The 241,987-nt window shown below is 39.7% G+C and overlaps 1 protein-coding gene across 2 annotated transcripts; it reads right to left on the bottom strand.

Annotated features, from left to right (window-relative positions):
• Nucleotides 1-44,563: 44,563 nt before the first annotated feature.
• LOC126468286 (cytoplasmic dynein 2 intermediate chain 1) lies at nt 44,564-230,414 on the bottom strand. Of its 2 annotated transcripts, none has more exons than XM_050096537.1 (19): nt 230,301-230,414; nt 222,568-222,657; nt 222,438-222,470; nt 221,846-222,320; nt 219,526-220,049; nt 200,944-201,203; nt 199,831-199,981; nt 193,667-193,807; nt 176,589-176,738; nt 152,904-153,014; nt 139,559-139,759; nt 133,785-133,992; nt 133,552-133,664; nt 109,186-109,358; nt 100,784-100,926; nt 98,696-98,754; nt 82,430-82,578; nt 63,431-63,554; nt 44,564-45,611 (listed from the first exon to the last, which is right to left on the bottom strand). In XM_050096537.1, the coding sequence occupies exons 2-19, from the start codon at nt 222,580-222,582 to the stop codon at nt 45,489-45,491; spliced, it is 3,153 nt and encodes a 1,050-aa protein (XP_049952494.1). In that variant the 5' UTR covers nt 222,583-222,657; nt 230,301-230,414; the 3' UTR covers nt 44,564-45,488. The 2 variants fall into 2 exon arrangements, with proteins under 2 accessions (XP_049952494.1, XP_049952495.1); XM_050096538.1 differs by lacking the exon at nt 230,301-230,414 and adding an exon at nt 222,789-222,836.
• Between the last annotated feature and the right edge of the window lie 11,573 nt (nt 230,415-241,987).

The raw sequence follows: 241,987 nt of genomic DNA, 5'->3' as shown, positions 1-241,987 counted from the left end.
AACAGAAATTCTGAAGACAGTGAGAGACAGAAAGCATCAACAATTGTTACAATAAGGCAACTAGGTTTACAAAAATTACATGAGAAATGACGTGATTATACACATAGTTACAACATTTTATTGGGAACGTTTATGATGAGTTTGGCATTCAGAAAACAATGTAGTAGCCCAATGTGATGATTATGTTAATTCGAACACAAGACGTAAACCATCTAAAAAAATTTTATTTTTCAGTTGCCGTTGGTAATTCAAAATTAAATCGTTACTGTTGAAATTAAGTTTAATAATATTAAGTTTTTGCAAAATATCCAACCTATATCCCTTCTCCTCTCTGCGCAAAATAACAGTAGAGGGTGCGGGTCTCCCGCATCGTTCCTCTACGCTCTGTCAAGAAGCACGGGACTTCATTTCCATTTCCATTTCCAATTTACTAGGGGAATGTCCGCTTTGAACGAGATGTTCAGCATTTGTGGAGCCATAAATATTAATACTGCCTTTAGCAGTAAATGTTCCTTGTACTTAGGTTTAATTGGGCTCCCCGTCTGATCTACATAAAAACCATTTTGAAAATGTATCTTCTTTACGTTCTAATTAGGGTATTCACTTTCCTCTCAAGTTGTTATTAGTTTGAAAATACACATTGCAACTGCATTTCTTAGAAGGAACTCTAATTTTATACGAAATATTAGCTAGAAACGGTATGTAAGTAAAACATCTTCTCCCATCTACACCTTCCCGTTTACTATCACCTAATGTGGAACATTTTATCGAGGATTCCTCACCCTAAATGCTGTCAACTACTGAGGGATTATAGCCGTTATTGGTTGCTATAGTTTTAATTAATATAATCTCATCTCGCAAACTCTCAGGTGTTAATGGAGTTATCAATGATCGGTGGATACTAGAATGTAAGAAGGGCAGTTTATGGGCTTGGGTGTGTGCTGAGTCAGAACGATATTATCAGACAAAGTTTTCTTACGGAAAATACTGAAGTCTATTTTGTCGTCGTGTACTCGTAATGTAAGATCAAGGTAATTCAGTTCGCTGCTACTGTCTCCCAGTTCTTTTGTAAACACTATTTTTTCATCCAGCCGAATGAAACTGAAGCTGTTAATACGAATAGTACTCAAGACTGGTGTGATTTCTCGATTTGATTACGTCTATTTTGTCACTGTCTGTTAGATAAAATGAAGCAGGCCTTGCTAGTATTGCAGCACTTGTAACACACGCCATAGCCAAACTGTTTGGTACAGATGGTCGTTTTTACGTATCTCATTTACATAAATAACACGTCAGAACATAGTTTACGAAATACCAATAGCAAATGCCTATTAGGCGTACTACCATGTTAGGAAATAGTTTCACATTTCATTTATATGCTCCAGTTTCTCAAGCATGAGGTCGAAAAGTAGTACACTACTGGCCATTAAAATTGCTACACCTAGAAGAAATGCAGATGATAAACGGGTATTCATTGGACAAATATATTATACTAGAACTGACATGTGATTACATTTTTACGCAATTTGGGTGCATAGATCCTGAGAAATCAGTACCCAGAACAACCACCTCTGGCCGTAATAACGGCCTTGATACGCCTGGGCATTTTGTCAAACAGAGCTTGGATGGCGTGTACAGGTACAGCTGCCCACGAAGCTTCAACACTATACCACAGCTCATCAAGAGTAGTGACTGGTGTATTGTGACGAGTCAGTTGCTCGGACACCATTGACCAGACGTTTTCAATTGGTGAGAGATCTGGAGAATGTACTGGCCAGGGCAGCAGATGAACATTTTCTGTATCCAGAAAGGCCTGTACAGGACCTGCAACATGCGGTCGTACATTATCCTGCTGAAATGTAGGGTTTCGCAGGGATCGAATGAAGGGTAGAGCCACAGGTCGTAACACATCTGAAATGTAACGTCCACTGTTCATAGTATCGTCAATGCGAACAAGAGTGACCGAGATGTGTAACCAATGGCACCCCATGCCATCACGCCAGGTAATACGCCAATATGGTGACGACGAATACACTCTTCCAATGTGCGTTCACCGCGATGTCGCCAAACACGGATGCGACCATCATGATGCTGTAAACAGAATCTGGATCGAGACGTGACTGCACGATCCGTTACAGCCATGCGGATAAGATGTCTGTCAACTCGACTGCTAATGATACGAGGCCGTTGGGATCCAGCACGGCGTTTCGTATTACCCTCCTGAACCCACCGATTCCATGTTCTGCTAATAGTCATTGGATCTCGACCAACGCGAGCAGCAATGTCGCGATACGATACGCCGCAATCGCGATAGGCTAAAATCCGACCTTTATCAAAGTGGAAACGTGATGGTACGCATTTCTCCTCCTTACACGAGGCATCACAACAACGTTTCACCAGGCAACGCCGGTCAACTGCTGTTTGTGTACGAGAAATCGGTTGGAAACGTACCTCATGTCAGCACGTTGTAGGTGTCACCACCGGCGCCAACATTGTGTGAATGCTCTGAAATGCTAATCATTTGCACATCACAGCAGCTTCTTCCTGTCGGTTAAATTTCGTGTCTGTAGCACGTCATCTTCGTGGTGTAGCATTTTTAATGGCCAGTGGTGTACTTTCGTAGATTTTTGGTAACAGCAGATAATTTTTTGCCATTTATTGTCCGTCTGTCTTAATTAGATTTTTATTTATCTTCAGTGTTACTATGTCTTCGAGTATTGAGTCACTTCTGTCTGCTGTTGATCCAGATTTTCGAGACATTGTGAGAAAACATTAGACGATGATGAAGGCAGCGATGCAAATTATCTCGAAGATGAAAAGAGCCTTATTATAACTGTGAGGACGAAACTGCTTCAGAACAAAGCTGTGACTGGTGAACCAGATAATGAAGTGAGAAATGAAACAGAGAGGAGGCTTCTACCGTCTATGGCAGAAAGTGGTCCGCTATTGAAACTCAAGGAAGTGTAAGAACACCAGCCCACATCCTGATTATGGTAGTTCCTACACTGAAAGGCACTGCAAGAAAATTGGGAGACTCATGCAGCCCATTGGAAGCGTGGCAATGGTTGTCTACCAGAGATATGTTATAAGAAATTTGCCAAACGTGTCGTTCAGTGACGCGTAAACAGTGTGAAGAGGACGCCTTGCGTAAATATTGAACATATGTGAAAGACTATCTACCAACTAATATGTGTAGTTCGTTTACATGTTGCTGATTTTTAACACCCTATATGTTCATTTACAGCAGTCTACTACTGTTTCATGTTATTCCTAATACAGTAAACTAGTTTGAAATTTTATGTTCCATTTTACTTCACTGTTACTGTTTCCTTTTGTGATTTATTTTGAGTTTTTTGTATTAAACTTACATTTTGTATTCTAATATATGCAGATACAAAATTTATGAATAAGTACATGTCATTAAAGTAAAATAAATTACTTTTCAAAGCTAAAGCAAAGCGGTGTCCTTTTGGACCCCACCATTTATGATACAAAGAGGTCACTACTCTGTTTGAGGATCATCTATTTAATGTTCATTTCTTTGTATTAAAAATTTCTTGCAGACAGCTTATGAATCATATCTGTTGGAAAGACTAACGAAAAATCTAGTTTTTTTGGAGATTATTACATTCTCTGTTTATAAGTGACATGTGTGAGGGGCGTTTGAAAACCCCGCGCAAAAATAAAAACTATTTACATGTTTGGGGTAAACCTTTTTTATTTTTCGACATAGTCTCCTTTGAGACTTATACACTTCATCCAACGCTGTTCTAATTTGTTGATCCCTTCTGAATAATAGAAATTGTCCAAGTCTGCAAAATAGCTATTAGTTGCTGCAATCACCTCCTTGTTTGAATGAAATCTTTGTCCTGCCAGCCATTTCTTCAAATTGGGGAACAGGTAGTAGTCCGAGGGACCCAAGTCTGGAGAACGGGGGGATGTGAAACGAGCTGGAATCCTATTTCCATTAATTTTGCAACCACAACTGCTGAGGTGTGTGCTGGTGCACTGTCGTGATGGAAAACGACTTTTTTGCGGTCCAATCGCCGGCGTTTTTCTTGCTGCTCGGTTTTCAGATGGTCCAATAACGATAAATAATAAGCACCTGTAATAGTGTTACCCTTTTCCAGATAGTCGATGAGGATTATCCCTTGCGAATCCCAAAAGACAGTCACCATAACCTTTCTGGCCAAATGACTGGTCTTCGCCTTTTTTGGTGCAGATTCTCCCTTGGTAACACATTATTTAGATTGTTGTTTGGTCTCAGGAGTATAGTAATGTATCCATGTTTCATCCACAGTGACGAAACGTCGCTTAAAGTCCTGCAGATTCTTCCTGAACAGCTGCAAAACCATCCTTGCAACACTTCACACGATTCCATTTTTGGTCAAGTGTGAGCAGTTGCGGAACCCATCTTGCGGATAGCTTTCTCATGTCCAAATGTTTATGCAAAATATTATGTACCCATTCATTCGAGATGCCCACAGCACTACCAGTCTCACGCACCTTAACTCTTCTGTCATCTATCACCATATCAATGATTTCTGGAGTCGTAACCTCCACAGGGCGTCCAGAATGTTCAGCATTACTTGTGCTCGTATGGCCACTCTGTAAATTTTGAAACCACTTATAAACTGTTCTAATCGAAGGTGCAGAGTCGCCGTAATGTTTATCAATTTTCTCTTTAGTCTCCTGAGGCGTTTTGCCTTTCATAAAGTAATATTTAATCACCACACGAAATTCTTCGTCCATTTTCTGACAATCACTCGTCTTCCTTGATTCACACGAATGCCAAACACAAAGAAATAGACCAATATGGCTGAAACTAGATGTGCGTTCTTTCCAAAGATGCTATTAACTAAACATGACCTCGATACGCGCTGGTGGTGCCATCTCTCGGACTTTGCACGGACTTTTCAAACGCTCCTCGTAACAATGAATTTACTTGCCAGGTTACAAATTAGAGCGATAAACACCGTGGACCTTAGAACAGTTATCGCTTCTCTTACGCATTATGCTTCCACAATTTTGGAAACACGCGCCATGTAGCCATGGCAGTGTCTGGTACGAGAAAGGCGTTGTAGCTAAGGGCACCGAGGGATGCGCGAATATCATGTGCTTCAGTGAATAGTTAAAAGACGCATCTGGCCCATCTAGCCTTCATTATCATGAGACAAAAAGCTCTGCGGATACGCAGTGGGACACGTTGAAGGGTCGAGGTAGTTTATAATATTTGTTTGAGTTACGATGTAGCTGTACAGTGTACCAACGTCACTCATAACGTACCCTAACGGGGAAAAAAATCGCAACACCAAGAAGGAGTTGTTCGGCATAAACGGAAGTTGGTAGGCGTGTTTGTCTATCTTAAAGATGACTATTAAAATTTGGCGCCAGTCGCACAAGAGTGGCGCCAGTAGCGCCACTATGAGGATGAAAATCAGATTTGTTTTAAATACGCGCCGTAACGGTCGTGAAAGTTAGTTACCTTTGAGACTGGGACGTAGTGAGTCGATATTAGTCAAATATGCCTTTAATGCGATAAAGACACCATTAGCAGCACCTCACTGAGTTTGAAAGAGGTCATGTAATAGGGCTATGAGAAGCTGGATGTTTCTTCTGTGCTACTGCGGAAAGACTTGGTAGGAATGTAGCCACTGTACATGATTGTTGGCAGCGGTGGTCACCAGAATGTACGGTTGTAAGAGGACTGGGCTATGGATGGCCATAAGACACTACCAAGAGCGAAGACCATTGTTTTCACTGTATGGCTCTGTTGCACAGAGCTGCATCTGCAGCAGCAATTAGAGCAGTGGTTGGCACCACAGTGACACAAAGAACTGTTACGAACCGGTTACTTCAAAGACAGCTCTGAGCCAGATGCCATGTAGCGTGCATTCCGCTGACAGCCATTTGCGACTTTAGTCGAGTCAAGCGAGAGCTCATAGGAGGGCAGGATGGGGGCCTGTTGTGTTTTCTGATGAAAGCTGGTTCTGCCTCGGCGCCAGTGGCGAGCGTGCGTTGGTCTGGAGGAGACCAGTTAGGGCCTGCAACCAACTTTCTGTGTGCTACACACACTGGACCTACACCTAGATGGTCTCGTGTGTGATTTTTTACGACAGCAGGAGTACTCTTGTGGTTATTCCACGCACCATGACTGCAAATTTGTACGTCAGCCTGGTGATTCGTCTTGTTGTGTTACCATTCATGAACTGCATTCCAGGGGGTATTTTCCATCAGGATAACGCTCGCCCACGTACCGCTGTTGTAACCCAACATGCTCTAAGAGTGTCGACATGTTGCCTTGGCCTGCTCGATCACCAGATGTGTCTCCAATCGAGCACGTATGTGACGTCACTGTACGACAACTCTAGCATCATCCACAACCAACATTAGCCGTCCCCTGTATTATGTGCAACAGGCATAGAACAATCAAGAATGGGGTGCCGCAAGGTTCGGTCTTGGGGCCTCTGCTGTTCTTAATATACAGGGTGTTACAAAAAGGTACGGCCAAACTTTCAGGAAACATTCCTCACACAACTGGTTCAACTGGCTCCGAGCACTATGGGACTAAACATCTGTGGTCATCAGTCCCCTAGAACTTAAAAATACTGAAACCTAACTAACCTAAGGACATCACACACATCCATGCCTGAGGCAGGATTCGAACCTGCGACCGTAGCAGTCGCGCGGTTCCGGACTGAGCGCCTAGAACCGCTAGACCACCGCGGCCGGCATTCCTCACACACAAAGAAAGAAAATATGTTATGTGGACATGTGTCCGGAAACACTTACTTTCCATGTTAGAGCTCATTTTATTACTTCAAATCACATTAATCATGGAATGGAAACACACAGCAACAGAACGTACCAGCGTGACTTCAAACACTTTGTTACAGGAAATGTTCAAAATGTCCTCCGTTAGCGAGGATACATGCATCCACCCTCCGTCGCATGGAAGACCTGATGCGCTGATGCAGCCCTGGAGAATGGCGTATTATATCACAGCCGTCCACAATACGAACACGAAGAGTCTCTACATTTGGTACCGGGGTTGCATAGACAAGAGCTTTCAAATGCCCCCATAAATGAGTCAAGAGGGTTGAGGTCAGGAGACCGTGGAGGCCACGGAATTGGTCTGCCTCTACCAATCCATCGGTCACCGAATCTGTTGTTGAGAAGCGTACGAACACTTCGACTGAAATGTGCAGGAGCTCCATCGTGCATGAACCACATGTTGTGTCGTACTTGTAAAGGCACATGTTCTAGCAGCACCGGTAGAGTATCCCATATGAAATCATGATAACATGCCCCATTGAGCGTAGGTGGAAGAACATGGGGCCCAACCAAGACATCACCAACAATACCTGCCCAAACGTTCACAGAAAATCTGTGTTTATGACGTGATTGCACAATTGCGTGCGGATTCTCGTCAGCCCACACATGTTGATTGTGAAAATTTACAATTTGATCACGTTGGGATGAAGCCTCATCCGTAAAGAGAACATTTGCACTGAAATGAGGATTGACACGTTGTTGGATGAACCATTCGCAGAATTGTACCCGTGGAGGCGAATCAGCTGCTGATAGTGCCTGCACACGCTGTACATGGTAAGGAAACAACTGGTTCTCCCGTAGCACTCTCCATACAGTGACGTGGTCAACGTTACCTTGTACAGCAGCAACTTCTCTGACGCTGACATTAGGGTTATCGTCAACTGCACGAAGAATTGCCTCGTCCATTGCAGGTGTCCTCGTCGTTCTAGGTCTTCCCCGGTCGCGAGTCATAGGCTGGAATGTTCTGTGCTCCCTAAGACGCCAATCAATTGCTTCGAACGTCTCCCTGTCGGGACACCTTCGTTCTGGAAATCTGTCTCGATACAAACGTACCGCGCCACGGCTGTTGCCCCGTGCTAATCCATACATCAAATGGGCATCTGCCAACTCCGCATTTGTAAACATTGCACTGAGTGCAAAACCACGTTCGTGATGAACACTAACCTGTTGATGCTACATATTAATGTGCTTGATGCTAGTACTGTAGAGCAATGAGTCGCATGTCAACACAAGCACCGAAGTCAACATTACCTTCCTTCAATTGGGGCAACTGGCGGTGAATCGAGTACATACTGACGACACTAAAATGAGCTCTAACATGGAAATTAAGTGTTTCCGGACACATGTCTGTTGTGACTTAGCAAGACAGCCAAGCCACTATGAGATAGCCGAAAGGCACGCGTTTAAGCTCACGCAGGTTGGCGTGAGGTCTGGAACAGTTAAAGGAGTTGGGTCTAGTAAAAAAGTACGTAGCTTCTGGAATACTTAACTTTAATCCATAATGGGTGAACATCGGTCTGACGGTACATGCATCACAAGATAAATAGCAAATGATAATGGCGCCTTGCTAGGTCGTAGCAAATGACGTAGCTGAAGGCTATGCTAACTATCGTCTCGGCAAATGAGAGCGTAATTTGTCAGTGAACCATCACTAGCAAAGTCGGCTGTACAACTGGGGCGAGTGCTAGGAAGTCTCTCTAGACCTGCTGTGTGGCGGCGCTCAGTCTGCAATCACTGACAGTGGCGACACGCGGGTCCGACGTATACTAAAGGACCGCGGCCGATTTAAAGGCTACCACCTAGCAAGTGTGATGTCTGGCGGTGACACCATATTCCTCCCCCGCAAATCGGCGGACGGTTGTGGCATAAGGCTTCCGCCCGCCGTGGAGAGGACCGCATGTTGACGTATGCGACGATGTGGGGAGCCTAACAACAGGCGAGGCTGTGCCACCCGCACCCTGCCATTCGGTCCGAGGGGAGCTAGGAAACGCCTGAAAACCTAGTCCAGGGTGCACGCCAACATGCGGTGTATGCGCCCGCAGAGAGACAGGAGGGGCCGAAGGGTCGACCTCCATCGGGTCGGGGCACCCGACGGGCGAAGACGCCATGTAGTCCGGAGTGGGCAAGAGTTCCATGTCGGAGGACAACTGGTCACGGGAAGCGATCGGCGGCGCGTGACCCAGGGAGGCGCCCGGCGGTTGCAGCGACGCGTCCACTGCGAGCGTCGCCAGCGGGAGAAAAGTCGGCGGCGGTGGCGCGTCGCCATGGGGCAAAATGGGAGGCAGCGTCGGTAACACCTGGGGCTGAGGCGAGCCAGTAGATGGGTCCCCAGGGCGCTGACCGGACGGCACCGTCACTGAAAGCAGACGGGGAGCGGCAGATCCCGTGCGACGACAGAGGCGCAGCTGATTGAGATGCCGACGCATCTCACCAGAGGCCCCCAAAACCAGATACATAGCGCGGCCGAGGCAGCGAAGAATGCGCCCTTCGAGCCAACGCCATGAACCTCGATAGCTGCGATAATAGACAACGCCACCTGGAGCAAAAGCAGGTGGCTGCCGCTGCACAGGAACCTGATGCAGCGGATGCAGCAAAGACATCAAGGTTCGATGAGGGCGACCGTGAAGCAACTCAGCCGGCGAGCGACCATCTCGAGGCTGAGAGCGATACGAGGACAAAAAGAGCAATAACGCGTCCTCCCGAGAATGCGACTCTCTCAACTTCAACATCTGGGACTTGAAAGTCCTGACCAATAGTTCAGCGGCACCGTTTGACCGTGGCGAAAACGGCGCGGACGTCAGATGTTGAATACCATTGGCCTTGCAGAATGACTGAAATTCTGCGGACATGAATTGTGGGTCATTGTCGGAAACAATAGTCTGTGGAAGACCTTCAATGCAAAAGATAGCGGATAACGCTTGGATGGTGGCAGAGGACGTCGTGGAAGACATCCGGTCAACAAAAGGAAAATTACTGAAGGAATCGACAACAACCAACCATCGAGCATTCCAGAAGGGACCAGCAAAATCGACGTGTAAGCGTTGACAAGGGGAAGTGGCTTTTGGCCATGCAAAGAATTTCCGCGGCGGTGCGGATTATTGTTCGGCACATGCCATGCAAGAAGAGCACATATGCGTAATCGCAGCATCAAATCCGAACCAAGTACGAGGTGTGGCTAGAAAAAAACCGGACTAGTACTGGTGAAACAATAAAACGAATGCAATAAGGCTGAAAGTCGCGTGGCCTGTCACGTGACTCTCGCTCCGCCTACTGCTCGAGTTTCATCTGCCTCCTGCACTCAGTCTGCCCGTGGCGTCTGTTTTAAGTAGTTGACGTTTTGTCTGTGCGTCGGAAAATGTTGAGTGTACAGAAAGAACAGCGTGTTAACATCAAATTTTGTTTCAAACTAGGAAAATCTGCAAGTGAAACGTTTGTAATGTTACAACAAGTGTACGGCGAGGATTGTTTATCGCGAACACAAGTGTTTGAGTGGTTTAAACGATTTAAAGATGGCCGCGAAGACACCAGTGATGACACTCGCACTGGCAGACCATTGTCAGCAAAAACTGATGCAAACATTGAAAAAATCGGTAAACTTGTTCGGCAAGATCGCCATTTAACAATCAGAGCAGTGTCTGAGTTAACAGGAGTTGACAAGGAAAGTGTTAGGCAGATTCTTCATGAAAGTTTCAACATGAACAAAGTGTGTTCAAAAATGGTTCCAAAGTGTCTCACAATTGAACAGAAGGAACGCCGAAGAATGATTTGTTCTGACATCCTGGAAAACATTGAAAGTGATCCCACCTTCTTACAAAATGTTATTACTTGCGATGAATCGTGGTTTTTTACTTACGATCCCGAAACTAAACGCCAATCGATGCATTGGAAAACTCCTGGTTCTCCACGACAAAAAAAAGCACGAATGTCAAAATCGAAATTCAAGGCAATGATGATTGTTTTTTTTGACATCAAAGGGATTGTGCACATTGATTGGGGACCAGAGGGATAAACAGTGAATCAGCATTACTACATTAGCGTCCTGGCTACCCTACGTGAGCGAGTACGGAGAAAACGGAACGATTTGTGGAGAAAAAAGTCATGGATCCTTCACCAAGACAATGCCCCAGCTCACAGTGCGTTGTCAGTGAAGACGTTTTTGGCAAAACACAACATTCCCATCTTAGATCATCCACCCTACTCACCTGATTTGGCCTCCTGTGACTTTTTTCTTTTCCCTAAAGTCAAGTCAGCTTTGAAAGGAACTAGATTTCAGACTGTTGAAGCAGTAAAAGAAAAAGCGACGGAAGTAATGTATGGACTTACCGAAAATGATCTGCAGCATTGCTATGAACAGTGGAAAATTCGTATGGAGCGGTGTAGAGACCGAGGAGGAGAGTACATTGAAGGAGATAACATGAAATTGTAAATAATTGTAAATAAATGTTTTTTCCAGCATCAGTCCGGTTTTTTTCTAGCCGCACCTCGTACAGTGCTGACGAGCAAGTTGTTTCGTTCGCACTATACCCCAATGTCCTTGGTGGAAAAGTCGTAAGACAGAGGACTGTAACGAACGTGGGACCACGACCCTGGACTGATCATTATCAGAACGCAACAGCAAAACACCACGTCGTACAAAAAGTTGCTCCTTGTGAGCAAAAAATCGGCGAACCAATGGATCCTCGATCCGTGACTTTGACAAGGGCCATTGCGTAGCAACAAAACGCAGAACGGTAGCAAGGACAGGGTCAGCAGTTGTGGCTGTAGCTACACGACGAAAATCAATCGGAAACGATTCGACCACTTCATCGGTTTCCGAATCAATGAACATGCAAGCAAGTTCGGAAGAATCGAATGCTTTATCCTCAGCAACAGGCAAACGGGACAACGCATAAAGTGACGACCATACAAGAAATCATGAAACTTAGTAACACCAAATACGAGAGCCAATGCTTCTTTCTCGATATGTGAATAATTTCTTTGCGCAGACGAGAGCAATTTGGACGCAAAGGCAATAGGGCGATCCATCTTTGTGCGCAAACACAGCACCGGTCCCGAAATCCGATGCATCGACCATCAACAAAAGGGGTTTCTGGGGATCGAATGGCGTAAGGCAAGTATGGGAAAGCAACGCCGATTTCAATTGGCGAAAGGCGCGGTCGCATTCCGTCGTCCAGACGAACGGAACACCTTTACGGCGTAAGCGATGAAGCGGAGCTGAAATGGAAGAGGCGTGGCGCACATAGCGATGATAATAATTGATTTTTCCCAGCACACTCTGTAGCTGCTTCAAATTCTGCGGCGAAGGTAAGTCTTGTATGGCACGGAGGTGCTCTGGACTGGGATGTATGCCTTGGGCATTGAGTACATGGCCCAGATAGGGTAAGTTACGAGCAAAAAAAACACATTTGTCCTTCCGCAAGTGAAGACCATTTTGTCGCAAGACCTGTAATAATGTTCTGAGATTGGCTAAATGTTCTTCTTCCGTATTTCCGGAGATCACAATATCGTCCAGATAGTTTGCTGCAGTAGGAACCGACGCACAAACAGTTTGGAGATATTGCTGAAACAATGCCGGGGCGGATGCACACCCGAATGGCAGTCGTTTGAATCGATACAAACCAAGATGCGTGTTAACCACCAAAACGCGCTGGGATTCTTCGTCCACCGGTATTTGCAAGTACGCATCTGCTAGGTCCAACTTCGAAAAATATTTACCCGGGCACAGTTTGTCAAAAAGATCTGCCGGGCGGGGTAAAGGAAAAGTTGCAATCACTAGTTGTGGATTCACTGTTGCCTTGAAGTCCACACAAAGTCTCAGTTTTCCAGAAGGTTTTTGCAAAATTACTTAGGGTGATGCCCAGAGAGAAGCCTGCACACGTTCAATCACACCTTGTGATTCCAAATCGTTTAATGTTCTCGCGACCTCATCACGCAATGCGTGGGGAGCATTGCGTGCTCTGAAAAATTTCGGTTGTGCGTTTACTTTCAGTTCCAAATGTGCTTTATAGTTCTTAGCGCAACCAAGGCCCGGTGCAAAAACGTCTGCAAACTCTTCACATAGACGAGAAACACTGTCTGAAGGCACAGTCTGGTTCACTGATAGGACCTGATTGACTATAGACAAGTTAAACAACTGAAATAAATCTAAAACCAAACAAGTTCACTGTAGAAGAAGAACGAAGGACGTACAATGACACAAGTTTTGTTTGTCCCTTGTATGTTGCAAGAAGGCTGCACTGTCCTAATACAGGAATTGCTTGTCCTGAATATGTAGTTAGCTTAACATTTGCGGCACGCAATGGAGGTGTGCCCAGCTTTCGGTATGTGTCGTGATTGATCAGTGAAACTGCAGCTCCGGTATCGGGCTGGAATGTTATCACTTTGCCATTTATGTCCAAATCTACAAAAAGTTTATTGTCCTGCTGACGACAAGAGTGACTGTCTCGTGCAACGTGAACTGACACTGGTACAGAATCACTTGCGACTGGACGGGAATTCCGGCGATGTCGATGCACACTATTTGTGGGACGAACACAGTCACTGTTAGAGAGAGTAGCACTGGGCGGAATGGCATGAACTACATGAATTTCCATAGGCGAAGTGTCGCGAGCCTGAGTATCCTTGGTTCGATTTCGATTCCGGCGCGATGCAAAGGGCCTGGAATGGTTTTCAGCTTCCGATCAGAGCTTTTTCTGGCAAACACTTTGAACATGTCCTTTTTTATTACAGAAAAAGCAAATAGCTTGGCGTGGCGGGCAATTCTCATGCGAATGTCTAGTAGCACACCACGGGCATGATTTCACTGCATTTGCTTGCCGACGCGGGACACGTGGCTGAGAGCCAGGCGGCTTCGGGACGGCTGGGCACGAGGACTGTTTACTGTTCCGTGCAGCTCGCCCGGCGGGCCGGTTAACGTGACACACGGGTGGCGAAGTTTCAAATGATGCCTGAGCAAAGTCAAGTGTGTCCTGCCGATACAATATGTCCATCACTTGTTGAAGGGACGCATTGACTAGTTTCAAAATCTGTTCCCGTATACGAACATCAGCAACGTTCAGTGCAATTGCATCACGTACCATAGTATCTGAGTAAGGGAGTCCACAGTCACACTCAAAACACAATCCCTAGTAAGGCCTTGCAAGATTGCAACCCACTCCCGATTAGTCTGACCGGCCATACGTTTTGTACGAAAGAACGTATACCGTTTGGCAACTACATTGACTGATTCTTTGAAATATGCATCTAATGCAGACAAAATTTCGTCGTAGGACAGAGTTGCTACGTCGCGCCGGGGAAATAATTTCACTATCACACGGTACGTGGACACTCCGACACACGATAATAAGACAGGCTGCCGCTCGTTACCTTGAATTCTGTAGGCGGCGAGATGGAATCCAAATTGGCGGGACCACTCCGTCCAGCTTTCCAGTGCCGCATCAAAAGGACGAAAAGGTGGTGCAACTGCGTGCTGTGGCTGCGTGAGCACTGAAGCGGCGGCTGCCGCATCGTTTTGCATTGCACGTTGACCCTGGATGAGCTGTCCAATGGCATCCAGTAAGGCCTGCGTCTGCTGATTCTGCAAGCGATAAAATTCGGACAGTATATCTGGAGATTGTGGCGAAGCCATTACACAAGTATATCAGTCTGTACTGGTACAAACGCGAATTGGCTCATCGCCAATCCTCGGTGAAAGGCACGCGTTTAAGTTCACGCAGGCTGGCGTGAGGTCTGGAACAGTTAAAGGAGTTGGGTCTAGTAAAAATATACGTAGCTTCTAGAATACTTAACTTTAATCCATAATGGGTGAACATCGGTCTGACGGTGCATGCATCACAAGATAAATAGCAAATGATAATGGCGCCTTGCTAGGTCGTAGCATATGACGTAGCTGAAGGTTATGCTAACTATCGTCTCGGCAAATGAGAGCGTAATTTGTCAGTGAACCATCACTAGCAAAGTCGGCTGTACAACTGGGGCGAGTGCTAGGAAGTCTCTCTAGACCTGCCGTGTGGCGGCGCTCAGTCTGCAATCACTGACAGTGGCGACACGCGGGTCCGACGTATACTAAAGGACCGCGGCCGATTTAAAAGCTACCACCTAGCAAGTGTGGTGTCTGGCGGTGACACCACAATGTCCACATAACATCTTTTCTTTATTTGTGTGTGAGGAATGTTTCCTGAAAGTTTGGCCTTACGTTCTTGTAACAACCTGTATATTAATGACTTGCCATTCTGTATTCACGAAGATGCAAAGCTGGTACTTTTTGCCGATGATACAAGTGCAGCTATCACACCCAACAGACAAGAATTAACTGGTGAAATTGTAAACGATGTTTTTCAGAAAATCATTAAGTGGTTCTCTGCAAATGGGCTCTCATTAAACTTTGACAAAACACAGTATATACAGTTCCATACAGTAAATGGAATGACACCATTAGTAAATATAGACTTCGATCAGAAATCGGTAGCTAAGGTAAAATATTCAAAATTTCTAGGTGTATGCATTGATGAGGGGTTGAACTGGAAAAAACACACTGAGGATCTGCTGAAATGTTTGAGTTCAGCTACTTATGCCATTAGGGTCATTGCAAATTTTGGCGATATACATCTGAGTAAATTAGCTTACTACACATATTTTCATTCTCTGCTTTCGTATGGTATCATATTCTGGGGTAACTCATCATTGAGTGAAAGAGTGTTCATTGCACAAAAGCGTGTAATCAGAATAATTGCTGGAGCTCATCTAAGATCATCCTGCAGACACTTATTTAAAGAGCTAGAGATCTTCACTGTAGCCTCACAATATATATATATTCACTTATGAAATTTGTTATTAACAATCTGAACGAATTCAAAAGTAATAGCAGTGTACATGGCTACAACACTAGGAGAAAGGATGATCTTCACTGCTCAAGGTTATATCTAACTTTGGCTCAGAAGGGGGTAAATTATGCTGCCACAGAAGTCTTGGATCACTTACCTAATAGCATCAAAACTCTGACAGATAGCCATATAGCATTTAAAAGGAAATTAAAATAATTTCTTAATGGCAACTCCTTCTGCTCATTAGATGAATTTTTAGATATGGTAAGTGGGTAATTTCCCCAAACCCCACCAAAAAAAAAAAAATTAAAAATATTAAGTGTCATGTAATATTTTGTGTAATGTAATATCTTGTATAGACACCTTATATTAACCTGACACGTTCCACATCATTACGAAGTGTCGTATGCATGATCTATGGAACAAGTACTAATCTAATCTAGAACTTCGTCCCATAAAATGTACAACACAATGCATGCATGCTTGCATTCAACATTCTGGCTGTTACACTGGTTATTAATGTACCAGCATTTCACATTTGCAATGGCTTATCTCGCGCTTACATTGACCCATGATCGTGCAATGTTAATCACTTACACATGTTACCTAGAAAATTATTTTTTTGTTGTTGCGATTTTTTCCGTCAGTATACTATAAAGAAAATTCTAATGATTGAAAATTTATATATTTTTCTTTCTGTCACGACTTTCAGATTCTTGTCCCGCTTATTTTTTTAAGCCATCAGTCTCTAAGTTGGATTTTCTGCGAACTGTGTCTGGCAACTACTCCAGATGCACGCACTTCCACACCCAGTTCCCAGAACAGAATCAGCCCGTACTTCCCCGCCTCGATGCTTGCAACATCGTCTGAAGGAGAAGAGGCAGGACTTGAGAAGGTCATCAGCGTGAGAGATGCTTGACTTAACACTATCCCGTTTATAAGAGAGTCATGACTGCGCTTCACGCACTCTGTGACGAATGCTGACGGAAATAGCGTCCTCTAATGCGGCGAGACGGTCATTATCGTAAAAGCTGGTGTTAACGACTATTTTTTAGTGTTTGTGGAGCAGACAAACCTACTCATTGATTTCGTCTAATGTGAATGAGACCAGTGGCGGCCGTTTGGGCATTTCATTGGTGGTGCAAAAAAAAAAAAAAAAAAAAAATAAGAAATAAAAAAATAAAAAATAAAAAAAAAATAAATAAGAAATAAAATAAAAAATTTAGTTTGGTAGCATCGAACGTATTACGGAATTTTGCTCGATAATTCATATATTTCATAAGATATTATGTCAAACAAAACGTATAGAGAAACAGAAATAAACACCTATTACAACAGCGCCCTTCTTATGCACAGTTAGAGATTGATATTTTCCTGTAGAACATGATAGCAAGTGTTTGCATTAGAGAGAGAGAGAGAGAGAGAGAGAGAAGTTTGCTTTTAGCTATCATTTTCGCTGTCTGCGTCAGGTGTAAAACGTAACGCTAACTCTGAAAATCTCTCTCGCACACACAAATGCACACATGCGCACGTATACACTATGTGATCAAAAGTATCCGGACACCCGCAAAAACATACGTTTTTCATATTAGGTGCATTGTGCTGACACCTACAGCCAGGTACTCCATATCAGCGACCTCTGTAGTCATTAGATATCGTGAGAGAGCAGAATGGGGCCCTCCGCGGAACTCACGGACTTCGAATGCAGTCAGGTAATTGGGTGTCACTTGGGCTGCACGCGAGATTTCCACACTCCTAAACATCCCTAGGTCCACTGTTTCCGATCCGATGGTGAAGTGGAAACGTGAAGGGACACGCACAGCACAAAAGCGTACAGGGCGACGTCGTTTGTTGACTGACAGAGACCGCTGACAGTTGAAGAGGGTCGTAATGTGTAATAGGCACACCGTCACACGGGAATTCCGAACTGTATCAAGATCCACTGCAAGTACTATGACAGTTAGGTGGGAGATGAGAAAACTTGTATTTCATGATCGAGCGGCTGCTCATCGCCACACATCACGCCGGTAAATGCCAAACGACGGCTCGCTTGGTGCAAGGAGCGTAAACATTGGACGATTGAACAGTGGAAAAACGTTGTGTGGAGTGACGAATCACGGTACACAATGTGGCATGGTGTGGGGGTATGGCGAATGCCCGGTGCACGTCATCTGCTAGCGTGTGTAGTGCCAACAGTAAAATTCGGAGGCGGTAGTGGTGTGGTGTGGTCGTGTTTTTCATGGAGGGGGCTTGCATCCCTTCATGTTTTGTGTGGCACTATCACAGCACAGGCCTACACTGATGATTTAAGCACCTTCTTGCTTCCCACTGTTGAAGAGCACTTTGGGTATGGCAATTTTAACACCATCGAGCACCTATTCATAATGTACGGCCTGTGGTAGAGTGGTTACCTGACAATAACATCCCTGTAATGGACTGGCCTGCACAGAGCTCTGACTTGAATCCTATAGAACACCTTTGGGATGTTTTGGAACGCCGACTTCGTGCCAGGCCTCACCGACCGACATCGATACCTCTCCTCAGTGCAGCACTTCGTGCGAATGGGCTGCCATTCCCCAAGAAATTTTCCAGCACGTGATTGAACGTATGCCTGCGAGAGTGGAAGCTCTCATAAAGGCTAAGGGTGAGCCAACACTATACTGAATTCCAGCTGTAACGTTCCCTGGCAAACTCACGTTATTAAAGAACAAGAGTTTATTTGTACCATATACGCCACTCTGGGCAAGTTGTATATATCGTAATTATTGAACAAAAATATTACTGAATGTGGTGTAAAAGACATTTGTTATTCTCCTTATATTTTTTTTTGTAATATTTCTCTGTATTTAGGATAGGAATTTTTCTGTATTTATTATGTGATTGTAAAATGTGTCAGTATTTGCGATAGCAGAGATATGTTGCCAGAAGAGAATAATATCGTCAATTTGCAAAGAAATGTTAATAGTCAGCAATACTACACTCCTGGAAATGGAAAAAAGAACAGATTGACACCGGTGTGTCAGACCCACCATACTTGCTCCGGACACTGCGAGAGGGCTGTACAAGCAATGATCACACGCACGGCACAGCGGACACACCAGGAACCGCGGTGTTGGCCGTCGAATGGCGCTAGCTGCGCAGCATTTGTGCACCGCCGCCGTCAGTGTCAGCCAGTTTGCCGTGGCATACGGAGCTCCATCGCAGTCTTTAACACTGGTAGCATGCCGCGACAGCGTGGACGTGAACCGTATGTGCAGTTGACGGACTTTGAGCGAGGGCGTATAGTGGGCATGCGGGAGGCCGGGTGGACGTACCGCCGAATTGCTCAACACGTGGGGCGTGAGGTCTCCACAGTACATCGATGTTGTCGCCAGTGGTCGGCGGAAGGTGCAAGTGCCCGTCGACCTGGGACCGGACCGCAGCGACGCACGGATGCACGCCAAGACCGTAGGATCCTACGCAGTGCCGTAGGGGACCACACCGCCACTTCTCAGCAAATTAGGGACACTGTTGCTCCTGGGGTATCGGCGAGGACCATTCGCAACCGTCTCCATGAAGCTGGGCTACGGTCCCGCACACCGTTAGGCCGTCTTCCGCTCACGCCCCAACATCGTGCAGCCCGCCTCCAGTGGTGTCGCGACAGGCGTGAATGGAGGGACGAATGGAGACGTGTCGTCTTCAGCGATGAGAGTCGCTTCTGCCTTGGTGCAAATGATGGACGTATGCGTGTTTGACGCCGTGCAGGTGAGCGCCACAATCAGGATTGCATACGACCGAGGCACACAGGGCCAACACCCGGCATCATGGTGTGGGGAGCGATCTCCTACACTGGCCGTACACCACTGGTGATCGTCGAGGGGACACTGAATAGTGCACGGTACTTCCAAACCGTCATCGAACCCATCGTTCTACCATTCCTAGACCGGCAAGGAAACTTGCTGTTCCAACAGGACAATGCACGTCCGCATGTATCCCGTGCCACCCAACGTGCTCTAGAAGGTGTACGTCAACTACCCTGGCCAGCAAGATCTCCGGATCTGTCCCCCATTGAGCATGTTTGGGACTGGATGAAGCGTCGTCTCACGCGGTCTGCACGTCCAGCACGAACGCTGGTCCAACTGAGGCGCCAGGTGGAAATGGCATGGCAAGCCGTTCCACAGGACTACATCCAGCATCTCTACGATCGTCTCCATGGGAGAATAGCAGCCTGCATTGCTGCGAAAGGTGGATATACACTGTACTAGTGCCGACATTGTGCATGCTCTGTTGCCTGTGTCTATGTGCCTGTGGTTCTGTCAGTGTGATCATGTGATGTATCTGACCCCAGGAATGTGTCAATAAAGTTTCCCCTTCCTGGGACAATGAATTCACGGTGTTCTTATTTCAATTTCCAGGAGTGTATTTAAGCACAATGCATCATGTATTCCTTGGTCTTCTCTGTTCAGAAGTCATTGCGGTAGGACACTGTGAAAGAGTTTTTTACGAATGGGTAGACTTCTTTTGTCTCTGTCTGGACTTAGCCGCCATTAGACGATGCGTTACGAATTAATGTGAGTTGTATTGTTGTTTGATCTAAATATGTTAGAGTTTATCAAAAGTGTGAATTATTTATGTAAATTAGCTTGCCCACGTCATCTATAAAATTTCTTTAAGAATTTTTCAGCATTTTTTTAGCGGTGTTGCTGGGCTGTGCCGCGACCAACAATAGCAAACCCGTAAATCGGGAACAGATGCATAAAAATCAATGGTGAATTAAGAAATTGTTCTTCTTTTTCAGTGATCCTGTGGCTGATAAAATTTGAATTAATTATACGTTTGTGCATTCGTAGGCGGATAGCTAATGTTAGTTAACATTGAAATTTAAACAGTTTGGTTCTTTCAAAATATCTTAAATGTGTAATGAAGTAGGTTTGATCAGTGATAAATGTCGGCTTGGCAATAATTAAAACATTTTCTGCTAATAGAGGTAATCTTGTGTTCTATGGCTAGTGCCGGGATAAAATTCAGTAAAAATATTTAACAAAAAACCCACTGCATCTGGAAAGTGTATGCCAAGGCCGAATGATTTAAAGGACTCAATTCTCAACCTAATATTCTTAACCAGTTCATATGAGTTCACGTAAATATTATTTTTTCTTTAAATATACGTAATTCTTAAGAAAGTAAAAATTTTTATTACCACACGAAAATAAGAGAGTGGTTCTACAACAAAGTTCGCACGAAAGAAAATTAACTTAAAAGCAAAAGATAAAATTTATTATTCTTCTTTAACGAAATTTCAAATCAATCCCATTCATTTCGACGATTTCGTTAAATTGGCGACCAACGTGGGGCTCGAATATGCAGTGGCCACTAAATACCCGTGAGATAACTAGGGAATTAATATAGTCGAACTTTGTTGCAGAACATTTAATAATTTTTCTATGTATTGTATGTATTGCATATCCAACATTGTGTGGTAATACCTGTGTATGATTTTTTGCATGAGAACACTATGTACCCAGAGGCAAGCTGAAGAAGAGAGCTCAATATTTCGAAAAATTAATTACCTACCACAATATCAGGGGGCAGCTGCACCCAAGATAGATCACCAAAAGGTAAAGCTACAGTGTAGTTGTCCTGTGGGTAGTAAAGTAGCCTCAGTGCAGTGTTCTCGGATCATTAGTGGTGTGCTTGTTGTTAGTACTTTGTTTTAAAATAACAGGACATTTAGGTAGTTAGTCATTGTAGTATATAGTAAGTGTGTATTAGTTAATGTCCATTTCTTGTGTGATTATGTCAGTGAAACCTGAGTGTTAGGATATTTAGTTCAGATTTTGTTTCTTTTGTTTACTATGGTTAGATTGCGTAGTCAGAAAGATATCAACATGGATAATGAGCAACAGTCAGTAAGTAGTGATACCGAGTTGGAAAGTGGGACACAAAGTAATGTTAGTGACGTAGTTCAGGAAGTACAATGTGAGAATCTGGGGGCAGAAGGACAAGAAATGTTGCCACTGCCACCCAGTGATTCAGTTGATAGCGGAAATACTGTGCCATCCGCAAGCACTGGACACGGACCAGAGAGTGGTGTGATGTCAGAAATGCAATCATTAAGAGTTATGTTCGAGCGCATGCTCACTTTCCAAGCTGAATTTGTACATATGCAAGCCGAGCGTGACCAGAGATTGGTAGCTGAATTTGCATGCAAACAAGCAGAACGCGATAAAGAACGTGATGCTAAACAAGCAGAGCGTGATAAAGAACTTGATGCTAAACAAGCAGAGCGTGACCGACGCCTGCATGAGAGGGACTTGCAGTTGATGCAAACTTTAGAAGTTATGCAAAGTGAGCTTGTTAGTTTGAAACAAAAATATGAAACCATACCCAAAACAGTGCATGAATTAAGCGAAAGAGTAGACAGTATTCAAGTGGCTAACGCCAATATCGTAGAGGAAATTAGTGTCCTGACTAACAGAGTCGAGCAATTGGAAATTGACACAACTCAAGTAATTGGGGACAAAGTGATCGAACAAGTGCACAAAGTAGAAAACGAAGTCATAAAAGAAATAGATCAGAAAGTGCATGCCGCAATTGAGGCCAGAGATGTGGGCTCAAGTGCGGATGTGCAGGATCTAAAAAAGATAGTGCACAAAGACATTCCGCTGTGGCAGCGGAGTGTGGACCGTGGTCTTGCCGAAATGGAGCTTAGCTTGCGGCATGACGAGGCACAGGCGTATGTCACGCCAGCCAGGTCCAACAATGATAGGCTTATAAATACTGCAGTAAAAAATTGCGACTGCGAGACAGAACAGGCAACCAATGTATGCGAAACAAATAAATGTCATTCCAAAGTAGTGATTGAAGAAAGCTTGATTAGGAACCGACAGTTTCAGATCTTTACAACGGAGAAGAGATCTGTTCACCCTGTAGTGTTTATCAAGGGATTTAGAAACATTTTGCCTAGCGTTTGGAGTCATACCCAGAAAATACAGTTCGTTATGTCTTACATACAAGGAGATGCTGCTTTATGGGCAACCGAAGCAGCTGACAGTTGTGATACATATGAGCAATTTGAAAAAGCATTCTTGGCCAAATATTGGTCAACGTGTATCCAGGAGAGATTACGGAAGGAGGTATATAATCCAGAGCCGTATTCTCCACGACTAGGCAATTTGCGAAAATATTTCGAGAAGTACATTAATAAGACCCGTTACTGGGACGAACAGATTTCATCCCGGGATTTGATCAGGCTTTTGAAATCACACTTGCCGATACATGTAAAGGAAAAGCTTATACACGTGCCTGAAAATGATATGGAACATTTCTTGTCTGTTCTGGACTCAATTGACCTGATTCAGGAGGACGTTAAGGCAGCCTCTGAACAGGCTAGAAGTAACGGAAATGGTTATAGAAATGGTAGAAATAACACGCCTCCACCAAGTAATAGAAACGGCGGAGGTAATAATAGGAGACAAGAGTATGCACAAAACGGAAATAGAGGTAGAGACCGGAACGGCAATAGTCCGCCGGTGAATAATGACCGGAAAAGGAGGTTCGATGACCGGTATGAGACAGGCCCACCAAGCAATAATAGATGGAAAAATGCCAGGGGGCCGAGCAACACTAATACTTATAATGATGCAAACCGAACTTGGCCGCAGAACCAGAGGCCCAGTCCGGACCGGCAAAACAGTGATAGGTATGACAATAACCGACCGCCACCATAAAATGCGCCAATTGCGCAACCGTGGCGGCCGACGCAACACAACGTGCACATAGTGGAGGCCCGTGACACAGAGCAGCCACACCCATCCACTAGCAATAATTCAACAAACTAGATGCAGCCGAGATACGCTCTCCATCGTCGGCTGAGGTTTGGAGTGAGAGCAGCCCGACACAGAACAAAACACCGAACAAAATCTGTATCCTTAGGTATAATGACGGGGTACAGATGGGAGATGAATTAATAACTGAACCATCCACGTGCGTAAAGGAGCACAAAGACAAAGTACAAGCGATAATAGAGATCAAAATTAACAATATTGATGTGCAAGCGGTCGTAGATACAGGTGCTACTGTCAGTGTTATGAGTATGGACTTATTCAAAGTATTGGGGAAGGAAAGGCGTATGCTGACTTTTCCCGTGAATAATTGTAAAGTCACTGGAGCCATAAGTGCACAGCGACAAATAATTAAACTCCAAGTGCGGGTAGAGATGTATTTAGGGGATGAAGCCATAGCGTGCTCATTCCTGGTAGTAAAGGGTTTAAAGGTAGCCTGCATTTTGGGGGTAGATTTTTTAAGAGAAAGGGACGCAATAATCGACCTTTCTCGGGGAAAATTAAGCTTGATGAATGCTGGTAGGAGAATAGAATTGTCCATGCTCAGATCTGAAGAGGTACCTGTACCTAATTGTAATGCTATTAACATAAGGTGTAGGAATCAGTGGATACTACATTTAGACAATCATTGTCTAGGTCAGAATCTCTATTATCCTGACGTACAAGGTGATCAATTAAAAGCAAATGTGGACGCACTTGTGAACAAAGTATCACAGTCCGAGAATTTGAACTCTATGCAACAGCAGGAGTTGGTACAGTTATTATCTAATTATACAGATGTATTTTCAGAACGACCAGGAATTGTTAAGGGATATCAGTACAATATCGAGGCGAAGCCTCACCAAACTTACTGTCGAGCCTCATACTCCATTCCTTGGCCCAAGAAGGAAAAAGTTTTTTTACGAACAATTGGAGAGTTAAATAAATTGTTCAGGTTATACATTGTGCAACCTTACCAGGTGCGCTCAGAAAAGGAAAGAAAAATATAATCGACATGTGACGAATAACCAAAAATTTAGTGTTGGGGACTTGGTACTCTTACGCAATCATCCTAAGTCCTCGGCATCCTTGAAACAGAATAGCAAGTGGCAATTGGTGTACAATGGACCTTTTAGAGTAGTAAGTGTGCCACATGAGTGTAGCTATCTCTTAGCAGATCCCCACTCAGGAAGAGTACGGGGACTGTATCCGCGTAAGGATGTAAAAGCAATCCTACAGTAAAAGACTAATAGTCCTATGTGGACACCATTCTTTTGTAAATAATGAACATTAATGATGTGTGATCTTTAGAGATAATGTACTAGTGTAGAAGTGTTTAGTTATAAGAATATGATTGACTTTCTCATGTGTATGGATATTTGTGTTATGTACTCTTTTAATTTGTGTTATCTAGAACATGCTCTAAATGTTTGCACAGATAATCTGATTAGTGCAATTATTTGTAGTGTTAAGCTGTGACAGAGTTCAATCAAAAAGAACATTTTAGTAATGATTAGTTAGTGTACTACATATTTTCTATGTGCCCAAATTTGAAATATTTCTTGGCACAATCTTTTCTATTATGTGTATGTATGTAGATATGTGTAGCTGTCAGATTGACAGATTCGAACCCAGAATAATATCAATAATATGAGGCCCTGAGAACTTTATTATCTCACCAATGTTATTAGAGAAAATAATGCACCCAGTAGTGACCCGAGGGCACCACGGGAGGCAAACTTGTTGCAAATTTATGTAATGCAAAGTTACGCACAAAGAAGCTTCAATTGAAGCATGTGCAGATTCAAACAGTAAAAAAGAGCTAGCCAGATACAGTCCAAGTCAATTTTTGCCTACAGAGACTACACTGTAGTTACGTAGGACGTTGATAGTAAAGTGTGACCTGAGTTCAAAGGAGTTATTGAACAATATGCCTGAATCCGGCTGGAATGCACAAATAAAATCTACTCGAACACGAATATAGATGACTTTTGGGCAAACTAATACCAAATTTTGAATATTTTGTTACCATGTACGCAAATATCACACCTTGGTAAAGAGTTACGAATGTGCTATTACAAAAAAAAAAAAAATTGCACAGCAGACATTGTAAATAAAAATAAAGGAACTTAAACAAAAGTGCAGTATTGTGCGGCAGAGACAGACAGTGACTGTTAAACCTGCAGCAATACGTCACGGAGTAGTTGAGTATAAGTAATAAAAAACTGTATCATCGCCGTGTGTGCAAGTGGACAAGGAACTAGCACGACACGAACAGTGAACCGATAACGGACGGTGGATCAAGCTAGTGTCAAACTTTAACTCTTTGTGTGTCAAGGGACGCTAGGAAAGCGCATTGACTACAGAGATACATTTTGTCCAAAGGTGAAAACTTGCGTGTGACTAATGACAAGTCATGACATGGTGAAAAATATTGTATGCCCATAAAACGTGTTACTGTGACAACGAAACATTGTGCAAACCAGACTAGTGAAGGCCTACTGAGTAATAACTGCCACTAACTGTGTGCGTTCTTTCCCACAGCAGGAAAAATGCCTATAAGGATAGTACACTGTTTCTGAACTTGTTGCATGTTTCCTGGAGCACTGCAAGAAGACGTCGCACGGGCGAGCGGATATCCAACGCGCATCCGGCTACATCAGCTATGCAGCGGCCGCAGCAGCCCGTAGCAGACCAGACAGACAGCCACGCCCCTCCGCGCCGTAGCTGTCAACGCCGGGGGCGGTGACCTACACAGAGTCAGCGCGCCGCGCCGAGCGCCGCTCAACAATCACTCCGCACCGCTCACCAAATACAGCATTATTGATTTTTTTTTATGTTCACATAAACTGAATAACATGTCAATGACTTCATTTCGATAAACATTGAACATTTACTACGTAGGACAAGTGACCTTGTAGTGTATCACACGAATAATAGTATCACACACAAAAAACTTCAGTCGAACTGTATGTGACTGTGATATTGTGTAACCGTTTGTGACGAACTGCTAATTTAATTCAAATGAATAACTGTTGAAGAAACAATATTGACCATGAACCAACTGGGATGGCTGGGCTCCGGCACAGTTTTGCCCAGGTGTTCTGTTTGCCTACGCCCAAATGGGGGAGCCATGAACTTATATAACCCTGGGACTAAATAAAAGAGCCATTCCGTAAAATATACAAGTGTAAAGAACGTTACTGGCACCATTGTGTCAAAGTGTAAAAACTCTTTGCCAAATGCTGCCAGGGGGCAATGTAACGTTCCCTGGCAAACTCACGTTATTAAAGAACAAGAGTTTATTTGTACCATATACGCCACTCTGGGCAAGTTGTATATATCGTAATTATTGAACAAAAATATTACTGAATGTGGTGTAAAAGACATTTGTTATTCTCCTTATATTTTTTTTGTAATATTTCTCTGTATTTAGGATAGGAATTTTTCTGTATTTATTATGTGATTGTAAAATGTGTCAGTATTTGCGATAGCAGAGATATGTTGCCAGAAGAGAATAATATCGTCAATTTGCAAAGAAATGTTAATAGTCAGCAATACTATTTAAGCACAATGCATCATGTATTCTTTGGTCTTCTCTGTTCAGAAGTCATTGCGGTAGGACACTGTGAAAGAGTTTTTTACGAATGGGTAGACTTCTTTTGTCTCTGTCTGGACTTAGCCGCCATTAGACGATGCGTTACGAATTAATGTGAGTTGTATTGTTCTTTGATCTAAATATATTAGAGTTGATCAAAAGTGTGAATTATTTATGTAAATTAGCTTGCCCACGTCATCTATAAAATTTCTTTAAGAATTTTTCAGCATTTTTTTAGCGGTGTTGCTGGGCTGTGCCGCGACCAACAATAGCAAACCCGTAAATCGGGAACAGATGCATAAAAATCAATGGTGAATTAAGAAATTGTTCTTCTTTTTCAGTGATCCTGTGGCTGATAAAATTTGAATTAATTATACGTTTGTGCATTCGTAGGCGGATAGCTAATGTTAGTTAACATTGAAATTTAAACAGTTTGGTTCTTTCAAAATATCTTAAATGTGTAATGAAGTAGGTTTGATCAGTGATAAATGTCGGCTTGGCAATAATTAAAACATTTTCTGCTAATAGAGGTCATCTTGTGTTCTATGGCTAGTGCCGGGATAAAATTCAGTAAAAATATTTAACAAAAAACCCACTGCATCTGGAAAGTGTATGCCAAGGCCGAATGATTTAAAGGACTCAATTCTCAACCTAATATTCTTAACCAGTTCATATGAGTTCACGTAAATATTATTTTTTCTTTAAATATACGTAATTCTTAAGAAAGTAAAAATTTTTATTACCACACGAAAATAAGAGAGTGGTTCTACAACAAAGTTCGCACGAAAGAAAATTAACTTAAAAGCAAAAGATAAAATTTATTATTCTTCTTTAACGAAATTTCAAATCAATCCCATTCATTTCGACGATTTCGTTAAACAGCATTACCGATGGAGGGCGCCACGAACTTGTAAGTCACTTCAGCCAGGCGTCCGGATACTTTTGATCACATAGTGTATCAACAGTATAATTCTTCACTTCTCACAGGTTATGTTCGGTCACTTTAACGTGGCAGTAGTAAGCACGGGGCGTTTTGATGTATTGTTGCTTAAGATACCGGTGGAGATCTGGCCTGAACTACAACGTAACGACACCACCAACCTTAGCTAACAATTGCGCTCTAGCCGTTACCAAATGATTTATGTGCTCCGCTTTGCTTTGAGTTGTTTTCTTTTCTTGTTTTGAAATGAGTGCAGAGAGCAATGTTGCTCTGTCACAGGGTTCGAATATGACTCTCACAACACCAGATGGAATCAGCTATCCATATGTACATTATTACATCGGTTATGTTTTCCCAGGAGAACAGAACAAGGACGTAGGCTGCCGGCCCTGTGAGAGGGAGGCGTGGCTTCTCCCCTCGCTCCGCTCTTCTTTCCTCGACAGCCAGTGCTCCTCGTTTGTTTTACGTTCGCGGCCGACTACCAGAAAAGCGTCCGCTGTAGCATGAATGCCAGTACTAGGAATAATAAAGCATATATAAATTAATCGAACTTGTAATCTGGATTTTGTGAAGCAAATTTAATCAAAATGGTTCAAATGGCTCTGAGCACTATGGGACTCAACATCTTAGGTCATAAGTCCCCTAGAACTTAGAACTACTTAAACCTAACTAACCTAAGGACATCACACACACCCATGCCCGAGGCAGGATTCGAACCTGCGACCATAGCAGTCCCGCGGTTCCGGACTGCAGCGCCAGAACCGCTAGACCACCGCGGCCGGCCAAATTTAATCAAATTATCAACATTTAAAACTAAAGGCATTGTACTCACCAGAAGCAGCAACTCCATGACTTTGGGAAGACAGATTCAAAATAATTAGTAGGAATGATATTGTAAATCGATTCATCGCTCCTTCTTGTTGGCAAATAAATCTGCCATCTCAGATTGAAACGTTCAATTTTACACAAGAATCACTTTTCACAGGATAGCACCCATAAGGCATTCAGTCCATCTTCTTTTGTGGTGTTTCGCAGGAACATTTTAATTCTCTTGAGCATTGAAAAGCGCCGCTCAGCTTCTGATGTCGAGATAGGCGTCGTGATTAGCAGTTTCAATACTTTAACAGTCTCGGCGAACGTGTCACGAAATTAATCCTCTAGAATAAGCGAAAGAAATGCACCTGCTCTCAACTCAGGCCTAGCATAGAAGACTTGAAGTTCACCATTCATTTTTCTTTTTTCCAGAAACGTATATGTGTCTTTAATTTCAAAGTATTTGTCAGGAAAATCTGTGATGTATTGTCAAACTGATTTACATCTAATAAGTTGGCTGCAATGAGATGTCCAGCGAACTGACAGGAAGGATGGCATCGCAAACTTCCTAAGCATCTCTTTTTTTATGCCCATCAAGAATCCGTGGCTTGTTGATAGGCATCATTTCATCATTTTCCAAACTAATGACGTTAAGGATGGAGTCAATGTCATCTCTGATGTTCTGCATTACCGCTTCAATGTTCTTGTTGTCTTGCGTTGCTGTGGTCGGTTCGGTTTTCTTCTTCTGAAGCTGATTAAAAAGTACGCATCTTCTTCTGTAGCTGATTAAAAAGTACGTATGAGTGAGGCATTATCTTATAGGACAATGGTAGCCAGATAATGAATTCGAGTCTTTGTTTGTATGAACCAGCTTTTGCAATGGTAGGAGATAGTTTTATGCTCTCACTTGTTTCGGTGACTTCTATTAACAGTAATAAGATTTTTCCCCGTTTTCAAAAACATCTTTTTCTACTCGTGAATGGTAATTTTATCTCGTCTCACACACTCGCATAACGTTTGCGCCGTCGTAACTCTGAGCTATTAGTTATGCTCGATCATCGCCAGTTAGTGGTTCAATTTCTTTCAGGATACTCTCAGCTATGTTATGTTATATTAACCGGGGACCTAGAAACGACGGAGAGGCTCCGTTCCCGCCACAGCCGCAGTGGTCCACAACCCCACGATGACTGCCGCAGTCCACTTCACCCCTCCGCCGCTACACACCGAACCCAGGGTTATTGTGCGGTTCGGCCCCCGGTGTTTGCGTGGTAGAGTAATGGTGGTGTACACGTACATGGAGAACTTGTTTGCGCAGCAATCGCCGACATAGTATAGCTGAGGCGTAATAAGGGGAACAGCCCGCATTTGCCGACACAGATGGAAAACCACCTAAAAACCATCCACAGACTGGCCGGCTCACCGGACCTCGACGCAAATCCGCCGTGCGAATTCGTGCCGGGGACCGGCGCCCCTTGCAGCCCGGAAAGCCATGTTTTAGACCGCATGGCCAACCGGGCAGGCACTCCCAGCTATAGTATGAGCATTCTGACTTCCTCGATTAATAAATTTTCCAACAGGTTTCCCCTGAACAACGTAACGCAAAACAATAACCAATTGAAATTCGGAAGACGCATCTGTGCCTTCATCCACGATTATTGCAACATAAATAATGGGCATGTTTTATTTTTTTACGAACTTCATCACGGTACACTTCCAACGTGCATTGCAGTAGTTCGTTCTGAACAGTCTTAGAAATGCCTTTGAAAACTGATGCTTGAAGATCTTCATACAGTCCCGCACTGACCTGAATTACCTCGCGAAAAACCCCTTATTTTGAGAGGCATCAGATTCATCGTGCCCACTGAGAACCAGTTCCAAAGCACCACAGAACCCAATAAAGTTTATAATAAAATTCAATATTCTTTTGTACACGTTTGCTGTGGCTGTCAGTTGTTTGTCTATACTGCGAATCTAATTTCTAATGAATGTTGGTTTTGCCTAAAAATGAAAGACTAAGCACATTATTCATGTGTCGCTTTGACATTTCAGTACTTTCAGTTTAGAACATATATGCCTAATATCAGTTATTCCGGTCTTACACCAACGAACATCTCCCCCAAATAACACACTCGGAAAACGAAAAACAGTGTTGTTTTCTTCACAACAACAAATCCATTTCTTCTTTTCGTAAATTTGGGGACTGAACTTACGGCATCGATTTTTTGTTTGCTGCTACCGATTCAGATTCTGGAGTGGCCTACCTAGTGTTTTTTATCTGAGAGTCCTATTGCTAAATGGCGTTTTTAATATCTTATTTACATTGTTCATATTTGCTGTTTTCACAGTCAACTGAATTTTCCCTTAGGGATAATACTGTGCAGACAGCTATATACTGTCAATTACCTGACCTCGCAATAACTACGTCATGTTTATACAGAACTGTATTAAGCGAACATAACGAGTATGAACAGAAATACTAGACCTTTGTGTGCAAAACAGATGCTCAACATGTGTTGAATACGTTAGTGTTTTTGTTCTGTAGCTATAGCCCTGCTGTTGTGAAATAATGCCTCTTAGCTTCAAACTCCTCCCCCCATGAACCATGGACCTTGCCGTTGGTGGGGAGGCTTGCGTGCCTCAACGATACAGATAGCCGTGCCGTAGGTGCAACCACAACGGAGGGGTATCTGTTGAGAGGCCAGACAAACGTGTGGTTCCTGAAAAGGGCCAGTAGCTTTTTCAGTAGTTGCAGGGGCAACAGTCTGGATGATTGACTGATCTGGCCTTGTAACACTAACCAAAATAGCCTTGCTGTTCTGGTACTGCGAACGGCTGAAAGCAAGATGAAACTACAGCCGTAATTTTTCCCGAGGGCATGCAGCTTTACTGTATGATTAAATGATGATGGCGTCCTGTTGGGTAAAATATTCCGGAGGTAAAATAGTCCCCCATTCGGATCTCCGGGTGGGGACTACTCAAGAGGACGTTGTTATCAGGAGAGAGAAAACTGGCATTCTACAGATCGGAGCATGTTATGTCAGATCCCTTAATCGGGCAGGTAGGTTAGAAAATTTAAAAAGGGAAATGGATAAGTTAAAGATAGATATAGTGGGAATTAGTGAAGTTTGGTGGCAGGAGGAACTAGACTTTTGGTCAGGTGAATACAGGGTTATAAATTCAAAATCAAATAGGGGTAATGCAGGAGTAGATTTAATAATGAATAAAAAAATAGGAGTGCAGGTAAGCTAATACAAACAGCATAGTGAACGTATTATAGTGACCAAGATAGACACGAAGCCCATGCCTACTACAGTAGTACAAGTTTATATGCCAACTAGCTCTGCAGATGACGAAGAAATTGATGAAATGTATGATGAAATAAAAGAAATTATTCAGTTAGTGAAGGGAGACGAAAATTTAATAGTCATGGGTGACTGGAATTCGAGAGTAGGAAATGGGAGAGAAGGAAACATAGTAGGTGAATATGGATTCGGTGTAAGAAATGAAAGAGGAAGCTGGCTGGTAGAGTTTTGCACAGAGCATAACTTAATCATAGCTAACACTTGGTTCAAGAATCATGAAAGAAGGTTGTATACATGGAAGAATCCTGGAGATACTAGAAGGTATCTGATAGATTGTGTAATGGTAAGACAGAGATTTAGGAACTAGGTTTTAAATTGTAAGACATTTCCAGGGGCAGATGTGGACTCTGGCCACAATCTATTGGTTATGAACTGTAGATTAAAACTGAACAAACTGCAAAAAGGTGGGAATTTAAGGAGATGGGACCTGGATAAACTGACTAAACCAGAGGTTTTACAGAGCTACAGGGAGAGCATAAGCGAACAATTGGCAGGAATGGGGGAAAGAAGTGCAGTAGAAGAAGAATGGGTAGCTCTGAGGGATGAAGTAGTGAAGGCAACAGAGGATCAAGTAGGTATAAAGACGAGGGCTAATAGAAATCCTTGGCTAACAGAAGAAATATTGAATTTTATTGATGAAAGCAGAAAATATAAAAATGCAGCAAATGAAGCAGGCAAAAAGGAATACAAACGTCTCAAAAATGAGATCGACAGGAAGTGCAAAATGGCTAAACAGAGATGGCTAGAGGACAAATGTAAGGATGTAGAGGCATATATCACTAGGGGTAAGATAGATACTGCCTACAGGAAAATTAAAGAGACCTTTGGAGAAAAGAGAACCACTTGTATGAATATCAAGAGCTCAGACGGAAACCCAGTTCTAAGCAAAGAAGGGAAAGCAGAAAGGTGGAAGGAGTATGTAGAGGGTCTATACAAGGGCGATGTACTTGAGGACAAAATTATGGAAATGGAAGAGGATGTAGATGAAGATGAAATGGGAGATAAGATACTGCACGAAGAGTTTGACAGAGCACTGAAAGACCTGAGTCGAAGAAAGGCCCCGGGAGTAGACAACATTCCATTAGAACTACTGACGGCCTTGGGAGAGCCAGTTCTGACAAAAGTCTACCATCTGGTGAGCAAGATGTATGAGACAGGCGAAATACCCTCAGACTTCAAGAAGAATGTAATAATTCCAATCCCAAAGAAAGCAGGTGTTGACAGATGTGAAAATTACCGAACTATCAGTTTAATAAGTCACAGCTGCAAAATACTAATATGAATTATTTACAGACGAACGGAAAAACTGGTAGAAGCCGTCCTCGGGGAAGATCAGTTTGGATTCAGTAGGAATGTTGGAACACGTGAGGCAATACTGACCTCACGACTTATCTTAGAAGAAAGATTAAGGAAAGGCAAACCTACGTTTCTATCATTTGTAGACTTAGAGAAAGCTTTTGACAATGTTGACTGGAATACTCTCTTTCAAATTCTAAAGGTGGCAGGGGTAAAATACAGGGAGCGAAAGGCTATTTACAATTTGTACAGAAACCAGATGGCAGTTATAAGAGTCAGGGGCATGAAAGGGAAGCAGTGGTTGGGAAGGGAATGAGACAGGGTTGATGTTATTCAATCTGTTTGTTGAACAAGCAGTAAAGGAAACAAAAGAAAAATTTGGAGTAGGTATTAAAATCCAGGGAGAAGAAATAAAAACTTTAAGGTTCGCCGATGACATAGTTATTCTGTCAGAGACAGCAAAGGACTTGGAAGAGCAGTTGAATGGAATGGACAGTGTCTTGAAAGGAGGATATAAGATGAACATCAACAAAAGCATGACGAGGATAATGGAATGTAGTCGAATTAAGTCGGGTGATGCTGAGGGAATTAGATTAGGAAATGAGACACTTAAAGTAGTAAAGGAGTTTTGCTATTTGGGGAGCAAAATAACTGATGATGGTCGAAGTAGAGAGGATATAAAATGTAGACTGGCAATGGCAAGGAAATCGTTTCTGAAGAAGAGAAATTTGTTAACATCGAGTATAGATTTAAGTGTCAGGAAGTCGTTTCTGAAAGTATTTGTATGGAGTGTAGCCACTTATGGAAGTGAAACGTGGACAATAAATAGTTTGGACAAGAAGAGAATAGAAGCTTTCGAAATGTGGTGCTAAAGAAGAATGTTGAAGATTAGGTGGGTAGATCACGTAACTAATGAGGAGGTATTGAATAGGATTGGGAGGAAGAGAAGTTTGTGGCACAACTTGACCAGAAGAAGGGATCGGTTGGTAGGACATGTCCTGAGGCATCAAGGGATCACAAATTTAGCATTGGAGGGCAGCGTGGAGGGTAAAAATTGTAGAGGGAGACCAAGAGATGAATACACTAAGCAGATTCAGAAGGATGTAGGTTGCAGTAGGTACTGGGAGATGAAGGAGTTTGCAAAGGATAGATTAGCATGGAGAGCTGCATCAAACCAGTCTCAGGAATAAAGACCACAACAACAACAACAACAACTACAACAACAGCTTCAAACTCTAATGGCATAATTATATTCAAATTACATATAGCTATTTATAACGATATTCAAGTGTATTATTTATATATTCGATTTAAATATGCATTAATTGGCGTTTAGGAATGCAGTAACATTAACTTGCAGGAAGATTGAAAACTGGATTACAAGAAATCTGCGCCCCAATGTATTCAACATGATCGCTAGATGGCAGATCGTGCTGCTATAGGTCCTGAACTTTACTGCTGTCTGGCGGAAGGAACATGAAGCTTTGAGTCAGACTAGCTGTGGCTCTACCTTCGTCATATGAATCATGTAGAAACCAACGGCTCAGCCTTTCACACAGCGTTTATGAGGGCAGAAGGTCCCATCTGCAGTTGGCTGGCTCTAAGCTTCAGAAAACTACCGCGAGAGCGCGCGCGGCGCAACGCGCCTCTTCAAATCGGTAAATACATACTGCGAAACAACGTTTTATGCGCAGTTCGCATAGATTTCACTTTCTTTCTTTTTTGTACAAGTGATGCAATGACACAGCTGCACTACCTCAGAATGTTTTTTTTGGTTTTAATTTTGAAAGACGCATCATATAATTGGGAGCCGTATGTTTACTTTGCTTAGGGACTGCTTAAAAAAAGGAAGAAAACTTGTTGGAGATCGCAGTATCAGTCGGTCATTATTTACAAACATTGTGCATCACTCCTTAATAGAAACAAGAAAAGAAATAATTTCTTTGGAAAGATGAACTCATTTTCTTCGTTTCTTTCGAGACTAGAAATTTTACATGCAGTTCCAGAACGCAGCTTTCCTTTCGACATTTCGCGAAACAAATTCTTTGATGACATCCATAGGACAATTTTCCCAGCTCCGTCTTCATGAACATGAAGGAAAAGAATATGAGGAAGTCTCGACTGTCTCATGATTAATCTAAAGCAAGTTTTATGTCATCTCAGGATGCTGCATGATCTCTCAGCGGATGCTGGAACTATCATGATAAGAGAGATCAGGCGAATAACTTCCTGATGCAGTTCCTCAACTATATCACCTTCCCTTCAGCAATGTGTTGTCATCTTACTTGGTTGTAAAACAGCTGCAATAGATCCAGCGACGCCCGCAGGCTTTTGTGTCAGTGTGGGCAAATCATTTCTCCCACATACGTGATAAATTTTCAAGACATTATTATCTGCTCATCATTTTCTCCTATTATTTTCTTCAGTGCACTTTTAATACCTGGTCAGTGTTATAAGCATAAAAAAGCTATTAGTGTAAGGTAATTTTAGTAAAACTTGTATTTAGACTCACAGATTTTGTTTTTCCGCCATGTACGTTATTTTCTGTTAGTCCCATATAAGCCCTGTTCTTCATTTTGTACGTGTTGTGTTTAACGTCCATTTATGACACAACCGTTCATTCTTTTAGTGTTAGTAAAAACGAACAATGCATGTGCTTCTAGGTTTAATGAAAAAAGTTGTTCAAGAATGTATTCATACATACTGAAAATAAACGGAATTGATGGTTCATCGGCTTGTGTCATTGTCCTGTCACTGCAGTTTCCTTCTATCACACATTGATATTGAAACAAAAAAAATTGATAGTTTGTATGGATATTCAAGCAAACATAATGTCTATTTGTAAAATATAAAAGTGCACGCTCCAGTAATTGCAGCAAATGTTGAAAGGTTTTCTAGCTACAAGCATGGGTTTTCTGACAACAGAGGTGCTCTCACTTTCGGGAACCTCTGCCAAGACCACCTACAATAAATCAGACCATAAGGCAGATATTAATCAATCATTAACAATACAGCGGCAATCGTGGGGGAAACAAACCAGCGTGCTTGTGTTTCCTGAATATCTATCAAATTTAGAGAAATGGAATGTAATAAAACCATCGACTATAACAAAGACGTGGCAGCACAATAAGAAATAACAAATAACATTTATTAACAGCGTTTAGTACTTAACTTTGGCACAGTGATATGCATGGCACTTGATGTCTTCAACGTAACACAATGATATCGAAACACCCTTTGCTCTCTCTTGCTAGTATCACTGACAGTAATGTTTGCAGATACTCTGTTACTGGTTCTAGGTCTCTGTTAATAATGAATGGTAAGCCAGAAGATAGTCTTCAGGGTACTGTATGGACCTAACTACAGGCAGTGTCTCAATTGTCTAATTGATGGTGTGGAACTGTGTGTGTATGTCCATGGCATGTTTTGTTTTAAGCCTGTTGATGGAAGAATGCCCGTGTGTGCAAGTACAGGATGAAAGCAAAGTAGTCCATGGTTGACAGTGTTTCCTATCATCTGTCAACACTATTGGCAGATGTACAGAATGTGCTGCAGAAATTGGTGTGGAAGCAGGAGCGAATAGTTTTGTCTGTGTGGTGGTAATCTCTTGCAGTGTTTGTGTGTACCTCTTACTCAGTACGCAACAATAATCTTTTTATCCACTGAGAAAACTGACTTTATTGTAAGCCACAGTATAAATGCTATACACAGAATTTATTGAAAAATGTCATGCATTTAGGATCATGATGATACATAACTACTTTGCTTCTACGAGCCTATATGTTACTCAGAGAGAAAAAATTACTTTTAATGGACATGTAGGCAATCATCTGTCACTGAAATAATCTTACAAATCTTTTTCTTAGTGAAGAGAATTCACCCATAGCACTCTCGGATAAGGAAGTTAAGAAAAGCAAAAACTGGACAGGCTAAATCACTCACTGGATCTTTAGATAATAACCTTTCCGTTTGCGGAGGAAATAAAGATGGTGAAGGAAAGAATAATCAGACTGTTAAATCAGGCTCCAGCATACAGATAACTATTGATGTTATACTATGAACACAGATCTATGCCCAATGATTATGAACATTGGCTAACACATGATCCAGAGCATACCAGAACTGTGATTCTTGAAAACGATAGTGAGTATATCAAAAAAGAAAGGACCTTTTGAATCTATAGAATGACCAGGTGAAGGAACTAAAGGAACACTGTGTTGTTTAACTTCGCCATAGTTTCACTCACATTTGAACAAGACTAATTATTTAAGGAAATGGGTGCTATACTCACCATCAACAAACAAACTGTACTGTTTTTGCTGTTGATTATTTGCCTCTGAGGGTGATACCAACAAAAATAAATGTATTTCTTGATTCTGTCAGTGATGGAAATTGAATCCAAAGATATCAAAGCATGAATCATAGCCTGAATATCAATCAAATTTAGAGAAATACGAATCACTCTATATAGGCTCGGTTTCAAATAGTGCAGTACATGATGCAAGTTCATGGCTTGTAGAAAATAAACTAACACTAAATCACAGTAAGACTCAGTTTTTACAGTTTCTAACACATAATTCAACAAAACCTGACATTTTAATTTTACAGAACAGGCATATGACCAGTGAAACTGAACAGTTCAAATTTCTAGGTGTTTAGATAAATACACTCCTGGAAATTGAAATAAGAACACCGTGAATTCATTGTCCCAGGAAGAGGAAACTTTATTGACACATTCCTGGGGTCAGATACATCACATGATCACACTGACAGAACCACAGGCACATAGACACAGGCAACAGAGCATGCACAATGTCGGCACTAGTACAGTGTATATCCACCTTTCGCAGCAATGCAGGCTGCTATTCTCCCATGGAGACGATCGTAGAGATGCTGGATGTAGTCCTGTGGAACGGCTTGCCATGCCATTTCCACCTGGCGCCTCAGTTGGACCAGCGTTCGTGCTGGACGTGCAGACCGCGTGAGACGACGCTTCATCCAGTCCCAAACATGCTCAATGGGGGACAGATCCGGAGATCTTGCTGGCCAGGGTAGTTGACTTACACCTTCTAGAGCACGTTGGGTGGCACGGGATAAATGCGGACGTGCATTGTCCTGTTGGAACAGCAAGTTCCCTTGCCGGTCTAGGAATGGTAGAACGATGGGTTCGGTGACGGTTTGGATGTACCGTGCACTATTCAGTGTCCCCTCGACGATCACCAGTGGTGTACGGCCAGTGTAGGAGATCGCTCCCCACACCATGATGCCGGGTGTTGGCCCTGTGTGCCTCGGTCGTATGCAGTCCTGATTGTGGCGCTCACCTGCACGGCGCCTAACACGCATACGACCATCATTGGCACCAAGGCAGAAGCGACTCTCATCGCTGAAGACGACACGTCTCCATTCGTCCCTCCATTCACGCCTGTCGCGACACCACCGGAGGCGGGCTGTACGATGTTGGGCGTGAGCGGAAGACGGCCTAACGGTGTGCGGGACCGTAGTCCAGCTGCATGGAGACGGTTGCGAATGGTCCTCGCCGATACCCCAGGAGCAACAGTGTCCCTAATTTCTGGGAAGTGGCGGTGCGGTCCCCTACGGCACTGCGTAGGATCCTACGGTCTTGGCGTGCATCCGTGCATCGCTGCGGTCCGGTCCCAGGTCGACGGGCACGTGCACCTTCCGCCGACCACTGGCGACAACATCGATGTACTGTGGAGACCTCACGCCCCACGTGTTGAGCAATTCGGCGGTACGTCCACCCGGCCTCCCGCATGCCCACTATACGCCCTCGCTCAAAGTCCGTCAACTGCACATATGGTTCACGTCCACGCTGTCACGGCATGCTACCAATGTTAAAGACTGCGATGGAGCTCCGTATGCCACGGCAAACTGGCTGACACTGACGGCGGCGGTGCACAAATGCTGCGCAGCTAGCGCCATTCGACGGCCAACACCGCGGTTCCTGGTGTGTCCGCTGTGCCGTGCGTGTGATCATTGCTTGTACAGCCCTCTCGCAGTGTCCGGAGCAAGTATGGTGGGTCTGACACACCGGTGTCAATGTGTTCTTTTTTCCATTTCCAGGAGTGTAGTAAGCTGTCGTGGAAAGCCCATGTTCGGGATCTTGTTCAAATACTTAATACTGCCATTTTTACTATACGAACGGTATCAGAAGTGAGTGATTGTTTGACACGAAAATCAGTCTACCTTGCATATTTTCATTCGCGTATGTCATATGGTATTATATTTTGGGGTAACTCTTCCCATTCTAAAAGGATATTTTTGGCTCAGAAACAGGCGGTTCGGGCAATAAGTGGTGTCAGGTCACTAACCTCTTGTCAACCCCTGTTCACAAGTCTGGGAATTTTGACAATGGTCTCTCAATATATATATTCCTTCTGTAATTTCTTGTTAATAGTATTGGCTTATTACCAAGAATAAGAAGCTTTCACTCGGTTAATAATTGGCAGAAATCAAACCTGCATTTGGATCGGACTTCCTTAACTCTTGTGCAAAAAGATGTGCAGTATACTGCTGCATCCATTTTCAATAAGCTACCACTCGAATTCAAAAATCTTAGCAGTAATCCACATGCTTTCAAATCGAAACTGAAGAGTTTCCACATGGGTCACTCCTTCTATTCTGTCGAGGAGTTCCTTGAAAAATTAAGCTGATTCTTATTATATTGTTGATTGGGTTTACTGAAACTTATGGAACAACTTTTTTCGGGTTCATGAAGATTTATTTTTATCTGTTATTACTTTTATGTTGTAATTTCATGTACTGACACATTCCATGACCTTGGAGACTTGTTCCTCAATTTGGTCCTACGGAATTTGATGTGTGCAAATAAAAGTAAATAATGTAAACTTAATAAAACCATTGACAAAGATAATAAAAAGTTTGTTAATGATGGGACCAAGAAATGGAGAAACATCTTACATTGGCTTTTAGATATAACATAATTTTTAGCCAAGGAAAACCTTGCTCTCCGTGGTCATCAAGAAGATGTTTCATCAGGAAACAGAGGAAATTCCTTAGAATTGGTGCAGTTGATGGAGAAATATGATCCAGTATTGAAAGACAAAAGTTTAAAACTTGAAGAGTCTGCTGGTGGGTTAAAGAGAGTACCGTACCTTCTTATTTGTCAAAAGGGATATAACATTCATTTCTTTTTATTTTGGGTGAACTTGTTAAATAATAAATTATTGCAGATATCAAAAAGGCTAAACACCACAGAATAATTTTTGACAGCAGCAGAAGAACTGACAAACTGAGTCAATTCATCATACATATTCAAGTAAACGACAAAAATGTGGAAATTCAAAAATCTGTCTTATGTTTCTTCTTTATGTCAGGAAAGACTGCAGAGCATATGTCAAAAGATAGTCAAACAGCAGCTGGAAAAAGAAAAGATGGGAAGGACATTGTGCTGTGCATAGCTCAGGTTATGGCAATGCCTCGTCAATGTCAGGAGTACAAGGAGGAGCACAACAAAAAATTCCAGAAGTCAATCCAAAATCTCTGTTCAATCCCTGTGCTAATCATACCTTAACTCTTCGAGGAGTTTGTGCATTCTCAAATGCTACCTCTAGCAAGCCCTACTTTGGAACTGTAGAGAAGGTATATTCATTCTGTACATGGGAATTACTTGCAGAAAAAGCAGCAGAAAGTCTGACACAATTACCTGATACTCAATGGAGTGCTCATAACAATTCAGTTAAAGTCATGAAAGAAAATGTAGAAACCATTGTGAGCACTTTGGAAGATATGCAAGAGCCATCCAAGGCAAACTTTGATATTGGATCTACAGAAAGCTTGGTCCTTCCAGATGTATGTGATTTTATCTTTTTGAACTACTTCACATTTTGGCACATTTCTTTCAGACATATCTTAAAGAACTGACACCACATAGCATCTGCAGCTATGGAAGATGGAGTGGGGAGAAAGGAAAGGGGAGGGACTAGTGATGTCAGCAGCATTGAGACTCAACACAGAATCAGCGGCGACAAGCGGACTGGGATTCAAACGCACAACCTCCTGCTTATTAGGTAGCTGCGTTAACCGCTGTGTTACCCAGAACACTGTGTTTATTGCAACTGTGCAGACTATCTTGGTACGCCTCTTGGCCAACCCACATTCCCACCCATTGCCACCTATTCGCAGTCCCTCTCCATGTCCTCAGTGCTTGCTACGCTGAGTTTTCCACAGAAGATTGGATGTAGTTGTGCACCCACACTGAAGAAGGGTGGATATGTTGTCCATCTAGCTGAATCAATTATATGAATGCATAGCTTCTGCCCTTTCAGACGTGCCTGAAAGAACAGACACCATACATTCATATAACTGATTTTCCTACACGGGCAGTGCTTCCACTATCTTCAGTGCAGATGCACAACTACGTCTGACTTCCTGCAGGAATCTGAGTAATGAGCATGGAGGACATGGACAGGGACTGCAGAAAGGTGATGCTGGGTGGGACTGTGGGTCGGCTGAGATGCATGCCAAGATAGTCTCTGCAGTTATGATCAACACTGTGCTCTGAGTGGCACAGTGGTTAATCCAACTGTGTACTAAGCAGAGGATCCTGAGTTTTAATCCCAGTCTGGCACACATTTTTGCTTGTCGCCACTGATTCTGTGTCAAGTCTTGATGCAGCTGACAGCACTAGTCCCTCCAATTTCTTCCCTTTCTCCCCCCTCTGCCTCCAATTTACATATCTAAAATTTCCAAAAATGATTTTCGATAAAGGGCTCACCAAATTAAAAACCATGAATGAGTTTTTAGTGACGGATCAAACCACAGCTATACACAATGTTACTTTTGGCACCAAAAAATGCAATCATATAGTCATTAACATTGACTGTTGAGGGGAAGAAGAAACAATGCCAGCTGAACTAGCTCATAATGCTGGGCTTATTGACTGAAGGAGAAGATCACCTATCAGTGTTTGAATGCACAGACTGATTTGTACAAGAATTGTCACAATGACACAGGTCCATGAAGGACATCAACAAAATTTCCAAATTGTTGAAACAAAATTTATGCTTGAAGCTTCTGATGGTGCTCTGGCTAAAGCACTGGAGAATCTGGTAGAAATTTACAGTGACCCTGATAAGGAACATGTGTCCCCAAAAATGAAATCCTTCAATTTGTAATTAAATGGGACTTCACAGAAATATTATTTTTTACATCACTTATAATCCAGTACTTCTTGACTATTTGTGTCTCAATTGCATCATGCAAGAGAAGCTTTTCTAAACTGAAAATAACAAAAATTGCCATAGCACTGTGATCAATCAAGAATGGCTAGCCAATCTATCCATTTTATCAAATGAAAGAAAAGTTACAAATGAAATAGATTTCAATGATGTCATGGAGAATGTCAGTAAAATAAAGGCACGGAAACGTACTTTATATAAAGGCATGGAAACGTACTTTATACAGTCACTGGTGTCTGACAAGCCTGGGAATGACTCACAGACCTACAGGGCCTGGATGTTCGGCTGAGTATCAACAGTGAAACAGAAAGATAACAACAGAGAAGGACAAACAACAGTGATGATATGCTGGAAGAATAAGTCCACTAAGTAAACCAATATCAAACGGTAAGACAGAGTGAATCCAGAGCTAAACAATGATGTATAGTAATATCAATACTATAATGCAGTGAAATCATAACTGACTGACTGAGAGGGTGCACTGCTGTATCAGATTATAACAATATCTTAAAATTTGGTTGACAGGACATCCAGAACTGAGCATTGTGAAATCAGATATAAAATGCTTCAGTTTTAAAAGATTTATTTGTTAAATCACAACTGATTTTGTGCACTTATAAGGCCACCTTTAGGTGAAACAAGTCTGCAATAGAAACATGGAGAAACTCTAATAAAAGATCATAAACCACTTAACACTTGTTTAGTTATAATAATAGGAATTCACTCCAAACTGTAAATATGAAACTGATACTGTCACCTTAGTCAGAATGAAACACAAACTACTTAAAGAAATGGGTGATCAAAGGGAAAAACTAAGAGAATATCAAAATAAACATAAGAGAACTTACACATGTGCACAGCCTCTGCGCACTGGATGCCAGACTGTGTGTGGGCTGGTGACAGCCATAACTGAAGGCAAGATATGGTATCAATAATAACTACCATCTTGTACTAAGGTTACAAAACTGTGCATTCTTTGTTTCCAGGTATATAAGATAAGTTTGTTATTCTATTGCTTATTATTTCTTTGTACTCCACCAGATGTTTGCTGTGCTAAATGCTGATTCATATTATAAGTTTCTCAATATATCTTTAAGAATGTACAATTACTAAAATGGAGTACACATATTATAAATACTTGATTTTCTTTTTGGTCAGCCATTACATCACCATATTTTACAAAATGTACACTACAAATACATCAATTTCTAAGCAGACTATGGGCCTCATCTAGTTTCACTGCTTCGGACCTCTGATGGGCTTAGTCTACCACTGATCAGCAATAACACAAATACTGGCTGTAAAAGCCTGATTTCTGTGATTAAATTCATCTTGTTAACTGTCTTGGTCAGTGTATTGTCATTATCACAACTGCAGCCTGAAAAGGCAGCAGAGCCATCTCAATTTGCAATGTGAACCACCAGAGTGAGTGCACACTGGTAATTCATCTAAACAGAGACTTTCTGATTTGTCAGCACTCTTACAACATATCAGATGATTTTGGCAATACTTTGCCCCTATTGTTGACACGTGAAGTACTGATACTATGAGTGAAGATCGGCTGAGCATACTTCAAAAGCACACGGAGGTCAAGAACTTCTTCATCTAATGCCCCAGCTATTGGACATGTTCCACAGGCTCTTCCTATCCATTTTCATGGTGTGAATGTGCAGCGGTAGTTAATTCTTATTTGACTTAAGGGCAGAAAGAACTTCACAAACTGAAGCTTGAATCGAAAGCCAGAATGTGATGATGTTGGATACTGACTAATAGCAAATGTACCCAGGGCCGTTTGTCATGGAATCTGAAAACTGTATTGCCATCTGGCAGCAAAACTAAAAATGCCCTCCCCCCCCCCCCCCCCCCTCGCCTCCAGAATTACAGTTTTGGGTAAGCTTTTCTTTTGGCTGGCCTGGTTTTGAAGCTTCACTGCCACAACCAGGCAGACACTTGCCTTTTTGAACAACAGAACTGGTGTTTCATAGGCACAATGACCCATGAAGGAAGACCTAGACTATCAGTGTCATCTTCTTTGGGAAGTCATCCTGGCAGCTATGAGCTGTGTATCTACCAAGTTAGAATGAACCTTGAAGATGGATGAATCTGTGTAATGAAACATGCAAATCTTTATTTATAATAATAATATCCACAAATTGAAAAGTGCAGTTGGATGCAGAAACAGTTTTTGTTTCTGCCTCAGCATCAGTTTTCGATTTGGATATAATAAGGTAGTCATTCGTTCATTCATTTCTACAACAAACATTCCTCATGAGACAAAAAGCTAAAAGCTTTTCCAAAAATAAATATATTCACAGTTATAGTATCAATATTTTGTTTTGGTGGATAAAGCAAAATAGACAAAAAGAACTGTATTCAATATGGATTCCATTACAACTCATAAGTGCATGGGGAACCTGAAAGCATGTAAGGCAGTTTTAATAGAACACATTAGTCATTATCAGACAACTGGACCATAGTTTTCAGTATTAATAACAACTTATATAAACAATGTGTTCTGATATTACATACAGAGTATATACATATAAATCACATTTATGTAATCCTACAAAAATATCATGGATACATACTCTGATGTATTAAATTTCAGGTCACAGTCTGGTTCACATGCAATAACAAAACTGAGAAACATGTGAGTGTCTACTGGTTCAAAAGAAATCTCTGACACAATATTCATATAAATGCATTCATATTTACAAAATTAAATTATATCTACAGTACATGATTTTCATATAACCAATACCAACAATGAAATATTTGTGTATGGGACCAGGTCTACTTCATATTAGAAGACACCAGTATACCTCAAAAAGTTGTTAATTTTATCTCTAAAATCACTCTGAGAGTGATTCCAAAATTCTTTTCTCAACTGATGAACTTCCATGGTTCCATCCTCAAATGACAGGACCTGAAAAACACGATTGCTTGATATTACTTGGAACACAATGTGACTATTTAATTACTTATCTGAAATTGTAGCAAAACTAAATAATCAAACTTAATCACCTAACTCCCCACCCTTCCTTTCCTCTTATACTTCCCTCTATTCTCCTTTCCACAAACATGCCATCTCTGTCAAATCTCCCACTCAAGAACGGTCAGGTGAGATATGCTGCAAGGTCAATACCTCATGCCTGACTCCTGAGTGTGACTTTGGTGCTGTGATGTGGGGCTCTCTTTGGTTTGTTTGGACAGAGAAGGATGGGGCAGTGCACGGGGAGAGATTTCTGGCGGTTGCCACTGAAAAAGGTTGGTGGCACTCTATTTGGCTATGAGGCACTCGGTACTGAATAACTCTGTTTGGAGCTCGCAAGGTGAGTAAGGAAAAACAGCATACATATGCCATGCTCAGATGGCCTATTGCAACTTCTGTTTTCCAGATCTCACTGTTGGTGCTGGTTTATCTAGAGGAAGAAACTTTCCTGCTCCTGCACTTATTAAGAGTGGGTGAGTACCATAATTATCCTCATGCATTGGTGGTTTTCCTCAGATCCGGGCAGTGGAATGTTTAGCATATTTCTTGGAATATTATTTGGCAGCTTGCCCATTTGCCCTGTTGTGGTGCATCACTTTCTTACTTATTTTGACACATGTGCATATTGCTTATTTAGTGCACCTTTGGCGTGTTCATGCCGACCTAGCAACACTATGCCCAGCCCCTCTCTTGGAAGTAATTTGTTTTTGCTTTTGGCTTCTATTCTGTTTTATTGTGTTCACCTGTTGACTGGGCTTTATATATTGTCACTTTCAGGCTAGTGTACTCAATATAAGTTTTTTAAAGAATGTTTGGCTATTTGGGCCACCTTTTGGAATTTCACATCTGAATCTGTTAAAAGATGCAACCTCTCTCGAGATGCCCCTTTTTCTGAATTACGTTAAAAAGAGTGGTTGTAATACGCATTTTCTCACTTGTCTTAAGAATTTTGATGTGTTCTAAAAGTCAATTACAATTTGGTCCCTCACATCAGGTTTGGCGTGTGTCTGCATAGCCTGGGCAGATCTGGTGCGTGCCAGGTTTGGTTGATATCTCTGCTAGGAGCCTTGACCAGCCTTATGATATGCTGTTAGTGATCATGCCTTACAGGCACCACTTCTGTCTGTAATCTGCCTGTTACATTTGGTATTTTTGTCTCTTATCATTTGAAAAGTTGGTATTGTGTGTGTGTTTTTCTCTCTTAATTAACCTTGCTTATTAGGGTATTTGGACAAAAACATATCTTGAAAGAGCACCCAAATTTAATTATCTATCTTGCAAGTTTTAAAGGTTCTGTTTTACAAGTATATTCTTTCTAAAGAAATAGTGCTTCCTTTGTTAAAATCACTTTAATTAACAATAATTTGAATTTGTAATAATAATAATAATAATTTTACTGGCCAAAAAATTTAAAAATATTTAAAATGAACAATGCTCAATTCTCCCCCCCCCCTCCCTCCCCCTCATGATCCAGCCATACTAATGTGCTATGACAAGCACATGCAGTGCTACCATAGTGCCATGCTACAGCGAATGTCACAGGGTGAGCATTTATATTTATTTGTATGTGTGTGAGGAGAGAGAGAGTTGGAGAGAGACAAAATATTTAGACTATAAATGAGCAAATATCCAAAACCTACAGCAATTTTCTGAGCTGGTACATGTGTCTATGCAACACATGTGCACACAAACACACACACACACATCATCCGCAGGTGAGTGGCTGTCTCTTCTCATTTCATTCTGCAGTTAAATATACCTTTCAGACCAATATTCTGCTGTCTCATGCATCATGTATCACTCTAACTGAAAGCTGTAACTTATAAATGTAACAAACAGTTTTAATCTAGTATTAACTTAATTTTAATACATACTCTTACACAGAGTACCTAGTTATGAAAATAATCTCAATACCACTGTTACTATCTTTGCCCCCATATCTTATCTATCACTTATGCAGTTGTGAGAAAAGAGTGGGGATATGCTGGTAGATTATAAACATATCAGTCCATGAAGTAGAATACACCATCAGCTGCAAAAAGTGAAAATTTGGTTTTAAGTTCTTGTCCGGCACACAGTTTCACCTTTCAAAAAAATACAATTCAGCGAACATTAAGATGCAAATTCGAAGTTTCAATCTACTGTGGATGTTAACAAACCACACAGGATTGTCAACACAAAAACAAAATGCACATGCACATACATATCAGTATAAGCTGTTACGGCCAACAAAGAGCAATGGAAAAAAGGTTGTTTCTTTGTGAACCATCCACATCCTCAGAAATAGTGCTTATATCGGCTGAAACCACTAAAGAGATAGATGAAATTTTACTCATTTAATGCATTCCAATCAGACCACAGTGACTGCTGCAGTCCCCAAAAGGCATAAACTTTTTCAACATTTTGTGTCACGCCTGCTTCCTTTAGTCAAATTGTGTCACAAATTTCTTGATTCTCAATTCTATTCATTACCTCCTCATTTGTTATATGATTTACTCATCTAATCTTCAGCATTCTTCTGTAGCACCATATTTTAAAAGCTTCTATTCTCTTCTTGTCTGAACTGTTTATCCTCCTATTTCACTTCCATACATGGCTGCACTCCAGACAAATACCTTCAGAAAAGACTATATTCAATGTTAACAAATTTACCTTCTTCAGAAATCTTTTCTAGCCATTGCAGTATAAATTTTATATCCTCTCTTCTTTGGCAATCATCAGTTATTTTGCTGCCCAAATAGCAGAACTCATCTACAACTTTAAGTGTCTCATTTCCTAATCTAATTTTGTCATCGGAAAACCTCAAAGTTTTTATTTCTTCTCTCTGAACTTTAATCCCTACTTCAAATTTTTCTCTGATTTCCTTTACTGCTTGCTCAATGTACACTTTGAATAATATCAGGGATAGGCTACAACCCTCCCTCAGCCACTGCTTCCCTTTCATGCCCCTCGACTCTTATAACTGCCATCTGGGTTCTGTACAAATTGTACACAGCCTTTTGTTCCCTGCATTTTACCCATAAGACATTCAGAATTTGAAAAAGAGAATTCGAGTCAACTTGTTCAAAAGCTTTTTCTAAGTCTACAAATGCTATAAATGTAGGTTTGGCTTTCCATAACCTATCTTCTATGAGAAGTCGCAGGGTCAGTATTGCCCTGCATGTTCCCATTTTTCTCCGGAATCCAAACTGGTCTTCCCCGAGGTCATCTCCCGAGCTATCAGTAGTTCTGATGGAATGTTGTCTACTCCCAGTGCCTTGTTTTGACTTAGGTCTTTCAGTGCTCAGTCATGTTCTTCACACAGTATCATTTCTCCTATCGCATCTTCATCTATCTCCTCTTCCATTACCATAATACTGTTCGCAAGCATATCTCCCTTGTATAGACCCTCTATATGCTCCTTCCACCTTTCTACTTTCCCTTCATTGCTTAGGACTGGTTTTCCAACTGAGTTCTTGATATTCATACAAGTAGTCCTCTTTTCTACAAAGGTCTCTTTAATTTTTCTATAGCCAGCATCTATCTTGCCCTAGTGATATATTCTACTAAATTCTTATGTTTGTTCTCTAGCCATTCCTGTTTAGCCATTTTGCACTTCCTATAAATCTCATTTTTTAGATGTTTGTATTCCCTTTTGCCTGCTTCATTTGCTGCATTTTTATATTTTCTCCTTCCATCAGTTAAATTCGGTATCTCCTGTGTTACAAAAGGATTTCTAGTAGCACCTGTCTTTTTACCTAGTTGATCCTCTGCTGCATTCACTATTTCATCTCTCAAAGCTACCCAGTCTCCTTCTACTGTATTCTTTTCCCCTGTTCATGTCAACTGTTCCTTAATACTCCTACTGAAACTCTCTGCAACCTCTAGTTCTTTCAGGAAGGTCCCATCTCCTTAAATTCCTATCTTTCTGCCATACCTTCAGTATTAATCTACAGTTCATAACCAATCAATTGTGGTCAGAGTCCACATCTGCCCCTGGAAATGTCTTACAATTTAAATGTATTCCAAAATCTCTCTCTTATCATCATGTAATGGATCTGAAACCTTTCAGTGTCTTCAGGTCTGTTCCATGTATAAAAACTTCTCTCTTGATTCTCAAACCAAGTGTTAGTTACGATTATATTATACTCTGTGAAAAATTGTACCAGGTGGCTTCCTCTTTCATTCCTTTCTGCCAGTCCGTATTCACCTACTATTTTTCCTTCTCTTCATTTTCCTACTATCAAATTCCAGTCTCCCATGACTATTAAAGTTTCATCTCCCTTAACTATTTGAATAATTTCATTTATCTCATCATACAGCTCTTCAGTCTCTTCATCATCTCTGGAAATAGTCAGCATATAAACTTATACTACTTGTGATGGGTATGGGCTTTGCATTTATCTTGGTTACAACAATGCATTCACCGCGCTGTTCATAGTCACTTATGCATTTTCCTATTTTTTAAATTCATTATGAAGCCTACTCCTGCATTACCCCTGTTTGGTTTTGTATATATAACCATGTATTAACCTGACCAGAAGTCCTGTTCCTCCTCCGACAGAATTTCAGTTGTTGTTGTTGTTGTGGTCTTCAGTCCTGAGACTGGTTTGATGCAGCTCTCCATGCTACTCTATCCTGTGCAAGCTTCTTCATCTCCCAGTACCTACTGCAACCTACATCCTTCTGAATCTGCTTAGTGTATTCATCTCTTGGTCTCCCTCTATGCTTTTTACCCTCCACGCTGCCCTCCAATACTAAATTGGTGATCCCTTGATGCCTCAGAACATGTCCTACCAACCGATCCCTCCTTCTGGTCAAGTTGTGCCACAAACTTCTCTTCTCCCCAATCCTATTCAATACCTCCTCATTAGTTACGTGATCTACCCACCTTATCTTCAGCATTCTTCTGTAGCACCACATTTCGAAAGCTTCTATTCTCTTCTTGTCCAAACTGGTTATCGTCCATGTTTCACTTCCATACATGGCTACACTCCATACAAATACTTTCAGAAATGACTTCCTGACACTTAAATCTATACTCGATGTTAACAAATTTCTCTTCTTCAGAAACGATTTCCTTGCCATTGCCAGTCTACATTTTATATCCTCTCTACTTCGACCATCATCAGTTATTTTACTCCCTAAATAGCAAAACTCCTTTACTACTTTAAGTGTCTCATTTCCTAATCTAATCCCCTCAGCATCCCACTATATCAAACTTTAACCTACCCATTTCACTTTTTACTCCTGGGGCCTTGTTTCAAATTAGGTCTTTTAGTGCTCTGTCAAACTCTTCACGCAGTATCACATCTCCCATTTCATCTTCATCTACATCCTCTTCCATTTCCATAACATTGTCCTCAAGTACATTGCCCTTGTATAGACTCTCTATATACTCCTTCCACCTTTCTGCTTTCCCTTCTTTGCTTAGAACTGGGTTTCCATCTGAGCTCTTGATATTCATACAAGTGGTTCTCTTTTCTCCAATGATCTCTTTAATTTTCCTGTAAGCAGTATCTATCTTACCCCCAGTGATATATGCCTCTATATCCTCACATTTGTCCTCAAGCCATCCCTGCTTAGCCAATTTGCACTTCCTGTTGATATCATTTTTGAGAAGTTTGTATTCCTTTCTGCCCACTTTATTTACTGCATTTTTATATTTTCTCCTTCCATCAATTAAATTCAATATTTCTTCAGTTACCCAAGGATATCTACTAGCTCTTGTCTTTTTACCTACTTGATCCACTGCTGCCTTCACTATTTCATCACTCAAAGGTACCCATTCTTCTTCCACTGTATTTCTTTCCACCATTCCTGCTCAATGTACAAAATGAATAATATCAGGGGTAGGCTACAACCCTCTATCACACCCTTCTCAGCCACTGCTTCCCTTACATGCCAATAAATTCTTATAACTGCCACCTGGTTTATGTACAAATTGTAAATAGCCTTTCTCTCCCTGTATTTTATCATACCATCTCTAGAATTTGAAAGAGAGTACTCCAGTCAACATTGTCAAAAGCTTTCTCTAAGTCTACAAATGCTATAAAAGTGGGTTTACCTTTCCTTAACCTGTGTTCTATGAGAAGTTACAGGGTCAGTATTGCCTTGTATATTCCTACATTTCTCTAGAATCTAAACTGATCTTTCCTGAGTTCAGATTTTGCCAGTTATTCCATTCTTCTGTAAAGAATTCATATTAGTAATTTGCAGCCATGGCTTATTAATCTGATGTTTGGTAATATTGACAACTGTTACCACTTGTTTTTTTTTTTTTTTTTTTTTTTGAAATTGTAATTATTATATTCTTCTTGAAGTCTGAGGTAATTTCGCTTCTCTCCTACATCTTTCTCACCAGATGGAAGAATTTCGACGTGGCTGGCTCTCCTTTTTTTGACTTTGGTCTTTCAGTCCTCTATCAAATTCTTCGTGCAGTTTCATATCTACCATCACATCTTCATCTACCTCCTCTTCCATTTTGATAATACTGTCTTCAAGTATATCTCCCTTGTATAGACCCTCTACACACTGCTCCACCTTTCTGCTTTCCCTTCATTGCTTCAGGCCAACGGCCTTGCCACAGTGGTTACACCGGTTCCCATCAGATCTCCAAATTTAAGCGCTGTCGGGCTGGGCTAGCACTTGGATGGCTGACCATCCAGTCTGCCGAGCACTGTTGGCAAGCAAGTTGCACTCAGCCCTTGTGAGGCAAACTGAGGAGCTACTGGATTGAGAAGTAGCAGCTCCGGTCTCATAAACTGACATATGGCCAGGAGAGTGGTGTGCTGACCATGTGCCCCTCCATATCCACATCCAGTGATGCCTATGGGCTGACGATGACACGGCGGCCAGTCAGTCCCATTGGGCCTTCCAAAGCCTGTCCGGATGGAGTATTTTTCATTGCTTAGGACTGGTTTTCCATATGAGTTATTGATATTCGTACAAGTGGTCCTCTTTTCCCAAAAGGTCTCTTTAATTTTTCTGTAGGTGGCATCTATCTTGGCTCTAGTGATATTTCCTTCTACATCCTTAAGTTTGTCCTCTAGCCGTTACTGCTTAGCCATTTTATAGAAAATTGTATTCCTTTCCACCTGCTTCATTTATTTTTATTACCTCCTTTCATCAGTTAAATTCAGTATCTCTTGTTTTATACTAGGATCCCTACTAGCCTTCATCTTTGTACCTAGTTGATCCTCTGCTGCATTCACTATTTCATCTCTCAAAGCTATCCAATCTCCTTCTATTGTATTCTTTTCCCCTGTTCTTGTCAACTGTCTCTTAATACACTCTCTGAAACTCTCTGCAACCTCTGGTTCTTTCAGTTTATGCAGGTCCCATTTCCTTAAATTCCTATCTTTTTGCCATACCTTCAGTTTTAATCTACAGTTTATAACCAATAAATTGTGGTCAGAATCCACATCTGTCCCTGGAAATGTCTCACAATTTAAAACTTGATTCCAAAATCTCTGTCTTACCATTATATATTCAATCTGAACCTTCCATTGTCTCCAGGTCTCTTCCACATATACAACCATGTTCATGTTTCTTAAACCAAGTGTTAGCAATGATTAAATTATGCTCTGTGCAAAATTCTACTAGTCAGTTTCCTCTCTCATTCCTTTCCCCTAGACCCCAGCCCATATTGACCCACTACAGGATGTCCCACATAAAACCGGTAGGCCTCACATCCTGGTTAATCATCGCTAGTCGAATTGCTTGTGAAGTGACAACATTGTGTCAAATGTTGGGTAGACTGTGTTTCGTTGGAAACTTAAGCACAGCTGTTTGTTTGTGTCTCAGTTGTTGCGAGAAGCTCATATTGCTGTTGCAGAAATGGGGCAGTTTGGTTTAGAACAGGGATTTGATACTGTGAAGTGTTACATACAGATAGGCCTCATCGAGGAATGTAAGGAGATGTTTGAAGTGAAGTATCGTGGTAGGAAACTCCCCATGACCAGCACTATACAAGATCCGTAAAAGAAATGGAGGGCTGTAAAATTCATTCAGAATGTGCGAAGGAAAAGGTGAGTGACAATGAGGAACCCTGAAACTACACACAGAATTCGCATGGTAAGGACATGGGCAATCTGGTGTAACTTGTACATCATGTCATAATGTACTAAAAGATATAAAATTAAAAGCCCATTATTCGAGTGTCGTGCAAGTTAAAATTTGAGGATCAGGAAAAAAAGAGTTCATTATGTTATCTAGCTGTTAACATTAATTGCTAACGGTTACTTAGACCCCTTGCTTTACTTCATTTCAGATAAGGCCTGGTTTCAATTTTCAGGTTATGTGAAGCCACAGAATTTCAGATATTGGTCGCAGGACAACCCACATATTCTGCATGAAGAACTTCTCCACTAGGAGAAGATACTTGTTTGGTGTGTGTTGCCCAGAATCACATTATTGACCCCATATTTTTCAATTATACCTTAAACAGTGCCAGATATCTAGAGATCTTTGACTCTTTCAATGAGTAATTAACAGATGCAGAGAAGCTGTATACATTATCCCAACAAGGTGTCCTCGCACAACAGATGATCTTAGATAGAACATTACTAGAGAAATTAACACCACCACAGTGGCTGAATTACAGCCTGTTACTATTACTCATCATGTGAAACTCGCAATACTTGGATACCCATGCCCACCACTTCCAGCATTTACCGTATACAGGTAACTACATGTTTTTTCATGTTACTATTACCTATTCTTTTTTAGTTATTTCATTATTCCTTGAATCTCAGGTATGAGGTGTACCGGTTTTACATGAGATACCCTGTATTTTTCCTTCTCTTCCTTTTCCTGCTATCGAATGCTGGTCCCCCATCACAAATAAATTGTTGTCTCCTTTACCTATCTGAATAATTTCTTTTATCTCATCATATATTACTTAAATTTTTTCAACATTTGCGGTGATAGTTGGCATATATACTTGTACTACTGTGGTAGGTGTGGGCTTTGTGTCTATCTTGGCAATGATAAAACATTTGTTATGCCATTCATAGTAGCTTACCCGCATTCCTATTTTCTTATTCATTATTAAACCCACTCCTTCTTTACCCCTATCTGATTTTGCATTTATAACCTCTATGATGAAGGCTAGTAGAAATCCTTGGGTAACAGAAGAGATTTTGAAGTTAATTGATGAAAGTAGAAAATACACACATCAAAACATGTTTTGCATCACCCCGGTTCCCAGAACTCTTGAAGATATATGTTGACTGTGGATATTGCATCACAGACACAGTCCTTTTGACTGTTCAGAGATGTCACTAAACCTGCCCAAAGATGTAAACAACCATGCATGAGAAGCACCTATTAGACAGAGGGGGTCTGACAGCCAATCAGTTTCAGTCATTCCACCAGGAAGGAGTTACGCAATCCGTGTTGTCTGTAGTTCAACCATGCCTAGACGGTCAATACCACAGTTTGATCATGTCAGCACTGTTACTTTGTGCCAGGAAGGACTCTCAACAAGAGAAGTGTCCAGGCATCTCGGAATCAACCAAAACAATGTTGTTGGGACATGGAGGAGATACAGAGAGACAGGAACTGTCGATAACATACCTCACTCAGGCTGTCCAAGGGCTACTACTGCAGTGGATGACAGCTACCTACAGATTATGGCTTGGAGGAATCCTGACAGGAATGTCACCATGTTGAATAAAGCTTTTCGTAGAGCCACAGGATGTCATGTAACGATTCTAACTGTGTGCAATAGGCTGCCTTATGCGCAACTTCACTCCCGATGTCCATGGTGACGTCCATCTTTGCAACCACAACACCATGCAGTGCGGTACAGATGGGCCCAATAACGTGCTGAATGTACTGCTCAGAATTGGTATCACGTTCTCTTCAGTGATGTTTTTTTTATTTTTTTATTTTTGTTATGGTTTTAGGGTGCAAAACTGCTATGATCTTAAGCATCCAAGCGATGAGTGTTGCATATACCTTCAACCAGACAATTGTTGGAGACGCGTTCAGAGGCAACTCGGTCAGGCTGAACGCCTTGGACAAACTGTCCAGCGAGTGCAGCAAGGTGGAGTTTCCCTGCTGTTTTGGGGTGGCATTATGTGGGGCCTGTGTACACCACTGGAGGTCATGGAAGGCACTGTAATGGCTGTACAATATGTGAATGCCATCCTCCGACTGATAGTGCAACCGTACAACAGCGCCCCCATCATGCACATCTTGTGAATGACTTCCTTCTGTATAATGACATCGCTCAACTAGAGTGGCCAGCATGTTCTCCAGACATGAACCCTATCCAACATGCCTGGGGTAGATTGAAAAAGGTTGTTTATGGAGGACGTGACCCACCACCAACTACTCTGAGGGATCTATGCCAAATTGCCATTGAGGAGTGGGGCAATCTGGACCTACAGTGCCTTTATGAACTTGTGGATAGTATGCCATCATGAATACAGGCATGCATCAATGCATGAGGACATGTTACTGGGCATTAGAGGTACTGGTGTTTACAGCAATCTGGACCACCACCTCTGAAGGTCTCACTATATGGTGGTACAATACCCAATGTGTGGTTTTCATGAGCAATAAAAAGGGTGGAAATGATGTTTATGTTGGTCTCTATTACAATTTTCTGTGCAGATTCCGGAATTCTCAGAACCAAGGTGATGAACAACTTTTTTTATGTGCGTATATATATGCAGTGAATTAAGCAGACAAAAGGGAACACAAACGTCTCAAAAATAAGATAAAACAGGAAGTGTGAAATGGCTAAGCAGGGACAGCTAGGGGACAAATGTAAGGATGTAGAAGCATATATCACTACAGGCAAGATAGATACTGCCAGAGGAAAATTAAAGAGACCTTTGGAGAAAAGGTATGAATATCAAGAGCTCAGATGGAAAAACCTGTAATGAGCAGAGAAGGGAATGCAGGAGGAAGGGATATATCGAAGGTCAGTACAAGGGCAATGTACTGAAGGGCAATATTATGGAAATTGGAGAAGACATAGATGACAATGAAATGGGACATATGATACTGCGTGAAGAATTTGACCGAGCAGTGAAACACTTAAGTCAAAACATGGCCCTGGAAGTAGACAACATTCCATTAGAACTACTGATAGCATTGGGAGAGCCAGCCATTGCAAAACTCTTCCATCTGGTGAGCAAGATGTATGAGACAGGCAAAATACCCTCAGACTTCAAGAAGAATATAATAATTCCAATCCCAAAGAAAGCAGGCATTGACAGGGGTGAAAATTACTGAACTATCAGTTTAATAAGTCATAGTTATTAAATACTGACATGAATTCTTTAAAAATGAATGGAAAAACTGGTAGAAGCTGACCTCAGGGAAGATCAGTTTGGATTCTGTAGAAATGTTGGAATATTCTAGGCAATACCGACCCTATGACTTATCTTAGAAGATAGGTTAAGAATAGGCAAACCTACGTTTCTAGCATTTATAGGCTTAGAAAAATCTTTTGACAATGTTGACTGGAATACTCTCTTTCAAGTCTGAATGTGGCAGGTGTAAAATACAGGGAGCAAACAGCTATTTACAAATTGAACAGAAACTACATGGCAGTTATAAGAGTCCAGGGGCATGAAAGGGAAGCATTGGTTGATAAGGGAGTGAGACAGCCTATCTCCGATGTTATTCAATCTGTATTTTGAGCCATCAGTAAAGGAAACAAAAGAAAAATTTGGAGTAGGAATGAAAATTTATGGAGAAGAAATAAAAACTACAAGATTTGCTGATGACATTGTAATTCTGTCAGAGACAGAAAAGGACCTGGAAGAGCAGTTGAATGGGCACTGTCTTGAAAGGAGGATATAAGATGAACATCAACAAAAGCATGACGAGGATAATGGAATGCAGTCGAATTAAGTCGGGTGATGCTGAGGGAATTAGATTAGGAAATGAGACACTTAATGTAGTAAATGAGTTTTGTTATTTGGGGAGCAAAATAACTGATGAAGGTTGAAGTAGAGACAATATAAAATGTAGACTGGCTATGGCAAGGAAAGCCATAAGAAGAGAAACTTGTTAACATTGAGTATAGATCTATGTGTCAGGAAGTCTTTTCTGAAAGTATTTGTATGGAGTGTAGCCATGTGTGGAAGTGAAACATGGATGATAAACAGTGTAGGCAAGAAGAGAATAGAAGCTTTTGAAATGTGGTGCTACAGAAGAATGCTGAAGATTAGATGGGTAGAACACGTAACTAATGAGAAGGTACTGAACAGAATTGAAGAGAAGAGGAATTTGTGGCACAACTTGACTATAAGAAGGGATCAGTTGGTAGGACACATTCTGAGGCATCAAAGAATCACCAATTTAGTACTGGAGGAAAGTATGGAGGGTAAAAATCACAGAGGGAGACCACGAAATGAATACATTAAGCATATTCAGAAGGATGTAGGTTGCAGTGGTTATATGGAGTTGAAGAGGCTTGCTCAGGATAGAGCAGCATGGATAGCTGCATCAAACCACCAAACTTCATTAATTCTCACTATATCTAAGTTCAACCTAACCATTATCTGCCTGATTAAGGGATATAACATTCCACACTCTGAGTTGTAAAATGACGGGTTTGTTTTTCCTGATGATGACATCCTCCTGAATAGTCCCCACATGGAGATCCGAATAGAGAACTATCTCACCTTCAGAATGTTTTACTGAAGACAATGCCATAATCATTTAACCATACAGTAGAGCTGTATGCCCTTGGGAAAAATCACGGCTGTAGTTTCCCCTTGCTTTCAGCCATTCGCAGCACCAGCACAGATAGGCTGTTTTGGTTTATGTAACAAGGACAGATCAGTTGGTCGCCCAGACTGTTGCCCCTGCAACTACTGAAAAGGCTGCTCCCCCTCTTCAGGAATCACACACTTGTCTGGCATACAGTACAGCTATATGTATTGCTGAGGCACACAAATCACCCCACCAATGGAACGATCCTCTGTTTATGGGGCTAGTTTATTAGTCTATTAAATTTATGGTGCATTGATATCCACCATTGGGGGGCTCGAGTCATATCATTTACTGCTGCACAATAGCTTGTGTTGATCATCAGAGACAGTAACATGTGTTGTTTCCACTGGTTTGTGAAAACTTAAATCAACTGTAGTTGTGTTAGTTATTTAAAACCTGCACCTACGTTTCAATCTAGCAGTTGGCGGAATTCTGACCAGTTGTCAGTAACCATTCAACAGTTTATTGTAAATTAGTGACACATTTTAGGTAAATAAACCTGCCCCTAGATGAAGAGAAGCAGAGCCAAATTTTATTAAACAATTTTAATTTAACCCTTGTAGCATCGAAACCGGAATGTGTTACGAAGACATTCTTCAATTAACATTTGCATTCTGATGGAGGGCAATATTAGATTTAAATTGGGCCAACTCAGGTGCTACTGTTACAGCAAAAAATGTGATCATTATGTACTGTATCCTCTGGTGACACAGTCACCAACCACACAGTTTTGTATTGTAGACAGCCAGAGCTCTAGTCTGCTAATGACACTTCCTCTGGAGCTCAGACAAAAACAGTCTGCAGCATCTCTCAAATACACCAGCTGTTTACAATCTAACCTCCAGCAGCTGTCACAGTAGCGTGTGCTGCCAGCTTCACTGCCAGAGGCTTCTGCGAGTTACGTGCCTTCGCGGTATCCTTCCACTGGAGGAGTATTTAGGTTGTCGTCCGCTCACTCTGAATTCACTTCATATTCCAGAATTCATGCTGACCACACTTAGTGGTTCCACAATCAGACCACTTTTGCTGAGCACACTGTACACTCTGGGTTCTATGCTGGCTGTGTCTAGTGATCTATCACTCGGAGTTCATTCCTCGAGCACACTCTACTCTCTGTCCCCTCTGCTGGCTGTACCTACCAGTCCACCATCTGAGTCCACAGCAGCTCAGTCCTTTGCAAGACTTCATCTCCAAGCTCACTGTCTCACAGTACACTAATACCATGAACATTGTCCACCTACGAATACCTGATAATTTCATGCTGGGACTTTCCAGTGCTTCAGTGAGTAACTATCAGACTTAACCAAGTAGCACAGATTCATGTTCCAAGAAAGAGTTATTGTATTTTGTTATTAGACTCAGCAAAATTTCATTGTTATTGGCTATGTGGGTACATCAATGATAGTGTGTTGTTTCCCTCAGTCACAAACACTATATTTAATCAGCATTGTGCTCTCAGACTGCCAGCAGTGTTGTTACCCAATATTTATGAAAACTAACAACTGAATGCGTATTGTACCTCCATAGGTACTGCCCTGTGTTGCTTTTATCCTTTTCCCATATGAAGTTGGGAATACATGATAAGCCATTTGAGTTAGCATAAGTAGTTCTGAACGTAGCAGAGATAATATCAGACACACTTTAGCAGGTAGCTTAAAGAACATCTTTTGATGTGAGCAGTCAAGTAAAGCAACTCAAAGGGAATGTTTCCTAAATTATTTCTGAGTAAAAATGCATTCTTACTCTTCACTAAACTGCGCTTGTGGCCCTTGGTATAGATAATATTCCACCAGAACTGATGAGATTGTCGAGTTAGTCTGCCATGACAGAACTATTCTACCTGGTGTGCAAGATATACAAGACAGGAGAAATATCCTCAGACTGTCATGAATAATGTAATAATTCCAACTGCGAAGAAGGCAGGTTGCAAAATACTGACACATGTCATTTACAGAAGAATGAAAAAACTGGTAGAAGCTGAGCTTGAGGATGATCATTTCAGACATAGACTGGAATACACCCTATGAAACTGTGAAAATATCTAGAATGAAATACAGGGAGTGAAAAGCTATCTAAAATTTGCAAGAAATCAGACTGCAGTGATACATTCGTAGGATATGAAAGCAAAGCAGTAGTTGAGAAGGGAATGAAAGAGCATTTTAGCCCATCCCAGATGTTATTGAATCTCTACTTTGAGCAAGCAGTAAAGGAAACCTATAGAAAATTTGGAAAGGGAATTAAAGTTGAGGGAGAATAAATTAGAACTCTGAGGTTTTACAATGACAGAGATGGTAAAGAACTATGAAGAGCAGCTGAATGGAATGGATGGTTTTTTGAAAAAAGTTATAAGATTAACATCAACAAATTCAAAACAAGGGTAATGAAATGCAAGCGAATAAAATCAGGTGATGCTAAGGGAATCATACTAGAAAATAAACACTAAAACTAGTACATGAATATTGCTATCTGGGCAGCAAAATAACTGACAATGTCTGAACAAGAGAAGACATAAATAAAATGGAGAATGGCAACAGTAAGAAAAGTATTACTGAAAAAGAGGAATTTGTGAACATGTAGTCTCAATTTAAGTGTTGGGGAGTCTTTTCTGAGGGTTTTTTTTTTTTTTTTTTTTTTTTTTTTTTTTGGGGGGGGGGGTGGGGGGGGTGAGTGTGACCCTATATGGAAGTTAAACAATTCAGACATGCAGAGAACAAAAACTTTTGAAATGTGGTGCTGCAAAAGAATGCTGAAGATTAGGTTGGTACAGCAAATAACTAATGAGGAGGTACTGAATCCAAATTGGGAAAAAAGAAGAGGGATTGGTTGGTAGGACTCATAAAAAAAAGGTCATCACAGAACTGACAATTTGGTAATGCAGAAAAGTATTGGGGAGGCGAAGGGCGAAGGGTAACTGTAAAGGAAGATCATGATTTGAATACAATAAGCAAGTCAAATGGCTGCAGTTTGCAGTAGTTATGCAGAGATGAAGAGGCTTGCACAGGATAGACTAGCATGAAGAACTGCATTAAAATAGTCTTGGGACTGGTGATAATAACAACAAAATTATATAATAATTTCCAAATCACACACGGCACACATTTTACAAGCCCTACACCAAGATTGCTGCCGGATGATGCTCTTGATAAAATCAGACCATTGTCATTCACCTGGCCTGAGATGGATAAAAAAAATAAAGAAACATGTTCATGCATGCACAAAGCCCACAAAACACCAACTCAAAATCTGGCTAACACCTATCATCCGTTGGAAGAATTGTTGTAGACTTTGTTGGACATTTTCTGAAATACATATGTTTAATTAAACTGGAAGCCCTTTAAAACTCCTTTTAGGGTAGAAATCATCAACAGAAATGCCATAGTGGTAACACCGGTCCCTGTCAGATCACCGAAGTTAAGCATTGTTGGGCTTGGCTACCACCTGGATGGATGGCCATTCAGGCCCACCAAGTGCTGCTCAACGCAAGTGGGGTACACCCAGCCCTTTTGAGACCAACTGAGGAGTGAGTACATTGAGGAGTAGCAGCTCCAGTCATGAAAACTGACAACAGCCTGGAGAGCAGTTCACTGACCACATTTTCCTCCACATCTGCATCCAATGATGCCTGATGGCTGAAGGTAAACAATGGTTGGTCGGTACCTTTGGGCCTTTCAAGGCCTGTTCAGATGGAGTTTATGTAGTAAGTATGCAGTCCATCACTACAGAAGTGAAACTATGGCCTATGATAACAACTTTAACTTTTGAAAATCTTCTCTATAGGATACTGGTAAACAATGGCCCCAGTTTTTGTCCAAAGTGTTTTCACATTTCTGCACCTGAAATGGCATTACACACCTCATAGTGATGGTCTCCAGCCATCTTAAAATGGCAAAGCATTGAGAATGATATTTAGTTTTAAGCAGTAGGTGACAAGGACCATGCGAGAGTTCTCAACTGAGGCATGGAACACACTATTTTTCACTATGTACAGCACAATGCCAATCAACAGTCAACAGATATCCTCCACAATCACAAGCCATGCACCTAAATGCTGTGGCCACCTGATGTCACTATCATAGGTACTGCAGCATGGGCACACACACATCACTGAGTACTAGGATGACTGAAGGGTATGTGGTCCATCTTCAGCATACGGGAGGCAATAGCCAGGGGCACCAAGTGCACCTCCCCAGCTGTCACGACTGGCCAACATGAAGGTCATCTTAGAGCAGGTGCTAACACAGTTTTCATGAACCAAAGCAGTGATATGACTCACAGCTGTGGTCAAACAACAATGCCACATCTAATAGCAGCACTTCAAAAGAGAAGCTCTACAACCCAAGACATTACCAGAACACTGCTGGCACTTATGTATACCCCTCAATAAGTTAATACAAGGCTGGCCGTATCTGGCCAAAGTGCCAGTGATAAGGGGAAGGATTTAGGACCACAGCAGGAAGAGGATTTCAACAAAACATGAAAATTGTACAGAAGGCAGTCAATACACAAAATGAGGATGCCACACAAGTAGTAAGTACCAACAGGTACTGGGGCCATGACCATGGTAGTGCCACTTGACATGGGTGATTTGAGTCCTTGTACCATGCAAATAATGTGACCCACGGCCACTTCTCATTATTTGGTCCTATCTATGCCAAGTCATCATCACTAACTGGGTTGTGCACTGCTACTATCACTGTACTCAGACTTTGGCCAGTTATATGAGTAGATGGCATTTACTGATCCTATGGTTGATGGACTTTGTGTTCTCATTTGGTTATTTTTGTTTTACTCTTTGGACAATCTCAGTGCACTGCTGCTATGGGCTAGACCATGGACATTATAGTGTTGTTCTCCATAACATTTCTTTGTGTGTGACATTAAATATGCAGGTTCTTGGCCTGAAAATAGACCACATTCAGATCAAGTTTACCAGTAGTGCTGGTGATATAATCTATTGCCTTAACATCAGAATCTGACATTTCTGAAGGAAAAAAATAGTAATATACCAGTTGTGACTACAGTTACATACTTACTAGTGTTGGAATTTCTCTTCCATTAATATGCCTTGGTGAAAGCCTCATAGATGTTGCTGTTTTTTCACAGCAGACAGAATGAACTGGTGACACATCACTTACATTCACATCCCAAACTTGTATCCTAATAAACAGAAACAATATAAACAATGCATTTATAAATTTAAGGATTGTGTAGTAATATGGAACACTAATCGCAGGATACGGCCAACTAAATACTTAAAAAAGAGTACAGTCATGAGCAACAGATGTAGTGTTCAAAAAATGTACACCTTTGTATATTCTTCTATTGCAGAAATATGATACCAGATACAATTATATTAGAATTCATGTTTTATTGTAATGCAAACTTGAATAAGAGAATAAATTCACAATTATGAGAACAAAAAAATGTGTATTTGCATGGAGGTCTTAGTTACCGTTGAGGAGAATAAATGAGAACTAAAACCAACAAGTCCAGATGTAACAATAAAGGCATATCTTTAACATAACTATTCCCAGTGTCTATTGTAAAATAAACTGGCAATTTGTTATTTTTGTTAAAACTGTTATTTTTGTAAACTATGCATGAACTAATTTTGCATGCTGTTAACATTATATTGTGACTCAGAAGAGTGAATATGTGGTGTTTAAAATTTATTGTGTATGTGGCGCAACACACTTGCCTACAGACTTCAAGATTAATGTTGAACTTCAGTGTTGGTCAGCATAATTAAGATAGGATGGGTAATCTACTAATAATTACAAACACAGAAAACTTTGTATATTACTAAGGAGATTTTTAAGAATATGCACACAACTGTAATAATCTCATTGGACTTCATTGTGCATATGCTCAAACTATACATAGGCAACCATTGTAGACACTACTTACGTTGCCCCACTTGGTCTTTTGCAGGATTCTACATGCTTGAGTGAAGATATCAAAGAGATTTTTATGATGAACTCCCCCTGAGTTCAATGGAGCTTTTGCAGCACATTCATGGGAAAATAGACCTTCATTTTCTTCCTCCAACTTGCTTTACAATTGGCACTTGACATAATTTTATCAGTACAAAATTATTTGAAGACACAATTAATTCAATGAGCTGATGATTGTCTGATATCTTATGACCATAGCATTGGAATTGTTTATAACTACCTTCACCTGCCAGTTACAGTGCCTGTTACTCAATATTAATTCATGCTCTGGTAGCTTTTTTGATGATATTATAATTCCTGGGGAGTGGTTTCATTGAAAAATCATGAACACATGCAGTATCTTTCAAAATAATTTGATATTACACCAGGCACATTCAAACACCCAATTCAGTGTAGGTCAACCTTAAGGGCACAGAAGGCACAATAATGAGATATGCTGTAAATGAATGTTTCATTGGTTAGTACATTTTCATTTCTTGTTATTTTTAATTTATTCACCTCATTTTCCTCTATTAACTTTACCTTGTCATTTTTTTCTTCCTACCTTCTCAAAATGGTAGCACACTATGTTAAATTTAGTTGATCTTATCACAAATACTTTGTAATTATTTTATAATGGTTTCCAACAGCTGCTTAACTTTTGTTAATGAATAACTTACTTGTTCCAGATCCTTGACAGTTAGTCTACACAATGCAATCCACACAATACAATGAATGAATGAATGAACAGATGCATTGTACAGACCATGAGTTGAAGCAAGTTATTTCATACTTTTCTAATATTGAAGAGGTAGGTAAAAAATGTTAAGAGTGTAAACAAAACACATCTACAACAGATAAGTAAGTGAGCTCACAAACAGTCAAAAAATGTATGGGTATCAATAGTGGTTATAAGGAAAAGTAAGATATATTCTACACAAACATCAAATCAATGGCAAGGTATATCATGCAGTTCAACTAGAATTAACACAGCGATTAAAAAATGTAAATTAATGTTAGCTATGAGGCTGTCAACTACCACAGGATGATAAAAGGAAGCAGATAAAGGAAGCAGATACCTTGAAGTTCAGTTATTAGCAAAGGTGATAACTAGAGCCTGGATTTTCATGAAAATGCTTGTTGCATGCATGTTTGCATGTTTTGACCATATGGGAAGTAAATACATGTTTCAAAGATTTCTTCAGTACAACAACATGAATTCAGAAATTTATAATACGTATTATATAATTTTTCTGGCTTTCAACCATATATTCCAATAACTTGTATGATAGCGTCTTTCACTAATGTTTCCTTTTTTTTTTGTATGCATTAGCCAAAAGAGCAGAGCTTGAGTAATCCTGTGAATTTTGTTATTGTCTGTAAACTTCATAGTAAGCTGTAGTACCAAGTTGGGCTTGGCAGATGTGGGTACAAGTCAGTATACTTCGTGCCTTCTCTCACTGCTGCCAATTACTACTAACTACAGTGAATGGTATGAATTATTCTACTTGAGCTTCTGGGAAGAAAAGTTTGTTGCCAGCACTGTGTGAAATACTCCTTCCAATGCACTACTCTCCCCTGCTCCCTACCCTCTATCTGAAATTGCCTCTGAGGTGAGCTCAACATGAAATTTCAACTTTAGAAGCGAAAAATTTAAGCAATCATGAGCAGGATTTTGCTTCACAGAAAAGTGTGTAAATATGGCAACAACTTATCACTAAACCATTTTCTTCTTACATTTGTTTTAGAAAGCCAGTCAACACAGAAACACTTTTCATTTTTGCTGCCAAAGAAAAGCGCCTGAATTCTGTACTGCCCGGGATGTAATGAACAGAGGTACTTGATATATTTGTGTCAAATTAAAAAGTTTAGTTATAGCTGTTATGAGGGCTGTAACAAGAGACCTTGTGTCAAAATGGACTGAGGGAAATGAATTTCTAACAATGGACAGTGTTGTCATTTACTGAGACTGTTGCATTAAGGATGTAAATAACTGTGTATTTGCCTTATTATTACCAGACAGTAGTGTATTTTAAAGAATATTTTTCCAAACCACTTGTACACAATATTGTGCTATTTTGTTTAATCTTTATTAAGCCTAGAACATGTATGCATAAAAATATAATACCTTTATAAGCTATATTTTGTTTGCAGATCACATGCTCAAAAAAGTTTTAAGTAGATCAGCAAGTAGCTTCCACGTGCCATACTGCAAAGATGAAGCCATGAAAAGACACAAAGTTCTAAACATGAAATCATTTATTAGTATAATACCAACTAAGCAAATGCAAAATCCATTTTCATGGATCTATGTGATGCTTTGGCAGGAGTAAACATACTATTTGCAAAACTAGCAAATATTGCATTCAAATGATTTTTAGAAAAACACACGAAATATGATACCCCAGACCCCACTACTTTACACAAAAATAACTTCACATCAGGCAGGTAGGTTAGAAAATTTAAAAAGAGAAATGGGTAGGTTAAAGTTAGATATAGTGGGAGTTACTGAAATTCTGTCGGAGGAGGAACTGAACTTCTGGTCAGGTGAATACATGGTTGTAAATACAAAACCACACAGGGGTAACGCAGGACTAGGGTTCATTGTTGTTGTTGTTGTTGTTGTGGTCTTCAGTCCTGAGACTGATTTGATGCATCTCTCCATGCTACCCTATCCTGTGCAAGCTTCTTCATCTCCCAGTACTTACTGCAACCTACATCCTTCTGCATCTGCTTAGTGTATTCATCTCTTGGTCTCCCTCTACAATTTTTACCCTCCACACTGCCCTCCAATGCTACATTTGTGATACCTTGATGCCTCAGAACATGTCCTACTAACCGGTCCTGTCTTCTTGTCAAGTTGTGCCACAAACTCCCCTTCTCCCCAATTCTATTCAGTACTTCATCATTAGTTATGTGATCTACCCATCTAATCTTCAGCATTCTTCTGTAGCACTATGTTTTGAAAGCTTCTATTCTCTTCTTGTCTAAACTATTTATCGTCCACGTTTCACTTCCATACGTGGCTACACTTTATACAAATACTTCAGAAACGACTTCCTAACACATAAATCTATACTCGATGTTAACAAATTTCTCTTCTTCAGAAACGCTTTCCTTGCCATTCCCAGTCTACATTTTATATCTTCTCTACTTCAACCATCATCAGTTATTTTGCTCCTCAAATAGCAAAACTCCTTTACTACTTTAAGTGTCTCATTTCCTAATTCCCTCAGCATCACCCGACTAAATTCGACTACATTCCATTATCCTCGTCATGCTTTTGTTGATGTTCATCTTATATCCTCCTTTCAAGACACTGTCCATTCCGTTCAACTGCTCTTCCAAGTCCTTTACTGTCTCTGACAGAATTACAATGTCATCGGCGAACCTCAAAGTTTTTATTTCTTCTCCATGGATTTTAATACCTACTCCAAATTTTTCTTTTGTTTCCTTTACTGCTTGCTCAATATACAGATCGAATAACATCGGGGAGAGGCTACACACCTGTCTCACTCCCTTCCCAACCACTGCTTCCCTTTCATGCCCCTCGACTCTTATAACTGCGACCTGGTTTCTGTACAAATTGTAAATAGCCTTCGCTCCCTGTATTTTACCCCTGCCACCTTTAGAATTTGAAAGAGAGTACTCCAATCAACATTGTAAAAAGCTTTCTCTAAGTCTACAAATGCTAGAAATGTAGGTTTGCCTTCCTTAATCTTTCTTCTAAGACAAGTCATTAGGTCAGTATTGCCTCACGTGTTCCAATATTTCTACGGAATCCAAACTGATCTTCCCCAAGATCGGCTTCTACCAGTTTTTTCGTTCGTCTGTAAAGAATTTGTGTTAGTATTTTGCAGCTGTGACTTATTAAACTGATAGTTCGGTAATTTTCACATCTGTCAACACCTGCTTTCTTTGGGATTGGAATCATTACATTCTTCTTGAAGTCTGAGGGTATTTCGCCTGTCTCATACATCTTGCTCACCAGATGGTAGACTTTTGTCAGAACTGGCTCTCCCAAGGCCGTCAGTAGTTCTAATGGAATGTTGTCTACTCCCGGGGCCTTTCTTCGACTCAGGTCTTTCAGTGCTCTGTCAAACTCTTCATGCAGTATCTTATCTCCCATTTCATCTTCATCTACATCCTCTTCCATTTCCATAATTTTATCCTCAAGTACATCGCCCTTGTATAGACCCTCTACATACTCCTTCCACCTTTCTGCTTTCCCTTCTTTGCTTAGAACTGGGTTTCCGTCTGAGCTCTTGATATTCATACAAGTGGTTCTCTTTTCTCCAAAGGTCTCTTTAATTTTCCTGTAGGCAGTATCTATCTTACCCCTAGTGATATATGCCTCTACATCCTTACATTTGTCCTCTAGCCATCCCTGTTTAGCCATTTTGCACTTCCTGTCGATCTCATTTTTGAGACGTTTGTATTCCTTTTTACCTGCTTCATTTGCTGCATTTTTATATTTTCTGCTTTCATCAATAAAATTCAATATTTCTTCTGTTAGCCAAGGATTTCTATTAGCCCTCGTCTTTATACCCACTTGATCCTCTGTTGCCTTCACTACTTCATCCCTCAGAGCTACCCATTCTTCTTCTACTGCACTTCTTTCCCCCATTCCTGCCAATTGTTCGCTTATGCTCTCCCTGTAGCTCTGTAAAACCTCTGGTTTAGTCAGTTTATCCAGGTCCCATCTCCTTAAATTCCCACCTTTTTGCAGTTTGTTTAGTTTTAATCTACAGTTCATAACCAATAGATTGTGGCCAGAGTCCACATCTGCCCCTGGAAATGTCTTACAATTTAAAACCTAGTTCCTAAATCTCTGTCTTACCATTACATAATCTATCAGATACCTTCTAGTATCTCCAGGATTCTTCCATGTATACAACCTTCTTTCATGATTCTTGAACCAAGTGTTAGCTATGATTAAGTTATGCTCTGTGCAAAACTCTACCAGCCAGCTTCCTCTTTCATTTCTTACACCGAATCCATATTCACCTACTATGTTTCCTTCTCTCCCATTTCCTACTCTCAAATTCCAGTCACCCATGACTATTAAATTTTCGTCTCCCTTCACTACCTGAATAATTTCTTTTATCTCATCATACATTTCATCAATTTCTTCATCATCTGCAGAGCTAGTTGGCATATAAACTTGTACTACTGTAGTAGGCGTGGGTTTTGTGTCTATTTTGGCCACAATAATGCGTTCACTATGTTGTTTGTAGTAGCTTACTCGCACTCTTATCTTTTTTATTCATTATTAAACCTACTCCTGCATTACCCCTATTTGATTTTGTATTTATAACCCTATATTCACCTGACCAAAGGTCTTGCTCCTCCTGCCACCAAACTTCACTAATTCCCACTATATCTAGCTTTAACCTATCCATTTCCCTTTTTAAATTTTCTAACCTACCTGCCTGATTAATGGATCTGACATTCCACGCTCCAGTCCGTAAAACGCCAGTTTTCTTTTTCCTGATAATGACATCTTTTTGAGTAGTCCCCACCCGGAGATCCGAATGGGGGACTATTTTACCTCCGGAATATTTTACCCAACAGGACGCCATCATCATTTAACCATACAGTAAAGTTGCATGCCCTCGGGAAAAATTACGGCTGTAGTTTCCCCTTGCTTTCAGCCGTTCGCAGTACCAGCACAGCAAGGCCGTTTTGGTTAGTGTTACAAGGCCAGATCAGTCAATCATCCAGACTGTGCCCCTGAAACTACTGAAAAGGCTGCTGCCCCTCTTCACGAACCACACCTTTGTCTGGCCTCTCAACAGATACCCCTCCGTTGTGGTTGCACCTACGGTACGGCCATCTGTATCGCTGAGGCACGCTTCATAATGAATTTAAAAAATAGGAACATGCATAAGTGACTATGAACAGCACAGTGAATGTGTTATTGTAACCAAGATAAACTCGAAGCCCACACCCACCACACTAGTTCAAATGGTTCAAATGGCTCTGAGCGCCAAGGGACTCAACTTCTGAGGTCATTAGTCCCCTAGAACTTAGAACTAGTTAAACCTAACTAACCTAAGGACATCACACACATCCATGCCCGAGGCAGGATTCGAAGCTGCGACCATAGCGGTCTCGCGGTTCCAGACTGCAGCACCTAGAACCGCACGGCCACTTCGGCCGGTCACCACAGTAGTGTAAGTTTATATGTCAAATAGCTCCACAGATGATGAAGTGACTGAAGAGCTGTATGATGAGATAAATGAAATTATTCAAATAGTTAAGGGAGATGAAACTTTAACAGTCATGGGGGACTGGAATTTGATAGTAGGAAAAGGAAGAGAAGGAAAAATAGTAGGTGAATATGGTGTGGCGAAAAGGAATGAAAAAGGAAGCCGCCTGGTACAATTTTGCACAGAGCATAATTTAATCGTTGCTAACACGTGGTTTAAGAAACTTGAAAAAGGTTGTTTATGTGGAAGAGACCTGGAGACAATGGAAGGTTCAGATTGAATATATAATGGTAAGACAGAGATTTTGGAATCGAGTTTTAAATTGTGAGACATTTCCAGGGACAGATGTGGATTCTGACCACAATTTATTGGTTATAAACTGTAGATTAAAACTGAAGGTATGGAAAAAAGATAGGAATTTAAGGAAATGGGACCTGCATAAACTGAAAGAACCAGAGGTTGCAGAGGGTTTCAGAGGGTGTATTAAGAAACAGTTGACAAGAACAGGCAAAAAGAATACAGTAGAAGGAGATTGGATAGCTTTGAGAGATGAAATAGTGAATGCAGCAGAGGATCAACTAAGTACAAAGATGAGGGCTAGTAGAGATCCTAGTATAGCACAAGAGATACTGAATTTAACTGATGAAAGGAGATAATAAAAATAAATGAAGCAGGTGGAAAGGAATACAAATTTCTATAAAATGGCTAAGCAGGAATGGCTAGAGGACAAACTTAAGGATTTAGAAGAATATATCACTAGGGGCAAGATAGAGGCCACTTACAGAAAAATTAAAGAGACCTTTTGGGAAAAGAGGACCACTTGTACAAATATCAAGAACTCATATGGAAAACCAGTCTTAAGCAATTAAAAATACTCCATCCGGACAGGCTTTGGAAGGCCCAATGGGACTGACTGGCCGCCGTGTCATCGTCAGCCCACCGCTCTCCCAGCTGTGTGTCAGTTTATGAGGCTGGAGCTGCTACTTCTCAAACAAGTAGCTCCTCAGTTTGCCTAACAAGGGCTGAGTGCAAACTGCTTGGTAACAGTGCTCGGCAGACCGGATAGTCACCCATCCAAGTGCTAGCCCAGCCCGTCAGCACTTAAATTTGGAGATCTGACGGGAACCGGTGTTACCACTGTGGCAAGGCCATTGGCCTGAAGCAATGAAGGGAAAGCAGACAGGTGGAGCAGTATATAGAGGGTCTATACAAGGGAGATATACTTGCGGACAGTATTATCAAAATGGAAGAGGAGGTGGACGAAGATGTGCCGGGAGATATGAAACTGCATGAAGAATTTGACAGAGGTCTGAAAGACCCAAGTCAAAAAAAGGCACCAAGAGTAGACAACATTCTGTTAGAACTACTGAAGCCTAGGGGGAGGCAGCCATGTCGAAATTCTTCCATCTGGTGAGCAAGATGTATGTGAGCAAGATGTATGAGACAAGCGAAATACCCTCAGGCTACAAGAAGAATATAATAACTACAATTTTTTTTAAAAAGTGGTAACAGTTGTGAATATTACCAAACATCAGATTAATAAGCCATGGCTGCAAAATACTAATATGAATTCTTTACAGGAGAATGTAAAAACTGACAAAATCTGAACTCGGGAAAGATCAGTTTAGATTCTAGAGAAATGTAGGAATATACAAAGAAATAGTGACCCTGTAACTTCTCATAAAAGACAAGTTAAGGAATGGCAAACCAACTTTTATAGCATTTGTAGACTTAGAGAAAGCTTTTGACAATTTTGACTGGAATACCCTATTTTAAATTCTAGAGAGGTATGATAAAATACAAGGAGAGAAAGGCTATTTACAATTTGTACATAAACCAGAAGGCAATCATGAGCATTGATTGGCATGTAAGGGAAGGAGTGGCTAAGAAGGGTGTGAGAGAGGGTTGTAGCCTATCCCTGATATTGTTCAATTTGTACATTGAGCAGGAATGGGGGAAAGAAATACAATGGAAGAAGAATGGGTAGCTTTGAACGATGAAATAGTGAAGGCAGCAAAGGATCAAGTAGGTAAAAAGACAAGAGCTAGCAGAAATCCTGGGCAACTGAAGAAATATTGAATTTAATTGATGAAAGCAGAAAATATAAAAATGCAGTAAATGAAGTAGGCAGAAAGGAATACAAACTTCTAAAAAATGAGATCAACAGGAAGTGCAAATTGGCTAAGTAGGGATGGCTATAGGACAAATGTAAGGATGTAGAGGCATATATCACTAGGGGTAAGATAGATACTGCTTACAGGAAAATTAAAGAGACCTTTGGAGAAAAGAGAACCACTTGTATGAATATCAAGAGCTCAGACGGAAACCCAGTTCTAAGCAAAGAAGAGAAAGCAGAAAGGTGGAAGGAGTATATAGATATACAAGGGAAATGTACTTGAGGACAATATTATGGAAATGGAAGAGGATGTAGATGAAATGGGAGATAAGATACTGCGTGAAGAGTTTGACAGAGCACTGAAAGACCTGAGTCGAAACAAGGCCCCAGGAGTAGACAACATTCCATTAGAACTACTGACAGCCTTGGGAGAGCCAGTCCTGACAAAACTCTACCATCTGGTGAGCAAGATGTATGAGACAGGCGAAATACCCTCAGACTTGAAGAAGAATATAATAATTCCAATCCCAAAGAAAGCAGGTGTTGACAGATGTGAAAATTATGGAACTATCAGTTTAATAAGTCATGGTTGCAAACTACTAATGAGTATTCTTTAAAGATGAATGGAAAAACTGGCAGAAGCTGACCTTGGGAAAGATCAGTTTGGATTCCATAGAAATGATGGAACAGGTGAGGGAATACTGACCCTACGACTTATCTTAGAAGATAGATTAAGGAAAGGCAAACCCATGTTTCTAGCATTTGTAGACTTAGAGAAAGCTTTTTACAATGTTGGCTGGAACACTCTCTTTCAAATTTTGAAGGTGGCAGGGGTAAAATACAGGGAGAAAAAGGCTATTTACAATGTGTACAGAAACCAGAAGGCAGTTATAAGAGTCGAGGGGCATGAAAGGGAAGCAGTGGTTGGGAAGGGAGTGTGACAGGGTTGTAGCCTATCCCCAATTTCATTCAATCTGTACATTGAGTTTAAGCATTAAAGGAAACAATAGAAAAATTCGGAGTAGGAATTAAAATCCATGGAGAAGAAAGAAAAACTATGAGGTTTCCAATGACATTGTAATTCTGTCAGAGACAACAAAGGACCTGGAAGAGTAGTTGAACAGAATGGACACTGTCTTGAAAGGAGGATATAAGAGGAACATCAGCAAAAGCAAAATGAGGATAATGGGATGTAGTCGAATGAAACCAGGTTATGCTGAGGGAATTAGATTAGGAAATGAGACACTTAACATAGTAAATGAGTTTTATTAGTTGGGGAGCACAATAACTGATGATGGTCGAAGTAGAGAGGATATGGAATGTAGACTGACAATGGCAAGGAAAGCGTTTCTGAAGAAGAGAAATTTGTTAACATCAAGTATAGATTTAAGTGTCAGGAAGTTGTTTATGAAAGTATTTGTATGGAGTGTAGCCATGTATAGAAGTGAAACATGGACGATAAATAGTTTGGACAGGAAGAGAATAGAAGCTTTCGAAATGTGGTGCTACAGAAGAATGCTGAAGATTAGATGGGTAGATCATGCAGCTTATGAGGAGATAATGAATAGAATTTCGGAGAAAAGAAATTTGTGGCATAACCTAACTAGAAGAAGGAAACAGTAGGACACATTCTGAGGCATCAACAGATCACCAATTTAGTACTGGAGGGAAAGATGGGGGATAAAAATTGTAGAGGGAGACCAAGAGATGAATACAGTAAGCAGATTCAAAAGCTTGCAGTAGATACTCAGAGATGGAGAGGTTTGTACAGGATAGAGTAGCATGGAGAACTGAATCAAACTAGTCTTTGGACTGAAGACCACAATGACAATAACACCATATGCACAGGCATGAAAGTGAGTTTCCATGAGCACACATTTAAAAATATCCAAAAGTAATTTATTTCTGACACCGCATCAGGGAGCTGCAGTGATTTTATCTTGTAAAATACTTGCAAGAATATCTATGACTTGACTGATTTCCTTCCAAGAATGTAAAAATTATTTTTATGAACTTAAACTTGCTTTAGCGTTCATATTAATTCTTATTTTGCCACTTAGGTGTTGGATGAAATTTGAAAGGACTTGGAAACATTAAACATGTGGGCACAAAATTTGAAAGGCCTCAGAAACATTAAACATGTGGGCCTTTGCAAACAAAATTACTGACTGTGTGCGTCAATATATTACATATTAATAGTTGGAAAATTAAATGTGGACAGATAAGGACAGCCTCATCTAGTTTTCTGCAAAGTTTTTGCAAAAACCAAATCAGTCTACAATTACAAATTTCTTTGATGAAGGACTGCATGAGTAATTGTAAACAGAAAAACATTGTGTATTCTAAACATTTTAGTATATTCAGGTGCCACATTTTCAACCAGTAGAAGTTGCAGAGTTTGTGGCTACTACCTATCTTCATTACCTAATAGTTTTTCATTTACAACTATAAATGTATGCCACAAGCTACCATACAATGATTGGCAGAGCGTATCTTGTACCACTACTAGCTATTCACCTTCCTGTTATACTCACAAATAAAGTGTGGCACAAATGATTGCCTATACACCTCCATACAATCCCCAATTTCTCTTTTCTTGTCTGCAAGACCCTTATGCAAAATGTATGTTAACAGTAGTGGAATTGTCCTGCAGTCAGCTGCAAATGGTGGTTGTCTATATTTCCTCAATAGTGTTTCACAAAAAAGAATGCCATTTTCCATCCAGGGATTCCCATTTGAGTTCAAAAAGTATTTCCACAATACTTCCACACTGTTTGAATGTGCTGGTAACACATCCAGCAGCATGCCTGTGATTGGTTTGATGTCTTCCATTAATCCTACATGGTGAGGATTCCAAACACTCGAGCAGTACTCAGGAATGGGCTACCACACTAGTGTTCTATATCCCACCCCCTTGTAGATAGTACACTTTCCTAGAATTCTCCCAATAAACTGAAGTCAACCATTCTCCTTTCCTACAGATGACCTTACATGCTAATAGCACCTCTTATCTTCCATTTCTTATAACTTTGCAACACTATGGCCAGATATTTAATTGAAGTGACTGTGTAAAGCAGCGTACTAGTAATATTGTTTTAGAACACTACTGATTTATTTTTCCTGCTCATGTTACATACTTCTACATCTACAGTAAGTTGCCATTCATCACACCAAACAGCAATGTACAATGTACTGGGTTCTATTACTTAAGAAGTCTTCATGCCACTCCCATACCTGAGAATCTGTTCCGTATGCTTACTTCATTGACAGTCTGTAGTGGGGAATAGTGTCAAATGCTTTCTGAGAATCTAGGAATTTGGAATCTGCCTGTTGCTCTTTATCCATAGTTCACAGGATATTGTGTGAGAAATGGGCAAACTGAGTTTCTCATGCCTGATGCTTTCTAAATCCATGCTGGTCTGTAGACAGAAGCTTTTCTGTCTCAAGGAAATTTATTATACTCAAATTTAGGATATGCTCAAGAATTCTGCAGCAAAAGGATGCTAAGGATATTGATCTGTAATTTAATGGGTCTGCTCCTTTACCATCATTATAACCCAGGGCATCTGTGCTATTTCCAGTTGCTTGCACTTTTGCACTGAGTGAGAGCTTCGTAAAACTGAACTGGGATTTCATCTGGACCTGGAAACTTATGTGTTTTCAACTCTTTCAGTTGCTTCTGAATGCCAGGCAGGCCAACTTCTGTGTCCTCCATTCAGGGAGTCTGTGTGATGGTCAAATGATGGTACATCTGTAAGATTCTCCTGCATGAATGATTTTTTTAAAAGTTTAATTTAAAATTTCAACTTTCCTTTTACTGTTTTCTGTTGCCACACCAATCTGGTTGATGAGAGGCTGGATAAATGCCTGTAACCTGCTTAGTGATTTTATGTAAGACTAGAATATTTTTGGGTTCTTGGCAAGATTTTTGCCAGGGTATGATTTTGCATGTCAACATTTCCACATTATTTTTTGAACTCAGAATGTAAAAATCTTTGTTTCATCAGCATTTTCTGAATTTTGTTATCAAACCACAGTGGATTTTTTTCTGTCCTTAATCCACTAACTCAAAGCATACTTCTCCAGAGCATTATTTACAATCAGTTGAAACACTGCCCTTAACTCCTCTACACCCATCATATTTGAAATAAATGATGTCCATTCATTGTTCAAGTAGGATAAAAACAGCTGCTTATCTGCTCTTTCCAGCATAAAAACTCACCTAGCTTTCTTGATGGATTTATCAACTTTACTAACCACTGTCACTATGAAGACATTGCCATAATCACTATACTGTCATTGTTGATATAATCATGTCTGTTTGCAGCTACAAGTTCAAATATATTTCCACTGCATTTGGGCTGTTGAAGAAGCTGCTTAAGAAAGTACTCAGAAAATGTGTAATGAAGCACTTCACAGTACTGTCTGTCTGTGTGAACTGCAGTGAATACATAGACATCCCAGTCTGTACTGCGTAGGTTAAAGTTGCCTGTAACTAATGTTGTATGAGCAAGGTATTTCCGCACTAGTTAGCTATTTGTAAATGTTCCCATAAGTTTAACTTAATTCCATATTCATTTCTTCAAAGTATTTAATACTTTAACATGGGCTTCTTTATTATGTCTTTTCACATTATTTTGATGCTTCTGAGTTGTATGTGACATTTTTACCATAGCAGATTATTTGCATGAAATCTATGTTTTCAGCGCTGGGAGAAGTGGTGGTAACTAAATCTCTCCACAACATCCATCACCAATTGAAAGTTCGTGTGCTCTATCCCCTCTACCTGCAAACCAAGGGAGGTGTGTTTGCTAAAATATTTGCAGACTGTATGTCTTATTTTAAAATGTACCAATGATCTGATATTTTTATTAGTTTTTAGGAATATTGTGGCCAACAAATTTAAATAAAAAAGATCCTGTTGTTGAGCATTGCTGTCCCATGTATGGTAAAGGGCAGGAAAGTAATTAAAATATTTCATTCCAACATAAAGCGCATTACATTTTTAGCTCATGTGCCACACCGCATAACTGAACCAGTACGTCTAAAATATGAAAATGTGAGTACATTGATATGCTCCACAAAGGAGGTAAGTACACTGACAAAATACAAAGGTCTGATAGTTCAGACATCATTAATTAATCAAATACCTTTTTTCCTATTGAAGGTATTTTTGTAAGTGCCTGCTCATGTTGCTGCATTTAGAGATATACAGCCAGTTTCAGCATTTAGAGATATACAGCCAGTTTTAGCTTTGCCACTGCACCCTATGAATATTGTAAACAAATGGGGTACCTGGATATATGCTGGTATCTTTTGCTGTGATAAGTTTGATGGAGTTACATAAGTAAGGAATCTCAAATTCCTGCAGATTTATTGAAGTTAATACCTGTTTGCTTCATTCTGTGTAAAAGCTTACTGATTTTTTTGTTGTTTTTGGGTTGTAGACACCTTTGAAGCCACTTCTGCAGCTTCATTAAAGATGTGCAAGTGGCATTCAAGTAAACAGATTTGTAGCAAGACCTGATTTACATCAAATCAAATCTTGTGAACTTGCCTGCAGCAGTAATTAAACTGGAAGCCACAGGTATACAACTGGTGGAATCTTTGGCAGTTTCTGAAGAGATTGAAAATCTTTGCAATCATCCTGTGGAGAAGAGAAAGTTGCAGCAAAAGATAAGCTGAACAAAGTTATCAGATGAAGTCCTGATTTTGACTTTCTTAAGACAAGGGCAAAAATGCAAAAGACTTCCAACTTGATCTAATTTTGCCCAAAATTTCTTCACCTGTCACTTCTTGTGATGTAGAACCATTTTCTGTGTACAAAAATGGGAATGCGTGAACCTCATTGAAGAAAATATGGAGTAACTGGTTGTTGAGTACTGTTTTAGAAAGAAATAGCAATAACTATATAACTGAATTTTGATTCCACAAATTTTTATTGTTTTGTTGCTTCATCATGCACATTTAGTGATGTGACACTGCATGAATGCCTACACTTTACGATTTTTGTAATGCTTGAAAAACTGGATCTAGTGACAACTAATGAAATAAGAACAATGTGATAAAGGTACATTCAGGAAGTGTATCTAGGTAGCCTGTTAAGAGGTAATTAAAAGGGACATATGACAAAGAGTGTGATAAATTAGGAGTTTTAGGCATAGCTAGAGACAGAATAACTGTTTATTAAAGCGGAAATATACTATGAAAATTAGACCATTTTCGACAGGTGAAAAAAAGGCACTGTCCTGGTCAATGGTTGGTTGGTTGTTTCGGGGAAGGAGACCAGACAGAGAGGTCATCGGTCTCATCGGATTAGGGAAGGATGGGGAAGGAAGTCGGCCGTGCCCTTTGAAAGGAACCATCCCGGCATTTGCCTGGAGCGATTTAGGGAAATCACGGAAAACCTAAATCAGGATGGCCGGAAGCGGGATTGAACCGTCGTCCTCCCGAATGCGAGTCCAGTGTCCTGGTCAATGGAGCAGACAGAAATGTTGAGATAGAATGAGTGGAAATTATAAAAGAACAATCATTTGCAATTTTATTTTGATATAGAGAATATTCTGAAATTAGAAATGCTGCCAAGTAAGTGTTATGAACACATGAATATTGTTTTTGTTGTTGTCTTTGTCCACAGACTGGTTTGATGCAGCTCGCCATGCTACTCTTTCCTGTGCGATCCTCTTCATCTTCGAGTGACTACTGCAACCTACATCCTCCTGAATCTGGTTAGTGTACTCATCTCTTAGTCCCATTCTACAATTTTTACCCTCCACTTTTCTTTCCAATACTAAATGGATAATCCCCTAATGCCTCAGAACATGTCCTACGATCTGATCCATTCTTCTAATTAAGTTGTGCCACAAATTCCCCTTCTTCTGTGTCAAGAGGCACTGGTAGGATTTTGAGGTGATAAGATGCTCCAAAATAAGTTGACATTAAATGGTTCTTTGTGCAGAAAGTGTAAAAAAACATGTAGTCACAGGAATTCAGTGCATTAAGTGCAACTTTTGGTTACACGAGAAGTGCGCAGATGCATATCTGAAATTTATAAATGACGGTATTCAGTGGACATGCCTCGACTGAATATGTGATGAAAATGTGCGATTAACATCTGCACTACGTTCTAAAGATGAAATTATTCATATTCTTCCAAAGTGACATTGATGCTCTGAAAGCAGAACTGATCCTGCTAAAACAGGGAAATATTGCATTGAAACATGAAAAGCTGCAAATCATAAAGAACCATGACATCCATTATTTAGAAAAATTAGAATATTAACTCTGCCATATCTAACATATTGAGATTATTATATTTTTGTATTCCTGACATGAAAAATTTGAAGGAAACCATTTTGTTCATTCACATGATACTAGAAACTAAGAAAATTTTATGCTCCCCACCTGCTGCCTCAGACTGTGGGCCCAAAGACATGGGAATGAAAATTTTTAATAAATTAAAAAGGAAACAACTTGATGCAGATGAATTCAGGTTCATTTAAAAGAAAGTTATATGAGGTACTGACACTGGAAGGTTATTACTCAGTGGATGAATTCATGAAGGGAAAACTGGAAATTTGAGCTGGATACAGTGTGCTACATATTCCAAGAAATATTCTTATAATATTATTATATATTGAGGTGCTATTATTTATTAGTGTAAAAATCATTGTAACTGTATTATAAATTTCCAACATGTCTCTTGTATGCAAACCAAATCGATTGCAAATGTACGTCATGAGATGAATAAAACACAATTCACAATTCTATTCAGTACCTCCTCTTTAGTTATGTGATCCACCCATCTAATCTTTAGCATTCCTCTGTAGCACCACATTTTGAAAGCTTCTTTTCTCCACTGTTTATCATTCATGTTTCACTTGCGTACATGGCTACACTCCATACAAATTTTTTCAGAGAAGACTTCCTGACACTTAAATCTGTAGTTGGTGTTAACAAATTTCTCCTCTTCAGAAAACCTTTCTTTGACATAGCCAGCTGACATTTTATATCCTCTCTACTTCGACCCTCAGTTATTTTGCTCCCCAAATAACAGAACTCATTTACTACTTTGAATGTCTCATTTCCTAATCTAATTACCTCGGCAACACCTGATTTAATTTGATTTCATTCCATTATCCTCATTTTACTTTTGTTGATGTTCGTCTTATATTCTCCCTTCAAGACACTGTTCATTCTTTTCAGCTGCTGTTACAGGTTCTTTGCTGTTTCTCACAGAATTACAATGTTGTCAGAAAACCTCAAAGTTTTTATTTCTTCTCCATGGATTTTAATTCCTGCTCCAAACTTTTCTTTAGTTTCCTTTACTGCTTGCTCAGTATACAGATTGAATAACATTGGGGATAGGCTGGCTCATTCCCTTCTCAATCACTGATTCCATTACAAGCCCCTTGACTCTTATAACTACCATCTGGTTTCTCAACAAATTGTAAATAGCCTTTTGCTTCCTGTATTTTACCCCCGCCACCTTCAGAATTTGAAAGAGAGTATTCCAGACAATGTTGTCAAAAGCTTTTTCTAATGCTACAAATGTAGGTTTGCCTATTCTTAACCTATCTTCTAAGATAAGTTGTAGGGTCAGTATTGCCTTGTGTGATCCAACATTTTTATGGAATCCAAACTGATCTTCCCTGAGGTCAGCTTCTACCAGTTTTTCCATTCGTTTGTAAAGAATTCATGTTAGTATTTTGCAATCATGACTTATTAAACTGATAGTTCAAATGTTCACATCTGTCGACACTTACTTTCTTTGGGATTGGAATTGTTATATTCTTCTTGAAGTCTGAAGGTATTTTTCCTGTTTCATACATCTTGCTCACCAGATGGAAGAGTTTTGTCATGGCTGGCTCTCCCAAGGCTATCAGTATTTCTAGTGGAATGTTGTCTACTCCTGGGGCTTTGTTTCGACTTAAGTCTTTCAGTGCTCTGTCAAATTATTCACGCAGTATCATATCTCCCATTTCATCTTCATCTATATCCTCCCCCATTTCCATAATATTGCCCTCAAGTATATTTCCCTCGTGTAGACTCTCTATATACTCCTTCCATCTTTCTGCTTTCCCTTCTTTGCTTAGAAGTGGTTTCCCATCTGAGCTTTTGTTATTCATACAGGTTCCTTTTCTCCAAAGGCCTCTTTAATTTTCCTGTAGGCAGTATCTATTTTACACCTAGTGATATATGCTTCTACATCCTTTGATTTGTCCTATAGCCATCCCGTCTTAGCCATTTTGCACATCCTCTTAATCTCATTTTTGAGATGTTTGTACTCCTTTTCACCTGCTTCATTTACTGCATTTTTATATTTTTTTCTTTCATCATAAATATTACATTTTAAAAATACACAGGAAATAGTCATCGGTTGGCATGGATCTGAGAGCACACTTTAGTTAGAATAAAACTTTCATTTGTGTACTTCATATATAGGTTACTTCAAAATTGTGCTTTTAAGTTTTGTCAGTGCAACATCTGAATAAGGTGACTGTAAATGGACTGACAGGAATTGTTTTTGACCATGTGTTTTTTTTTTATGTGTGTGTGTGTGGGGGGGGGGGGGGGGGATGCTAACACATGCAAAGATTGAAAATAATAATTTAGTACGATTTATTGAGCAACTGCTGAATTTCACAGAGAAAGGATACGATCATTATAAACTGACTTTCCAGAACAATATTCCTTGTTTGGTTACCATCCATGGCTGCTTATCTATTATTTTGAGCTATAAAACAAAAATATTTATAAATCTTTGCATACCTGGATGTACGGTCAAGGCTGAAAATTGAACATGGTGAATGGGACAACCACTGGACAGAAACCAACGGTGATGTGCCAGCAGGTGTCTGTGCAATCCCTTTTTCTGAATTCCGCCAGAAGAGTTTCATACTGCCATCACTGCAGCCAACCTAAAAAAATATAAAGGAACAAAATTAAGATATAACTGAACAGATAAGACTAAAACTTTATTATCAATTACATAAAATATAAGTGGATGTCTTAGAAAATAGACAAGACTGTAAAATGCATATATTTTTACATCATTTGCCATACTACTTATGAGATAATATGTTGTTGAGATTTTATGACAAAATGAAATGAAGTAGAAATTCTTCAAAGGTAGTGCCCAATGGGCACCTTAAAAGTGTCATGCACAGTTCAGTAAAAAGTCAAAATAGCATTCAGTGAGTTTAAAAGTGAAGATGTTAACATAAAGAATGAGTGAGGAAATTCAATTGCGGAGGGAGTGTATATGTGGAAAGACAACACTGAAGGCCTCTCTGAGGTGAGTGGTGGGATGGGGTGAATTGTCTGATGATGTGATAGAAGAAGAAATAGTGCCAATAAGGAAGACATAAGGGATCCAGTACTATAGAATTTAACAGAGCTTTGGAAGACTTGTGATCAAATAAGATGGAAAGCCTAGATAACATTACTTTGGTATTTATAAAATAACTGGGGTAAGTGGCAACAAAAGACTATTCAAGTTGGTTTGTAGAATCATGAGTTTGGAGACAGTAACACCATACCTTCAGAAAAATATCGCCCGCACATACCCAAAGAGAGCTCAATCAGTTAAACAGCTCATGCATCAATGATGGTGACAAAAATAATGTACAGAAGAATGGGAAATAAAACTGAAGATTTGTCAGATGACGATCAGTTTGGCTTTAGGAAATGTAAATGCACCAAACACAGTTCTGTCACTCCACTTCATAATGGAAGCAAGACTTAAGAAAAATCTAGACACATTCATAGGATTTGTCAACCTAGAAAGAAAGAAGTACTCAGTTTAAAAACGATGTAAGACAAGGATGTAATCTTTTGCCCTTGCTGCTTAATTGCGCATCGATAGAAATAAAAGGTTCAGGGGTGTATTAAAATTGATTGTGAAAGGATATAAATGATAAGTTTTGCTGATGTTGCTATCCCCTATGAAAGTGTAGAAGAATTTAAGCACCTGTTGAATGGAGTGAACAGTCTAATGAGCACAAAAACTGAAGAAAGGTGAAAATAATGAGGAGCAGCCAAAGTGGATAGCGATAAGCTTAATATCAAAATTGGGAAACATGAAGTAGACTGCAGGAAGTACTGCAGCCTGATTACTGCAGGGGAAGTCCCGCACTTTGCCACTATCCCGAGAATATGATGGGAAGGTCTATCCATCTCTGCCATCACCAGGGAATCAACAGAAGACCACTATGCTCTGGGCCCTGGAGTGTGATGCAGTCTGAGGTCCTTGCAGGTGTTGCCGCTGGCCACACTTACTGCGGCAGTAGTCACAGCCGCATCAGCAGAATGCTTAGTCAGCAGTCAGAGGCTGCCACACTTGGGAAACACCATGATATTCTCTGGGTCCCAACCAATGATTGTAAACGAACCTCAATAAAGAAACATTGTAACCATCATTGGTCCTTTTTTGGCTGCACAACACATCCTTCAGCAGAGAATCCTAGCCAGTTCCAAGCAATCCTTGACACACCAGGTGAACTGCCTCTAAAAGTATGCCCCCCAACCTCCACCCTGTTGCAATTGGTACCAGCAAGATGATGAGGATGGAGATGAAGATGGACAGCCAGAAGACAGCAGCCAGAACCATTGACCTTCTGCAGGAGGAACATCCTACTTGACAATATGAGTAAGTGCTGAATTTAAAGTTTTGTTTGGGCCTGTATGGCTGTTTCTTTTATTCTTCCTTTTTTATTTTTACTCTGGGTGTATTATATACTTAGGTTGGTACTGGGTGGTTATAATCAAAGTGCAGCTACTCAAAGAAGTCCATTGTGGGTTGTAATTGTTGTATGGCAGCAAAATTTGGTAAACATTCTAATGCATCAATGCAGAACCTATTTACGAAGGAAAATATGGAGCTGTCAATGCAAGAAAGACATGCAGAAATGTTTTTGTATGTAATGAATTAGAAATGGGATGATAGCAGAGAAGATCAAACAAGTAAGACAGATATAATGTTGAGTTTATTACTTATTATTGCTGATACAATTTGTGCAACATGAGTACCATAGACATCAACAAGATGCTGTATAGCACCATATTTGCACCTGGTGGCCAAAACTGGAACTTATTTTTTTCCCCAGAGTACACCAGTTCTGCATTAATGTATCACCATATCTACCAAGTTTTGCTGCCATGTGACAATTACAGTTCACAATGGGCCCCCTTGAGTAGCTGCACTTTAATTATAAACACACTGTAATAAGTAGGCAATGTGGAGAGGCAAGTTTTGGCTCAGGAAGCTATTCACCAGCTAACAAATTAAGTAGCTCAGCTGCAGGCACAGTTAGGGCAACTAAGTGAGGGAAGGTGGGAACAGTAACTTCCTAGTCTAGCTATCTTGGACACCAACACTGCTGCACTGGTTACCCAGTATTCAGGAAACTCAGGGGAGGAGGTCTTTGATAATGTAGATGCAGCTGTTATTTTGGGAAATTGGAATAATGAGTAACTGTTGACTGTAAGCAAGCTAAAACTAGCAGGGGACAGTACCGCATGTATTATGAACAATGAAAAGTTGAGAGAAGCACAGTCATTCGATGACTTAGGTAAGGGTTGGTGGACAGATATAGGAGAAAGAGTAAGTTGAGATACTATCACGAGCAACTTAATGGAATGTTTTAAAAGCATGGGGAATCAATAGAGTTTCACAGGCATTATTTGCAAAATTAATGGCAACACACATGAGATGACAGAGTGTGATAAAGCTAACAAAGCCATGTTACAAGATGCTTAGCTGAGAACTGATAACACTTTTTTTTATGGTCGTTGTCATGAAGAGTTTGGCTGGAATTCCCAAAGGCTCTGAATAAAGCAATAGAAACTGAGGTAGCACTAGCTGAAATTGATGTGGTCACCAAACCACAGGGAAAAAGCAATATTTAATACGACTGTTAAATGTTTTAGATGTGGTTAGAGAGCTTATGAAGCATAACTGCAGAGAACATCAGTGCCATATATGCAAAAGCTTTGGACATTCTGAGTAGAGGTGTAATGACAGAAACCTGTAGAGGCATAGAAGACAGTCATAGGGCAGACCTCGAACTCTGCAGTTAAATGGGGAAGGGGCATTATGTGCACTGTACAGTGCTCCCAGTGGGAGTAATCACAAGTGCAAAATCACGGGCAGACTTTTTTCTGACTTGTTACATAATAGGAAATTTGTGTAAATTTTTATTAGGTACTGGATCTCAGGTATCTATGGCAAGTATGGGTATAGTTGATAAAGCAAAATTAAATCCATTACACTGGGCATTAAATGGCACAGATGGGGGTCATGTAGATTCACTAAGTTCAACAGTAATAAGTTTCTGAGTGGGAAAGGTAACTTGTGCGTTGATGTAGAAGTTCTTCCTATGGTCAGCGATGGCTATGAAAAATTGTTCTTGCATTAGATTCCTGCTTGCACATCATGACAAAGTTGACTTGGAGTAGCATATAATAGAACTGGCTCTACTGCCAGAATACTATTAAAGTCGCAATGTTCACCCTTAAGCAAGGGGCAGCTGCCTAAACTGGCTTAAATTCGACTCGCAGGATATCATACTGAAATATACTAGAAAGATAATTTGGGTTGATGTAGAAGCTGATTTTCTGGTGAATTCTTTGTGTATTGTTGAAACTTCATTTGAAAATCAAAAATTGGATAAGGCAAAATGTTTTGCACCATGCAGTTTATCCCAAGTACACGAAATTGAAGGAAGCAAAGTAGTGCCTGTCAGTATTGATAACTTTAGCACTGAGGAAGTACAGCTATCAGTGGTATGCTGATAACTAATATAGATATACTATGTGAAGATGAGCTAGACAGGGATGTCATGTTCAATTACACAACACCGGGACAGTCTGTCAGCTTGACTGCACTAGGAAATAAAGTAGCATATCTAGAGTGACAGGACAAGGAGGGCATTGAACGACTTTTGAGGAATCCACAGGGTTGTCTGATCCTCCTGGCCTATTGCCTACCACACCATTAGCTCAACATTATATGGGAAACTGTATTGAGTTCCTGAAGCCCTACAGCCTGTAATGGAGGACCTTTTACATTAACATGTGGCTGGAGAAGGACTGATGGCAAAGGACATTGCTCACATTGCAGTGGTGCCAGTGGAGTCTATCAATAGATCAATAGATCGGGCTTCACTAGGCACGCGCTGCACCTCAACAGGTATGGGAAGGGGAGGCTGGTAAAGCTTATACGTGACAGTGTAGTGGGTGGTGGTAGGATCACTCATGGAAAAATTCCTCTAGTAGTTGGTGTTAGAGCTGCACCCCTTTTAGATTGAAGTCAGCTGATAGGTATACCTACTTAAAGGAAGTCAATCTAACAAAGGAATCACCTTCAGAGGTGGTCAAGTATCCAAGTAGAGAAGGAATTAGCATATTTCATAAAATGTCTTTATCTCTAATAAGGGATAAAGTTAGTGAACTGCTTATAGATGTTGACTCTGACATTATTGGTATATCAGATCACCACTTATATAATTTGACAATTCAGAGGCATCCTTTACCTGGATACAGATTAGCTGGTGTTTTCAAAGAGTTCCTTGTGGAGTAGGGGAATGGCCATGTACATAAAAAACAATATTCCATTTGAGTCCACAGACATATCACAGCACTGCACTGAACAGATATTTGAATGTTGTGCAGGGGCAGTTGAATTTAGTGAAACTAAACTTCTAATTGTTGTTGTTTATAGGTCTCCTAACTCTGACTTCAGAGCATTTCTGCTCAAGCTAGAGCGAGTTCTTGATTCACTTTATATGAAGTACCAGGAAATTAGTTACCTGCAGTGACTTCAATATTAATTTTGTATATGATTGTGCAAGAAAAAGGATGTTAGCGGATCTTCTAAATTCATATGATCTGATGCAGAATGTGTTTTTTCCAACTAGGGTGCAGAGGAACAGTAGCACAGCCATAGACAATATTTTTATTCATTCTTCATTACTAGATGGGCATTCTGTTAGTAAAAGGGTGAATGGCCTTTCAGGCTATGATGTACAAATTTTAACACTATAAGGCTTTTGTACTCAAACAAATGTCACATATAATTACAAACTATGAAGGAGAGCTAACCCAATGGCAATACAGAGCTTTTTAAACTTCATTAAGGAACAAGAGTGGCAGGATGTTTATAGTGCCGATAACATAGATTCCTTAACACATTTCTCATGCTGTTTGAGAGTTGCTTTCCATTACAACGTTCTAAATGGGGTGCTAGCAGCAAAAGGAAGCCCGGGTGGCTCATTAGTGCGATAAGGATATCATGTGTGGGAATTATATCAAAATGTTAGAAGTAGTTACAATCAATCTACAGTAGCGCATTACAAACAGTATTGTAAGGTGCTTAAAATGTTATTACAAAGGCAAAGAGTACATAGTGTGCAAATAGAATAGCTAATTCACAGGATAAAATTAAAACCATGTGGTCAGTTGTGAAGGAAGGGTCTGGTCAGCAGCACAAGGTTGATTATATCAAGTCAATTCATAGTAAAAATATTTCTATAACTGATAAGTCAGATATCTGCCTTTCCAAGACTGATTCTGAAATACTCCTCTGTGATACTGACAAGGGGGAGATTGAGTCAATAGTTGAATCACTGAAGACTAAGAACTCTCATGGCTGTGATGGAGTGCCTAGCAGGATATTAAAGTACTGTGCTGCACATTATAGCCCTGTACTTAGCCAGTTTTGTAATTTTTCCTTTAAGAAAGGTCAATTTCTCAGTGATTAAAGTACTCAGTAGTAAAGCAGCTTTATAAAAAGGGACAATGTAGGCAATTTCAGACCTATTTCTATGCCATCAGGGTTTGCTAAAGTTATTGGAAAGACTATGTGTGTAAGGATAATTGATAATTTTATATCATATTATTTGCTATCAAATGTACAGTTCAGATGTAGAAGTTATTTAAGAACTGAAAATGCTATAATCTCTTTTTCTGTGAGGTCCTGGATGGATTAAAGACAAGGTTTCAAATGCTAGGTATATCTTTTTGATTTATTATTGATTTAACTAAGGTGTTTGATTGTGTTGATCACAAAATATTGCTCTGGAAGCTGAACCATTATGGAATACGGGAAGTAGTTCACAATTGGTTCACTTCTTACTTTAACAACAAGCAGCAAAAGGTCACAGTGTTGAGAATGGCTGTGATGTGGGGTCTGAGTGGGGTACAATCAAATGGGACGTGCCCCAGGGATCAGTGTTGAGGCTACTCCTGTTCCTTATTTTTATAAATGATGTGCCCTCTAGAATTACAGGTAATTATAAAACATTTCTGTTTGCAGATGACACTAGCTTGGCAGTAAAGGATGTTGTGTTCAACATAGGCTCTGTTTCAAATAGTGCAGTTCATGACATAAGTTTATGGCTTGTAGAAAATAAAGTAACGCTAAATCACAGTAAGACTCAGTTTATAGATTCTAACACACAACTCAACAAAATTCAACATTTTAGTTTCACAGGATGGGCATATGATTAGTGAAACTGAAGAGTTCAAATTTCTAAGTGCTCAGATAGATAGTAAACTGTTGTGGAAAGTCCACATTCAGGATCTTGTTCAAAGATTTGATGCTGCCATTTTTACTATTCGAATGGTATCTGAAGTAAGTGATTGTTTGCCCCAAAATTAGTCTACTTTGCTTATTTTCATTTGCCTATGTCATATGGTATTATATTTTGGGGTAACTCTTTCCATTCTCAAAGGATATTTTTGGCTCAGAAATGGGCAGTTCGGGCAATAAGTGGTGTAGGCTCACGAACCTCTTGTCAATCCCTGTTCACTAGTCCGGGTATTCTGACATTGGCCTCTCAATATATATATTCTCTACTGTCATCAGCTTATTTCCATGAGTTAGCAGCTTTCATTCAATTAATACTAGGCAGAAATCCAATCTGTGTTTGGATCACACTTCCTTAACTCTTGTGCAGAAAGGTGTGCAGCACTTTGCTTCATTCATTTTCAATAGGCTACTACAAGAATTCAAAAATTTTAGCAGTAGTCTACATGCTTTCAAACTGAAATTGAAGAGTTTCCTCATGGGTTGCTTCTGCTATTCTGTTGAAGAGTCCCCTGAAAAATTAACCTGACACCTATGTTATATTGTTGATTGTGTTTACTTAAGCTTATGGCTTGACTTTTTTTGGGTTCAGAAACATTTTACTTTATCTATTATTACTTCTATGTTGTAATTTCATGTACTGACATATTTCATGATCTTAGAGATTTGCTCCTCAATTTGGTCCTACAGAACTAGACATGTAAATAAAAATAAAGTAAAAGGTATTGAGGCAGGTCCACAATACGAGGTGTGGCAAGAAAAAAAACCGGACTAGTACTGGTGAAACAATAAAACGAATGCAATAAGGCTGAAAGTCGCGTGGCCTGTCACGTGACTCTCGCACCGCCTACTGCTCGAGTTTCATCTGCCTCCTGCACTCAGTCTGCCCGTGGCGTCTGTTTTAAGTAGTTGACGTTTTGTCTGTGCGTCGGAAAATGTTGAGTGTACAGAAAGAACAGCGTGTTAACATCAAATTTTGTTTCAAACTAGGAAAATCTGCAAGTGAAACCTTTTGTAATGTTACAACAAGTGTACGGCGATGATTGTTTATCGTGAACACAAGTGTTTGAGTGGTTTAAACGATTTAAAGATGGCCGCGAAGACACCAGTGATGACACTCGCACTGGCAGACCATTGTCAGCAAAAACTGATGCAAACATTGAAAAAATCGGTAAACTTGTTCGACAAGATCGCCGTTTAACAATCAGAGCAGTGTCTGAGTTAACAGGAGTTGACAAGGAAAGTGTTAGGCAGATTATTCATGAAAGTTTCAACACGAACAAAGTGTGTTCAAAGATGGTTCCAAAGTGTCTCACAATTGAACAGAAGGAACGCCGAAGAATGATTTGTTCTGACATCCTGGAAAACATTGAAAGTGATCCCACCTTCTTACAAAATGTTATTACTTGCGATGAATCGTGGTTTTTTACTTACGATCCCGAAACTAAACGCCAATCGATGCTTTGGAAAACTCCTGGTTCTCCACGACAAAAAAAAGTATGAATGTCAAAATCGAAATTCAAGGCAATGATGATTGTTTTTTTTGACATCAAAGGGATTGTGCACATTGATTGGGTACCAGAGGGACAAACAGTGAATCAGCATTACTACATTAGCGTCCTGGCTACCCTACATGAGCGAGTACAGAGAAAACGGAACGATTTGTGGAGAAAAAAGTCATGGATCCTTCACCAAGACAATGCCCCAGCTCACAGTGCATTGTCAGTGAAGACGTTTTTGGCAAAACACAACATTCCCATCTTAGATCATCCACCTACTCACCTGATTTGGCCCCCTGTGACTTTTTTCTTTTCCCTAAAGTCAAGTTAGCTTTGAAAGGAACTAGATTTGAGACTGTTGAAGCAGTAAAAGAAAAAGCGACGGAAGTAATGTATTGACTTACCGAAAATGATCTGCAGCATTGCTATGAACAGTGGAAAATTCGTATGGAGCAGTATAGAGACCAAGGAGGAGAGTACATTGAAGGAGATAATATGAAATTGTAAATAATTGTAAATAAATGTTTTTTCCAGCATCAGTCCGGTTTTTTTCTAGCCGCACCTCGTATGATTTTAGCAGGACGTGCTGGTCATAAGGCAATGGAATACAGAGTAGTGCAAAATTACTCTTATCTAACACATAGACAAGATGTCAATTCGTATGTCAAGAACTGGATTCCATGCACACAAAGGCACAGCCCAGTCACCAAAGAATTATGTTGCATATGATTACCTGAGGCAAATATACCATTTCAAATGAGTGGAGCGGATATTCTTGGGCTATTCATGCAAACAGGCACAGGAAACCATTATGTACTGATGATAATCATCATTTTTCATGTTTTACTCCTACGATATCCGTATTGAACTGGCAGGCTGAAAACAGTTGCACATTCAATGGTGGATCAGTGATTACTAAAATTTGAAATGCCTGAAACAATAATAACTGATCAAGGAACAAATTTTGTATCCAATTTAATGATGCAGTCATGCTGGATATCACATATTAAGAAACTTCAGGCTAGTGCTTTACAAATCATGTGAAACAGCTCTCCATCAACTCGTTGGGAGGGTGGAGAAAGCACTTCACTTAAGAAATAGCCTTCTGCATCTTCCTGGACATTAAGGGGGCCTTCATTAACACAGCCTTTGATTCCATGGTTAGGGCAGCAGAAGTGCATGACCTAGGGACCACTATATGTATGTGGACTAGGGAGGGAAAGTAGAGGCTACCATGATGAATGAAAAGATGGTAGTTAACACCACTAGAGGTTGTCCACAAGGAAGAGTTTTGTCCCATTTATTGTGGAATCTAGTGGTGAATGAACTCAATGAGGAACTAAATTGCAGACAATGCTTTTGCCAAGGATATGCAGACGATGTTGTCATTGGCAAATTTACTGACACAGTTAGAAATATGGCATAAGATGCAATGGACATTGTGCAAGACTGGTGCATTAAGCAGGATCTAAGGGTTAATCCTACGAAGACTGTTGTGGTGCCATTCACAAAGAGGTGTATCCAACAGTCAAGTTGGAATCTAAAGCTCTTCGATGAAACCCCACCTGTGAAGGGGATAGTGAAATATCTAGGGGTAACCTTAGATGAAAAACTAACATGGACCCCTCACATTAAGAGCATTCTGCTCCAAGGTGAAAGGTACTCTAATGAGTACCAGAAGGGCTTGTGACAAAAACTGGGGCCTAAGCCCCAGAGGTATGCACTGGACATACACTATGGTGATAGACCTAGGATCTCCTATGGGGCTGTAGTGTGTTGGAAGAAGGTAGAACAGCAGGTTGCAGCTAAGGAGCTTGCTAACATGCAGAGACTGGCCTGCTTAGCCATAACAGGTGGAATTAGCAGCACATCAACTGCTGGAATGGAAGCCAAGCTGGACATGTCTCTACTACACCTTTGGGTCAGGATGGAGGTAGTAGCTGGTGCATACAGACTCAAAACTGGAAAAACTGGATCTCATTGGGATATCTAGAATCACACACTAAAACAATGAGTGAGGTAAATATAGGAATGGCTGGGGAAATGCTGGCCAACTATATAATAACTCCTCTGCTGCCTTCACTATTTCATCTCTCAAAGCTACCCATTCTTCTTCTACTGTATTTCTTTCACCCATTCTTGTCAATCGTTCCCTAACACTCTCCCTGAAACTCTGTACAACCTCTGGTTCTGTCAGTTTATCCCGGCCCCATCTCCTTAAATTCCCACCTTTTTGCAGTTTCTTTAGTTTTAATCTACAGTTCATAAGCAATGGATTGTTGTCAGAGTCCACATCTGCCCCTGGAAATGTCTTAGAATTTAAAACCTGGTTCCTAAATCTCTGTCTTACCATTATATAGGGTGGTCCAATGACAGTGACCGGGCCATATATCTCATGAAATAAGCATCAAACGAAAAAATTACAAAGAACGAAACTTGTCTAGCTTGAAGGGGGAAACCAGATGACGTTATGGTTGGCCCATTAGATGGCACTGCCATAGGGCAGACGGATATCAACTGCATTTTTTTAAAGAGGAACCCCCATTTTTATTACATATTCGTGTAGTACATAAAGAAATATGAATGTTTTAGTTGGACCAATTTTTTCGCTTTGTGATAGATGGTGCTGTAATAGTCACGAATGTATAAGTACATGGTATCACGTACAATTCGGCCAGTGCAGACGGTATTTGCTTCGTGTTACATTACCCATGTTAAAATGGTGTTAAAATGGACCATTTACCAATTGCGGAATAGGTCGATATCATGTTGATGTATGGCTATTGTGATCAAAATGCCCAACGGGTGTATGCTATGTATGCTGCTTGGTATCCTGGATGACATCATCCAAGTGCCCGGACCATTCGCCGGATAGTTACATTATTTAAGGAAACAGGAAGTGTTCGGCCACATGTGAAACGTCAACCATGACCTGCAACAAATGATGATGCCCAAGTAGGTGTTTTAGCTGCTGTCATGGCTAATCCTCACAACAGAAGCAGACAAATAGCGCGAGAATCAGGAATCTCAAAAACGTCGGTGTTGAGAATGCTACGTCAACATTGATTGCACACGTACCATATTTCTATGCACCAGGAATTGCATAGTGACAACTTTGAGTGTCATGTACAGTTCTGCCACTGGGCACAAGCGAAATTACTGGACGATGACAGATTTTTTGCATGCGTTCTATTTAGGGACGAAGCGTCATTCACCAACAGCGGTAACGGAAACCGGCATAATATGCACTATTGGGCAATGGAAAAACCACGATGGCTGCAACAAGTGGAACATCAGCGAAGTTGGCAGGTTAATTTATGGTGCAGCATTATGGGAGGAAGGATAATTGGCCCCGATTTTGTTGATGGCAATCTAAATGGTGCAATGTATGATGATTTACTACGTAATGTTCTACCGATGTTACTACAAGATGTTTCACTGCATGACAGAATGGCAATGTACTTCCAACATGATGGATGTCCGGCACATAGCTTGCTTGTGGTTGAAGCGGTATTGAATAGCATATCTCATGACAGGTGGATTGGTCGTTGAAGCACCATCCCATGGCCTGCACGTTCACTGGATCTGACGTCCACGGTTTTCTTTCTATGGAGAAAGTTGAAGGATATTTGCAATCATGATCCACTGACAATGCCTGACAACATGTGTCAGCGCATTGTCAAAGCATGTGAGAACAATTTATTGCCTTAATGTGGTATTTACAGGTAATCACACTGTAAGAGCATGCGTTCTCAGAAATGATAAGTTCACAAAGGTACATGTATCACATTGGAACAACCGAAATAAAATGTTCAAACATACCTATGTTCTGTATTTTAATTTAAAAAACCTACCTGTTACCAACTGTTCGTCTAAAATTGTGAGCCACATGTTTGTGACTATTACAGCACCATGTATCACAAAGCGAAAAAAGGCGTCCAACTAAAACATTCATATTTCTTTCCGTACTACACGAATATGTAATAAAAAATGGGGGTTCCTATTTTAAAAAATGCAGTTGATATCCATTTGGCCTATGGCAGCGCCATCTAGTGGGTCAACCATAGCGCCATCTGGTTTCCCCCTTCAAGCTAGACAAGTTTCGTTCTTTGCAGTTTTTTCATTTGACTCTTATTTCGTGAGATATTTGGCCCGGTCACAATCAATGGACCACCCTGTATAATTTATCTGAAACCTGTCAGTATCTCCAGGCTTCTTCCATGTAAACAACCTTCTTTTATGATTCTTGAACAAAGTGTTAGCTATGATTTAGCTGTGCTCTGTGCAGAATTCTACCAAGCAGCTTCCTCTTTCATTCCTTACCCCCATTCCATATTCACCTACTACGTTTCCTTGTCTTCCTTTTCCTACTATCAAATTCCAGTCACCCATGAAATTAAATTTTCATCTCCCTTCACTATCTGAATAATTTATTTTACCTCATCATACATTTCATCAATCTCTTCATCATCTGTGGAGCTAGTCGGCAAATAAACTTGTACTGCTGTGGTAGGCATGGGCTTCGCATCTATCTTGGCCACAATAATGCCTTCACTAAGCTGTTTGTAGTAGCTCACCCACATTCCTATTTCTTTTATTCATTATTAAACATACTCCTGCATTACCCCTATTTGATTTTTTATTTATAACGCTGTATTCACATGACCAGAAGTCTTGTTTCTCCTGCCACCAAAATTCACTAATTCCGACTATATCTAACTTTAACCTATCCAGTTCCCTTCTAAAATTTTCTAACCTACCTGCCCGATTAAGGGATCTAACATTCCATGCTTCAATGCATAGAATGCCAGTTTTCTTCCTCCTGATAACAACGTCCTCCTGAGTAGTCCCCACCTGGAGATCTGAATTGGGGGCTATTTTACCTCCGGAATATTTTACCCAAGAGGACGCTATCATCATTTAAGCATACAGTAAGGCTGCATGCCCCCGGGAAAAATTATGGCTGTAGTTTCTCCTTGCTTTCAGCGGTTCGCAGTACCAGCACAGCAAGGCAGTTTTGGTTAGTGTTACAAAGCCAGATCAGTCAATCATCGAGACTGTTGTCCCTGCAACTACTGAAAAGGCTGCTGCCCCTCTTCAGGAACCATGTGTTTGTCTGGCCTCTCAACAGATACCCCTCCATTGTGGTTGCACTTACGGTACGGCTATCTGTATCATTGAGGCACGCAAGCTTCCCCACCAATGGCAAGGTCCATGGTTCATGGGGGAAGACCTCCGTATAGACCCAAATGCACAGTACAAAGTGATACAATAAGTGGAAGTAGAAATTTGAAATGTAAATGATTGTAAATAAACCAGTGTCTGTGTTTTAGCAAAATTCAAGGATGGATTTGCTTTGTAGAAGGTAGGAAATGATGAGAGTAAAGTAATAAACAAGACTTAGAATCAGAAGTGCAGTGCTTTGCAACACCTCTGTAATGACAGGCCGCATGTGCCAAAGCCAGGCCAGCCTGCAGGGCGTATTGCAGCCCAATTACAACAACTGGGTTATTGCCCCATTGCAGACTATTCAGCATGATACAATAACACCACCATTACTGTGAAATGATCAGGGGGCATCAGTATTTAAGTATGCACAAATGAAGTCATCATTGTCGAACAGCTGGACAGTTATGCGACATCAGACCTGTGCTGTTCAGCACAGTGCCTATGATGCATACACCTATACCTCCACCAGGATACAAACCATTGCCTGCCACATAAGCATATGGACACCAGGGGCAGTACAACACTTTGACACCATTCGAAGAGTATGACACGACGGTCCAACGCTCTCGGCCCTTGACGGGAATGTCAACAGAAGATCACTATGCTCCGGACCCTGTAGTGTGAGGCAGCCTGCCAAACTTGTAGCTGCCACTGTACACCACACTTATTATGGACAGGAAATATGAGAACATGGTGATGCAGCAGTAACCGTAGCAGAAGAACGTGCAGTCAGCAGCCAAAGGCAAGTGCTCTTGGGAACTGGCTGCTGAGCTGCAGAAATGCTGATATTCTCTAACCCGCCAACCAATGATGGTAAATAACCCTCAACATAGAATCCACTGTAAGCATCACTGGTCCTTCTTTAAATGCACAACACACCCTTCCTCAGCACAGAACTCTAGCCCACTCTAAGCCATACTAGAGATAGCATCACAGCATTAGAACTGGCTCCAGAAATGTGCCCTCTATCTCCACTCAGTAATAGTTACATCAAATGCCTGTACAAGTGGAAGAGGAGGAGGAAATTGATGTGGGAGTAACACAGCATTAGAACTGGCTCCAGAAATGTGCCCTCTATCTCCACCCAGTAATAGTTACATCAAATGCCTGTACAAGTGGAAGAGGAGGAGGAAATTGATGTGGGAGTAACAAAAGAGGAAGATCAACAAAAAATCATATTAATAAAGATTTAAGGAACAGTTATAGTTTGCCACCATTGTTGTTTAAGGTGTATTTTTAAGAAGCACTGAAGTACATCAAAGAACATTTTGGAAGAATAATTTAAGTCAAAGGCAACAGATATCAATGTCAGAGTTCTTCCAGCATGAATTAAGTTAGATTCAGACCTTCTGAATGGGAGAACATAATACTATGGATCAAACATGGGTTCACAATAGACAACGATAAAATGGATGTGATATTATGAAGCAGACAGAGAATGGTGACTTAGCATCAAAACTGGTACTTTAAGAAGTCTCCAGAATGAGATTATCACTCTGCAGTGGAGTGTACACTGATATGAAACTTCCTGGCAGATTAAAACTGTGTCAGACCAAGACTCGAACTCGGGACCTTTGCCTTTCACGGGCAAGTGTTCTACCAACTGAGCTACCCAAGCACGACTCACGATCCGTCCTCACAACTTCAATTCTGCCAGTACCTCATCTCCTACCTTCCAAACTTCACAGAAGCTCTTCTGGGAACCTTGCAGAACTAGTACTCCTGGAAGAGTAGAGCACTTGCCCACAAAAGGTAAAGGTCCTGAGTTTGAGTTTCAGTCTGGCACACAGTTTTAATCTGCCAGGAAGTTTCATATCAGCACACACTCTGCTGTAGAGTGAAAATCTCATTCTAGAAACAGCTCCCAGGCTGTGGCTAAGCCATTATCTTCGCAATATCCTTTCTTCCAGGAGTGCTGGTTCTGCAAGGTTCGCAGAAGAGCTTCTGTGAATTTTGGGAGGTAGGAGACAAGGTACTGGCAGAATTGAAGCTGTGAGGATGGACTGTGAGTTGTGCTTGGGTAGTACAGTTGGTAGAGCACTTGCCCATGAAAGGCAAAGGCCCCGAGTTTGAGTCTCAGTCTGGCACACAGTTTTAATCTGCCAGGAAGTTTCACATTATGAAGTAACTGAATTCTATTATCTAGTCACTAAGGCTCCTCAAGGCAGCTGAAGAAAATAAGATGTGTGGTTTTATTAAGGAACAATGGGTAAAAGATGTGATAAGATAAGCTAGGCAATCAAAGACCATGAAATACACTTATGAGAAACAAGGATACTTATGAGGAACAGGGTCACATTTGATGTGACATCCTGGAATATTAAATTAGTGCTGAAAAGCACTAGAAGGGAAAAATTACAGGGATAGGGACAAACTGGGAGTATAATAAGCAAAACACATTGTATTGTACACCAGCTATAGCAGTGATGTAGAGACAAAACTAGTAATGTACCAAAAAGGAAACAAGTGCCCAGTGAAAGTATATTATCATTTAGAGATGTGGAAAGAGTCATAATTGCTACTGAAATTCTTGAGGGGCTACTAAAGGAACTCTTACATGCAATTTTATCCACCAATTTCTTAAAATAAATCAATCTGATCATTTCAACGCATAACAGTGCTAGATAACAGTGGAAAAAAGTTTAGTTTTCATTTGCCACTGACACAAAGTATTGGCGACAATGAATGATGTATCAACATGCTAACACATAAAATACATACCAAAAAGAATGGTTCTCCAAAAGGGCAAACATCGATGCATGTGGCAAGACTGCAAACATCTGGGAAAACAAAGAAAAAAATTATAACTCATTACAGTGAACTGTATAATAATTCTTAAAAATACATTTGTTTTACTAAGATACAAGACTGTATGTCATCTGAGGACATAGTTTTGGAAATTAACAGTTTGTCATGATCTTGGTCCGACTGACCTCCATGTTGTATCTGCATGTCAATGATGTGTCACCTTTACTTCATCCACATGTATCCTTGGTGTTCTTCAAATTGCAGTTGAGGGAAAGAAGTGAAGAGGAAACATTTAGAAGATTATGAAAGGCTCCTGCTTCATCACTACTTTAAGGGAACTGAAGAACGCAGGGAGAAAACAAGCTGCATATGCAAAAGTCTGCCATTTATTGAAGATTTTCTTAATTTCAGGATGGGTCATGGAAGAAATTTAATCACACCAATGTTTGAAATGTTGCATATTAAATCTTCTTAACTGGTCTTGGCTACAGTGTATCATACTTGTAGTTCTCCAATAACAAACTTCTTGACTGACGATACATATGAACTTAAAAATAGTTGTAAGAACTTTTCATGAACCACTAAACAAACATGTTAAATAACAAAGTAAATATTGAAAATTATATTTGGAAGGAAAGTTAATTCCATGTACAACTCTAAGATTTTCCCATCACATAGATTCTTTGATTATTTCATGGGATTCTGGCTGGTTAATATTGCTGAAAACATACGATATTTTGCCTGTCAAGACAAGAACATTATGCTTACTGAAAGACTGGGAAATCATAAGAGCATCTAAGAGTTTAACAAAGAACAGAATACTGATTCTCCAATTAATTGGAAAGATATTAGCTTTCCATTTAAGAAGGAAAAGAATAGGAAAAGTTTTACAAATATGGAAAACAATTTCAAAGAATTCAAAGAAAATGACAATTACTTGCTTGTGTACAATAATTTTAACTTCAACATTGCAACTGCTTACCTCTGTTCTGAAACAGATCTCTGGGTTTTATATCTCACTATTCTAAGGCAAAAGTTATTTATTACACTGCAATAAGTTTCCTGAGCATGAAACCTAAATCAATAAGTCCACAATAAAATAAAATAATTACCCTCAGCCATAAGAATTTCAGTAATTTGCACAACTAATTTACTATGCATGTATAATAGGTTAAATTGAATACAGGCCAGTTGGTGTATCATAACACAAGTGAGGTGATACTGGTAATCATAGTGAAAACCACAACACTGGTTAGTTCACTTGACTGAATAAGGATACCAGTCTGAAGGTGCTGAAGAGTAACTTCTCTTCAGCAATCTCAAACATACACTTGCATAATAGTAAGAGAAGTCTGCTTTGATATTGAGCAGAGTCCATAAATATAGCGGCCCACCTATGGAAACATCAGTTGGATCAGAACACAACATTTGTTGCCTCATAGAGAATGAGAAAGAGCCTGTGGTTACACGGGCTTAAATCAGCTGGCTAGCTGGTATCACCTGATCGGTCAGCTGAAGATGCTGTGTTTTCCTTGTTGGTAGTGCCCTCGTTAGATGCAGATGTAATGACTATTGTCGATAGTTCCATGGCTTCAATCAATACCTTGAGTGGGGATACAAGACTGGGTGTCTTACATTCTTTTGTGCAATATAGACTGTATTTTTATGACTTTTCTTTTACATCTGTAACTTCTCAAAAGAGAACCTCAATTTATGAAAAGTCAGAATTCATTCTCTTTGTCTTTATTCTTTTGTGTCTCAGGTAAGAAAACCCTGAATGAACGAAGTGTGTGGATTCTTTTTTCACCTACCGAAGTAGGGAGAAAGTGCACATTAAAATCCAACTCAAACAACAGCAGAACTGAGTTTCTTCTGTCTCCGTACACTGAAGTTCCATTCACCTCATGTCTCAGCAGACAGTAAATAGAAACATTAAATCCATTTAAATAGTAGCCATTTCAAACAGCCTTCCTACATTCTGTTAATAAGTAGTGATAAATGAAACCTTATTTTTGAATGATATGTTACAAGAAAAGAACTCAGAAAATCACCAATACATACCATCTGAAGTGAGATACATCTTTGGCCGGGGTTTCATACCAGATCTCAGGCAGTGAATAATACGTCCAGCTGTTGTTCCAACATATAAATGGTCCTTGTCATCAATTCCTAAAGAAAGGTATTCTGCGTCCTTGAGCAGAGAGCTGTAACATTTTAATTTGTACCATCATAAAAATTGTGCATTTCAATAAAAATTAAGCAATTAATTGAGCAAGCTGCAGTTGAGAAAAATGAAGTGTAGTGCATACACTTTTTCTTGTGCACCCTGCACCTTGTTCTGATGCAATAGGAGTCAGAAGAGTAGGACTACTAGCATTCTGTCTCCAGCTGCTGCCAACTTTAGTGATCAACTAATTTTGTGTGCACTAACATTCTAGTAGCTACAGGAAAATTTCTTGTACTGTACCTTTTTGATAAAAGTAAGTGATAAAGCAGATTATGGTCCATTATGTATACTACTTACAACTCCTTAGCAACAAATGTTTCCTATCAACAGTGAAACCAGAAAAACTGTTAAAAACATTGCAGGCTACAGTGATGAAAAAAGATAGACAAAGGGACTGTTTCACCCATAGCTCAGTTGGTGTAACATGCTGCCATTTATACTGGGATAAATTTAAGCAACATAAGGAGGATAAATTATCCTGGCAATTCCACTTGAATTCTTAGCGTGAAGAGATTAATTTCCATTTTTAGCATGAAGAGTTAGCTTCAATTCTTCAGTTCAATAATCCCTCAAAATAACAGCTTATTTGGTCTGAATTACTTGAAAATATGGTATATGGCAAGGTTCTTGGTGCAATATAAATAATTCAAGGAATAAAAATAAGAACAATCTGAACAGTTGAGCCACTGAGTTGTCGGTAGGTACATAAACAAGACTATGAATACTGTTACTTTTCTAATGAATTTTTCCTCAGAGCTATAGAGCACACACACACACACACACACACACACACACACACACACACACACACACACATATCTACACAGCAACATTGTCTTGGTTAACTGCAGTCAACTCTCAATAATTCATAGTTCAAAAGAGCTCACAAAAGTTTAAATAACTGAGAGTTTGGCTTAACAAAGGATTGACTGATTAAGGAGCAATTAAGAAAAAATCAAATGAAAAGTATCCCCTCCAAAACCAATGTTAAAAATATTACTGGAGTTTCAATAACATTCACATACCTTTGCAGAACAACAACTAGAACTCAAAAGATATGTCAATTTTTTACCAGTTTTATTTATTTTAACAATTCAGATGAAAGGCACATACAAATTTCTGAAAATACATAATAAAATTTTGGTTTTATTTTGTAAAGAAATCAGTAATATTTATCTGATCCAGTCATGATCAAGTGCATTTCCTGTAGTGATCAAAGCAGAAAATATATCATTATCTACTTCCATTCTAAAAACGTACATGTGCAATGTTTAAGATGATGACTTTGCCTCTTTTACAGTCACAGATGGAGTCGGTTTTGCTTCTCCATCTTCTTCTGCATTGTTGTCTTCATTCTTGTCATCTGGAATAGCCAAAATACAATGTCAGGCTGGGTATACTGCAGGCTTCCAAATGATACTCAAACTGTACGAAATCATCAGATGTTACATTTTCTCCTGCATATGGAAGAAGGCCCCAGGTATAGTTCAAATGTGCATCCATTCTTCTGCTCTCCTGTTTGCAATTAATTTTATGGCTCCTTGATGAATCTGCATTTCTTGAAACAGTTTGAAATAATAGTTGGGGTAACATTCTTCCATGCTTTATCAGCTGTGGTTGTCACTGCCACATTGTATGTTGGGGTTGTAACCATCTTCAAAAGCTATAAAACACCATTGTCACCACTACTTTTTTGTGATTTAGAACACTGAGTTATTCCCTAGTCAGGCAGTTGTATTTTCCAAGTGGTGGCCACAAGGGAAAAATTATCCAGAGGTAGTGAGTTGTAACTGCACAGGTGTCCAGAAAAAGAAGAAATTTATTCTTCCATGTTTTCATCTCTTTGTCCAGGCTCAACAACCACCCATCAAACAGTTCTGATGTCATCCACACCTCTCTGTTGGGACAGAAGACACAGTAAAAGACCTGATTCCCTTGAAACATCTAGGACTGGCAGCTTTTGGTGTTAAAATAGGTTTTAGTGTCTGTGGTCTGTAAATGTTCATTGCAAACAACAGTGTTACACTTTCGTTGCTATTTTTTTCCCCATGGCTTTTTGTCTTTAAAAGTGAATGTGCAGCTGTGAAGACATTTGAATGAAACTGCCATTTCATCAGCTTGACATGTTGTGTGGATCCACAAATTTTAAAAACAATGCTATATCTTTTTTTAAGTTAATGAGCCACCCCTCAATATAGGTAAATCCTTCAATGTTGAGGGTAACAGCTAATGATTTAGCCTTTCCTTTAAGTGAAGAACCTCTGAAAGTTATGTTTGTCCTTTACATTGACTAAGTAATTTCAAAAACCTTTCTTCAGAATGCTTTCTCCCATCTTATGATATGTTTTGTGCAATCTGATCCTTCTGCTTCAGGGTAGTTGACAGTGTGGATGGTGTAAAATCCCGATAGTTTTCACTACACCTGACTTTTTCATACCTCATTCCATGGCCTCCATACTCTGCTTCTTTTCTGCAAGAGTCAAACATTTGTATCTCTCTTACATCATGTTTACAACTAATTTATGAACTGTAGCACATTCAATGTTGTTGAATAACCAAAGTAATTAGTGAATGGTGATACAAGTATGGAAAAATTCAAAATACTATGTTTCGGATAGCTGCTAACTTCGAATTACTGAGTGTTCACAGGCAGCCTGTCAGAACAATCACCTTGATTTATTGAGTGTGCCAAAAGGCATAAAACTTCTTTGATCTATCAAGGTCTTTTTAAGTGAAAACTATTTCATTTTATCAAGAACCTTGATTTATTGAGGCTCATATAAGCAAGAGTCAACTGAACATTGTGGCAGCTGGCAGCTCAACTGGGATGAGGATTTGTGTCATGCAACAGAACCTTCAATCTGGTAGCTACATCACCTCTACCCCTACCCTATGATTCCAACTTCACTTACGACACACTCAAATCCTTATGTCACTGTCTCCCTCTTCCTCTGTTCTATCCATCCTTCTAAATACACTCTGCCCACATCACTGTGCACTGCACACAATCTTCTCTGCCTGTGCTCAGAATAGACTTTTCAGTGCCGTATTCCTATCCTGTGCACACACTTTCTCTCCCTCTCAACTAGCAGTTACCCTTACTCAACCCTCCCTCCCACTCCCTATGTTATGTTATGTTATGTGGTTTATTCATCTCATTACATACAATTTTCAAATCATTTGATTTGATGTACAGGAGACATGTCAAGGTTTACAAAAGAAACTTTTTTCACTTTTTTAAGAGAACTACAAAAGTTTACATTATATTTTACATTTCCAAGTTACAGCTACACATGTACATAAAATAATAAATGTATTACAATCCCTGTGTTCAGATTGTGAAGCTGTCCTCAATGAATTCATCGACAGAATAATAACACTTTTCCACCAGGAGAGTAAAGAGCAATCTTTTCAGTGAACCAATCTCCATTTTAAATATATTACTGCCTTTTATTTTATTGAAAATTTTTAACCCCATATACTCTGGCGTTTGGGCATAAAGTTTTAAACGATGTGTTGGAAGTTTGAAGTTATCTCTGTGGCGAGTGCTGTAGTTGTGGTCAAAACGGAAATTGTCTAGTTATGTTGATTTCTATATAGGAACACCACCATCTCATATATGTAAAGTGAGGGGATAGATAGTACTTTTAAATTTTTTAACAGTGGTCGACAGGATTCCCGTTTTTTTGCAACACACATGTTTCTAATTACTTTCTTTTGTAATACTAGGAGCCTAGTGACATTTGCTGAATTTCCCCAGAAGATTATGCCATAACGAATAACTGATTCAAAGTAGCAGTGATAAACTATCTTTCTGGTATCTATGTTTGTGGCACCTGACAAAATACACATTGCAAATGCTAAGTTGTTCAGTTGATTTGCTAAGTAATCTATGTGTACCTTCCAATTTAAATTTTTGTCAAGATTTAGGCCTAAGAACTTCACGTGGTTTGCTTCTGTGATATCCTGATCATTGCAAGTTATCTTTATTTCACTCCTTTCTACTGATTTAGCTTCAAATTGCATCATTTTGGTTTTAGTTACATTTAGTTTTAGTCCATTTTGATAGAACCAAGATTCAAGTTTTTCTAAAGTGTTTTTGGCTTTTTCTGGAATATTTTCAGATACCTCATTTTCAATTAGAACTGATGTATCATCAGCAAATAAGACTGAATGAACATCAATAGCAAGTGGTAGGTCATTTACGTAAAAAAGAAACAGATAGGGACCCAATATCGAACCTTGTGGGACTCCTTGGGGAACTGTTTTCCAGTCTGATGAATAATTGGTTCCATTTGAAGTTAAAATTACTCTTTGTTTCCTACCTGACAGGTAAGAGCTAAACCATTTTAAAGCAGTGTCTCTGATTCCATACATCTGTAATTTGTGCAGGAGTAATGCATGGTTCACTGAATCAAAAGCTTTAGTCAGATCACAGAAAATACCTGTGACCTTTCTACCTTTATCTAACGTGGAGCATATTTTTTGGATAAACTCATTTATAGCATTCGCAGTGCTTTTACCCTGTTGGAATTCGAACTGGTTTTTAAAAATTATATCATTTACAGTAAGAAAGTTATTAATTTGTTTTGCTGCAATCTTTTCAAACACTTTAGAGAAGACCGGCAAGAGAGAGATAGGGCGGTAATTCCCCATATCTTCTGTCGATCCTTTCTTGAATAGAGGTTTGATCTCACCATATTTCAATACCTCTGGAAAGCATCCCTGTTCATAAGATTGATTTACAATAGTTGACAGTGGTTGGGAAATAATATCATACACATACTTGATTACAGATGTTGTTATTTCATCCCACCCATGTGAGGTTTTGTTTTTTAGAGACAATATTTCCTTTTCCACATCCCTTTGGGTTATTTTTTCAAATTGTTTAAAAGATGTGTTCTGGCTGTTTTCCAAATTTGTGATGCCCTGATAGAATGTCATATCCACATCCGATCTTACTACGTTTAGGAAGAATTCATTGAAACAACTTGACATCTGAACAGGGTTTACTATAATTTCATTTTCATGTCTAATTTTCAAAATCTCATGAATTTTTACTTTGGCTCCTAGTTCAGACTGAACAACTGACCACACTGCTTTTGTCTTATTTCTGTGTTCTCGTATGAATTTATTATTTGTCATTTTTTTAGCTGCCGCTACAACTTTCCTAAATACAGCTTTATACTGTTTGACATAAATGACAAAATCTGGATTTCTGTTTGATTTTAACTCATTGTGGAGCTCTCTCTTTCTGGCACTAGAGATCTTTATTCCTGTTGTAATCCATTTGAGTTTACCATTAACCTTCTTTTGCTTATATCTACGAGGTAATGATTCATTAAATACCTCTAAGAAACAATTTAAGAATTTGTCACAGTTAATCGAGCTTGAACTATTGTAGTCTACAGGCCAGCTTGTTATACTTAATTTACTGCGGAATAAATCCATTTTACTTTTACTGAGATCCCTTTTTATACACACTTCTGGAGACTTTAGGTTATTTGCTTTTGGGAGCTCAATAAACAGAGCTGAGTGATCTGAAATACCCAAGTCTAAGCAGTATTTGTGCTTATTTCCACTGTCAAATATGTAGTTAGTAATAATATTATCAATGCAGGTCACTGATCTGCTGTTTTCCCTAGTGCCTTCAGAAAAATTTAGCTTGAAACCAGATTTCTGAATTAAGTCACGAAATTTTGTGGAATCATTGCTTTCAACTAAGACATTTAAGTTGAAGTCTGCTGCTATAACAACTTTTTTCTTACTTTCTTTCTGGAGTTTTTCCAGGAGGCATTCGAATTTGGTTAAAAACACTTTTGTTACCGCACATCCAGGAATTCTGTAGATTGCTATAACCAATGTATTCAGATCACTCAGCTCTACAGAGCAACTTTCAAACACGCTCTCTTCATTTAAATAATTAAAACTATCTCTTACTGTATAACTTATGGAAGAATTGACAAGAATGCAGGAGCCTCCACGAGATTTGCTTATTCTACAAAAGCTAGCAGCTACCTTATAATTATTAATACTATTTAGTACTTTTATACTATCTTCTGTTAACCAGTGTTCATTTAGGCAGATTATTTTAATATTTACGGATTCTGAAAGCAGAATTTTTAGTTCGTCGATTTTTGAGAATTTACGATTTGGTAGTTCTGCCCCTAAGCCATTTATATTCAAGTGCATCAATAGATCATTTTTTCTTTTAGTTATTTCGCGTGCATCCTTTGTTTGGTACCTAAACTTTTTATTTTCAGTTTGAATTTTTTCTTTGTCACCCCTATCACAATGAATTAGTTTCCCTTGCTTCTTAGGACTTTACACACGTCTATGAACATTTTACTATGGTTCACAGAGCCTAATCTATTCAAGTGCAGGCCGTCTTTTCCCAGACACTTGCAGTTTAAGAATTTGTTTGGGTCAATGAATACTGCACCGAGTCTGTTGCACTGTTCCCTAATGCCGGTATTTATCCTGTTGATGTAAGTATCACTTACCGATCTTCAATGAATGATTCCACTAATTACCAGCCTGGCTGTTGGGTATACAGTTTTCGCCGATCTAATCAGATTCCGCGTTTCATTCACGATTTCTTCCTCACTGTTACTGCGGATGGAGTTTGTGCCCACGTGGATTAAGACACCTCTGTAATCGTCGGTACTTAAAGTTTTGTTACCAGTTTCGCCCGTGTTTCTTTTCGTGGACAATACATTCTTAAAGTGTTTGTTGAGCTGATGCGATCAGATTCCAGGTCGAACATCGACCTTGCAGTCCGGCACAATAACATTTTTTAATATAGAATCACCTATTAACAGAAAATCGTTTTTGTCATCTTCTTTGTTCGTTGCACTTTTACGTTTGCCCTTCTTATTACAGGAAACTGTTTTCCATTTATACTTATCACTTGTTTCACTACATCCTTTTGTCCTCACCCACTCCATCCGACACAACCCCTCACCCCAGTCAAGCTGCAATGTCGTGTCAATGTAATTAGCTGGGACAATGTTGCCATACAGGCACATGTGTGTGTATGGATGTGTGTGTATGTGTACTTTATAGGTCAGAAAACAGATTGGTCCACAGCTAGCAGTGTTCTCAGTCTTGTTTATGTGCCTGTCTACAGCTCAGCACCTCAACTACTTGGTGATTTGTTACCTTCACTCCTTAAATTATTTCCTTTACAATATTTATTCTATTACTGGCTAATTACTTACTATATAACCAAAGCTGCATATTGCTAGAAATGTTATCATAGTTATCCTCTATTCCAGGACTTCCCAAACTGTGTTCTGCAGAAAACTGGTATTCCACAGGACATGATTAGTGCTCCATAAAAAACTGTTAATAACATTTTTTCTGACCTTTTGACAATACTAATTATTTTTAAAAAATATTATGATTTCTGTGTTATTAGTTATGAGTTAAAATTGAATAAAACAATTACACTGAAAAGAGTGTCACTGAAAGAATGAATGTATAAAGAATACAGTCAAAAAGTTCTCTATAGTTCAAGACATTGTGTCATTTCTATTATATACTACAGCATGTAGGTTTACAAAACATCCTCATGTGACACTCAAATAAGGATAATTGCTTACAAATTGGAAGTGTTCTTGCGATGACAATATAAGGAAAGAGGTTCTGCACTCCTTAATCTGAGTGAGCAAATCTGCTGGGAATTCAAAGTTGGGTTAGTCTACTTGATGCCATACAACCATGACCAGAATGTAAAGTAATGGATATGTTAAAACTGAAAGGCATGTTAGGGATCCCAGTATCACAGGTAACATATAAGATGAAAATGTAAGGAAGCTTTCAGTCTATTCTTTTTAGTCAGCCATTGCAGAAAAGTAGAAAGTGTTCTGCTAGAAGACATAGCAGCTGAAAGATAAATAATAGTTGCTCAACAATGATATCAAATTGTCATTAATTACTACAGATAAACCTGCCAGTAGTGATGATCAGACTAAGTAATCACATCCAGATGTGGGTGATAGTGAAGGTGGAATGATTTCTTAGTCCTTATTTTTTAATGCCGGTCATAATACAAAGTGATAGTGACATCAGATGATATAAATAAAAATTTAATAAAAGCTAGCAACAGTTCAACAATGCACAAATTATTTATGAAAACATGTTTGACTGAAGAAACTACAGAGTGTGATTAAGGATCTGCTCTATCTCACAATTGACTTTTAACTCATGACAGAATAGATGTTTCTGTACTCACAAAGAGGCCATCCTGACAGGTATGTTGACAACTGAGCTCAGTATAAGCCTGGTTCTACCCCAGTATGCAAGACCTAGGTCCATTTGGGATGCCCTGGCAGGCAAGAATTCAGTCTGTGAATTCTGTATCACTGTCCATATGACAATCAGACCACCAGCATCTAGACTGCATATCTGCAACACATCATTAGAAGTGATATTTTAATGATACTAATAAACATTTGTGGTCTTGTTAATGGTACATAGCATGCACTAGAGTTTTATTTAGCTCTATTAACATATAATGTAATATTTTTGTACTGAAAGAGCAAAACATCTGTAATTTTAAACATAGTATAAGTGACACATGTTAAACAGTACTTATTTTATGCAACACTCAAATCACAGCATCCTTTATCCATGCCAAAGAGTACAGTCTGTGACCTGACATTTTGAAATCCAATGATTTCTTAGGAGAGACTGAAAATATGCTGTGTGACCGTGGAATGGAAGATATCCAATTTAATAAAGGCTACCTCACAATTCAGTTATTCTAAGGCTACTGTAAATGGGACAAAAGAGTATACAATTATTCCAGCAGATGTTTTTTAAATTGGGAATGAACCATAGATGTTTAACACAGACAAAAAGATGAAGTGTTCATCACTTTCAAATGAATGCTTAAATAAGGAGATTGAAAATATGTGATTCCATCTCCAAAACACTGATGCTTCAAGAAGACAGAATGACATTCTATAAATGCATGCATTGATATACCTCTGGATTGAACATCTTATTTCAAGCAATAAAGAAAAAAATTCCACACAAAGTCACAGCTTGTGAGAATCTCAATCACAGGATAACTAACTCAAAGTAGAAACCACATATCCCCATTTCATACACATACTCACATGCTTTTCTTTTCTGCCACATAACAAGCTTCTTAGTGTGCAAAACAAGATGACATTATAGTGAGACAAATTGAATCACCATCTGATGCTTGAAAACAACTACCATCTGTTTCACAATCTATACAAAGGTATGTTCTAGATGAAATGGATGTTAAAGAACAGTTTGGGATGCATGAAACTGTGTGGCTGAGAGTCATTAATAAAGAACTGAAATCTAGATAAAATTTGTTGCAAATGACAACAGCTACAAATTATCCAGCAGCAAGGATGGTGAAATGATCAGCCAGAAGATGATGCCTTGTAAAAGAGGAGAAGCCTGCCTGGAAGTTGCCATCCAGCTTACATGGACGGAGCACATTAAGAATGTCAAATCATGTTCAAATCATCTTCATACTAGAATGTCAAGCACAAAGAATCAACATTCTAAATTTAGTGTTTGTCATGATGGAATATCTGTGTAGGGTTAAATGAAGATTAAGTCCCATGATATTTTACCACAATGTGTTTGACATTAACACAAGATGGCCAAACTATAGATATCCTAGATATTTACTGTCAAACATGACAATGACTTGGAGTATCCTTTCTTGATACTGCACAACCATCAACTTACCCTCAATCTGACATCTACATGCGATACCAGCCTAATACATAGTGGACCCTCTTTCCTGCTGAACCTGCAGCTCTAAGATGTGCACTGGTACCTAGTCACCTTTAGACTTTTCTACAATAACCATCAAACATCAACAAATCTTGCACATGTCAATGAAGAACCATTGATCTAGGTTCTGTTCCACTTTTCACATGCCCCATGGTGCTGGGTTTTTCATTATGGATGCCTAGAGGTCAAATTAGTGTGTGGTGACAGTTGACAGCTGCCTAGATTGACACAGCTTTTCCAGCTGCCTCCAAAATATCCAGGTGCAGTTCTGTTGAATTTTCTTCACAGCACCTAAGAACCTTAATTTACAAGTAGCACTCATCAGCTACTGTTGCTGATTGCAGGTCACCAGAAAGAGGCAGATTTTTCAATGTTTGGTGTCACATGGTAGCAGTTAAATGTGAATCACATTACTGTGATGTACGAAGTGTGTGAGAAAAGTAATGAGACTGACAACACTGGCAACACTGTGCTCATCCCTGATGCTCAGTCCAAGTTTTAGCTTCATGCAGACATCACGAGTTTTGAGTGTGCCGTCAGTGAAGTTGTGTGTTATGAAAATGGAACAGCAGAATTTAGAGCAAAGTTATACCATCAAGTCTTGTGGTAAACTTGGGGAACCAGCAAACGTGTCCTCTGAAAAGTTGAAACAGGCCTATGGGGAACATTACTTATCAGGAGCACAAGTTTTTCCCTGGCACAAATCATTTTTGGAAGGCCGAGAACATGTTGAAGATGAACCTTACTCAGGGAGACCTTCAACTTAAAAACTGCCAAAATTGTTGAATATGTGCTTGCTCTTGTGAGATCAGACTGATGTTTAACAATAAGGATGACTGGTGACTTTGTACATGCAAAAAGTTTGTGCCAAAATCATGCTGACAAACCTCACAACTGAGCATGACAATCAAAGAAATGTGCACTGATCTTCATCAGAGAACTATCAATGCCTATGAATGGCTAAGCTATGTAAAGCAGGTGATGAATCCTGGATGTTTGTGTGTGATCCTGAGACAAAGAAACAAAGAGAGGAGTGGCATACTGAGGCTGAAAAAAGCTTGAATGAGCAAATCAAAGAACAAAACAATGGTGATTTGCTTTTTTGATGGTAGTGGTATCATGCAGAAAGAATTTGTTTCTCCAGGACAAGCTGCCAACAGAGTGTTTTACAAAGATACCCTTGAAAGGCTCAGGAAAAGAGTGAATCCAGTGACACAAGATACTGCAGAAACAAGTGGACACTGCATCATGATAACACCCCATGTCACACTGCCACTTCCCTCATGAATTCTTGGACTGAACAGGCATTGCTGTTGTTCTACAGCCACCCTAGTCACCTGATCTGAGTATTTGTGACTTTTCTCTTTTCCTGGAATTGAAAAATGTCTTAAAAGGATGTCATTTTGGGACTCTGGAGAACATTCAAAAGAATGTGGCCAACATGTGACTTGTTTATTTTACCGAAATCAAAAAATGTCTTAGAAGGACGTCATTTTGGGACTCTAGAGAACATTCAAAAGAATGTGGCCAACATTTGACTTGTTTCTTTTCCCAAAATTGAAAAATGTCTTAAAAGGATGTCACTTTGGGACTCTCAAGAATATTCAAAATAATGTGACCAACATGTTAAAGAAGTCTTTTAGCATTGCTACCAAGACAGGGAACAACAACTCTGTCAGCATCTAGCTGCTGATGGGAACTACTCTGAAGGAAAAATATTGTTGTTTGAAAAAAAAAATACTAATAATAATATGGGGAAGAGAATTAATCCCATCAATAATAATTAGATCTAGACTACTATTAAAAACTGGAGCTGCACCACTGGTTGATAAAAAAATCATCTCATTACTTTTCTTACACACCTAATATATGAACTCCATGGACAACTTCCCATGCTAACATACCTTCTTGCCATAAAGTGACAATGCTCACAGAATCTAGGCTGAAATGACACTTTGAAGACTAAACAGTGTACATTATATCACTTATTGTTTGAGACACAGCACACTTTGATACTCATGTTGATCACATTCCTACATTTAAGATGTGTAGCAAGTGCTGTTCAACATGATCCCATATTCTCTCTGTCGGAGCAGGGAACTACTCTACAATCTAATACCTCCAACCTATAGTCTGCAGTCTATCTTCCTATACTGAGGGCACAAACTGCTTCATTCATCGACTGTGAACCACACCCCCTCTGCAAACATCTTGATTCTTGCTTGTCACTACTGATTGCAGTTACATTTACATGAATATTCTTCATGTCTGTTACTTTCCCACCAGTGAATAGGACCTCTTTCAACATACTATTAACTCCAAACCTATCACCTTATTTCTTATTCACCTTACCAACAGCATCCTTACCTGTAACTCTTTCTTTTTTGAGGGGAATATACACAAAGAAATCTGCAGCATGGCCATGAACATCCACATGTCACCCTCAAATGCCAACCTGGTTATGGCCCATGACCCAGGATCAAGACACTCTACCCTCATTCCTCCATACCTTCTCTTACATCTGTCTCACCTCGTCCTCCTTAACTCAGAGTGCCGCCTTTCTGGACATTGACTGCCACCACCACAATGGGCTTTCTAAAAATGTCTGTCTATATCATGCTCGCTAACCACCAACAGTATCTCCATTCTTATAGCTGCCATTTCCTCGACACTACAAAGTCTCTTCCTTGCAGTCTGGTCAGGCCAGGACAGTATCACCAGTGATGAGCAATGAACAATCATTACCCAACATGCTCAAGGTTTTACTAAGGCCTACACAGATTTACAAATCTGCAAACAAGTCAACCATGCCATAATCACAATGCTAACTAGTCCTCCAACCACTCACAAAAACCAGCTGTAAGGTAGCATCTCTCCATTACCAAAGATCACCCCACACCTGTACAATGTAATCACATTCTTCACCAGGACTTTGACTATCTATCATTTGGGCCCTGCAATGTGGAATATCCTTATTACCTCTCCTAAATTGGTATTCGGCTGCCCACCCGACCTACAAATTATCCTGGTCCACCTTTATGTCATATCTACTTGCAATCCCTTGCCACATCGGTCATACCCCATGGAAGACTCAAGTATAAAACCTGTCCCATCTACCTGCTGGGTATGTGGTCAAGTCATAACCAGTGACAGCACCGTAGGACATCACCAAGCAGGAACTCTTCACGCTAGGTGTCACTGATTTCTGAACTATTGCTGCTTAGATGACGTTCATGACCTGGAACCTGTTTACGCTTCTCCATGAGGCCTTCAAATGTTCAGGTCCACTGCCTATAGTTGTGTCAGCTGCTGCAGAGTCCATTGATATTTGGAACTATTTTCCTCTTCCGAAAAATAGAGCTCAGATGACCATAATTCTGCTGATCGTGGCTAAATGGAGAGCCATCTCATACACTCATCTAGTTGCTGTCATGGTTCCACAGCTGCAGTACATCCAGCAACAGTTCTAATCAATGTTTATCATCAGTTGTCACTGTTATAGCTAGCTGCTACAAACAAGCAATTGTTGGACAATAAAAAATGGCTCTGAGCACTATGGGACTTTTAACATCTCAGGTCATCAGTTCCCTAGAACTTAGAACTACTTAAACCTAACTAACCTAAGGACATCACACACAAACATGCCCGTGCCAGGATTCGAACCTGCGACCATAACGGTAGCACGGTTCCAGACTGAAGCGCCTAGAACCACTCGGCCACAAGTGGCCGGCTGTTGGATAATAAACACTGAGTATCAGGTGTGTTAATTGTTCTACAAATCAGAGCCAAAGTCAAACAGTTTGCTATAGCGGTTCAAACTGAACATCTATAGATTAGTTGGTTCATTTTCAGTGTCTTGGTCAGAGTAATGCATCAGCTACAGTGTCATATATTGTCCAACTTTCAGAGCTGAGTACTTCATCCATTGGGTGGCAGAAAATACTGCTGAGAACATGCTTAACTGTAATGACTGCTTCACAATTGGCACCATCTAGATCCTCTCCCCCAATACCAGCTTCTCCCAATTATATGGAAGGGAGCTTCTTTACAATGCATCCTTAGATCCGACAATCCTCTTGACCTCAATCTCCACTAGTCCATGTCCCACACATACCTCACCATGTTAATCTACACTCACACTTTCCTCTTCATTGTGTCCCTCTTCCTCAACTGCCGAACACCTAAACTGTATGGTTTGTGATTACATTTACTCATCACATTATTAAAACATTTGTTTCAGTAAAGACATTACCCCAGAATGTGATATTGAAAATTTAATGTCAATTGCAATTGGATGCAAACTATTTAATAAAGTCCACTTAAATTTCATTTGAAGTCTTTTCTAAAACTAACTTGACTTTCTGTTATCATTTGCAAACAAAAAAACTTGGCATATGGTGATGTAACTGATAAAATGTCATCAATACACACAGGAAAAGGCAGTAGCTCTAACATAGAAACTTTGGAAGCACTTCCTGAGATTAATTCCCAATCAGATGATGAATAATATCTTAATTCAAGGGTCTTTCATATTAAAACCATTTGTACAATAAAGCATAATATCAAGATTTGGTTAAAAGGATATAACTATCATGTAACATATAATGATCAGCCAGAACATTATCACCACCGACCTACTATCGATATAAACCCATCGAGGTGACAGCAGCGTCACCTGGCGAGGAATTACTGCTAGTCATACACATCCATGGTGCATGTAGTATCAATGAGTGTGCTGTCCATGTGTAGAATCTGAGTTTGACTGAAGGCAGATTGTGACGGCCTGGAGGCTCAGCTCAAGCACTCTGGTAACTGCATGACTTGTCAGGCGTTCAAGGAGTGCTAGGGTGAGTATCTTCAACATGCTGAGAAACCAAGGTGAAACCATGTACAGACGTCATGGAACTGGGTGAAAAACCCTCATTACAGATGTTGGACATTGTAGGCAGGGCAGACTGGTAAAACAGGACAGATGGTGAACTGTGGCGGAAATAACACCAGACTTTAATGCTGTGTAGTGTACAAGTGTGTCTGAACACACAGTACACCAAGTGCTCCTATCAAGGGCCTCTGCGGCCGATGACCCATGCATGTGCCAATTAACAACATGACATCTGTAACTATGACTGAAATGAGCAAATGACTTTTGGCACTGGACATTAGTGCAGTGGCACAGCATTGCATGCCCTGATGAATCAAGAGATCTTCATCATGCCGATGGGAGGGCATGGATCCGTTGTCATCCATGGGAAAAGCTCCTTGACACCTGTGTGGCAGGACGGAGACAAGCTGGCAGCAACTGCATGATGCTCTGGGCAACGATGACATGGGCACCCATGGGTCCAGTGGAGCTCATGCAAGGCACCATGATGGCCAAGGAGTATTGTACACTGGTTGCAGACCATCTACACCCTTTCACGAGGTACATTTCCCGACGGCAGTGACATTTTTCAACAAGACAATGCACCATGTCACAAGGCCAGGAATGTGATGGAGTAGTTTGAGGAACACAGTGGCAAGTTCCAGTCAATGTCCTGTTCCCCCAGCTCACCAGATCTGAATGCAATCGAACAAATATGGGATGTGATTGAACATGGCGTCAAGAGTTCATCACCTCGCTCCCCGCTGTTTATGGGAATTAGGTGACTTGTGTATGCAGATGTGGTGTCAGCTCCCTCACTGCTTCCATGCCATGATGTGTCACCACTGTTATCTGTGCCAAAGGTGGACATTCTGGCTATTAGGCAGGTGGCCATAATGTTCTGGCTGATCAGCATATTTAGCACATTCTTCCTGTATGTATAAGCAGATGTCTTAATATTGTAATTCTTCAGAAATTCTAACTTGTCTTGGACAATATACTAATTATTATCAGATGGTTAAGAAGTCGCATATGCATAAGCCTTGCAAAAAGTTTGTAGAATTCTAGTAGTGTGGTCGCGAGAAAATTTAATGATACTTCTTTATACACTCCCTTATAGAATTTAATATCAGCATATTTCAGCCAGTCAGTAAATGACAGCTGGACGGTGTGGCTGAGCTGTTCTAGGCACTAGAGTCTCGAACCATGCAGGTTCGAATCCTGCCTTGGGCATGGATGTGTGTGGTGTCCTTAGGTTAGTTAGGCTTAAGTAGTTCTAAGTAGTAGGGGACTGATGACCTCAGATGTTAAGTCCCATAGTGCTCAGAGCCATTTGAACCAAGTAAATGACCATTTGCATAAACAATTTTTGATTTTAAGACACTTTCAAAAGTCCTTTTCAATTAACTTTGTTATTTTACCATAAACATTTAACTGTTTTTGAATTTCTAGTTTGTATGGTAGATATTACTTCATCTGCTAAAGTGAGCTTCATATCCATGACAATGAAGTTATTTGTAAATTTGGGTCTCAGATATTCTAGGGTATTACTTACTGAACCTGACAATCCCATGTTATCAGTGACAGATGTAACACTAAAGCAATTTGGAATGAAATCACTTGACCATTATGGAGGCCAGTGTTCTTGATGTTTAAATGTGCTGAACAGCTTGTGGTCTTAGTCATATTTTAGTTCATATAAAAAACTATCATAACTAAAAAGGAAATTAAAATAAAAGTATTTCAAAATTTGTGAAATATTATTGTTGACCTACAGCACATATGAATAACAAGTATGCTGACTATCTTATAAAGGCAGTGACACAAAGGATGCATGATCATTAATTGAACTAATTAACAATATATTTACTATGTAACTAAAGGATATCAGTTAAAAATCTTGATATTGCTGGTGCTGGTGAAAGAGCAGTGACAGATCTTTAATAAACAAATGTTTACTAAGAGTAATTCAATCTCAAAAAGCGCAAAGAAATGTGAGGTCCATAGATCTGTCAACTACATGTTATAATGATTATAGTAAAATAATGTAAGAAAATGTAGTGTGAAGATTAAATTCTGAATATAACAGATTGTGAATTTTGTTGCAAATAAAAACAAACTAATGTGCTAAAAGTATTACCAGTAATATAAAATGTGCTTGAAAGTGCAAAAGATAAGAAATAAAATATATTTAAAAAGAAACAAAAAACACAGGTATGGCAAGAAATGTTTCTTTTATCCTTTCAGTTCAGAGCCATTAATTTACCTCCCTGGGAAGATACATACTTAAATTTTTGTTTTTTTATTTCTGACAGTATGATATATAAAAGTTATCAGTTGCCTTGCAATACTCCTTATTTGAAATTGATATTATCAACATCATTACAACTATTCATTAAATTGTGTGGCCCTCTCAGTGTAAATTATTGTTGATATTACAAACCCACTTTTGAATTCACATAGTGTGAAAGACATCATGCCAAATCAAGATGTTTTTAATGGTACTTACTGTATTACATTACTTTAATACTTGTTCCACAGATCATGAATACAACATTTTGTAATAATGTGGAATGTGTCAGTTTAACATAAGTTTTTTTATATGATATAATCTTCTTCTTCTTATTTTCCTCAGATACTACTTCACATCTAAAACTTCACTACTGAGTAGGAGTTGCCAGTCAGAAGTTCTTTTAATTTGTTTTTAAACGTTGGTTGGCAATCTATCTGGTTTTTAATGCTGCTTGGTAAATGACCAAAGATTTTTGTGGCAGCATAATTCATCTTTCTCTGTGGCCAAGTCAGATTTAATCGAGAATAGTGAAGATCATCCTTTTTTCTAGTGTTGTAGCAATGCAATTTGCTATTATTTTTGCATTGGAATGAATAAATGAATACATATATTGCAAAGGTACTGTCAATATCCCAAGTTCCTTAAATAAATGTCTGTGAGGTGATCTTGGGTAGGCTCCAGCTATTATTCTGATTACATGATTTTGTGCAGTGAATACTTTTTCTCTTATGATGAATTACCCCAAAATATGATGCCATGTGAAAGCAGTGAATGAAAATAGGCATAATAGGCTAATTTACTGATATGTTTATCACCAAAATTTGCAATAATTGTAATAGCATAAGTAGCTGAACCAAAATGTTTCAAAAGATCATCAATGTGTCTCTTCCAGTTCAATTTCTCATCAATGCACACACCAGAAATTTTTAATATTCTGCCTTAGCAACAGACTTCTGTTCAAAGACTATATTTATCAATGGTGTTAGGACATTTACTCTACAGAACTGTATATACTGTGTTTTCCCAAAATTTAGTGAGCGTCCATTGGGAGATAACCGCTTAATAATTTTCTGAAAGATGTTATTTACATTTTCCTCAGCTACTTCTTGTTTGTTGGGTGTGATTATTGTACTTGTATCATCAGCAGAAAGAGCTAGTGTTGCATCTTCGTGAATACAGAGTGGCAAGTCATTAACATATATTAAGAACAACAAGGGACCCAAGACTGAATCATGTGGGACACCATTCTTGATACCTCCACAATTAGATAACTCTGCTGATTTTTGCAGATTGTCTGTACTGTTAATTTCAGCCTTCTGCATTTTTCCAGTTATATGTGAATCAAACCATTTGAGCGTTGTCCCACTCATACCACAATACTTAAGTTTATCTAGAAGAATTTCATGATTCACACAGTCAACAGCCTCTGAGAGACCACAAAAATCTCAAAGGGTGATGTTTGGCTATTCAGAGAATTTAATATATGATCAGTGAAAGCATATATAGCATTTTCTGTTGGAAATCCTTTCTGAAAATCAAACTGACATTTTGTTAGTATTTCATTTTTACAAATATGTGAAGTTAATACATTAATTTCTCAAGAATTTTGGATAAAGTTGTCAGAAATGAGATTGGGCAGTAGTTGTTAGCATCAGACCTATCCCCTTTTCTATGTAATGGTTTAATGATAGCATATTTTAGTCTATCTGGAAAAATGCCCTGTTTCAGTGTCCTACAACATGTGGCTGAGAATCTTACTTATATGTTGGGAATAAGCTTTTAGTACTTTGTTGGAAATGTCATCAATTCCATACGAGCTTTTACTTTTGTGTGAATTTATTACTTTCCTAATTCCAGTAGGACAGATGGGTTGAATTTGAATTTTATCAAATTGCTTACGTATAGCCACTTCGATTTTGCGTTTTCTAATGAATAGCTGCATCCTATTTTCTCTACAACATTTAAAAATGATTATTAAAAATATTTGCTACTTCTGACTTTTTGTCAACAAAATTTTCTTTGAGTTTGATAGAAACACATTCTTCCTGTACTCTCGGTTGCCCTGTTTCCCTTTTAACAATATTCCAAATTGTTTTAACTTTATTATCAGAGGTGTTAATCTCAGATGTAAAGTACATATTTCTGGACTTTTTAATAACTTTTCTTAATACAGTGCAGTAGTTTTTTAATATTTGACTGTTTCTGGATCATTACTCCTTCTAGCTATAAGATACATTTTACTTTTCTGTTTTATCACTTGGGTAAGCCTGGCTTTTCAAATGGTTTCTTACAATTACATTTCATTGTTGTATTAGGGAAACTGTTATCAAATATACTCACAAAGGTATCATAAAATAGGTTAAATTTTAAATTAGCATCAGGTGCCCTGTACACTTCATCCCAGTCTAATTGTTGCAAGCTTTCTCTAAAATTTGCACTTGTTAAATCATTAATTGTATGAACTATTTTGGAGGAATGTTTTGCATTACTGTATGGAGCTATGTCATATACTGCAACTAGCTATGTATCATGATCAGAAAGACAATTCTTAACAGGAAGACGTTTTATTTGATTAAATTAATTTTTGTCTATAAAAACATAATCTATCATGTCCTGCTTTCCTGTACACCTGAGTAGGATAATCAATGACTGATCATACTTTCCATGAGACTAAATCTTTCCAGAAAATCAACATTGAAATTCCCACAAACAATAATTTGCCTCTCTCTATCTGACAGACAGCACAACATAGAATCCAAGTTTTTCAGAAATAGCTGCAAATTTACCAATGGGGACCCATACACAGCTACAGTTATAAAACTATCATTATTTAGTTTAAGCTCACAGGTACATGCTTCAATATGTTGCTCTACACAAATTTTTTTAGTTTCTAAATTTTTCACATTACGATAAATTTTAACATATATGGCTCCTCCTCCTCTCTCCATAGTGTCTCTACTTACATATGTTGAAATAATAAACCATTAGGTTTATCATGAGTAAAAAGTGCTTGACTTGCAGTAGAATTGTTAGGTCGGGGCTTTGGTGTGATGGGTGCTGTAGTTTTTTCCATGTGGGTGACTGTAGTGGCATGGGAATCGGGGAAGTAAATGAGACTCATCAGTGGTTTTGTAGGGCTTGTAGTAGAGATAGGAAGATACTAGAACAGGAGGGGAAAATTGCCGCCCTTCAGGCTGAGTTAGACAACAGGGGAGATCTTGACAGGTTAAGGAGGGAGAAGGGTAATGAGAGGTGGAAAGTGGCAACAGGCAACAAGAGGAACAGGCCTAGAACTTTGTCTGACAGCTTCATGGTGAATGTGGAAAATAGATTTGACCTGTTGCTTCAGTTAGAAGCTGGTGAGCCTCAAGCAGAAGTAGGTGTAGACAGGACACAACAAACTTTCAATAGGAAATTGAAAAAGAATGTAGGAAAGTCATCGAAAAGGAAGAAAGTTTTGTTGTTAGGCAGTTCTCATGCCAGAGGTGTAGGCCAACTTCTGCAGGAGGAATTAGGACCAGAATACCAGGTCACAAATTTTTTCAAACCAAGTGCTTGTCTGGATCAGGTGACAGAGGATTTAGGTTCACTCTGTAAAGGATTTCCAAGGAAGACACTGTGGTTATTGTGGGAGGACCAGGGAACAGTATCGACAGAGATCCTGGGAACAGTATAGAGTGTGACCTGGTAAAGATTGCGTCGGCATCGAGACACACCAGTGTTGAATTTGTATCTGTCCTGAGACACCATGACCGACCTCATTTGAACTCTTCTGTCAAGAGAGTTAATTTGGAGCTGGAATGGCTGCTTATGTCAGGTGCAGGGTCACACATTGGTGTGGTTCCTGTTGATTATCTCAGTAGGTGGGATTATACTAGGCATGGCCTTCACCTCAACAGGAAGGGAAAGGGTAAATTGGCTGGGGAAATAGCAAGAAAGTTAAAGGGGGGAGGCACTGTCATGAGTGGTAAAATACCAGTGGTTATAGGGTTCAGAAAAGACCCTTTTTTAGGGTAGGGAGGACAGAAAGAAAGCAAATTTTAAGAGAGGTTGGAACTGAGACAAACCTTCAGTTTGAGAAAGAAACCAAAAAACATAATTCCAGCTTATTACATCAGCATAAACAGCTATTGGTTAAGAATTTTCAACAGTCAGCAGATATTATAACTTTACCAAATTTTAACTCAGTCAATGTGAAATGTCAGCTATCTTTATTGCATCAAAATATTCGAGGACTGAGAAATAAAATTAATGAATTAACTATCTGCATAGATGAATTAGTCTTCAAACCCAGCTGACATAATCTGCCTCTCTGAACATCATGTGACCACTGGTATAGACCTTTTAAGTGTTACAGAGTTTAGGTTAGCATCTCACTTTTGTAGATCAGAAATGGAGAAAGGAGGAGTTGCCACATTCATTAGGAACTGTCATAAATTTAAGAACATAGACATTCATACATTTTGCCTAGAACAGCATATGGAAGCATGTGCAACAGAATTAGAACTTCACAAAAAATCCTTCATAATATGAAGTGTATATTGAGCACCTGCAAGTAACTTTAATCTGTTTGTAAACCACCTTGAAGCTGTGCTGGCCCATTTAACAACCAAAAACAAAGAAATAGAGGTTGCTGGTGATTTCAATGTAGATTTCCTTACAGACTCTCTCAATAAGAACTTATTTGAGTTGGTAACACTATCATTCAACTTAATTCCCACTGCAAAGTTCCCCACTAGGGTAGCCACTTGCTCACAAACAGCCATTGATAATATCTTTATAGAAAAGTCCAATGAACAAAATTATATTACAAAACCAATAGGCAATGGCCTCTCAGACCATGACGTGCAGTTCCTTCTGTTAAATGTTAATACTGAACAGGATATAAAATCTGTTAAATCTGAGCTCAAGAGGGTAATCAATAAGCCAAAAATTGATTATTTTAGGACACTCCTCAGAGACATTCACTGGACTGATGTTAACAGTGCTCATGGCATGAATGAAAAATATAACACTTTTGCTAATAAAGTGCTTACCTTATTCGAACACTGTTTTCCCCCAAAACTTACCAAGGTTAGAGCAAAGTCTACAAAAAAGCCATGGATTACTCGAGGAATAGGGGTATCTTGTAAAACAAAAAGAAAACTGTATCTGTCAATCCGAAACAGTTCCGATGTTGATGCTATAGCACATTACAAGAAATACTGCAAATTATTAAAGACTGTAATACGGATGTCAAAGCAAATATATTACAAGGAAAAGATAGTCATATCAGATAACAAAATAAAGACAATATGGGATATAGTGAAGGAGGAGACTGGTAGAACCTGACATGAAGAGGAACAAATAGCATTAAGAGTAAATGATACATTGGTGGCAGATGTGTATGGTGTTGCAGAACTTTTTAATAAACATTTTATAGCTGTTACTGAAAAGATGGGGTTGTCAGGTTCAGTAGATGCTGCTATGGAATACCTCAGACCAGAAATTTCAAGCAACTTCCATAATATGATTTTGACCCTCACTACCCCAACAGAAATAATGTCCATCATAAAATCTTTAAAATCAAAAACATCTAGTGGGTGTGATGAAATACCAACAAAGTTAATTAAAGAATGTGATTTTGAGCTAAGTAACATATTAAGCTATCTGTGTAACCAGTCATTTATCAGTGGAATATTTTCTGAATGGCTGAAATATGCTGAAGTTAAACCACTGTTTAAGAAGGGAGATAAAGAAATAGCATCAAATTTCCGTCCAGTTTCACTGTTGTCAGCATTCTCAAAAATTTTCGAAAAAGTAATGTACAGTTGGCTTCTTTATAACCATCTTATCTCAAATAACATACTGTCAAAGTCACAGTTTGGATTTCTAAAAGGTTCTGATATTGAGAACGCTATCTACGCTTACAGTGAAAATGTGCTTAATTCATTAGACAAAAAATTGCAGGCAATTGGTATATTTTGTGATCTGTCAAAGGCATTTGACTGTGTAAATCACAATATCCTTTTAAATAAATTAGAGTATTATAGTGTAACAGGAAATGCTGCAAAATGGTTCAAATCTTATATCTCTGGCAGGAAACAAAGGGTGTTATTAGGAAAGAGACATGTATCAAGCTATCAGGCATCATCCAACTGGGAACTAATTACATGTGGGGTCCCACAAGGTTCCATTTTGGGGCCCTTACTTTTTCTTGTGTATATCAATGACCTTTCATCAGTAACATTACCAGATACCAAGCTCGTCTTGTTTGCTGATGATACAAACATTGCAATAAAAAGCAAATCAAGCGTAGTCTTAGAAAGATCAGCTAATAAAATATTTGTGGACATTAATCACTGGTTCCTAGCCAATTCTTTGTCACTAAACTTTGAAAAAACACACTACATGCAGTTCAGAACTTGTAAGGGGCATCCCACGAGTATATGTCTAACATACGATGACAAGAAGATAGAAGAAGTGGACAGTGTTAAATTTTTGGGATTACAGCTTGATAATAAATTCAACTGGGAGGAGCACACCACAGAACTGCTGAAGTGTCTTAACAAATCTCTGTTTGCAATGTGAATTTTGTCAGACATAGGGGATATAAAAATGAAAAAGCTGGCATACTATGCTTACTTTCATTCCATAATGTCATATGGGATTATTTTTTTGGGGTAATTCATCAAGCCAAGCTACAGTTTTCCGGGCACAAAAACGTGCAGCAAGAGTTATATGTGGTGTGAACTCAAGAACATCCTGCAGAAGCCTGTTTAGGGAACTAGGGATACTAACTATTGCTTCCCAATATATTTATTCCTTAATGAAATTTGTCATTAAAAATATATCACTTTTTCAAACCAATAGCTCAATTCATGGAATCAATACTAGAAATAAGAATAATCTTCACAAGGATTTAAAGTCACTTAGTCTTGTACAAAAATGTGTGCATTGTTCAGGAACACACATTTTCAATAACTTGCCAGCAGCCATAAAAAGCTTAACACCCAATGAAATTCAGTTTAAGAGAAGCCTAAAGGATTTATTGGTGGCCAACTCCTTCTGTGTTCATTGTAAATGTGTGTGTGTGTGTGTGTGTGTGTGTGTGTGTGTGTGTGTGTGTGTGTGTGTAAGTACAATCTAACTTCTGCACCATTTCAGTGCAGTAATGCGTTCATTGTAAATAAGTATTCTAGTAGTTGTATTACATGTTTATTACCTTATAAATAAATAAAAAACTTTTTTATTTTAAATTCAGTGCATTAGTATTTGTAAAATGACTTTCATATAGTGTTCATTAAAAATGATGATCATTCCACTTGGGACCTGTCGAATGGTACATTAGCTTATTTGTTTTAGTTGTAAATATGTGTCATGTATTGTTGTTTTTCTGACATGTTCCACATCCTGGAGGACCTCCTCACTACGGATCAATTGGAATGAAAGTAAATCTAATCTAATCTAATCTAAAGCTGATATTCACATAAATTTACCATTTCCATATCTATGACTATATGGTGTTCAGACAGGCATAGTACATCTGTTCCACCCTCAATTTGAAAATCTTCTATTTGACTGCTTTGCCTTTGTATAGTAACAGAGATTAATTTTCAGTGAAACAAGAGGCTATAACAGCATACTTTTTTCCTCCAGATTATAAACTAAGTTCCAGATATTGTTTAATTTAGAACTGAGATGACTGGATCACATATTTCATTGTTGCAGAACTGTAATAATCTTTCCAGGTGCTGCAGCTTTTAAATGGAATTGCTGTTGTCAAGGAGGGAGGAGACATATTTTGGTTGTGTGAACAATGTAACTGCAGTTCAGGTAGCTACATTACACTTTGCAAAATTATAAGTGAGATAAAAAATATATATATTTCTTCACTTATTCCCAATTGCTGCTGTTCTAAACTGCCCTTATCTCGCTATCATTTAGTTCTTCCAAATAAAATAGTCATTAATTTGTCATCCAGAAAGGGCCTAAGAACTGTGAATCATCATCTTCTGTCACTTGAAAACGCATAGTCAGAGTCCCAGTAGACAAAAAGTGAGGTTTACGGCAGATTTGTATATGTCAAGTGCACATCACTATGGAACATGGGACAAATCCAATGATCTTTTGAAGACGAAGATAAAATCATTAACAGGAGAGACTGATGGCTCGCTTTCTGATTACAGTTTTTCTTTCATTTCCAGCAGAATCACTGTCACTCTCAATTTTAATACCACCAGCTGTATCAATGGATCAACTGATATAATCATGCATATGTCTGGCAAGGTTGAAAGTTGTAGCATGGAAGGATTCATCTGCTGGCACCAGCAGTGGCAGATTTAAGGGATAGCATGGGCTGCCACAATCTCACTTGTCATAACCAGCCAAAGTTTACAGCAAGTTCTTCGGTGTACCTATTGACGATGACCCTGCAATATGTGGTTTTCTCCTGGACTGTGATTTGGACTTCATTGTTACATACTGTTGTGGCTCGTTTGGCACAAGGACTTTCTTGTCTGCCTAATGCAGTACTGTCTTTGCTCACCATTGAACTGACAGTGAATAAAGCAATAGCATATGGGCATAATAAACTTCCAGAGTGTTGTATTAGTAAAGTGATATCCACCTCCGTAAGTTCACTGTTGTGTATATCCAGAAGAACCACCCCATTTTTGTGACTTATTTGTACATAATATGTATTTAATAGAATCTGTTTTGTTGGAGAAAAAACTTATAACAGTGGCAATGGAGATTTTTTGAAACTGCTGTCCACTTTGTGCTGGAATAGGACTTGTCAGGCTATATTCCTGAGTGTTTCAACCACAATGGATAAACAGTTTTCAATCACCGGATATAACAGCACAAAAGCAGCACAATCTCGTACAGATGCTGATGGATGTGGCACGTCTACAAATTCTTCTCAACAACTCCATTTTCCAGCTGTTCAATGAAACTCATGATGACTCAGGGGTGTATCATAATCATTTAGCACTTCATTTTTAGAAAAGTGATAGTAAGTGCCCTGCATGAAAACAAGCCTTTCTACTATCTACAAACTCACAGTTCTATTATCTTGTGCAAAAACTTGTCTCCTCAGCCTCAGCCAGCTATGCTGCCCCTCACCACTATTCCCTCACTTTTATGTGAAGATTTTCCAACAAAAATACATGTGGTGACCACTTGTTAGAGTTCCTTCAACATCATAAGGCAACATCAGACAATTATGAATCATGGATCACATGAATAAATAATGCAATTTTATGAGTCCCTATTGAGTATCATATGCAGAATCATTAACATGTGATGCAAGGGTAGGTGTCCTTGTGGAGTATCATATGAAGAATCATTAATATGTGACATGGTGATTACATAACACTGGACAGTGCATGCTGAAGTGTTACGACAGTCAGATCCTTTTTTAGCTGAAGTTTTTTGTATTGCTAGAACTTTTGAGATTTCTCAAGTGATTTCCATGAACTGTCAAACACCAGAACTGTCATCTCAATTGGCAAATGCAGTGTGGCCTAATCCAGCTGATGATGGAACTGCAAAAAATGTCCAGCAGTGCAGTTGGCAGCGGAGTGGCTTCCACTTAGCTTGACAGGATACAAAAAGAGTACCATACCATTTTTTTCTGCCAGGCCTTGGCACAATTTTTGCAGACTGCCCAGCTGTCCTAATTGTTTTTCTATACATCTTACATTTAGTTACCCACATTATAATGATTTCTGTCAACAGAGTTTTTACCAGAGTTACACTGCAGATATCTGTTAGAGCCAGCTGTGCCTGTCAGCAGTAGAGTGCACCATGCAGTCTTACACTGTCAGCAATTCATGGTATTCCCAATTTATTCCTTTTTGATACAGTGGTCTTTGTCTCAATTATGAATAAGCTTACATATCACCGGTTACAGTCTCCACCCTTAAAATCAATAGCAGCTAAACTGTGGGCTTACATTCATCATGAAGTTCCAATGCTAGGACAGATACTTCAGGAACAAGCAAGTAACCAGAATCCTTACTTTCTTTGCTGTATCAGAATCCTCAGTGGAAAATATTTTTGGCTTGAGTGCTTATAAAGCCTTTGGGTTTTCTAACAAACACTCAGTCCAAGCAATTCAGAGTACCATTCCATGTGCTGAAATGGAGTCTCTGTGTCTTCAGTACCCTCCCTTGTTTTCTCCAAGCCTAGGAAGGGCTTATAATTTTTTGCCCATGTAACACTAAAAGTATCAGCAGTATTGAACATTTGGAAATAAGATGGTTCAAATCCACAGATTTAGGTTTTCTATGTGTTCCCTGAACCACTCCTGGCAAATGCAGAGATGGTTTATTTTAAAGGACAGTTTCCTTCCTCATCATTGAACACTTTGAGATTGTGCTCGATCTCTAGTGATCTCATCGTCAATGCGATGTTAAACCCTAATCTCACTTCCTTCTTCCACTATTGAAATCTTTCGAATCCCACCTGACACTTTTCACCTTGCAGATGAGGCTAAACAAGAGCCAGATCAGTTAGAGGAATTACAAGTATTGTGCACAATACCCTACAGCAGATAGGCATCAACATCAGTTGTTGTTTGCAAACCAGGCGATGAATTATGCTTTTATGGAGACTTCAAAAATATGTTATGTGCTCAGTTGATTGTGGACTTAGATCCTCCTCTGCATCATGACGATCTGTTTTCAGACTTGATAGGAGGTCAGTGTCTTTCTTAAGAGGGATCTTTCAAAAGCTTCTTTTCAACTTCCTTTGGATGCTGCTTCCAAAGCCATTCTCCTTAGGGTCTCTATCAAAATAACACAGTGCCTTTCAGTGTTGCTTGTGCACCAGCAATCTTTCAGAAACTTTTAGAACCAGTTACGGCCAATATTCCACAATGTGTCAATTATGTAGACGACAATAGTGATCACATGAATGACTCAAGAGGGGCCTATATTCAATCACTGGCAATTTTTATATCCTGTTACAAGTTGGATTAAGAGTAACTTCTTGAAATTCTTCTCCCTTCAGTCTTTCAAAGCCAAAGTTGTCTGAACAGACATCTCAAATGTTACAATGATAAGATCTTTTCTTATCAGATTAGCAGTATTCCACTCATTATTGTACACTGGCAGAATGCAGATGTGTTGCCACGGTTCTCTATGAGGAATCTGACAGACAAGAGACTGCTTTCTCATTGATTCACAATCAGAACACTCAATGGAAGAGATCCATCACTTCCAGTAATGTTGCTGCAGTCACACCAAAGGATCAACACTCAAGACAAGTTTACCAGTCCATACAAACCAGATGGCCGCAGGTCTCTGTGGAACTTCCTTGTTTCCTTTCATGACACAAGGCCTGTCATCTCTTGAAAGGTTGAATCAAGATGGCCGTCAATACTGAATGGTGAATCTGGAGGTTCTGCACTCATTTATATCGAGACTCTTGCACCAGTCCCCAATGGGACATTTCTGAATGAAGAAACTGGTCTGTGCAACATCCGTCTTGTTCATGGTTTGATAAGGATATTGTGTATGTAGCTCAACACTGCCATGTTTCTCTGATGCAGCAACCAGCAATGTCCTGAGCCTACCAACTGTGGCCTATTCCTACCCAGCTTTGGGATCACGTGCATGTGGATTTTGTAGTCCATACCATGGAGCCATGTGGTTAATTTTAACAGATGAGTATTCACATTTTCCATTATGTCATCAAAATGGAAGAGCATGATGAAGAATACAGCTACAGCCCTGGCCACTGCTTTTTGTATTGAAGGAGCTTCACAAGTGCTCATTAAGGATAATGGACCATAGTTTGCATCCGCTGGTTTTTAAATGTTTTGCTCATGGAATGGACTCAAGTATATTATTGTACATCTATTTCACCCTGCCTTTAATGGCATGGGTGAATATTTTACGCGAACAGTTAAAATGTAGATGGAAAAGTTCTTGACATCCAGGCTTATCGATTCTGTGCTGCTTTCTTTTTTATCCCCTTACTGTGCAACATCAAACTACATCTACATGTACATTATGCTCTGCAAGCCACCTAATGGTGTGTGATGGAGGGTACTTCTGGTACCACTAGCTGATCTCCCCCTCCCCCCCCCCCCCCCCCCCTTCCTGTTTCACTTGCGAATGGTGTGTTGGAAGAATGACTGTCTGTAAGTCTCTGCGTTGGCTCGAATTCCTTGAATTTTCTACTCTTGGTCATTATGCAAGATGTATGTACGAGGAAGTAATATATTGTCCAACTCTTCCCAGAAAGTGCTCTATCTAAATTTCAATAGTAAACTTTTGTGTGATGCAAAACACCTCTCTTGTAATGCATGCAATGAAATTTGTTGAGCATCTCTGTAATGCTCTCACATTGACTAAAGGATCCTATGATGAAATGCACTGCTCTTCACTGGATCTTCTCTATCTCTTCTATCAATCCTACCTGGTAAGGATCCAATATTGATGAACAATACTTAATTATTGACCAAACAAGTGCCTAATAAGCCACTTCCTTCATGGACAAGTTACAATTCTTTAAGATTTTTCCTAAGAATTTCTGTCTGGCATCTGCTTTTCCTACTACTTTCTTTATATGGTCATTCCATTTAAGGTCGCCCCTGGATAGTTACGGTATGTACTGTTTCCAGCAGTCTGTCATTGACAGTGTAGTTGCACAGCAGTGGATTTCTTTTGGTATGCATGTGCAGTATGTTACATTTATTTACATTCAGGGTCAACTGTAAAAGCCTGCACCATTCATCAATCCTATGCAGGTCTTTCTGCAAATCGATTCTGTTTGCTGCCATCACTACATCTACATCTACACTCTGCAAACCAACGTGAAATGCATAATGTCCCACTCTACCAGTTTAAAGCAAGTTGCCCATCCTTGCACCACTTTGAAATCGTACCACAATCTCACTGAATAGTTATGTAGATTTTTTCATACAGTACTTAATAATAGATAACTGCTTCATCTGCAAAAATCTGAGGTTACTATTGACATTGTCTTGAACGCCATTAATATACAGTATGAATAGCGAGGGTCCCAACACATTCCCTGGGGCACACCCCAAGTTACTTCTGCATCTTACAATGAATCTCCATCCCAGATGTGGTATGAATGCGTTCCCCCCTACCAAAAAGTCCTCAATCCCTTCACAAATTTCACTTGATACAGCATATGATTGTACTTTTGACAATAAGCACAGGTGTGGTACTGCTACTTTGTTATAGGCAACCACATCATCTGCAAACAGTCTTGAAGAGCACCTAACACCTTCTACTACATCATTTATACACATTATAAACAGTAATTGTCATAGCACAATCCAGAAATCACCTTTACTTTTGACAACTTTTTTCCCATTAAGAGTGACATGTTGAATTTTATCTGCCAGGAAGTCTTGAATACAGTCATGAATGTGGTCCGATACTCAATAAGCTCGTATTTTTTTCATTAAATGCCAGTGCAGAACAGTGTTAAATGCCTTCCCCAGTCAAGCAACACAGCACCAAACTGAGCACTGCTATGGGTCTCATGGACAAACAGAGTGAGCTGAGTTTTGCAAGATCTCTGTTTGTGGTATCCATACTGATTTTTATAGAGATTTTCATTCTCAAAAAATGTCATAATTCTTGAGCATGAAACATGCTCCATAATTCTACAACAGATTAATATCACAAATATAGGTCTATAACTGTGTGCATCTGTCCTATGGCCCTTCTTGAAAATGGAAACGACCTGCACTTTTTTCCAATCACTTGGTACTTTTCATTGCTCCAGCAATTTACAATAAACTGCTGCTAGAAAAGGAGCTAGTTCTTTTGCATAATCTTTGTACAGTCCTACAGGTATCTCATCTAGCCCTGGTGCCTTTCCAGTACTAAGTGACTATAGTTGCTTTTCTGTTCCATGAGCAATTATATCTATATCTGCCATTTTCACAATTGTATGGTGATTGAAAAGAGGGAATGCATAACAATCTTCTGCGATGAAACAATTTTGGAATAGCAAATTCGGTATTTTGGCCTTCTCAATGTTATCTTCTGTTTAGGTGCCAGTATGGTCATTGAGTGGATGAATAGGTGATTTCAAACTGGTTACTGATTTTACATAAGACCAAAACTTCTTATGGTTTTTATTCAGATCAGTTGACAAAATTTTGTATGAGAACCCAGTCTTTCACAATGTCATGTTGTATAAAATATTTTCGGGCTTCTTGCCACATCAATCCAGAGTAAAACCTCGAGCTTTCAATGATTTCCACCTAGCATGTAGTGCTCTTAGGAGGTCAGCAGACAGGTCTGATACCTCTGTGCCAGAGGAGGTTACAAGAGTGCAGGATATATTGCAGGGACAGTTCTCACCTGGGCAATTGAAGACAACTGGTGTTGGCAGGAAGGATCCAAATGGCACAGGCTGTGAAGCAATCATTGAAGTGAGGCACATTGTGCTGAACAGCAACTTCAGCAACTGTGTGGTTCAGCTGTCTCTTGGCCACAGTTTGGTGGTGGCCATTCATGAGGACAGAAGCTTGTTAGTTGTCATGCCCATGTAGAAAATAGAGCAGTGTTTGGAGCTTAGTTTGTAAATCACATTGCTGTAAATCACATGGTTGCTCTCATAGGTAGCCCAACCTTTGATAGGAAAGGAGACACCTGTGACAGAACTGGAGTAGGTGCGAGGGGGTGAATGTATGGGACAAGCCTTGCATCTAGATCTGTTGCAGGGATTTGAGCCATGAAGCAAAGGGTTTGGAGCATGGATGGAGTAGTGATGGCCAAGGATATTGTGTAAGCTCATGGGTGCAGAATGCCTTTGTGGGTGGGATGAGGAGGACATTGGATAGGATATTCTTCATTTCAGGGCACAGCAAGAGATATTCGAAACTCTAGTAAAGAATGTGATTCAGTTGCTTCAGTCCTGGGTGGTACTGAGTTATCAGAATAGTGCTTCTTTATGGTCCTTTGTGGTATGTGACTGGAGAGACAAGGCACGTGAAATCTGTTTTCTGAACTATGCAGATAGAAACTCTCCTTACAACATATCCTTCATTTCCACAGCTCCCCAGCCTCAACCTCTGCTAGTCCCCGTCCTCCCCCTATCCATCTCTTTCTTACTCAGACTCCAGCTAAATACGTGGCTTCTATCACACCAATCCACCTGTAGTGTTTTTCCATTCCTTACCCCTCCCCAAGCATCATGACTCTGCACCTCGCAGCCCATTCTGTCGCATTACCTCCTAGAATACTCCTACAAGTAGCGCAACATCTTGGCCCATCTCTGACCTGCTATTCCTCCCACACCCACCTCATGTATCACCCTCCTTACTCCCACCACTCGCCCCATATTGCTGCACATATCACATAGTCAGATGCAGGCCCAGTCCACAGTTGGGCCCCAGCATCAGCACCTGTCTACAACTCAACATCTGCTCTATGCTCTGAGTAGCAATCTATTCTTTTCATGTAGTTGTTATTCCATCCTGGACTTTCCATTGTTTAAATATTTCATCACATTATAATAGGAAAATAACATCCTGCATTTATACATCATGAAAGGTATGAAATGCATTTCAGAACATCTGTAATGACTTCAAGGTTGATGTAATATTTAACTACAACACAGTTTCTTCCTATTAGTACAAAACACTCAGATACAGAATTTTTACCTTTCTTTTGTGTTGAACATACCTGTGCTGGAGAAACTTCACTGCTAAGTACAGTACCAGTATTTTCAACTTTGTGTGTGATGGGCTCTATTGCCACAACAGACTGAAAGTGCCCATCTTTTCTCAAAAAATTAGCTGAAAAATATAAAGTAGAGGCTCAATATCTAATAAAAATGAGGAAAGATAACTGTTGCAGTAATTTTATTCATTAAAATGTAGACAACATTTGTATGTAATTACATTATATTCACATACCTGTATTATATGTTGGTGATCTCATCCCAGTTATATGGTGTGCAGAATCTTCTTTAAGATCCCAAAGACAGATGGTCCCATCAGATAAACCAGCCACAACCACATGTGCACGACTGTCAAAGCAGGTGGCTGAGACAGTGCCAGGGCATGAAAGCACCATGAATGGTTTTGATGGTTCCAAGAGACTCCATACACATAAGTTGCTGACCTATATTAAATTTCATGAAATACAGTAATGTCATCTGAATAATTAGTAACTACAATAATAAGTTAACTACAGCCTGAAATAGAAATGCCTGATTTCCTACAGTTTCCTTTAACACCTATTACATTTGCTTAGCAACGAAATAATTTCCAATGAGAAAGGTTTGCCTGAAAATAATGTGTATCTCCAGATGCTGTACATGACTGGCTGATCACAGAAGAAAAGGATTCAGATGAGATCAACATGCAAGAAATTCACATGAGTTGTCCAGAAGGCAATTTAGAAAGACTCTCATGGAGCACTTAATTATTAAGCACTTTTACTGCATTCTTTGTCATCTAAGATGGTGAACATGTCTATCAGGTAATCTTGTGCACCTGCAACTGATACAAATTTAGTTTCATTTTGCTCACCAAAGCTACTAAATGATAAGAATTTCATGGGGCTCCTTCTTTAAATGGAATTCATTTGCCTGGAGTTTGTCAATCCTGAGCATGAGGAAGGAAATCTCCAATATTTCTGACTGGTTTCCTCCACTGCAAACATGGAACGGACACCCTTATGGTATACAAAGAGTTATAGCTGCTGCAAAAATTTCTACAGTGACAGTACATCAAATACTCTATGTTAGTGACCAGGATCTTAACAATGTTACATGTTCAAACCTATGAGACCCTTGGTTTAAATTGTACAGTCTATGAAACTATAACAATGAAGGTACTTTTCTGTGCCATATGATATTTTGCAAATAGGATGCTCTTTTTGATGATACTAAATATAAAAATTGAAGAAGTTTTATTATAAACTGTAGCAATACACAGTAGGAAACAGCTAGCTTACAGAAACAAAAGTCCAAACGTTTAAGCACAAGCTGGAGCCAATTTCATTCAATTTAATCAGGATTTGTGACTATGTTATGATATGAAATAAAATTCAATGTGTCAGATAATATTACTGGCAAGTTTCATGAAGGTGATTAATTGGCGTTATGTCATTCTAGTTCTATACACAGAGTTGGGAAAACAAACCTCATAATGAGGCTGCAGCAGGGTAGGAGCCATCAAATAACCACAGGTTGGAAATGCGCCATTGTGGAGCTACAGCCTTAAAAGAACCAATGAATGATGAATGTGTGGAAGTGCGTATTTAAATTAACTTGCACCAACTAATACCTTTTATGCTAAGGAGCACAGCTGTTAGTTAAATCAGCTTAATTTCAGCTGAACAGTCAAAGATGACAAACTTTAAATTCTGATTCATGGTTGGTTATGTTAGACAAAAATTTTCTGTGGTGTTTAATGGCTACAGCTTGACTATTAAATCAGTTATGCTAAAAGTACCATAATTACATTAATTTACTAAGGTAATTAGCTGAACTGCACAAACAGTATGTCAGTAAGATAGTCAACATATGATACAGTAAGTCGCAGTGTTACTAATAATGAAATCTAGAGGCGGTTTGTTTTAATTTTTGCTACTGTTCAGGGAGAATGATGAACATCTACTCTCACAAGTACAGAAGACCAGGAAATGTGAACTACAACATTGACGAAAAACAAAAAGAAATTAAATTTTAAAAGTTTTTTTTCTCAATTAACTATTTTTGTAGCAAATGCATGAAATTCCTACCTCTGTCACTACACAGCTGACATCACTGAAAAAATGACTGGTATACCCTGTCAAATATTCCAGGTGTATTGCAAATTATTTTCATAGCCTAAAAATTTTTTGAAAGCAATTCTTTAGAGATATTTATTGGTATCTGGTAGATGCAGTCTTTTCACACAAAGAAGTCTAGTGGTTTTTAATTTGGCAGTCTGGGAAGCTACTAACAGGAACCTGCACACTCCATCTACCTGCAACCAAACACTTCATTCATCTTTTGCTGAGTAGAAGACAGTAGAGCAGTATCCTATATGAAAAGAGCATCCTTTTGCTTATGCGGAGAGGAATAGCTCTAGCAAATAGGTGACAGGGCCATCATGGAAGCCTTCATGGTGATGGAGTGATTAGATTTGATACCCTGCTTATGGAAATACATAATTTTAAGTTTACTGGCTACCATGCCAAAGTTAGTGAAAGATCAACACTGTTCTGTTTTCATGTTTCTTGACAATGTGTGATGGGTTGTACTGCTGCAAAAGAGTGAAAGTGTCCTTTTCTCAAAAAGTTAGATGAATAATAAAAATGAGGGAAGATAACTGATGTAGTAGTTTTATTTATTAAAGAGCACAAAATATTTGTATGGAATTACAATACATTAACATACCACTATTATATGTTACAACATATATTATTACTAGTACTTCTCATGCAATGTTTACAACCACAACAGATGGGGCATCTCTGTGAACTCTGTCAGCCTACTGTCCTAGAATTGGTGGCAGTCAGAACAGTGAAAGTTTTTATATGTCACCAGGGTTAATGATGAATGACTATTTTGAAACTGTTATGGGCAATCTTAACTTTTCCCTTGACAGTGACTGGCTGCCTAAAGAGTTGACTGGATTTCCTGAACTGTACAATAATACTGACAGTTAAGTGGTCTCAGTATTGAATTTTTTGTTATTTTGATATTGTTAATAACTTTTTATGTAAGGAAAACATGAAATAATCACTCCTAATCATAATTTTGTTGCACCTTTTTTCCCTATTTCTCTTATGTCTTTAATGATAGATTTAGTTTTCCCTCTCTTTGAAATTTACTGTTGAATATTAGGGTTTTGGCCGGAAAGAGATTCTCAAGAAAGAAATATACAAAATTTCCCTCAGCATTTTGGTATTTAAAAAATAGTAATACAGGCATAAAACAACTGTAACTTTGGTGGTGGAGGAAAGCTTGTGTGTTGGGAGAGGAGGGGGGTAAAAATTGTAGAGGAAGACCAAGTTTTCAATACAGTCAGCAGGTTCAAATGGATGTAGGCTGCAGTAGTTATTCAGAGATGAAGAGGCTTTCACAGGATAGACTAGCATGGAGAGCTGCATCAAACCAGTCTTCAGACTGAATATCTTAATAACAGCAGGACAAGAGGCAGGTATGTTGCACTGAATATCAAGAAGACAGTAACGTAAAAGAGTTTTCTGAAAATTTGTTCTATCTGACCAAAAATAAATATTTTTAATCCTCACAAATGAACTGCTAAGATCAACCATATTTTATTGCCAGACTTTCATACTTCTTTCACACTTTTTTCAGTAAAAACTGTTAAGTGTCCACTTATATCCGAAGCTGCTTTCAAGTTGGGTACCTTTGTTCTTGATTACATTCTCAAAGTAAGTAATACCATGCTTCCAGCCACTTCTCACGCTGTTCTTGTTAGCCTTATTTTTCAGCTTCTTCATCTCAAAAGCTTGTACACCCCTACTATGGAACTTCAGCCTCAAGGGACACTTTGCTTGGCACTTATAAATTTAAAAGCTCATCTACTGTCTTGTTATCATCTTCTTCCTCTTCTAACTCATTTTCCATACCCACAGAGAGAGGAAAGGTATTTGAGAATATTCTTGTCTTCCTTGTGATTTACTTCCATTTGAAAATTTCCTGTTTACTCATCAACTGTTGATTTTTTTAAAGGGGGGAGTAGAAGAGAGACTATTATACTTTATGCAGAAATGGAAGTAGAAAAGAGACTATTATACCTTATGCAGAACTGCTTTGACACTTTATGTGCGGCGAAGAAACAGAGAACAGTGGCTTATGTATACCTCTGATCAACATACATTGAACAAAGCTTCTCGATTGGATAGTAATGGAACATAAAGCCTTTTGACTTATCACCACTAATAGATAAGTGTAATTTACCATATGGGAGCAAACAGAATATATGGATTTCAAACAACAGTGCTACAACACACACACACACACACACACACACACACACACAAAAACACACATATACACACACACACACACACACACACACACACACACACAGAGAGAGAGAGAGAGAGAAAGAAAGAGAGAGAGAGAGAGGGGGGGGGGGGGAGGGGGGGAGGGAAATATTATCACACAGCTGCTTTCTTACTCTGTGCTACTGAATTAATGTATATGCTAGCTGAGAATCTCTGCACCTCAAACTCTCTTAGTTCATAGCGTGCTTGTGATTCACTAAAAAATAAGTAATTGTGTTGAGTAATGGAGTGTGCTAATGCTGATTGTTATTAACAATATAGGAATGATTTCTATATTATCTACACTCCTGGAAATGGAAAAAAGAACACATTGACACCGGTGTGTCAGACCCACCATACTTGCTCCGGACAGTGCGAGAGGGCTGTACAAGCAATGATCACACGCACGGCACAGCGGACACACCAGGAACCGCGGTGTTGGCCGTTGAATGGCGCTAGCTGCGCAGCATTTGTGCACCGCCGCCGTCAGTGTCAGCCAGTTTGCCGTGGCATACGGAGCTCCATCGCAGTCTTTAACACTCGTAGCATGCCGCGACAGCGTGGCCGTGAACCGTATGTGCAGTTGACGGACTTTGAGCGAGGGCGTATAGTGGACATGAGGGAGGCCGGGTGGACGTACCGCCGAATTGCTCAACACGTGGGGCGTGAGGTCTCCACAGTACATCGATGTTGTCGCCAGTGGTCGGCGGAAGGTGCACGTGCCCGTCGACCTGGGACCGGACCGCAGCGACGCACGGATGCACGCCAAGACCGTAGGATCCTCCGCAGTGCCGTAGGGGACCGCACCGCCACTTCCCAGCAAATTAGGGACACTGTTGCTCCTGGGGTATCGGCGAGGACCATTCGCAACCGTCTCCATGAAGCTGGGCTACGGTCCCGCACACCGTTAGGCCGTCTTCCGCTCACGCCCCAACATCGTGCAGCCCGCCTCCAGTGGTGTCGCGACAGGCGTGAATGGAGGGACGAATGGAGACGTGTCGTCTTCAGCGATGAGAGTCGCTTCTGCCTTGGTGCCAATGATGGTCGTATGCGTGTTTGGCGCCGTGCAGGTGAGCGCCACAATCAGGACTGCATACGACCGAGGCACACAGGGCCAACACCCGGCATCATGGTGTGGGGAGCGATCTCCTACACTGGCCGTACACCACTGGTGATCGTCGAGGGGACACAATAGTGCACGGTACATCCAAACCGTCATCGAACCCATCGTTCTACCATTCCTAGACCGGCAAGGGAACTTGCTGTTCCAACAGGACAATGCACGTCCGCATGTATCCCGTGCCACCCAACGTGCTCTAGAAGGTGTAAGTCAACTACCCTGGCCAGCAAGATCTCCGGATCTGTCCCCCATTGAGCATGTTTGGGACTGGATGAAGCGTCGTCTCACGCGGTCTGCACGTCCAGCACGAACGCTGGTCCAACTGAGGCGCCAGGTGGAAATGGCATGGCAATGAATTCACGGTGTTCTTATTTCAATTTCCAGGAGTGTATTTGTCAAAAGAACTTAACAGCTTTCTTTACTGAAATAGACTGTCTCCATTCAAAAGGCAGTCTTACGCTTAGTGTGGAGCTGCATATGTCAAATAAGACATAGACTAGGAACAATGCAGATAGATAAAATTACACATACAATGAAAACAAATCTACATTACCTAACCTGATCTTTCCCTTGGTGAGCAGTCAATAATATGGTGGCCTGTCCTGGCGGAAATCGAATAAGTGTGACAGGTATATTTTTCAAACAGTCCACTGAGTCTACATTCAGTGACACAAATCCATCACTGAAAGGTAACTTTGTTTTATTTTTCCACTTTTCATTTTTCTGCAGTAATGATTCTTCCAGTAATATTAAAACAGCCTGTAAATGATAAGTTGAAAATAACATTTTGTATGAGTAAAATTCCACTTCTAAAAACAGTGCAGTAGTGAGTATTCTCCATAAGAACTTTTATTTGCAATATAACAGCAGACATACATACAACCAAATAATAACAGTAATAATAGCTTTCATGAGCAAATATCCCTTCCCTGGGAAATGAGAAAGGAAAGGTATTTAGCGATTAAGAAGCAAGTGATTCAGGACTTTGGCTAAAGACATAAAAGGTAGCAGAGCAGGGCAGGACATGAATGGCATATTTGGTGGTGATGGTGGGGGAGGGGATGGAGGGAAGAAGACCTACCAGATCTACATCTACATCTACATCTACATTGATACTCCGCAAGCCACCCAACGGTGTGTGGCGGAGGGCACTTTACGTGCCACTGTCATTACCTCCCTTTCCTGTTCCAGTCGCGTATGGTTCGCGGGAAGAACGACTGTCTGAAAGCCTCCGTGCGCGCTCTAATCTCTCTAATTTTACATTCGTGATCTCCTCGGGAAGTATAAGTAGGGGGAAGCAATATATTCGATACCTCATCCAGAAACGCACCCTCTCGAAACCTGGCGAGCAAGCTACACCGCGATGCAGAGCGCCTCTCTTGCAGAGTCTGCCACTTGAGTTTATTAAACATCTCCGTAACGCTATCACGGTTACCAAATAACCCAGTGACGAAACGCGCCGCTCTTCTTTGGATCTTCTCTATCTCCTCCGTCAACCCGACCTGGTACGGATCCCACACTGATGAGCAATACTCAAGTATAGGTCGAACGAGTGTTTTGTAAGCCACCTCCTTTGTTGATGGACTACATTTTCTAAGCACTCTCCCAATGAATCTCAACCTGGTACCCGCCTTACCAACAATTAGTTTTATATGATCATTCCACTTCAAATCGTTCCGTACGCATACTCCCAGATATTTTACAGAAGTAACTGCTACCAGTGTTTGTTCCGCTATCATATAATCATACAATAAAGGATCCTTCTTTCTATGTATTCGCAATACATTACATTTGTCTATGTTAAGGGTCAGTTGCCACTCCCTGCACCAAGTGCCTATCCGCTGCAGATCTTCCTGTATTTCGCTACAATTTTCTAATGCAGCAACTTCTCTGTATACTACAGCATCATCCGCGAAAAGCCGCATGGAACTTCCGACACTATCTACTAAGTCATTTATATATATTGTGAAAAGCAATGGGCCCATAACACTCCCCTGTGGCACGCCAGAGGTTACTTTAACGTCTGTAGACGTCTCTCCATTGATAACAACATGCTGTGTTCTGTTTGCTAAAAACTCTTCAATCCATCCACACAGCTGGTCTGATATTCCGTAGGCTCTTACTTTGTTTATCAGGCGACAGTGCGGAACTGTATCGAACGCCTTCCGGAAGTCAAGAAAAATAGCATCTACCTGGGAGCCTGTATCTAATATTTTCTGGGTCTCATGAACAAATAAGGCGAGTTGGGTCTCACACGATCGCTGTTTCCGGAATCCATGTTGATTCCTACATAGTAGATTCTGGGTTTCCAGAAATGACATGATACGCGAGCAAAAAACATGTTCTAAAATTCTACAAGAGATCGACGTAAGAGATATAGGTCTATAGTTTTGCGCATCTGCTCGACGACCCTTCTTGAAGACTGGGACTATCTGTGCTCTTTTCCAATCATTTGGAACCCTCCGTTCCTCTAGAGACTTGCGGTACACGGCTGTTAGAAGGGGGGCAAGTTCTTTCGCGTACTCTGTGTAGAATCGAATTGGTATCCCGTCAGGTCCAGCGGACTTTCCTCTATTGAGTGATTCCAGTTGCTTTTCTATTCCTTGGACACTTATTTCGATGTCAGCCATTTTTTCGTTTGTGCGAGGATTTAGAGAAGGAACTGCAGTGCGGTCTTCCTCTGTGAAACAGCTTTGGAAAAAGGTGTTTAGTATTTCAGCTTTACGCGTGTCATCCTCTGTTTCAATGCCATCATCATCCCGTAGTGTCTGGATATGCTGTTTCGAGCCACTTACTGATTTAACGTAAGACCAGAACTTCCTAGGATTTTCTGTCAAGTCGGTACATAGAATTTTACTTTCGAATTCAATGAACGCTTCACGCATAGCTCTCCTTACGCTAACTTTGACATCGTTTAGCTTCAGTTTGTCTGAAAGGTTTTGGCTGCGTTTAAACTTGGAGTGGAGCTCTCTTTGCTTTCGCAGTAGTTTCCTAACTTTGTTGTTGTACCACGGTGGGTTTTTACCGTCCCTCACAGTTTTACTCGGCACGTACCTGTCTAAAACGCATTTTACGATTGCCTTGAACTTATTCCATAAACACTCAACATTGTCAGTGTCGGAACAGAAATTTTCGTTTTGATCTGTTAGGTAGTCTGAAATCTGCCTTCTATTACTCTTGCTAAACAGATAAACCTTCCTCCCTTTTTTTATATTCCTATTAACTTCCATATTCAGGGATGCTGCAACGGCCTTATGATCACTGATTCCCTGTTCTGTACATACAGATTCGAAAAGTTCGGGTCTGAACCTGAGAAGTTAGAAGTAACAGGGAGAGGGTTTTACTTTTCAGTTTCTCATATTAATAAATGATTGCTCTGCCTCAATAACTAATATGGGCTGAATGTTAAATATTCAGTTTTTAAGCATAATGTACAAGGCACACACATATTTTTGTAGTATTCCATTGACATTATGTATGCATTTCCTAGTAGCTGACTACCACTTCAGCAGCACTTACTACTCAACATTTTTTCTCTTAATATAAGTTCAAAACTATGGCACTACATTAACAATTACTAACTCACCACTTCAAATAACCCACCACATAATATTACAAATGAAAAGTTTCTCTTTGAGGGAAGGGAAAACAGAGAAAAATGGAAAAGAAGGTAAGAGAGAATTGCCATGATTATCAAAATGTGTGTGGAGATAAGAGATACATGAAGGATAGACTGCAATATGAGGGGTAGTCATAAAATTTTAATTATCACCTCAAAAAAATAAAGTTACATGATTAATTTTTTGCTTGTTTATTGGTACATGTTTGCAAACATGGTAAACACTGAAACACTCAGTATGGTAAAGGAGCCAAAACAAACTGGTGCACCCTACTGATCCGTGTTTCATAAATGCATACAATAGTGAGCTAATCCTGGAAGTCAATATCTTTTGTTTCAAATGTGTAGTTGTACCTCAGACACTCATAAAATTCTCAATTAGACTTGTGTTTGAGATACTGTTGTGATATGAGCATAACAATAAATGATTACTACCTTATGACAAGAGATGAAATGTTAACAGGTCCAGATATTGTCACATTAGTGTGATACCTAAGTGCATACCCAGGATCTGTAGCTTTATTTAACCTGTAATTGAATTGATATGCCTATGTAGCTTTATTCAACCTGTAATTGAATTGATATGTCTGTATGTTTTTTGGCACAGAATGTGAGTTTGGTCTTCAAAATTTTTTTTCTATTTAAGTATGTTGTGCTGGTTCCTGTTAGGACAACAATACATATTGACAATATTAAGAAAAGGATAGATTGCTACCCATCATATAGTGGAGATGCTGAGCTGTAGATAGGCACAACAAAAAGACTGTCAAACAAGTAAGCTTTTGCCTAGAAAGGCCTTCATAGAAATTGGACAAAAAACACACACACGTAAACACAAATCACACACGCATGACCACAGTCTCTGGATGCCGAGGCCATTCCACAATGATTAAATGATAATAGTCTTACATACATAATGCTTATATGAAGACTGGTGAAATTTGTCGAAATTGTTTGAGATATTCACTGATACAGTAAATTCACATTTACAAACTTATCAGTGGCGCTGAAAGAGCAATCTAACACACTGATGTAAATTCACATTTAAAATTTTCTAATTATTTCTAATTATTTTCAAGTCTGGGAAGTAAGTTAAAATTTTGGTCCAAGAGTACTATACTCATATTTGCACTGAAGACAGCTTTTAATTCATAGTGGAGATCACTTTTATTTGTGGTTTGATGCATATGAACATTTCAGTTAATTTTGTAGCTCACATGGATGAACAAGTATCCTAGAGAAAAAAAATTATTGCAAAGCAGTATTAAATATTCCCAAGTGCTTAAATAATTTGCAATGTGAAGTTCTTATATATGCTTTATAAAACAATTCTAATCAATTTTTTACAGGGCGATGAAGAAATCAAGAGAAAAGTTCTCTCAGAAAATAATTGCAAATGACATGATGCCATGTATATAAGTGAAATAAGCTGCCTTTATGACCCCCTACTCAGAAATATCAGAATGCTGTATTCTACTGTAAAACACAAACAACAGCACGGCCAAATGAACCAAAGTTTATTTTTTTTCCACATACAAGTGAAAAACACTTGAGAACGTAGATATAAACACAGAAACAATCCCAGTACTCGTACAAGCAGTTGCTGAAAGTAAGTATGAACACAAATTGAGAACGAGGACCTGCTACACTGCGCCTATAAATAGGAAGGCTCTGGTAGATGGCACAGCGGATGCTGTGCCATGTGTGCCACTAGCAGAATATTCGAAGTGTAGTGCGCTGGTGGTCTGGTGCCATGGTACGTACCCAAGTATTATGTGCAGGGTTATAGTAAAAGCATTCTTAGAACAAACTCAGCAGTGTTCCTCAACTAAGTTGCAATCTACATGATGGTGACTGTGTAGCTGCTGGTAACTCTTCAAAACCATAAACTGCTCTGGATCTTTATGGTATGATTATTATCCCTTTTCTGAGAGTGAGACAGGATTTCTGCTTGTGTAACTTAATGCATCTGGTAAATCTCCCCCAATCCAAACTCTACGCCTCCGCCTAAACCTCACCAGTCCTTTTCCTTGACCTCTCTTTCTTCCCCTAAACTCTTCTGCTGGATGAAGGAGCCACTGGCTCCAAAAGTTTGCAAACTGTAATACCTTTTATATGTGCATTCTCCTGCTGCTTGGTAAATATATTTTTATCCATCTAATTACATTATATGTAAGAAATTTATAATTCATGTTTTTATATTCTGTATTGTCTATTTTATATGACAATAAACTGCTTGGCCTCATTCAATATGTTAAAGTGTAATATATGTAATGAGTACTGGCTATAATTCTAAATTGCTTTATGGTAAAAAATTGAAGAGTTTCTCTACAAAATTTATAAGTTATGTAGGAATATGCATCATTTAATTCTCATGGATACAGTTTTCAAAACAGCACATTCCTTGTAACTGCTGATAACAGCTAACATGCTTTAACTGTAATGAATATTTTTTTACATTGAATTGTCCAGCTATCTACTGGTAACATCTATTTAAATAATCCAATGGGAGGTAATGAGATGTAGGAAGGAGGGGTAACTCCACTTACAGTAGTTCTACCACTTAAATACACAATAGCTATTTTTACTCTTTACAGTATACATACAGTAAATATACAACAGTTACTTAAAATATACAATTTCTTATTCAAGCTAGAATTTCCAATACTTAAATATTTGCGATGTAATCTCTCGATTATTAATGGAAATAATGTAGTTAGCTCACCAAGGAATACATTGATTTAATATACATGCAAACAATGTGAAGGTGAAATTTTCAGTGAGCAAAAAATTATTTGTTTCTAGACTGGTGGAACTCTTTTGAGGGTCCTTATTCTCCTCCTTTCAATGAAAACAATCAATTATTGATAAAATTATTTAATTGGATAGATAAAAAAATCTACTCACTAAGTAGCAGCAGAACACACACATACACTCCCGGAAATGGAAAAAAGAACACATTGACACCGGTGTGTCAGACCCACCATACTTGCTCCGGACACTGCGAGAGGGCTGTACAAGCAATGATCACACGCACGGCACAGCGGACACACCAGGAACCGCGGTGTTGGCCGTCGAATGGCGCTAGCTGCGCAGCATTTGTGCACCGCCGCCGTCAGTGTCAGCCAGTTTGCCGTGGCATACGGGGCTCCATCGCAGTCTTTAACACTGGTAGCATGCCGCGACAGTGTGAACGTGAACCGTATGTGCAGTTGACGGACTTTGAGTGAGGGCGTATAGTGGGCATGCGGGAGGCCGTGTGGACGTACCGCCGAATTGCTCAACACGTGGGGCGTGAGGTCTCCACAGTACATCGATGTTGTCGCCAGTGGTTGGCGGAAGGTGCACGTGCCCGTCGACCTGGGACCGGACCGCAGCGACGCACGGATGCACGCCAAGACCGTAGGATCCTACGCAGTGCCGTAGGGGACCGCACCGCCACTTCCCAGCAAATTAGGGACACTGTTGCTCCTGGGATATCGGCGAGGACCATTCGCAACCGTCTCCATGAAGCTGGGCTACGGTCCCGCACACCGTTAGGCCGTCTTCCGCTCACGCCCCAACATCGTGCAGCCCGCCTCCAGTGGTGTCGCGACAGGCGTGAATGGAGGGACGAATGGAGACGTGTCGTCTTCAGCGATGAGAGTCGCTTCTGCCTTGGTGCCAATGATGGTCGTATGCGTGTTTGGCGCCGTGCAGGTTAGCGCCACAATCAGGACTGCATACGACCGAGGCACACAGGGCCAACACCCGGCATCATGGTGTGGGGAGCGATCTCCTACACTGGCCGTACACCACTGGTGATCGTCGAGGGGACACTGAATAGTGCACGGTACATCCAAACCGTCATCGAACCCATCGTTCTACCATTCCTAGACCGGCAAGGGAACTTGCGGTTCCAACAGGACAATGCACGTCCGCATGTATCCCGTGCCACCCAACGTGCTCTAGAAGGTGTAAGTCAACTACCCTGGCCAGCAAGATCTCCGGATCTGTCCCCCATTGAGCATGTTTGGGACTGGATGAAGCGTCGTCTCACGCGGTCTGCACGTCCAGCACGAACGCTGGTCCAACTGAGGCGCCAGGTGGAAATGGCATGGCAAGCCGTTCCACAGGACTACATCCAGCATCTCTACGATCGTCTCCATGGGAGAATAGCAGCCTGCATTGCTGCGAAAGGTGGATATACACTGTACTAGTGCCGACATTGTGCATGCTCTGTTGCCTGTGTCTATGTGCCTGTGGTTCTGTCAGTGTGATCATGTGATGTATCTGACCCCAGGAATGTGTCAATAAAGTTTCCCCTTCCTGGGACAATGAATTCACGGTGTTCTTATTTCAATTTCCAGGAGTGTAAAAGACTGTTGTGATTGGCAAGCTTTCAGAGCGAGTGGCTCCATCTTCAGGCAGAAGGGTTGAAGGGGAAGAAAGAAGGGTGAAGGAAAAGGACTGGGAAGATCTAGGGAAAGGGGTAGATTTTGGGAAAGTCGGAACCACAGGTCAGGGGAGACTCTTTTCTTTCCCCTTTTTTTTCCTTGTCATCCCGTACGGTAAGTTCTGTGAGACTTTCCCAAAATCTACCCCTTTTCCTAAACCTCTCCTGTCCTTTTACTTCACGTTTCTTCCTTCCCTTTGAACCCTTCTGCCTGAAGAAAGAGCCACTGGCTCCGAAAGCTTGCCAATCACAAGAGTCTTTTATGTGTGTGTTTTGCCACCACTTGGTAAGTCTTTTCCCAAAAACTTCTTATTTCAAAATTTTCTGTTCTAGAATATTTTCATCATAAATTGTGATTGTTTTGAAAATTTAGTATCATGGTTTTGTAGCGCTAATTTTTAAGATTCCAAAACTTCCTACTTTCATTTGAATAACTTGTTTCTTTGTTCATTATTCAAATTTAAAAAATTCACTTTCTTCAATTCTACTGGCATACTTTTTAAATCTTCCCTTTTTTTTGTTAAAAATGGCACCAATGCAGTGACACTTTCTTAATTATACAGCTATTACTTAAACAAAATTACATCACTGTCTATTGTGTCTTTGTTTCTTTTGATGTCTTTGTTTTTTACTGTTATTTGTTAATATGTCACAAGTGTGTATTTTACCATTATGTGATTCTAGAATTTGTATGTGTCTCTAAGTAAGTGTTTGATGTAGAAAACTGCCAAAATGCAAGAGTCAGTTTTTTAGCTAGTCAAAGACTAGTTTTGTGTAAACTGATCCCATTTTCTAGTTGTTCTGTGAGATGGCAAGTTAAAATTACAATTTATCCAATAAACAATTTAAAAAATTGAGTGCATATTACACGCTACAGAGCATATCATATCAGGATATACATATCAAACAAACAGAATAGTATATTTAGTAATAGCATGAAGGAAAAAACTTTGTATGTAAAATGATAAATGAAATCATTGTGAACAGAGAGAGAGCGAACAGAAAAATTCCATGTACTGGTATGGGGCCAGTCTCAGCAAAAGAAAAAGAAGTATCCTCAAAAGCAGCAGAATCATCAGTGGCAGAACCAACAGCTAAAAACAACATATTCAGCGATAACTATTGCCCATCCTACACGCAACAGAAAACAAACTCAGCGTTTTTTATGGTGAGTAACACGAGAGATGAGGATTCAAAGTTGCGTGAAGCATCTCTTTTGTGTGTTCAATATGAGTTTTCCACACCTCAAGCAATACTATCAACTAATGTACTGAAAGAAGCCACTCCTAGCAAACATCACACAAATGCAGAGGTGAGAAAAAATCAAACTTTGTCTTTATTCCACCAAAATATATGTAGCCTCAAGAATAAAATAGACCAGTTGCTAATAAATTTAAAAGACAAGTGTGAAAGTGAGCCTGATATACTGTGTTTCTCAGAACATCACGTTATGAGTGGGATCCACATGCTACAGATTGAGAACTTTAGTTTAGCTACTCATTACTGTAGATCTGTTATGGAAAAAGGTGGTGTTGCAATATGCATAAAAAAATAATATAGTGTTAAGCAAATACTGTGATGAACAACATTTTGAGGTGTGTGGCATTGAGTTAACAGCAGACAGTGCAATTGTTATTGTTCTGGCTGTTTACAGGGCACCTGCTGGAAATCTAATTGTATTTCTAAGACAAACTGAATCACTTCTGGCCCACCTATGTAGGAAAACTAAATCTGTCATTGTTATGGGTGACTTCAATGTGGACCTTTTAACAGAAAATAGAAACAAGACAGACTTTGAACATTTAATGTACTGTTACAATTTAGTACCAGTGGTGGACACTCCAACTAGAGTAACTGCCAGCTCTAGCACTTTAATAGATAATGTATTTGTAGATAAGGATATTTGCAATAATTTAACCATGAAAAGTATTATAAATGGTCTCTCTGATCATGAAGGGCAATTCTCACTCTAAACCAAATGGATGTACAAAGAAAAGAAAATTTCATTTGGAAAACATTTAGGATTATAAACAGACACACTGCTGAAACCTTTAATCAGCAATTACGGCTTGTGGACTGGTCTCCTGTATATGCTACAGTTGATGTTAATTCAAAATTTAATATATTTATCAATGAAGTTACAAGCCTTTTTGAAGAAGCATTTCCTAAAAAATCAGTGAGAGAAAACCTGTTCAAATCTGGAAACAAGCCTTGGATTACTAAAGGCATCAAAATCTCTCGTAAAACAAGAAGAGAACTATATGCTGCAGCCAGGAGTTCAAATGATAACAGTAGGATTACACACTACAAAATCTACAATAAAGTTCTGAATAAGACCATTCAGGCAGCAAAGAACATGTGCTTGAAGGCAGAAATTGACAACTCGAGTAATAAAGTAAAAACTATCTGGAAATTTGTAAAGAAGCAAACGGGGAAAAATGCATTTTGTAGTGAAAATATTCAAATCAAAATTGAGGGTAATCTTGTTAGCGATCCAAAAACAGTTGCAGACACATTCAACAAAAATTTTTGGACAGTAACAGAAAAAATAGGTTTACAAGGGTCCATGAAGCAAGCCATCAATCTTTTGAAAGCTAGAGTACCTGGTTCAGTACAACACATGAAGGTAAAAACAGTCACTGTTCAAGAAATTGAAAGAGTTATTAAATCCCTGGAAAGTAAAAACTCTGTTGGAATTGACAACATTTATAACAAATTATTAAAATACTGCTCCAGCCATGTAACTAAAGACCTTTCCCACATTTTTGATGCATCACTTAAGCAAGGAATAGTTCCTGAGAGGCTTAAGCATGCAGTTGTAAAACTGCTGTATAAGAAGGGGGATACGACAGATACTGCTAAATATAGGCCAATATCACTACTGACAAGCTTTTCAAAGGTTTCAGAGAAACTAATGCATGCCAGGATAGTTAAGCATCTCAGTGAACACAATAGCTTCAGCAAAAGTCAGTTTGGATTTCAGAAAGGTTTGTCAACAGAAGATGCAATATTTGCATTTAGTGGCAAACTCTTGGAATCTATCAACAAAAAACTGAAAGTGATTGGCATATTTTGTGACCTAACAAAAACATTTGACTGTGTAAACCACCAAATTCTTTTACAAAAAGCTGCACATCTCGGTATAAGTGGTGTAGCAGGGAAATGGCTTGACTCATATCTGTCAAACAGGAAACAAAAAGTTGTAGTAGATAGTCAAGATGGTGTCCCAGTATCTTCAGAATGGGGTACCATCACGTGTGGAGTGCCGCAGGGCTCAGTTCTGGACCCCCTACTTTTTATTATATCTATAAATGATCTCCCTCTCTCTACGGAATATTGTAGATTCACCATTTTTGCGGATGACATTACGCTACTTATTGATAATTCAGTAGATAAACTTAAGGTAACAGCAAATAAGGTTTTAAATGAAACAGTGAACTGGTTCAACATTAATGGTCTTTCTTTAAATTACAGTGAAACAAACTACATTCAGTTCCACAAAACATCCAAAGATGAGGAAATAGTAGTAAAAATAGGGGAGCAGACATTAACCAGGGTAGATTCGTCAAAATACCTAGGCTTGCATATTGATAGCAAACTGAATTGGTCAAACCACATTGTGGGTCTATGCAAAAGACTACATACGCATTGCGCATTGTTTCTTCTTATAGAAATATGGAAACCATGAAGTCAGCGTATTATGGTTACTTTCATGCAATTATGGCATTTGGAATTATATTTTGGGGAAATCACCCACTGGCTAAAAAAGTACTGTGTGTACAAAAAAGAGCCATAAGGATCATGTGTGGAGTCCATCCTATGCAGGAATCTTTTTAAGAAGCTTGAAATACTTACATCCACTGCACAATATATATTCTCATTAATGTGCTTCATAAGGAAAGAAAAATCCATCTTTAAGCTGAATAGTGCATATCACAGTCACAAAACTAGAAGGAAACATGATATCCACTATGAACAGCCAAATCTAAGTATGGTGCAGAAAGGAGTCCATTTCAGTGGCTGTAAGATTTTTAATGCCCTCCCTTCAGGAATTAAGTGTTTGGTAGATGATGATCTCTTGTTTAAAAAAACCTTAAGGCAGTTCCTATTGCAAGGATCATTTTATACAATAGAAGAGTTCCTGAACTACAGTGTTTAACATTTCTTGTATTGTAAATTGCAAATGTATGCCCAAATTTGTATTAATAATACTGAATATTTTTATTGTAAACATATATTTTGCAATATTTATTTCTCTGTAACACTTATTATTTTGTAATCTCTATCTATCTCTAAAATGTATTTTTTATAGTGGGACCTAAGTTACTGTTTACTGTTTTTGTTTTGTTTTATGTATTACCATAAATTCTGGCCAAAAGCTTGTAAAATTAACACGTTCCACAACATGGATCACCGGAACAAGAGATAAATAAATAAATAATAAATAAAAACCATGTTAAGATTGTACATACACATATATCACAGTCAAGTTTTTCTACGAACATTGGCAGAAAAACATACAATTGACAGTCTACTTCCTACTCTGCCACAAGGAAACCTCCTGTATTGGTCACTCGATCAGGTAGCAGTGCATTTCTTTATTACAATTTCCAGTCATGGAGGATAAGGCAATTAACACAATAAAAGTACAAGTCAACACCCCATTTAAGCTTTTTAAAATTTTCCAGAAACAACAGGACATTTAAAAGCTCCATAATTTTTTTTTCAAAACCAGCAGGACATTTAAAAGTACTGAACGGTAAACAACAGCAGCACCACTTAAAGCACATGTAAACAAAAATTGCAACAGATAACATCATTCATAGTGAACCACAAATAATGTGGAAGTATGACATTGAAAATGTATCACCACATTTTGAATTACTTCACACATGTAAAACACTTACCCAGAAGCAAATCTAACAGACTATGTACCTATAAAAAACTTTTTAATAACACTACATAGGTAAACAGAATTGAAAATGCTAGGTTTTCTCTTCCACTGTACCAATGCTAGGGCCCATAATGACCCATGACAACCTGATGCACTTATTTAATCCAACAGTAAAGTAGGGAGTCAGTTGCTTAAGTGTGTCACACAAAGACTCAGTTAGTCATTGGTTACCTAACAAAAATCTAAACTTCTTTGTTCATCAGGACATGAGAATGAACTTGCAAACAAGCTATGTTTCGCCAAATGTGCATTTGGTCAGCTGAGGCCTAGGTTAAACCGAAAATGTGTGCAATTAATAAGTAACAGATGCATACATCATGTTGTTTGTTGGGTAGAACTCTGAGATAAAGTGTAAAATTAATACATTGCCACTTTAAAAAATTCTCTATCAAAACAATCTCAGTTTAGGTGAAGTGTTGACTTGTGATACATTTACTGTCTAAATTCTTGAATACAAGCTGATCATCACAATGTCAAATGTGTTAATAAACATGAGAAGCTCAAAAATTAATTTCTGCAGTCTTGGGTTCATTATTTAACAGTTGTCAGAAAAACCATAAGTGCAGGAGGATTATCCAAGAAGAATTTCAACAAGAATTCAGAGGCAAAAATCCTGTTCAGTAAGGCTTCTCACTCGACCCACTTTTAACTTATAAGACCCAAGATGTGTGTCTGCCTTTTGCACAGTTATTTCGAAGTAAAAAAGTAAAAAGATAGTTTCTTCTTTCTGACTAATAATGCAATGGCTGTATCCACTATAGAGAAGATAAGCATTACTCAACAATGCAAGAAGCTATTATCTGATATGCCCAAGTTATATAAAAAAAAAAAAAAAAAAATAAAAAATAAAAAAAAAAAAAAATAAAAATAAAAAAACCTAGTGAAGTTTACTAACCTTCCCAGCTGACTGCAAGAAATGAGATAATCTCACAGTGTCAATCTTTATGAATGACTTCCACACATCAGCATTCTCTTCTACTTCATCACCACCAACACCTCTGCTTTCCTGTAACAACCATTATAAATAAAAATATGCAAGTACCTTTCCTAGTTATGTATTACTTCGTAGCCATAACTTAAAAAGTAGCTTTTAAAATGCATAACAATGAGACATTTTGTTTCAAATTTGTAATAGATGACAGCCTAAACTTCCAGTAGAAAAATAAAATGGTTCTTATGGCATTAGTTTCAAACATTTCAAACATAAAAAAATGAATGTATTTCTTTTATCTTTAATTTGAGGATATAAATTTATTCCGATTGGAGCTACAAATACATCAGTATCTGCTGAAGCAATATGTTTACCACCAATACATTATAGTCTTAATAGGTTTGTTCATTACAAAGAAACTTTTAAGAAAATGCAAACAATTCAATTTAGAAAAGTACTATATATGCAAGTTTTATAACACCCAACCACAAAACAATATGTTCATTAAAATAACAATTTATCTGAACTTTCAAAATTAGATTAAAAATGAAATTTTAGATAAGAAATCCACAGCTTGGACTTTCATTTTAGCAACATTATTTTAGCAATGTTTTAATTGTGCTTGTTTCCTAATACCCTTCTCCCTCAAATATCAAATGTTCCAGCAATTTTGCAATTCTGCTTAAATTAGAAAACAGTATTTATCCTCATTTTTAGACTAATTAAACTGAGTTCTCAGGAGGGGGTTAACCCAGCTTACAAGGAACCCCTTGAGTGCAAAGTCACAAGTTCAGTCTTTAGTAAGACTCATTTGAAAGTGTAGTATTAACAATTATGACAAAAAATATTAGCTGTTAATGAGTCACCATGTGCCTCAGGAGGGTGACAGAAACTAAGTGTCTGAAAGGTCTAGAGATGAACCTTTTATGGGATGTCAGTATTACACTTCACAAAATGGACATTGTCAACATTCAAGAAATGTTCAAAGCAAACCATTTACTCTCACCATGAACACTGAATGAGAAATGAAATGCCACAGTCATCATGACAGTTTGCACCATCAAGATCGAAGGTGAACATCTTGGGAGTTACAAACAGTGCAGAATATTCAGCTAGGTTTCCATTCTTAAAGAATGCATACAGAATCACATTTGTGTAACCAGGTGATGAGAACTGATGGTACGTGATGGCATGCAACCGAATACGAAACAGTCTTTCTGGAGTCTTTCATGGAGTTTATCAGGAAATAGGCTATCCTTCAAGGTGTAGCTGCTGATAGTGCAATATGTGTTATAGGCACAGAAAAAACAAACATCCAGAGGCTGAATTTGTCCAGGTGTTTGAGGTGATACAAATTACAATGTCACACACTTTCCAGGAGGGATAGTTTGCTCTAAAGGAGTATGATATTTACATGCAGACCAGAAATCAAGCAAAAGGAAGTCATATTGACCAGCTATGGGCCAAAATCAGTGCTCATACCATAGTTGTAGTTCTCTAATGCCCATTTTCCTACTCTTGCTTGCTGTGACGTAAATATTCCCTACTGATGTTACAAGATCATGTACACAAGAAAGAATCATAAGGGGCAGAGCATCTCCAACTTCTCACAGCACAATAAATAACTTTCTAGCCAATTTACTATCCAGATTAACAGTCAGCATACTTGTATACAAATGCATTAAGGCACTGATGTTGGTAGCTCTAAACTTCCAGGGTTCTTTTCACATGCATTTCCTCTTCAAAACATGATTGGTTGGAGATGAAAACAAATTCTTTACTGAATGATGGGGTAAGTGTGTTTATACTGCCTACAAATTTTCAGGCCAATTCTGCACTTTGCTGTGCATCATCAAATTGATGCTTTGTTTCAAATTTCGTTATTTTATGTCTTCTGCAGCACTGTTATAAGATATGCAACTAGCCACTGTTTCCCTTGAGATCACTTTAATCTATGTTGTGCACCATTTGATGTGCATAACGTAGTAGGTCACTATCATACACATCCTCTAAATTATACTGGGCATCCCTGAAATTCGCAAACAGTAGTTTTGTCCTCCCTTGAATATTCATATTTTTTTTATGCATTACACAGTCATATTGCTGGGTACCTATTCGAAACCTGTTCGTAATTGTTTTTTGACTATGCTGCGGATAATGTTCCATGTACACAATTATGTTTAGTACCTGCTCCTTGGACAACAATTGTCCTTTACTTGTTTAACTGAAGACAGGATATGTGGCTCTGTCTGGCAAGAGTGATGAACTACATGGCTCAACACCTGTTTTAGTATCACTTTCACTTGCTAAGCATGCATCATCATCATTGTACTTCTCATGTACATTGTCCACACTGTTGAGTGTGTATGACACCACACATTCCAGTGACTTGTCTTGCAGAAATGCTAATATTTAATCTGTCACTTCTTTCTCACTCTGCAAAATTCCTTGGGTTCCTTTCAAATGATATGTCAATTTTGGCAACTGTTGTTGTAGATATAATGCAATGTTTGCTTTGTTTATCATTGCCATTGCTCTGCTTTGTATCAACACCACTAGCACCGTAGCAGTTTTGTGAGTTACTCATCGACTAAGCAGTTCATCTACACTCTGAAGCCTCATGCTGTGCTCACTGCTTGATACCTCCAGTCCCATACCCTGTTGCCGTTAGCAAACAATATTGTTGTTGCATAGTAGACAGTATATGGGACACTGAATGCTGCAAACATCATTGGCCTTTTGTGACCTCCCACGCCAGCCGCAGTGGCCGAGCGGTTCTAAGCACTTCAGTCCGGAACCGAGCGACTGCTACGGTCGCAGGTTCGAATCCTGCCTCGGGCATGGATGTGTGTGATGTGCTTAGGTTAGTTAGGTTTAAGTAGTTCTAAGTTCTAGGGGACTGATGACCTCAGATGTTAAGTCCCATAGTGCTCAGAGCCATTTGACCTCCCACTGAATGGTTTCCTTGTTAGATACAAACTGCCGAATTAAATTTGACGTACCATATGCTGCGACTGGCTGATGCTGAAAGCACCCACAAGCAATGTAAGGATATATTGTTATCATTGTGGCTTGCTATTAAACCTACACTGAAACTGTAAATGAGAATTCATAAATTTATTTAAAATCCCTATTCATTTTTTCTCACGAGCATTTTCATATAGATTTGACGGCATTCTTATGGAATATTTTATCTCCTTGTTAATTTCAATTATATGGATAATACCATGTTGTACCTGCTGATACACTTTAATATTCTGTGTCGCCAATGGCTGCATACACGATGTAGAAGAGGAAGTTTAGATTTAATCTCTTGCCGACATACTTACATCAGCTTAGGCATAGTGAGCAAAAGAGAAAGTGTACTGACTCACCGAGCATTAACACAGTTAGTATAGGACAGATGGCGTGCCCATGAACTATGAGCAGCATTGTCACTTGAGACTCAAGATGACATAATTTTGCTTAATCAGATGATGTGTGTTGATACTGTCTGTGCTTATTTTGTAAATTTGTTTATGGTGTTGTCAGTGAATGTTGAAGAGTTGATAAAGTAGTGTTGCTCATTTATTTCCAGTTTTAGTGAAATACAGCATCTACAGTAAATATTACACAGAAGAAAATCTCCACTAAAGCACTCACAAGGAAAAGCTGTGGCAAAAAAGGTAAAATTAGAAGACATTGTGATGTCTGCCAGTGTTTCAATTAGTGAGGAAAAGGCACATAACAGACCAGTAGTGTAGTCACCAGTTCAAGAAGCTGGACATTGTGCGATTACATAACAAATTAAGAATAGTAAATGCTGAAATCAATCTACTGTAAAAGCTGCTCTCACATGAAAAGTGTAAGACAGATCAATCAAGTCTCCTGGATCACTGTCCTCAGTAAGGAACAGAAAATCATAGCTGATGCTATGTTAAAGAAATGCCAATTGAAAAACACTAACGGAACATGGTGTGTTAATGAATTTCTTCTGGGCCATGTGCTTTTAAAAATTAAACTGCCCAAAGGATACAGACATTGTCTGAAGAATGGACTGTTGCCACTTCCTTCCCGAACACATATCCAAAATTTAGTAAAGGGTCTCAAATATTCATGTGGAATTAATACACATCTGCAGAAGCAACAAAGGATTATTTTTGGGAAGAACAAAATGAAAACAAATGCTTAGGTGTGCTGATGTTTGATGGAACTAGGCTTCAAGAAGAACAATATCTCAGTAAAACTTCATTGAACGTTGATGGTTTCATTAATGTAGAGAACGATTGTAAGAATAAACTTACAAATCATGCAGTAGTGTTTACGTTTGTTTATCTCCTGCATAAATGGATTCAACCTGTTGCTATACATGCAAGCCACAACGCAACTGAAGGCAACATCATCTGGCAGATCCTGATTCAAGTAATTACTGTATCCAGCTAGAACAAGCTGGGACAAGGATTACTGTATACACTTTTGATGGAAAGCAACCAAATAAAAAGCTCTGGCAAAATCTTGGAACTAGCAGCATAAAAATAAAATTACTCAATCTACATCAAATCTAGTTGACAAAACTTGAAGAATATGGGCGTTTTCAGATGCTCTTCATGTAATAAAATATAATAAAAAATAATTTTTATGATAAAACTACTGTTCTTTTTAACAAAACTTCCAGTCACTTGGATACAATGTAATTTTAATGAACAAAGATAAGATTAGCTGTGGAGTTATTCAGTTATGCCCTGACAGCAAAATTTAATCAGGGTACACTTGAATGTCATTTTGGTATTGTAAGGTCTCCGAGTGATAGTTATCGATCATCTGTCAGTAACTGACATCCTCAGCTTAAACATGTTACAGTGTGTTTACATACCTGTAGGAAACTGTGGATATAAATGGAAATTTTCATTGAATTCAAAACAATCCAAATGCAGATGTTAGCTAGACATTTGCAACAAGAGAACAGAGATGGCGTTCTGGAACTGGAGAACATAATTAAGAAAACACTGTGTGCTCCAAATAGCTTCAAAGAAGATCAATCAAATCCACAACTATGTCAGAGATTTTTGCAAGCAACTTTGCAAAGGCATGTTTAATCCATTATCATGCACATCGTATGGTGCATCATGCTGAAGAGTTACAAAATGCCATAAGGGTTTGTGCCTTTTAAATGGTTATTTGTCTGGAATGCTACTCTCTTTGCTTATGTCTATTAGAGATTATGGCTCTTCTACAGGAAAGAAATCCATTAAAAGGCACCTTCAATGTGCTTATGCAGGTGGAAAATATCACGGTAAAACTCCACATTGACAGTATATGTGGTGACATTTTTATGAATTTGGATAACATTAGTGTTGAAATATTACATGTTGGATGTTGCAAAGAATCACGTGATGGACATCATTCCTCAGATGATACTGCATTACATGAAATTCCGGTTTTTCATGGGCATTAAAAAATCTTCAAAAACATTGAAGACTGCCCAAAAACTATCTGAACTAACTGACAACTGATGTCCATTGATGTAAGTTAATTTAAATCTATGTACTTTTCATTCCATTACATTAATTTCATGAATGAATGAATTTGTGTGCTGCATTTGCTGTAATAACGTGTACTTCCCTGGGTCACAAGTTGAACAGCTGACTTCTTGCAGTGGAATCTGTAAACTAGGGGAGTTGGCCACTTTCCCTTCTGCTCATTATGGTTTAAGTAACAGACATGAAAGAAGGAATCCCCCATGGTTTGATGAAAGAATCCCAGTAGTTGCCTAATCAGAATGGGTCTGCGAGACTTTGGACTTCACATCTCTTTAATGAAACTCCAGTGACTTAAGTTCATGTCACCTATGTTGGTAATGATGGCAGGACCATAAAGCAATGTTTGAAGTATAACACAAGTGTAACTGTTTCAGACAATTGTTACCTACTGGTGAGCCATTATAAGTAAGAAATGCCAAGTAATGAAGAATTCTTATGACAAGAGTACTTAGCCATAATACATCTTAAAATGAGGAATTTATAAAGGTGATACAAGTATGAAGCTTGTATTTTCAGATATTGGACCAAGAGAGAGGAACTTCTGCTATCAACTGAAAGAAATCCAAATTACAACACAACAGAAAGATATTACTAGAAATAAGTTCTTGGTGTTAAGCTTTTGGAACCAGAATACTTTTGCTGGATAAACAGAATTAAAGAAAACTGGTCATTTCCTGTGAAATCAACAAACAAAAGTAAATAAATTCCTTGATGATTGGGAATTATGTAATTTTTTATCATTTCAGTCTATCTGTCAAAAAATTTAAAATTCAAAATTAAAGATATTTTGGACATTTTGTTCTTGAGTTATTAACTTTTAAAGTTTACAAAATTGTCATGTTCTGAAATCTTAAAACGACCATATTTCAAAAACTATTTGACTTACGGACCTGACATTTTTAAATTTATTCAGTTTTTATAAGATTTCAAAATCTGTGCTATTTCACCACATTCGCAAAAATGCTAATTTTTCACAATACAAGAATTTTAAATTCTTGAAATTTTAAAATTGGAATTATTTTTGTTGAAAATATCCATGTCAGTCATACACTATTTGTTAATGAGTGTTCCAAATGTCATTATGGTATTCCAATGGGAACTCATATTCTTTATTTTACTGCAATTCGCTTTGCCAACTGTACTGCAACCAAACATGTTGAAAATTATGTGCCACCCACCAAATACTCCATGCGTCACAAACGAATGTGATTATTGTCCTAATGCAATGCAAGATGGCTTAATTTCTGCAATTGGAGAGGAAGTGACAGAAAATGTACCTCACAAAGAGTGGATTACCATTGACCACTGCATGTTTTAAACTGTACTCAAGTCAATAGAGGAATTTGTGCAAGGTTTTGTACACAACTACAAAGGCATGCTGAAAAGTAATGCCTCTGATTTTTAATGTGAAAACTCTTAAGGCTTTTTATATAAAACAAACATTTTTAACATTCTACATCTTTTTCTTCATGTCTTCATATTTATTTCTCAACATAGTCAACCTGACGATGAATACATCTCTCCCAACAACAGACCAGTTTATTGACATGAATGTTTGACTTTGTTGACATAGCCAAAACCTCACCTCTGCTTGTCCGGCTTCATCACTATTAAAGTGAAGTCCTTGAAGGTGTTATCTGAGTTTCTGAAACAGATGAAAATTGGATAGGCCAGGTTGGGACAGCATGGAGGATGATCGATGACAGGGAACCCAAGGGATTGAATTTTTACACATGTTGCAGCACTCGTGTGTGGTCTGGCATTGTCATGCTGAAGGAAAGAGTGCTCCATGACAAATGCTTTAAATTTGAAACTCAATTACAGCACACTATTTCTAATGCACAGACTTTAATTGCATTACACAACACCATGTTGTACGCTACAATTCGGAGCCATCTAGTGTCAGAGGACTCCAAATATGTAGCCACGAGGAATAAAGAAGAAGAATGTTAATAACGTTTGTTTTATTTAAGGAACTTTATTCTTCTTGTCCACATATGTATTTCTCAACATAATCAATCCCATTCTGAACATATGTCTCTCAATGAGAGACCAGTATATAAGGGATATATAAAATACAACATAATATGTGTAAGAAATTTGGAGGCATTACTTTTCAGCATGCCCTCATAACACATCTAAAATTATATGACTCTGTTATAAAACAGCAACTTGCTTTTTTTCTTTTGACACGAAAAATTCACTACTGCAAAATGAGGGTATTACTGTATGTGATTTTGCCTATAATTATTCCTTTGTGCTTCAGAATAAAGCCCAAGGATTCATTTGGAATAATTTCCTGGCCACAGTACATGCATTCACCAAAATTATGAAAAAATATTCTTACTAATTAAAGTTTTGTTTTTATTTCAGACAGTTTCAAAATAAAATTCAGTCACAAGTTTCTATATGAATGCATGGTGTCCGTCGCTTTGGACATGCCTGATGCAGCTGACATCAGCAATCCCTTCCCTTTCCTTTCCTTTCTCCAACTCCCCCCCCCCCTCCCTGTCACCACCCCCTCCACCTTCAGTTTACATAAAAGATATTTTTATTATGCTTTGAGAAATTAATTTGTCATCTTCAGAAGCCTATACAATAGGGATATTATACATCTTTAGACCTTGGCTGTACATTTATGAGAAGTAAAAGAAGTATATTACAGAAACTTAATTAATATCAGTTTAGATGTCAATATCTTCTTCACAGAAGCATACTGCCATGATATGTCCAAGAATTAACATACTGTGTGTGAGTACTGTAAACACAGATTGACAATTATCGGTGACTGAATCACATCTGTGTGTATGTCATGATGTTGTGCTAGCAGCAAAGAGCATATATAAATGCATATAAAATATAACAAATGTATATAAAGAAGTTACATGTAATACCTCTTAAAAAGCATGGCATGTAGTTCCAATATATAAAAGGAATGGGCTGATTTTTCGCTTTTGAAAAGAGATTCTATGCAAATTGATCATTCAACATATGAAACAGAAAATCATCTAATTTACAGGAAACCCACAACATCATTCATGCCTCTCCTTCTTCCCCCTTTAAGCACAAGTTGGCATTCTTTCATGCTATGATAAGACTGTATTGTTGAGGTGCCCTTAACCTCTAATTTTATTGCTACAGAACTCAACTATTTATAGTACATAGCACTCAAAAATGGATATCAAGCAGCCTTGATCAAAAACTTTATAAGAACAAAAGCAACAAGAATTTAAAACCCTCTAGGCTCAATAAAAATGGCCTTACTGTTAAGAAATACACTAAAATCCCATTTCTACGTGACTTTGCTTATTACATAGTTAATTTGTTTAAAAATTATGACATCATCATATTCTTTACCACCAATAATGAAACCTCCAACTGACAAATATCTCAAATTTGGATTATATAAAATACAATGTAATATACGTCCAAGTTTTTATATACAACAGAGAGAGAGAGGGTATTTAAGAGCCACTTGCATGAGCAATTGCTCAGCAAAGATAGTGACAATTCATATCAGCCACCTCTTGCAGAACATCTCAAAACATCCACCACCCTTTGGATGTAGCTGACAAGAGCAACAAAATGAACATTTTATAAAAATCTGAACTGTATAAATATTCCCACTTAAATTCAAAAGATTTATTGAATGATCAACTTGCATTAAAAAACAGACAGTATTTTTAAAACATAGCACCACTTGTTGAATGTGAAAACCAGCCACTTTCTTTTATATATTGGAACTATGTGCCTCATTCTTTTAAGATGTATTTCTTCATATACCTTAGTTGTACTTTTTATGTGCTTATGCGCTAGCACAAAAACTTGATGTTTTCATAGGTGTGATTCAGTCACTGTAAATTTCAATATGTGTCTACAATAATCACAAAAAATACGTACATTTTTTGGACATATCATGGCTCTGTACTTCTATGAAGAAGAGATTGACAACTGCTAACTAACAGTAAGTCTCTGTAATAAACTTATTATAATTCATATAAATGTGTAGCTAAGGTCTAAGAATGTATAATATCCCTAATTTTGTATGCTTCTGAAGATGACAAATTAATTAGTTGAAACCAGTAAAGCATAATAAAAATATAATTGACAATTGAATTTTATTCTGAAATATACACTACAGTTGCTGAAAATTACATCAATCAATAAAATAATCACCTCAGACAGTTAAATAGACATCACAGTTCTTGTGTTCATGTTGTAAAAAAGTTTGCAGACTTCATGAAACTTGATTTTCATCACAACATAGGAGAAAATCATCATTACTTCACTTATGACTCAGAAGCACAATATAAGAGTTGGAAAAAATTTTCTAATTTATTTCTTCATTTTGAAGAAGTTAGGCACTTTTATGCTACTTCACACAGAAATGGAGAGTGTGATGGCATTGGCAGCACAATAAAAAGGCTTGCAGTGAAATCTAGTCTGGAAAATCCTGTGAATAATTAAATATTATCTCCCTCCCAACTGAGTGGGATATAACAAATAACCCATCAGTCACTTTTTTATATGTGGCAAATGACCAGCAGAAGAAAGAAATTTTTCAAAAAGATTTTATGAAGCCATATCAGTCACTGGGACTCAGAAGTATCACATATTACTTCCTACGAACAAAGTCAAAATTAAAGCAACATTTGTTTCTGATGTTAAGGATTCTGGTGTTCATTGACTTCAAATGGGTCCAGATGCAAATGGCAAGCCTTTTGAACAGATTACAGAATTTGTTGCTTGCATATATGGCAACAAATGGTTGATGGCCTGTGTGCTATGAAGAGACAAAGAAGGAGAAGGAGAGCTCTTTATTTATGCTCTTTCTTTTTCAACCCAACTTCCAGAAAATTCATCCTTTGTAAATTAAACTGCACAACTGCTACGGGAAGAAAATAGATACTATCAGAGGAAGAAATGCAAAAAGTATCACAGATTATATTGGAAAATAACATGTTGTTATATCAATAATCTCTTATTACCACTTGAGTGTGCTAGGATCTATTTGTATGACTTAAAAAAGATTGCAATATACAGAGAGTGTCTCTTCAAAGAGTCATCAGGTGCATTTTTTCTCATGTTTCTGCAGATACCTTTTTTTTGCACTGTGCAGCTAGGGTCATCCCAAACAAATAGTGCCCATCATTTCTTTAATGCGGCGCACAGTGTCAACGGAAAGCACTGGTTTGTTTCTCATTAAAAGAAGAAGAAGAAGATTTTTAAAGCAGAATTTTACATGACCATTCAATAAAGCAGTCTCAGATTAGTCTAGTGTGATATTTGTTTTATTGATGTATTAACAGGGACAGTAAAACATGAAGAATAACCAGTACTCCAGCAGCGACAGCACTGCCCTGGCCCGTGCTGACTGCTACCACCTAGCATCCAGTGCTACGGAGTCACTGCTGGATGGCTGTTTATTCTTCATGTTTTACTATCCCTTTTAATACAGATCAATGAAATGAATATTGGACTAGACTAATTTGGGAGCTACCGAATAGGCAAGTAAAACTCCTGTTTAAAAATAAATTTGTGCTGCCATTAGGTGTCACATGAAAGACATGAGGAGTAACTGTTTAGGCTGACTCCAGCTACACAGCGCAAAAATGAAATTGCAAATATCTGCAGAAAAACTAGAGAAAAGATGCCTGGGGACTCTTAGGAGAGAACCTGGCATAATCTTAGACTCTTATAGTTCTGCAACTAGATCACTATAGCATTTTCCTGTTGAAGATTAGTAGAAAGTTTCTCAAGTTTCTCTCTGTAAGGTACCCACATAACACATCAAATAGTAAACAACTACACCAACATTTAATTAATAGTATTAATATTAATGTAAATTAAAGGTACAATTAAGTTGAGGATGTGTTATTCAGATATATGGTAAAATATTTTCTCAATTACTATAGGAAGATCAACTCTGAATTTACAGTTAAATGTGTTATTCTAGTAATGTAATAAAAAATAACAATGATTTGACAGTCTTATTTGGTTCTAATTTAAGGTTTCCATTACACCATAGTAAGCCCAAAGTGCTACAGACTAAGCGTCAAATGTTGCATTTTCCAGGACAATAAAATTTATTTTAATTTGTTCCTGCTGGACTACCATCATGAAATATGGCACTCATCTGAACAAACAATTTATTTCTAACATATATTTTCTTTACAAGTTTAAAAATTAAAAAAAGAAAGAAACTGTCTTGTGAAAATTGAGCACTGTAGTCAAGTAGCCCATATTTTTAATACTTATAATAAGCAATAAAACGCTGCAAATTTTAGGGCTGTAAGGCAAATAGTTTTGCAATATTGCTATTTTAAATTTTCAAAAATTGCACAATTTCAAAAGCTTTACAAATTAATAACTTACAACCAAAATGACAAATAATTTAATTTGGGATTTTTTATAGAAACACCTATGACTATCAACAGACTGAAAATTATCAAAATTTTAGACATCAAGAACCAGCCTGTTGGTTGATTTCACATGGAATGAACCAATCTATATAGAGATGAAGAAAGAAAAAACACATGATCAAGAAACTTGTAAAAAGAGAGGTATGGAACTTAGATAAAGGAGAAAATATGAGGAGTCTGTAATATTTACTATGGCTATAATTTTTTATTGTCTGTGTCCTAGTGGCCAACAACAGCTTTTATCAATATTTCTTTTTGTTTACATAACATGACAAAGGTGGTATATGATAAAGTTTATGAACCTTTAGTAGCTCTCAAATTATTTCTTAATTCTTACCCTCTGGTGCTGTGATGCATCTGTTACTGAAGAGTCACAAAACCTTCATCATTATCTTTTTGAAATTTTTATTTCATCGATGAAGCCTAATACAGGCTGGGGCAAAAGTGTGGATACACACTTACAAAAGTTGAACAATATGAACATCATAATGGCATCTCGTATGGGGTGTCTGTAGGTGGGAGTGCAACTTATAGGAGCTACAGTGACAGTGGTGGGCATCTTGAAATCTGCCATCGTGGATTTGGGTAATGTGTTTCAAATGGGAAGGGGATCATGTGGCACATCATTTTCAACTGCCTGTGTCTCACGAATACACAGGTGAAACCTGCTTTAAGACACCTTTATTTGTGTAGGAGTGATGTCCTGTTAGGAGGTGATCACTTCTGTTTACTGTTGCGGGTGATACACAATGGCACTTACACATCAGGAACACATGAAATTGTGTTAATAAGTGGTGGAAAAAGTACCAGCGTGATTTTTTTCTGATTTAAGTGCCCGATATCCTGAGAGAAATGACATTTCACACATGACAGTATCCAAGTTATTGAACAAAACACAACAGGTTCTGTGGTGGACCAGCCAACAGTCCATATTCAACAACAGCCACTGATGAGGAGACTGCAACGGCAATTTATGAAAAGTCCACATTGCAGTATGTGCTGGTTCTGGTATCAGTCAGCATTCAATCCTGCATGTTGCACACACACCAATAGCATCCAAACAAGTTACATTTGCAACATCGGCTCTCAGAGGATGACCCTGATAGGCGGGTGCAGTTTGCAGAATGGGCTCTGAATCAGTGTAAGAAGAGACCAGACTTCATATGACAGGTGTTGTTCAGTGATAAAGTTAATTTTTATGTGCAGGGAGAACTAAACAAATAGAATCATCATTACTGGTCAGACACAAACCCCTCGTGGATGGATTCCTGTCAAGGTGCTGGTGGTGAAAAAGTGACGATTTGGTGTGGGATTTTGGACACAAGAACCATGGGATCATTGCTGATTGATGGAACTTTCAGTTGGGAAAGATATCATAACATGCCCTTTCATTATGTGCTTCCACTGCTGTTGAATCTGCAAGGTGATTTCCCAACCTTCTTCGAAGATGATGCACCTCCCCACTATGCTACTGAAGTCAGACAGTTTCTGGATGAACAGTCTGTATGTCACTGGATAGGTAGGGAGGTCCTATTGAATGGCCATCATGGTCCCCTGATCTTACACTTCCTGACTTTTATCTGTGAGGACATTTGAAATCAATTGTGTATGAGGTAAAAATCAACAATGTAGCCCATTTTTGTCAGCATACTGAGGAGGTGTGTGCCTCTGCTGACCCACAGATGCTGTGACGTGTGCAACAGGACTGGCAAAAAATACTCTGATTGTGTGTCCAGCACAATGGAGGTCATATTGAGCATACGTTGTAATGCAGATTCTGACAAGTGTCCTAAACTTTAACAAGTCATAACTCTTACACAAGTACAGATATCTTAAAACAGATTTCACATGTGTATTCCTGAGAAAGAGGTAATTCAAAATGATGTGCCACATGACCCCCTTCCCATTTGAAACATGTAATCCAAATCCAAGATAGCACATTTTAAGATGGCCGCCACTGTTCCCATAGCTCCTATAAGTTGCGCCCCCAATCAACAAACATCTCATACCAGACACCATTATGATTCCTCACACTGCCTGACTTTTAGAGTGGGTATCCAGGCTTCTGCCTCACCCTGTAGTTTTGTTGAGCTCAACATGGCTCGAATCACTAAGGCCCATGTCTGGAGTTGCCAGTTGTTTAGTTTTATGATATGGAGTATGAATGAAAATTATGAAGTATACACAACTTGTTGCAAATGAACTGTGTCTTCTCATACTAGTAATAAATAGTACAGTGATTCTGATTACGAAACAGTAATACAAAATAAACAGTACAGAATGGAGAGAGCAATAGCTGAGTCAAAATATAGATAAGACAATCAAATTAGATAGAAGTAATATTAGAGACGATTGCCTCACCTTTGGAGATGATCTGGCAGTTTTAACTAGAGATATTACCGCTGCTCATAAACAAACTGAAATTCTTAAAGAAGTTGCAGAGAAAGTAGGGCTACAAATATCATTCGGCAAAATGGAATGTATGACTTGTAACAAACAAGCACCAAAGTTTTTGAACACAAAATATGGGAAAATAAAAAGGTTTTCTCAATTTAAATACTTGGGGGAAATCATACAAGAAAACAGTCTGAAAAAGCTGCAAACAAAGATCGCTGTCAAAAAATAGCAACTGCATTCAGATTAACGCAAAAATTCATAATAAAAAATCACTTTCTAAATTCAGTAAACTTAGGCATTACAGCACTGTAATAAAATGTGAATGTCTTTGTGAAGCAGATACTTTAATTTTAAATAGAAAGAGGAAAACTGAAGAAATTCAAACGAAAGAAAGAAAGATTATTAGGAAAATATTAGGCCCAAAAATTGATGGAGGAACTTATAAGCTGAGAAGTAATAAGGAAATAGAAGACTTACTCAGACATACATGGTGATTTGAGAAAATGAAGACTTAAATTTTATGGGCACATTAAAAGAATGGCATCCACTAGGTTGACAAAACAAACAGCAGAATTCTATGAGAACAGAAGTAAGGCCAAAACTGGGCCAATTAAATGGACCACTGTGATTAAGGAGGATCTTAAAGTAGCCAGTATAATGTGGACAGACATTACAAATAAAAAAAAACATTCAGACAAAAGATATTTGCTTTGGTAGACAAAAGATATTTGCTTTGGTAAGTTGGTCAGAGGGAAATTAGAAAACAGGCTGGAGCACCGTGGTCTGATGAAAGAAAGAGACTTCAGTCTGGAAGGATGAAACAAATATGGACACATAGGAAGGCCAACCATCAAAAGTGATGTTCATGGATTGTACCTTGCGTGGTTCTATTGGGCCCATATGTGAATAACAATAATGACAATAATAAACAGTGGGAATCGATACAACTCTTATACACTTATATTCAATATATCAGGTGACAATAGTTGTATTTAATGATGTCTGAAAATTTAACTGAGGAAACTGGAGAAGTGCTGAACAATTCAGCTGTTTCCAAAAAGAATATTCACCCTACACCAGAGTGTGTGGTGATATCTAACTTTCTGGCACATTAAAACTATATGCTGGACTGACAAACAAGCCTGGGACCTTTGCCTTTCATGGGAAAGTGCTCTACCAACAGAGCTACTCAAGCACAGCTCATGATCCATCATCACAGCTTTACGTCTGTCAGTACCTCATCACCTAGCTTCCAAATTTCTCAGAACTTGGGGGGGGAGGTGGGGTGGGGTGGGGGGGTGGGGGGGGGGGGGGTGCTAGCACTCCTGAAAGAAATGATATTGCAGAGACATGGCTTAGCCAAAACATGGGGGATTGTTTCCTGAATGAACTTTCACTCTGCAGTGGAGTGTGTGCTGATATGAAGCTTCATGGCATATTAAAACTGTATGCTGGAATGAGACTTTAAGTTGGGACCTTTGTCTTTCACAGGCAAGTGCTCTACCAACTAAGCTACCCAACCATGACTTATGACCCATCTTCACAGCTTTACTTCATATCAGCACACACTCCACTGCAAAGTGAAGATTCATTCTGGAAACAATCCTTCAGACTGTGGCTAAGCCATGTCTCTGCAATATCCTTTCTTCCAGGAATGCTAGTCTTGCAAGTTTCACAGGAGAACTTCTGGGAAGTTTGAAAAGTAGGTTGGCAGAAGTAAAACTGTGAGGACAGGCCATGAGTCATGCTTGGGGCAGCTCAGTTGATACAGCACATGCACGCGAAATGCAAAAGTCCTGAGTTTGAGCCTCAGTCCAGCACACAGTTTTAAACTGCCAGGAAGTTTCAATTGAGCTAGTTGCATTTTTCTGTGTCTGAACCTTAACATGACATGAGGAGTATTTGAGTAGCAATTTACTTATAATTGCCCTGGTATCAGTATTTCGTAATGCCTACCAAATCATAGTTTAGAGGACACTGCAATACAACATGATGTGGTGTACCATCTCTCCACACTCACACAGTCTGATTGTCTTTTGCAACATATATGCAGCTACAGAGAGAATGGTCCATGACCCACTATGAAATCAATAATGCCTCTACTTAGGTTCGTAAACTGTAGTTTATTTGTTCTGTGACTGTTAGGTAACAAAATTTTTCCAAGTGTGTATGTGTGTGTGTGTGTGTGTGTGTGTGTGTGTGTGTGTGTGTATAAATGAGCTTACAGTTTCAAGACATGTCATGCCATATGCCATAAGAACTAAATTTTGTAGCTGACACTGAATTCTTATTATATTCCTGAGAATTATTGTTATCTGCTCATTGTATGAACAAAAACCTTGTATTCCAGATTATGAGGGAGGGGAGGGGGGTGGAGTACCAAGTGCCCCTTCTTGCTTTAGTACATGTCATAGTTCAGAGAGTATTCTGGAATATCTGTTGTGGAGACATAAATCAACATTAGCATCACAGATTGTTTATTTCATTATTAGACAAGGATTTTGAGTAGTCACTATTATAAATAGCATATTGGTTACCAATATATTTTGTAATAAGTAAGCGAAGCTGCAGTGGCATCAGTATGCTATTTTATATAGTAGGAGTCTTTAACTTCCATGTGGTATATTTTTAACAATTCAGTTATGAACAAATGATTAATAGTAGAAATTTCACAAATTATTTGAATTGAATAGTTGAAACTGAAAGAGAACATCTTGCATAATGGTCCCCACCACAAGTCTTAATCAAACTTATGAGTTTCAGTCATAAGCATCTTTGCAACAAACCAGGATTCAATACAAATGATCAAAAAAATTACATACCCTGCTGCATGCTGTTAGTTACACATTCTAACATTATGTTACTGTGAAGCACACAAATCAGCAATAACATGCAAAATAACAGGAACTGCAATATTTTTTTTTGCTAAATATCAGGCATGCAATCATTGCAGATCAAAGGAACATATGAAAATTGACAAGGCTTTTGATAAAATAATTGGTCTCAATCTTCATTTCAAACAAAACAATATTGAAGTACCTCCCAGTGGTTGCTGTTACAGTGTAGCCTCCTTCATGAGTAGCTGCAGTAGGCCCTATGGTTTGATGAATGAACATTACATAAGTTCAGCAAGAACAAGACAAATTTCAACTGACATATTTCTGTACAAAACCCAACAATCAGGCTATTCTAGACTGTACAAAACAAATTTAGGTTGTAGATGGTCAGTTGAAAATCCATTTACAATGAATAGCTACATGCAGCCCAAAGCATAAGTGCAATGATTTTATGTGGAGCTGTGGTGCCGGTTTATAACCCTGTTTAACGTTTGTGAATATAAACACAGATAATTACGTACACAACATACAAGTTACTATATTGATGACAGTGGAAAAAATGTTATTAACTCTTTGTCAACAGCAATACAGCTCACAAGAAAATGAAATCATAATTTCATTTTACAATATAGTATTAAGCAAAATGAAATGGGTTGAGGGGGGGGGGGGGTTTGTCCGTTAGTATAATGTAAAACAATGATGTACAATGCAAGGAATAATTATGCTTACCTAAACAAGCTTAGTTTTTGCCACTCTGTCTGTCATATAACAAATAGCAACTATTATGTTCTAAATACATTTACAACACTGAAAAATCATATGATTAATAAATTTTCTGGGAGGCTGGAAACCCTGAGCACCTTGTTATGAGGCTTGACTAATTACACTCATAAGAAACTTCCTGGCAGAGTAAAATTGTGTGCCACACTGGGACTCGAACTCAGGACCTTTGCCTTTCGCAGGCAAGTGGTAGAGGAGTTAACCTGCAAAAGGCAAAGGTCCTAGGTTCGAGTTTTGGTCCGGCACACAGTTTTCATCTACCAGGGAGTTTCGTATCAGCGCACACTCTGTTGCAGAGTGAAAATTTCATTCTGGATATACTCATAAGTATTGAATTATAAATAGCAAATTCATTAAGAAATTGTAAGTTCAGGATGGAATAATAACAATATTATGTAAAGGATAGACTGGTACTCGCCACAGGAGGCACTGAGTCACAAACAGGCACAATGTAAAGACTGTTAAACATTTAAGTTTTCAAACTGTGAAAAGGATAGATTGGAACTCATCACAGGAAGCAATAAGACACAAACAAGCACCATGAAAAGACTCCTAAACATTTAAGCTTTCAGACAAAAATGTCTTTCTTCAGAAATAGAAAACACCCACGTACACAAGGCCACTTTGGTCAGAATGTGACTGCTTTTGATGTGAGCAGCAATCTCAGGTAGGCAGTGAGGTAAGGATATGTGGGGGAGATGTTGTGCTGGCTGTGAGAGCATGCAGGGATGTGTTGGGTACAGGATAGGGCTGCTAGGTGCAGAGTTGGAAGGGTGTACTGGGCAGGGAGAAGTGGTGGAGCAAAAAATACAGGGGTAGAGGAGGTGGATAGAGAAGGGAAAAAGACTGTACATGTACTGGAGGAATAGAATGCATATATGGTGTTGGAGAGTGTGCAGGGAAGGGGACAGGTTGGTGGACAGGGACTAGCAAAGGCCGAGGCTAGGTGGTTTGCAGAAATGAATGTTATAGGGAGAGTTTCTACCTCTGTGGTTTATAAAAGCTGATCTTACTAGGAAGGATCCAGATGGCACTGACTGTGAAGCAGTCATTCAAGTGAAGCATACTGTGTTGGGCAGCATGTTCAGCAGTTGGATGTTCCAGATGTCTCTTAGTCACAGTTTGGCAGTAGCTATTCATGTGGACAAACAGCTTATCAGTTGACACGCCCATATAGAGAGTGCCATAGTGACTGCATCTTAGTTTGTAGATCACATGACAGCTTTCACAGGTAGCCCTGCCTTTGATGGGATAGGACATACGAGGGCGGTTCAGAAAGTAACCTCCGATTGGTCACAGTGCGGGTTGTGGGGGGAGTAGCGACGCCATCTGTGCGTTCACGCACTCAACAGGTCAGTCGGCATCAAGCCGTGGTCGAGTGAACGTCGTACCTGCGCTAGTTTAGTTTTTGTGGCAGTTTGAAATGTGTGCTGCAATAGAAAACCCCGCCAAATGTGAAGTGCGTGCTGTCATAAGGTTTTTTACAGCCAAAGGATATTCTGCAGCAGCTATTCATCGTGAGCTTTGTGCCGTGTACGGACCAAGAGTTATGAGTGAAGGAGTTGTCCGTGAATGGGTACATTTATTTAAAAGTGGACGAGAAAACGTTCATGATGAAGAGAGGAGTGGTAGACCATCATTGGTGACTGACGAACTCGTTCAGAGAGTTGATGCAAAAGTTCGCGAAAATCGACGTTTCTCAATGTCGGAGTTGTCTACTGGTTTTCCACAGATTTCTAAGACTCTCTTGTACGAGATAGTGACAGCAAGATTGGGTTACCGTAAGTTCTGTGCTCGATGGGTGCCCAAAATTCTTACCGACCACCACAAAACTCAAAGAATGGCCTCTGCATTAGACTTTCTGTCACGTTATGAGGACGAAGGAGAACCATTGTTAAACAGAATCGTGACCGGTGACGAAACCTGGATTAAGTACGTGAACCCTGAGACAAAAGAACAATCAAAGATGTGGGCACATTCAAATTCGCCTACCAAACCAAGAAAAGCCTCGCAAGATTTTTCTGCCAGAAAACTGATGGCAACGGTGTTTTGGGATGCCAAAGGGGTGTTGTTGGTTGAATTCATGGAACGTGGTACGACCATTAATCAAGACGTGTACTGTGAAACAATAAAAAAGTTACGACGGGCTATACAGAACAAACGCCGTGGTATGCTGACTTCCGGTATCGTTTTTTTGCACGATAACGCCCGTCCTCACTCTGCTCGCAGAACAACGGCCCTTCTTGAGTCCTTCAAGTGGGACGTTATCAACCATCCACCTTACAGCCCAGACCTGGCGCCAAGTGATTATCACCTCTTCATGTATTTGAAGAAATGGCTCGGGTCACAGCGGTTTGATGACGACGAAGAGCTCAAAGATGCGGTCACAGGCTGGCTCCAGGCACAACCGGGTGATTTTTATGCAGAAGGAATTTCAAAGCTTGTGAAGAGATATGATAAGTGCCTCAATCGCTATGGAGACTATGTAGAAAAATAGTGCAAAGATGTAGTTGTAAGATGTATATATTAAAATATTTTTATTTAACTTGGTGTATTTTTTTAAATCAACCGGAGGTTACTTTCTGAACGGCCCTCGTACTTGTGACAGGACTGGAATAGGTGGTAGTGGGAAGATGAGTCAGGTCTTGTATCTAGGTCTACGGTGGGGATATAGGCCATGGGGCAAGAGGTTGGGAGCAGGGGTGGAGTAGGGATGGACAAGGATGGTGTGTAGGTTTGGTGCGTGGTGTAGTTGCACTGTGGGAGCAGTGTGGAGGATAGTGGGTAGGATATTCTTCATTTCAAGATATGACAAGAAGTAGTCGAAAACCCAGCAGGGAACATGATTCAGTTGCTCCAGATGTGAGGCATAGTGATTCACAAGAGGAGTGCTCCTCTGTGGTCAATCAGTGGACATGTGGGAGGTGGTTGGTGAATGGAGAGACAAGGCATGAGAGATCTGTTTCAGAACAAGGTTGGGAAGGTAATTTCAGTCTGTTTAGGCCTTAATGAGACCCTTGGCACATTTAGAGAGGGACTGCTCATCACTACAGATGCAGTGACCACAGTTGGCTAGGCTATATGGAAGGGACTTCTTGATATGGAATGGGTGGCAGCTGTTGGAGATACTGTTGGTGGTTGGTAGCTTTGATGTGAACAGAAGTGCTGATGCAACCATCCTTAAGATGGCGGTCAACACCAAGGAAGGTGGCTTGTTGGGTTGAGGAGGACCAGGTGAAGTGAATGGGGGAGAAGATGTTGAGGTTTTGGAGGAATGTGGATAGGGTGATCTCACCCTCAGTCCAGATCAATGAATCTGTACCAAGTAAGGGGTTTGGGATTCTGGGTGCTAGGAAGAATTCCTCTAAATGGTCCATGAATAGTTTGGCAAAGGATTGTGCCATGTGTGTGCCATTTCTGTGCTATGGATCTGTTTGTAGGTGATATCTACAAAGGAGAAGTTATTGTTAAGAGAGGATGTAGTTGGTCATGGTGACCAGAAAGGAGGTTGTAGCTTTGGAGCCAGTCTGGCATTGGGAAGTGTACTGTTCAATAGCAGCAAGGCCACGGGCATTGGGATGATAGTGTAGGAGGCAGTGGCATTGACAGTGGTGACCAGGATGCCAGGTGATAAAGAAAAAAGAACTATGGAGAGTCTGCAGAGGAAATGATTGGTATCTTTTATATAGCAGGGTAAGTTATGGGTAATAGGTTGAAGGTGTTAGTCCACAAGAATAGAGATTCTCTCTGTGGTGGCACAGTAACTGGTCGCAATGGAGCTCCCTGGGTAGTTGGGTTAACGAACTTCATGGAAGGTAAGTGTGGGTGAGTGGTGCGGGTGAGAAGAGAGACAGACTCAGGGAAGATATTCTGGGATGGGACAAAGAGTTTGAGGAGGACAGGAAATAATGCTGGATTTCTACCCTGCTATCCCTCCCCCTCCCTGCCCCATGCCTCCTCCTTATCCCCACCATTCACCCCAGACTGTTGCTCTGGTCAAATACAGTCACAGTCCACAGTTGGAGCACAGCAGCCAGAGACAGTGGCCACATATGTGTGGGTTGTGCTTGTATGAATGTATGTGTGTTTCTCTATTTCCGAAGAAGAATTTATTTGTCCAAAGGTTTTGATTTGATTTGATTTGGCAAAGGATGGTGCCATGTGTGTGCCATGGACCTGTTTGCAGGTGATATCCACAAAAGAGAAGTTATTGTTAAATGAGAATGTAGTTAGTCATGGTGACCAGAAAGGAGGTTGTAGGTCTGGAGCCAGCCTAGCGTTGGGCAGTCTTTTCATTGTGCATGTCTGCAACTCAATGCTTCCTCTATGTGGTGAGCAGCAATCCATCCTTTTCATAATGCAATTGTAACTTCATTAAGAGATGAAGCAGTTAAGGACTGAAAAGTTGACAGTGTCAGGTGACTGCCCTTGTGCTGGATATTAGTGTGGTAGTAGAGTGCAGGATAGGAAAGGCACATGAATTAATGGATATGACCACAGTCTTTTTATGGATGCCCACTGCAATGCCCTCTTTATTTTCAAGAGTGTGCAGGCATTGGGCTCTTTGGAAATCACCATGTAAAGAGCGTAACACTGCCAACACAAAGGTTTGCTGTCATAGGCAACAAATAGACCACAGCAGTCACTTCAACAACTGTGGATTGTAAAAGCAAGTAGATGGGTCAGAATACAATAAATGAGCAGTTCAATTCTTCACTGACACATTTCCATGAACAACCAAACATCACAATCATTAGCCAGTCACTCAAGCGATTCAGCTATTTATCCAAAAACCAATTACATAAACACGTAGTTTCATTTCATCTCTGCTGTAAAGGTACTTCGATCTCCCTTCATTTTGGTGTCTTTTTCTTAATGGAACACATTAATTAGGGTGGACACTGATAACATTAACAATATTTAGTGCTACTTATTATTTCTAGAACATCTGTACAGTAATCAAAATTATATTTTTGAGAAATCTACACGCAGAATAAAGATCTTTTGTGCAGACAGATGGCACAAGTGAAAAATTTTTAGTAGCCTGTGTTTTAACTGCCTCCTCTGTAATTGCAATGATAATTCTGTTAACTGATAAAAATATAAAAATAAGTGCACTAATGTAAATTTATTTTTATTTTCATCTCACTTTCTGAAACAAAAAAGATTATTGGACTCTTAAACAATGGAAAGTCCAGGATGGAATAACAACAACGTGTAAAGCATAGATTGCCACTAACCACATAGATGATGCACTGAGTTGCAGACACGAACAATGAAAAGAATACTAGAAATAAGTTTTCAGACAAATCACTTCCACAGAAGTAGAATCTACACATATCCATGCAACAACAGCTCTTACATACCTGGCTACTGTCTTTGATTTATATACAATTTTGGACACAAAAAACTTATGTATTTCTGGTGTTCTCTTCATTGTGCCAGTCTGTGACTCAGTGCCTCCTCAATGTGGTGAATGGCAATCTGTCCTTTCCATATTACTATTTCCCATTCAGTAAATGCAATATTTAATAGATGTATTTAAGACATCAAAAACATGAAATTTGAAATATCAAATGTGTGCCGATACTGATAAAATGAGTGAAAAATAATACAAAAGATGTTGCTGACATATCATGCACATGTTCTGTGGGTTATTAACAACCTAACATTTAAAGCATCTGCCTGACTTGCCTGTGAAAACAATTGTATTTCATTATTCTTATCATCTTCTTTTTTGAGAGTATGGAAAGACACTGGGTTCTGTGTCCATTTATTTTTCATTGTTATTTCTTCTGTCTGAGTTTCTTCAGTTAAATTGTCTTCATTAGTTTGAACATATGCCTGTGAAAATAGCACATAATCAGTAGTTCAAGTTTTTGCAAAAACTCATAAAACAAAAACTTCAGATAAGAGTTAAATCATGTAAAGACTCATTAAACATATGTAGTCACTGAACTACACACGAAGGTACAGTAAACAGCAATATAAAAGAATTTGTGTAAAAGAACCTTTAATCTTGGAAGACAGAGATTTTACAAAATTTTCATGTTTTCCTGTTTTGCGATTGCACATGTAGTAATTTTTTTTTTTTTCCCAATGTGATTCAAATGTAATGTAATTTGTTACTTTATGTTCATAAACTTATAAATGAATGGTGTTTCACAGATTAGAAATTGAATTAAAACTAATCTCCTAAGGAAAATTGCATTATAACACACACACACACACACACACACACACACACACAAACACCTATGCACTTACTAGTTTACAAAGTTAATACGTTATAATTTCAATATCTGTCTTTTAAGAAGTATACATGTATCATAAATCAGTTGGAAGTCTAAGAATACCATTTTTTTTAAACATTTTACTCTTTTCCTTATATTGACAAAACTTTCATCATTTGAAAGAAAACAAAATTATTTGTCACACATTATTAACTTCATTTATGGGTAACACATTTTACTGTGAAATGTTTATTTCTGTTTTTCATCTCACAAATTAGAAAACAACAGTGTGGTAAGAAATTTTGCTGAAGCAATTTTGAGGGTCATATGGCGTACAACAGCAGCTTGTCCCTTTCTATGCAATTTTTACTGCATCTTCAGTCAAATTTGTCTTCTTTGCTGCTTAGGGCAGTCTTTCAGGAAAATAAGTGATTTGGGCCTGTTTGCACTTGTAAATCCAGAGGTTAGGTACACCTTCCAACTTACAAGGAGAACCTAGTTTCTGCGAACCATTGCTTAGTGGAAGAGAGGTCAAAACAAGTGAACATGTGTCTTGGCTTACCTGTAGACATTTGATAGTTTCTGAGAAAATGGCAGATAAAGTTTTCAAGGTGCTTTATGTGTCTTTCAGCAAATAAGTAGCTCAACCAAAAAGTGGCACAGTGGCTATTGTCACGTCTCCACACTTTTAAGTTTCATGTTCAAAGCTTGATGTTGTTTCTTATTTTTCCAGCGCTCCTTCATCTTCTCCTCATGTTATCTTCTCTTTTCTTTTGCCCATGTTTTTCCCAATTTCTTATTTCTTCTGCACTGAAAAGCTTCTAAATTTAGTATTTTTTTCTTAAAAAGTTTTCTGCCTGTTATTTATTATTCTTTGATGTTATTTTTTTCTAATTCTTTCCTTATTTCTGTAAACCATGCTACTGTCAATTTATTCTTCCAGAAATACAGGAATATTTTTTTCATTAGCCGTTTCTCATTAATTTAGTAGATGTGACCAAAAAGATTAATCTTCCTTACATTTTTGTGTCTTCTAGTTACATTTCATTTTCCAGCCATCTTTAGTTTATTGCACCCACTATTTTTCTTGTAATCCATCATTCAAATACCTCTGTTTTGTTCAGCTTCTAGCACAGTGTTAGGCATTTACATCCATACAACCTTTCTGGTTTTATCACTGTGGTGTGTCTTAGTTTTGTTTCTCTAGCTGTGCATTTCTTCTTGTAAATATTGTTTGTCAAACCATATTCTCTCTCCATTTTGTTAACATTGACATCTACTGCATTTTTCCAGTCCATTCTGTTGTATAGTTTCTTTACTTACTCATTCTATTTTACCTATTTGTGTTTCTAAGAATTTCGGTGCATTTTTTGTATTTGTCATTAATTTTGTTTTTTTCAGCTGAAATTTTGAGAGCAGTTCTATTTGCTGTTTCTTCCAGAAGACTTATTTAACAATTGGGAATTCATATCAATGTATAGCTGCTTATTTTATAATTCACCATGTATCAATATTTCACTCTTGCAAGATTGTACTTTTATGTATCTTTAATTGTGATGGTATAAGTCATGTTTTTACATGCACACTGGAAAACTGGCTCTTCACACCATATTATATAACCACCGGCATCCTCTGGCCACTTCAAAGATAATGTAAGCAGCTTGCATAATAAAGAGACCCACTACCAGCTCCCATGACACACCACAGATCGCATTGTGCAAACTGGGATGCCTTTATGATGATCTTAGATGATCATTTCACTTATGTTTATGTCAGTGGCTGCTTAGACATAACGTAGCAAAGTTTGAAACCTGTGGTTTGATCATCTATTTTCCACAACCATATCAACTGGGTCATGTCAACTGCCAGCACATTAGCATATTACACAAACACTATTGCGGCTTATATAACCAAAGGTTATATTTTGACAATGACTTGGATTCTACTCACGTCTAACAATTTGTATGTAAGTAAGAGAACAAATCAATTGGCTCATACATTGATTTAACTGTTTGCTCTGATATTTTTCGATGCTTTCTCTGATACTTGTACTTTTATTGTGCTTTAATCTGTTGCAGTTGCAACACTTGATAATGGCCTAAGGCCAAAATCTATATTGTGAAATAAAAACTGTTGTACAGCCAAATGGCTGTTATATCCTTCAGAAAGTTTTATATGACTGTGTCTCCATACAAAAGTAAAATCATTAATTTATTTGAATAACTGTGTCTGTCAGATGTTTTGAAAGTATCACAAAATCTTCTGCAAAAGCCAGTCAGTAAATGTTCATTCCATTTGATTTCCTTGCTAAAATCATTGGTTCAATTTTGTGATTTTTTTTAGCTACAGATTTCAGATACGTATTATTTTTTCCAGAAATAGTTAAACAGTAAAGATGATAAACCACTCCCTTGTCCAACACATTTTTATTTCAAATGGCTAAGATATTTCTCTCATAACTTTAACTTCACATATTATATGTTAGATTTTCACAAACTATGTTTGCTAATTTTGCTTCAACATCAAATTTTCTAATGATTTTTATATATCATTTCCATGCCTACCAAATCAAATGCTTTCTTGAAATCAATAAATGATACTATTGAAAGTTTGCTGCTTAACACTCTGTGAAAAATTACTGATTTTAATTTAAATATCTGTTCTGTACAGGATCTTTCCTTTTGAAAAACACCATGATATTGTTTGTCTAAAGTTTCTACAACTCTGTCCAAGAGAATTTTTGATAGTATTTTGTGTGGCACTGGAAGAAATTAAACTCCTTTGTAATTGCTGACATTTTCTTTGTCTCCCTTTTTATGTAGCAGCCGAATTAGTGCTGTTTTATACTCTTCTGGAATCATGTCCACAAAAAACTGCTGTGGACCATTTATAATTTTTGGTTTTGACCATTTCAACAATTCCACTGGAATGAAGTCTTCACCACTTGCTTTGTTGTCTATGAGTGATTTGATGGCTTCATGAATTTCTTACTCTGCTGGTAAGAAATCTTCTTCCATATTTTGTGATATTGCTGGAAACACCAGTTTAACTGTTGGAACTGGACAGTTTAAAAACCTGTCAAAACAATTTACTATTATTTCATAATTTTCTTTGTTATTTAATCCTATTTTGGAATTTTCATCAGTTTCTCAAATTCTCTCATAGTGCCCAGAAATGAGGAATGTTCTCCCCACTAACCTTCCGACCCCTCCCGCAGTGTTATTCCGCAGCCCATCAAACCTACACAGTGTCCTCGTCCATCCCTTCTCAACCCCTGCTCCCAATGCCTCGCCTCGTATCTCCATAATAGGCATAGATGCAATGGTAGTTTCACACATTCTCCCAACACCACCTACTCCAGTCCGATTATATGCTTCAACTATCCCATCAAAGGCAGGGCTACCTGTGAAACCAATCATGTGATCTACAAACTATGTTGCAACCACTGTGCTGTGTTCTACAAGGGAATGACATCCAACAAGCTGTCTATCCATATGAATGGCCACTGACAAACTGTGGGCAAGAAACAGCTGGACCGCCCAGTTGCTGAGCATGTTGCTCACCACAATGTTCTTCATGTCAATGACTGCTTCACAGCCTTCTATTCTAACAATGCACCACAGTCTTTTTACCTCTCTTCTTCTCCCCCCCCCCCCCCCCTCAAATCTGTCTAACCTCCTAACTGCATGGAGATGCCCTACCCTCTCACACCTCGAGCCTGTATGTTCACACTAGCAACATTTTGCCATCCCCCATCCCTATACTGCTATACCTCCCCCTCCCTGCCCCAGCCTCCTTACTCCCACCACCCAGACTGCTTCTCTCATCATGCACTGCTGCTCACAATCTGGCCTTGGCAGCTAAAGAGAGTGATCATGTGAGTTGTGTTTGCATGAAAGTGTGTATGTTTGCTATCTACTTCAGAAGAAGGCCTTCTGGTTGAAAGCTTACTTGTTTAGCTTTTTTTTGTTGTGCCTTTTTATGACTCAGCATCTCTACTATATGGTGAGTAGCAGTGCAGCCTTTTCATAATATAGTTATTATTCCATCATGGATTTTTCATTGTTTTATATAATAAGTATATGAAACTTATTGTGGAACCTAGTTGCAATTTTACAATTAATATAATGCCCTTATATCCCTGAACTTTGAACTGTAACAGTCCATAAAAACCCACTTAAAACGTACATTCTCCAGTCTAATTCGGGATGAGACATGTAAACAAAAAGTTGTAATATGCTGGAAAAAATTATATCAATAAAACTAACTACTACATTGCAATTATGTTGAAGTACAAAAGCACTGTAAATGATAGGAATATTTTCTGCGAAGGGAGCCTCTAGTAATTAAATGTAAATACATTATTGCAATTACATATCCAAGAAGTTATATTCAAAACAAATCATAGACACAGACTAATACAGTAATGTGCTTGCTGTACAGGAGCAAACATACATTTATATATTTATTTTAAATACATATTTCAATTGTTATTTAATCAAAAACCCATTTTAAACAATGCTGAGGATTGTTTGGAATTGTTTAAAAGGTATATAAGATGTCAGCCATGTTGGCAGAGTCGGTCAGTACTTTGTGTGAAGTTGGACAGGAAGCATGTAGCTTGTGGAGTAAGATTCATTTCATTATTGTAAGTATGTTAATACTTATTTGAGTTTTGTAAAGATGCTTTGATTTTTTGAGATCGCAATAAATACTTTGTTAAAACATTATACTTGATTAAATATTCATTTAACTTTGTAGTTAAATTTTATAGTAGCTGTCTAAGAATCCAGGATCATGGCAGTGACAGATCACGATGAATAAAAAAATAAAACCCCAATATTATTTTTAACAACTAGCTAGTAACTTTAAATCACATAGTGACCGAAATCAATCTGTAAAATAAAGAATTTCAATATTTATGATTGATGCTGCCATTTATCCAAAATACACTCCTGGAAACTGAAATAAGAACACCGTGAATTCATTGTCCCAGGAAGGGGAAACTTTATTGACACATTCCTGGGGTCAGATACATCACATGATCACACTGACAGAACCACAGGCACATAGACACAGGCAACAGAGCATGCACAATGTCGGCACTAGTACAGTGTATATCCACCTTTCACAGCAATGCAGGCTGCTATTTTCCCATGGAGACGATCGTAGAGATGCTGGATGTAGTCCTGTGGAACGGCTTGCCATGCCATTTCCACCTGGCGCCTCAGTTGGACCAGCGTTCGTGCTGGACGTGCAGACCGCGTGAGACGACGCTTCATCCAGTCCCAAACATGCTCAATGGGGGACAGATCCGGAGATCTTGCTGGCCAGGGTAGTTGACTTACACCTTCTAGAGCACGTTGGGTGGCACGGGATACATGCGGACGTGCATTGTCCTGTTGGAACAGCAAGTTCCCTTGCCGGTCTAGGAATGGTAGAACGATGGGTTCGATGACGGTTTGGATGTACCGTGCACTATTCAGTGTCCCCTCGACGATCACCAGTGGTGTACGGCCAGTGTAGGAGATCGCTCCCCACACCATGATGCCGGGTGTTGGCCCTGTGTGCCTCGGTCGTATGCAGTCCTGATTGTGGCGCTCACCTGCACGGCGCCAAACACGCATACGACCATCATTGGCACCAAGGCAGAAGCGACTCTCATCGCTGAAGATGACACGTCTCCATTCGTCCTTCCATTCACGCCTGTCGCGACACCACTGGAGGCGGGCTGCACGATGTTGGGGCGTTAGCGGAAGACGGCCTAACGGTGTGCGGGACCGTAGCCCAGCTTCATGGAGACGGTTGCGAATGGTCCTCGCCGATACCCCAGGAGCAACAGTGTCCCTAATTTGCTGGGAAGTGGCGGTGCGGTCCCCTACGGCACTGCGTAGGATCCTACAGTCTTGGCGTGCATCCGTGCGTCGCTGCGGTCCGGTCCCAGGTCGACGGGCACGTGCACCTTCCGCCGACCACTGGCGACAACATCGATGTACTGTGGAGACCTCACGCCCCACGTGTTGAGCAATTCGGCGGTACGTCCACCCGGCCTCCCGCATGCCCACTATACGCCCTCGCTCAAAGTCCGTCAACTGCACATACGGTTCACGTCCACGCTGTCGCGGCATGCTACCAGTGTTAAAGACTGCGATGGAGCTCCGTACGCCACGGCAAACTGGCTGACACTGACGGCGGCGGTGTACAAATGCTGCGCAGCTAGCGCCATTCGACGGCCAACACCGCGGTTCCTGGTGTGTCCGCTGTGCCGTGCGTGTGATCATTGCTTGTACAGCCCTCTCGCAGTGTCCGGAGCAAGTATGGTGGGTCTGACACACCGGTGTCAATGTGTTCTTTTTTCCATTTCCAGGAGTGTATATTGTTAGGTGTTAGTGTCAGTGGTGTTGAGAAACAGCTGAAATTGTTAAAACTGAACAGTGCACCAAGGCTTGATGGAATCCATAGGAGGTTCTATACTGAATTTGTGTCTGAGTTAGCCCCTCCTCTAACGGTCATCTATTGTACATCCCTCAAACAAAAAGCCATGCCCAATTCTTGGAAAAAAGCACAGTTCACACCCGTCTACTAGAAGGGTAGTAGAAGTGATCCACAAAACTAATGTCCAATATGCTTCCCATAAGTTTGTTGTAGAATCTTAGAACATCATCTGAGCTCAAACATAATGAGATATCTTGAGCAGAATGACCTCCTTCATGCCAACCAGCATGGATTCCAAAAAAATTGATGTTAAACATAACTTGCACTTTTCTCACATGACATACTGTAAGATTTGAATCAAGTCAGTCAGGTAGATGTAGTATTTCCTGATTTCAGAGAATCATTTGACTCAGTATCACACCTAAGCATATTACCAAAAGTACAATCATTTGGGGTATCAAGTGAAATTTTTGACTGGACTGAGGACATTTTGATAGGGAGGGCACAGCATGTTATCTTGGATGGACAGTCATCGTCAAATATAGAAGAGCCTCAGGGAAGTGTGTCGGGGCCCTTGCTGTTCATGCTGTATATTAATGACCTTGCAGACAATATTAATAGTAACCTCAGACATTTGCAGATGATACACTTATCTATAATAATGTACTGTCTGAAAGAAGCAACATAAACATTTAGTCAGATTTTGATAAGATTTCAAAGTGGTGCAGAGATTGGAAACTTGCTTTAGATGTTCAAAAATGTAAAATTGTGCACTTCACAAAACGAAAAAACATTGTATCCTATAATATCAATTAGTCACTGCTGGAATCATTCAACTCATACAAATACCTGGGTGTAACACTTCATAGGGATATGAAATAGAATGATCACACAGGCTCAGTCATGGATAAAGCAGGTAGTAGACTTTGATTTATTGGTAGAATACTGCAGTGCAATTAGTGTACAAAGGAATTGCTTAACAATCAGTTGTGCAACTGGTTATAGAATACTGCTCAAGTGTGTGGGACCTGTACCAAATAGGAGGGGATATTCAACATATATGGAGAAGAGCAGCACAAAAGGCTACAGGTATGTTTGATATGTGGGAATATGTCACAGAGATACTGAAGAAACAACTGGCTGACTCTTGAAGATAGACGTAAACTCTCCAGAGAAAATCTACTAGCAAAATTCAAGAAATGCCTTTAAATTATGACTCTAGGAATATACTACAATCCCCCTGTTTATCACACACATAGGGGTCATGAGGATAAGATTAGAATAATTATAGCATTCACAGAAGCATTCATACAATTATCCTTCCTGTGCTCCATACATGAGTGGAATGGGAAGAAACTCTTGTAACTGGTACAATGGGATGTAACCCCCACTATGCATTTCATCGTGGTATGCTGAGTATAGATGTAGGTGTAGAACACAAGTTCGAAAATTTTCATAAATCTGTTTAGATTCTAGCACAGAAAGAGGACTATAAATGTTGGCAATGAGTTTACTCAAAAGGCATGTTCCATTAGATAATGGTAAAAAGGCAACAGGACTATTTTTGATATGAGAAAGGCATTGAATTCCATGAACCACACCTCACTTCTTCACAAATTAAAGATGTATAGAATCAGGGACACTGATTTACAGCAGCCTGACCTTCCTTATGACAGGGAAAACGAAGTAATTGCGCAATTACTCCTCAAACTGGAAAACAATTTCTCAAGGACACCTCTAGGTTCAATACTGGTCAAACACATACATACACACAAAATTCTAGCTTTCGCAACCAATGGTTGCTTCGTCAGGAAAGAGGGAAGGAGAGGGAAAGACGAAAGGATGTGGGTTTTAAGGGAGAGGGTAAGGAATCATTCCAACCCGGGAGCAGAAAGACTTACCTTAATGGGAAAAGAGGACAGGTATACACTCGCACACACACACATATCCATCCGCACATACACAGACACAAGCAGACATTTGTAAAGGCAAAGAGTTTGGGCAGAGATGTCAGTCGAGGCGGAAGTAAAGAGGCAAAGATGTTGTTGAAAGACAGGTGAGGTATGAGCAGCGCCAACTTGAAATTAGCGGAGGTTGAGGCCTGGCAGATAACGAGAAGAGAGGATATACTGAAGGGCAAGTTCCCATCTCCGGAGTTCTGACAGGTTGGTGTTAGTGGGAAGTATCCAGATAACCCGGACGGTGTAACACTGTACCAAGATGTGCTGGCCGTGCACCAAAGCATGTTTAGCCACAGGGTGATCCTCATTACCAACAAACACTGTCTGCCTGTGTCCATTCATGCGAATGGACTGTTTGTTGCTGGTCATTCCCACATAGAAAGCTTCACAGTGTGGGCAGGTCAGTTGGTAAATCACGTGGGTGCTTTCACACATGGCTCTGCCTTTGATCATGTACACCTTCCGGGTTACAGGACTGGAGTTGGTAGTGGTGGGAGGGCCCATTGCACAGGTTTTACACCAGGGGTGGTTACAAGGGTAGGAGCCAGAGGGCAAGGAAGGTGGTTTGGTTCATAAGGATGAACTAAGAGGTTACGAAGGTTAGGTGGACGGTGAAAAGACACTCTTGGCGGAGTGGGGAGGATTTCATGAAGGATGGATCTCATTTCAGGGCAGGATTTGAGGAAGTCGTATCCCTGCTGGAGAGCCACATTCAGAGTCTGATCCAGTCCCGGAAAGTATCCTGTCACAAGTGGGGCACTTTTGTGGTACTTCTGTGGGAGGTTCTGGGTTTGAGGGGATGAGGAAGTGGCTCTGGTTATTTGCTTCTGTACCAGGTCGGCATGGTAGTTGCGGGATGTGAAAGCTATTTTCAGGTTGTTGGTGGAATGGTTCAGGGATTCTGGACTGGAGCAGATTCGTTTGCCATGAAGACCTAGGCTGTAGGGAAGGGACCGTTTGATGTGGAATGGGTGGCAGCTGTCATAATGGAGGTACTGTTGTTTGTTGGTGGGTTTGATGTGGACGGACGTGTGAAGCTGGCCATTGGACAGATGGAGGTCAACGTCAAGGAAAGTGGCATGGGATTTGGAGTAGGACCAGGTGAATCTGATGGAACCAAAGGAGTTGAGGTTGGAGAGGAAATTCTGGAGTTCTTCTTCACTGTGAGTCCAGATCATGAAGATGTCATCAATAAATCTGTACCAAACTTTGGGTTGGCAGGCCTGGGTAACCAAGAAGGCTTCCTCTAAGCGACCCATGAATAGGTTGGCGTACGAGGGGGCCATCCTGGTACCCATGGCTGTTCCCTTTAATTGTTGGTATGTCTGGCCTTCAAAAGTGAAGAAGTTGTGGGTCAGGATGAAGCTGGCTAAGGTAATGAGGAAAGAGGCTTTAGGTAGGGTGGCAGGTGATCGGCGTGAAAGGAAGTGCTCCATCGCAGCGAGGCCCTGGACGTGCGGAATATTTGTGTATAAGGAAGTGGCATCAATGGTTACAAGGATGGTTTCTGGGGGTAATAGATTGGGTAAGGATTCCAGGCGTTCGAGAAAGTGGTTGGTGTCTTTGATGAAGGATGGGAGACTGCATGTAATGTTTGAAGGTGTTGATCTACGTAGGCAGAGATACGTTCTGTGGGGGCTTGGTAACCAGCTACAATGGGGCGGCCGGGATGATTGGGTTTGCGAATTTTAGGAAGAAGGTAGAAGGTAGGGGTGCGGGGTGTCGGTAAGGTCAGGAGGTTGATGGAGTCAGGTGAAAGGTTTTGTAGGGGGCTTAAGGTTCTGAGGATTCCTTGAAGCTCCGCCTGGACATCAGGAATGGGATTACCTTGGCAAACTTTGTATGTGGTGTTGTCTGAAAGCTGACGCAGTCCCTCAGCCACATACTCCTGACGATCAAGTATCACGGTCGTGGAACCCTTGTCCGCCGGAAGAATGACGATGGATCGGTCAGCCTTCAGATCACAGATAGCTTGGGCTTCAGCAGTGGTGATGTTGGGAGTAGGATTAAGGTTTTTTTAAGAAGGATTGAGAAGCAAGGCTGGAAGTCAGAAATTCCTGGAAGGTTTGGAGAGGGTGATTTTGAGGAAGAGGAGGTGGGTCCCACTGTGACGGAGGACGGAACTGTTCCATGCAGGGTTCAATTTGGATAGTGTCTTGGGGAGTTGGATCATTAGGAGTAGGATTAGGATCATTTTTCTTCGTGGCAAAGTGATATTTCCAGCAGAGAGTATGAGTGTAAATGGATATGGATATGTGTGTGTGCGTGTGTGTGTGTGCGAGGGTATACCTGTTCCTTTTTCCTCCTAAGGTAAGTCTTTCCACTCCCGGGATTGGAATGACTCCTTACCCTCTCCCTTAAAACCCACATCCTTTTGTCTTTCCCTCTCCTTCCCTCTTTCCTGATGAAGCAACTGTGGGTTGCGAAAGCTTGAATTTCGTGTGTGTGTTTGTGTTTGTTAGTGTCTCTATCAACATACCAACGCTTTCGTTTGGTAAGTTACATCATCTTTGTTTTTAGATATATTTTTCCCACGTGGAATGTTTCCCTCTATTATATATATACACACTACTGGCCATTAAAATTGCTACACCAAGAAGAAATGCAGATGATAAACGGGTATTCATTAGACAAATATATGAGGGCTATCCACAAAGTACATTACGTTTTGGCATTAAAAATAAATAAAGTATTGGAAATTTTTTTATTATATACAGATGAAAGCCACACTTAATACTACTTTTCTACATAGTTGCCATTTAAATTAAGGCACTTATCATAGCGATGGACGAGCTTGGAAATTCCTTCGTCGTAAAATTCGGCTGCCTGCGCCTTCAACCACGTGGTTAATGAGTAACCCGGTAGAAATACGATTTTTGTGAATTTCCTGGAAAGAGGCACTACAATAAACTCTCAAAGGTATTGCCAAACTCTGCAAAACCTCAGAAGAGCAATATAAAACAAGCGCAGGGGAAAGTTGGGCTCAAAGGTCTTGCTGATTCATGACAACGCCCGGGCCCACACGGCAAATGTCACTCGTGAAGTTCTTGAATCTTTTAAGTGGGAGTTGTTTCCTCATCCGCCGTACAGTCCCAACCTGGCACCGAGCGACTTCCACTTATTCCCAGCAATGAAGAAGTGGTTGGCTATGCAGCGTTTTGATGACGACGCACAGCTTCAAGAAGAGGTAACCATGTGGTTGAAGGCGCAGGCGGCCGAATTTTACGACGAAGGAATTTCCAAGGTCGTCCATAGCTACAATAAGTGCCTTAATTTAAATGGCAACTATGTAGAAAAGTAGTATTTAAGTGTGGCTTTCATTTGTATATAATAAAAAAATTTCCAATACTTTATTTATTTTTAATTTCAAAACGTAATGTACTTTGTGAATAGCCCTCGTATTATACTGGAACTGATACGTGATTACATTTTCACGCAATTTGGGTGCATAGATCCTGAGAAATCAGTACCCAGAACAACCACCTCTGGCCATAATAACGGCCTTGATATGCCTGAGCATTAAGTCAAACAGAGCTTGGATAGTGTGTACAGGTACAGCTGCCCATGTAGTTTCAACACGATACCACAGTTTGTCAAGAGTAGTGACTGGCGTACTGTGACGAGCCAATTGCTCGGCCACCATTGACCAGATGTTTTCAATTGGTGAGAGACCTGGAGAATGTGCTGGCCAGGGCAGCAGTTGAACATTTTCTGTATCCAGAAAGGCCCGTACAGGACCTGCAACATGCGGTCGTGCATTATCCTGCTGAAATGTAGGGTTTCGCAGGGATCGCTTCCAATGAGCGTTTACCGCAATGTTGCCAAACACTGATACGACCATCATAATGCTGTAAACAGAACCTGGGTTCGTCCGAAAAAAATGATGTTTTGTCATTTGTGCACCCAGGTTCATCGTTGAGTACACCATCGCAGGCACTCCAATCTGTGATGCAGCATCAAGGGTAACTGCAGCCATGATCTCCGAGCTGATAGTCCATGCTGCTGCAAATGTCGTCGAACTGTTCATGCAGATGGTTGTTGTCTTGCAAACGTCCCCAGCTGTTGATTCAGGGATCAAGACATGGCTGCACGATCCGTTACAGCCATGCGGATAAGATGCCTGTCATCTTGACTGCTAGTGATACGAGGCCGTTGTGATCCAGCATGGCGTTCTGTATTAACCTCCTGAACCCACCAATTCCATATTCTGCTAACAGTCATTGGATCTCGACCAACGCGAGCAGCAATGTCACAATACGATAAACCGCAATCACAATAGAATACAATCCGACCTTTATCAAAGTCAGAGACATGATGGTACGCATTTCTCCTCCTTACACGAGGCATCACAACAATGTTTCACCAAGCAACACCAGTCAACTGCTGTTTGTGTATGAGAAATCGGTTGGAAACTTTCCTCATGTCAGCACGTTGTAGGTGTCTCCACCGGCGCCAGCCTTGTGTGAATGCTATGAAAAGCTAATCATTTGCATATCATAGCATCTTCTTCCTGTCAGTTAAATTTTGCGTCTGTAGCATGTCACCTTCATGGTGTAGCAATTTTAATGGCCAGTGGTGTATGTGTGTGTGATGAAGAACTTGCAGTGATGATGATATCACATAAGCAAGCCATGTAAAGTTATTAGGTGGTCTAACTCTTAAAAATTTAAATTGGAAGATACCCACACACTACTTAAAAAACAAACTGAATTGCTTAGTATTCGCAACGTGCAATTTTTTTTTTTTTTTTCAGATGCCACAAATATAGACACCAGAAAGATAAGTCTGTCTTTGCTACTTTGAGTCAGTAATTCATTACGGCATAATCTTCTGAGGAAATTTAGCCAATTTACAAGGCTCCTAATTACAAAATAAAATGATTAAAATATGCATGTTGTCAAACAACAGATATCCTGTTGGCCACAGTTAAAAAAAAATTAAAATTTCTAATCATTCCTTCGCTTTACACGCACAAGGTGTGATTAAAAAGTAATGGGAATTTTTGTTTTTCTTAAAAAATCTTTATTTATTCATCGTCAGCTTTTCCCCATTCAAAGTAATCTCCCTCAGTAGTAATACAATTGTTCCAGCGCTTTTTCCAGTCTTGGAAGCACTTCTGGAACTCACTTTTCATTACAATGTTTAGCTCCTTCAGTGATTCTGTTTTTATCTGATCAATTGTGGCAAAATGATGTCCTTTCACGGTTCTCTTCAGGTACGGCAATAAAAAGAAGCTGCAGGGGGCCATGTCCAGCGTATATGGTCGCTGAGGCAACATAGTGATTACTTTTTTGCAAAAAAACCACGAACAAGCATTGAGGTGTGAGTGGGAGCATTATCATCATGCAATTTCCATGAGTGATTTTGCGCAATTCCAGTCGTTTTCTTGATTGCTTCATACAAATGGTGCATAGGTTACAGGTAGTATTCCTTACAGACCATATGGCCATAAGGTAGGAGCTCATGATGCATCATCTCATTGTTATTGAAGAAAACAGTGAGAAGAACCTTCATATGTGATTGAACCTGTTGAATTTTTTTAGGTCTTCGCTCTTCAGGAAGTTTCCACTGGAATGACTGGGCCTTTGCTTCAATATCATACCCATATCCTCATGATTTTTCACCTGTTATAACCTTCTTTAGAAGTTCTGGATTGTTGTTGACTTCATTCAGCAATTTCCGAATGATGTCTGCACAACGTTGCTTTTGATCGAAATTCAACAATTTTGGAACAAACTTTGTTGCTACATGTTTCATGCCAAAAACATCTGAAAAAATTGCATGGTATGAGACAAAAGATAGCCCAACATCATCAGAAATCTCTCTGATGATTACGTGGCAATTTTACAGAACCATTTTATTTACTTCTTCCACATTGTTACCAGTAATTGTTGTGCTACAGTGTCCAGGGTGGTCGTCATCTTCAACGTCTTATCAACCCTCATTGACATCTTTATAGCACTTGTAAACTCTTGTCTTACTCATGGTAGATTCGCCAAAAACCATTGTCAGCATTTCAAACACAGTGTTGCACTTTCTTCCATTTTTCAACCAAAATGTAATGCAAATTCTTTAATCCATCTCTTTCAAAAGTAAAAATTTGCCAGGCACTCAAAAACACATATATCCTTTTTGACTGTCAATGTAGACTACACCAGTTACATTTGTACCAACAAGATAAATAAAAAGAAAAAAAATTAAAAATTGAAAATTCAATGCAAAAAGCCAAGAAATTACATTGTATCTCATATGAGGTGCTGATGTCCTTATATAAACTCAATATACACTTGACACTTTTCATTTACACCCAACTACAGCACTTGTTACAGAAAAAATTTTAAACTTCCTACACACTATTTAAACTGCTATGCCCAAGCAGTCAGACTATATGGGGTATTTACAATAAAATAAAAGGTAGTAATACATATAACATGGAGATTAGTTCACTGAAAGTATGGTTCTTTACTCATCTGGTGGAAAAGTGTTATTATTCAATTGAAAACTTCACTGAGGAAGTTTCAAAGATTGAAAAATGGAATTATATGTTTTATTTTTTGAGCACTGAAAATTATAGTAAGTGTTCATGTAGAAGTATTCCAGAAATGTATATGAAGAATGTGAACTTTTGTATTTTTCTTAAAAAATGTTCTTACTGTAAATCTTGACATGTCTCCTTCACATCAAATCAAATGACTTGAAAATTGTATATAATAAATAAATCACATTCCACACCGCAGCTACCTTACAATGGCTGTTTCACTCCTATGTTTTCTTTAGAAAAGATAACAGGACAGAAAGCAGTGATTCCATGCACACAATTAGCCTTTGAAAAGATGTGAAGGTCTGCCTTCCATTTCCTTTGCAAAAATAAATTTACACAACATACACTATGCGATAAAAGTATTTGGAAACCCAAAAAAACATATGTTTTTCATATTAGGTGCATTGTGCTTCCACCTACTGCCAGGTACTCCATATCAGTGACCTCAGTAGTCATTAGACATCGTGAGAGAACAGAATGAGGCACTCCGCGGAACTCATGGACTTCGAACGTGGTCAGGAGATTGGGTGTCATTTGTGTCATACGTATGTACACGAGTTTTCCACACTCCTAAACCTCTCTAGATCCACTGTTTCTGAAGTGATAGTCAAGTGAAAATGTGAAGGGACATAATGCATGGCATGTGGTGGAGTGGTTACATGACAATAACATCCCTGTAATGGATGGGCCTGCACAGAGTCCTGATCTGAATCATATAGAAAACCTTTAGGATGTTTTGGGACACCAGCTTCGTGCCATGCCTCACCGACCGATATCGACACCTCTCCTCAGTGCAGCACTCCATGAAGAATGGGCTGACATTCACCAATAAACTTTCCAGCACTTGATTGAACATCATTTTCAGCCAGGTGTCTGGATACTTTTGATCACATAGTGTATACATCCAGTGGTTACCATAAGACCATAAGCTGTCAGGAACATGAATGATCATGATAATCAGGTATCATATTTTGTACACACAAAAAAAAAAAAAAAAAAAAAAAAAAAAAAAAAAAAAAAAAAAAAAAAAATCAGTTAAGAAACTTAAGCAAGACAGAATTGCTGGTCAGTATTTCCCTAAGCAGGCATAATATGTAGTACTGTTGACAGACACATTTAACTGCAAAAGTGATTCAATCCCTAGCTTTTGAAACTAGTAGTTCCTTTTTCATAGATGAGAGAGTGTTAGGTTGAGGAAGTTTCAAGGGGGGTTTGAGTGACCTGTCCTTCATTTTATCCCTCCCTGACTTTCATGTCATGTGGAATTCTAATGTTTTGGAATCTGACTATTGATGTGCAGCAATATTTATGGATTATATCACAATAACAGCTTGTGAAAAAATAAAATTGGGGGTTCTTAAGAGAATCATCATTTAAAATTATTTTTATATTCACTTATTGTGATTTTTTTTTCTTTCAGTACAGTGGTTGTCCACACACTTTGAAAAGTTTCATCATCCTCTATCTGCTAATTATTTTACTGTACTATAAATTGCAAATATGACAACATACATAACACCAGTCCGACAGAATAACATTAATACACAAAAATAATTTGAAAATTATTTGAAAAAGTATCAAAAGAGAAAGAAAGTTACTTACCTGAACAGAATTACATTTCCCGTAACATCTCATGTAAATATCATATGGAATTGGTGGTAAATCAAGAAGACCAAAGCTAACAACATCAAAATGGATCATTTTCATAAGCTGCTCACCACGTTTCTTGACTCTTCTCAACATCTGAGCAAGCAAATTAAGCATAATTCAAACTTCAGTTTCTCCCAGTGTATAAAATTTTCAAGCAATTTATGGGTTTACTGCCATCTTTAAGAATTTGTCATATTTCAGATGACTATCTCGTTATTTTTAGGGCACAAGTTTGATGGGAGAATACTGTGCAAGGAAAGTTAAGCCCTTGGCGGGTGGGACTTAGCTGGCATAGCCCTACCTCTACTAAGGGTTTAGACTTCCTTGCACAGTGTTTTCTCATTACATTTGTGCCCTGAAACTGACAGGGTGGTTACCTGTCGAAATATCGGCAGCTGCCAAAGATGGCTGTAAATTCATAAACTCTTTGAGCAAAACTGTGTTGTTTAACACAAAAATAAAGTTATACACAATTAAAAAGTGGAGTGTGCCATTTCTATACAAAGTGTAATGAACAATTATAGCATAAAACATTATGTCTTCTTGAAAGATCTGAAGTAGGAAATTAAATAATGTGTACAAGACATACAACAGCAGCTTCCTGCAACATGCTGTACAATGTTTATTACATTTACTTCACACAGAAGAAAACAGCAAGTAGTTCAAAACTGATAAAAGTTTTGAAGTTAATTGTATTTAAATATCTAATTAATATAATGGAAGGAAACATTCCACGTGGGAAAAATTATATATAAAAACAAAGATGAGGTGACTTACCGAACAAAAGCGCTGGCAGGTCGATAGACACACAAACAAACACAAACATACACACAAAATTCAAGCTTTCGCAACAAACTGTTGCCTCATCAGGAAAGAGGGAAGGAGAGGGGAAGACGAAAGGAAGTGGGTTTTAAAGGAGAGGGTAAGGAGTCATTCCAATCCCGGGAGCGGAAAGACTTACCTTAGGGGGAAAAAAGGACAGGTATACACTCGCACACACGCACATATCCATCCACACATACAGACACAAGCAGAGTCTGCTTGTGTCTGTATGTGTGGATGGATATGTGCGTGTGTGCGAGTGTATACCTGTCCTTTTTTCCCCCTAAGGTAAGTCTTTCCGCTCCCGGGATTGGAATGACTCCTTACCCTCTCCTTTAAAACCCACTTCCTTTCGTCTTCCCCTCTCCTTCCCTCTTTCCTGATGAGGCAACAGTTTGTTGCGAAAGCTTGAATTTTGTGTGTATGTTTGTGTGTCTATCGACCTGCCAGCGCTTTTGTTCGGTAAGTCACCTCATCTTTGTTTTTATATATAAATATCTAATTAAATATTGAAAATATTTATGTCACTAAAGATGTGAAAATGAGTTTGGTAGCCAAACCTGATCAATAATTATTTTGACAATATTTGTGATACAAGAAGAATATTTATTTACAACTGCAATTTAAACTCTAGTTTTAAAATTTTTTAACCAGTTCATTCCCGAAGAGACAGGGTAGAACAGAAAGCAAAAAACAACAAAAATGAGGCTTGCAGGAAACATAATAAGAATGATAATCCACCATGTAAATGACAAAGAGTAGTAGGAAGGCTGTACGAGACAATGGAGACACCAAGGGAGATGTTACTAAAGTAAAGTAAGAAGTAATGGATGACAAGGGCTAAGTAGATGTTGGATTGCTATTTCCGTTTCCAGAAGTCAAAGGGTCATGAGCAGTTAAAAAGGTGGATGAATGATGCGTTCTGCACAGAGAGAGGAAAAAATACTTTACAGAGACACCTGCTTGCTTCTTGTCTCCACTTCACACCACATGCTGCAGCTGTTCTTTTCTTGTTTCTACTTCTGTCATAAACAAATTGACTCACTCATAAAAAAGACTAATGGAAAAATAGATGTCACCATTCATGCACTAACAATAAGGTTGACACAAAATGTTTAATGTACACAAAAAGGAGTTCATGATAGACACAACTGACAGAGTGGTATTATTGGTTGATGTGTCGCATTGTACATTCCTCACCAATCTTCAGGGCTGCACACCATTCTACTGTTGAGCAAAGATATCTAACTGGTCCAAATGATGAAACATATGATGTAGTTGCTGCCGTTTTGGTCCACAATTTATTCAGGAACAATAGATAGTTTACTGGCAATCTTGACAAATGTAAACTTCAGCTGATAGACCACATGTGTACTTCATTGGTTATTTATGTTTCATCTGTGATTTGGCTACATTATTCAGTACAGTGCGTGCACAGAATAAGCTAACAGTTGGATCCCTCACCCACATATGAGCCTTAGAATAAGAAAGTATTATTAAAGGTGTCATAGGGTGCATCAGGTTAATTATGAAAGTTGGATAAATGGCAGAAGCTAATTCTGGAACATGGTGAAAAGGTTGTCACATGGCTATGTAGGTTTATCTAAACTCAAAATGTATTCCTCTGTAAGCAATGGTTCATTAACTGATAATTGTAATCCATTCAATGTAATCACAAAGGGCAGCTACTGTAGCTTCTAGAATGCTATTGCAGAGGAATAGTACGGCAAAGATGAGGGCACTATGTTGAAAATGTGAAGGAGCATCCCTCTTGGAAGAATTGACTTGGCAAAAAAAGGCAGTTGAGAGATAAGCAAGGAAGTAGTGTCAAACAATGTAAAGTCTAGGAAGGAATAACAAAAATATTGTGAAAAGCACAGACATACTCAACACGTAGAGCAGGAATTGAATCGCAAACAGGCACAATGTAAAGGCTTCTAAACATTTAAGCTTTTGGACAAAAAAGTCCTTCTTTGTAAATATTCTGACAAGCACAAATCATGGCCATTGTTTCTGGCTGCTGTGAGGCCACAGCAGCTGGAGACAGAGGCCGTCTGGGTGTGTGTGTGTATGTGTGTGTGTGTGTGTGTGTGTGTGAGAGAGAGAGAGAGAGAGAGAGAGAGAGAGAGGGAGAGAGTTTTGTGCTTGTGTGAATGTGTGTGTGTTTTCTGTTCTGAACCAGGAATCTTTTGTCTGAAAGCTTAAATATTTAGCAGTTTTTTCATTATGCCTGTCAGCAAGAAATTAGTTGCTTTTTAAAGCATGTATCTCTAAGAAAGTCTAGAAAGATTTTATCTGCATCACAAGAGTTAGATGAAGAATTAAAAGACAGACAAGTAAAGAGTACACAAGCAACATTATGTTAACAATGAACAAGGTGCCCCAATAAGTAAGAGTGCTACCCCAGCCTCCAGGTTTCCACACACATCAAAAAAAGTTTTGCATCACCCCGGTTCCCAGAACTCCTGAAGACTGTGTTTTTTGTATCACAGACACAGTCCCTTTGACTGTTCAGAGATGTCACCAAACCTGCCCAAAGATGTAAACAACGATGCATGAGCATCACCTATTAGGCAGATGGGGTCCGACAGCTGAAGAGTTCCAGTCATTCCACCAGAAAGGACACAGCTCGTGTTGTCTGTAGTTCAACCATGCCTAGACAGTCAATACCGCAGTTCGATCATGTCCGAATTGTTACTTTGGGCCAGGAAGGGCTCTCAACAAGGGAAGTGTCTTGACATCTCTGAGTGAACCAAAGCGATGCTGTTCGGACATGGAGGAGATACAGAAAGACAGGAACTGTCAATGACATGCCTCTCTCAGGCTGCCCAAGGGCTACTACTGCTGTGGATGACCACTACCTATGGATTATGGCTCAGAAGAACCCTGACTTCAATGCCACATGTGGAATAATGCTTTTCGTGCAGCCACAGGATGTCGTGTTATGACTCAAACTGTGTGCCATAGGCTGCATGATGTGGAAATTCACTCCCAATGTCTATGGCGGTCTATCTTTGCAGCCACGACACTATGCAGCGCCGCTTGGTATAGATGGGCCCAACAACGTGCCGAGTGGACCGCCCAGGATTGGCATCACGCTATAGGCACACTGTCTATCAAGTGCAGCAAGGTGGAGTGCCCTGCTGTTTGGAGGTGGCAATATGTGGGGCCGATGTACGCTGCTGGTGGTCATAGAAGGTGCTGTAACAGCTGTATGATACGTGAATGCCATCCTCCGACCAATAGTGCAACCATATCAGCAGCATATATTGTCTTCATTGACAACAATTCGCGACCCCATATCATGCACATCTTGTGAATGAGTTCCTTCTGGGTAACAACATCACTCGACTAATGTGGCCAGCATGTTCTCCAGACATGAACCCTATCAAACATGCCTGGGATGGATTGAAAAGGGATGTTTGTGGACGATGTGACCCACCAACCACTCTGAGGGATCTATGCCGAATCGCTGTTGAGGAGTGGAACAATCTGGTCCAACATTGCCTTGATGAACTTGTGAATAGTATACCATGACAAATACAGGGATGCATCAATGCAAGAGGACATGCTACTGGGTATTAGAGATACCGGAGTGCACAGCAATCTGGACCACCACCTCTGAAGGTCTTGCTGTATAGTTCACTGTGTTCACTGACAGTCTGTATGGTGTAGTAATGATAATCAGTAACACAATGTATGTTGAAGAACACTTTTATTAAATAACTGTAGGACAGATACACAAAGTGTGAACATTTGAAAGAAGAACTACACCATGACGAGCCAGACTGGCTCCAGCTGCCAGAGACTGTGGTCATGAGTGTGTGAGTTGCATTTGCATGAGTGTGTGCATGTGTGTACACTGTCTACTTTTGACAAAGGCCTTGTTGACCAAAAGCTAACTTTTCAACAGTCTTTTTGTTGTGCCTTTCTGTGACTCAGCACATCCACTATATGGTGAGTAGCTCCTATCCTTTTCATTATATTATTACATTCCATCTTGGATTTTTCATTATTTGATGAAATGTTTTAAAATACATAGCCTATTTCTTCCTCTTTCCACTGAAGTGGTTCTCTATTCCTAATGAGGTTAGCAGTGATGAGGTATTAAATTGTGATTTTCTTAATTTCCTTTGCAGACTGGTAATATGTGACAAGTGGACGACTATAGCCTTATTTTGGTTAATTTTCAATGGGCTTGGATTGAGTAACAATGAAGCAACAGAGCTCATTATGTGCCAGTCCCTTTAATGCAGCATGAGAATGGGAAAGCAGTCCCAAAATGGCTCCGATATTTATTGATGGAGAGTGTGTGGTAGCAGATCCATTTCTCATGAAGTCCCATCAAATGAGACACAGTTATTAACAAACAAGGAGTACCATACCAACTGTCAATGTAGAGTCACTAGTACTAGCTAGTGGTATTGATAGGAGCTCAGGTGTGGAAATAGCCATTAAATGTATGAAAACCAATACAGAGGAACATAGCAATGGATCTGGTGACAGATTATATGAATTTTATTGATCTATAAGAGTGGATGACTACAGAAAATTCACACCAGTTACACCTAATATCCTGTCACCATGTGTTAATCTTATGAAACATAGCACAAAAATCCTCTGAAACTGTTTTACCATTTAAGTGATATGGATCCTTCCTCTTAATTCCAGCACTTTTTGAAGTCCAGATACACTTGCTTTGTATCACCTTGATTTGTCCACTCTCTTTGATAGCAGTCCTCTTCTTTGTTCCACATTTTTCTGGCTACATTTAGCTTCCATTTCCATTCCCCCCTTATTCCTTTCAAGATTGTCTCTATTAATTTCCAACAGCTATGTCTTAGCAGCAATCTGCTATCTGTCCCATATGACATCATCAGCAACCCTAACCCTTACCTTCACTATTTGTCCCTTTCCCTCAATTAAATAAAGTATTAAAAATTGTGAAAATTTTGTTTTTGGGTGTCAAGAAGTACTACTACAGCAATTCTTATTTCCGTGTTTTGTAGTGAATATGTTATCTCTAAATCGACCACTTGTCAGGCAACACATTATGGCATTCACTGAAATGGAAATTCGTTTCAAAGTCTTGTTTTTAGGAGCAAATGCTTCATAGACATGCTAACTGCATCAAGAAACTGATGATTCTTGCATTTTATACAAAACAACAAAGTGTGCTATAGTCATTAGCTTGTAAATTATGGTCCTCCTCAGCCAGTTCTCCAACTATTTCCCCAAAGGAGCACTAGCTCTGTTGTTGCTATATTAAGAAAGCAAAGAACAATACCACTTACCTGTTGTTGTAATCTTGTCTTCCTTGCACTTTCAAAATTTATGGAACTCTGCTTCATTTTTATGCTGACATTCTTCATTTCCTCAGATTTGTCGTCCTCAAAACCTTCATCTTCAAAAACTTGCTCAGATCTTTCTAGCGGTGGTTTGTTTCTGAAAATGTAAGGTACTGCACATGTGAGTGAGACATAAATATAGAATTGTGAGATTATACATTTCATGACTAATATCCATCATTTGGTATTATTTACTTTAATTATTAAGAAACACAAAACATTTTTCTCATTTCATAAAGATGCCAGGTATTACTTTCACACTGAGATGGTCATTACAAGTTGTATGCACATGAGCCATGGGAACATACCATCACTATGGTACTTGATGTACTTTGTATCCACTTGAAAACAACTCACAGCCAAGAACACATGACAAGGGGCAAATAAATGCATGTGCATCCACATATACAACTCAGGCAGAAAATGAATATGTTTTTTAAAAGTATTGCTGGCTATGGAATCCAAAGTTAAAAATTTAATATTTATTCTTGGTATTTATTTGGAAATCATCTTCAAATACTAACTCTTTCAGTCATTTTGCACATGTTATGTGGCTCGGCCACCACGTGTTTGTCCTCAAAGATGCATCAAGATTCATGAATTGGGTGCATCAAGATTCATGAATTGGGTTCACAAGTACAGTATGTATTGCACCAGATGATGTCATCTCATGCAATTAAGTTACAGGTTTGTGTTAGATGAGCTGCATAGCATCCAGGCATATCTTTATCAGATTGTCTGAGAATGATAGGCATCCATTGTTCTCCAACAATGTAATGCACTTGATGTACCTGTACTTCCCGTTGGGGTGCCCCAGGAAATCCATCAGCTTTTGTACACCTTATAAATTTTGATTATTCAATGGCAGAAGAACATATTACTCATCACAATATAATGGACTTCATGACCTGGGCCAAATGGATATGTCCTTCCCACCTCCTCCCTCTCCACCAAATGTCTGTTTCTCATTTCTGTGTTTATCTACTGTTATTACTTCCTCTACACACTAAATGGCAGTTTTCTCTCGTCATTGTGAGTAATAAAACAATACATACTCACCGTTTTTGAGCAACTGTGGCATTTTCCTTTTCAACAGCCAGTTTTAATTCTTGAATCCTTTTTTCTTTGCGCTGATTTTCAGCCAAGTCGTAGTTACCAGAATCCATTTTCTTTTCTTCTTCAACTGAAGGTTTCTGCTGTAGTGAAGAATTCTTTGGATCATTATCCTGAGCAACAATTTCACTGTTACTACTGTCAGAAGTACTTGATTCACTATCTTCATCAGAATCCGTGCACTCTTCAAAGTCAGATTCATAGTCCTACAAATTCAAAATATTGTTTAGAAGCTAGTATTAACTTTTGTCTGCTCAAAAAATAAGCATTCAGATCAGGAGTCTCATTTCAAAAAATCAGAAATATCATCATAAATTAACAGAGCAGGTAATGAGTGGCTAACAGCAAAAATTCAAAAATGTACTTTAAAAGCTATTCATTCACAATTTCAAAGAGTAAGTAATAGCCTAAAACAAACAGTACCTCAAATACATGAAAACAATTGCCATGCAACTGTGTTCACTTTATTTAGTTGTTAATGACCTATGACCAGCCTTGTAGCGGAGAATGCCAATGCAAATCTCAAGAGGTAAGGGAATTTAAATCCTGGTGATGCAAAAATTTACTGCCAGCATTTGGATGGCAACAGGATGAGAGGTGGTGGCACAAAGTTCCCAGTCAACAGTCCTTGGGAAAATGCCATGGATTAAATTTGATACCTCTCCATAGTGTCTCATGAAGTGAGGGCATGTTACACTGTTGATGGTGATCTGCCCAGTGGATGGGGACATTAAGCTCAGCAACCACCATGATGCTATTCGGCAGTATAATTAAGCTATGTGCCAGCACTGAATTTCATCCTCTCTCTAACATTCATCCGTAACAACACAAACCCAAAACGACAGTGTAGAAGCACTCACCACACAATCTACATAACACAAACATATACTTGACATTTCTTAACTAGGACCTTGCCAAGAATGAAAATGCCAGAGTCCTGCATCTGCTCTCCTACAATCATTCCCTGAGTATGGAACTAATCTAACATTAAATAAATGATAGGTATTCACATCTACTCTGATACTTTGGAAATCACATTGAAGTGGATGGCAGAGAGTACTTTACTACATATTAGGGTTTCTTGCCTGTCAATTTGCATATGGAGGGCAGCATGAATGACTGTTTAAATGTTCTGTACTAGTTCTAAATAGTCTAAACTTGTCTTACTGGTTCCTTTGGAAATAATAAGTGGGAACTGTAGCAAGACTGGGCACAGCAATAGAAGAAAATTTGTTTGACACCCTGGAAGATTTCTTGTTTGGGATCAAAGTACTACAATTGGGTCATCAGTTCTTGACAATGCTACAGCAGTTGCATTTCATGATGAAGGTGGTTCACCATTCAATGGTATTGGGAGATCCAGCTACATACAGACCATCGTCGATGCCCCAGCTCATCATCATGTCAACCAGATCATGACAACCTATTGGAATTGCAGTGCAACGAGCTACTTGAATTATCCAGTGAGCTGTACTCAGACCAAAGCTGTGTTTCCTTTGTTCAGTGTGTGGTTGAACAAAGATTGGACAAACAAAGTTAACTGGCTTTGTGTAGTGGTGCCAAGACAGTGACATTCTTTAAGTGCTATCAAGTACACACTGAGGTGACAAAAGTCATGGGAGAGCAAAATGTATTTAAACGGATCGTAGTAGTATTGCATACACAATGTGTAAAAGGGCAGTGCATTGGTGGAGATGCCGTTTGTACTCAGGTAATTCATGTGAAAAGGTTTCTGATGTGGTTATGGCCACATTATGGGAATTAACAGACTTTGAATGCAGAATGGTAGTTGGAGCTAGACACATGGAACATTCCATTTCAGAAATCGTTACAGAATTCAATACTTGAAGATTCACAACTTCAAGTGTGTGCTGAGGATACTAAATTTCAGACATTACCTCTCACCACAAACAATACAATGGTCAACAGCTTTCACTTAATGACTGATAGCAGTGATATTTCCATAGAGTTGTCAGTGTTAACAGACAAGTAACACTGCATAAAATAACCACAGAAATAGATGTGGGACATACACTGAAGAGCCAAGGAAACTCGTGCACCTGCCTGACATCATGTAAGGCCCCGTGAGCATGCAAAAGTGCCAGAACATGATGTGGCATGGACTAAACTAATGTCTGAAGTAGTGCTGGAGGCAACTGACATAATGAATCCTGCAGAGCTGTCCATAACTCCGTAAAGAGTATGAGGGGGTGGAGATCTCTATATCAATGATGTTTCATTGAATGGTTCACAAGCTGACACTTGTTCATGGCCCAGCATTGAAATCTGCATCAGTTTGTGAAATGGTTGGTATTCTGTCACACTGAACGATTCTCTTCAGTTGTCGTTGGTCCAGTTCTTGTAGGATCTTTTTTCCAGCCACAGGGATGTTGGAGATCTGATGTTTTACTAGGTTCCTGATATTCCCGGCACACTCTTGAAATGGCCGTATGGGAAAATCCCCACTTCATCACTACCTCAGAGATGCTGTCCCCCATTGGTTGTGCACTGACTATAACACCATGTTCAAACTCACTTAAATCTTGATAACCTTCCATTGTAGCAACAGTAACAATCTAACATCTGCACAATATACATGTTGTCTTATATAGGTGTTGTCAACTGCAGCACCATACTCTGCCTGTTTACATATCTCTGTATCAGAATACGCATGCCTATACCAGTTTCTTTCATGCTTCGGTGTATAACAAATATATGTGCTAGGACAGTGTGGCAAAATTTGGCGTTAATGGGCTATGGCAGCAGATAACCAATGTGACTGCCTTTGCTAACAGCATGACATTGCCTGTAGCACCTCTTCTGGGCTCATGACTATATCGACTGGACACTAGACACCTTGGAAACCATGGCCTCGTCACATGAATCCAAATTTCAGTTGGTAAGAACTGATTGTAGAGACTGAGTGTGGTGCAGATCCTTTGAAGCCATGGACCCAAGCTGTCAACAAGGCACTGTGCAAGTTGGTGGTGGTTCCATAACAGTGTCATCTGTGTTTACATGGAAGGGACTGGGTCTTCTGGTATGTTCAGCTACTTGTAGATCATATGCAGCCATTCATGGACTTCATGCTCCCAAACAACGATAGAATTTTTATGGATAACAATGCACCATGTCACCATGCCACAATTGTTCAGGATTGGTATGAAGAACATTCTGCACAATTTGAGCAAATGATTTGGCCAGCAAGATCACTCGACATGAATCCCTTAGAACATTTATGGGACATAATCGAGATGTCAGTTTGTGCTCAAAATCCTGTACTGGCAGCTCTTTCACAGTTATGGATGGCTATAAAGGCAGCATTGCTCAATCTTTCTGCAGAGGACTTCCATTGACTTATTAAGTCCATGCCATGTCGAGCTGCTGCACTACCCTGAGCAAAAGGAGGTCTGACATGATATTAGGAGGTATCCCATGACTTTCATCACCTCTGTCTCTTTATATATTGTTGTCTATACTGTTGTTGTTGTGGTCTTCAGTCCTGAGACTGGTTTGATGCAGCTCTCCATGCTACTCTATCCTGTGCAAGCTTTTTCATCTCCCAGTACCTACTGCAACCTACATCCTTCTGAATCTGCTTAGTGTATTCATCTCTTGGTCTCCCCCTACGATTTTTACCCTCCACGCTGCCCTCCAATACTAAATTGGTGATCCCTTGATGCCTCAGAACATGTCCTACCAACCGATCCCTTCTTCTGGTCAAGTTGTGCCACAAACTTCTCTTCTCCCCAATCCTATTCAATACTTCCTCATTAGTTATGTGATCTACCCATCTAATCTTCAGCATTCTTCTGTAGCACCACATTTCGAAAGCATCTATTCTCTTCTTGTCCAAACTATTTATCGTCCATGTTTCACTTCCATACATGGCTACACTCCATACGAATACTTTCAGAAATGACTTCCTGACATTTAAATCAATACTGGATGTTAACAAATTTCTCTTCTTCAGAAACGCTTTCCTTGCCATTGCCAGCCTACATTTTATATCCGCTCTACTTCGACCATCATCAGTTATTTTGCTCCCCAAATAGCAAAACTCCTTTACTACTTTAAGTGCCTCATTTCCTAATGTAATTCCCTCAGCATCACCCGACTTAATTAGACTACATTCCATTATCCTTGTTTTGCTTTTGTTGATGTTCAACTTATATCCTCCTTTCAAGACACTGTCCATTCCATTCAACTGCTGTTCCAAGTCCTTTGCTGTCTCTGACAGAATTACAATGTCATCGGCGAACCTCAAAGTTTTTATTTCTTCTCCATGAATTTTAATACCTACTCCGAATTTTTCTTTTGTTTCCTTTACTGCTTGCTCAATATATAGATTGAACAACATCGGGGACAGGCTACAACCCTGTCTTACTCCCTTCCCAACCACTGCTTCCCTTTCATGTCCCTCGACTCTTATAACTGCCATCTGGTTTCTGTACAAATTGTAAATAGCCTTTCGCTCCCTGTATTTTACCCCTGCCACCTTTAGAATTTGAAAGAGAGTATTCCAGTCAACATTGTCAAAAGCTTTCTGTAAGTCTACAAATGCTAGAAACGTAGGTTTGCCTTTCCTTAATCTTTCTTCTAAGATAAGTCGTAAGGTCAGTATTGCCTCACGTGTTCCAGTGTTTCTACGGAATCCAAACTGATCTTCCCCGAGGTTGGCTTCTACTAGTTTTTCCATTCGTCTGTAAAGAATTCGTGTTAGTATTTTGCAGCTGTGACTTATTAAGCTGATAGTTCGGTAATTTTCACATCTGTCAACACCTGCTTTCTTTGGGATTGGAATTATTATATTCTTCTTCAAGTCTGAGGGTATTTCGCCTGTTTCATACATCTTGCTCACCAGATGGTAGAGTTTTGTCAGGACTGGCTCTCCCACGGCCGTCAGTAGTTCCAATGGAATATTGTCTACTCCGGGGGCCTTGTTTCGACTCAGGTCTTTCAGTGCTCTGTCAAACTCTTCACGCAGTATCATATCTCCCATTTCATCTTCATACTATATGCTGGTAATTACATACAGTATCAAAGGGTTATCTATCAGTATTAAAACCACCAAAGAATAACTGACTAAAACAAATCTTGTATTAAAGACAGATTTATTTAATATCAAGGGGAAGAGTTGTCTAATGACATTAAAATCCAAAGGGGAAGAGTTAAAAAGTTTACAAACAACCATACCATCTCTAACCAAGCAGTTACAAATGGAGATAATTAAACAATGTGACTTATTCAGGAGTGAGGTTCAAGAGCAGTTTAAAGAGGTAACCAACAAAATGAAACAAATGAAAGATTTCACTACGCATATATTTGACAGCGTTAACGTGAAAAATCTCAGACATGAAAGGAAGAATAGAGGTATTAGAGCACATTAATAGATCTAATGGAATAATAAGTACACAGAATACATTAACTAGTTTGGAGGCAGGGTTACAAGAATTAATGGAACAAAAGGACCATAAAGGATTGACTCTCCTAATACTATACTACTTCTGTGGGGATACTATAGAAAATCAAAGGGATTTTCAAAATCTGTAGGATGAATTAGAAAAAAATAAAAGAAAATGTATCAAAAGGCAGACTACTGGTAATACTGGTATTCTGGGAGATTTGTTAGATGAACTACAATTAGGAAATGCAGTTAATTTGCCTAAACAATTTTCAAAATTTAAACCAGCTGGGGAAGTGCATACAGCTTACTTTTTGAGGGTGTTCATATCTTTACCCAGTAAGTGGTAAGACTCAAGGAAGATAGTTTTTGCACTCAGTTACCTAGTAGGCGGGCCAGCAGTATGGAGAGTAGCTCATTCTGAGGACGTCAAATCGTGGGATGATTTACAAGAGAAATTTAAAAATGATTATCTGGCATCTTATAGCTCCTCAAGAGTGACAAAATCAAGTATATTGCAACAATAGTAAAGTAACCTATAGATTAATAAAAGGGGAAACAGTACCCATTAACCGTTTAAGAACAGAACGAAAATAAAGTAAGCTAAGTGGAGGCTCTCCACAAATTTCCCGAAAAAGCTTATGCATTAAGTATGATATAAAATGAAACAAATTCAAAGAACAGAGAGCTTAAAACTAATGTAGACTACACAGATAAGATACCTATGTAATAAAAATGTATAAGGTATAGGAACAAGACAATAAAAGATATGTATCGCTAAAAGAATTACAGCTTTTTTTTTTTTTTTTTAAAAAAGAAGCTGTGGTTATGCACTACAGCATATGCAAGTTAAAGGAAGTCATTATCTTTATGAAGAAAAGATGAATTCATAGATTTAACTGAAATTAAGAGACTGTGGGATATCTTGTAAAACAAAGGTTTAAATGAAAAATATTTAAACAAAGGTCCTGTAGAGAAGGCACCTAGAACCGAAAGTGGCACGTGAATGTTCCAGTAGCCGGCACGGTAACTCAGCGTGTTCGGTCAGAGGGTTAGCTGCCCTCTGTAATAAAAAAACTGAGTTAATGGATAAACAACGAACTGAAACGGGTGTCTTTCGACGTCCGCCCAGAGCAGATACAATGAACGAAACCGCAAAAAAAAAAAAAAAAAAAAAAAAAATAAAAAAAAAAAAAAAAAAAAAAAAAAAATTTGTTAATAAGTGGGAGAGCCATGCTCTTGTCTAAGTTTGTTGATGTGAACTGAAGTTATATGCATGGCATTGCTGAGAATTACATGGATAAGCATTAGTTATGTTACTTTGTATTCAATGAATAGCAAGTTGTTTTAGTAAGTTGAAAGTTTGTTTTTTCTCCCCACCCCCACCCCCCACCCCAGTGTGTGGATAGCGGTTTGTGAGGTGTGATGAAAGACATGGGTGCATCACATCTACATGGTGGTGAGTTAGTATCTCCATCTGCTGTGGGGTCTCTTATTTCTTGACATCATGGCTTGGAAGTGTTTTGCTGTCAGAAAAGGACTGTCATGACAACAGTGTAAATGTGGTGACAAGTAAAAATCTAATGAACTGTCAGTTGAAACTTGTCTGAATTAAGGTGTTGTAAGGCTCAGTCAGTCATAACAATACGTTTTCAAGACTATGAAAGTTATTGTGAATTAAAGTAATGAGTTACTGTATTAAGAGGAGTTAATATAGGAGTTCAGCAAGCATCAGACATTGTCCACCATGCACATGATGTAAAGGCAAGCTAAATGTCAAAATTATGAAATACCAAACAAAGACAGTAATCTTCTTTAATCTAGACAGTAGCTGTGAGACCAATGAAGACAAAATTTGCTGAGTTGTTCTGACAAGTGACTAAAAATATAAAGTTAAATATAAATGCATTATGTTTACTCACGGCAAATACTTCATGATTACAAAAAACTAGACACATAATTAACAAAATTACATATTTTGACTACAAAGATTTGTTTAGCAAATTATTTTGTGCTTATCTCATAGGAGAGCCCTCGCAGAAAATTTGCAACTGTTCATGCCCAAGGTTGAAATAATGAATTATTCAGTAGAAACAACAATTCTAAAGTAGCAGGTAGGTAAACAATTATGCACTTGACTTGCTAGTACAGTGGTTTCAAAAGTTTTGGAAAAATACTTCCTTTGTCAGAAAAGTTCGAGGACAGTTATTTTTATTTCTGAGTTTGCAATATTAAAAAGAGACGAATGCTGTTACCTGGTATGTGTGTGACCTTGAAATGACTTGGCCATGTTCCCATGCAATCTCACTAGTGATTTTTATTTCTGAGTTTGCAATATTAAAAAGAGACGAATGCTGTTACCTGGTATGTGTGTGACCTTGAAATGACTTGGCCATGTTCCCATGCAATCTCACTAGTGGTAGGGCTGCACTCAGCAACACACTGGTTGTTTTCTTGGCACATTAGTTACAGAGACACAATGGGTGCTGATTGTGAGCAAAGAGTGAACATTAACTTCTGTGTTAAGCTCAGGAAAACCCTTAGTGAAATGTGCATCATGATTAAGCAAGCATATGCAGGTGAGGCACATTCAAGAAATTTTGTTTTCAAGTGGGACAAAAGGTTTTGTGAGGGCAGAGATTCAGTGCAAAATAATCGTAGAGCTGGTTGCCTGTCTACAGCACATACTGATGCAAACATGGAGTGAGTAAGGCAGTTATTTCGAGAACACGATCCTGTAACTGTGAGTCATACTGTGTGTCATAAGATTTTATGTGAAAATTTAGGGAAACGGAACTTACTGCAAAGCTCATCCCTCAAACACTAACAAATGAACAGAAAGAGGAAGGACAAAGAATTTCTGTTGAACTATTGGATAGAGCCAAATGTGAACCCACATTTCTGTTGAAGATTACTGCTGGGAATGAAAGTTGGTGCTACCGGTAGGACCCTCACACAAAGCTTCAGAGTGCTGAATGCTAGACATGAAAACAACAACCTTTGAGAACAAAGATAATGTTGATTGCATTCTTTGATAGTAAAGGATTAGTTTACCATTGGTATGTTCCTCCCAGTCAAACAGTGAGCCAAACACTTTACATAGAAGTCTTGAAATTGTTGCAACAAGCAATTCAATGTCACTGCCCTGAATTGTGACATTCTAAGGAAAGGTTCCTTCTGCATGACAATGCAAGACCCCAAACTGCTTCATCTGTTACCGAGTATCTCACCAGACATTCTGTTATTGCCATCTAATATCACCATATTAGCTTGACCTCTCATCTTGCAATTTTTTCTAGTTACTGCGAGTGAAAATGTGACTGAAAGGAAAGGTTCATCAAGATGTCTCAGACATCCAACAGGTTGTGACAAAAGTGCTTACAAGCATCACAGCTGAAAATTTCCCTGCTTGCTTCCAAAACCTCTAGAAAAGTTGGCAACTGTGTATAGACAGCCTAGGGGACTACTTCAATAGAGGCTAGTATCATTACTTGGTAAGGACATTTTTCTATTTTTTTTAAAAAAAGCTTGTCTAGAACTTTTTTTTGGCAAAGGGAGTGCATGTCATACTCATGCTCACTTTGGAATGCAAGACATTGATTACAACAAAGACTGAACACATCACGTGATTCACATTGCATGCATTGCTTTTTCATCAGTGGGTATTTGAAGAGGAGGTGGAACCAAGAAATAAAACAAATTCCTTTCATGCAGGAAGGCTAGTGATGGATTGGATGCTATGAACTTCATCCAAACAGTGTTTTGAATATGATGATCAATTGTCATCTAGGAGGAAGTGTCAGTTAGCATTGAGCACTTATTTTTTAAAACATTGTTACATTTGATTGGCAATTTTATAGTTATGGACCTGACACAACAATTTGCTATTACCAAGGTATTGTTAAAAATTGTAACAGGTGACAAGATGAGGTATTATAGCTGTGACCAAGAAACCAAATCCTAGCTGAGTCAGTGAAAAATTGTTTCATCAACACTACCAAAGCATGCAAAACACACAATAACCGATATGAAAATAATGTTTCTTTGTTTATTTCTTCAACTGAAGTAGTTAGTCTGTTGTGTCTAGACAAGACAGCCTAGACACAATGAGAGGAAGCCGAAAGGCACGCGCTAAGCTAAAGCAGGTCTGAAACAGGATATGTAATGAATGCTATAAAGAAAAGTACGTTGCTTCTGTAATACTTAACTTTAATCCATCCTTTTTGGTACATCTGGAGATTGTGGCGATACAAGTGAGACTCTTTAGATACATGCAATGTTGCTAATGGCGCCTTGCTAGGTCGTAGCCATTGACTTAGCTGAAGGCTATTCTAACTATCTGCTCTGCAAATGAGCGAGGCTTCATCAGTGTAGTCACTAGCAAAGTCGTCCGTACAACTGGGGCGAGTGCTAGTCCGTATCTCCAGACCTGCCTTGTGGTGGCGCTCAGTCTGCGATCACTAGTGGCGACATGCGGGTCCGACATGTACTAATGGACCGCGGCCGATTTAAAGCTACCACCTAGCAAGTGTGGTGTCTGGCGGTGACACCACATAGTCCATAATGACTTTTTTATTCACAGGTACCACAGTTGAGCTGCATTAGATCCTTCCAGGTCTAAAATGAGTGCATGATGCAGTCTGGGAAAACTGACATGCATTATGCCAATCAAAGTAGTAGATCCTCCACTGAAACATTCCCATTCACACATCAAAAGTGCAGCCTGTTTTAGGACAAAAGCAAAATACCGTAACAATGGTTTACATCCATCTTCTATGGATCTAGTACCCTGTGGCTTTGCCCTGTTCTCTAAAATGAAAAAGACCTAAGTGAGAAGTGTATTCAGGAGACAAGAGAGGTGAAACAAAAACTATTGAAAACCTCTCTACTTGCAGGAGGGGATTTTAGTTATTTTTGGTTCCCACTTGTACAAACAGTTACACAACCACCAGGAGCAGTCACATTAGCCAGCCAGCCAACACAATACTCAAACACATTTTACCACTTGTGTGTGTCCTAAGATTTTATGTGAAAATTTAGGGAAACGGAACTTACTACAAGGCTCATCCCTCAAACACTAACAAATGAACAGAAAGAGGAAGGACGAAGAATTTCTGTTGAACTATTGGATAGAACCAAATGTGATCCCGCATTTCTGTTGAAGATTACTGCTGGGAATGAAAGATGGTGCTACCGGTAGGACCCTCACACAAAGCTTCAGAGTGCTGAATGCTAGAGTCTTGGATCACCAGCCATGAAAACAACAACCTTTGAGAACAAAGACAATGTTGATTGCATTCTTTGATAGTAAAGGATTAGTTTACCATTGGTACGTTCCTCCCAGTCAAACAGTGTGCCAAACACTTTACATAGAAGTCTTGAAATTGTTGCACCAAGCAATTCAATGTCACTGCCCTGAATTGTAACATTCTAAGGAAAGGTTCCTTCTTCATGACAATGCAAGACCCCAAACTGCTTCATCTGTTACCGAGTATCTCACCAGACGTTCTGTTATCGCCATCTAATATTGCCATAGTAGCCTGACCTCTCATCTTGCAATTTTTTCTAGTTACTGCGAGTGAAAATGTGACTGAAAGGAAAGGTTCATCAAGATGTCTCAGACATCCAACAGGTTGTGACAAAAGTGCTTACAAGCATCGCAGCTGAAAATTTCCCTGCTTGCTTCCAAAACCTCTAGAAAAGTTGGCAACTGTGTATAGACAGCCAAGGGGACTGCTTCAATAGAGGCTAGTATCATTACTTGGTAAGGGCATTTTTCTATTTTTTTTAAAAAAGCTTGTCTAGAACTTTTTTTTGGCAAAGGGAGTGCATGTCATAATCATGCTCACTTTGGAATGCAAGACATTGATTACAACAAAGACTGAACACATCACGTGATTCACATTGCATGCACTGCTTTTTCATCAGTGGGTATTTGAGGAGGAGGTGGAACCAAGAAATAAAACAAATTCCTTTCATGCAGGAAGGCTAGTGATGGATTGGATGCTATGAACTTCATCCAAATAGTGTTTTGAATATGATGATCAACTGTCATCTAGGAGGAAGTGTCAGTTAGGATTGAGCACTTATTTTTTAAAACATTGTTACATTTGATTGACAATTTTATAGTTATGGACCTGACAGAACAATTTGCTATTACCAAGGTATTGTTAAAAATTGTAACAGGTGACAAGATGAGGTATTATGGCTGTGACCAAGAAACCAAATCCTAGCTGAGTCAGTGAAAAATTGATGCAAAACACACAATAACCGATATGAAAATAATGTTTCTTTGTTTATTTCTTCAACTGAAGCAGATAGTCCATAATGACTTTTTTATTCACAGGTACCACAGTTGAGCTGCATTAGAACCTTCCAGGTCTAAAATGAGTGCATGATGCAGTCTGGGAAAACTGACATGCATTATGCCAATCAAAGTATTAGATCCTCCACTGAAACATTCCCATTCACACATCAAAAGTGCAGCCTGTTTTAGGACAAAAGCAAAATACCGTAACAATGGTTTACATCCATCTTCTATGGATCTAGTACCCTGTGACTTTGCCCTGTTCTCTAAAATGAAAAACACCTAAGTGAGAAGTGTATTCAGGAGACAAAAGAGGTGAAACAAAAACTATTGAAAACCTCTCTACTTGCAGGAGGGGATTTTAGTTATTTTTGGTTCCCACTTGTACAAACAGTTACACAACCACCAGGAGCAGTCACATTAGCCAGCCAGCCAACACAATACTCAAACACATTTTACCACTTGTGTGTTGCTGCCAATGCTGAAGACATCAGATTCTTTCAAGTCCAGGAACACTAGACACTCCACTACCACCTCTCACTATGGCAACAGTGAACCATCCATTTCCATGTGAGAATGTATCGTTTCACAACAGATTATTGCTATGACCTGTTACTGACTTCATTGTTCCAACTGTTAACCTAACCTAACCGATTTTTCCAAACTCTACCCCTTTTCCTAAATCTTTCCATTTCTTTTCTTTCACTCCTCTTCCTACCCCTTCACCCTTTCTGCCAGAAGAAAAGGCCTTTGATTCCGAAAGCTTGCATATGTAAAACCATGACAATCAGTCTTCCCTTTCACCCCATCCAGTAAGTCTGCCTGACCTGGTGTTTTGGGTGACTTTTATAAACTCTACCCCTTTCCCTAAATGTCTCCAGTCCTTTTCCTTCACCCCTCTTCTATCCTTCCACCAGAACATGGAGCCACTGGCTCTGAAAGCTTGCACACATAAAACATTTTTTACATATGTGTTCTCTTGCCACTGCTTGGTGACTAGGTTTTTTTATCTATCCATAAACATTATACTGTCAAAAATTGATAATTTTCATTGTTAAGTAATCATCTACCTCCTTTGACATCACTACAGACCCAAGTCCAGCACCACATAAGATAACATTTTGGTTGCAAGACCACCACTTCCTCTTCAACCATCTGATGGCTGGGTTCCAGGTCGTGGTCAGTTCCACTGAGTGTGTTTTCACAATTATTTTTCCTTGACTGTTTAATTTATATTGTTATCCCAGAAATCATTTGTCCACTTGGTAATAGATTTCTTGTTGAATGCAAATTGGTGTCCATTTTCCAGAGCAAGTTCTGCTGCCTCCGATTTCTCAGGATACCACAGGCAGAAACTCCTCTTGTGTGCTGTTCAATAGTCAGAATAGCCACTCCAACATAAAACCATCCAACCCACATGGCATTTTGTATATCCCTGGCATTCTGAGCCCTATATTATCTTTCAAAGGCTACATGAGTTGTCAATTTTTGCTGGAGGCCAGAAGACTGAATCGATTTCATACCTCTTTAGATGCAAGCAGAATTTTCCTGCTACTGATCCGCAGAATTGAAAAATGCAAGCTTTTCCATGGTAGCTCAGTGCAACAGACTTTTGGCATCTGAAATAGCTTCTGCTTGACGTGCGAATGTCCTCAGAGCAGATCATTTCTGTGCTGGGTAGTGGTAAGTGGTAGTAGGCAGATGTCAGTACATGTTGGTGGGTTTTTAGTAAACAATGTGGCAGAGAAATACAGAGAACAAATGTGTCACTGATATAATGATAAAAGCACCTAGGCTTTACAGTAGCCATGGGCAGGGCAATGTCTTAAAAGTATTTCATAAACAGGTTGTCTATAACCGAAGCTATTGGCCTCCCATCACAATACCATCCATCTGGTTAAAATATTCTCAACCACACAAAAAACACAATAAGGTCAGAATTTGCTGAAATAAATCTACAAGTGTAATGAAAGAACTGGGAGCAGATCCGCAGTGTCTTTTATGGGAATGTGCGTGAATAACGAGACCACATCAAAGTTGACCACCACATTTTCTTCTGAAAGGTGCAAATGTTTGATTTGGCTGATGAAATGAATTTTATTCTTGATAGGAGTAACGAGACTGGCCACAACTTTTGCAAGCCTTTAAAAATTTCTTGACATATTTCACCTGCACTTTCACTTAGAATCTTGTGATCTGCTTGTTCCACACCATTTATTATGACAGCAGACCAGATAAGACTGTGGCAATGGTGATAATTCAACCCCTTGTAACTGTCTGACACTCACAGCTGTTGTATCGATAACTGCACATTCAGTTGTTTTATGTCCTGCCCCATGTTGTTTCGAAAGTTTTGTATTTCCACAGTTTTCCTCTGTGATGACATCAGCTGTGTTACTGTGGCTGCGTAAATCCAGTCCCAATTCAAAACTGGAAGTGATATAGTCAGCCACAGATGGATGGCCATTTGCTCACAGCCATTTGTATCCAACTGTTTTCTAATGTGATGTATCCTTTCCCATATCCTCTGTGATGATATCAGCTGTGGGACTGTGTCAATCAAGTCCCAATCCAAAATTGAAAGTGACTTGGTTAGCCAAAGGCAGATGGCCATTAGTCACAGCCATTTGTATCCAACTGTTTTCTTTCTGTAAAGTCAGTACTGCCATTAGACTGTTTTTTATTTGCAGTGTTACATTTTCACTACCAAGATTTCAGCTTAAAATGCCATTATCAAGTGTTTTAATGTTATATAGTGCCTAAGATGGCATAATGTCATATTTAAAATACACTATTAGACACATTGTCTACAGTTCAATACTTCTGGTAAAAGCCTACTGCTTTATTTTATCACTGAGTATACTCAGCAGTAGGCTTTTATCAGAAATATTGAACCTTAGACAATGTGTCTAATAGTGTATTTTAAATATGACAGTATGCCATCTTAGGCACTGTATAACATTAAAACACTTGATAATGGCATTTTAAGCCAAAATCTTGGTAGTGAAAATGTAACACTGCAAATAAAAAACAGTCTCATGATGGTACTGACTTTAAAGAAATATATTATGACTGTGGCCTCACATTATGAAAAAATTATCAACTGTTTTCTATTGTGATGTATCCTTTCCCACAGCAGGGCAAAGATGACACGACAAAATATTCTCTTGGTCACAGCAATGTTGATATGGTGGCTCACAAGGGCAAATTGTGGAACTGTCTTCTCATCATGGAAGCACAGTAGGAAGCTGAGAAAACTTAAAAAATTAGCCTTCTTGTGCACAGCTTTCTTCCACTTAGAAATACATTATGTACGAATGTGTGGTTTCAAAATGATATAAACAGATAAAATCGCATAACAGTCACCACTTGGCTGAAATCTTGTGGGTTTTAGCCACTTGACATGTCTGGAAGCTTGAGACAATTTTATCGGTACATATTGCCATGAAACCACACATTTTTACAGATGCGATGCTCTCTTTGATTTGCATAAATTATACATATTGTAGTCCATCTGCCTATTTCATGAGACTACAACAGAACAGTTTGATAAAATGCAGACCTTTTCTGGACAATGACTTAAACTATCACCGATGTCTTAGTTTGGCTGGTGTAAAGACATTTCTACCCAAAAAAGGGTCAAAATTGGCCTCATTGATGAATATTTGGTTGATCTAAATCAAACATATATTTGTGATCCTCACCGGGTGATTATACAGATCAGAAAATTTTGATAGGTAGTGCTAAGATGCTGCTACACTATAAAATGCCCAGCAAATACTTCTCTCAAAATCAAGAGCGAGGGTTGAGAACTAAGGGCTGTTGTCCTTTCCTGTTGAAGGCCACATACTCTCCAAATTCATCCAATTTTGGGTTTTCATATCAGAATCAGTTACGTGCGCAAGAAAGTTAAATACTCGAGGGTTTGAGTTCCCTAACATCAAAGAAAGGTGCAAAGTGTGCATAGTGAACATGTTGGGCAATAGTGCTAAGTATTTGGTAGGTTTCCCAGTTCTCATACTTAGTTCATGGGTCGCCATTATTTTGTAGAGATTCATCTAAAGAATTTTACTGTAGAACACGTCTCAGACTTCAACTGGTTCAAGAAATGCTTACAGGTTGCTTAACAGGTGATCTCACCACCAGAATATTTTAAGCAATTTAAACATTCTGAGGGTGCCTACACCATTTTGGCTCTACATATTGATACATCAGCTCTCACATTCAAATCCTGAAACAGCACTTCAGAATACGAATCACAGAGCTTGACCAAGCAGCTGAAAATGAAAATTCAGCAGGAAATCTATGACGTCCACCGAGGAGAAGCACATCAAAATATAAATATTTGATTCTTTGCACATATAACACACATGAGACCATTGTTGCTCCAGGAGAAGCATCAAATGGATCTCCACAAGGACTTTCATCTCTTTGCACAATTTCACTAAACAGTGAAAAACTTACATGTTTGTCATTGGCTCAGTTGAAATACTTCCAATCCCTACTGCTGCAAGTCAAAAGAGAAATGTTTATGTTTGTCTTTGGCTCAGTTAAAATATTTCCAATGCATATTGCTACAAGTCAAAAGACAACTGTTGTCTCGCCACGTGAAGTGATTTTCCTATCGTAAACTTCACAAGGTATGTGTAATGGGTTATTCCTACTATGCTTGTTTTCTTCATTTTGTTCATCTCTAGAATATATTCCAATTCTTTCATAACTTTTGACTCACAATGGTTAATTGTCAAGATCTCTATGAAGAATAGGCGTGCATTGGTGATCTGGCAATGAGAAACAAAGACTACAACAAACAAAAGAATTAGAAAATACTGTAAAACCATGTTGTTATTATGCAGTTTCGTGACAGCCAAAAAACTCATATCTTGTTCCTGTAAACAAAAAAATGAGCACTGTACATACAATTTTATTCTAAAACAGTTTATGTAATTCTCTACAGCTCACACAAAGCAACAGTAAGGTAATAGTCTGCTGTCAGATTATCTATCACAAACCTGCATCAGTGAGCTGAACACTGATAGTAACAACAGTGTACACATTTACAGCTTTCTTTAAAAAAATCTTGACTACAATATTATAGACATATTTCACTAACCATTCAGTAAGTAGTATTTTGTCAGCTTCAGTACAAGTAAATCATAGTGAATAGCAAGATTATGATTCATGTGATTCATGAATTCCAGGTCCTACTGTCAACATAGTTAAAAACCAGTGTTTCAGCAACAATTACTACTTACTGCTTCTGCAATAAGCTTTTTACACAGATTGTGAATGGGAACCAATCCTGAACTAAACAAGCATCACTACAGTTTTGTTCTAATGTAAATTATTCACCAGCCTAACACTTGCCACAAGCTTGTTGAAAGAATATTGATTCCTTTCTGACTGGGGCATCTCAGTTGACGTTTTGTGCAGAGGAAAAATGTGAAGCACAGCTGAAAATTTCATCCTATCATACTTGTGATCATGAGGCAAGTGCTAATAAAAATGAATCATCATCAGAGTGCACATCTTCCTCTTACATGCAAAATTGTAGAGTATAAGTATAATTGATTTGTGCCTACAACATGTTAATGTAGGTGAATTTGCATTAATAAATAACGGTTTGAAATCTACACTTCTACCACACATACCATAGAAGAACAATGAATGAATTAAATCTTATCTTGATACACAAATTACATGTTTTCTACCTTATAATAAGCAGGTTTCAAGAAAATTTTGAGTCTAATTCACACTGTTCAAATAAAGAACTTTTACAAGTGGACCATTGACATGCAGACAAACAGGGATGAAAAAATTCTCATTAGTGCTGTTTTATACTTGTAAACAACAGCAAAGTGCAAATGAGAAACTGTGGTTTGACAACATGGACATGGGTGCAGCTGACCAAAGTATATGGCTATCAGCAGAAAGAAGCAAATATTTTAGATGTGCACAGTGATTGGAGACCAGTTGTTAAAAACTCAAAATGGATAGTAAACGAGTCCAGTGAATACTGCAGAACAAAGCATGATGATTAAAGCAAACAAGATGCAAGTTATTACATAAAAAAAGATTTCACACTGACTTTAGTATTGTTTACAGTATTAACAGATCATAAAAAAATAGCTGTCAACTCATAATTGGTTTAAACACAGTTCTTTAATATACATGATCACCTTTGCAGCTGGTGTATCCTTCCCATGAAATGAAGAAGGAAGGAAACCTCATTTTTAATGTCTTGTTACCATAAATGCCAGACAACACAGCAGAAATGTGCAGGGATCAAAACTCAAATCTTTGAATTCTTCTAGTAAATTATGGAGCCCTCATACATTATAATGATGACAATGTAGGACTAAAAGAAACAACTCACAAAATAGTAGCAGTGTTGAGTTATTGACAGGCAAGCATAAAGAAACTACGATAGTTTCAGACAAATATTTTTAAGCTACACACACACACACACACACACACACACACACACACACACACACACACACACACACACACACACCACTTGCTGAACAGTAAAAGTTACATATTGGACCCACCTTGCATTTTTCAATATGGCATTGATGTAAACATTAGGCTGTGCTACTGATCGGTTCAATACCACAACCATTATTTGTTTCTCACATTCGTTGGCTTTGCCAACTCATGACCAAACTGTCACCTTTCAACATAACCTAGACCTCGGGGTGCATTACAGATCACCGCAACCAAGATTTCTGGGGGAGGTAGGTGGGTCCAATACCACAATTTAACTGCAAGAAGCCAAAACACTGAAGTGATTAATGGAGGATGAGCAACTTACTTCAAAATCATCCTCATACTCATATTCTTCATCATTCTCAATATTTGGTTCTTCTTTTGATGCTACCATAGTTGGGGGCATAAGAGGTACAGCTGAAGATGTAGAAGGTGTATTCAAAAACTTTTCAATTTCATCTTTCATTTTCTGCTTGTCAAATGTACCAACATCTTTTACAACTTTCACTTCCCTTGGGCTAAGGGTCCTGGTTCTTGTTCGGTCCCTACTGAGTTTCCGTGGTTGACTTCTCTGATGAGCCATATTTTCCTCAATGCTCTTGCGTGAGTGCCTTTCATAATCCTTTTTATGTGATGCAGCAGGCTCTGCATTGACTGCAGCAGACAATTCATTTGAATCAGTGGTGTTGGTGACTAATGATTGTTTGATTCCAGAAATGGATTCCTTCCCGTGTGTTCTTGATTTGCTTTCATTTCTTTGTAGCTTATTCTGATCTACCTGTCTATATGTGGTTGTTGACAATTTTTGTTGACTTCTTGAATCATATCTTGGAGAACTAGTAGAAGAGGCTGGAAATAATATCAATACAATTACAATTACTATTGAGTATTTAGTTATAACCAGAAAAATTACAAATACACAAAACTCAACTTAGAAAATGAATACTTTTAATATTTATGAACGAGTTCTATATCATGAAAATTAATACCAATACTTTTAAGTTCATACGACATTTCTGCTTGAAAGGTGACAACCTAACTGTCTTCCTCATGATATTTTATATTTATAATGGTCGTATTTGGGTACAAGATTTAATTACAATTTGTGAGAAAAATATTATATTATTAGGCAGAGAATATACCAATTTAATTTCTGCTCAATATCATTAGAACAAAATGAATGGAACAACCTTGTATTTCAACACTCAACATAAAAGAATTTCATTGCCTTTGAAATGTCCATGGCAATGGCAATACTGCAACTTAATTTACATGTTATTAAGAAGGAAGGAAGAAACATTAGTATGTAACATCCCTTTGATGAAGAGTCATTAGATACAGAGCATAAGTTCAGATCTGCTGTGCCTATTCTGAAGGAACCATCCCGGGATTTGCCTGAAGTGATTTAGGGAAGCCATGGGAAACCTAAATCTGGGTGGCTAGATAGGGATTTCGACCTCAGTACTACCATTAAACACAAGTCCAGTGTGTCTCTCAATCAGTTCTTAGGTGCATGCACATAGTGAGGCAATAAAAAGTATATTAATCCTCAGTTTTATACTACTGGTATGTGCAAACATTCTTATTCCATAAAATAGATAATTATGAATTAAATTGTTAATAATTGTGATGAATAGTGTAATGAGCAAAGTATGGTGCAGAAATGAGTCCATTTCAGTGGCTGTAAGATTTTTAATGCCCTCCCTTCAAGAATTAAGTGTTTGGTAGACGATGATGTCTTGTTTAAAAAAACCTTAAGGCAGTTCCTATTGCAAGGATCATTTTATACATTAGAAGAGTTCCTGAACTACAGTGTTTAACATTTCTTGTATTGTAAATTGCAAATGTATGCCCAAATTTGTATTGTAATACCGAATATTTTTATTGTAAACATATATTTTGCAGTATTTTTTTCTCTGTAACACTTATTATTTTGTAATCTTTATCTATCTCTAAAATGTATTTTTGTAGTGGGACCTAAGTTACTGTTTACTGTTTTTTGTTTTGTAATCTCTATCTATCTCTAAAATGTATTTTTTTGTAGTGGGACCTAAGTTACTGTTTTTGTTTTGTTTTATGTATTACCATAAATTCTGGCCAAAAGCTTGTAAAATTGACACGTTCCATATCCTGTGATAGTGTCACAACATGGATCACCAGAACAAGAGATAAATAAATGAATAAAAATATAAATAAATAAATGAAGGACAAATGTTCTGTGCCCAACATTAGATGGGTGATTTCACTATGCAGTACTCTTCTAACGACTGACTAATGTAATGTTGTTCAATTCACCATCAAACTCTATTTGCTGTTTATTAGCAAAATTCTTGTGCATAATTTTGAAAAGTAGTCTCACAGCAGGATTAATAATTAAAGGAAAGAAAAGAAACGAAACAACTGACATATACTAAATAATACGACATAAAGCGGAAAAATCTATGGGTTACTTGGCAGCTGTCATAACTAAGAACTTGCTTATTTTCAGTAAAAATGTAAACGGTTTGTAACAATGATATCTACTGGTTTAAATTAGCATATATGCGAATTGTCAGAATCAGTACATACTTATATATTACCGGCTCATAAAATTATAGCAAGTGTCACTCCGCCAGTGCGATCTCTGATTGAAATTTGACACTCACGTTTTAGAGAATTTGTCGTTTTTCTTGAGAGGCTGTGAGTAGACGTACGTAGCTCTCGAGATGATACGTCTGGTGGGCGGCGTGGTGTTGTAGATTTTTCAGCAGACTGTCCAGCGTTTCTTCTCTTCATTAATGTTTCCTTCAGTTTGTTTACATCATTACTTACATTTCTTGAAGACTTCTGTTTCAACGCATCTGTTGTATTCCTATTATCTCGTTTATCTAACGATATTCTATCGGATTTATCAATCTCTCGCTTTTTTACTGGCACATCATCTCCCCTTCGTAACGTCTTCTGTTGTGATCGGCTGTCATTCGTGCGCAGTGATGACGAGTCTCTACTTTTCGGTGTACGTTCGACAGTCGCTTTTTGATCTTCTTTGCGCTTGTCTTTATCATCTGCTGTTCTTTTGCCTTTAGTACCTTCTTGTCTAGAGTTGTGACTTTTACCTGGTGTCGTTTTCTTTGTGCCATCCTAGAAAATCAAAAGGAACATTTTTCACACATGTTTCACACTTAAGAAAGTTACGCGCCTATGGCGATAAAAGCAACAAGAAATCATACTCATGTTAACTTCTGGTGTATCACATACTTTGTCTGGGGGTGCTGGTTTTCTTGTGGACCCCTAAAGATAAAAAGAAGACAGTATATTCCACACAAACATAGAAAACGGATTAGATAATTGCTGTACGCTCATATAGTCTTCAATTTCTGTTTCTTACCCTATCTGGAGGCATTCTTCGCGATTATGTTCACCCTCCAATACTGCTTCTGAACAAGCACCATGTGCGACACTTTTGAGTGGAAATATGCTGAAACAAACGAAGAGCGCTGTTTATTGATCAAACAGACCAAGGAGGAATTATGAAGTAGCCTGATGCCTCTAATGGATTTCTACTCGTGAGAAGCAGAATTACAACTAAAATAATCTACAGATACTGACTTTGCTATCATCTAATTGCGATACAATACTCGTCTTGACATTGCATTAGAACTACCGCACTTTCTCCGCTGCGCTGTCTTTCGCGCAGCAAGAAACTGAAGGCCAGTTGCGCGCCACAGCATTGTAACGTGACAAGGGACCGACCAATAGCACAAAAGCAGGGCACGTGTCTTCCCGTTTGCATTCATGTCGCCAGAGCGGCGGAAAGTTAAGACTATATGAGCTTCCTAAGCATTTAAACGCTGCCTAAAATTTGTAATACCTATAGCCCATACTTACTTGTACCAAGGATGCAGCTGGTAGCACTCGAGTAATTTTTGACAGAGCATAAATTTTTGAATCATTGTTTCCCGCGAAACTTCCAAGTTACAATGCTGATATTCTGTAGGCTACATTACGCAATACATTGCATTTTTTATTGACACCAAGTGTGCTATTACCTCACACGAGCGACAAATCCTAGCAGGTCGTGCGATCTGTCCACAGATCACATGTATGTAGGCAAATTGCAGCGATCGATCGCTGACCCCTTGATATTCATATACAATTTCATGAATCGCATGCGACGTGTGACAATATGGCTGGCTGGCTACGATTCGTTTGTTTAAATGCAAAATGCATGGTTATCGTTTTTTTTATTTCGCTATGCCCATGGAAAGTAAGAACTTTTATGTTAGAATTTACAGTTATTCAATAATCACAATTCACTCTTAAAAGTGAAGTTGAAGCCAAGGCCAACAGTTATGTGAAGTAGAAATACAAATGCAATAACCACACATTTTGCAGTAATTAGCAATCTGAAGCTGTATGGTACAAATGAAAATTCCTGCCAAATCCAAAGCTACAGTCACAATATACACGGCTCCATCTGGCGATTTTGAGTTACTTATGTATCAACAAGACGCATTATTACAGTTTTTAACTTCTAAAGAGAATGAAGTAATATTAAGTGGCATACCTATTCTACAGCTGTGCCAGTACTTAATTCACTTGTCATTTCATATAACCCGGCCCCTCACAGAACTTACCAGAGTTGTAAACCAGCAGCGCTGCATTTAATAACATTTCTATAAACACATCTAGATTTCAAACCACTGCGTAAATAGTTGAAGTACACCAATAGGCCAATAAATGAAAAAGGAATTGACGACTTTAAGAAGTGCAGTTTTTGCGAAATACAGACCAGGAAGGTGTAGCACAACACACTTGGCGCCAACGAAACATGTATTGTGTAACCAAGCCTACAGTTCCCAAGATAAGCGTTTCAAAACAACTTTAATAAATGTCAATTCCAGTGTCTTTAAATATATTTTTGCAAGTGTTAGTGAACAACTGCCACAGCTGCTAAACAAAGCCGCTACGGTAGAGTAATAGACCTTAAGGAGCGTGACGTTCGAAATATTGAGTGAAATTCCTTGGTAGATCGCTAATGTGTGGCGGGTCGAATGGAGCGATCGATTGCACGCGATATAGTGAGCGATCCGTAGCTCGCGTGTGATACCATATAGCGCCCCCTAGACGGTCAATAATATTACATAAGAATAAATTGCAGTATTACTGATGTTCTCCCTACAATGCTCAGTAATACTGTCAATTGTATTGCCAATAATATTATGCAATAATAGTTGTTCGGAATGTCGGACGATGACGATGTTCCTGCTGTGATAATTGCCCTTGCTAGTTGCAAGCAGAAAAAAGGTGGATGAAAAATTGGTTAAAAGATCATTCACCTGTTAAGAGAACTGTGGTTGAACGAGAAAAGAAAGATTATCAGAACTTATTGCGTGTTGATGGTCCAACAATTGTTACGTTACTGGAAATTGCTCTACTTTGGCGTATCCTTAACTAAACGAAGCACACGTTTGGCGACAGCATCTCTGGAACATCGCTTGAATTTGAGCGCAACGGCCTGATTGCCTAAATGCTAATTATCTCGGAAACGGCACAATTTATCGAACTTTTTTCTTAACATTTATTTCTCAGTACAAACTACCCTGCAACACCCTTATAAGCTTTTCAGACTGTTTCTGACCACCCTGTTGCCTCTCCTATAAGTCGTCAGGTGCATTTTTCGGGTGTTTCAGCAGATACTTGGCAATTCAGTTTTTGCATTGTGTAGCTGGAGTCAGCCCAAACAAATAGTGCTCATCATGTCTTTCAAGAGACGCTGAGTGTCGTGGAAATTACGCCTTTTCGACTTTTTGTAATAGATCGTAGAGATACGTCAGCATAACTTTCCCTCCTTGCTTCTAGACCACATGATTTTATGATATTCCTTACTTTCTTATTCACTACCCTCATCATGAATCGTCTGTCCCTTCTTACGATTTGGAAACATTGTGGAGGCAGAAGATATACTTCCAGTGGCTAACGGCTCACCAGTTATTGAACTGTGCACTGTTCTTGACAAAAGAAAAAAACAAAACAAATAAGTATACAGATATATGTAACTGAAAACTATTATGAACTAACGAAAAGATATGGAGCGCTTAAACGGCGAAAAACGAAACACCACTCAGTGACAATAAAACTCAGTATACCGTAACGCTGATTTTTCGGATGGGCAATACTTCCACTGCTGATATGCGCCATGCCAAAGTGAGCATATGGCAGGACTACCTTCCCACTCCCCGCCTCAACCATCACTCAGTGCTCGTGTGGCGTGCTGCGCGAGAAACAATGGCGCAACCGCAACGCCGCGTGACCTGGCGCTGGCGCGTGTCGCGTCCCAGTCGCGTCGCGTCCAAATTTGCGCGGTCCCATTTGAACCTGTGAAGTAACAAAAACGCGCGCTGCGCTGCGTCGCGCCACACGCGCTATACGCGTCTCAATTTACGCCTGGCCTGTTATCTCCCTCAAACAATTTTACAGAAACTATTCACTGAAAATATATGAGTTTTGTCTTACTTGTAGCGTTATATGTCAGCTTCGTGACGAAGTGCCCATCAACTCGCTAATGACCGTTCTTATTGTGATGTACACATTTTAGTAAGACACTACGCAAAACTCAAAAAGTTTGCAACCAAAATTAGGGGTCGCTATGATTTTGCGTTTGGTGCGTATTACACTATATGTTGCTGCGTACGAAATTTAGTTAACATGCTGAATTTTTGTTTAGATTTGGGAGGAGGTCTCTATCTGCCTCCCATCTCGAGAAAATGGATCCCATGTAGCGCGCTCACTTCCGATCTCACGCCCGCGAGAATGAAATACTCGCAACATCTCTCATATCTCCTAAACCGCTCGAGACATCGAAACGAAAGTTTGGCTAATGATAGCACACAAGGAGGAGAGTGTTTTATCAATTCTTAAACACACGGAACTTTCTTACCTATGGCGATATATCAGTACTTATACTTCCCTTTTTATTTATTTCACTCCAGTGACTGTAATTTTTTAAGAGTTATCGACAACTAGCGAAACAAGAGCTTCCTAAAATATGAAATTTCTTCTTTAATGTTACTGCAAACCGACACTATGTGCTTTTTCGTAAGCTACTGAGCTCTGTGGTTGCCAATTACTTGTTTAATGAGGCACTCCGTTTCGGAATTCTGTCTCAATAGCTGCTGTAAGATGAGTTTGGCAAATTATACTGTGACAAAGGAAGTACAATTAAACTATTCACCAAGAGAAATGTGGCCGTTACTCACAAACTGTGATGCTTCTTCGAATGAGAAAAGATTAACAACTCACAAAAAAATAGATTGCCAATTCCGTTGGAATTTCGGTGGAAACCACGTAACCCATCGTATTTTTAACACTGAGCGACTGGAATGGAAACTTGGCCAAGGATTTTATTCCTTCTCTTGATCTGAGCAGTATTAAAATAATGACGAGCGTTCCTTCAGGCGGAATGATAGGCACATGCCAGTTACTGGTTACTCACCTACGGCTTGCCAAACTGACAATGTGTGATCGCGAATAAAATAGTTGTTACTGAGAAAAATAAACTGATCTGTCGCACAAGACAACGGTCAGTGTATTGTCAGCAGCGGAGGATACTGCGCGCGACAGGAATGCACAAGCTAGCCATGTGTGCCTTGTGAGTTGGAGTTCGAAAAACATTGTCATGAAAGTAGATCTGCCTTTGTCGGCAGTACATTTCAACAAATTAAATATATCTAATCGTAACATTCTTTTAGGATATTCCTACTTTCGCAATAATACCGACCATTTTCTTCATTTGTGTAGCCTGTTGTATAATTAGTTTATTAATGCTGATAATGTGCATGCAACAATTGAAATGCATTTTCTCATCACGGCGAACCAATTAAAACATCGTTATTTGTGACTGCTTTTCGACTGTTTGTAGCTTGCAGTGGAAATGTGATGTTCACATGCATGTAGTACAGTGTGTCGTATTACATTATTACATCCGTATCCAAGTAATCACAGTGATACTTCTATACTTCAATCTTGGACGCTTTATACCAGGAGCACAAAGAGATCACAACTGTGGAGATTATCCCTTTCTAAATTTTTGTAGCAGATCGTACAGATACGCCAGCATACTAGGCAGCGAGAAGATAATCTCGTTTTACTTTCCTACCTTGATTCTTAATCACATGATTTTAAAATATTCTTTGCTTCCTTATTCACTACCCTCTGTCCCTTCTTACGATCTGAAAACATCGCGGAGGCATATGATACAATTCCAGCCTAAGGCTAGGCGCAAATTGAGACGCGTATAGCGCGTTTTTGTAACTTCACAGGTTCAAATGGGGCAGCGCAAATTGCGACGCGACGCAACTGGGACGCGACACGCGCCTGCGCCAGGTCGCACGGCGTTGTGTTCGCTAGCACCGTGGGAAATTTGAGGTGGGGAGCGGAAAAGTAGCCCGGCCATATGCTCACATCGGAACGGCGCATATGAGCAGTGGTAGTATTGCCCATACGATAAATTTTGCCTTACTGTGTACTAAATTTTATTGCCTTTGGGTAGGTGTTTCGTTTTTCCCCATTTCAACGCGCGAGCTTTCTTCATTAGTACATTATACTTTTCTGTTATTTATATCTGTATAGTTTTGTTTTGTTTTGTTTTTCTTCTGTCAAGAAAAATGCATACTTCAGTAACTGATGAGCCATTGGCTGCTGGAATTGTATCATATGCCTCCGCGATGTTTTCAGATCGCAAGAAGGGACAGAGGGTAGTGAATAAGGAAGCAAGGAATATTATAAAATCATGTGATTAAGAAGCAAGGCAGGAAAAAGTGAAACACGTTCCGAGGCATCAAGGGATCACCAATTTAGTATTGGAGGGCAGCGTGGAGTGTAAAAATCGTAGAGGGAGACCAAGAGATGAATACACCAAGCAGATTCAGAAGGATGTAGGTTGCAGTAAGTACTGGGAGATGAAGGAGCTTGCACAGGATACAGTAGCATGGAGAGCTGCATCAAACCAGTCTCAGGACTGAAGACCACAACAACAACATGGCTAAACACTAGCTGAAGTTTTGTTTACAGTGCAACGACACTGGCAGGAGATGCAACGAGACTGGTTCTCGAAATACGTACAGTACGTCAGTTTTCTGAGAGGCCACCGTTACATAACTGAGCAGGTTTCTGCGACTTTAATACCACAAAAATTGTGGCACCCAGTATCTTGGATAATGACGCTGTTGTTTAAGCGTGAAATAACTGCTCACGATTTGGATTATGAAGTTACTTTTCGCCGACTGTACTGCTAAGCGAAAGGCTGATGATGGTGGTTAAAATGGTTCAAATGGCTCTGAGCACTATGGGACTCAACTGCTGAGGTCATTAGTCCCCTAGAACTTAGAACTAGTTAAACCTAACTAACCTAAGGACATCACAAACATCCATGCCCGAGGCAGGATTCGAACCTGCGACCGTAGCGGCCTTGCGGTTCCAGACTGCAGCGCCTTTAACCGCACGGCCACTTCGGCCGGCTGATGGTGGTTAACATTTTATATTGCGTAAATTATGAAGGTGAAAAGTTGTGAGAGTTTGCGGCTATTATAGTTAAATCGTTGCATGACACATGTACTTCTAAAATTTTCAAAGTAAAATGATTTGTCTGATTTTTCTGAATTGAGATTTCTAGGGAGTTGTGCTAAGACGATGTATAAGCACAATTTAAATAATTGCTAATTGTTAAATTAAAACATTTTACATATTTCACTGTCACTGTTGTTAATAATTAAATCCTAGGCAGCTGTGCACCTTAAAACTATGGGCGATGCTGTTTATACTTACCATCTGTGTGTTTGTGTATAAAGGGTGGGGGATGGAGGGGGGGGGGGGGGGGGAGATACAGTTCAAAAAATGTTCAAATGTGTGTGAAATCTTATGGGACTTCACTGCTAAGGTCATCAGGCCCTAAGCTTACACACTACTTAATCTAAATTATCCTAAGGACAAACACACACAACCATGCCCGAGGGAGGACTCGAACATCCGCCGGGACCTGCCGCACAGTCCATGACTGCAGCGCCTTAGACCGCTTTTTTTTCCCTTCCATTTTGTTCGATATATTTCGTTGCGTTTGGTCTGTGCGGACGTCGCAAGACATCCGTGCAAGTTGATCGTTGATTCTTTGACTCCGTTTTTCTATTATAGAGAGCACGCAGCCCTCTGACCGAACACGCTGAGCTACTGTGCCGGCTGTCGGCTAATTCCGCGCGGCAGATACAGTTCCTATGGACATGCGGCATATTAAATGAAAGTAGTTTATATCAACAAAGGATGTACGGAGGGTCATAGATGCCCTCTCCCCCCTCCCCCCCCCCCCCATCTCCTCCACGACCCAGATCCCCGGCTCCCCAGCATTAACCCCCCTTGATCGAGTGACAGTTGTGCGCAGAGACACACATGTAGAGATGGAATGTGCTAACATTTATCCGGTATTGAATACACTTTAGGTACCTTTTCGCTTCCATATTCGTTGACTCGCCAACTCACAACCAAACTATCGCATTCCAGCCTAACCTAGATTTCAGGCTAAGCTACAGATCAGTCTGTCACCATAACCAGGTCTTTTTTTCTTTCACATTCGTTGGCTCCGCCACATAGATGACAGCAACGTTCAATCTAACCTAGACCTCTCGATCAGATAGGTCAGTCATCACAACCTGGTGCCTGTATACTATCTGTGAAGAGTCGCTTATACCAGCAAGAGTCCCAGGCTCTGCAGAAACGTCTCTTCACAGAAGTTTCATTCCGCGCAAGTGCTCGAACAGCCCCAACCCCCCTTCCCCACCGCTCTTCCACTCTATGCTCCTTGGATCCGTGCCTGTAGGGAGGCAACGAACTTAGCCATAGAACACATCTATCTGCCATTTGTTCCACCAGCTTCAAAAGACGTGTGAGTCCAAAGACTAAGTTGATTCCTAAATGAGCCTTAGATTTCTCCTGTAACACTATAAATGTTGTCAAAACTGCATTGTAGGCGTTGGAGACTGCTTTGAAGACAAACAAACGTACTCCGTTTGTATATTCTGTTTTATTGTTTTGTGTTACGACTGACGGAAATACTGTACACTGCAGACGTACCTTGACACCCGGCTATCCTGGTAAGCCAGAAAAGATCACCCACGCTGCGCGCTATCCCTCGTCCGTAGTCTACGCTGTTTCCGTGTTCACTGGCGCAGTTCCCTATTGTGCACCTGGCTACCAGCTGCCACTGCTTCCTCCGCCATCGGTCAGAGACAGCTGCTGTCGTCGGTTACCTGGCGACGGCACCCGCATCCATTACTGACTGCGTTTGTATCCTCAAGGCCGCGCCACGTGCTTGGCGTCAAACGGCTTTCTCTCTCCTTTTGCTTCAATGCGCGGTCTGGAGAGCATTTCTGCAATTAGTAATTCTTCTCTGGCTGTCTTGTGACAACGATGGAAACGAGTAATTTGTAGTGACGAATCACACTGTACCCAATGGCAGTTCGTTGGAAGGGTTTGGGTATCGCGTTTTTTAAAATCTTTTTTTTAATCTCATCTTGTTCGCTTTTGATCGTTGCATCTGCTCGGGGCGGACGTCGTAAGACAACTGTGTAAGTTCGTTATTGACCGATTAACTCAGTTCTTTTTATTACAGAGGGCACGTAACTCTCTGACCGAACACGCTGAGCTACCGTGCCGCCACACCGCACCGACGGACCACGATCAAAAGACCCCGACCTTTGTCCCCTATCCTCTGTCCCGTGTCCGGTTACGTGACACTACAATAGTCAAATATATTATTTCCAAACATGACCATCATGCATTACAATCTTAAAATACGCAAAACTAAATACCTTATATTATTTTGTAGACAATCATCAGATTATTTACATATTTAAGGGTACTCCACTTTTTGGCAGTTTCACCCCTTTTCTTTTGTTTAATCACGTCTTTGCCTAAAAGGTGTGGCATACGAAATACTCATTTTGCTCTACATAGATCGAAAACTGAACAGTACCTTCACAATAAAAGACAATAACTTATTATGCAGAGGTTCTCAAACATCCTTACAACTTAATTTTTGTATAAAACATGTTCTTTAATGTCCAGAATATTATCCCTGCTACTATGCTTTAAATTTGAGTTTTGAACTATTTTGAAGAGTTCTTATATGGAGTACTCCTATTTTTGTGATCAGATACCCAGCAAATCCAATGATTAGCGAAACAAGCACACCTTACATTATTAACATATGTACCATGTTATGCACTGAGACATAGGCAATTATGTAACTAAGTAATTCAATGTCAAACGGTTATATGCTGCCTCCTCTCTTTATTAAGAATGTGGCTCCATAAATATATTGACTTGTGCTTGCTACACCCCAACTGTTCTTCCACAGTACACATTACCACATCCAGCAAATTAGTTATACTATTATAGTATCCCTTGTAACGTCACAAAACTACTGACGAAAGTGCGATGAATAAGTAAAAGGATAAATAAGGAGATATACAAGGTGTTCAGAAATTCCCTTTAAAACTTCTAGGTCCTGTATAGGGGATTTTGAATAGAAACCCATGTCTGGAAAGGTACCGTTTCGTTCTGCGACGGTTTGATTTCAAATGTGTAACGCCGCCACGTGTGCTGGAAAAAAGAGAAAAGTTTCAGAGCTGCTTTTCCTGGTATGCAATAGGGTTAACAGGATGACGTGTGCTACGTGTATTACTCCTACGAACTCCTTCTTGTGGGGTCGCATGCAAAGTTTAATTTGCCAGACTCGTGTAGAGACAGAGGAAGTTCTGGCCGCTACAATAGGAATTGAAGAGACACCAGGTGGGATGAAGAGTGTGTACCACAACATGCTTCGTAGGTACAATGCCTGTAGCAACGTTGGGGGTTGCCACATCGACCCACTGATGTAATGCATCAGAACCGTTCTGTACATACAGTATTTTGGGTTCTTTTTTTGTTTTGGAATAGTGTAAATGAAACCTGGTAGTCAAGGGAAGGCAGGATTCGGTTACGATTGTGGACGGGGCCATAATCAGTTACTATTGGTTGCCTTTGAAAATATTTGTATGGAGTGTAGCCATGTATGGAAGTGAAACATGGACGATAACTAGTATGGACAAGAAGAGAATAGAAGCTTTCGAAATGTGGTGCTACAGAAGAATGCTGAAGATAAGGTGGGTAGATCACGTAACTAATGAGGAGGTATTGAATAGGATTGGGGAGAAGGGAAGTTTGTGGCACAACTTGACTATAAGAAGGGATCGGTTGGTAGGACATGTTTTGAGGCATCAAGGGATCACAAATTTCGCATTGGAGGGCAGCGTGGAGGGTAAAAATCGTAGAGGGAGACCAAGAGATGAATACACTAAGCAGATTCAGAAGGATGTAGGTTGCAGTAGTTACTGGGAGATGAAGAAGCTTGCACAGGATAGAGTAGCATGGAGAGCTGCATCAAACCAGTCTCAGGACTGAAGACCACAACAACAACATTGGTTGCCTTTTACAGTTACACACAATTTATTTTAAACCAGCAATTACAGACTTAACAATAAATAAAAATACCACAAGTTATTAGTGAAGGAATAAAAAACTGTGTAAATAATAGTGTTTTCAGTGAGTTAGAATTTAGAAAATCACCATTAAATACAGATAATGTTTTAAAAGCAAGCCACTGTGATCTGGGCAGAAGGCCTTACACGCCAGGAATGGCAATAAATTAAGAATTGTTTAAAACTCGCTGCAACTTACAAATTACAGGCATTGAAATATTAAAGGCAAGTAGCCACAAACACAGCAGAAGACATCAGACGCCAGGACTGGCTGTAAATAAGGTTTTAAGGCTAACTGCTAAAATACAAACATCAAATTAGAATTTTAAGGCAATTGACCACAATCACGGCTGAAGGCCTTACACGCCAGGAACGGCAATAATATAAAAAATTTAAAAACCTGCTGTCGAACAGCAAATACAGTATCAAAGGTTAATTTAAAAAAACAAGCAACTGATCACCAAACGGATGAAATAAGATGATGGTAAACTTTGTACACAACCCTTAACATCCACTAACACTACACTGCTAGACTTATTCCAGAGGGCGACCAGAACTATTAACTAGACATATAAACCTTCAATGCAGGCATTACAAGGTATTTTAATAAATAATACAATAATAAAACAAAAGGACTAAAGGAGCGTTACACTGAACTACTGGCCATCAGACCTCCTTTTAGAACACACATATCTTACAAGAACCAAGGGGCTACAGACGGTGCTCCAGGAATCGACCTGTGAGAAGGTCCGGCAACAAACACTTCCGCGAGCGATGAGATAGGCAGCCAAGAGTTGCATTCACTTCATAAGATGGTAACTCAGACTAACGAATGGCTAATGATAATCGTGCTGACGCTACCTGACGTCCGATAAACCAAATGCAACGATGGAATAATACGCCAAAGCCGGAACCGGCGGTCTGCTCTAAGTCCCCAGAATACTGTGTTTAGAACGCCCAGAACGAGAAAGGAATCACTACCACGAGAGTAGAAGAATCACCAACCGGCCTACAATCAAGAAAGATGTCAAAACTAGACGCCATACCGGACAGCAGCGGCAAGGCGAGGAAACGTGTACACTACCGTTACATAAACTAACTCCCAGGGCAGGTAACTGGGGCGCTAGATGTCACCAGGCAGGAAAAATACCGTTGGTTTAACTTAACAAATTGTAACAAGTTGAACGCAGTAAATATACTCCTGGAAATGGAAAAAAGAACACATTGACACCGGTGTGTCAGACCCACCATACTTGCTCCGGACACTGCGAGAGGGCTGTACAAGCAATGATCACACGCACGGCACAGCGGACACACCAGGAACCGCGGTGTTGGCCGTCGAATGGCGCTAGCTGCGCAGCATTTGTGCACCGCCGCCGTCAGTGTCAGCCAGTTTGCCGTGGCATACGGAGCTCCATCGCAGTCTTTAACACTGGTAGCATGCCGCGACAGCGTGGACGTGAACCGTATGTGCAGTTGACGGACTTTGAGCGAGGGCGTATAGTGGGCATGCGGGAGGCCGGGTGGACGAACCGCCGAATTGCTCAACACGTGGGGCGTGAGGTCTCCACAGTACATCGATGTTGTCGCCAGTGGTCGGCGGAAGGTGCACGTGCCCGTCGACCTGGGACCGGACCGCAGCGACGCACGGATGCACGCCAAGACCGTAGGATCCTACGCAGTGCCGTAGGGGACCGCACCGCCACTTCCCAGCAAATTAGGGACACTGTTGCTCCTGGGGTATCGGCGAGGACCATTCGCAACCGTCTCCATGAAGCTGGGCTACGGTCCCGCACACCGTTAGGCCGTATTCCGCTCACGCCCCAACACCGTGCAGCCCGCATCCAGTTGTGTCGCGACAGGCGTGAATGGAGGGACGAATGGAGACGTGTCGTCTTCAGCGATGAGAGTCGCTTCTGCCTTGGTGCCAATGATGGTCGTATGCTTGTTTGGCGCCGTGCAGGTGAGCGCCACAATCAGGACTGCATACGACCGAGACACACAGGGCCAACACCCGGCATCATGGTGTGGGGAGCGATCTCCTACACTGGTCGTACACCACTGGTGATCGTCGAGGGGACACTGAATAGTGCACGGTACATCCAAACCGTCATCGAACCCATCGTTCTACCATTCATAGACCGGCAAGGGAACTTGCTGTTCCAACAGGACAATGCACGTCCGCATGTATCCCGTGCCACCCAACGTCCTCTAGAAGGTGTAAGTCAACTAGCCTGGCCAGCAAGATCTCCGGATCTGTCCCCCATTGAGCATGTTTGGGACTGGATGAAGCGTCGTCTCACGCGGTCTGCACGTCCAGCACGAACGCTGGTCCAACTGAGGCGCCAGGTGGAAATGGCATGGCAAGCCGTTCCACAGGACTACATCCAGCATCTCTACGATCGTCTCCATGGGAAAATAGCAGCCTGCATTGCTGCGAAAGGTGGATATACACTGTACTAGTGCCGACATTGTGCATGCTCTGTTGCCTGTGTCTATGTGCCTGTGGTTCTGTCAGTGTGATCGTGTGATGTATCTGACCCCAGGAATGTGTCAATAAAGTTTCCCCTTCCTGGGACAATGAATTCACGGTGTTCTTATTCAATTTCCAGGAGTGTAGTAAAAAGAAGTCGAGGAAAGCTATTCAGATCCGCCTTCCCCAAGCACTCCACTCGCTGCTCTTCGCCTCGGCGACACTACGAGCAGCAACACGAACCAAAGTCACTGTAGAATCGCGATGTATCACAATGGTGGAGGTTTCTCTACTTGGACTGAAATGCACTCATCTTAAGGCTTGCTGGACCCGGTTTACGACGAGGTCGTGCACCCTCGTGACCACAGCCCTTCCATGCGGCAGTCCATGCGTGCCGCCAGCGGTCCCGTCGTGTTCTGGCACTGCGCGGACCTGGCTTCCCCTGAGTCCCCAACCGAACTGCTACACTCACACGACACGGAAAACCGACAACGTCGCCCCAAAGATAGGGCAACAGTTACTACATATCGATAACCGCCGCTGCTGCCACTAGCGGACAGGCAACGCTTGCGAAACCGAGTGACGCCAGTTAACACGAGCAGAAGACAAACAAGCGCAACCATGCTAACTAAACGATACCGTCTGGCCTCCAACAGAGGGCGGAAACCTACAAACAACACCAACGCGAGCCGCAGCACGGCTCAGTAAACATGTGTTGTTTCAGTCTTAATACAAACAAATGAGGTTAAGTAATAAATGGATGTTCCCTTTCGAACTGTTACATAATAATTGTAATGCGTCAAGCCTAATTCAGTTCCTCAAGCAGAAGTGGATGACACCTGTAGATGGGATATTAAAATCTCTAAATCGGTCGTGGTTTAAATAAACATTAGCATAACTGAAGCGGATCTCTCTAAATTAATCAAAAGTGGATGCGTTAAACATCTGAAATGAAAGCGTCGTAGAAGGAAAACGGTACGTTTCCGGACATGGGTTTCTATTCAAATTATTATGTACTCACTCCCCTATACAAGTCCTAGAAGTTTGTAACGGAAATTTTCAAACACCCTATAAAGGGGCGATCAAAAAGTTTCCGTTCGGAGGCCGTGCAGTCCAGAACCGGTATGTGAATCAGGCAAAACTGCCGTGAACACCAGGCGCACCAGGTTGAAGATGCCGGCGTAGTAGAACACCGTGTCCTGCTGTGTGAAGAAGTTTCTAACTGCTTGCTGCATATTCTTGTCCAAGAGGAACAGTCGACCCTTCAAGGCCTTTTTTAAGCGGCCCATGGCCTGATAATCGCGAGAAGAGATGTGGGCTATGAGGCGTTACGACATTTGAGGAGTGCCGGAACAAAACCCGATAAATCCACTTTTGCTGTATTCGCGTGTTTAACCTGCAGGGGGGAGATACGGGGGTAATACATGCTGACATATCATAATATTCAGCACAACGCGACATAAGTTTTTATATCGTCCGGTGAAATACGCAACTGAATCAAAATCCGACAACTCCCGGGAAGCACTTATTCGACGCTCGGAAAACAACGCCCTGGAGTAGTCCAGCAAGGAATACAAATGGCCGGTTCAAATGGCTCTGAGTACTATGCGACTTAACTTCTGAGGTCATCAGTCGCCTAGAACTTAGAACTAATTAAACCTAACTAACCTAAGGACATCACAAACATCCATGCCCGAGGCAGGATTCGAACCTGCGACCGCAGCGGACGCTCGGCTCCAGACTGTAGCGCCTAGAGCCGCACGGCCACTCCAGCCGGCCAAGGAATACACTATTGAGACCACAAGGCAGGTTTTATCGGGGACAACATGTTTTATAATACAATATAGTTATTATATTATCAATGTCAATTCATCTTCCAAACAATCACACTGCTCACCTGCGAGTACTGTTTCTTCATCTGCATCTTCTTCGTGGATTTCACAGTCATTAAGCAGGCTCTTGTACCACAGGAAACGAGCATCCATTGCCCAGTCCCTTCCAGACTGCTTGTCCAACAAACCTCGCTCATCATGTTTCTTGGCCGCTGTCAGACTATGCCGTACATCTACAGTCTCCAATGTCTGTGGATGGTTTCTGCGCCATTTAAAATACAGAATCGCTTCCTTTCCGCAACAGTTTCATGCTTGTAATTTCGGTAGTATTTTAATCGGAATTTCAAATTCTCAAGGTGGCAGGGGTTAAATACAGGGAGCGAAAGGCTATTTAAAATTTGTACAAGAACCAGATGGCAGTTGTAAGAAACGAGGGGCATGAAAGGGAAGCAGCGATTGGGAAGGGAGTGAGACAGGGTTGTAGTCTCTCCCCGAAGTTATTCAATATGTATATTGAGCAAGCAGTAAAGGACACAAAAGAAAAATTTGGAGTAGGAAGTAATATCTATGGAGAAGAAGTAAAAACTTTGAGGTTTGCTGATAACATTGTAATTCTGTCAGAGACAGCAAAGGATCTGGGAGAGCAGTTGAACGGAATGGACAATGTTTTGGAAGGCGGATATAAGATGAACATCAACAAAAGCAAAACGAGGATAATGGAATGTAGTCTAATTAAATCAGGTGATACTGAGGGAATTAGATTAGGAAATGAGAATCTCAAAGTAGTAGATGAGTTCTACTATTTTGGGAGCAAAATAAGTGATGATTGTCGAAGTAGGGAAGATATAAAATGTAGACTAGCAATGGCAAGAAAAGCGTTTCTGAAGAAGAGAAATTTATTAACATCGAGTGTGGATTTAAGTGTCAGGAAGTCTTTTCTAAAAGTATTTGCATGGAGTGTAGCCATGTGTGGATGTGAAACATGGACGGTAAATAGTTTAGACAAGAAGAGAATAGAAGCTTTCGAAATGTGGTGCTACGGAAGAATGCTGAAGATTAGGTGGGTAGATCACATAACTAATGAGGAGACACTGAATAGAATCGGGGAGAAGAGGAGTTTGTGACACAGCTTGACTAGAAGAAAAGGATCGGTTAGTAGGACACGTTCTGCGGCATCAAGGAATCACCAGTTTAGTGATGGAGGGCAGCGTGCAGGGTAAAAATCGTAGAGGGATACCAAGAGATGAATACACTAAGCAGATTCAGAAGGATGTAGGTTGCAGTAAGTACTGGGAGATGAAGACGCTTGCACAGGATAGAGTAGCATGGAGAGCTGCATCAAACCAGTCTCTGGACCAAGGCCGCAACAACAACAACAATGTTTTTGCCTGTCTGTTCTGTCTTTATCCCTGAATGACGATGTATTTCTTGAAGTTACATCGTTTTATGTCCCTCAATCCAGGAACCTTTTTATAGGATTCTCCAAGGGATTTAATATTTTGTAAGACATAATCCTGTCCTAAGGTTCGTACAGTACCATGCTCCTTGTATATTGTTTGATATTCGTCAATTTGTGTAATAACCGGTGTTGTCCTAAGGTGCTTCTCAACACACGGTCTGCCGGGAGAAAGCTACGGCCTTTTACTGGAAATGTTAAATTTATTTCCTCTAATTGTGCAGGTGATTTTTTGACAGGCCAAAATATGATGGTGCGTATGATGTGGGAATTTTTGTTTTGACCCTCCACATTCTTGTTCTGTCCAATGCCAACGAATCCAAGTAATGCAGGAGTGCTGAACCAACCTCCGTAGTCCCTCTGCCGCCTATGTCTTCGGTCCATTGAAAAAGCGTTGGGTTCCTCGAGTCCATTCCGACGAAACAATGAGTATAGAAACTGATTTGTCGTGCATAAAATGATTCTTGGATAGGCAGGGGTTGGACTTGTAAGTCAAAACAGAATGACACTGAATCAGGATCATTGGTTTTACACAAGTTATAAAATGCCATTGCACGTAAGGTATGTACTCGTTTCTCTTTCATTAAGACTCTCTTCCTGTGAGGATAGGTTGCGACCTTTATTTTTTGTGCTGATACAATGCATGTACTAAAATAAAATGTGAAGTGGCTAGGGCCTCCCGTCGGGCAGACCGTTCGCCGGGTGCAAGTCTTTCGATTTGACGCCACTTCGGCGACTTTCGCGTCGATGGGGATGAAATGATAATGGTTAGGACAACACAACACCCAGTCCCTGAGAGGGGAAAAATCTCCAACCCAACCGGGAATCAAACCCGTGCCCTAGGATTGACATTGCGTCGCGATCACCACTTTTTTCTTTTTTTTGATCTCATTTTGTTCTATATTGTTCGTTGAATTTGTTCATGGCGGACGTCCGATGACACTCGTTCAGGTTGTTCGTTGATCCGTTCACTCAGTTTTTTTTATAACAGAGGGTAGATAAACCCTCTACTCAGCTACCGGGGGCGGACATGCATGCACTGCAAGCATCAGAGCAAGGTGACCGGAAACCAATATTAAACGAGCGCGTAAGTACTTCGTGAAACATAGACTTCTTGATCGGCAGATGCGGAGGAATCGGATCGTTGTATAGTTTCTGTAGTTTCCTTTGACTTAGCTCACAGGACAAATAAATACGTTTGGATTTATGTATGTTATAGTGGCTCTCGGCTGCCGGAAGTTTACCTAAAAATTCTCTCAATTTTGCCTTCTTCTCAGCTGATTTTACGGACTTCCGGTCCCCACCTCGTCCTTCTTTAGGAACCCGTCCCTCAAACGCTGTCTTAGCTATTGCATGCACCCTATCCTTTTTGATTCAAATGGCTCTATGGGACTTAACATCTGAGGTCATCAGTCCCCTAGACTTAGAACTACGTAAACCTAACTAACCTGAGGACATCACACACATCCATGCCGGAGGTAGGATTCGAACCTGCGACTGCAGCAACCGCGTGGTTCCGGACGGAAGCGCCTAGAACCGCTCGGCCACAGCGGCCGGGTATCCTTTTTGACAGAAAACAGCTTCATAAACAATTCGTTACATACAGATCTATTTTGTCTTACATCCGTTAGGTACTATGTGGTATTGAATGCACGTCCATCCTTTCCTTTCCTGGTGATACTCTACTTTCTCTTCGCCGTCGTCGTGCATGTGAGCAATTAAACGAGTAAGGAACACATCCTGTGCCACTTTTGAATGATTTTTATAAAACCTTTGCCTGTTTCGAAGAAGATATCTCATCGATATTCTTGAATATTGTAACTTTGCTGAATTATGCTTGCAAGGTCTAATCCTAGAGTATCAGCATCACGATACCCACAAAAAGCAAGCAACCCTTATAACCCATGAAGGCCACATGCCCTAATAATGCAGTGCGACAACACGTTTACTATACATACCGGTTTTCTCGTTCCACTGCTGTTTCCCTTTCTCGTCTTCTGGGTCTATCTTTCACTATGCGTCCTTCATCCATTTTACACCCCACAATACCACAACCCCAACATAACATGTGTAAGTATGACGGAGCCGTATTACTGTCTCGATGTTTGCCTCACTTGACTGGCAGCAAATGACCAGTGCCGAAACACTCCTATAGTCGCAGTACGATAGTATCGAACTAAGCTGCCTGCAAAAAACTCGATATATCCAATGCGGTCGGAGCAAGATCCGATAACTCCGAGCGGTCGGATCACAACCAGATATCTCCCTTTTGTTGCGTTTAATATCTGGGTAATAGTAAGAGAAATCTGTTAATCGATTGCACATTCTGAATAGTGTTTCCTGTAACTGAATCACGGTGTGTTACTGTTTTCATAGCTTGTGCAACCACTCAGAGATCACTATTTGTTACTTTCTGTATTAACAGCATATGTGGATTTTACGGTTTTTGTTCCGGCGTTCCTCATTTACGATACGGGGACTTACCATGAAGCAGCACCCTTTGTTGCGCATTATTCCACAACGCTGGTTTTCGACAGACGTGTTGTCCTATACATGTTCTCCAGCATCCGATGGATGTCCACCGGTGTTTGTCCTTCCGCAGCCAAGAAAAGAATAACAGCACGTTGGTCCTGTTTGAACTCTTTGGTAATAACGTCGCCATTGATCACGTTTCCACATTTATTGCACGGACGTGAGAAAGGCACGAATGTCGCACTAATTCCCTGCCTACAAGACGGTGCTTACAGACACGCATCGAAGTCGCATTAGGTGCATATACGTTACAGCAGTGAGCTCAAACGGAAAGTTTTTGATCGCCCCAACCATAAGGATACGTAGATATAGCAAGCAATGCTATGTCTGTATCCTATGGTTTTCTTTGTACGCCGAACGAGGCCCACACACGCTGACACTAGGACGCTCAGCCATGCAAAGTAGAATGTGCTCATCAGCCGAGGCCATCCTGACCCGGCCCTCCACGTTCGCGCGTCTCTCTTATCCGTGTTGAGACGTGCAAGTACGTAATGAAGAATTTTATTTATAGTGATTGAAACTGGCAGAATATTACTTTGCCGTTGTAGGAAACACCACCAACTTTTATAAGGGTTTACAGCCGCCATGGACAAAGAAATGCAATAAATTGCAAACTGACAAAACCACGCAGATGATGATATTGCTTAATTTGAAAACTATATCACTAAGAGATCTCTAATTGATTTCCAAGACAAATAACGTTCTTGATAAAGTGGATTCAGATAAGAAATATTGCTGAAATTTCCTGTCAGATTAAAACTGTGCCTTTCACAGGCAAGTGCTCTACCAAATGAGCAACCCAAGCACGACTCACGCCCCGTCCTCACAGCTCTACTTCCGCCATTACCTCGTCTCCTACCTTCCAAACTTTACAGAAGCTCTCCTGCGAACTTTGCAGAAGTAGCACTCCTGAAAACAAGGATAGTGCGGAGACATGGCTTAGCCTC

Source organism: Schistocerca serialis, chromosome 1 (assembly GCF_023864345.2).
Source record: "Schistocerca serialis cubense isolate TAMUIC-IGC-003099 chromosome 1, iqSchSeri2.2, whole genome shotgun sequence".
NCBI classification, from domain to species: Eukaryota; Metazoa; Arthropoda; class Insecta; order Orthoptera; family Acrididae; genus Schistocerca; species Schistocerca serialis.
The sequence above is the reverse complement of the archived record's forward strand: the minus strand, read 5'-3'. Positions and strand labels throughout refer to the sequence as shown.

Bases quoted from the DNA above. Each gene is read 5' to 3' on its own strand.
- LOC126468286 (XM_050096537.1), bottom strand. The intron at 222,321-222,437 runs GTATGTGATACA...TTGATTTTCTAG, and splicing joins AACCAGCACCCCCAGACAAA to GATGGCACAAAGAAAACGAC. The intron at 63,555-82,429 runs GTATGCAAAGAT...TCTGTTTATTAG, and splicing joins AGCCTTGACCGTACATCCAG to GATACAAGTTTGGGATGTGA.